This window comes from Neovison vison, chromosome 3 (assembly GCF_020171115.1).
Source record: "Neovison vison isolate M4711 chromosome 3, ASM_NN_V1, whole genome shotgun sequence".
NCBI classification, from domain to species: Eukaryota; Metazoa; Chordata; class Mammalia; order Carnivora; family Mustelidae; genus Neogale; species Neogale vison.
This window is the reverse complement of record NC_058093.1, coordinates 234,145,137-234,381,474: the sequence shown is the minus strand read 5'-3', so window position 1 is coordinate 234,381,474 and position 236,338 is coordinate 234,145,137. Positions and strand designations below refer to the sequence as shown.

Here is a 236,338-nt window from a genome sequence, read left to right as displayed (position 1 = left end):
TGGGGACGAATGACCCTCTGGAGGGCCGGGGAGAACGGGTAACCGTCTTAGCGGAGATAGAGCCGTGCAGAGTGACCGCTCCTTTGGGAAAGAGTTACTACTTGGGGGGCTAAGTGGGGGGTGGTGGTGCTACTGAGCTACTCCTTTAGGTGGTCTAGGAGGTACGAGTAACCTGTGGGGGGTGGGGGGACTGGGACAGCTTAGGAGAAAGCGCAGCCCCTCGGGTGGTCCCAGCGGTGCCTTCCCAACCTCTGGAGGAAGAACTAAATGTCAGGTGTCCTAGGAGCCCTTGGCTGGAGTCACACACCTTTTACAGTGGCCCTCTGGGAATTGAAGCCAGGCTGCAGCCCTACTCCCAATCCAGATGCTTCCTTAGTTACAGGACGAGGGAAGAAGCATCCTGAGCCAGGGAGGGGTTTCGGTGGCCAGCCTTTCAACTGAAAAAGTTTTATCACAACTTTAGGGACAATTGGAAAATGAAGGGAAGTGGAGGAAACACCCACAGTTCCACTCCTCGAACATAATTTTCCACGTTTGTTCATTCCCTTTCAGGTATGTTTTCAAAGATACATTTTATCGAGTTTCATTAATGCATTCAACACGTATTAATAAGCACCTTCAATATGCCAAGCCCAAACAGCCTGCCTTCATAGAGTATAAATCCTCATAGGTAGATGTGTAGAAAATTTTAGTTTGTAAATCACAGGCAATGATCATGTTTTTTCCTGATTCATACTACTCGTATTTTCTGTGTTATTAGAGACTTGTCATAATGATCATTTTAAACAAATGGAGTGTTTCTTCCGGAGGGTATGCCATGATTTTCCTAGCCATTCTCACCTGATTGCTTCTGGTTTGTGGAGCCTATGCATAATCTTGGATAAAATATTTTAGTTCATTTCCTGGGTATGAGGTTCCTAAGCCATACCACCTTATTTTTCCAGATTAAAAGTGTATAATAAGAGAATTTGAAGGAAATAGACAGCACCTCTCTCTAGAGATGGAATTTTGAGTTAGAAGAATAGAGTTGCCACCTTCCTCAGTCCAAAGTGGTCCTAGGAGAAGGTGGTGATTAAGTTTCAGTGAGATTTTTATTCATTCAACAGATGTTACTGAGCGCCTGTTGTGTGCTTGGCAGCATTCTTGATGCTAGGGATATAAGGGTGAATGGGCAGATGAAGTCTTTGCCAATGTTGAGCTTGGTGCTGTTGGGAGGGCTTAAATTCTGTGTAGAAAAGGAATATATAGCTGCTTAATTCTTATTGGAAGGGGACTTAAAAATGCTTTCCTTAAGAGCCAAACTCAGTTCCAGCTCTTGTTAGTATTTATCTTACAGTGATGAGATGGTCTCAGAGTTACAAACCTTTTTTTTTTTTTTTTAAAGATTTTATTTATTTATTTGACAGAGAGAGATCATAAGTAGGCAGACAGGCAGGCAGGCAGAGAGAGAGGAGGAAGCAGGCTCCCTGCTGAGCAGAGAGCCCGATGTGGGACTCGATCCCAGGACCCTGAGATCATGACCTGAGCCGAAGGCAGCGGCTTAACCCACTGAGCCACCCAGGCGCCCCAGAGTTACAAATCTTGAATTTAAATGGTTTGCGTGTGTTTTCGGGGTGCCTGGCTGGCTCAGTTGGTAAGCATGTGACTCTGGATCTTGGGTTTGTGAGTTCAAGCCCCATGCTGCGTGTAGAGAGTACTTAAAAATAAAATCTTTAAAAAAGAATAAGTGGTTTGCTTGTGTTTTGGAACAAGGCAGGTAGGAAAAATGTGTAAGTTTTCCTAAATGACTAGTTAGTATTATATCCTTAGGACCAAGAGAAGCTGATCTTGAAATGATTAGGAAAAGAAAGTTATTTCGTTTATATTCTTGCCCTTACTTTATCTGTTTTTAAAAACAGCTTTCTTGAGGTGTAATTGACATATAAAAACCACAGATTTAAAGTTTACAATTGGGACGCCTGGGTGGCTCAGTTGGTTGGACGACTGCCTTTGGCTCAGGTCATGATCCTGGAGTCCCGGGATCGAGTCCCACATCGGGCTCCCAGCTCCACGGGAAGTCTGCTTCTCTCTCTGACTTTCTCCTCGCTCATGCTCTCTCTCACTGTCTCTCTCTCAAATAAATAAATAAAATCTTAAAAAAAAATAAAGTGTGCAATTTTATAAGTTTGACATATATATACACACATACACACGCACATACATACATACCCATGGACCCATCACCACAGTCAAGATAGTGAATCTCGGGTGCCTGGGTGGCTCAGTGGGTTAAGCCACTGCCTTCAGCTCAGGTCATGATCTCAGGGTCCTGGGATCGAGTCCCACATCGGGCTCTCTGCTCAGCAGGGAGCTTGCTTCCCTCTCTCTCTCTGCCTACTTGTGATCTCTGTCTGTCAAATAAATAAATAAAATCTTTAAAAAAAAAAAAGATAGTGAATCTCTCCAGTGTATTAGCCAGAGTAATCTTAGTTTGTATAAAGTGAAAGTAAATGCTGATTACAACTGAGACTTTTCACAAACCTACATTTTTTTAATTTTTATTTTTATTTTCAAAAGATTTTGTTTATTTATTTGATAGACAGAGATCTCAAGTAGGGGGGAGAGGCAGGCAGAGAGAGAGAGGAGGAAGCAGGCTCGCTGCTGAGCAGAGAGCCCGATGCCAGCAGGACTCAATCCCAGGACCCTGGGGTCATGACCTGGGCCCAGGGCAGAGGCTTTAACCCACTGAGCCCCCTACATTTTTTTTTAATTAAACTATCGTTTATACAGATTAAAAGGCCATCTTATTCAGGAAAATAAAACATGTTATTTGTAACAAATGCAAACAATATAGAACTGGATAAAACAAAAATTGGGAGTCCCAGTCCCCATTGTCTCTTCCCCCCAGCCCTAGGCAACCACTTAATATATTCCTCAGAATATAAAACAATCACTTCCTACAGAGGTAGCTTCCATACTTTTAAAGTCCCATTAAGAAAGAAAAATTGCTGCCAATTCTTTTTTGTTATTTCTGATTTTTGTTACACTTATTGAAAGATGTCCTTTGGGGGCATCTGGGTGGTTCAGGTGGTTAAGCATCTGCTTTCAGCTCAGGTCATGATCTTGGGGTTCTGGGATGGAGCCCCACGGTGAGCTCCCTGCTCATCGGGTAGCCTACTTCTCCCTCTCCCTCTGCCATTGCCCATGCTCAGGCTTGTGCATTCTCTCTCTTAGGAATAAAGTCCTTATTATTTTTTTAATCTTACAAAGCTGCTGTGTAGATTTTTTTATTATGTTCAATTAGCTGACCTATAATACAGCATTAGTTTTTTTTTTTTTAGATTATTTATTTATTTATTTGACAGAGAGAGATCACAGAGAGGCAGGCAGAGAGAGAGAGAGAGAGGAGGAAGCAGGCTCCCTGCTGAGCAGAGAGCCCGATGCGGGACTCGATCCCAGGACCCTGAGATCATGACCTGAGCCGAAGGCAGCGGCTTAATCCACTGAGCCACCCAGGCGCCCCTATAGCATTAGTTTTTGATGTGTTCAATAATTCATTAGTTGCGTGTAACACCCAGTGCCCATCACCACACGTGCCCTCTTTAATACCCATCACCCTGTTACCCCACATACCTACATCTTAATCACATTCAGTTGCATATTTGTCATATGCTTAACTGAGTGTAGTCAGTTACTGAAACCATGGGAATTTAGTTTTTAAAAAATGAGATTTTCAGTAAAGGTGCCGAGACAATTCAATGAGGAAAGAAAAGTCTTCTTAATAAATAGTGTTGGAACAACTGGATATCCACAAGCGTATGATGAAGTTGGACCCCTCCCTGTCTCTTATCATATATAAAAATTAACTCAAAATGGATCAAACACCCAACTGTAAGAGCAAAATTGTAAGGCTCAGATAAAAACATAAGTATAAATTTTTGTGACTTTGGATTAGGCAGTGGTTTTTGTTTTTTTTTTTTTTAAAGACTTTATTTATTTATTTGACAGACAGAGATCACAAGCAGGCAGAGAGGCAGGCAGAGAGAGAGGGGAGGCAGCAGGCTCCCTGCGGAGCAGAGAGCCCGATGCGGGGCTTGATCCCAGGACCCTGGGATCATGACCTGAGCCGAAGGCAGAGGCTTTAACCCACTGAGCCACCCAGGCGCCCCTAGGCAGTGGTTTTTTAAGACATGACACTGAAAGCACAGGTGGGGGACAAAACAAAAAATAGATAAAATTTAAAAATTTCTGTGCTTCAGAGGACACCATCAAGAAAATGAAAAGGTGGTCCACAGTAGTGAAAAATACTTACAAATCATGTATCTGATAAGGGTCTAGTATCTTAAATATCCTGAGTAAGAGTCTTTAACTCTTTATTTTATTTATTTATTATTTTTTTTAAGTAGGCTCCATACCCAATGTGGGGCTTGAACTCATGTCCCTGAGATTGAGAGTCACATGTTTTATCAACGGAGCCAGCCAGGTGCACAAAGAGTTCTTTAACTCTTCTAAATAATCGGTAAAATGACAACCCAATTTAAAATGGACAAAAGATTTGAATAGCATTTCTACAAAGATGATACACAAATTGTCAATAAGAACATTAAATGTGTTTAATATCCCTCAATAGGGAGATGTGCATCAAGATCACAACGAGAGGGGCGCCTGGGTGGCTCAGTGGGTTAAAGCCTCTGCCTTCGGCTAGGTCATGATCCCAGGGTCCTGGGATTGAGCCCCGCATTGGGCTCTCTGCTCAGCGGGGAGCCTGTTTCCCCCTCTCTTCTGCCTGCCTCTCTGTCTACTTGTGATCTCTGTCAAATAAATAAAATCTTAAACATATATATTTTTTTAAGATTTTATTTATTTATTTGACAGAGAGAAATCACAAGTAGATGGAGAGGCAGGCAGAGAGAGAGAGAGGGAAGCAGGCTCCCTGCTGAGCAGAGAGCCCGATGCGGGACTCGATCCCAGGACCCTGAGATCATGACCTGAGCCGAAGGCAGTGGCTTAACCCACTGAGCCACCCAGGCGCCCTAAATAAAATCTTAAAAAAAAAAAAAAAGATCACAACGAGATACCACTTCTTCCACTAGCATGGCTATAATTAAAATGAGGGACAGTCAAAAAGATGGCGAGGCTGTGGAGAAACTGGAAGACTTACACTGCTGGGAAAGTAAAATGGTGCAGCCCCTGGCAATTCCTCAGAATATAAAACAATCACCATGTGACCTAGCAGTTCCATTCCTTTTTTATTTTATTTATTTATTTATTTATTTTTAAAGATTTTATTTATTTATTTGACAGAGATCACAAGTAGGCAGAGAGGCAGGCAGAGAGAGAGTGAGAGAGGGAAGCAGGCTCCCTGCTGAGCAGAGAGCCCGATGTGGGACTCGATCCCAGGACCCTGAGATCATGACCTGAGTCGAAGGCAGTGGCTTAACCCACTGAGCCACCCAGGCACCCAGCAGTTCCATTCCTGACTATACTGTATACCCAAGAGAATTGAAAAAATATGTCCATTCGAAAACTTCTGCATGAATGTTGACAACGTCATTCATAATAGCCAACACGTGGAGATCACCTAAATATCTATCAGCTGATGAATGGAAAAACAAATGTGGTATGTCCAGACAATGGAATATTACTCCGCTGTAAGAAGGCAGGAAACGCAGATACATGCTACAATGATCCCGAATCTGGAGAACATGATGCTAAGTGAAAGAAGCCAGGTACAAAAGGCCACATATTACATGATTCTGTTTGTATGAAATGTACAGAATAGGAAAATCCATAGAGACAGTCAATTAGTGGTTGCCTAGGGCTGGGGGGAAGAGACAATGGGGACTGGTTACTAATGAGTACGAGGTTTCTGTTTGGTGTGAGGGAATGTTCTGGAAATTACATAATGGTGGTAGTTGCAGAATCCTTGTGACTATCCTTTTTTTTAAAAAAGATTTATTTATTTATTTGACAGAGAGATCACAAGTAGAGAGGCAGGCAGAGAGAGAGAGCGAGAAGCAGGCTCCCTGCTGAGCAGAGAGCCTGACTCGGGACTTGATCCCAGGACCCCAAGATCATGACCTGAGCTAAAGGCAGCGGCTTAACGCACTGAGCCACCCAGGCACCCCTCCTTGTGACTATCCTAAAAGTCACCTGTCTGTATATTTCAAAAGGGTGGCTTTTATGGTGTGTGAATCGTATCAAGTTAAAAAGAAAAAAGGAAAACAGGGAGTAGATCATCAAGGCCTCAGAAAAGATGTGTGTATGCAGTAATGGGGCCAAACCTCACGTTCTTTCTTCAGAGGGGAGCACCTCAGACCCTTACCTAGAGCTGAGCTTTTCTTTCTTACTTTCTTTTTTTTAGATTTATGTATTTATTTGAGAGAGAGAGAGCAAGAGGACAGGAGTGGGAGGGAGAGAGGAAGAGGGAAAGAGAATCTCAAGCGGATGTTGCACTGAGCACGGAACTGATGCAGGGCTTGATTCAGGACCCTGAGATCACGTCCAGAGCTGAAACCAGGACGCTTAGCCAGCTGCACCACCCAGGTGCCCGCACAGAGTTTATTTTTAATTTAGATTAAGTTCTAACATTTGGATCATCTGGTTCCTTCGGTGCATACTAAGCCAGTTTATCACAACACTCCTCTAAAATCTACCCTCCCTCACAGAGCTGGCCCCGGCAGCCAAGGTTATACTATGTGACCTTATCAACTGGGCCACACAGGGAACTTAACCCGAAAGGGCCAATCGGATTCTCTCCTCTGGTACTATGGCACTGGGAGAGAAGCAACCCTTTGTTCTCTGCAGATGACTAGAACTGAGTTGATGTAACCTTCTGGTTGTGGCAGAGTCACATCTGTGGATTAGCCCAGCAGGGGAGTTTGCAGAAACAAGAATGAAACAGATAGACAAAGGGACACAGAGGTGAGAGAGACTAAGAAAATGGCTTCTTCGGTTTCTAAGGAGTTTCTGTTTCCTGCTTCTGCCCCCTTGGTTTGCTTTGCCACCATTGGCTGATAATAAATGTTCACTTTTCCCCCTTAAGCTAGTAGGCTTTGAAATTTGGAATTGAAAATACTTTGGCTATGGTAGTAGGTTCCAAGAGGTGAAAAATGTACTGTCACTGGTAATGTGGGCATTAAATGTTTGTGTGAATGCAGCGGATTAAAGGTAGGAGGCACTGCCAACAGGAAAAGCAGTAATAAATTAATAGCCCGTAAAAATAAATAAGTCCCTGTGAAAAGCAGAGCCAAGAACTCCAAAAAGATCACCATTTACTTGAGAGGCTTGTAGTGGCTGACCTTGATATACCTGAGGTTACAATGGTCGTGAGCCACAAAAGGCTCATTAAATGAAGCTCTATTTTTTCTTCAGGGGTATCTTTAGTGGCAAAAAAATGTTTAAATGAAGTGTTCAGGCATTTAAAGATGTAAGATTCACTTATCTGGCACATAGACATTGTGAAATACATCATTGTATAACATAATGACAGATACATCTAGTCCAAATGTATAATTATATATACCTCCAGAAACAGCAGTCCCTAAATAAAGAATAAGTTGGTAGCAAAAGTGAGGAATAAATTATAATTTTGCTGTTTCTTTCCCCGGGGAGTCCTTGAGACTGAAGCTGTTATGGAATACAGAAGAAAAAAAAAAAAAAACCAAATAAACCTCACTCTTCTCTAATAGGCCATGTGCCAACCACAGCTAATCCTCCATACCAGATCCGTGGCTCTCAACCCTATCCCACCCAGTGCCCCTTTAACAGGAAAGGTTTTCTAAAAATCTCATTAGGAGCCCTGAAAGAAATTAATATGCGCTGTAATCTATTTACACTCAAATATGTGCATACATGTGATATTTATATATATATTTGGTTTGCATTTTCATAATTAATGATATTGAATTTTTCACGTGCCAGTCTCTACATCTTGGAGAAATGTCTTTTCAGATTCTTTGCCCATTTTTTCGTTAAGTGATTTGCCTCTTTAAATTTTGTGAGTTCTTTATGTATTCTAGGTACAGTTCTTTAACAGATATGTGCTCTGCAGATGTCTTCTCCCATTCAGTGTGGGGGGATTACAGTATTGAAATGGAGAAAATGGGAAGTATGATATTCTTGCAGATGGACTGGATCTATTTCTGTCACTGTGTTTCGAAATCCCAGCGCATTTGACGTTTGGTCTCAGATGTAAAAAAGATTTCGGAGACCACAGCCTTTGGACGACAACAGAGAGTAGGGGATAGTTAAGGGGAAAAGCTGGGAACCCAAGAGGCAATGAAGTAGTTGTGAGAGCGACCTATAAGGAGAAAGGTATTCAGGAATGGATCCCGTGTGCCAGACACTGGAATATGATCATATACTGGTTGTGCATCCTTAGAGCTAGTAACTTTTCAGCATTGTGTTTCTTCATATGTCAAATGGAGATCGGTGTTACTGTGTCAAGTACGATATTGTCTTTATGAAGGACACTGTTAAATGCTTTCTAGGGTTCATTTAATTCAGTCTCTCCCGAAGCACGAGGTGGGCACTGAGGAGTAAACAGACTTTGAGAGCCCACACTAACCGTAGAGTCGGGATTTGAGTCCACAGTTGTCTGATTCCAGAATCTTTGCTTTTAACTATTTCATTATGTAGCCTTCAAATGTTGTGAAGTCACTTTGTTTGCTCTAAATCTTCATGTAATGTTATGTGGGATTGTTTTTATGGTTCTGTTGCCTGCTGTGTACTAAGAGTAAGGGATAATGACAATTATGGGGATCAACTTGACCTGGGAGAAACCTTGCTTGTAGAGATGATAGTTATTGGAAACCCATATGTTTTGTCCTGTTCCCTGATAGGAGCATACAATGTAACCAAATATCTTTAAAATTTACTTATGAACTATTAGATTCTAAATATTTGGAAAGATGGGGCGCCTGGGTGGCTCAGTGGGTTAAGCCGCTGCCTTCGGCTCAGGTCATGATCTCAGGGTCCTGGGATCGAGCCCCGCATCGGGCTCTCTGCTCAGCAGGGAGCCTGCTTCCTCCTCTCTCTCTGCCTGCCTCTCTGCCTACTTGTGATTTCTCTCTGTCAAATAAATAAATAAAATCTTTTAAAAAAAATAAATATTTGGAAAGATTAAACAACACACTCAGGGAAATAAGACCCAAAGATATGGTCTCATTAGTGTCAAGTCTCGAACTTTCTAAGATGGGGTCTTAATGACTGTAGGAGGCAGAATAATACCCTGCATCCCGGATCCCCGTCATAATCCAGGAAACTTGTGACTTTGTGACCTTCTGTGGCAAAAGAGACTTTGCTAATGTGATTAAGGATTTTGAGATGGGGAGATTGTCCTGGATTATGCAGGTGAGTTTATTCACAAGGGTCTTTTAAAAGATGGACAGGAAGGGCTGAAGCATCAGTCAGAAAAGGCCCGTGACAACAGCAGCTCAGGTCAGAGTGATGAGATTGCTAGCGAGGGGCCATGAGCCAAGGAATGAGGCTGGAAAAGGCCAACAGGTGAATTCCCTGTAGAGCCTTCAAAGGAATGCAGCCCTGCCAAGGCCTTGGTTTTGTTAGCCCACAAGACCCATTTTGGGTTTCTGACCTCCAGAACTATATAATGATATATTTGTATTGTTTTAAGCCACTAAATTTGTGGCAGTTTGTTACAGCACCAATAGGAAATGAATACAGTTACTAACTTCGTAGAAATATTATGAATATAAGAGTTGTAATTCAGATTAAGCTAGAAAGGATTTTATTTACCATTAATGATTTTAGTCACTAATCTCTGGACAGTTTGGTTTGTTTCCTTCTGGGAGGATTTTGGTGTAAGTTTTTCTATGTACACTCAAATATGTGGCAAGGGACCAGGGCTTGAGGGAGAAGTACAGAGCTAACTCAATTAGATAAATGATTATTCCTCAACAAAATAAGTTTTACTTATTTTATTTATTTATTTATTTTAAAGATTCTATTTATTTATTTATTTGGCAGAGAGAATGGGAGAGCACAAGCAGGGGCAACAGTGGGGAGAGAGAGGGAGAAGCAGACTCCCTGCCGAGCAGGGAGCCTGATTCAGGGCTCAATCCCAGGACTCTGGGATCATGACCTGAGCCAAAGCCAGATGCCCAACCATCTGAGCCACCCAGGTGCCCCCAAAAGAAGTTTTATAAGAACGGGGGAAAAAAAAACAAAAACCCTCTCACCCAAACGAAATGAGAGCTTTAAAAAAATTCAAGACCATTTGTGTGAATTTGGATTTTTTTTCTCCTAAAAAGTAAATGGAAAAATAAAGATTTTTAACAGAGTAAAAACACTTAATAGTTTTGTGGTAACTAGGTAGGAATCCTATACTGTGGTAGGTGATGTAAAGAGACAAAGGCTGCAAAGCACATGTTTAACTTTAGAAGTTTAGAGTGATTAGAATCCCACTCAGGATGTATGTGGTACAGCTTAAACCAAGGGAGGTCAATCCTTACCTGATAACCATCCCAGTTTGCCTAGGACTGAGATGGGATTTTCAGTGCTAAAACTGGGGAAGTCCCCTGGCAAACAGGGTGAGTTGGTGACCCTTGGAAGGACTAAGTCGTCTAGCTTCAGGAAGGCTCATGATGCGTGGACCCTGAGCCAGGCCCCCACCAGCCATGGACTCTGCTTACCATACATCCCCTCCCCACCACCCCACCCCGGGGTCCACCTCAAGCATCACTCTTAAGAGACTTGTCCTGGTTAAACTTGAATGAGATCTGTTAACAAAAAACAGAAGGGGTTACTGCAAGAAGCAGGGATGCTTTCTAAGAAATGTAGTCTCTAAACCTGACTTTTCCTGATTTTACATCAAACAACTTCAGGTTTACCTGGAAGTCTGAAGAAAAATGAAACAAAACAGTAGCAAGAACAAAAAGCATCAAGGATGTACTTTTTTTTTTTTTTTTAAGATTTTATTTATTTATTTGACAGACAGAGATCACAAGTAAGCAGAGAGGTGGGCAGAGAGATAGAGGAAGGCTCCCTGCTGAGCAGAGAGTGTGCTGGATCCCAGGACCCTGGGATCATGACCTGAGCCAAAGGCAGAGGCTTAACCCACTGAGCCACACAGGCTCCCCAAGGGTGTCCTTTTTATGGGACTTGTCTCATAATGAAAACCCATCTCCTTTGTGCTCTAGTGAAGACAGTTTTCTGGAATATACAGATTGTGTGTTAATCTTCCCCAGCCCCCAATGATCATTGTATTTTATTAGCCAAGGAACAGTCTCTATCAGATCTAAATCCAACACAATGGAACCCAGGTTTCTTTGGCAAAAGAAACACAGAACTTTCTATTCCAAAAACCACCTACATGTGAGTGATACTTAAAGGACTTAAAGTCCTATTTTACAGTTGAGTTAAAGCTCTGTCTCATTCGTTTTTGATAAAACACTCTGGAAATGTTGCCTTTTTCTTATTATTATGCCCCCTCCTGTCCTAAGAGATTTGGTGATAATTGGTGGCTAAGAGAGAAACGAAAGCACAGAGGGAAGGACCCGTCAGACTCCAAAAACGTTGACCTGATCATAACATTCTGAATTTCTGTTGTCTGGATGCAGATAGCAATAATCTCTAAGTTCATATAAGCAAACCACAAAGCCTTCTGTTGGGATAATCCCAGGTCTTTTCTGTCCTTAAGTGTGGTCTGTGACAACTGTGCACCAGAGTAGTCTGGTAACTCTGAAGTATTAGGTGTGTGTGCTGTGAGCTGCGCTGAGATCTGTGAGGTGTGTAGAGCGCGTCATGGGTTAGCTCAACCAAGAGCAAGTGTTTGTGGAGGATGGCATCTTATCTCTACAGTTGCTTCCCCTTTTCTGGTTTTATCATTTCTCTCTTAGTAGGAAATTAAATGGGAAGTGGGGTGATAAGCTACAGTCATTTTTTGGAGTCAGCTGAGGGTCAGCTGACTCTTTCCTACCCTGAGAATTATCCAGAAGGCTCATCTCATGCTTCTTGCAATTACCCTCTTTATTAGGGATGGGATCCATTGGCCTCAGCCTTCTATTTGGCTCAAATCTGCCATTTGGCTTTGGTTTTGGTCTCAGCCTCTGGAAACCCAAGTAGTCATATGATTACTTCAACATCATTTCTGGCCTGTCTGAACTCGTACGCCATCATGAATGTGGGATTGCATAATTAACCATTGTCTCCAGCCAGAGTGACGAAGTCAGCAATGTGAATGAAGCTTGTTACTATGATTAATACATTAATATTCACTTTTGAATGTAGGTGAGCATTCTAGTTGTAACTGGAATGAAAAAAGTCTCCTTAGGTTCTTTGTATGTTGAAATTTTGTCAGTAGTTGAAATATACACTTAGATTTATAACTAATGTGAAATAATGATTGAAATGATTTCAGTTTCCAAAATAATAACTAAGAACTCTCAAATAGTTTAATAAAACAATTGCTGGACAGACTATTAGGAGAGGTTTTTGGTGACTGAGTAATAATTTGAATAAGAGTAAAGGCATACGGGTGCCTGGGTGGATCAGTCGGTTGAACTTGATTTCAGCTCAGGTCATGATCTCAGTCAGGGTCCTGGAATCAAGGCCCCAGTCGGACTCCATGCTCAGTGGGGAGGCTGCTTGAGATTCTCACCCCTCCCCACTCCACCACCTCTCTTTCTCTCTAAATTAAATACTTAAAAAAATAATAAAGGCCTAAAGATATTAGATATTTAAAATACCAGTGAAGAAAAAAAAAATACCAGTGAAGAAAATCTGTAACTTACTCTTGGAAAATATTCAGATAGTATCTTCAAGCAGTTTGCAGAGCTTCAGTTTATGGGATCATCTCCATGAAATTACATCGTTATCAGAAACTCAGTTTTCAAGTACAGAAGTTGAGGATATGTCTTTACCATGATGATATGGCATCTAGAGGGAAGGAAAATTTGACAATTTTGTGGTGACATCTCGGTCAACAGTGCCCTATTCTGGCAAAGCAGCCAAAAGTATCTTAGCTCTAGCTTTGAAACATTAAATGGTGAACATCTAATCAATATCCAGATGTTCAGTGGACCAATTACAAGGACAACCCTAAGGAATTAATGTTCCTATATTATAAAAATCAAACTTGAAAATTTGATTAGTAAAATACAGTAATAAATTGAAATAAGCCTTTGGAAAATCTTCAGATTTATTCTTGTACTTATGGCAGTGATATTGGGCTGTGGTTATTGATTTTAACACTCAGCCATCTGGCCAAGTGTGTATTTGGCTGGTGTGTAAGGTGTATGGTATGTACGTGTATTCACATAACATAAAATCAACCTTTTTTTAGATTTATTTATTTATTTTAGGGAGAAAGAGTGTGAGCGTTGGCGGGGGAGGGGCAGCGGGAAAGGGAGGGAGAGTCTTAGGAGACTTCATGCTGAGCCTGGAGCTCACAGCCTGAGATCATGACCTGTGCAGAAACCCAAAATTGGATGCTTAACCAACTGCCACCCAGGCACTCTTAAAATTAATTATTTTAAAATGAACAATTCATTGGCATTTAATACACACACAATGTTGTGCAACCCCTACCTTTATCTAGGTCCGGATCACTTGTATCCCCCGCAAAGGAAACCCTACACCCATTAAGCAGTAGTTCCCCGCTTCCCTCTTCCTCCCGGCTCCTGGCACTTGCCCATCCGCTCTCTGTCTCTGTGGAGACAGAGACTAGAGACCTAGTCTGCATAGTTCATGTAAATGGAATCCTACAACAAGTGGCATTTTATGTCTGGCTTCTTTCATTTGGGATCATGTTTTTGAGGTTCATCCACATGATAGCATGTATCAATATTTCATTCTTTTTCATGGCTGAATAATATTCTTTTGTATGGATATATCACATTTGTTTATCCACTGTTTAGATGATGGACATTGGGGTTGCTTTCACCTTTTGGCTAGCGTGAACAGTGCTGCAGAGAACACGTATGTACAAGTATTAGTCTGAGTCCCTGTTTTTGATCCTTGCTGTATATACCTAAGAGGGGAATCGCTGGGTCATACTGTAATTCTGTGTTTAACTTCTTGTGGGACCACCAAACTGATTCCCCCCCCCATTATTCTTCATACCCAAGTTGTGTGCACAGTTGTCTGCTGAGCTAGAAATTCATAGTTTCTTTGAGTGGCTCCCCAGATAACCATGGTGTGGTAACACCGTGTCACTGGAAGGATCAGATTCCAGAGACCTTTGCCAGGATTTACAAGTTGTCCTTGTACCTGGGCAAATCTGCTGAAGACAAACGCAAACATCTGTGCTGGGAAGAACTCACCCGACCTCATTTGTGCTGGCTTACCAGGGACGTTCATCTGTGCAGTCATCAAATAGTTACTCAGCATGTGGTGTTTACCGGGAACCAAACAGGCCAAAATCTCTGCCTCAGGAAGCTTACATTCCAGTGTCAGGAGACAGGCAGCAGACAATAAAAATAATAAGTAGGGGCAGTCAGAGATGGCCACACAAATTTATTAGCCTGTGGTTGTTTATAATTCTCTTAATACTGAAAAAAATTTTTCTGTTTTGATTGTCATTAGGGTCTCTTTTTCTTCTTTTAAAAAAATATTTAATTTACATATTTGACAGAGATCACAAGTAGGCAGAGAGGCAGGCAGAGAGAGAGAGAGGAGGAAGCAGGCTCTCTGCGGAGCAGAAAGCCCGATGCGGGACTCGATCCCAAGACCCCAAGATCACAACCCGAGCCAAAGACAGAGGTCCAACCCACTGAGCCACCCAGGTGCCCAGTTCTCTTTTTCTGTAGTTTATTGATTTCTTTTGCTTAGACAAACATCTCTGACAAGACTTCTGTCTTTTTACTTTTTTCACAGAACCAGCTTTTAGTTTTGTTAGTTGTCTCAGTTGTTTGGTATTTCATTGATTTCTGCCCCAAGAGTTATTATTTCCTTCTTGTTTCTTTCAGTTGATTCTGCTGCTCCTTTTCCAGGGTTTCAGGTCGAATGCTTGGGCTCCTGTCTTTTTGAACCTTCCTTGTTTCCTGATAAATGTATATAGAGCTATATGTTTCCCTTTAAAGTAGTGCGTTTGCTGTGTCCCACCAGTTTTGACATGTGCTGTTTTCATTATCACTCAGTTTTACACATTTCCAAAAATCACTTAGCAGTATGTTATTTGGCTTCTGCATAGTTTTAAAATCCATCTTTAAAAAATGAATTTCTTGGGTCACCTTGGTGGCTCAGTCATTAAGCATCTGTCTTCGGCTCAGGTCATGATCCCAGGGTCCTGGGATCCAGCGCCACATTGGGCTTCCTGCTCAGTGGGAAACCTGCTTCTCCTCTCCCTCTGCTCGTGTTCCCTTTCTCTCTGTCAAATAAATAAATAAAATCTTTTTACATAAATAAATAAGGAATTTCTCATTTCATTGAAATGCAGTTGGAGAGCCTAGTCTGTATCATATTGATTGCTGAAATGATTCATGTCTGCTTTTGTCCATGCTCCATGTGTACTTTAAAAGAATGTGCATTCATTGCTGGGTGCTGAATTCTTTATAAGTCTCTTAGCTGAAGGGAGGCCCTCTTTAAGGGAGTACATTTAAGCTGAGATTCGAATGTCAAAAAGAACCACCTCTGAAAATCTGGGAAGAAAGGATCCTAGGCAGAGGAGATAGGTATAAAGGCCCTGAGGTATGCACAAGCATTGTATGTCCCAGGAGCAGAAAGGGGGCAGTATGAATGGAGCATAGTGAGCAAGGAAGAGAGTAAAGTGAGCTAAGATCCTGAGAGGAAGCCAGGGCCCAGATCAAGTAAGGCCTCACAGGCTATTGTATGAACTTTTAATTTAATTTAATTTAATTTTTAAAAACATTTATTTATTTGAGAGAGAGAGAGAGCACAGATGGAGGGTGGTGAGGGGAAGGGGCAGAGGCAGAGAGAGTCCCAAGCAGACTCCCTGCTGAGTGTAGAGCCTGGTGTGGGGTTGATCTCATGACCCTGAGATTGGGACCTGAGCTGAAACCAAGAGTTGGACGTTTATCCAACTGAGCTACCCAGGTGCCCCATGGACTTTTGGTTTTAATTACCACAGTACATTCATTGACCACTTACCAGGTGCTGTGCTAAGCAATTTATATAAGCTGAACGTGAAGTACAAATTGATCACATTTTATTTTATTGTATTTTTTTGAAGATTTTATTTATTTATTTGTCAGAGAGAGCGAGCGAGCACACAGGAGGGGCAGGAATAGGCAGAGAGAGAAGCAGACTCCCTGCTGAGCAAGGAGCCCAGTGTGGGACTCGATCTCAGGACCCTGGAATCATGAACTGAGCTGAAGGCAGACATGACACTTAACCAACTGAGCTACCCAGGTGCCCCTGATCTCATTTTATACAATAGAGGAATCACTTTGATATTAAAAGTAGCTTAGTGATCATATTTAGCCCTGTCCTTTCCTTTTGTAAATAAGAAAACTGAGAGTCTCAAGGATTCTCATAGCTAGTTGTTTGCGGCCCAGGCTCTGGACATCCCTGTCTCTTTGATAGATAAGCTCCTAAAAAGGAGAACTCCATTTTTATATAATTTCATTGAAATGTTACTGAAGAGAATCTTACCTTGTTAGGAACCCTCTGTAAACCAGAGGTCCCTTTTACCCATACTATGTGTGGATTTTGTACGTCTAGATTTTTACTGATTGGTTTTATTTCAAGTAAGTGCCCCACAGAGACTCCTTCCTCTCCTAAAACACTCTGCTCCCTCTAATTTTACCCTTCTGCTGCAGGTTGACATTTGGATGTGTTTCTGTGAGGCAGCAGCTTCACTGCCCTCTCTTCTCCTGGGAGCCACCTTCATTTCCAGGACGACCCATCGCACCCTTTTTTGATGAGGCCTCTGTAGCACATTCAAAAGCCTCCACATCCCAGAGACACTCGGTAATTGCCCACTGGCATTGCCTGGCTGGCTGCATGCGGGTTTTCCCACCTCACTCGCCTTCGAGGCCAAGCCACTTTGGCCTCCTGGCAACATAGGGGCAAATGTGGATGGACTCTGAGCAAGCAAAGCTGAATCCGGGGCCTGCGCCAGGCTGTCCTCACTCTGAATCGCCACTGTGCCCATTCGACGCCTGCCTCCCTGGGAGCCTAACTCAACCCAGGGATCAGCTAGTGCCCTTGTGAACCTTGTCCTGTGGTGCTTTATCTGAACTTGAAGGCAGAGCTATTCCCATCAGAAAAGGAGGTATTTTTTCCCTGATGGTGGACGGCAAAGTCAATGCCTCGGGCAGCTTCAGTGCTTGAGTTCCACCCTAAGAAAGCCAAAGGTGAGATTTATCTCCATGAAACACCAGTTTATCTGTTCTTCCTTGCAGATCCTTGCAAATACTCTTCTGGCTTGCTGGCCCTTCTGGGGATCTGTAATATTTTCTTACAAGACACATATTACATGATTTTGGAGGGTGTGAGGAAATCTGAATAGCAAGCTGGCCTCAGCCTTCATCTGAGACTCTGCAAACAAAGTATCTATTTTTAATGCTATAAAGAAATATCCACAAAATATAAAAATTGTACAGTTGCCTATGATTATTTTTTATTTTTGTTTTTGGCAATTTAAAAATTATAAATGTACATAAATTTTATTTTAACTATTTTTAAAAAGAGTTTATTTATTTATTTGACAGAGAGAGAGATCCCAAGTAGGCAGAGAGGCAGGCAGAGAGAGAGGGGGAAGCAGGCTCCCTGCTGAGCAGAGAGCCTGATGAGGGGCTCGATCCCAGGACCTTGGGATCATGTCCTGAGCCGAAGGCGGAGGCTTAACCCACTGAGCCGCCCAGGTGCCCCTATTTTAACTATTTTTAGTTGTACATTTCAGTGACATTAAGTACATTTACAATGTTGGGCAACCATCCGTCACCATCCATCTCTAGAACTTTTTCATCATCTCAAATAGAGGCTCTGTACCCATTAAACACTTTCTATTTCCCTCTTCTGTGAGTGTCTGGTAACCTTTATTCTGCTTTCTGTCTTATGGATTTGCCTGTTCTGGATATTTTTTATAAACAAAATGGTACAGTATGTGGCTTCTTGTCTGACTTATTTCACTTAGCATCATGTTTTTAAGGTTTATCCATGTTGTAGAATATATCAGAACTTCATCCCATTTTATGGCCAAAGAATATTCCATTGTATAGATATAGCCCATTTTGCTTATCTACTCATCTGTTGGTGGACACTGGGTTGTTACCATCTTTTTTTTTTTTAAGATTTTATTTATTTATTTTACAGACAGAGCTCGCAAGTAGACAGAGAGGCAGGCAGAGAGAGAGAGAGAGGAGGGAAGCAGGCTCCCGCTGAGCAGAGAGCCTAGATATGGGGCTTGATCCCAGGACCCTGGGATCATGACCTGAGCCAAAAGCAGAGGCTTTAACCCAGAGCCACCCAGGTGCCCCGAGTTGTTACATCTTCTGGTGATTGTCAGTGGACACTTGTGTACAGGTGTCTATTTGAGTCCCTGCTTTCAATTCTGTGGGGTATATACCTGGAAGTGGAGTAACTGGATCCTATGGAGATTCCGTATTTAAGTATTTGAGGAACTTCCAAGTCCATGCATTACATTTTATGTTAGAATACATTTGTCACAATTAAAAAGAAAGAAGGGAGGGGCGCCTGGGTTGCTCAGTCGGTTAAGCATCTGCCTTTGGCTCAGGTCAGGATCCCAGTGTCCTGGGATCAAGTCCCATGTCAGGTTTCCCGCTTAGCAGAGTGTCTGCTTCTCCCTCTGCCTCTGACCCTCCCCCCTGCTCATGCTCTCTCTCTTTCAAATCAGTAAATAAAATCTTTACCAAAAACATAAAATAAAGAAGGGAGGTGTATTTGGTAGCACTGTCATAACAAAGCACCACGACAGAGTGGTTTAAGCAATAGAAATCTGTTTCCTCACAGTTCTGGAGGCTGAAAGTCTGAGATCTTGGTGTTGGCTTCTCTCCTTGTCCACTCCTATATCGTCACATGATTTTCCCTCTGTGTCAGTGTCTTAATCTCCTCTTCTTAGAAAAACACCAGTCAGATTGGATTAGAGCTCATTTTACCTTAGTTACCTCATTGAAGACTACATCCCCAAATCCAGCCATGTTCTGAGTTGACGGGAGTTAGGACTTCAGTGTATGCATCAGTGGAGGGGGGCCGCAAAATTTACCCATAACAGTGGGCAAAGAGCCAGCCATAGGCCAACTATTCATTGACTTCCCCAAACAAACCATGGTAGAGGAAAACTGGAAGGATGGTTTTTAATTTTGATTTTTGGATTTCAGGAAATGGCATTGACCTTTTCTGATATTCCTCAATTGATTTGTCATTATCCAGGGTATATTCCAATGAGGAATGAGGTAATGAGGCGGCACTTCTTTGTCTTCCTTTTTTTTTTCCCTAAGATTTTTATTTATCTTAAATAAATATTTATTTAACATATTAAGATATTAATAATATTAATATTAATAATATTAATATCTCGGTGGCTCAGTTGGTTAAGCATCTGCCTTTGGCTCAGTTCATGATCCCAGAGTCCCGGGATCAAGTTCTTCATGGAGCTCCTTGCTCAGCGGGGAGCCTGCTCCTCTGCCTGCTGCTCCCCCTATTTGTGCTCTCTTTCTCTCTTTCGACAAATAAATCTTTTTTAAAAAATATTTTTATTATTTGAAAAAAATATTTTTATTATTTGAGAGAGAGCGAAAAAGCTTGTGTGAGCGTAGTGGGGATGGGCAGAGGGAGAGAGAATCTCAAGCAGAGTCCCCACTGAGCACAAAGCTGGGTGTGGGGCTCAATCTCACAACCCTGAGATCAGGACCTGAGCCAAGACCAAGAGTTAGACATTTAACCTATTGAGCCACCCAGGCGCCCCTTCTTTGTTTTCTTAAATGTACATTCAGGATTAAAGATTCTTAACAACTACTCTCTGTGCCGGAAATAAAAGAGAGAGCTCTAATTAAAGGCTCACATTCTCCTTAAGGAAAAATGTCACACAGATGTGTTCTTCCTCGAACATCTCTCAATATCACGTGCTCTCCTCCTTTGGCATCATTTTAAGTTGTTGCATGTGGCTGTATTACATGAGTGTGCCATCATTTATTGGACTAACCCCCTTTTGTTGGATCTAAAGGAATTTAACAACATTCTTTCTTTTCTTCTATCCCCACCTCCAAATTAGTAGTCCAGGTTGCTTACTGAATCACTCCTCTGTGATCCCAGGTGACTTCCTAAGCAATTTCCCATCTCGGGGTTTCTCTCTAGCCAACATCCTTGTGGCTGCCTGGAGGATGTTCTTGTTTGTTTGTTTTCCTTAAAGATTATATTTTTTATTTGTCACAGAGAGGGAGAGAGAAAGAACGAGCATGTGTACAAGGCAGGGGGAGCAGCAGGTAGAGGAAGAAGCAGGTTCCCTTCTGAACAAGGAGCCTGATGCAGGGCTGGATCCCAGGACCCTGCGATCATGACCTGAGCGAAAGGCAGACTCTTAACTGACTGAGCCACCCAGGCATCCCTGCCTGAAGGATGTTCTTTTGTTTGTTTGTTATTAACCTATAATGAATTATTTTCCCCAGGGGTACAGGTCTGTGAATCATCAGGCTTATACATTTCACAGCACTTACCATAGCACATTCCCTCCCCAATGTCCATAACCCCACCACCCACTCCCTACCCCCCACCCCTAGCAACCCTCAGTTTGTTTTGTGAGATTAAGAGTCTCTTATGTTTTGTCTCCCTCCCGATCCCATCTTGTTTGATTTTTTTCCCTCCCTATCCCCCATGATCCCCCACCCTGCCTCTCAAATTCCTTATATCAGAGAGAACATGTGATAATTGACTTTTTCTGATTGACTTATTTCATTTAGCATAATACCCTCTAGTTCCATCCACATTGTTGCAAATGGCAAGATTTTGTTTCTTTTGATGGCTGCTTAGTATTCCATTGTATATATATACCACATCCTGAAGGATGTTCTTAACTCACTGCTTTCCTTGTGTCCCTGTCAGCCCAAGAATGGCTCTTTCTTGACTTTGCAATTGGTCGAAACACTTCTGCCTTTTTTCTTCCCCCAGGATTTTCTGCACATCAGTCTCTTTTCATCTTCTACTTTCTTCCCATTCTGGGGAGCTAGCCAGGTCCCCCAGCAATCTGAGTACATACCATACTCGTTTCTTTCTGGGCCTGGCTCATGCTGTTGTTCCTTTCAAGAGTGGCTCTTCTCCTCCCACCAGATGATGTTTCTAGCCTCTTCATCCAGGGAGGGCCAGCTCCTGTCTCAAGAGCTTCACAAATTCCCTGTAGTTACCCTTGCCTATATGGATTTTGCCTTTCTTTGCAGTTTTGGTTCAGTGAGATGGGCCCACACAGTACATGAAGCAGTAAGAAAACAAGGCTTTGTCCCTCCCTGGATAGACTTAAAAGACAAAGATGTGTTGTAAATGTCCCTGCCACACCGGCCATATGACAATTCTTGGAACATGCTCACTTTTTTTCCCACTTCAGTGTTTGCCCTTGCTGTCCCTCTGTTCCTCCGACGCGTCCCAGCCAGCTTCTTCCTGACATTCGGATCTAGCTTAAATGTCACTTCCTTGGAGAGGCCATCCCTGATCCCTATCAGAAGTAACCCCCTTGTTTCTGTTATGGCGTGCTGCTTGTTTTTCTTATGCCCTTTACCCCAAGGTGTTCTCATCCCATTTCTTTATACATTGCTCACCCGCTTTCTTCACTGCACCTAACCTCCTGGACAACCTGGCTTGTTCACCTGTTTATCCCTAGTACCTGCATAGTGCCAAGATGGGCAGTAAATGTTTACTGAGCGATTAGTGAGATTGGATGGAATGGGGGCAGAAAAGGGGGACATGGACAGGGGACATGGAAATGGTCACTTGAATTTCTGGTTTGGGAGATTGAGCTGATGGCAGGTGGTGCTACTAGTAACCGAGCTTGGGATTTCTGGAGGAGCATCTGTGGCTGAGGTGGAGCGAGCACAGGTAGTGACTTCTCCTTTGTACTCATTTGATTTGCCTCTAAACTATTTCAGTGGAATATTTAGAGGTTATTAAATAGGCACCATCCAAATCACAGTAATAGTTAGACATATGGTTAAACTTTAAAAAATAATAATAGCTAACATATTAAAAATTTTTAACTTTATTTTTTTATTAACATATAATGAATTATTAGCCCCAGGAGTACAGGTCTGTGAATCGTCAGGCTTACACAATTCCCAGCACTCACAATAGTACATGCCCCCGCCAATGTCCATAACCCAGCCACCCTATCCCTAACCCCCTTAGCTAACATTTAAAAAAAAGATTTATTTTATGGGGCGCCTGGGTGGCTCAGTGGGTTAAGGCCTCTGCCTTCGGCTCGGGTCATGATCCCAGGGTCCTGGGATCGAGCCCCGCATCGGGCTCTCTGCTCAGCAGGGAGCCTGCTTCCTCCTCTCTCTCTCTGCCTGCCTCTCTGCCTACTTGTGATCTCTGTCTGTCAAATAAATGAATAAAATCTTTAAAAAAAAGAGAAAAAAAGATTTATTTTAGAGAGAGTGCAAGTGGGAGGGACAGAGGGAGAGTTAAATTAAATTTAAATTAAATTAAATTATTTTATTTGAGAGAGAGAGAGCAAGCACAAGCAGGTAGAGGAGCAGAGGGAGAGGGAGAAGCGAGCTCCCCCACTGAGCAGGGAGCACTGACTCCGAGCTTGATCCCAGGACCCTGGGATCATGACCTGAGCCAAAGGCAGATGCTTAACCAACTGAGCCACCCAGGCGCCCCCTTTTTAAAATTTATTTATTTATTTATTTTAAAGATTTTATTTATTTATTTGACACAGAGAGAGATCACAAGTAGGCAGAGAGTCAGGTCGGGTGGGGGGTGGAGGCAGGCCCCCTGCTGAGCAGAGAGCCCAATGAGGGGCTTGATCCCAGGACCCTGAGACCATGACCTGAGCTGAAGGCAGAGGCTTAAGAGAGAGAGAGCACACTCATCACGAGTAAGGGGGAGGAGCAGAGAGAGATGCAGGCTCCCCACTGAGCAGCAAGTCTAATGTGGGGCTCTATTCTAGGACCTCGAGATCAGGGCCTGAGCCAAAGGCAGGTCCTTAACCTACTGAGCCACCCAGGCGCCCCAAGAGAGAATCTTTTTTTTTTTTTTTTTAAGATTTTATGTATTTATTTGACAGAGAGAAATCACAAGTAGATGGAGAGGCAGGCAGAGAGAGAGAGGGAAGCAGGCTCCCCGCTGAGCAGAGAGCCCAATGCGGGACTCTATCCCAGGACCCTGAGATCATGACCTGAGCTGAAGGCAGTGGCTTAACCCACTGAGCCACCCAGGCACCCCAAGAGAGAATCTTAAGCAGACTCTGAGCTGAGCCTGGAGCCTGACACGAGGCTCACTCTCATGCCTCTGAGATCATGACCTGAGCTGAAATCAAGAGTCGGACACTTAACCAACCCACGTGTTCCCGATAGCTAACATTTATTGAGTGCTTATTCTGTAACAGGCAGTGAGTAGGGTGCTCTACATACATTTACACTTACATTTAAGAATTAAAACAACCCTTGGACACAAAGATGCAAGTGAGGATTCTAACCATTAAATGAGCTGCCTGAGTCCTCTTAGCTAATTAGTGACTCAGGATTTGACTCTTGGTGGTCAGTTTCCAGAGTCTCTCTCCCACTGTACCACCATGCTGGAAGAGGCATGTAATGGACCCAAAGCCAAGATGAGTCCTTTGCCTTTGAGGAGCTTATTTCTTGCTTGGGGAATAAAATATAACTCATAACTTACTATACTGACCAGGCTTGCATTAAGCACTCATTCAAGCCTGTCAAGTATGGCAATTATTTGGTTAAAATGTCCAGTCAGTATTGTGTGCCTCATGCGCTGATTTCAGAAGACCCGGTCTCATGTGACCTTGACAATTAAGAGGAACTGAGGATGTTAGGAATGCAAAATCCTCTCCACAGATCATCATTTATTTTGGAAACATAATTTATAACCTTTTATAGCCCAAATGGAAAAGAGGAAATTAAAAGATCACAGTAAAAGCCAAAGAAGATAGTGATGTCTAGATCTCTTCAAAAGAGAGTTGGAGTTAGTCAGGGGGCACTTGGGATTCCCAGAATGATGACTGCATGGGATTAGAATATGTGTTAAGAAATATACAAGCAGCAGGAAGTGAAACCACATCCAGTGCACCCATTGCTTAATTTTTTAAAAAAGATTTTATTTATTTATTTGACAGACACAGATCACAAGTAGGCAGAGAGGCAGGCAGAGAGAGAGAAGGAAGCAGGCTCCCTGCTAAGCAGAGAGCCTGATGTGAGGCTCGATCCCAGGACCCTGGGACCGTGAACGGGGCCGAAGGCAGAGGCTTTAAACCACTGAACCACCCAGGCGCCCTGCATAATTTAAAAAAAAAAAAAGAGTTTTTTAAAAAAAAGATTCAATTGTGTCATTAACTACTGGAATTAGCCTGGACCCCTTAGGTTGAGGCATCTATGCCAGAGATTGTCCTCCACTTCAGGTGCCATCGCAGGTCCCAGGGTGTCCCCTGTACTTCAGACCAAGTGGCTGTAAATTGGGGGTTTCCATAACCCTGTTCTCAGGTTCAGTCATTTACCATAATGGTTCACAGAACTCAGGGAAACCTTTTTTTTTTTTTTTTTAAGATTTTTATTTGTTTGACAGAGATCACAAGCAGGCAGAGAGAGGGAAGCTGGCTCCCTGCTGAGCTGGATCCCAGGACTCTGAGATCATGACCTGAGCTGAAGGCAGAGGCTTTAACCCACTGAGCCACCCAGGCGCCCAGAAACCATTTTTTGTATTTACTGGTTTATTATAAAGGATACAAACCACAACCAGATGAAGAGGTACATAGGGCAAGGTCCAAAACAGCCCTGAGCACAGATGTTTCTGTCCCTGTGGAGCTGGGGTGCGCCACTCTCGTAGCATGTAGATGTGTTCATTGATTCAGGAGTTCTCCAAATTTCGTAACTGAGACATTTTTTAGGGGAGCTTTATTACGTGGGCGCAATCAATTTTTAACTCCGTTTCTAACTCCTTTCCACTCTAGAGGATGAGAGAATGGGGCACAAAGATCTAAGCTTCTGATCATTGCTTGGTCTTTCTGGCAACCAGCCCCCATTCTGAAGTAGGGAGCCCACCAAGAGTTGCGCTGTTAGAACACAACACATTCTTATCACCTATTATCACCCAGCAGATTCTAAAGGATTTAGGAGCTCTATGTCAGGAATTGGGAGCAAAGACCAAATATATATCTTATAATGTCATAGTTCCTCAAAATATATGTTGAATGAAAGTGTCAATGCCTGACTGTGATTTGGGGATCTTCTGAGAAAATGAAGTAAAAGGAACACTTCAGTAATCATAAATTATACATTATCTTTTATAATTAAAACAATGATATTTTTATTATCAAAACATATTATCTAGTTAAGACATGTGAATACCAAACTAGAATTAGGATGTATTTATTTATTTATTTATTTTCAAAGATTTTATTTATTTATTTGACAGACAGAGATCACAAGCAGGCAGAGAGGCAGGCAGAGAGAGAGGAAGGGAAGCAGGCTCCCTGTTGAGCAGAGAGTCCGATGTGGGCCTTGATCCCAGGATGCTGAGATCATGACCTGAGCTGAAGGCAGAGGTTTTAACTCACTGAGCCATCCAGGTGCCCTAGAATTAGGATGTATTTAAAAACTGGTGCCCTCTGAAGAGAGAAATGCAAGTTCATTACCAATTCTACATGAAACCAGCTAATGTTACAAGAAAGATCTCTAATACAGACATGAAGTAGTGAATACTGGGCAATTACCCTATAGAATAATGGGCTTAACTACAAGAAAATAGATCTTATAAAGTGTGATTCTCCTTGAGATGCCTTTGCTGATGACATTAGTTTATGCGGTCAACTAAAAACCAGATACAAATATGATGCACGTTATTGTTGGAAGTGTCAGACATTACACACCATTGACATAACACATCAACCTCTCACCTAAAGCATCTGTGGGGAAGGAGAAAGGGGATAGTGGGAAGATCCAGAGCCCAATTGTCATTACAAATTCTGACTCCATTTGGGGCCTTCAGGGGTGGTAAAAACACACTAAGGATAAGGCATCAAGAGATAGAATAAAATAAAGGTATAAAGTTTCAAAGATTTATCAGAATGGAATCTGTAGCTCATACATTAGAATTCTAGGAGCAAAAATTTAAATTCTGAAGAAGTCCCATATAACCAACTTTTTGAATACATTTCTTACATATAAGAAGTCGTGTATCATCTCCTATCTCTGAAAGACAGTAAAAATGAAAGTCCATTCTGGCCTAATTTATTCCCGAGTTTAAAGCCAGATAAAATCCTGGGTCAAAAAAAGAAGTGTTTTGCTCATATTCACTTTACATGAATACAGTAAAAAGCACCTGGTTTTCAAAATGTATCAGAATGGTACACCTTAGAATATGTATTAAGAAAACTCATAGACCCTTCATCATTTACAGTGTTGAATAGTGGTCTTTATTTATTCTTTAAAAGAATTGTTTAGAAATAATCAATTCTAATATCAGAACCATGAAAAGGAAATCCTGAAGGAAGATCCTAAAACCTCTGACTCCATTTTCACATTCTTAGAGGTCACTGTACAGAAATGGTAAAGGTTTGAGTGTGAGTTGCTTTTTAAGTAGCATGCAGACTGTGTCCATTCTGATTGGCTGTGAAGTACAGGATGTTAAGGACACAAAGGTGGTCTTTTCCAGTTTTAGCAGCGGTAGCTACTTCTAGTCCTAGTAATAGGCTGTGGGTGAGAATGTATTGGGTGGTTCAACAGTTAGACTGGATGGATTCCAGGGCTGGTCTGGTGGGTTCCCTGATTTGTTCTCATCCCTGATAGGACTGCTGAACAGAGACCGAAGCCCCCATGGAGCTTCAGGGGTGGTCCAGTCTCCCTAAGAACCCTAGAACCATGGAAGGTCTAGGCCCAGTCTGTGTTCCAGTGAGTCAGGCTTGCTCTCTGTCCTCCATCTGTTGCTGCGTCTCAAACAACGCTGAACTTAGTGGCTTAAAACAATGGTTTTGCTCCATGGGTGCCCTGGGAGGTGTCTCCTGCAGTGGCAGTCCGATGCTAGTAGGGCGTGGAATCATCTGAAGGCTTCTCTCCCATGTCCAGTGACTGCGTTTGGATGTCTTGGAAGCTGGGAAGTGGTCAGACATCTCTGTTGTCCATGTGGCTTCTGGAGCTGCCTCACAGTTGGGTAGTCTGAGGAGAGGCAGACCTCTGTATGGGGGCTGGCTTCGCAGCAGCCATGGGACAGGACGGGAGGCAGAAGCTGCCAGCCCCAAGACCAAGACCCTGAAGCCAGCACAGCGTTACTTCCATGATTGGCTAAAGCAGTCAGAGCTGCGCACATGCAGGGGGAGGAGACATAACCCTTAGGTTATGGACGAGTGCCCAAGAATTTGGCCACCATTAATCCTCACAGTGTCCAGCCAGCACCCCAAGGTTTGTTCATAGTTGTATCTTATCCCAGTCTGGCCTCACAAGGAGCCACTTCACATTCATGTAGCTCTTTGTGCATTGACCAGAAAGTTCATGTACACTCTCTGAGTTTGTCCTCCTGACCCCTTGGTTAGGATAGCAGGTTGGGTAGGAGGGCAATTGCGGCATAGAGTTAAAAGCCAAGGACCACACAACTTGCTGGGGACAGAACTGAGGTACAGATCCGAATCTCTCGACTCAGTCCCTGCTGAGGGATTTGGGTTTGTTTGTTTGTTTGTTTGTTCATTCTGCTCTCTGACATGTCTAGAGCTGCAGGAGCAGAAAACACATTTCCCTTTGGTTGAACGTTTGGCCACAGATCTTTGCAGGTCAAGCTCAGGGCACAAACAAAGGAAACAAACGTTAACATGCCTGCTGAGCCCTGTGCCATCAGCAAGGACTCTGGAAGCCGGTGTACTGGCCTTCACTCTTGGGAAACTCTCTCCGGATCGTCCAGCGGCAGCAGCTGGGCAGGATGGCAAAGTCGGCGAGGTCCTGGGAGCCGAAGCGCCAGGTGGTGTAGCACCTGTAGGCACAGTGCCGCAGCCGGCTGTTGGCACTGTCATCCAGCACCAGCAGGGGCTCCTGGTAGAGCAGGAGGAACTGCAGGACCTGTCGGGACAAGATAAGCTTCCTGAAGGGCTCCGAGGTGGTGATGCAGGCACCAGGCTTCTTCCGACAGCACAGCTCTTCCAGGCATCTGTGGCTCTTGGGGAGCTGGGACGGGAGGCAGTGTCCACACTGGCACCAATCTGGGCTGTTGCTGGATAGAGGAGACGCTTCCCTACTTAGCGGCCGCATCTCCTCTGGTTGCCCAGGAGTAGGGGATGGGTCATGGAGAGACAGGGGCAGCCTGGACAAGTCCGTGAAGTCCATTGAGGGTCTCTGAAAAAGTCGTTCCCAAACCCATCAGTGATGACAAACTCTAGGGTTCTAGATTCTTTAATTTTGGCATTAACTTATAAAATTACACTTAATATCGCATTAATACCAATAGCTGTCATTTATCAAATGTATATATCAAGACTATACTAGTGTTTTATAAATTTGCCCTGTTTAGCCTTTGAAGAACCTTGTGAGATATGTGTCCTTCTCTCCATTTCACAGATTTAGAAAGTGAACGTCAGACATGCCAGGCCTCCAGGCAGGTATCACCTGCTCGTGGAGACCTTCTTGCCCTGATCCCCCTGATCTAGGTAGTTCCCCTCCACCCTGGTCACTCTTAGCGTGTCACGAGATTCCGTGTTCTTCACAGTACTTGTCACTGTCTGAAATGATCCTACTCATCGATATGTCCTGTTGATGGGTCTTCCACATGAAAGTGGGGTGGTGGGCGCCTGTTCGCTTTGTCACTACAGTATCCCCATTATCTAGGCCAATACCCAGCACACAGTAGACAGTAAATATTTGTTGATTTTGCTCTACTCTCTCCTCTTCCACCAGTCTCCCTCTTCTAGCAAATCCATTTATTATCCTCCAAGAGAAGTTGCCATCATTGACATCATTTATATCTGTTCTTTGTAACATATACCTTCATTCATCAGGCAAAGTTTGAGTGAGTACATTAAAATTAAATAGTTCCTATACATGAGCACTTAGAGCAGCACAACTTACAATAGCCAAAGGGTAAAAACAACCCAAATATCCATCAACAGATGAATGGATAAAAATTTAATGTCTTAAACCTTTATTTTCAGGGATCATTTCTGTAGTTTGTTAAAAATATGTCATGTCCATACAGTGGAGTATTATTTGGCCAAAACAACAAAAAAGGGAGCAGTGTACTGATACCCACTACAAATAGATGAACCTCGAAGCCATTATGAAAAGTGAGAGAAGCCAGTCACAAGAAGGCAAATACCGTATGATTCTCTTTATACGAAATGTCTAAAATAGGCAAATCCATGCTGACAGAAAGCAGATTAATGATTGCCAGGAGCATCTGCGTGGCTCATTGGGTTAAGCGTCTGCCTTTGGCTCAGGTCATGATCTCAGGGTCCTGGGATCAAGCTCCAAGTCAGGCTCCCTGCTCAGCGAGGAGCCTGCTTCTCCCTCTCCCTTTGTTGCTTTCCCTGCTCATTCTCTCATTCTCTCTCCCTCTCTCCAAAAAAAAAAAAAAAAAAAAAAAAAATTTAATTCCAGGGACTAGGGGGAGGTGGGTGTGAGTAATGGCTGTTGAATGGGTACAGGGTTTCCTTTTGGGTTGATGAAAAAGTCCTAGAACTAGATAGTAGGATGGTTGCACAGAATTGTGGGTAAACTTTTGAATTTTAAATGTCACTGAATTGTATGCTTTACAGTGGTTAAAATGGTAGATTTTATGTGTATTCCCCCTTACAGCCCCTGAGTTCATGTTACACCCAAACCCAAAAAGGACATTACAAGAATGGAAAAATTTTGGCCAGTCTCTCTCAATAAGAGACATAAAAATCTTAAATATTAGTGAATCAAATCCAGCAATAAATACATAGAGTAATATATTACTTTCAAATAGATTTTATTGCAGGAATGCAAGGTTGGCTTAATATTTGAAAATCAATTTCTGTAATTCACCACATAACAGAAAAAAGAAACCTCATTGATAATTTTTTGAAAAGCAGAAAATAGCATTATTTTAAAATTCAGTATTAATTTATAACAAAAATTCTTAGCAAACTAAGAATGGAGGGGACTTTTCTCAATCCAGTAAAGCATTCTTTAAAATTCTACAGCAGATGCTTAACCCAATGAGTCCTCTCCCACTCCCCCTACTTGTGTTCCCTCTCTCACTGTCTCTCTCTCTGTCAAATAAATAAAATCTTAAAAAAACAAAAACAAAAATCCTACAGCAGATACTAGAGTGAAATCTGAAAAGCTTTCTTCCTGAGATAAGGAATGAGACAAAAAGATGTTTGCTATGACCACTTCTAATCAACATTGTACCAGAGGTCCTAGCAGGTGTAATGAACACCAGGAGCTGGAAGAGGCAAAGAAGGCTCGTTCTTTAGGGCCCTCAGAAGCCCTACCAACACCTTGGTTTCAGGCTGCCAGCCTCCAGAATTGTGAGAGAATGAATTTATGTTGTTTTCAGCTACTTAGTTTGCAGTGATTTATTATGGCAGCTGCAGAAATTATACAATCCCACAATCGAAGCTGCTGCAGAGAGCGGGAATGAAAACACCCCCTTTAGAGAATGGTTTGATAGTGTCCTATGCCAGCCTTCTGACCCGGCAGGTCCACTTGTAGGCACCATATGTTTACCACGGCAGCTTTACTGCATATGCGCTCCAAATTGAAAGCTACCCAAATGTCCATCAACAACAGAAGGAATAAATAAATTGGATGTTTATAAAATGGAAATTATACAATGAGAATGAACTATTCCTATATGCAGTGTCATGGATGGCTCACAAAAACAATACTGAGTGAAAGAAGTCCGACACTCCACAGAGTATATAGTGAGTACATACAGGATTCAAATTTTAGAAAATCCTGGAAGAGATAAAACTAACTTTTGGATAAAGAATAATGATGATATTTGAGGGAAAGTAGTGATTGGGTGGAGGCGTGCAAAGGGCTTCTGCTAATATTCTGGGTTACATGTGTTTACTGTGTTAAAATTCATCAATTGCGATTTATACAACTTTGTAGCTCTATTTTTATTTATTTATTTTAAAGATTTAATTTATTCATTTGGGAGTGAGAGAGAAAGAGCACAATAGTGGGGTGAGGAGCAAAGGGAGAGGGAGAAGCAGACTGCGCGCTGAGCAGGGAGCCCGATGTAGGGCTTGATCCCGGGACCCTGAGATCATGACCTGAGCTGAAGGCCGATGCTTAACTGACTGAGCCACCCAGGAACCCTTTATATTTTTATTTAATAGTAACTTTTCTTTAAAGGAAAAAAAGAGACTAAATGTTTTAACTTACTGGGACGTTTTCACCTTCGACATTTTGTAGACTTTCCCCAAGTAGCTGCTGGTCCACCATCCTGATGTGGGGTTCATCCACAAAGGACACATATTTTAATGTCTAGGAAAAGAGAGTTAAAAATTTTACCCATTTTTGTACAGAATTGTCAACAGTCACATACCTGAACAGGTCTAAAGGCAAGTGTTATTGCTATTTACCAAATAACAAACTTAGAAGCTGACCAAAAACTCTTATTAGCGAAGAATGAATGAATTCTGAGTCCCAGGGTGACTCAGCAGTAGAACCCTATGCACCTTAATATGTGGGCCCAGAGTCTCCACAGCTTCCTCCCTGATGATTTTAGGTCTCCCATATGCTATGTAAAAGTCCTCTGTTATGTTTCCTCAATTTCAGTAACTACATAGAGTATCTCCCGAAAATTTTACTGTTGCAACTTAAATAATTTATATTTTTGTTTAATTTCATCCCATCTTGGGCCATGAAATGGTAATTATTTTTCGTTGCAAAAATGAGCTTTCATTTCAAATTGTATAATACATGTCCAAGTGACCAGTGAATTATGCCTTCAGGCTCTGAGAAAGGACAGTAATGTTCTTAGGAGGGAAAGACAAAGAAACCCCCTTTGTTGTTTGAAGTACTGGAGATTTCTCCTTGATTAGGGGAAATCATGGAATCAAGTGTAGAGGACCTGCTTAGTAGAAGCCAAATTAAATCAAAACAATCCAGATGAGCTCAAATTCCATCTGACTTGTCTCCCATCCTAGGCTCCTTCGCAGAAGGAATCACTGTTGTCACTTTTGTGTGTGTCCAGTAGCTTTTTGTATGCATATATTATCCTCCCTACACCTGTTCATGTGTATGTGTAATAAATGTATAAACTATATAGGACATATATAAAACGTATAGAATGTATGTATGTATTTATATGATTATATATATTTATACGTGTAATGTACATGTAGAAAATTCATAGGATGAATTCATATGTGTAGTCTTTTAACCTATATACCACACCTTATATATTGTTCTATAGTTTGGTTTTTTCCTTTCAACCACATGTTTTGGGTATTTGATCATGCCAGTACCTGTAACATAGAGGTTATGAAGATGAATTCTGAAACCAGCCTGCTGGAATTGGAGTTGGAATTCCAACTCCCCCACCTACTAGCTGTATGACCGTAGGCAAATTATTTAATTCTCCTGCACCTCAGTCTCCTCATCTTTAGAAAGGTGACAGTAGCACCTATTTATAGGGTTGTCGTGAAGAGCCAATGAATTAATATATATAAAGCACTTTGAAGTGCTGTACAAACGTTTGCTCTTAATTTGCCATGTATTGTTTTAAACCAGTGCCTGGCGCTCCTTGCTATGGGTTGGTCACGGTTTCTTTCACCGTCCGCCAGTTGGATATTGGGGAGATGCTCTTCCTTGAGGGTAGGTATGGAGAAGTGGAAATGCCAGGCTGTAAAGTGTGTCCCACCTCAATGTTACTAGATACTGCCAAATTGTTCTCCAAAGTTGCTATTTTTTTTTTGGCTGTACCAATTTAATAAATTGGACAAAATTGACAAGTCCTAGAACATCAACATTTGTTCTCCCTCTATCTTGCCTCTTCATTTTTGTTTCTGTTCTTCCTTAAGACCAAAGCGTTCACCTGAGAGGTGGTGGATCAGGGTAGAGTCTAGAGACTCGTCCACCGTGGGCTTACAACTGTGATTTGGGCCTTATTTTTGCATGTTTCTCAGTGATCCGACTGACTCTCTGGGTTATTCAGCACCTGCTGATGCAAAGAGGCTTACCCGCTTTGGCTCCACAATGGGCTCCCCCTTCTTCCTGTAGTAGTATTCATTGACTGCACAGTATTTACAGCACTTGAAAGAGGGATAAATGTGGGACCGACAGCATGTGCTTGAGTAAGTGCAGATGAGCAAGTCGATGATCACAGTGACCTGGGAAAAACCCAAATCAGTGCCATGTTAGTGAGATTCCTTTCTGCCAAATTGCTTTCCTAAAGCGTGGAAGGAGAATTCCTTACCAGACCAAAGTAGGAGAGGACTGAGCCAACGTAAACTGCCAACTGGATAATGTTAAATTTTCCTCCCTGAAAACAAATGGGCAGGTGACTTGGTTGACATTCAGAGCAGCGCTCTTTTGCTCTACCATGTAACTGTCAGCTCCAGCAGAGGAGGGAGTCTGTGGTCACAGCAACAGAGACTGCACACTGAAAATAGGTATACTGTTCATCCTGTTCTTGCCTTCTGGGATGTGCTCGAAAACATGACTTTTAAACAAAGAACACTGGAACCCACACACTGAGTTAGTTATTTTTCCAAACAAGGTGAGAGTTTCAGACAAGTTTTCCCTAAAAGTGGTTTGAGATTACCTTGGAAGCAGAGGGAAGGAATGTGGGCACACTCTTCCCATAGGTGTCCTCGTGGTTTTTCTTCTCAATGATCTTTCCATTCTCTCAGCTTCTATCTCATTGACTCTTGTGTTGCTTACCACCATATGACATAACATATAACATAAATAATATATTTTTGGACAAGGACAAGTTGTGGGCATCTGTGGATTTTTGCATGCCCAGCATCCCCTCCCTCCTTCTTGTGGAGGTGGAGACAACACCCCCGTTTTCCTTTGGAGAACCATCTCTGTCCATACTTGGTCCATATAGTTTGAGAGGAAGGGGCTGGTTCAGGGCAGGGCCACGACCGGCCGTTGAGAGTATGGTGTGACCTAAACATAGTGATTAGTTCAGCACAGGGCATGTGGCCCATATTGGGCCAGTCAGAGCCAATGGCATCTGCCTGAATCCTTTGCCAAATCTTTTAGCAAAGAGATGTTCTCTTTTTTACTGAGAATGCTGGGCCAGTAAGATATAAGGAGCTGCCTGAAACCACCCTGTAGACATGACCAGCTAAGGATGGTGCCAAAACAAAGGAGAATAGATGTAAGGAATGGAGAGAGGCAGATTCCTAAGGATGTTGTTTGAACATCTGGATCCAGCAATGCCTGAAGCCTGAAAACTGCCCCTCGATTTTTCACCTGTGTGAGATTTAAAAAAATAATAATTTTTTTCTCTAAACCTATCTGAGTTGGATTCTGTTACTTATAAAGTATTTTGCAAAAGGATTTCTTTCTTTCCTTCTCTCTTTTTAAGCTTCAGAGTATTTTAAATGTTGAATATCCAGTTTTTTTCCCCACTCGCACTCTTGTACTCATTAGATGACTTCTTCATGGACAGGACCCCAAAGACATTTCTTCCCCCTCTTATCCCACAGGCAAGATGCACAGTGCCAATTAATGACTATGACCGAAACATTCACCCCTTGGGGCACTACCGCAATAATTAGGACAGTCCCAGGAATGGAGGCGCCAGTGGCTGGCAGCAGAGACTTACGGTGCCAAAAACCAGAATGTCAAAACGGATCCCGAAGACTTTTATCAGAGTCCGTTTTTCAACGTTGTTTTCCTTGTAGTACTTGGCGTATCTGTAGGAGGAGAAGGATCCTTGTATATAAAGATCTGTCTGAACGTGCTGGTATTTCATGAAAGGAAAACCCAAAACAGGAGCCGAGCGAGTCTTCCTTGTTCATCTTCTAGCTCTGCTGCAGTTGGCAGAGGGAAGAACATAATCCAAACCTACAAATTACTCTCTTGGAACCAAAACACCACTTCCCACGTTGCCTCCTCTTCTTCCGCCATCACACAGTGATACAAAATCTGCTTTCCATTTAAGATGAAAACGAACAATTTTTAACCAATACAGTATTAACAACAAGTGGACAAATAAAAAAAAAGTTTTAGGTACATTCAATGATTTCTTTCTTTCTTTTTTTAAAGATTTTATTTACTTGACAGACAGAGATCACAAGTAGGCAGAGAGGCAGGCAGAGAGAGAGGAGGAAGCAGGCTCCCCGCGGAGCAGAGAGCAGGCTCAATGTGGGGCTCAATCCCAGGTCCCTGGGATCATGACCTGAGCCGAAGCCAGAGGCTTTAACCCACTTAGCCATGCAGTCGCCCCTAAATTCAATGATTTCTTAAGAAGTCATGCAAATAAGCCAAAAAGGGTTTGGCTTCTAGAACAGAGTGGGGTAGGGATCCTAGTTAGTAATGGCCGGATTGGGCCTAGTTGCCCTTCAGCCATCTGCTCTAATTACATTTTCTTAGATTCTGTATTTGTCCATTTACATCTTTTATCACCAGGGGCAAACTAACAGCCGTGACTGTTTACATCTTCCCTGTAACCCAGCTTTGGCAAGCGCCTGAAAATCATGTTACAGACCCGCTGGCCAATCCCATATCCATATCCCCAACCACCTCCTCTCTCTAACCCTCAGACACCAAGCCAATATTTCCCCTGTGCCAGGTCACTCAGGACCAGGTACCTATAGCGAGAGACTGCTCCTGTGGCCTGGAGCATGTCCACATTACTTAAGCAGGCCAGTCCTAGGCTGTTGCCCTGTCCTGCATTGCCTGTCCCATGGAAAACACAATGAAGATTCTGGGCCCTGCTTTTCCCTTGATCCTTCCATCTCCTGACCAACCCCGGTGCTTCCCTTTTGACCCTCTGTGGCATGGTGTGCCCCTTCTCTTTGGAAATGTAAGAATAAACTTCTTTCCATATCAGTGACCTCTCCATGTCATTACTCAGCCACCTTTATAAATGAAGACTCAGGCACAAATCACCATCGCCCCCAAAGACACAGCTCTCACCAGTGTTACAGTCAGGAAGAGCAGAATGTTTTGTTTTCATGGATAATTAGGAAGGCTCAAACCACATAACACAAGCCTTTTCAATCTGTCCCTCCCCCTTACCACCTTTCAGAGATTGTTTTTAGGTAAGATATTTTCTTTCTGAGTTCTTAATTCGCAGTCTATTTACAGGTGTGGAGAGAGAAGAAAACAGAAGACAGATGCTCTGCCAGAATCCAGTCTGGAGCATTTGAAACTCCTGTTTTTTTTTTTTTTAAACTCTCAAAATGGGATGTTGAGATCCGTTAGATATTCTTAGTTGCTTCAACACCTATTTCTGGCCAGAGGGGTTTTGATTTCCTTGCCTCTGTTCCCATTCCATGACCGTTCTTTCTTCTGCTGCTGTACTGAGTGATTTCTTTTTGAATACACAAAGCAAAGGGTCTTGGGACAGTGGTTCTTGAACTAAGGATAAGAATCACTTGGGAAGTATGTTCAAAGGTTGATTCCTGGGCCTCATCCCCCAGACGGTGGTTTCAGAAGGTCTGAGATGTTTCTGGAAAGGTTCCAGGTTGGTCTGGTGCACGTGGCCAGTGGTCTACACTCTGAGGAACACTAGGCCGTGAGCAGAATGTTTTTTGGACACTGTAATGTTTTGAATAACGGCTCCCCGAGAAGATAGGTCCAAGTGCCTAACCCCTGTACCTGTGAGTATGACCTTATTTGGAATAGGATCTTTTGCAGATGCGATGAAGGATCTTAAGATGAGATCATCCTGGATTTAGGGTGGATCCAATGACTGGTGTCTTTATAAGAGAAAGGAGAAGAGAGTTGAAACAGAAACACATAAAGACAGAGGCAGACATTGGAGTGATGCGGCTTCAAGCCAAGGAACATGGGGAACCAAAGGAGACTGGGAGAGGCAAGGAAGGATCCGCCCCTAGAGACCTCAGAGATTGTGTCCCTGCTGACTCCTTAATTTTAAACTAATGGCCTCTAGAGCTGTGAGAGAATATGCTTCTGTTGTTTAAAGCCACCAGGTTTGCAGTCATGTGTTACAGCGGGCCCGGGAGACTGACACGGGCAGAGGCCCACTCTGAACCACAGAAGTGCGTCGGGCCTGCAGTGTGGGCCTGCCCTGCTTCATATGTGCTGTAAATAAACGGGACCACATTTTTGTTGAATAAGGACCTTTTGCCGTGGATCTTTTGGTAAAGGACAAAATTTTGTAATGTGATCAACTTCTTCAACTTGCTATGTTTTAGGAAGTTGTTTTTTATAAAACTCATATAACCTATAATTACCTTCTCCCTCTCTCTCTCTCTCTCTCTCTCTCTCTCTCTTTTGTGGCTGTTTGCAAATAACCTGTCCAGTTATCCATCAGAACTTGACAATTTATTTCAAGAGACATGTTCTAAAAGAATATTAACATCATAACCACCTCGGTTCTTCAGAAAACTCAGATCTCTCCAGGAGCCGTGTTCTTAGGCTTACCTCAGCAACTCAAAAGACATTTGCTTCTCTTTGGGACATTGCCCTGCCTGCTTCTGTAGACTGCTTAAAAATAAAAACAAAGAACAAAACCCAGCCTGTGAAGGCACTCAGGGGCCCACTGATCCAATTGTCTCTTCTTGCTAATGGCCATAAGTCTGTTCAGTAGAGCAGCAGGGGATATCAAAACGTTACCTCAACTAGGAGCTGCTTTCTGGGCCCTGGCTGAAACGCCACTGACCCAGAGGAGGCAAAAAGCATCCTGTGTCTTGATCTCAGCTAGGCTCTAGTCAAGGGTCTCAAACTCAAATGCCTACAGGGGCCAAGCAGGTGACAGAAATGAGTGATGCAGGCCAGGTATTAGGCAAAACGGAGTGGTGGGGACCACAGCAAACACACACACACACACACACACACACACACACACACACACCCTCTAAAGGGAACCACTGACCCCTCCAACAGAGTGCTGCTGTGTGGGATATGAATCCGGAGTTGTCAAATGGCTTAGTCCCCCCCCCCCGCACCGCCACCAAATAGTTAAAATTTTTGAGAAAAATAAGAAGTCCATATTTTTACGTAGAATGTCTCAACTTTCAAAACATTGTATAGGCAAAAAATAAGCAAACAAAAATAGACACAATTGAAGGCTGCCTGCCAGTTTATGGTGCTGCTTTGGGTAAAATGTAAAGAGACCCATTTGCTTGCGTTGATCCCCTCCAGAAGTCAGTAGGAATGTGAGCAGAAGTGTTAGGAAGTGGTGAATGTGTGTGTGCACACACACGGGCACTTTTGCCTACACTTCAATGTACAGATTAAGAAGCCGCCTGATTTTACGCACTCCCCCAGGAAACTGGCAGCCTGGTTGTAGAGACAAGATGTAGTCAGGTGAAACCTCTAAGGAGGAAGTATGTTTGGGGTGCTAGACTAGTGCTCCTCAGACATCAGTGTGCATAGGAATCTCCTGGGAATCTTGCTCCAATGCAGATTTTGATTCAGTTCAAGAGTGAGGGCTGAGATTCTGCTTTATAACAAGCTCCCAGGTGAGGCCAGGCTGCGGGTTCCAGGACTACGTGTTGAGTGCAGAGGTTCTAGATTGGTGGGTCTCACACCTGAGCGGCTCTCATCTGGGGGGCTTGTGAAGGTCTCCAGTGTGTCTGATTCAGCAGGTCCAGGCAGAGCCTGCGAATGTGCATTTTTAACACATTCCCAACACGTGATTCCGATTCTGGGCATTGCACTTTGAGAACCCCTGGTCTACACTGTTAATACTGGTATTAATAAGGTATTCAGAGAGGCAAAAACTAAGTTTTCCAAGGCAATTCCCCTAACAGGGGCTCCTGTCTGTGCAGTCTCTCTTCCTAACTAGGAAAGCACAGGCCTCAGAAAAGCACCTGATATTTACGGGGTCCTACCCTCTGCTTGGAGAGGCCTTCTCTAGTCGCTTCCTCCATCCACCCCCTGCTCCGCCCCAGCCTTGCAGTACAGTATCTTGTTTGATTTTCTTCCCAGCATTTATCATCATCTGAAATGGTCTTATTGGAGCTGTTGGCAGTATTGAGGTATGGTTTACATATAATAAGGCACATAAGTCCTAAGAGTTGATTCAGTGAGTTTTGACAAATGAATACACTGTATAACCTATACCCCATCGAGATCTAGAACATTCCATCGCCTCTGAAAACTCTTCTGGGCTCCTTTCCAGTCAGTTTCTCTTTTGCCTCCCCCATCCTGCACTCCCCAGAGCAGCACCCACTGGTGTCTTTTATCTTCACAGGGAAGTTGTTTTTCCTATTCGTGTATTTCATATAAATGCCGTCATGCAGTGGCTCGTTTCAGCCTAGCTCCTTTCAGTATAACGTCGGTGGGAGTCCTCTGTGTTGTTGCATGTGCAAGCGTGTTCGTTTATACTAACTAGTGCTTTACTGTATAAATCTACTACAATTTATTTCTTTAGTCACCTGTTGGACATTTGGGTTGTTTCTGGGTTTTGGTAATGATGATGAAGGCTGTTGTGAATATTCACGTACAGATCTTTGTGCGGATCTATGTTTCCTTTCTCTACCTAAGGGTGGGGTTTCTGGATTAGAGGACAGATGTACATTTAACTTTATAAGAGACTTCCCAACGGTTCTCTAATGTGATTGTACCATCTTACACTCCCACCGGGAAATAGGAGAGTTCCAGTTGCTTCTCCTCCTTGTCAGCCGTTGGAATTGCCAGCCTTTTAAAGAATTTTACCTATTCTGAAGGGTATGTGTAGGTGTTTCTCATTGTGGTTTAAATTTGCCTTTCCCTAATGACTAATGATGTTGCCTTGTTGGAGTTCTTAATTTACTTATATTTTTGTCTTATATGTTTTATTGACTTACACTCATGTCCTACTAGAATACAAGCTAAGCAGTAACTTTGTCCATTTTGTTTACTAGTGTATACCCATTGACAGAACAATATATTTTTTCTTTGATTTATATTTGATGAATAAATAAATAGGGAGCACCAATATCAATTTCCTACTGGCCTTGTAGGCAAAGTGATTGTAGAGCCATTATTCTAGGGATGTAGTTGGCAACTCTTTTCAGAAAGGGAACAGCATAAGCCTACTTTGTATCTGGAACCGAACAGCACAAAAGGATCAGCCATAATTACAACCGCCGAAACCCGGCTGGTATCCACAAGCAAGGAGAGCTCATGGAAGCTCAAACTTAAAGGCCATGTTAGTGCTGAGGCAGAGTTGTAGCAACAGGCTGAAAAAATGACCCAGTCACAGGAGGTAACACAAAAACGAAATTAGGATGGCATAGGATCACTACTGGGGAGAAGTTAGGAGCAGAAGCATAACTGCGCAGAGGGTCAAAACAAAAATAAGGTCAGCACCAAAACAGCACCAACCAGTTTCAGAGGTGAAGATGCACAAGGAGTCTGGTCAGCTCTTACAAGGTGGAAGTCCAGAAGTAAGCCGTGTACAAGGTACACTACAGAGAACCTTAAAAGTCAGGCGAGGCTGCAGGTGGGGCAGCAGTGTGGCCTCAGGCGTCTTGAAGATGTTCTTACCAAAAGGACTTCCAATCAAAGTGGCAGCCTGAATGCTGGCACTGGGACACCCACCACCTCCCACTGCACACAAAGAAAATGCAAGATAAGGTATATTTTTAAAAGTCATATTGATGTATTACTGAACTCAGAACAAGGAAGAACATTTTCTAGGTGCTAGAATGAGTGGGGAGTGGGAACTGGAGCCATGTTTGGAGTCTGGAGTCTGGAGTCTGTCCCATAGGAGGACCCCAACCAGCTCTGTATCTGGGGAGCTCCAGCCTTACCCTAGAAGTGTAAGGGAGCTGAGGCTGTGGGAGCCCTACCCAGGGAGGGAGCAGGGATAGGATAGTTTTAGCAGGGTGAAGACATCCAGCACCCAGAAATTAAACCAAAAACTGGCTGATAATGGATAGATGCCATATAGTCCTGCAGACTGCAGTGTTATGTAATCGGCCCCAAGAATGCCTTCGCACCCATGGCACACACAGAACTTTGCACAAGACCTTTCCTGCTAAAACTCACCAACAAATACTTCAAAGCCTTGGAAGAAGAAAGCCCACCCAGGTCACTGCAGATAATAGGTCAGTGTGAAAGGGCTTATACAGTAGGACACACAGAAGGAATAGGATCCATAAGGTCAGAAAGGACCTCACTGAAACAGTAATGGACGGCTTTGAGAAAGAACTGACTATAAACCCGAGAAATGAAAAATATAGGCATAGGAAAAAAATTAAAAACCTGAAAGTGTATGATAAAATGTTTCTCATCTTTGATCCAGTAATTCTAGTTCTAGAAATTCATCCTAAGGAAACAGTCTGGAACTATGTGCACAAATTTATGTGCACAAATGTGCGGTGTAGAATTATTTGTAATAGGAAACCAGGAAGCACCCCAAATGTCCAGTAATGTAGGAATAGGCAAGAAAACCCTGCGATGGGAAGAAAAGCATGTGGGTTTGGGGTTCAGAGTGACTTAGGTTATGGGGCCACTGTTAGCTGGGGGTCCTGAGCAAATCATTTCACCTTTCTCAGCTCTACCTGGGAACAATAATATCCACCTTCCAGGGTTGATGTGAGGTGGAGAGGTGATGACTTTGAGGGCCTGGTATATAAAAGACACACCCTAGGTGGTGCCTCTTGTTATCATTATGCTCACACAATGGGATAATTAACGTGATGGTCACGAGGAATTCTGAATGACCCAGGGAATGGCAAAACACACACAAACATAGAATACCGGGTCATACATGTGATCTGCTCTCATAGAAGCCTCATGAAAGAATTAGTTAAAGGAAGGAAAATTCACCAGCTATCTTTGATTATTTTTGATTATCACAGGGTTGAGGAATTATGGGTGATTTATATCTTCTTCTCTACGTTCTTCTCTGTTTCCCCAATGTTGTTTCTGTTTTACAAAGAGGGTTTATCACTTTAATAATTAAAAAGGAAAAAAATTCATACAAAAATCCAGTTACACCTAGTTCTTAGAGGAAGCTTTTTGCATTCATCTTGTTGCCTTGGGAACCAAAATTAATTCTCACTGACTGCTGGAGATGCAATTCAGCAGGGCCCGGAGGTTTCTGGGCACTGTTACCTGAAGTTGTAGCCAGGGTACAAGGACTCATTGGTGGTCTTGTCATCAAGGCGACGGAAGGTGTATTTTGGGCGGCAGCGATGGAACCAACTGTCCAGGTTGCAGTCCCAGTAGATCTCAATGCCCATGATCCCTCCCTGGGGAAGACAAGGAGACAGTCCTTAAGTCCTGCTGCACGTGGGATGCAGCCACCAGACCTCTCCCTGCATAGAGATGGTCACTAAGGGAAAGGTTTTGTTTTTTGTTTTTTGTTTTTTTTTTAGAGGGAAACAAAGATTGAAGTTTCAGAGCCATAGCACAGCCCCATCTAACACACACAAGTGGCTGCAAACGCATCTCCCTGCTCGTCCTCCCATCTGGGACACGCCCTCGTATTTATTTTCCTAAAATACAACTTTCAGTAAATCTCTTACATAATCTAACACCTTGAATGGCTTCCTCCACCCTCCCACCCCATTAAAGTTTAAGTTGAAGCTTGTTACACTGGAATTCAGGGAGCCCCATCACATATCTTTTCTGTTTTACCTCCTAATTCCCCTGGAGAAATCTCTTATTTCACCCTATCCACACTTACCCCTCAACACAATTGGCATTTTCATTTCATTTTTCTTTTTCTTAAAGACTTTATTTACTTATTTGACAGAGAGATCACAAGTAGGCAGAGAGGCCGGCAGAGAGAGAGAGGGGGGAAGCAGGCTCCCTGCAGAGAAGAGAGCCCGATGTGGGGCTCGATCCCAGGACCCTGGGATCATGACCTGAGCTGAAGGCAGAAGCTTTAACCCGCTGAGCCACCAGGTGTCCCTCATTTTTCTTTTTTTATAGCACAACTTATATATTTCAAATGGACAAAAAATTAGTATCGTTTACAGTATCTTAAGATAAATTGCCTTTGAATGGGAGGAAAGCTTCCTTTCCAGTACTTTGAGGTCTACAAGATGTATCTAGAAAATATACTACTGTGGAAAATGACTGCTTAAATCGAATGGGGGAGAGGGGAGGGCCTGTGGTTTCTCTTTTTGATTAATTGCTGTAACACTGTCCTTCAGGTGGCTGAGGGAGTTTCATGTTTTCTTTAGACATCATTAGGCGCCAGAGCTCTCACAGGACAACTTTGATGCTACATGAATTCTGCCATTTTGCTAGCACTGATACAGCTCTTGGGTCCACCACTCCATTAGAACTATTAACTCCATTCATATTAATTTTTGTTACATATCTTTGGGCGCCTGAGTGGCTCAGTGGGTTAAAGCCTCTGCCTTCAGCTCAGGTCATGATCTCAGGGTCCTGGAATCGAGCCCCACATCAGGCTCTCTGCTCAGTGGGGAGCCTGCTTCCTCCCTTCTTTTTCTCTGCCTGCCTCTCTGCCTACTTGTGATCTGTCTGTCAAATAAATATAATCTTTAAAGAAACAAAACAAAACAAAGGGAGGGTGCTTCTGGGTATTTAGATCCACGTTCTATTTTAAGGCTGTATATTTGGTTTTCATAAATTGTTCTTGGAGGCCAAGTTATCATCCATCTTGTAAGTGTCATGTCTTCGTCATCTTCTAGACCTCAGCTAACCTTGCCATCTCCCACTCCTTTCTGGCCTTCTTCCAGTTCTTTCAACAGTAGAAAATTGTGAGGGACTTTTACTCCCGAGCCCATGGTGGCTGCCATCTTGCATCACTGTCGCTTCATTTCTTTTTTTAAAAACAGCTTTATTAAGATATAGTTCACATACAATTTGTGCAAGTGTATTTAAGTGTATAATACAGCTGTTTTTTGTATATTCACATATATGTGTGACTGTCACTATAATAAATTTTACAGTTTCATTGCCTCCAAAAAAACCCCTAAACTTTCATCAATGCCCCTTTCCACCCCTCCTATCAGCCCTAAACAACCACTAATTTACTTTCTGTCTCTATAGAGTTGCTTATTCTGAACTTTCATATGAATGAAATCATATGTGATCTTTTATGGCTGACTTCTTTTACTTAGCATGATATTTTTATTTTTATTGATTTATTTTTTTAAGTATGCTCCATGCCCAGTGTGGGGCCTGAACTCACAACCCTGAGATCAAGGCCTGAGCCAAGATCAAGAGTTGGATGCCCAACTGACTGAGACACCCAGGTGCTCCCACTTAGCATGAGGTATTTTTTTTTAAGATTTTATTTTACTTATTTTAAAGACTTGAGAGAAAGAGAGAGAGAGAGAGAGTGTGAGCCAGAGGAGGAACAGAGGGAGAAGGACAAGCAGACTTTGTGCTGAGACAGAGCCCAATGCGGGCCTCCATCCCAGGACTCTGATGTCATGACCTGAGCTGCAAACAAGAGTTGGAGGCTTAACTGAATGAGCCACCCAGACGCCCCTTAGCATAATATTTTTAAAGTTCACTCATATTGTAGCCCATATCTGTACTTCATTCTGTCTTATGATGGGAGACAATTCCATTTTGTGGATAGACTACATTTGGTTTATCTGTTTATCCTTTGATAGACATTTGGATTGTCTCCTCCTTTCGGCTATTATGGATAATGCTTCTGTGAACACATAATGTATGAATTTTTGTGTGGATATGTGGTTCACTTCTCTTGGGTATGTACTTAGGAGTGGAATTGCTGGGTACATTTGACTTTTCGGTCTCAGTCCTTGTCTTTTCTCCCATTCAAATATTTCTCCTACCATCTCTCTAGCTAAATCCTCCTCCTCCTCCTTCAAGACTCAACTTACATCTTTCCTTATCCATTCAGCCGCCCCATCCCCCTCAGTTCAAGGTGATCCTTCTCTTTTCTGAACTTCTAAGGAATCTCTCTTTTTTTAAAAGATTTTATTTATTTATTTATTTGAGAGAGAATTAGAGAGAAAGAGCATGAGAAGGGGCAGGGTCAGAGGGAAAAGCAGACTCCCCACTGAGTAGGAAGTCTGATGCGGGGCTCAATCCCAGGACTCCAGGATCATGACCTGAGCTGAAGGCAGTTGCTTAACTAACTGAGCCACCCAGGCGTCCCTCTAAGGAGTTTCTTAATCTATTACCTCTACTTGGTACCTCTTTCTTCCTACAAACATGTTGTGAGCACTGACTATCTTATTTCACTGGTTCTTAGACATCATTGCTTATCAGATGCATAGTTTTATTTTTATGTTCTTCTCAGAAGGAAATGCTATCAATTAAACTGAAATTCTGTCAATCGAAAGCACTTTCTGATATCAGAAATATTAAAATGTGGAAAAAAGTATGTTCTTTGCATTGATGAAAGGTGGTATTTTCAAGTATGCTAGAATTAGGGATAAAAAGATGAGTACCAAGCAGACTCTGACTTGGAGAAAGGGGAAATACAGAATAATCACAATAGTCATTTGTTGGCATGAAGCTAAGTACTCGGCTTATTATTGTAAACATCTGATGTTTCTGTCACTCAGCAACCTGTCCTCCTGGTAAAAGTGCCTGGAATTTTCTTTGGGAAATGTCTCTCTCAGCTGAGTGGTTTGAATGGGACTGTCCCCTGTCCCAGCTCCAGGAGAGGCAACCCGATCTAACCTGGCCAGTAAGGTCTGTGTGTTCCTCTGGACCTGGTGACTGATTCAGGAATAGGTATGTGGCCCAAGATAGACCCATCAGAGTCCTCTCTGAGACATTTTTCCAGAACCATAAAAGAAGAGGTCATCTGTGGTTTGGGACCACTAGCCAGAGACCATGATAATCCAGAGCAGCATTGTCCAGCAGAACCTTCTGCAGTGATGGAAATATTCTCTATTCATGCTGTGCAGTAAAGTAGCCACTGGCCACATATGACTATTAAGTGCTTGAAACGTGGCTAGTATGACAGAGGAGATAAATATTTCACTTCATTTCAATTAGTTTAATTTAAATAGCTTCATGTGACTAGTGGCTACTGTATCAGACAGCACAGTTGTAGGACTTTGGTGGCTTTGCCTTGACATACGAGTAGTCTGCCTATGAGTGACATCACCATTAAGGAAACAGCAAAGGGATGAAAGGAGTCAGATTCCTAATGACATCATTTGAGTTTCTGGATGCAGCCATGCCTGCTGCTATCACATGCTTCATTCAGTTAACAAATATTTACTGAGTACCCACTATGCTGAGCAATACACAAAAATTAACAAAAAAGTCCAAAGATGCCTGTCCTCATGGAACTTATGTTCTAGTCAGGGAAGACAGACAGCAAACAAATGGATATATAAAATATATACTATGTCAGATAATGCTAGGTGCTAGGGATAAAAATAAACCTGACAAGGGCCATAGTGCCTGCTGGGATAGGGGTAGAAATTGAAATTGTTATCGTAAGGGTTTTTTTCGGGGTATGGGGGAGAGAGAGAGAGTCTTTTTTTTTTTTAAGTTTTATTTATTTATATTTTAAATATTTTATTTATTTATCTGACAGACAGAGATCACAAGTAGGCGGAGAGGCAGGCAGAGGGAGAGAGGAGGAAGCAGGCTCCCCACCGAGCAGAGAGCCGGATGTGGGGCTCCATCCCAGGACTCTGAGATCACGACCTGAGCTGAAGGCAGAGGCTTTAACCCACTGAGCCACCCAGGCGCCCCAAGAGAGAGAGTCTTAAGCAGGCTCCATGCCCAGTGCAGAGCCCGAGGCGGGGCTTGATCTCACAACCTGAGATCATGACCTGAGCTAAAATCAAGAGCTGGATGCTCAACCTACTGAGCCACCCAGGTGCCCCGAAATTGTCATTTTAAAGATAGTGGTAAGGGAAAGCTTCACTGAGCTTATATTTGAGCAAATATTGGAAGCAGGTGGGGAAGGCAGCTAAGAATGGGGCAAGGCCGTTCCAGGCAGAGGGAAAAAGCAGAAGGAAATAAGAAAACTCCCAAGGTGGGGTGCTCCCTTTCTAAAACAAACTAATAAATAAAATCTTAAAAAAAAAATAAAAGAAAACTGAGGTACGAAAATGTTTTGGGTGTACTAGAAGATCTATTTCCCTTGGTGTCTTAACATGAGTTAATAATACATGGTACTTTTTTTTCTGCTTAAGCCAATTGGATTTGGTTTCTTTTTGCCCCCAAAATGTTTTTTTTCTTTTTTTTAAAGGATTTTATTTATTTATTTGACAGAGATCACAAGTAGTCAGAGAGGCAGGCAGAGACAGAGAGGGAGAAGCAGGCTCCCCACTGAGCAGAGAGCCTGATGTGGGGATCCCAGGATCCTGAGACCATGACCTGAGCCGAAGGCAGAGGCTTAACCCACTGAGCCACCTAGGCATTCCCAAAATGTTTCTTGATTGATTCTTTGCTTACATCATTTGAGTTGGATGTCTATAAGGTGCAGCTGGGAGAATCTTGACTAACCCAAGTGTGGTGGCCTGAATAATGGCTCCCAATGGTATTCCTAATCCCAGGTCCCAACTCTCGGCTTCTTCGGATATAGTATTTTATATGGCACAAGGGACTGCAGATGTGATGAACTTAAGGATCCTGAGATGGGGAAATTATCTTGGATTATCCAGATGGGCCCTACATGTTTCCTTTTATAAATGCTCTCTCTGAAAAAGACCAGTATCTTTGTAAGAGGAAGGCAGAGGGAGATTTGGCACAGAATAAGTCAATGTGACCACTGACGCAAGATGCTATGCAGCTGGCTTCGAAGCTGGGAGAAGGGGCTGCGAGCATCTAGCTCTAGAAGGTGGAAAAGGCCAGGAAATGGATTCTCCTGTGGAGCCTCTGGACGGTGCTTGGCCCCGCCGATACCTTGATTTTGATCTGTGAAACTGATTTTGTTTCACAAAAACTGTTTCACTTAAAACTGTTGTTTTAAGCCACTGAGATCATGGTAGGTTGTTAGAGCAGCCACAGGAACTACTGCCCCAGGGATGTCACTCACAGGCTTGCTGTGGGATTAGGTGTGGTGATGCAGGGCAAGGCCTTGGCACCATGCAGGGACGTACTGAATGCTCAGTAAAGGGAGCCCTGTAACTAGGACCCAGGGGTCCAGCCTCTTGGCCATTTGACATCTTCCATCCCCCAACTCAAACCCTCGCCGTCCAAAGACACCACCAACCTGAATTGCCACTTCTGAAAAATTATCTCCTGTTTCTTGGAAAATTTCTCCCAGTCGGAAAATGGGACACTGTGGATTCTGAGTCTTGTGAAAGGTACAAGTGATGTTTATACCTGGCAAGATGTTTCTCCTGCATGAGAAGCAAGCAAGCAAACAAACATATTTTTGAAAACTGAGACCCATCTCTTTCATGGGAGTGACCCAGTTTGTGGCTGGGTTCCATGAGGGGCCCCGAGGATCCTCAGCCCCCGGGATTCACACCCTTGTGTGGTCCCCTCCCACCCTGCGCAGTGTCGATCTGTGCGACCGTTAGCATGTGGCAGAAGTGATGGTGTATCACTTCCACGCTTAAGTCATAAAAGCCCGTGGCTTCCATCTTGTTTACTGTCTTGCTGGCTTATTGTCTGTCCCTCTTAGATCACTTGCTCTGGGGGAAGCCAGACACCATTCCCAAGGACACTCAAGCAGTCCTGGTGGAGGTCCGTACGGTGAGGAACTGAACCTCCTGCTGACAACCAGGTGAGTGAGCTTGGAAGAAGATTCTGGTCTCAGTCAAGCTAGAGATGACTGCAGTCCCCACTGACAGCTTGACTGCAACCTGAGAGACCCTGAATCAGAACCATCCATAGAAGTCATTCCCACATTCCTTACCCCCAGAAACTGCAGGAGACAATAAATATTGGTTGTTAAGCTTCTAAATTTTGGCATAATTCCCTACACAGCAGTAGTGGCTAATGGCCAGACATTCTGGGCACTTACGTGGTGTAGTTGTGGCCAGGAAAGTCGATGTTATTCTTGATGAGCACAGTGAAGTTTTCGGCACTGTTCAATAGCGCGGGCCTGAGAGAGAGGCAAAATGGGGATCAGTGGGCCAATGGGACCACGGGCTTCTGGTTTCTGGCTTGGGTCATTGCAATGAGTAAAGAGAAATATAGTCTAGTAGGCAAAATTTTCCTAAAAATCTAAAAAAGAAGAAGAATGTCTCTCTTCCTGAGACCCCCGTGGCATCTACTATAACCCTTCTCACACTCTGATGTAATTGTGTGTTTAGGATGTGTGGGGATGTACTGGTAAATGGTTAACAGCCAGGTCTCCAGGGGGGGAAGAAAAACTCTGACATGTAGCATTAACTGATTAGTGTAAGCACTCCCATCATGGCTGATCTCAAGCCACTAGTGGGTATCACTGAACTTGGAGTTGGGAAGGGATGAGCATAATTGGCTCAGAGTCAGTATAAGCCAGCCTCAGCATCCCCCTGTTTGTATCTTTCCCTATAGGCTTGGATTCTTTCTATCTTGGCATCCCCAGCCTTAAGCACAGGGCCACACATGTATAGTTGGCTCTATCAGTCATAGGTTGATAGGCGCTGGGTAGCATAAATTCTCCATGAGTTAGAGGAGCTCAAATCCTCGACTTTAGGAAGGTCCACCCACAACCCATTGATTCATTCATTTGACAAATATTTATTGGCCTGAGCATGGGGCTGGGCACTGGGAATATAGTGATGAACAAGACAGTCAAGGTTTTTGTCCTTATGCAGTTGACAGTCTGCTAAAGATGGAGAGAATTGGCTGTGGATAAAGCGTTACAGCTGGTACCTTATTGTTGGCAGGCCTGAGTGGGTGGCAGATATATATAATGGGAGTAGCACCAGGAAAGGATGGAGGTATTTGGAAAGGGGCACCAAAAATGATCTGCTTTTTATTCCAGAATTGCCAGAGCCCAGCTTTGCCTCTATTTAGGATATAACTATAGAGAACACTATAGGTTTTGCCTGCCCAGCATCCATTCCCCTCTGTTAGAAGCGCCTCAGTTTTCTCCCTTTGAGATAGCCAGGTCTTTTCCACTCTCAGCCCAGAGGTTTGGGTGGGGAGGTGTCCATTTTCTCCCCATCCTTATAGACCCCAGGGTGGACAAGTGACCCAGAGCTGGCTAAACAGAATAACCCAGTCCTTTCATGGCTATAGTAATTGGTTGATAGGTTGTCATATGATTTAAGCCAATGAAAACATTCTAGGACTTTTGTAGGAAATACTGGAAAAAGAAAAACTCATTTTCTTTAGGATTGCTAGTAGTAAAGACAGTGTAAACCTGGAGTTCCCTGGACCACAGTGTGAGAAAAGCCAAAACAGAAGAAAGAATAACTGGGCAGGGGTGGGATGGGTTTGGGGATTGGAAGAAACAGAAAGAAAAAGAATCTTAATGACATCATTTTTATTTGAAGCCTGGATCAAGCCTTACCTGAAGCTAATAATTCTGGACTCCTCATTTACAGAAATTTTATTTTATTTTTAAAGATTTTATTTACTTATTTGACAGACAGTGATCACAAGTAGGCAGAGAGGTAGGTAGGGTGGGGGGAGTAGGCTCACCACTTAGCAGAGAGCCCAATGTGGGGCTCCATCCCAGGGCCCTGGGATCATGACCTGAGCTGAAGGCAGAGGCTTTAACTCACTGAGCCACCTAGGTGCCCCAGAAATTTTAAAAAATAATAATAGCATTGTCTTTTTTCCTGAAGCCAGTTTAAGTTGTATTTCTGACATTTGCATCAAAAAAGAATCTTATTTACAGATACCTACCACATGCTAGACCGTTTACCTTTAGAACATTCTAAATCCCATGCTTCCTGGGCAACAGTCTAAGAATAAGAGGACTTGAAACTTAAAGGATCAAAGCCCTTTATTCCTCTCTTACGATATTTAAACTTACTGCCTTGAATTATAGCTCTCTGTGCACATGGCTTACCTCCGATTAGACTGCAAGAGGCTTGGGATCTACTCTCTGTCTGGGTCTGCTTGTATTTTTAGCACAGTCTCTTGTACATAGTTACATATAGAATAAATATCTAATAACTTCTATGTGGAATTGGGTGTATTGACTGAATGATTAAATGAATCATTTTAGTAATCCCTTTGCATAACATACAAGGAAACTAAAGTTCAGAGGATTGCTTGCCCAAGGTCATATAAAATTGTGCAATCCAGGGGCGCCTGGGTGGCTCAGTGGGTTAAGCTACTGCCTTCGGCTCAGGTCATGATCTCAGGGTCCTGGAATCGAGTCCCACATTGGGCTCTCTGCTTGGCGGGGGGCCTGCTTCCCTTCCTCTCTCTCTGCCTGCCTCTCTGCCTACCTGTGATCTCTCTCTGTCAAATAAATAAATAAAATTTTTTTTTAAAAAAACAAAAAACTGTGCAGTCCAAGGACCTGTACTTTGGAGATGCTGAGTATTTCTCTGATGAATAAGTTGGCGACTGAAAACTGTTAGGGCCAATTTAATGTTAAAACCTGTTTAACTATTAGGGCCTGCTTAGCCAGAGCAACTCTATATTGCCTAGCTAGCCATATTGTTGTTTACATCCACGGACTTCATTCTGGGAATAAACGCCCCAGTAGTTCCTGGTATGGTTCCGGGTATCGATTCCGGGAGTAAACGCCTTAACAATAGAAGCCACGTACCTTAGGTCTGTGGTTATGCCCTATAAAACCAACCTGTGAGATCGGGAGGGGGTGGTCGCTCTCTTTGGAGGCGGCCCTGGCCGGTCAGTCTGACTTCTAATGCTTGGCATAGAATAAAGCTCTACATAACTTTCACTTTGTCTCAGTCTTGTTTCCCTGGCGGGTCAGTTCAACTTCTAATGCTTGGCATAGAATAAGGCTTTGCATAACTTTCACTTTGTCTCAGTCTCGTTTCTTTGATAACGGACCCCAACGAAAACTACAGGCAATCAAGAGGCCTCTTGCCTTGAACTGATAGTTCCCTCAGGCCCTGGGCAATTCTTTCCGTGAAAAAGAAACTTCTCTGACCTAGAAATAAACCTGGGTGGTGCCATTAATGATTGAGGACTGGACAGGCTGACACTGCCAAACACTTCCCACCCTGACAAGGGAAGCCTTTGCCTGGATCTTCTAAAAAGTCACCTTGGGGCAATCTTCTCTTTGCCCCAAAGATGCTGATGGTGTGGTTTTGAGTCACATTCATTTAGAGCTGTGTTCTCCTGTATAATATCCCCTAGGCATGAGTGACTATTAAAATTGACCTTATATTAAAAATTCAGTTGCTCAGTTGCAGTCACCACATTTTAAAGTGCCCAATGGCCGCATGTACCTAGTGGCTACCATATTGGACAGTGCAGGTACAGAACATTTTCACCATTGCAGAAAGTTCCATTGCACAGTGCTGGTCTAGAACCACCACACTTCTAGGGGCGGATCATTTGTGTGTGTGTGTGTGTGCGCGCCATTATTCAACACTTAACTAAAAACCAGGCATGGGGCTCACTTTGCTTTTGGGGTACAAGTATCATCTCATTTAATTCTCACAACAGCCCTGTGAGTGGGGGAAACTATTTATCCTCATTTTAGAAATAAGGAAAATGAAGCTCAGAAAGGTTAAACCGCTTGCTCAAGGTCACACAGTGAGGAAGTGTTAGAGTCAGAATTTGAATCCAGGACTCTCTGTTCTTTTGCTGAAAGTACCAATCCCTGTGGTTTCTGAGATTTAACATCAAGTTCTGCTTTCTGGGTCTGACTTTGTGTGTTAAAGAGAAGAATCAACAAAAAGGATCGACAAATCTGTATGTCACTGTGACCACTTAATTTAAGAAAACTTCTCTTCTCTCCCTCCCTTACTCTTTCCTCCTCTTTCCTCTCCCCTTCACTTCCCCTTTCTTCCTTTTTCCTTTCCTCCCTCCCTTCCTGCCACCTTCCCATCCTTAATCGGTCAGTATGGACACCGACCAGTCAGAGTGGGACCTGCTGTACTGCTAGAGGAGGGCTCCAGAGGTGCTTTGTAAGGTGCTGGGACAGCCGGGGGCCCAGGGTTACCCAAGGGTGCTCAGGGTAATAGTTATATACCAGTCAGTACAGAATTATTGCAGTATTTTTAACAATTAGCATGGCCTTCTCGGAGACCACTGGTGTGCTGAGTCAATAGGACCCAGGACTTTTCATCTGCTCAATGATCAGGGCCACCCCATCTCCCCCCATCCCCCGCAGCTCACCGGGGGGGCTCTCCCACTTCCTCGACGGGACACCAGGCGGAGACTTCACAGGTCTTCAGCCTTTCTTTATACACTACACACCTTCCGGTTTGGATCCCTGGTGCAGAGGTGGGGAGGGCCAAGGGACCAGAGAAGTACAGGTATGAAAACCGTGGGTGCGTCATGAACTAAACTCAAGCAAGAGACTCTTTATTTATCCTTGTCAACCCAAGCAGTTTCAGCTTCCACGAAACCCCATTTGAACCACCAACTTACATAAGGCAACCCAAGCAAAGCGCACATCGTACAATAAGTTTTTTTAAAAAAAAGATTCAGAGAGAAGGCAGAGAGATTGTGGATGCTGTTGGCTTTTTTGGTTTCTTTGCAAGAAAATATGCTGAGAGAGGAGCTGAGCAGAGTGTGTTCTCTTGCCTGGCATACGTGGACTAGAACTTGGCATCTAAGTGGGCACCTGAGTCCCTTAGGGGTGTACAGCATGAATCAGGGGTGTGCAAAGCCACAGAATGAACATGGCATATCTTCTGGAGCATTCGTGTCACTAGCAGTTTCCCGAGCAGCAAATTAAATAGTAAGTCGTGTTTGAATGGTCTCTGTACCAGCTCAAACACCCACTTCTTATGGAATAAAATGTAACATCCATAGGCCTTTTTTGTGTATGCGTGTGTATTGTAACCACTGATGGCTTTATCTTTTTTGTGGTCTTTTTTTTTTATTGTCATGTGACTCTCTAAGTTAAAACGAGGGATACAGAAATACTATAGGTTAGCAGTGGTACCAGCCCTAGGCACCCTGGGCCTATAATTCATAATCCTCAAACTTTGGTGAAATTTGAGGGGGAAAGCTCAGCATACACAGATGGCACTGGGGGCCATTGGATTTTTTTGTCAACGAGAACCCCGAAGATGCTAATTCTGAAGGATTTCAGGAGCTGCAGGAGCAGGAACTGATCTAATTCACTAGGGAATTAGATCACATTGCTAGACAGTAGCCAGTCTTCTGGGGACAGAGCAGAGGCATGGGACAGACATAGGCTCTCCCATGGCCTAGTGATGGGGGAAAAAGGCAGCTGAGAGCCAGAAGCTAAAGATTTGAACTTTAGGGCCTTGTGAATGTCACCAGGGTACCAGACCACCCCTGCCCCGGGATCCCAGAAAAGAAACAGAACATACCTTTGCTCTGCGGGTCCATCCGTCCCTCTTTACAATTCTTGTCAGAGGAACAGATCGTCCTCCTGGTGGGAAACTGAAGGGAGAAGGACAAGATAGTGGGGAGTAAGCAGCATGTATCTCTTAATATACAGAAAAGCAGATGCCTCTGTACGCACCAAAACTTGTACACAAATGTTCACAGCAGCACCATTCACAGCAGCCGAAAAGTAGAAACAACCCAAATAGTCATCAGGACAAACAAATAGTAGTGCATTCATAAAATGAATATAACATGGCCATAAAAAGGAAGGAGGCACGGATTCCTGCTACAACACGACGATGCTTCAAAATGCGATGCCGAGTGGAAAGAAGCCCCAAAAGGCCACATATCGTATGATCTCAATGATACGAAATACCCAGAATAGACAAATCCACAGAGACAGAAAGTAGATCAGTGCTTGCCAGAGGCTGAGGGAAGGGGGGGAAGGGAGTGATTGCTCATGAGTACAGGACTGCTTTTTGGCATGATGAAAATGTCCTAGAATTAGGTCGTGGTGTAGTGGTACAACATTGTGAAAATACGAAAAACCCCTCATTGCTTCACTTCAAAATGGAGGACTTTATGGCATCTGAGTTACATGTCAATAAGAAATAAAAATGAAAATCTAAAAAGCAGATGCCAAAGCAGCCAGGTGCCACTTTCAGGGAAAGCCTCCTGGGCTGGAGGGCAGGAAGCCTGGTCCAAGCAGCGCTTGACTGCAGAACTGGGCAAAGCCACCAGCGCTTCCTCTTGGCCTCAGAAAATGAGGTCAGCTAGGTCCAGGCCTGAGGACAGAACGAAGAAAAGAGAAATTTGATGACTCGTTTATGCACATTTGAGTTTCTGTGTTCTAGGGAGCAGGTTTAATGGCCAGCCTTAGGGTAACCGCAGTGTGAAAATGGCCTCTGCCCATCAACTTCCTCTGACCTGTGCCCCCTCCAGAAGCTCTTCTTACCCGCCCCGACCACGCCAGGTCCCCTCCTTACGTCAGGACATTTCCCCTGCTGTTGGCCTTCTGTCTTGAGAAAGTTTGTCATCACGAAGAAGGAGTTTCCCTGCAGAGAAAGAGGAGAGGAGATAAATGCCAGGCCTTGGAGAGCGGAATTACTTGTCAAAAATCCAGGCTGCTCAGTGCCTGGGGTGGGGCGAGTCTTCCACCTTTCTGAACCACACTCTAGAAATCAGGTCTGGGAGCAACTTGGACTGCACTGAGGGCTTAGTATCAAAGCTGGATGAACCGCCCTGCTGACCTGAAGGAGAGCAAAGGGACATTCGGAACTGATCGAGCATTCATTTTCCATCCCAGCCTCAAAAGCAGCCTTGTCATTTTTTGCACACAATAAAATCCCGTTAAATCGAAACTTAAGAGACTTGCTGGGGGAGTGCAGTGGGGTGTTGGCTTCATCAGAACACTGTTCAGATTATCCAGGATTCTTTTTTTCAGGATTTTAATTAAAGGGCAAAAGGCAGCCCATAACCCAGGAAATAGCTGGAGATCTTACTGAACCCTCTGGTAGAAACAAATAGTGGCCTGGGTTTTACGGTTTTGCAAAGCACCCCAGCTCCCAGATGCTACGGAAGGGGCCCGTTGTCCCTCCCAGCCTCCCAGTCTGTTCTTTGGTGTTCTCGTTCCTACTTTGATTCTCCTTTTTGACTGTTCTACTTTTATTTTCTCTTCTTGCAAATTTAAGCAGCCAGATAGCCTCTCCCCGTGACCCACACCCTTCCTTTCTTTGTCATCCATTTCCTTTCCCTTGTGCAAGAACGTATCTGAGTGAGTGGTTTTTATTTTTCTGGAGATATTTTTGTTGATAAAACCACAAGAACAATTTAGAAGGGTCCGTCCTGTCCAGGTAGGAAGTTCTTTGTTCTCCTGAATATAGGCAGACCTTGCCGGCTTGATGGCCCTGCTTCTAAAGAGCTGTGTATAAATCAAGTTGTGAGTGAATCAAATCGTGCTTTAAATGCACCAGATCACACTGCTATTTTGAGAAACCCCGTAGGACTCGATAAAGCATAGAATCATCTTTGAGCTGCTGGATCTGACCCAATTTTGCAATTTTTAGGTTTTCTCAGTTGGGATTTTCACAGAGCTTTTAAAATAGGGCCAGTGTTTTTTTGGCCTGAGGCTCCGGGTCCCAGGGGAGGGAGGCAGGGCCCTGGTGACCAGGGAGGAGTCTTTGAGAGTGGTGACAAGAGCTCACCTGCAGGGGGAAGGTGTAATCTGCGGTGTCAAAGACCTCAGACACCATCTTCTTGATTCCATTCTCCAGTATCTCCGCCTTCACCTCTGCTATCCCTTTCACCTTGGTGTGCACAGAGCTGATGACAGACTCTTTCTTTTGGTACCGCTTGTCACTGATCAAAGCAAAGCTAAACGGCAGACACAGAAAAGCATCAGTGGTTTTTCTCAAGGGAGGCACAAGGCAGTGGTGTTGGATGCAGGTTCTGAAGGCTGCCTCCATTCACATCCTAGCTTCGCTGGGTGACTTTGGGCAGGCTACCTGCCTGCGTTCTCCATGACTCACTTTCCTTAGCTGTAAAGTGGCAAGAATCATCGTACCTACCTCAGGGCTGGTTGTGAGGATGAAATGAGGTATGTGTGCAAACTCATCAACATCGTATCTGGCACCTGCGAGCACTCACCGCATGGAAACGATTGCCCCCAATGTCAGTCTCCAGTATTGCCCAATACAGGCCCTCATTTACAGGGCAGTCTCTCCCCTGCCGGAGTCCAGCCTCAGATTGGTCCACTGGCTTTGTCCTGGGGCTGAGGAACACACCAATACCTAAGGATGTGTCCAGCAGGTCAGCCCCACGTTTTCCAGAAACATCCACCTGGTTTATAATTAATATTGATAATAGCAGCTGCCCTTTATTGAGCAATTAGTACATGCCAGGTGCTCTCCATGCATCATCTGTTTAATCATCACAGCAGTAGGAGATAGTTACTGTAATCATCCCTTTTGTAGATGAGAGAATGGGCTCAGAGAGATACAGGAAATTGCATATGATAACCCAGCTCGTCATTGGCAGAACTGAGGTCCTCAGCCAGACCTCTTAATCACATATGGCACAGTGTGATGTAAAGTTTAAAGAAATCCAAAACAACAAATGTCTGTCCACGCATGCTCATAGCAGCACCATTCATAATAGCCAAAAGATGGACATAGTCCACATGTTCAGCAGTAGATGAACAGATAAACAGAATGTGGTCTACCTGTACTATGAAATGTTATTCAGCTAGACAAAGGAATAGAGTACTGAAACATGCTATACTGTGCAGGAACCTCGAAAACATTATGCTAAGTAAAAGAAGACAGATTCAAGAGGCCACATGTTGTATGATCCCATTTATGTGAAATAATCCAGAATGGGTAAATCCACAGCAACGGAGAGTTGACTGATGGGTACCAGGGAATGGGGAGCCGGAGTGACTATGAATGTGTGTGGTTTCCTTTTGGAGTGCTGAAAATGTTTTGAAACTAGATAGAGGTGGTGGACCCCAACAAGGTATTATTTAGTGCCACTGACTTGATCACTTTAAAATGGTTATTTCAGGGGCGCCTGGGTGGCTCAGTGGGTTAAAGCCTCTGCCTTCGGCTCAGGTCACAATCCTAGGGTTCTGGGATCGAGTCCTGCATCGGGCTTCCTGCTCAGCAGGGAGCCTGCTTCTCCCTCTCCCACAGCCTTGGGGTTGTGAGTTTGAGCCCCATGTTGGGTGTAGAGATTACTCAAAAATAAAATCCTGGGGCGCCTGGGTGGCTCAGTTGTTAAGAGTCTGCCTTCAGCTCGGGGTCATGATCCCAAGGTCCTGGGATCAAGCCCCGCATCAGGCTCCCTGCTCCCTGGGAAGCCTTCTTCTCCCTCTCCCACTCCCCCTGCTTATGTTCCCTCTCTTTCTGGGTCTCTCTCTCCTTCAAATGAATAAATAAATCCTTAAAAAAATCCTAAGGAAAATAAGAAAAAAAAATCTCATCAAGAAGGACATTGGACATTGGGTGGCTCAGTGGGTTGGGCCTCTGCCTTCGGCTCAGGTCATGATCTTAAGAGTCCTGGGATCGAGCCCTGCGTTGGGCTCCCTGCTCAGCGGGCAGTCTGCTTCTCCCTCTGACCCTCCCCTCTCATGCTCTCTCTCTCTCTTTCTCTGTCAAATATATAAATAAAATCTTTTTAAAAATTTAAAAATTAAAAAAAGAAAAAGAAGGACATTGGAACTAGAGATCCAGACTTTAGGTCCCATCAGCATATATGAGAAAGAGTTATGACATACAATTCCATAGACAAATATACTTGTTCGACGTGTATTTCAGCCTGGCATCACAGTATGAACACAGTCTGTGCAGTGTCCTGTGTCCGACATGGTGACATGCTCCCGGAATAACCTTGGGTCAGTTTGGCCCACCATTTGGGAAGCTCAGTTTGAGTCTGTCATCTTCATTTCAGGCATACAACATGTTATAGATCAGCTGTAATGGAATCCAGCCCTCTCATAAGTCAGAAAACTAGTCTTTGTATGGTAATGAACTTGTCATGCAAGAGCCGCATCAAAGGAAAAAAAGAAGAAAAGAGTTGACCATATTCTGCCCTAACGACCATCCCCAAGACTCAGACAAGCCATGTCACCTGTAGCCATGGGTACCCACGGGAACAAGGGGAGGGCTGCCTGGCTCCCAGATCCCTGTGAACTTTCAGCTAGAAGAAGCTACAGTTCTGTGCATGCTGAAGACTGAAAACCCATGGGTCCCTCTGGTGCGTGGGCAGGAAGGAGCTGGGGGCTTACAGACGCCTTGGAGGATGGGGAGAAAGACATGGTGCAGTGGGAAGCTGACGAACCTGGGCAGGTCAAAGAGGACTAATGGGAAGGGAAGTGGGCACTCAAGGCAGGTGTGGCTTCAGGAGGCGGGCTACAGAGGGATGGGAAGGAGGGAGGGACAGAGAATGAGCTCAGCTATGGAACTCTGAGGCTCACACACAGCTCCAACTCAACAGGTGTAGATGAAGGTGTTCACCGTGAAGAGGACTTGCACACCCTGGATATGAAGGGCTTTCTCTTATTGGCACCTTAGGGGGCCCTATGCCAGCATGGTGAGAGAGTCCTCGAAGGGCCTCAGGCCGGGAAGCACAGCTCAGCAAAGCCTGACTCTCCCTCACAGCTCATGGGCTCACTGAGTAAAGGTAAAGCAAAAGGATGGGATCTGAAAGTGAACCACCCCAGATCTGGGTAACTGACACTTAGCTCAAGGCCAACATTTTCTTGGCCCCTAAAGGGACTGCGGGCCCTGGGCACTGTGTCCCCTGGGGCTCATGGAGAAGTTGGGCCCACAGCCACTGCTTTTTGTGTTTAAAACCCCAAGAGAAGAATCCAGTTATTTTCATCCCTGCCCTACTCAGCGGTGGGATGAGGTCTGCAAGGGGTCAAGGACAGCAACAGATGCACTGAGAAGAAAGTGGAGGAGAGCCTGCACCCCCAAGGCAAATTAAGTACCAACTGTATTAGTTTTCTATTGCTCCTGTAACAAATTCCCACAAGCTTAGTGTCTTGATAGAAATTTATTCTCTTAGTTCTGGGGGTCAGATACCTAAAAATGGTCTTAAGGGGCTGAAATCAAGGTGACGTCTGGGGACTGGTTCCTTCTGGAAGCTCCATGAGACAATCTGTTCCTCATCTTTTCTAGCTTCTGGAAGCTGCCTTGGCATTCCTGGGCTCCTAGCCCCATCACTCCAACATCAGCTCCCATTGTCATATCTCCTTTTTCTAGCTTGGGCCCTCTTGACTCTTTTGAGTACTTTTGTGATTAAGTTCGGGATGCTCAGATAATGAAGGATAATCTCCCCATCTCAAGATCTTGAACTCAATTACATCAATTACTTAATTACAAAAGTTCTTTTGCCCATACAGATTCACAGGTCCTAGGGATTGGGAGTGGAAGGAAATCTTTTGCGGGCCATTATTTAGTCTCCCCCAATACAGTTGGCCTGTTGTAGCTTTATAAGAGCCCTCCCACATTCCACCTTACGCCATCGTTTCCTGAGCTAGAGTGAAGGAGTTTCAGTTTCTTGTTACCCACGGCTTAGCTACGACATCATCTTCACTTCTAATTTCTTTTGGCTATTGCATTTCTTTTCCATCAGCCAACACTTCTGGAAAACCTTTCCTTATAATGTTTCCCAAATACTCTCTCTCATTCAAAGATCATGTACTCCAGAATACAATACTTTCTACACATTCAACTACATGGAGAACAGCGAGTGAATCTTAATCTATTAGTTAAAGTTTATCAGTTAGAGGAAAAATAATGGATACATGTAAAATCCTAACCTTGAACCAAAAAACTCAGTTATGCCAGTACAAACCAGAGCCCAACCAAGTGGCAGAAGTTTATGTTAGAGGCCTGAACATTTTAGATAATCCTGAGCCCATATGAACCAACATTATGTTATATCATCCAGAAGAAGACAAAACAACAAAACAAACAATTAGTGTAATCTTAAGCTTCAGTGAAAAAAGCAGAATATTTCACTCTTGGGTGGTGGTAAGCCAAGGGCTTATGGCCACAGTAGGCAGCAAGCTGTAAGAGCCCTGTGTTTGGGTTTTATGAGACATATTTTTCAAGAAAACCCTGTTAATTGTTGTAAAAGTGTAAAATTTCACAGAACTGCACAAAGAATATGAAAAACTTCTGGTATCCTCCCTCCCGGAGTTTACTGCTGTTGAAACAGAATGTCTTCTAAGCATCTCTTTATGCCCACATCTTTGACACCCAAACATGACCACACTCTACATACATTATAACAAAAATAACTTGTTATTTTTACTCAATAATATATTATTAAATCTTTCCACAACAGTGGTGATAAATGTATGATAAAGACAGATCCATGATATGGAATCACTTTTAGTCATTACAGAGAATTCTAGTTGTTTAGATTAGAACCTATGAAATTGATCATTTTTTAGACCAAAGGAGTAGATATTGGCAATTCCATATAGTTCAACGTAAGAGGAGAGTTGTGATAATTTGCCCCCAGTCTCTTCCTGGTGGATATTTAACTGGAAGTTCTGCTCAGTTTTTCCAGTTATAAACTCTTTTTTTGGTAACCCTGATACAGCTCTTACTGTGTGCCAAGCACTCTTTTTTTTTTTTTTAAAGATTTTATTTATTTATTTGACAGAGAGATCACAAGTAGGCAGAGAGGCAGGCAGAGAGAGAGGAAGGGAAGCAGGCCCCCTGCTGAGCAGAGAGCCCGATGTGGGACTCGATCCCAGGACCCTGAGATCATGACCTGAGCCGAAGGCAGTGGCTTAACCCACTGAGCCACCCAGGTGCCCTGCCAAGCACTCTTTTAAGCATATTTTAAAAAATTATTATTATTTAAGATTTTATTTATTTATTTGGCAGAGAGAGAGAGATCACAAGTAGGCAGAGAGGTAGGCAGAGAGAGAGAGAGGGAAGCAGGCTCCTCGCTGAGCAGAGAGCCCAATACGGACCCTGAGATCATGACCTGAGCTGAAAGCAGAGGCTTAACCCACTGAGCCACCCAGGCACCCCAAGCATATGTTAATAATATGTATTAACTCATTCAATCCTCACCTCCCCCAAAACATCCCTGTAAGGAAGGTCTTGGTATTGTCCCCACCTTATATCTGAGCAGACTGTGGTACAGACAAAGCGAGCCTCAGTTCACATAGTGCTTTGGACTGAATGTTTGTGGCTCCCTAAAGTTCAAATTTTGAAACCTAACCCCTCATGCAATGGTAGTAGGAGGTGAGGCATTTGAGAAGTAATTAGGTCATGAGGACTGAAGGGATTAATGCCCTTACGAAAGAGTTTCCAGAAACTCCTTGCCCCTTCTATCATGTGAGAACACAGCAAAATGATGGCTTTCTGTGAAGCAGGAAGTGCATATTCACCAGACACCTTATGTGCCGGCACCTTGATCTTAGAATTCCCAGCCTCCGGAACTGTGAAAAGCACATTTCTGTCATTTATAAGCTACTCTGTCGGTGATATTTTGTTATAGCGGCCCCAATAGACTAAGTCACAGAATAGCAAACACTGGCCCCACGTCTTACGCTTTTTTTGGATGCCATTATAAATGCAATGATTTTTATTAATTTTCTTTTTTACTTTCCTCATGCTGGTGTACAGAAACACAGTTGGTTTTTATGTGTGGATCTCATACCTCCAAACTTTACTGAATTGGTTTATTAACTTTAATGGCTTTTTGTGACCTCTTTTGGATTCTCCATATATAGGATCATATTATCTGAGTGGTATTTTACTTCTTCCTTTCCAATTTGGATGGCGTGCATTTCTTTTTCTTGCCTAATTGCTCTGGCTAGAACTTTCAGTACAGTGTTGAACAGCAGCAGTGAAAACAGGCATCCTTGTCTTGTTCCTGATCTTCGGGGAGGGGGTAAGCCTTGAGTCTTTCACCATGGAGGCGAAATCTGTTCTCTTCATCCTTGCGTGGGGGCCATGCTAATCTTCTCTGTATTGTTCCAATTTTAGTATATGTGCTGCCGAAGCGAGCACTGTTCTCTTCAGTGCTATGCTTCATTGCCTCTCCACCCTCTTCTCTCACGTCGCCAGGCATGTACTTGCAAAAGAATCTTTTTGCACCAAAGATAAATTTCACACCCTAAGATAAATTTCTGGGTTAAAGGATGCATACATTTTGTATTCAATTCATTTTACCAAACCACAAAACGTTGAACCATTTCATGCTTCCACCAGCAAAGCAAGAGCGTGCACCACTTCTAAGAGGGCCTTGACAAAACAAGCGTGCGGTTGTGTGGGCTTGGCTGAGAGAGTAAGGGAAATGGATACCATGTTGAGGGCACATGGCCAGAGGGATTGAGGTCATTATTTTAAAGTAAAGGGAAAATACAGTAGCAGGGTACAGCCATGTGAAGACTGTCAACTAGAAAAGGGATCACAGGACAGAACTCTAAAGGGGAGAATGACAGGGAGACTGATTTGGGCTCAGTGTAAGGAAGAAATGTCTAATGGTTAGTCCGAGAAAAGAATAAGCTTTCTTTGTGGTTGCTAGTTGGTGACAGTGATGATGATGATGATGATGATGATTTTCATTTATCTCATCATCTCCCTTTCTCTGGTCTCCTTTCCATCTGCATTCTGACATCATTTCCCACCTTAAAAATAAACCCTCTCTCGACCCCACATTCTCCTCCTACCACCACCACTCAGTGCCTCTCTTCTCCTTTGTAGCCAAGGCCCTTGCAAGAGTGAGTCACCACATCCATTTCTGCATCTCCATTCACTCCTCCGCCCACTCCAGTCTGGCTCCTGCTCCACCCCTTCTCTAAAGCCTCTCTTGCCAAGTAAACAGTGACGTCATCCTTGCTCTATCTGATAGACATACTACAGATCTGATCTTCCTAAAACTGTCAGCAGCATTTGACCCCGATGACTGTGCCACCCCCTCTTCCCCTTCTTCCCTTAACTTCCTGGAATCCACATTCTCCTATCTTTGGGTCTCCATGGCCACCCCTCTGAGTATCCTTCAGGGACTTCTGTGCTCCCATCACTTAACTGTTAGCGTTCAGGGCACCTGAATTGTGGCTCAGTTGGATGGGCCACTGCCTTCGGCTCAGGTCATGATCCCGGAGTTCTGGGATCGAGTTCCGCATCGGGCTCCCAGCTCTGCAGGGAGTCTGCTTCTACCTCTGACCTTCTTCCCTCTCATGCTCTCTCCCAGTCTCTCTCAAATCAATAAATGATATCTTTAAATGTTAGCACTCCTCAGGGGTTTGTTCTAAGCCCTCCTTGGCTCCTCATTTACATCTACGCTTGCTGGCCAGTTGTAGCAACTCTCATGGTTCTAGTTACCATTTATATGCTGGTGATATAAAAATCTCTATCTCTAGTTCCAGATTCACATATCTATCTATCTACTAAGCATCCAAATTTATATGTCCCATAGACATGACAATGTATATTGACAATGTATGGCTTCAGTTCTGAACTCATCTTCCACCCCAGATGGGCACCTCCCCCCACATTTCCTATCCCACTAAGTTCTCCCACCACACATCAGTTGCCCAATCCAGAAACATTCCTTAGCATCCTTTCCCTCATTACCCCTCAACCATTCAACTGTTAAATCCTGTTTTATCTTCCTAATGCTATTCATCTATTTCTCTCCTCTGCCATCGTCACCTCCTCCGTCTGGGTCACCATCACCTCTCACCTAGGCCACCGGGTAGCCTGAATGGTCTCCTTGCCTCCATTTGTGCTCCTGTCTCCTCCATATTCTAGGTGATTTACTAGTAAAAGCTTGGGCTCTGGAGTGAGAAGCTTGGGTTCAATCTTGGCTCTACCACTTCCTAGCTATGTGGCCGTGTGTAAGTTACTTAACCTTCTTGGGTCATTGTTTACTCTTTTGTAATAAGGATATATTAGCATTATATTGGGCAGGGTATCTGGTTCTAAACAGAATCCACTCTGCTGAGTTTGAGAAGAAATACTGTCTAGAAAAGGCAAATCTGCATGGTTGAAATTTTTCATAATGAAATGTTGGTGGCAGGGTGAGGAGGACTCTCTGAGCTTTCTCAGTGTCCTCAGGATGAAGTTCAAGGCTGTTCATAATACGATCCTTGCTGGCTTCTCCAGTCCCACCTTCGCCTCCCCTTCTTGGCACCTTGCACGTCAGCCAGCTGACGCGTGCTGCTCTGTGAATAGTCTACCGGATCGGGTCCTTTCTCTTTTCAGCTCTGTGCTAAAAACCCAGGAGGGTTGGGAGGTTCCTGCCCTGGATGGGAGGCTGGGCTGGTGTGGTGGTGCCCAGAAGCCTGTGGGCGTGTGAGAGCTGGTCCACAGAGAAGCCTCGGTTTCCAGGGTGAAATGAGAAAACCAGGATAACAAGGCAATCTCTCCATAAAGCTAAATTTATTCATTTGAAAGGACCGTTTTTGTAGACTGGGTGCTTCCAGCTTTCTTAATGTTTTGTGTGGGCATTAATGGAGGGATGCCGATAATGGTAGTAGTCGTTTGCTTCCTTGACATCGCTAACGGTGCTGTTAGGCGATAAGCTTGCTGCCCCTCAGTCTTCCTCCTGTCCGTAAAGGCATCCTCAGCCACCTGGGAACCCAGAGTCATCTTCTTCCTCCTAGCAAATCTGTCAGTCCTGCCTCCAAAACTTACTCCCGCTTTGCCCACTTCTGACAAGATCGGGCGCGTTCAGGGTGGTATGGCCGTAGACCGCTTTGCCCACTTCTGTCCACCTGCACTGTCCCGTTAACATCGGGGTCGCCACCTCTCTCATCTGGGTGACTCTGGTGCCCTTCTCACTGCCCTTCTCCTGTCACTCTTGCCACCCTGATCTGCCTTTTGCGCAGAGGCCCAAGAGCTCTTTTAGAAACAGGAATCAAATGGTTTCACTATCCTCTGTAAATCCTGTCCCTGAGGAACAAATTCCAGCTCTTCCCGCAGTCTGGCCCTTGCCTACGTCTTCTCTGCCCTTGGTCCCTGCTCCTCCCTCCTCTCTCACCAGCTTCTGGAACATACTACCTTCTGGGGGCTCCTTGTTTTTGCTTTCAGATATGTGCATTCACTGTTCTTTCGGTCCCTTGAGTCAGGTGGCTGGATTCTCCTCTTCCTAGAGGCAGTCTCCTCCTGAAATGGGTTTTCTCTGCCCCCCCCCATCTCTATCATATCACCCAGGGGTTCAGGGTAGGATGAGAACGTGGCAAATCTCTTCACGTTTCTATTGCCCTCAAGTGGCAGGAACCATAGCAGGGCCATGCCTGGGTTGGATTTGCCCCTCCCCAGCCTCTGGTGTCTGCTCCCATGTCTGTGGTGGACTCACTTCCACTCAGTTGGAAAAGGCCTCACAGGTAGGTGTGTGGCAACCCTCCCATGAAACAGGCAACCAGCCTGGACTCAGGACAATCTTGTGCTTCTCTTAGCCTGAGCAGAGGTTGACTGGTTAAGGGAGAAGAAGCAGTTTGAGTGGAGTGTGTTCTCCTTTTTTCTCTCAACCTTTCCTACTCTTCTTTAGTCACTGGAAAAGCTTCTGAGAGGGCTGGTCTCCAGGAGGGAGGGAAATCTTCCCAAGAAAATGAAAATATCTTACTTCTCTGCTTAAAATCCTCCTACGGCTTCTCAACTCACTGAGAATAAAATCCAAAGAACGCGAGTGGCCTCCAAGGCTCGGAATGATCTGCCCTTCCTCCCCAACCGGGGTTATCTCTCCAGTTCACCCACTTCCTCTCATGCACTAAGTTGTTTCCTCTGTTCCAGGCACCCTGACCTCCTTGCTTGAACACCCTATCAAGTCTCTACCTCAGGGCCTTTGTATTTGCTGTTCCCTCACCAGAAACACCCTTCTAGATACTTCATGTTGTAAAGTTTCACAGGCGAGGTAAACACAACACCAGGCAAGGTGGGCACAATGCAAGATTTATTAAAGGCACTCTCCAGTGAAGTTTCAGGGCTCAGGAGAAGGGGAGGCAGGAAAGTCAAGGCGGGAGGAGGTGGGCACTCTAGGGCAGGGTTCCTCCACTTGGAAAGGGGAAGTTGAGGAAGTCACATGGGCTCACATCCATATATGGTAGGGTATTTTGGTGATTGGAGGTACGGGGTGGGGGTCCTAATACTTCTGTCTCCTGTATAGGTATCGGGTTACCTATGGAGATGTGACCTGGGCAGACATCCTTTTGGCAGGAGAGTCAAGAGTTAAGGAAAGGGGGGGGGGGCTGGCTGGAAGGCGGTCATTTCTATTGTTCCTCCTGCACTCCCGAGCCTGCCAACCCAACACATGTCTTGTTCCCTCCCTTCATGCCGATCCTAGCCCAAATGTCTCTACCCCACATGCACTCATATTTGCCCATTAGCATTCTTTGTTCTCTTCTATGCTTTATTACCCTTTATCATTTATCACCGTCAGATATTTAGTTATGTCTTTTTTCTTTCTTTCTTTTTTTTTTTTTGTATTGTATCTCACTCTTCCACTGGCATGTAACCCCCTGAGTTGTAGGAACTTTGTTTCACTCACCGTTATAATCTCTAGAGCCATCAACAGTTCCTGACTCATAGTAGATAGTCAGAAATTTATATGGGGGAATAAATGAACGATAGAAAAGGGTAAACTTATGGGATCCTCATTCCAGCCTCCCTCCTTGTCCTGTACTTGCCCAGGCCAACCCAGAAAGACAAAGATTGTGCTGAAGAAGGAAGAATGATCAATTGAACAAGGGTTTAGGAGGCCTACTACTCAGGCTTTCTCAGTCTGCTGGGTCACCACTTCAGTAGTATGCTTTCTGGGTTAAGAGAATTGGATTGGTTTTGGATTTGAATCCTTTTTGAAACCCACTTTCTACCTGGATGATATTTCAGAAATTAACTCCATCTTTCATAGCTTTTCTTTCCTTATCTGTGCAACAATGAAAAGAATACCTACATCCCCGTATATCAATTGAGATGATATAAATAAAGCCAGCTGGATAAGAAAGTTATTTTTATTGTCATTCAGGCTTTTTCAGTTAGTTTTCCTGGGAGTGTAGTCATCATTATCCCATTCTTCCCACCTCATTGAGGCCAGAGGGCAAAACAGAATCATGGCTTGGAAAACCCTGTGGGATTCCTGGAGCCGATTCTCAGAGGAAATCTCTGTTGAGAATACTAAGGGCCCTGCAATAACCTGGGGCAGAGTCTCCACAGTGCAGGTGCGGGGCTGAGACAAGCTAAGGATAGAGTAGTAGACTTCAGAAATCTCTGGAATTTCTGGTTTTTGGAAAGACCCTGTAATGGATGTTTTTCCTTTGCCCTACCCCCTTTCTTTTCCCATTTCTTCTGGCAACAGTATTCTTTCCTAAGGTAAAGTCTATGTATGTGATTCAGACTGGGCTCTGAGCCCTGCACCCTGTCCCTACTTCCTGCCACAGGAGTGAGCACGTGACCCAGGATTCGCCAATCAGGTGACACCATGCCCCTAGCCATGAGGATTGATTCAGAGTGGATATGTAATTCAAGCTCTACCAACCAGAGACTTTCCTGGGACTTAATGCCAGAACTATCAGGAAAGACTTGCCTGTTCCTCTGGAGTTACTGAGGATTTGAGTATAGCATCTTGCTACATAGAGAGCCTATTCAAGAACAAAGTCACACAGAGCCACAATGTGGGGAGAGAGGGCCAACCCAAGGGCATAGTTTGAGCTTTTAGAACCATCCATGTCTGAGGGCAGCTCCATCTCTTCCACTGTGTGGCTTGGTGCCTAACTTGAGTTAGGTCTCTGTCACTTACTATCCAGACAATTCTGACTAGCACAGGCCTATTCAGCATCCTGTCTACACACTTCTGTAACCTTGGAAGCTGGAGCCACTTAACCCCGCCTATAGCTGTAGCCCTGCCTTTGATTCCAATCTGAACTTGGTTTTGAGGAACTGTGAGATGCTAACCAGCCTTTTGTCTTATTTCTTCTAATGACAGCCCCTTCCTTGCACCCCAGTCTCAATAACTGAAGCCCTGTCTTACTTCATTATCCTGGCTCTTTGCCTTTGCAACCCTAGGATGGACAGGCTCTGAACTGAGGAGGCCACAGCTAGAATCCACAACCTACTTCTACGTGTCTTGACTATTACCTGAGCCTGTCTGGACTTCCAGCCTGTGATCCATACCGTCCCATTTGATATAAACTACCACCCCAGTCCCTGTGCACCATGGGTCTCCCCATTTCACCACAGGGCCTCACAGTACAACTTAAGGCAGCATTTCCCAAGCAGTGGTCTATGGGACTCCATTCATGGGATGTAAATAGATATTCCGTTAGCATGGAGGGGAAAAAAACCAAGCTGGCAACACTTTTTCTTTAATTTTATCTTTTAAAATATAAAAAAATGGAGTAGTATTTTACATAGGGGTCACCTTCTAAAGTCAGTACTTAAGGTAAAAATCATGTCTTGTCGGGCGCCTGGGTGGCTCAGTTGGTTGAGCCACTGCCTTTGGCTCAGGTCATGATCCCAGAGTCCAGGGATCGAGTCCCGTATTGGGCTTCCAGCTCCATGGGCAGTCTGCTTCTCCTGCTCACCTTCTCCCCTCTCATGCTCTCTCTCTGTGTCTCTCTCACTTTCTCAAATAAATAAATAAAATCTTTTAAAAAAATCATGTCTTGTCAACACAAGGTTGGTAAAACCTTGAGTTGTCCACAAGGCACAGCAAACAGACCTTCTACCTTCCAACAAGCCCATCAGAGCCCATTTTTCCCCCCAGTTCTGGAATAAGTTGCCGTTTTTCCAGTTTTGCTCCAGGTGAAAATTTAGGGGACATGTAAGGTGGAGAGTGTGTATCTAGATTCATAGGTAGGGTGACAAGATGGTTACTCTGTCGAAAGCATGTGGGAACAGACAGGCAAGGATCCCCAACTTGGGGACCTCATCTCAAACCTGGTCTGGGGCACCCATTCACTTAGTCATTACACTGTTGAAATTGTGCTGTCTCTCCAGGCTCCCATGGAACACACATTGCTGGGTTTGAGGGAGTTAAATGTGTGGAAGATAAGATTCCACCTTGTGAGCGAACAAAATTTCTCATTACAAGTCGCTCTCATGAGAATCTGTTCTTATATATTGCTTTTAAGAAATCATGTGCCAAGAATATCAGGAAATCACGTCACCTGTTTCATGGAATCGTGATGCATGATCTATGTGTTGGGTCGGGCCCAGGAATGCAGGAGGAACAATAGAAATGACGCTGGGGCCGCCATCTTCCAGCCTCCCCGCCTTCCTTAACCCTTGATTCTCCCGCCAAAGGGATGTACGCCCAGGTCACATCTCCATAGGTAACCCGATACCTATGCAGGAAACAGGAGTATCAGGACCCCCACCCCATACCCTCCGATCACCAAATACCCTACCATATATGGATGTGAGCCCATGCCCTGCCTTGGCCCATTAAAAGACCCCCACCAACTCCCTCCCAGTGTGACTTCTCCGACTCTGCTTTCCAGAGTTGCGGAATGTTATGCCCCAATAATGGGTCCGTGATTAAAGGAGCGAGACTGATACAAAGTGAAAGTCAAGCGAAAGCTTTATTTTGCACCAAGCACCAAGAATCAAACTGGCTGGCCAGGGCCGTGCCTCTTACAGAGAGGGCGACCCCGCTCTCCTTTAGGGATTGGCTTTTAAGGGCAAAGGCCATGTGGTTGGGCCTGGCCACGAAGAGGTGGCCTATGAAATTGTTTAACACACAGAGAAAACTGCACAATGTTGCTAGGTGACCAATTGAATTACAGGTTCACCTTGGTTAGGATTGGCGCCCAAAGGGCTCCCAAAGGGCGGGGTCCATACTCCTTGGTAGCTAGGGAGACAGTATGCAACCCCCACCACTGATGGATGTCTCCACCTGGCCTGACCCATCCTTGAATCTGAGCTTTGTTACCTGAGGCTGGTTTCCTGGGACTTGTTTTTAAGTAAGTTCCCTGGGGGAAGGGGAGCAGGGACAGTTTAAGGGTTAAACAACAAGGTTATTGTTTAACCTCAATGGAATCCTCTGGCTAAAATATAAAAATATAAAATAGGTTCTTACACGGAACCTCAACCAAAGGTACCCACCTCCTCCTGGCCTGACTTTCCTGGCTCCCCTTCTCCTGAGCCCTGAAACTTCACCGGAGAGTGCCTTTAATAAATCTTGCCTTGCACACACCTTGCCTGGTGTTGTGTTTACCTCGCCTGCGAAACTTTACACTATGTACTGGTGCATAAAGGAGCATTTCCTAAGTATGCTCCTTGTCTTCAGTTCTATGATATCTGGCTTAAGTAACGTGTCTTATTTTAGAATTTAATATATGTGTTTATTATTTAGTGTTTGTTACATAGTAAACATATGCATCAAATTGCAATAATCCTAGTAATATTATTAATAAGAAGAATTAACACTTGGTGAGGGCTTGCCGTACACCAGGTATTTTTAAAACAACTTTACATTTAGTAACTCATTTAATCCTTACGACAACCTTTGTCCCCATTTTACAGATGAGAAAACCAAGGCTCAAAGCGGTGGAGGATTATGGAATCCACCTTCCAGACCTCAGATCCTGGGTGTGGGCTTTGACAGTCAAAGGAGACAGTGCATATGAAAATGCCTATTATATACAAAAAGATTATTTTTTCATTCTTTTTTTATTCAAGTATAATTAGTAGTTTTATATTAGTTTCAGGTGTATGATATAATGATTCAACAATTCTATGTATTTCACAGTGCTCATCAAGATAAGTATACTCTTAATCTCTTTTATCTATCTTACCCATCTTTCTACTTCCCTCCCCTTTGGCAGCCACCAGTTAATTCTCTGTATTTAAGAGTCTGGTTTTTTGTTTACATCCTTTTTTTCTTTGTTCATTTGTTTTGTTTCTTAAATTCCATGCATGAGTGAAATTTAACTGACTGACTTACTTCACTTATTTCACTTAGGACCCTCTAGGCCCATCCATGGTGTTGCAAATGGCAAGATTTCAGTCTTTTTTATGACTGAGCAAAATTCCATTATATATCTCCTACATCTTCTTTTTTTTTTTTTTTTAAGATTTTATTTATTTATTTGACAGGCAGAGATCGCAAGTAGGCAGAGAGGCAGGCAGAGAAAGAGAGGGAAGCAGGCTTCCCACTGAGCAAAGAGCCTGATGCAGGCTCGATCCCACAACCCTGGGATCATGACCTGAGCCTAAGGCAGAGGCTTAACCCACTGAGCCACCCAGGTGCCCCCTCCTACATCTTCTTTATCATTCCTTTTCAGTGGACACTTGGGTTGCTTCCGCATCTTGGCTATTGTAAATAATGCTGCCATAAATGTAGAGATGCACGTATCTTTTCCAAGTAGTATTTTCATTTTCTTCGGGTAAATACCCAGTAGTGAAATTACTGGATTCTATGGTAATTCTATTTTTTTAAGTCAAAATGATTATTTTTAAAGATAGCTGCTATTTGTAGAGCTCTTACCCTATGCCAGACATGGAGAAGTGTTTGCCATGCCTTTTCTTATTTAATTATGACGATTCTATTAACAGATGCAGAAAGGGAGGCTCAGCGGGTAAGTGACCTGGCCAAGGAAACTAAGCCAGAGTTATAAAATAGGTTGCTCCAACCCTTAGCCACACTGTCTGACCTTAGCGATGCAAGTTCTCACCACCACCACCATCATCATCACAAAGAGCAATGGGGCATTAGCCAGTAAGGAACTGTGAATTAAAACCACAATGAGAACCACTAAGTAGGATGCCCATAATCCAAAAAACCAACAAGAGCTACTGTTTGGTAAGGATGTGGAGAAATTGGAACATACGTTGCTGGTGAGAATAGGAAATGGTGCAGCCGTTCCAAAAATGGGTGGTTACTTAAAATGTTGAAAATAAATTTACTGAATGATCTTTCAGTTTCACTTCTAGGTGTAATACCCAAGAAAACTGAAAACATGTTCATGCCAACAGGCATACACCCGTATTCATAGCAGCATTGTCCATTATCCATAATAGCCCCAAACTGGAAACAAGCCAAATGTCCACCCCCTCCAAGAAAGGTCCATCCAGACAATGGAATATTACTTGGCTATACAGAGGAAGGAAGTAGAGATACATGTTTCAACATGGGTGCACCTTGCAAACATGATGCAGAGTCAAAGAAGCTAGACAGAAAGGACCACATAGTGCACAATTCCATTTCTATGACATGTCCAGAATAGGCCAGTCCCAGAGACAGGGTGAATCAGTGGGTCACCAGAGCTACAGGGGAGCAGAAGGATTGGGAGTGATGGCTCAGGGCTATGGAGTTTATTTTTGAGGTGATGAAAATATTCTAGACTTGATTGTGGTGATGGTTGCACAAGTCTGAATATACTAAAACCCACTAAATTGTACCCTTCATTTATTTTTATAAAGATTTATTTATTTATCTGAGAAAGAGATCAAGTTCGCGAACAGGGGTAGGGACAAAGGGAGAAGGAGAGCATAGAGCTGATGTGGAGCTCAGTCCCACAACCTTGAGATCATGACCCGAGCCAAAATCAAGAGCTGGACACTCATCCGACTCAGCCACCCAGCCTCCCCTAATTTTTTCCCTTTAAATGAGTGAGTTGTGTAGTCTGTGAATTATATCTCAATAAGCTGTTAAGAAACAGACACGAAAAAGAGCAAGAGGGGGCCTTCCTGACACTAGAGAGGACAAGTTACATTGACAAGTCTGGTCCTATTCCTCCCCTCAGCAGTGATGACTCAGACAGATGCCAGGATTATCACCAGGTAGGCCCTGAATCCTTGCCTCCTCCCTTGGAATCCAGGGTTTGCCCTGTTTCCTACTTTCCCCAGGCATGCCCTGCCCAGCTTACCCTGGCAGGCCTGGGGTAAAACCCAAAGTGTGGCTTTGTCTCTTGTGGCTTCTTTCGGCAGCAGACTGGCACTGTTTCCTCCCGCCTGCAGCTGCTTCCCCACTACCCCAACCCCCTCCGGCCCCAGCTTGTTATGAGGGAAAAAGTCTCAGATTTAAAACCATGAGGAATTCAGGATGTGCACCAGAAGCTGCACCTTGGGGACTTTTGGGCTGTCAATCGCTGCAGACGTTTGGGGTCATCCCCACACCGCACTCACCTGATGTAAGAAAAGACCAGCATGTGCAGGATCCACTTAATGCTTCCATAATTCACGCTCTGGATCCGGAGGACTTTGTTTGTCTCATACTGGAAAATGCATTTCCAGTTGCAGCAGGCTGACATGGTGAGAGGCTCACTCTCCACCAGGGTCTGGACGAGGTCTCAACGCCCCCAGACCAGCCACAGCAGGTCCACCAGTAACAGGAAAATGAGACTCCCTGATTCTTAGCCGCAGCCTTTAAGTTTGAGTTCCTCCAATGACGGCAGAGTGGGGGCGGGCCCTGGCAGCTGCCCCAGATGTGGCTGGGGATAAACAAGAGAAGCGAAGTCCTACAAGCCTGGCTGGCAGATGACCCTGCTCCAGCCGGCCTCCCCCAGATGCCTGCACAAAGATGGTGTTCAAAGGAAGGGCATTTTTAGCATTCTCCCTTATCCCTTTCACTTTTTTGGACTCCTTTCAGTTGGGGGAGAGGGGCAGTTCTTCAAATGTCAGGAGACCCAGTGCTTCCATTGTGCCTTAGTAAAGGGCCTAGATCTTTCTGTTGCCTCAAGGCCTACTCATAGACTGACTGATCATTTTTACAACCCTTTTGTTCAACCCCAGATGTCTATGAATGCAGGGTGAATGAAGGTCTTCCTCTTCTCCCTCTCCACATTTCCTCCACAGCACTCTGTCTGTAGGTGATGGGGGGGAATCAGAATTGCTGGGGCTGGGGCGGGGAAGGACTTTATTTCTATGCTGGATATTTCCTGCGTGACCGTTGAGATCTGCTTTCTGCTCTGCCCCCATTTATGCCCATGACCTAGGCCAATCAGCCTAAGACCGTCAGAAACAAACTTGCCATTCAGCAAAATTAGGTTTACTGACTATTTCAGTGAGAAAGAGCTCGTGCCAGAGGAACTACCATCAAAGGGACAGAGTTAGGGTAGAGTTATGGGTGACGGTGGAGTCTTGATTAAATTTGAAAACAGATTTTGATAAGCTTAAAACAAAGCAGGTTTGTATAAAACAGTCAACCTCAGATCTGGATTGCAACGTGGACCCAGGGCTCTGCTTCCTTGTCAATGATAAAGCTAAGACAGCTGTTGAACGTTGTGCCTAGAAACCCTTTATCTGAAGCTCTGGTCCAAAGGTGCAAATTGAGGCCACTTCTGTGTGGCAAAAGTGGAATATTTCATTCTTACTGAGGCAATTTCCAATAGCAGATTTTCTGATAGTCTATGAATTTAGAGGATGACGTTTCTCAAGAAGAAAGCAACAGTGAGAGGCACCTGAGTGGTTCAGTTGGTTGGGTGTCTGTCTTCGGCTCAGGTCATGATCCTGGGGTTCTGGGATCGAGCCCTGAATTGGGCTCCCTGCTCAGCAGGAAGTCTGCTTCTCCTTCTGCCTGCTGCTTCCCCTGCTTGCGCGTTCTCTCTCTCTCACTCTCGTTCTATCTCAAATAAATAAATAAATAAAATCTTAAAAGGAAAATAAAAGGAAAGCAGTAATGACAAAAAAGATGAGGGAAAGTAGTATTATCATTTTACAGATACAGTGAAATACTGTTTCCTATTATTTTTGTAGCTGTCTTTATCCATTTCTGCTCTTCCAACCTGTTAAGTGGCCAAAGTATTTTTACTTTTGCAGTCTGAGTTAAATTTTACTTTCTCACTCAGGTGAACGGTATCAGGAGCTACCTTACCTCCTGGCTGTCAGTTCAGGATGCCGGAGAGCAGGAGGAAGGTGAGATTGAACACAAATTTTCTTGGCCCTTCTCGCAAGTGCACGTGGCAGGGCTCCTGGCCTTTCTGCTGAACTCATACACTGATCCCTCTTGCTCTTCCCTCTGCTTCCTCAGCCTTCTGTCTACTATTTCTCCCACTACCGCTTTCAGGATACTGTTCTTAATAAGCTTACCAGTGAGTTCTCAGTTGCCATATTTAGTGATAGCTTTTATTCCTTATTCTCTTTGACCTTTTGGACCAACACCATGTATCACCTCTTGAGCAGTTTCTTCCCTTGATTTCTGTGACTACCCTGGGTCCCTTCTTCTAGTTTCTCATCTTTTTTCAAAAAAGATTTTATTTATTTATTTATTTAAGAGACGGAGACAGAGCATGTGCTCGAGAGAGCACACGAGTTAGGGGAAGGGCAGAGGGAGAAGCAGGCTCCCCACTGAGCAGGGAGCCCAGCGGTCCTGAGGCTGGATCCCAGGACCCTGGGATCATGACCTGAGGCGAAGGCAGATGCTTACCTGACTGAGCTACCCAGGCACCCCTAGTTTCTCATCTTTACCTCTGTGACTCTTTGTCTTATCTTTCTATGACTCTTCTCTTTTTATATGTCAGTTCTAGTAAATTCTGTCTCAGCTTTTTTTATATTTCTGTAAGTCATGACCAGACAGGTTACGTTGCAATAACAAACAGCCCCCAAATCATGGCTTAAGAACCACAGATTACCCTGGAGGCTCTGATTATCCTAGTCTCTCGGAAAACAAAACTAATGGAACAGCCACTATCTTGAACTCTTGAATGAGAAATCTGGCAGGTCTTACATCGGCAGTTAAATACTATGAACTTGGGGCACCTGGGTGGCTCAATTGGTTAAACGTTTGACTTTTGGTTTCAGCCCAGGTCATGATCTCAAGGTCCTGGGTAGAGCCCTGCGTGGGGCTCTGTGCTCAACCAGGAGTCGGCTGAAGATTCTATCCCTCTCTCTTCTTCTTCCTCCTCCTCCCACCCCTCATGTGCACACGCATGCACTTGTGGGCTCTCTCTCATTAAAATAAATAAATAAATCCTTTTTAAAAAAAATATTTTGTTTATTTATTTGTTAGACAGAGAACACAGCAAGGGAAGCTGTAGGCAGAGGGAGAAGTAGCCTCACTGCTAAGCAGGGAGTCTGATGTGGGACCTGATCCCAGGACATGAGCTGAAGGCAGACGCTTGGCCTACTGAGCCACCCAGGTATCCTTAAATAAATAAAACTTAATAGAAAATACTCTGTTAACCATTTATATGTCTTCTTTGCAGAATTGTCTGTTCATGCCTTCTGCCCATTTTTTGACTTGATTATTTGTTTTTTGGGGTGTTGAGGTTGAGAAGTTCTTTATAGATCTTAGTTACCAGCCCTTTATCTGTAATATCATTTGCGAATATCTTATCCCATTCCATCGGTTGCCTTTCAGTTTTGTTGACTGTTTCCTTTGCTATGCAGAAACTTTTTATCTTGATGAAGTCCCAACAGTTCATTTTTGCTTGTTTCCCTTGCCTTTGGAGATGTATCATGAAAGAAGTTGTTGTGGCTGATGTCAGAGAGGTTACTTCCTGTGTTCTCCTCTAGGATTTTGATAGATTCCTATCTCACATTGAGGTCTTTCATTCATTTTGAGTTTATCTTTGTGTGGTGTAAGACTGGTGATCTGTATTAAGGAGGGCATGTGTTGTAATGAGTAATGGGTGTTATATGCAAATAATGATTCATGGAACGCTGCATCAAAAGCCAGTGATGAACTGTATGGTGACTAACATAGCATAAAAAAAAAAATACTCTGATCTAGAAATGATGCACTCCCTTTTGCCTCCAACTCATTGGTGAGAACTAGTCACTTGGCCCCATCTAACCACCAGGGAACCTGGAAATGCAGTGTCACCATATTTCCCTCTCTGTGCCCAGAAACAGAAGAAGCAGACATATTTAGTAATAGCACTAGTAACTTTTGCATTCTCTCCCTGGGATATTTCATCCACACACATTCTTTTAAAGAATCACCAAATGCTGAAAGAAAAGGGGATGGAAAGAGGGGTACATGTGTATATCATGTGTTTAACTACACATGGAGTATAGCTGGAAATAGGCCTACCACATATTCTGGGGACCCAGTGCAAAATGAAAATGTGGGGTCTCTCATTCAAAATTAAGAAATTCAAGATGGCAACAGCAAAGCATTAAATCAAGCTCAGGTCCCTTCTACATGTGGGTCCTTATGTAACTGCATGGGTCCCATGTCCATGAAGCTGGCTGTTTCTGGAAGGATGTATAAGATGGCCTCTGGGGAGGGAACAGGGGGATTTGTCAGTGTTTGTCAAGCAACTTATTTATCACCTTTCTATGAAGTTTTGCTACCATACTCACGCATTACTTTTTTAAAATCACAGGTAGATTTAAAAAATCTGTATCTTCAGACCAAACCTGCCCTCTGAGCTCCATACCTGTATAGTCTGTGAACCTCCAGACCTAAAAATCCCATAGATATTTAAAAATCACATCTTCAGGATGGCATACTTCCCCACAAAATAATAGTGCATTTAGGGACTGATTCGAGGGAGAGAGTAGAGACACGATCTGGACTACTTCTCCTTTAAGATCAGCTTGAGGGTGATTTTTAATAGGAGGTGTAGTTGTCAAGGGAAGATTGGGGGAAGGGATAGTTAAGATGGAAATATTTGAGTCATTCAAAGTGGAATGTCAGGAATAGTGGTTCCTGTTTCTTTGTTAAGTAGGAAGTCAAGTCATGAATAAAATTGGTCTTGGGGACTTAGGTGAATTTCTCTTCTAAGGAGTGTGTGTGTGTGTGTGTGTGTGTTTCTGGTTACAAGTCAGAAAATCAAGTGACTTTCTTTAGCAGAAATGGTAGTTTTTTGAGGAAACACTGTTGGCTTACAGAACTCAAGTACAGGAAACATGATAAGAACTTATTTACAGGAAAACTAAAATGTCCTGCTCTGAGGTGGCGCTTTCGGTTTGTTTGAAGCTGCGTTGTCCCGCCTCTGTCTGTCTCTCTCCAGCCACTGTGCATTTTCCTAAACACAGAACTTCTCTGCTCCTCTGGGGGCATGTCACCAAACTAGGCCATCATGGCATCCACATTAGGTGGCCACAGTTCACATCAGACCCCAGACCAACTGCTTAATTCCAGAGTCCCAGAGGAGTGAATCTGATTGGTTTAGTTATCTGTCTCTGGCCCAGTCACCTAAGGCTGTGGGCAGGGTCACAGAAGAAACCTGGGGTCAGGGGCCTATTGGGGAGGAAGAGGTAGAAGGAGGTGAAAGGGGGTCGAGGAGGAGCGGGGAGAGGTGAAGGGCGGACGAGAGGGAAGGAAGGAAGGAAAGAAAGTAAGGAGGGGGAGAAAGAAGTACGACTCTCAGAGAGTAGAGGCTCCTAGGCTGGGAGACTCAGATTAAGTAATCTGTTCTTCAGGTGGGACAACCCTGAGGCGGTCTAGGCAGTTTCCCAGAGGTCCCTGGTGGGATTGAGTCCCAGATGCCTACAGCAGTGACCTCTTCTTCAATACTTGCTGTACTGGCTTTCTTCCCTCCCTGTCTCACTTCCCCACTGCCCTTCCTGGCCTCACCTCCCAAATGAACTACTTGTCCCTGAATCCTTGCTTTAGGGCCCACTTTGGGGAAGCTCATTCTCTTTCAACCTCCTGTGGCTACTTGCTGTTAAGGAGTCAGGAATTTACCCCCAGAGCAATCGGTGGGTCTGTACGTAGAGTGGTGGCATGACCTAATTTATACTTCAGTAAAATCACTCTGGCTGCACCACGGAAAGTGGATAGAAGGGGCATGAGTGGAGGCAGGGAGGGGATCTGCCCAGGGAGGGGGTATAGTGACATGGAGGGGGACTGACAGTGGATCTCCGAAGGATCCAACACAAAGGGGACTAAGAGGCATCAAGGAAGGAAAGGAAAATGCAGAAAGAGTGTGTCTAGGAGCCAAAGGAAAACGGTTCCAGAATAAACCAGTGACAACAGGAAATAGTAAGAGGGATATAAAGCTGTGTGAATCAAGGCCCCTGGTGAGGAAATGGACAGATAAGCTAATGGAACAGATGGAGTCAAGTACTGAATGCAAACGTAGTAGGTGTGAATTTAGCAAATGACAAAAGCATTTAAAATCAATGGAGAGAAAGTACTCCAAATGTGCTCTCAGAGCAACTGGCTAGACATTTAGAGGAGTTTGGTGGAGGCAGGAGGGTGTGGTATCCTAACTTTCTAGATTTCAAAAGATGTGTAATTGTTTGAAATGTGATAGAATGATCCAAAGAAAGCAAAATCAGCTACACAAAGGGACATGCAAGTCAACGTTCTGTTTGTGTTTGTGGTGTGCACATTTTGCACTTTGGTAGAGAATCCAAACAAAGATAACTGGATGCCCCCTCTTCTTTAAAAAAAAAAAAAAAAGATTGATTTATTTATTTTAGGAGCGAGCGAGCGAGAGAGAGAGAGCGCCTGTGTGTGGGAGGAGCAGAGGAAGAGAATCTCAAGCAGACTTTTGGCTGAGTGAGGAGCCTGCCACAGCAGGGTCAGTCTCATGACCTTGAGATCATGACGTGAGCTGAAACCAAGAGTTGGTTGCTCAGCCAACTGAGCCACCCAGGTGTGCCTGGATGCCCTTTGAAATAACTCAGCTGACACCACACTTTCTCCGGGCCGCTGGTTGGTTCTTCCTTCAAACTCTGTGTCGGTGTCAATATCACTGTGAATTTTCAGTAAAGGTACTATGATAGGAGACTCATACCCACCTTCAGGAGTACAATATTTGAGCCAGGAAGTCACTGTGGTTTCTTTCGGCAGCTGGAGCTATAAAATAAAGTATGTCAAGTGATTTCCCCCCTCTGTATTTCTCCATGGCTGTTTCTCGTGAACATGCCTTTCTGGTCCTCTCTCCCTTCCCTCTCATCATCTAATTCAGAATTCTTATAATAAGTTGGTCAAGAGACTACTGCTTAGGGCTGTCACAGAGTCAGGAGAGAGTCCAGTGCCCTGGTATTCAAAACAGTTTTTCTTTGAATTACACTAACCAGTGCTGCCTAACTAACCACATGTGGCCATTGAAATTTAAGTTAATTAAAATTGAATGGATGGGGCGCCTGGGTGACTCAGTGGGTTAAAGCCTCTGCCTTCGGCTCAGGTCATGATCCCAGGGTCCTGGGATCGAGCCCCGCATCGGGCTCTCTGCTCAGCAGGGAGCCTGTTTCCTCCTCTCTGCCTACTTGTGATCTCTGTCTGTCAAATAAATAAATAAAAATCTTTAAAAAAATTGAATGGAATTTAAAATTCAGTTCTTCATTTGTACTCACCATATTTCACGTGCTCAATAGCCACATGTGGCTTATACTGTTAGGGCCAATTTAACGTTAAAACCTGTTAAACCCCTAGGGCCTACCTTGGCCTACTTAGCCATAGTGACTCCATGTTGCCTAAGTAGCCATTTTGTTTTTTAATAAATTCCTCAGCAGTTACTGATATTGGTTCCGGGTAACCGTTGCTAAAACACACACCTAAAATAAGGCCAGACGGGTAAAAGACATCCAATCAGCCAAAGCCATATACGTAGAGGTCTGCGGTTGTGCCCTATAAAAACTAGCCTGTAAGACTAAGGGGGGTCGCTCTCTTCGGAGGCGGCCCTGGCCAGTCAGTCTGACTTTTAATGCTTGGCATAGAATAAGGCTTTGCATAACTTTCACTTTGTCTCAGTCTCGTTCCTTTGATAACGGACCCAACAATACTATGTTAGACAGTGAAGATACGTACACCATTGTACACCATTGTAGAAAGTTCTATTGAACAGCCCTGCTGACTACATCTGTGGGGTAGAAGAAAAGGTGAATACAGTAGCAGCTAAATGAGGAAGGTAAGGGCTGGCCCAGTCAGATGGCATCCATTTTCTGTGTGAAATAAGAGGCAGATGTGCCTGAGGAGAGAGAAAGACAAGGCAGAGGGCTGGGAAGTTCGATGAGAGTGAAGAAGAATCAAAACAGTTGCTATGGTGAACAGGAGAAGAGCCAACAGGGAAAACAGGAATTCCAGTGTGGAATTGAGAATTAAAAACCATGAGTTGGTTATTGCAACATCTGTGTGACTGACATAATAGGAGCCTGGGGCCTTCCCACCTATAGGACTCACCTCCCACCTCCACATCTGGGGACCCATCAGGCCTCCCCAGGTGGTTCAGATAGTTTTAGAATTTGTAATCATTGGCATCTACCATGTCTATTTTGGTCTTTTACATTTGTTCCTGAAACAGTGTGAGTGAAGCTACGTCTCTGCCTCTTCTTCCCCCTAAGTCACACTTTCCTGGGGCTCCTCTCTCTTGCCAGCCCCACAACACAGAGCAGAAAGCTTTTATTTGCCTCCCAACTCAACCCAGGCACTGGGAATAACTGGCTCACTCAATTTGTTCTGGGTAAGTTTGCTCTCTAATTCTCATGAATTCTGGATTTCTTTTAATCCCAGAATCTCCCCTTCCCTCCACTCCATCCAAGCCCAATACACACACTCTCCTTGGAACGTTAAAAATCTATTTCCTGAGCAGGACAGTTGGTTACTTCAGGTAATCAACTGGATTTTCAACCTTAACACAGAGGGGATGGGTGGGGAAAACTGGGGATTTCCTTCCAATGGTGGATGACAGAGAAGTGTCTGGGGATTGGAGAGGACAAAGAACCCATTGCTCTCTCTGTCAGTCTTAGCAGAACAAATATGAAAATAGAATAGAAGGAAATTTACATTGATCCAGGGCTGAGCTTTTGCTGGAAGTTGAGAATTACGTTATTAAAGGAGATTTTTTCTGAAGGTAATAGAATACCAGACTCAAACTGGCCTAAATATAAAAGAAGTTATTTTCTCATATATAGGGAGGGAAAATTTTAGAAGGAGTTGACTTAGTGGCTTGAAAACATGACCAAGGATCCAGGTTCTTATTCTGTCTGTCTACACTGTCTTGTTGGTTCATCCTCAGAAAGAAAGATAATCAATTCTTCTGTCTCTTTGATGGGAAAATCTTTCCCCAAGTCCCTTTCTCCTCACCTCTCTCTACTCTCAAGTGCTAGAAGTGAGTCACACACCTGATCCTCCCCTGGAAAGAGATCAAAAATGACCATGACCCAGCAGAAATGACCATGGGACCCAGCTTGGACCTATCATCTGGGTTGGAGTGGATATTGGGCAGTCACCCATAATGTCTGCCACTCAAGCACTTGCAAGGAAGTGGCTAAAATGAGGACTGGGGGGCTCCTGAGTGGCTCAGTTGGTTGAATGTCTGACTCTTGATTTCGGCTCAGGTCATGATCTCGGTATCATGAGACTGAGCCCTGCGTTGGGCTCTTCACTCGGTAGGTAGTCTACTGGAAATTCTTTCTCTCCCCTTCCCTGTACTTCTCTACCCCACCCCACTCACAAGTGCTCTTCTCTCTCTCTCTAAAATAAATAAATCTAAAAATAAAATGAAATGAGGACCAGGAAATTTCTGCTGGATAAGGAAGTAAGTGAAGGAAGGAGGGTCCTGAGAAGGATAAAGTAGAGGGGTCAAGGGATCCTGGAGGTCAAAGAACTGCTAAGCCTGAAATAACTCAGATCAGAGGATACAACCGGTGGCCAGAGAAATGGAAGACTTCAGAGGAAGACTCGTTCCAGGAGAAACTGACATTCAGGATATGGCCAAAGGATTCGGTGGCTAGAGTAGAGGGAAGGCAAAGTTCAGTGGAATGAGGAGGGACAAGAGCCAAGGGGCCAGGAGGTTGACCAGCTGTTGGGTCATCTTACAAACATTAAAGTCCTCAACACGGTGGGAGGAACTGGGGTGGGGAGAAAGGATGAGTGAGATACCAAAGTCATCTAAGAATAAGGATTGATTGATTGATTGATTGATTAGTAGACATCAGCAATGAAAAGGCATAGAAAGTGGTTCAGCCAGATGCCATGAGACTCAGAGTTTACTCAAGACAGACGATCACGGATCTGGAACTAGAGGTTGGGAGTATGGAGGACACCAGGAGAGTGGGGAAAGGATTAACATGCTCTGGGGAGGGCTTCAAGGACTCTTAGTGGGGAGCTGGGTTGTACTTGGGGCAGGAAGTAGAAGGCACTCTGTGTGCTGAGGTCATGACATAAAAAAGAGAAGAGCATGACCTCCATTCTTCTCTTTCCCCTTCTCACAGGCTGGAATGAAACCCAGACGTGAGCCATCTTTGACACAGAGTATCAGAAATCATACTCCTCACCCACTATTCAATACAGAAGCAAGTCCAAAATAACTATTTCCAAGTGTCAGTTAATCCCCAGAATTTATCAGTTTTTGAGGATTTAGCAGACATTCAATGGTCCACTCAAAATCGATTCTCTTTTTCTTTATTAACAGTGTTCCCAATTTTGTTCATGTTTCAAACCATCAGAAAAGATAACCCTATACCCAACTCAAAGGTATCATGTTAATCCCATTCTATCTATAGGAGTGGGTACAAAAGCCCATTATGGCCACTGAAACATGAAGTAATGTGTTTTAGGGATCTTCTGAAGAAGGAGGTCATTCCTAAGAGACATGAGAAGAGATGGCCTTTCTAATGTGACATGCTCAGGATGGCAGGGCAAAACAAGGGAAAGAACTTGGCTAGAGCCACTGGGTTAACTACTTTGGAAGCCACCCTACCTGGGACTTTTTTTTTTTTTTTAAGATTTTATTTATTTATTTGACAGAGAGAGAGATCACAAGTAGGCAGAGAGGCTGGCAGAGAGAGAAGAGGAAGCAGGCTCCCCGCTGAGCAGAGAGCCCAATGTGGGGCTCGATCCCAGGACCCTGAGATCATGACCTGAGCCGAAGGCAGAGGCTTAACCCACTGAGCCACCCAGGCGCCCCTGGGACTTCTTTTTTAATACATGTTATTTAAGTCATTTTAACTGGGCTTTCTTTAACTCATACCCAAAGCATTCTGATGTAAGAAACATTGCTGGGGAACCCTTGTGAAGTTCACTGGAAGGCTTGCGGACAGCATCTCTAAAACCCCCCAATAGGCAGGGATACAACATACTGGTATCACAGGGAACAGCATCCCTGAAGTCCAGAGACAAGCAAGGCAGACATTCCTGGGTGCTGGGAGATGTCTTAGGTCCATCATGCTGGCAGGCCACCTCCTCCGTCATCTTTTCCTTGGTGTCCTTGCCCTGGCAGCTCATGGTAATGGATCATGGAATATGCTGTTGGGCGTGGCTCAGGTACCTGCTACCTTGTATACCCAAAGCCTCTATTTCCTTCCCTTTCCTCGTTTCCTGTGACAGTTCCACCAGCTTCTCTTCAATGCAACCAGCACAAGAGATGCTCTCACTCAAATGATGGATGGGTTGACTCTCTCTAACTTTCCAAAATCCAAAAACTTTTTTTAAGATTGTGGTAAAATAAATATAGCGTAATTTTTTTTTTACCATTTTAACCATTTTTAAGTGTACTGTTCAGTGGCATTAAGTACATTCCCATATTTGTGCGTCACTATCATCTGTCTTTCATCACCTCTAACTGAAACTCTGTCCTCATTAAACACTGACCCCCCCATTCTCTCCTCCCAGCCCCTGGAAACCACTTTCTGTCTCCATGAACTGGACTACTCTAGGTCCCTATCTAATTGGGAGTCATACAATATTTGTCCTTTTGTATCTGGCTTATTTCACTTGGCATCATGTCTTTCAGGTTCATCCATATTGTAACATGTGTCAGGATTTCCTTCCTTTTTAAGGCTGAATAATATTCTTATTGTGTGGCTAGAACACATTGTGTTTATCCATTTGTTCATGATGGACACTTAGGTTGTTTCCACTTTTTTGGCTCTTGTGAATAATGCAAGTACAAACATGGTTGCACAAATCTCTGTTCATATCCCTGTTTTCAGTTCTTTGGGGGAATATAGCCAGAAGTGGAATTGGTGGGTGGTATTCTAATTTTGTGTACTGCTTTGAGCAACCAAGTTTATGTACTTGCTTAATTACTTTTTTTTTTTGAAAAAATTGTTTTTAACCTACTGAGATATCCATGTGATTGACAGCTTCTCCTTTTTAACTCAAAAGCTAAATACAGGGGCACCTGGCTGGCTCAGTTGGTGGAGCTTGAACTCTTGATCTCTGGGTTGCAAATTTGAGCCCCACATTGGTTGTAGAGATTACTAAAAGAATAAAATGTTTTTTAAAAAGGTGACTATATCCCTCATGGAAGGGGAAATGCCTTCTTTGTATTAGTGAGTCACCATCTCTGGCATTAAAGCAGAGATTAAAAAACATTTGTTTAACAGCAGCAAGGCATTCAGATCCAGAGAATAGAGGAGGAAAGGAGAATAAAGTTGTGCTGAGAAGGTGGAAATTTAGGACTTGAAACAAAAAGCAGGAGCAGAGAGATGGGAAGGCAAAGAGGAGGTGAGGGCTGGCCTGTGACATGAAGACCCACCAGCGCCATGGGTCCCTAGAGTGATCCAGAATAGAGAATTTCTTCTTGGTTCTGGACTCCCAAGAGGCCTGGCTCAATTACAGTTTCTCTTCTTGGTTTTTTTTTTTTTCCTTTTGTGAAATCCTGTCTTCCATACTTCTGTCTGAACATGTGCATAGTAAACCTTTGTGTGAATAGAAGGCAAAACCTTTGTCTGTCTCTGTAGTCACACCACTTCTAACACCAAACGTGTGGGTTTTCCACACTAACCAGTTCTCCAACTATGTCTGGACACCCAACTGGGTGTCCTACAATTCAATTCTGACACGAACTACCTGGAGTTAGTGTAGAGCCCACACGTGAAGGGCTCAGTCCCTTAAGGCTGCCCCACTTCAGATGGCAGACACAAGCAATGCATTCCCAGATGACTGACTCAGCTATGAATTGGGGGTTCCTACAACTTCTTCCTTAGGCTTGGTAATTTGCTATAGTGGCTCATAGAACTCAGGAGAACGTGTTTATTAGTTTATTATAAAGGATATAATAAAGGATACAGATGAACATCCAGATGAAGATGTACATCTGGCTGGAAGGGTTCTGAGTATAGAAGCTTCTGTAAGTTGGGGTGCACCACTGTCTCAGCATGTGGGGGTATTCACCACCTTGAAGCTCTCCAAACTCCATAGTTCAGGAGTTTTTATGGAGGCTTCATTAGATAGGCATGATTAATTATTAACCTAATCTCTATCTCCTCCTCTCCCCAGAGGATGGGTGCGGGGGTGAAAGTTTTAAGCTCCTAGTCATGGCTTGGACTCTCTGGTAACCCTCCCCCATCCTGAAGCTCCCCAAGAGCCTATCAAAAGTCACCTCACTAGGACAAAAGACCCCTTTTTTACCCAACAAAATTTCAAGGAATTTAGGAGCTCTGTATCAGGAATCAGGGTCAAAGACCAAATATTAAAACAAAAGATGCTCTTAGCACCCTTCTCAGGAAATTACAAGGGTTTTAGGAGCCCCCTGTCAGGAACCAGGAGTAGAGACCAAATATATATTACTTATTATGCCACAGTGACATAGTGTGACTGAGTATTTATTCCTCTTTATTCCTCACACTCTAACTTAACTAAAACACAGCCACCTTCTCTTGGCCCTGTCAGACTGACAGTACCTCATGTCAAAGATGTTGACTTGCTTTGACCACTCATGTTGAGCCAGTTATGTGACACTCATCAGAATAGTCTCAATCCAGCTCAAGAGCATCAAATTACATGAGGCCAATGGAATGGAGAAGACCTGGGGTCAGGTCACTAGACTGAGCCCAGAAGCATGGAGATGGCGACAGAAGACAGGACGGGTACAGCGAACAGAAAATGAGGGCTAGAGCCTAGGGGCAGGCCAGAGGCTGAGTTCAGAGTCTCTGGAGACTCTAGAAGGAGGGGTTAGGGAGAGCACCCTAGTTCTGCTCACCTGCTAGAAAAGGGAAGGCATGGTCATGGAGTCCTTAATTTGAGGGTCTCTATACTATTCCCTGCCCATTCCATTGCTTCTATCAAAATTCTCACTGTCCATTTTATCCAGTCAAACCTATTTCCCTTGGTTCTCGCTATTGCTTTTTTTTTTTTTTTCCTATACCACCCCCCTTTCCCTTATGCCTGGAACAGTCTCCCACTTAGCATCTGTCTGCCCAGTGCCTTGCCTTCCCTTTACAATGCCACCTGCCACTTACTTTCTCTGATTAAGTGGAAGTTGAATAATCATACTTCTATCTTCAAAGTATATCACTTAAATCCCAGATGTCCTTGGGGTTGCAATACATGAAAGGTCTCAGACTGATTCATTTTCTTTAAGAGAGTTAATTTATATTATTCATTAACAGCACCGTATCTGGTATACAGTAGTGTTCAGTAAATTGCAGCTATTAAGCAATAATGATATATTATTGGGACATCTGGGCGGCTCAGTTGGTTAAACATGTGATTCTTGATTTTGGCTCAGTTCATGATCTCATGGTCATAGGACTGAGCCCTGCATCAGTCTCCATTCTCAGAGTAGAGTCTGCTTGGGGTTCTCTCTCTCCCTCTCCCTCTGCCCTGACCCCCACTTGTGTGCATGTGTGCTCTCTCTCTCTCTAAAATAAAGAAATAAACAAATAAATAAAAATTGTAAAAATGATATGTTATTCATAATAGTAACAATACTGAGAAGAGGATGGAGGCTCTGAGAAGACAAAGGCAATGGGCCAGTGGTCTGGCTCGCCTGGGCAGATGCCCATCCTCATCCCATCAGCCTTGGTTAGGCCTATGAAGGTCTGCTGATTTCAGGTTGAGTTAGAAGGAGGAGTTAGGCATGGCAGAAAAATCTGTTGATCTCTGCTATAATTAAATATTTAAATATTGGGTTATTAAACCTGGGCATAGAGTATCCATTGTCCTTGTCTTGATCAGTGTGCCATCTATGTGTGCCCTTATACCATGGTGTGTAACTCTGTATCCAGTGTTGAAGTTATTTCTGAGCATATCTAATGTCTCCTGGTCAGCTGTGAGTTCTTAGAACTAGAGTCTCCTAGGTTCCACATACAGCCCAGATGTCTGGGGACTGCTTGGTGAGTGAGTGGATGGATTGTTGGATGGATGGATAATGAAAGAAGGAAGATAATACACATCCCTCCTGAACATCAGCCCTGAAGTAGCAATTTATGCTTCTCCAGGCCCTTCTCACAATCCCATCCCATTCTTTTGTTCAACAAGTGTTTACTGAGCACCTACTATGTGTGAGGGTCTGGGAATCCTGCTAAATGTCCCACGATACCTAGATCAACCAACCTCCCATGACAAAGAGTTGTCTAGTCCAAAATGTCCAAAGTGCTGAACTGAGAAACCCTGGTCTATACAGTGTTGGCTTCTAATTCAACCAAAACTGTGAAATCAAGGACCAGAGGAAAAGGCGCATAGCAGGTGCTCAGTGAATGTTTGTTCACATTCACATGAGTGAATGAATGATAACTTTCAGTTGTAATTTGGCTGAGTTCCTGGTACAGGGCTGTGTCCAAGTAGTTCTTCCATAAATGGTTATTGACTTTTTTCTGTAAACGTCCCCTACCCCCTGCCCTGAAGAGCCACTTGTGCACAGCTAAGGATGCTGTCCTCCTGGCTGGGAAACAGGAAGGCCTCATCGCTGCGGTCTGGGGTTCCCATAAACTGCTGCGGGAAGCCACAGAGCAGAGGAGCAGACAGGGTTTCTCTACATTGTGATGGATTCATTGTCTCCTCTCCTGTCCCTCTTCTTTCAGACTCTCAGCAGAGAAGGTTTAAAGGGTTTCAGCTGAGTGAGAGCCTGTGAATTCAGCTCTTCAGGAAAGGGAGGAAAAGAATGACCCCAGACTGAGGGTTATTGTTAACATATTTGAGGATCAAGAGCCCATTAGAATTGGAGATGGGGTGGAGCTTGAGGGGCAGGGCTCTTCAACATGTCCATCCTTCCTTCCATTCAGATTTATTTATTTATTAGAGAGAAAGAACAAGCAGGGTGAGGGGCAGAGGAGTGAGAAAGTCTCAAGCAGACTCCGCACTGAGTATAGAACTCGATGTGGGGCTCCATCTTATGACTCTGAGATCATGAGCTGAGCTGAAATCAAGAGTCTGATGCTTAACTGACTGTGCCACGTCCTTCCTAATTCATTTATATAACAAATATTTACTGAGTGCCAGTGACTCTTTAAGGATATGTGAGTTAATAAAAGAGACCCAAATAACCATCCTCTTGAAAATCATATTCAAAAGAAACAGGATGGACTTGATCAGTGAGTCAGATATATAGTGTGTGCGAGGGCCATGTGCCTGACAGAGAAAAAGGAAGCAGGGAAGGAAAGGAAAATAAGGTTGTTGGGGGTTGAACTTGTTGGTTACATTGAGGTGAAATTTACATAACATAAAACTAACCATTTCAACGTGAACAATTCAGTGGCATTTAGTACATTCATGATGCTATGCAAACACCTATCTAGTTCCCAAACATTTTCATCACCAGAAAGAAGACCCCACACCCCCTAGGAGTCCCTCCCCCATTCCCTTCTCTTGTCCCTGCAGCCCCCGGTGGCCACAAGTCTGCTTTCTGTCTCTAGGGATTTACCAGCCCCTAGAAACCCCTAATTTTCTTTCTGTCTCTGTGGATTTACCTATTTTGGGCCTTTCACATAAATGGAATCATATACTGGGCGTTCTGTTGTGATTGGCTCCTTTCACTTAGTGTCATATTTTCAAGGGTTGCTCACATCTTAGCATGTATCAGTTCATTCCTTCTTATGGCTGAGTAATATTCTGTTTTATGCATAGATCACATTTGATACACCTATTTCATCAGCTGATGGACATGTGGGCAGTTTCCACCTTTGGCTATGGTGAATAGTGTCACCACGAACACTCTGGCACAAATATTTGCATTCCTGTTTTCAATTCTTTTGGGTAAAAACCTAAGAGTAGAATCACCCATTCCCCACAGGGGATGGGCCAATTTCTGCTCCTGCCTGCAGTGTATGGGGACTCCAATTTCTCCACATCCTCACCAACCCTTGTTATTTTCCATTTAGTAAATAACAGCCATATGAGTGGGAAGTACTGGTATCCGGTGAGGTTCAGATTTGCATTTCCCTAATACAAGTCATCAGGCATTGAGCATTTCTTCATGTGTTCATTGGCCATTTGTATATCTTCTTAGAGAAATACCTGTTTAAGTCCTTTGCCCACATTTGCTCTGGGTTGTCTTCTTGTCATTGAGATGGAAGAGTACGGGTTGAAGTTTTCAGTACGGTGGTCAGAAAAAGCCTCCCTGAGAAGAAGACTTTTAAATGAAGACCTAAAGAGGCTGAGGGAGCAAACCTCCAGAATGTCTGAGAAAAACACTGCAGGCAAAGGGAAAGGCAAGTGCAAAGGCCCTGAGGCAAATCATTTTCACTTGTCTTTATCTGTTTTCCAGTCTGCAGAGAAGCAAGAATAAGACTGTGAAGACAGTATCACATAGAATATTAACAAATGATCAACACCCGGACTCACCCGCACACTTGAGCAAGATACATAACTTCTTACTGCTTTAGTGTGATAATCTGTAAAGTAGCCATAATAATCATTATCAACCTCACTGTGTTCTCACAAAGAATTGAATGAAATAATATACCCAGCCCAGGCCTGGCACATAGTGGTGCTCAGAAATGTGGGGTTTGAACCCAGATCAGGAGGACTTCAAATCCTGAGGCTGCCAGGAAGGAAATGTTATAGGAGAGTCTGAGGCGTTTCGTGGCTGGGAGGCCCGCCAATCAGCCTGGCCCAGGCTACTGGGCACTTTCCTCTGTTCGTGTTTGTTTCTTTAAAGATTTTATTTATTTGAGAGAGAGAGAACACAAGTGGGGAAAGGGGCAGAAGGAAAAGGAGAGAGAGAATCTCAAGCAGACTCCATGCTGAGCCTGACATGGGGCTCAATCTCACAACCTGAGCTGAAATCAAGATTCAGAGCCTTAACCAACTGGACCACGCAGGCACCGCTCTGTTTGTGTTTCTAACATTAAGCAGGGGGATTAGAGTCTGAATGCCAGCTTTCACCAAGTGACATTAGGTAAATTTCTTAATTGCTTTGAACATAGTTTCTTCTTTTGTGCCTCAAAATGGTGGACAGGATCCAGGATCATATATGTGTTAATAGGAGATTTAACAGATGTTGTATGTGAATGTCACCAGCTTATGGTAGATGCTTGAAAAATTTCCCTCTCTTACTGGTTCACTACATGTCTTCCCAGCAAATACATTTCGGGCATTCAAAAAAAAACACAAAATTACCTTTAATCGTGTCTTCGCAAGTTACCAGGTTGTTTTGACTTGTTATTCGCAGGTAAAATGGGGGCTTTCGGGTTTCAGGTGAGAGTTCGGATCCCAGCTCCTGTGTTTCCTGGCTGTTGGACTTTGGGCCTGTGTCTTAACCTCTCTGAACTTTAGTTTCCTGGCCCGTATTCCAAAAAGCAGTTGTCAGGATCCCGATCATTTCTGTAAAGTTCCCAGCTCCCAATAGGACTCTTAGCCTCAGGGCCAGTGGTGGACCTTGAAAAGGTAAAGGAAGTCCATGCCGTTTGGGTGGCAAAGTACAAGAGAGAAAAATCCATCAGATTATCTAGAAAAGCTTAGAATGTAGCAAGAGTGAAACCATAAAGGATGAATTTCCAGTCATTTTTCTCCCTCTACAAGGAGCTAAGAGTCAGTAGTTCCCAAATACTCTATCTAAAGCTAGTTCCGTGCCCTCCAGCAAGTCCCTTCACCTCTGGGTGCCTCAATTTCCCAGGGGTCCTTCTCCAAGGACCCTCTTCTCTCTGTAACCACTGTGGCACCGCTGCCGACCAGTAGAGGGCAGCGATGCCCCAACATTCGCTACGGAGTATGTGCCTCCAAGTCTAGTTCTGTTTGCTCTGTTGCTATTGTCTGACCTGGGCAAGAAAACTGTGGAAGAAAATCAATAGTGATATGTTTCCCTTTTTTCAAACAGCCTTATTTTTCCTCCAATGACAGTCAGAATGAGGTCTTGCCACAGCATACAGATGAGGAAACAGAGCTCAGAAGCACAAGAAATTTAACAAGGCTCCATAGGAACAATTGACTGATGATTTTGGTCCCACCACACCCTAAATTTAGATGGTTCCAACCCTGGGAAGGTGTTACAGTTTATCTGGTCTGCTTAGTATAGATAATCCATTATCTGTTTTATGGCTCATGAAGTATTTTCTGATCTCTAATATCAGAGGATTCTCATTTTGTTCTCCCCAGCTTACAAATGAGCAAACAGAGGCTTCTAGAACTTAAGCCATTTGGCTTAGCATTTCCTTAATCAGCTCCATTTTAGAGGTTGTTGGGTAGACTCCCAGAGATATTAGCTTAAAAAGTACAGAACTTGATGTTTTGCAGCAATTTTTATGTGATGGGACGTAGTGGGTTCTAGTCCAAATGTTGTTTTTTGTTTTGCAAAAGGAAGTCAGCCCTTCTCTCTATCTCTCTATCTCAGCACGTGATTAGCAATCCCGTGTGGAACTGGAATAGCTGTAGATCACTAGTTTCACTCAAAAGGGACTATCAAATGATATGTCTCTCCCCACCTCCAGGTTCTGATATCCACCCCCGAGCACTAAGAGAATCCCTATTTTTGATGGCAGTTTTATTTGTATGCTTTGCAATGTCTTCAACAGACCCTTGGGTTGGTTAAGATGCCGTCACAGAAAGGCACAACTCAAATTAGCTTAAACACTTAAAACATTAAGGACAATTTTTATTTCATATAACAGTCTCCAAGGTGGCTTATGAAGCAACTCAACAAATCAGTAGAATTATCCTGTCCCGAAATGTCAGTAGGGCTGAGGTTAAGAAACCCTGAATTAGGGGGGCGTCTGGGTGGCTCAGTGGGTTAAGCCTCTGCCTTCGGCTCAGGTCACGATCTCAGGGTCCTGGGATCGAGTCCCACATCGGGCTCTCTGCTCAGCAGGGAGCCTGCTTCCCCCTCTCTCTCTGCCTGCCTCTCTGCCTGCTTGTGATCTCTGTCAAATAAATAAATAAAATCTTAAAAAAAAAAAAAAAAAGAAACCCTGAATTAGGGACGCCTGGGTGGCTCAGTGTGTTGGACCTCTGCCTTCAGCTCAGGTCATGATCTCAGGGTCCTGGGATCGAGCCCCACATCAGGCTCTCTGCTCAGTGGGGAGCCTGCTTCCCCCACCCCCTCCCACTGCCTCTCTGCCTACTTGTGATCTCTGTCAAGTAAATAAATAAAATCTTAAAAAAAAAAAGAAAGAAACCCTGAATTCAAACAGGGAGGATTCAGCCTCTAGAGCAGGGGTTGGGGCTGGGGTCTGCCTCCATGAAGCACATGGCAGTGAGGAGGTAGGAGGCCCCCACACACAATTGGGGTCGGGGAGTCTGCAAGAGGAAAGGAGGATTGGCTTTTGGAAAGGCAATCAACAGTCTGTTATAAATCCTGATGCTGTTAATTTAGCTCTTAAGGAGCTCGAACTGACTCTTACACTGAGTCCATCCCACAGCTGGGAGCTAGGGGAGACGTAAGAGAATCAATACTTGGCCCTCGCCTTTATCTCACTTATAGTCCAGCTGTTGAAACCAGACTTGTATTACTTCCTTTTTACTATTACCATTTGTTGGCTTTTTAAATCATAGAAAATACTGAAAGGAATCAAGAAAAGCGAGAATCGCCCATAACTCATCAAGATAGTTACTGCTAACATTTTTGTTTATTTTCTTCTAATCTAGGCCCTCTTCTCTCATTGTTGCATTTCATGCAAATTATCTCCTCATTCATACATTCAATAGCTATGGAACTGAGTGCTGGTGCGCGCGGGTCAGATTCTTACTGTACAGAGGAACAGTTTCATTGTAGCTCACAACGATTGAATAGGGGAGGCTTCACCTGGGTCTTGAAGTCCATTTGAATGAGGGAAGAATGTATAAGGATGGCCTTCCAGTGAGAGGAGGGGAATGTCCCACAAACAAAGGCAGGGAAGGTAGGGGTAGGGGGAAAGACTGGTGTATATTGGGACGCCAGAGGAAAGATTCTAGGTGTAGTGGATATGCTGGTCCCGCATTCATCCCCATATCTGATGATAACACTCAGTTTTCCTTTTGGGGCATCACTCCTCCACTGTCAACCCTCAGCTCCTCTTCGGGTGTAGCTAATCTCATCCCCTCTGTTTGGGGGCATCACATGACCGAGTCGGGCCAATCAGAACACCATATTCTCTGGCAGGTGATTGGCTCAGGGACGGGCACATACTTAGATCACGCCAGTCAGGACCAAGGAGACTCAATTCCATTTGTTGGGACCATATGGATTTGAAGCTAATAGATAAGGCTTAGTGCTTCTGGTCTTGCCATCAGTGAGTGGAAAGACTACATGAAAATAAAACCAACAGAATAAGGAGTAGAACCAAGAGAAAAGGATTAGTGGGGTCCCAGGATAGTATCTGAGCTCCTAGATCCAGTTGTACTTGAAGCCTCTGGTTCCTTTGGATTGTCCAGTCATATGAGCTAATAAATTGCCTCTTTTGCTTAAGCCAATTTTAGTTAACTTTCTGTCTTTTGCAACTCAAAGTCCTAATATACTTTGTAGCCTAGAGTACTGACTTGGGGTCAGTAGGACTCTGCTCTGCCACTAACCAGCTCTGTTCTTGGGCAAACCATGTCATCTCTCCAGGACTCAACTGCTCTTTAAAATGAAGGAAGTAGAGGTGCCTACTGTAGCTTAGTTGGTTAAGCATCTGCCTTTGGCTCAGGTCATGATCCTGGAGTCCCCGGATCAAGCCCCACATTGGGCTCCCTGCTCAGCGGGGAGTCTATTTCTCCCTCTCCCTCTGCCCCTTACCCTGCTCTTGCTCGCACACTTTCTCTCTCACAAATGAAAAATAAAATCTTCATAAATAAATAAATAAATAAAAATAAAATGAAGGAAATACTGTGTGCCTCTTGGGTGAATGACAGTGCATGTGAATTAAAGGGAAATAAAAACATAGAGGATTCTTATGAAATTGCAGGGATCATTTTAGGAAGGAAATTCCAGAAGGGCTTAACAGGCCGCAAGTTTAAATGTAAACTTGGGTGTGCCAAGTAAGTGTCAGGTAGTGATCTAAGTGAAGTGAAATGGGACCAGGTACAAGAAAGAACGTAGATCTCCTGGTCTACCTTTTCCCCTTTGATAAATACATGAGACAAAGAAGTAGTATTCTAAGAAAAATGGCAGCACAGACACGATGCTAATCGGCATCTAGCTAATCTAGCTAATCTAGCTTCAGGATCACAGTTGGTAGGAGTGTGGGGACTGGAAACTTGGTCAGTTCAAGTCTCATCTGAAGCAGACAGCCTCTTCTCGACTTTAGCCAGTCTGCCACACAGCATATCTAGCTTTCCCACATTTTCAAGGGAACCCAGAAATCCACACAGCTCAAACAAATGGAATTAAGATGCATTGGTTTTGATTGGCTGCCTCATCTTGAAATATCTGTTTTCAAACGATTCATTCTATTGGTTTGTTTGTTTAGCACTCTGTGAGCCAAACACAGCTTGTCTATCTGTGAAACTGAGCCCTGGGAATGCTAGTTTGTTATTCCTTGTGGAAGTGCCAAGATGAATCTCAGTTGGAAGGATGAGAGAGGGTGGTTAACAGGGAGATATCCGTACACAACCAAGGGCTCAGCAGAAAGTTCATGCAGGAAGACCTCCACCTTCTCCTGAAAAGCAACTCCATAAATATTCATTCAATCCTCACATCAACCCTACAGGATAAGGCAGGGTGATTCCATCATGCAGATGGGGAAACTGAGTCTCAGGGAGTGCCCACATCCACAAGCTACAAAGCAGCTCCTCAAGGCAACACTCCTTACCCCCTTGCTGGAGGTACCCAAGTCGGAGCTGACTTTGAAGTTCACTAAAAAGCTCAAGACATTTGAAGGAAAATGGACCCTTTTGCTTAAACGACGCCAACCTGGCTTTGTAGCCCACAAAACCGTGCCAGCCTGGCTTTGTATCTCCAGTGCCTTTTAGCTCTCTCTGCCTTAACGTGGAAGTAAGCACAGGGCAGCACTTTTCTGATGAGGCGATAGCCATGGGCGTGCACCGTTCAGAACTCCTTCAGGAGAGTCCGCTTTGAAGAACATATTTGACTGACAGTCCTGGGTCCTGCCCCTCTGGCTCCACCAATTTCCCCCAGCCAGCGACTGAGCACTGTGGGAGTGCTAGTGCAGCCCTGCTGCTGGCCGGCCAGCCCGGGACTCCTCTTACAGCCTCCTTTGGCTTGGGAAATCCCCATCAGCATGGCCAAAACTTGCTTCAAGCTATGCTGCTGTCTGAGGCTCTTCCTGCCCAGTCCTCCTTCCCCCTCACCTTTCACAGGGCTCAGCCTGGTCCCGCAAGCTGAGGATTCTCCCGCCTACTCTATCTAGCTCCTTTCCCTTGTGCGTTTTGCAGCCATGAATAAGGAAATCCTCAGTAAATTTTGTGCAGGTTCAGACCTGTCCTGGCATCTGCTTCTCAGGGGATCTGAACTAACACAGATGACTTCCATTTTGTGGAATGAGCTAAAGAAGTCTATGACTATCCAAACTTACAGATTATCTGCTATCAAGGAAATAGGGCGTTTCACACTGTAACGGTGATGCCCAGGGGGCATTGGAGTCAGAATGATCAGGGTGCAAGCCCTGCTGGCCAGTGATCTGACCGTTAGGAAGTTTCTTAACCCACCCTGAGTCTCTACTTCCTCATCTGTTCAATCAGTGATTCTCAACCAGGAGCAATTTTGTACCCCTCGCCCCAGGGATGTTTGGCAGTGTCTGGAAACATGTTTTGGTTCTCACAACTGGAGGAACTAGGGGAGAGGGGTTTTTGCTACTGACACCATGTGGCTAGAGGCCGGGACATTGCTGAATACCCTGTAATGCACAGAGCAGCTCCCCACCAACCCCACACACATGCCCACCCAAAGAATGATCCCACCCAAAATGTCCATAGTGCTGGGTTGAAAAACCCTGGGGTAAATGGAAATGGTAATGGTAGCTAATTCAAAATGCCGACAGGAGGCGCCTCTGAAATCGTGTGCTCAGTATCTGCCATTTCTACTTTCCCCCCCACTGCAAGCGCCACAGGGCAGGGACCAGATGATTCTAGAGCAGTGTTCTGTATCACCAATGACTCTACCATGAAAGTGCTGAGTAAATTATTATGAATTGAAATGTTTATAAGATGAGTGCAAATCAACAAATGATCATTGTCTTCGTCGTCATCATCATCATCTTCATCAATGCTGTCTTCCCAGCACCTGGCTCAGTGCCTGGGGTATAATTGGTCCTTGATATTTGTTGAATGAATGAATGAATAAATGAGAAATGAAGGCATATTTATTCATTAACCACTAATTTATGTACTTTGGAGAGAGATTGGAAAGTCTTGGGAAAGAGGCCTAGCCTTTCCCTTGTTATTTCCAAAGAAACGTTTAGTTCGTGAAAGAAATGACTTTAAAGGATGAGACCTCTGCCAAGCCAGAGTCAGGGGGCCTGAGTCAAAGTCAAGTAGAGTTTAGGATGCACATCTTGCTCAGCTTAGGCAAAAAAGGAAAACGGGCCAGGCTTTGTGCGAACTCGCTGTGAAACAAGAGCTGTTTTCAGGGCCCAGGAACACGCTCTGTCCCATGTTTAATTTCTTCCATCTGTCTGGTATCTGACCTCTGCTGCACTCGAAGGCATTGCCACACATTGTCTGCGCACGTTCCCATATAAGGTGATCTCTCTCTCTCTCTTTCTCTTCCTCTCTTCCCCTCTCCCTCTCTTTCCAGGGGTTGGCCGGCAGCAGCACTGGCTTCCTCCACCCTGCTCTCCCTCTCTTGGCCTTCCCTGGCAGGCTCTGCTGTGAGGATGGATGGCTGGAGAGCGGGAAGGGGCAGGGGGCTGCCAAGGAATGTGGCAGGTTTATTTTTGTTCCGGCTGCATTCTTTGCCAGGCCTGCAGGCCCCAGGCACTTGGGGATGTCACATGCTGATAAGACAGTGGGGGTGACTGAGAGCTGTGTCTCAAATCTGCAACACCCCAGGTATGAGCCATCGTCATGAAGTTGGGGGGGGAGCAGGGACTGCGAGGTCATGGAACTCACCTTTTCCCATTGCCTGTGCCTGATTCCCAGAAAGATAAGTTTGATCCTTCAGAGAAGCAATTGAAGGAATTGAGATTTGTAATCACTTAGACCCTGCTCTGGGCGAAACCCAACATTTGCAGTAGAGTGGAGTCGAGCCAGGTCAGGCTGAAATTATTAGCTGTGTGACCTTGGGCAGGTTCCCTCTCTGACTCTCAGTTTCCTTATCTGTCAAAATAGTATCAACAAATCTACTTGATACTACTCTACTATCATAATGAAATGTAAACTCGGTAAGGGCAGGGATTTTTGTCAATTATATTCACTGTTGTTTCACCAGCACCTAGAATAGTGCCTGGCACAAAGTCATTGCTCAGATATGCATTGAATGAATTAAATGGCACAATGCTTTTGTGTGCTCAGCACCCAATATCTGATAGCTGTTTCTACCTATTTAACAGCAACAGATATTTATTAGGCACCTATTAAGTGCTAGGCTCTGTCTGGTGCTGGGGACATAGCAGTGAACAAGGCCAACAAGGTCCTTGCTCTAAGAGAGTTTATATCCTAATGGGAGGAACATACAATCAAGTAAACAAAGTGCCGAGAGCACTAAGTGCTATGGAAGAAATTTATAAAGGGATGTAGAAGAAGTGTGTTTTTTTAACCTTTTGGCTGTGACTCACAGCAAGAAATATGTTTATTGTGTGACCCAAAGAACACGCATGCATTTTTATTAAATTGAAATAAAACCTCCACTAAACAATCATGGTAGAATGTCTGTGAAGATGTCTGGCAACAATTTAGCAAACATCGTTCCTGGTATGCCCATGCTACTCCCTGATCCAGAGGTAGAGCCTGTTTCTTCTTTCCTTGAATCAGGGAAGATCTTATGACTTGCTTTAACCAATGGAATGTAAAGGAAATGACTCCGCGTGTTCTGGGTCTCCACTTTAAGAAGCCTGGTGGCTCTGACTTTCATGCTTTTGGTGCCTGGCTGCCGGGTAAGGAAGCTCAGGTCAATCCACAGCCCAACAAGAGACTGCAAGGAGAAAGAGCATCCATACCAAGGGGGACCAGGAAGCAGCACTGAGGCCCTGAAAGGAGGGGAGCTCTCTTGGGTGTTCTAGCCCCGCACGAGCCCCCAGCTGAATTGGGCTGCCAGCCGACCCTGGCACATACCGCATGGAGCAGAAGAACTGGCCAGCTGAGCCTGGCCAACCCACGGCTTTGCGGGGAAGAAAAAACATGTTGTTTTTAAGCTAATAAGTTGGGAGTGGTTTGTGACACAGCAAAAATATTTCTGACATAGTAATATTTACCCTATTCTGTGTGATATTTTCTATTCCTTTTCATTTCTTCCTCCTGAATGAGGAGGCAGAGCCAGGCCAGGGCGAGATCTGGGTGAAGAACAGCCAGGCAGAAGAAACAGCAGTGCCAAGGTCTTGAGGCTGGCATGGGTTTGGTGTGTGGGGGCCACAGAAGGGAGGCCGGTGGCTGGGGAGTTGATAGAGAAGGAAAGCCTGGAATGAAATGAGGCCTCATGATGTGAGCTGAAAGGAACAAAGACAGCCTGGAAGACAGGGTGGATGGGTGACCTCCCAAGGTTTGTCCATCCTTTATTTCTAATTGAGGTGAGATTCATACTGTATAAAATTAACCTTCTTAATGGGAACAATTTGATGACATTGAGTATGTTCACAGGACTGTACAACCACCACCTCTATCTCCAGAAGATGTCCATCACCCCAGAAGGAAATCCTGTACCCATTAAGCAGGTGCTCTACATTGTCCCCTCCCCTCCCCTTCGTCAGTCACCAATCTGCCTTCTGCCTCTATGAGTTTGCCTCTTCTAGATACTTCCTATAAGGCGAATCACACAGTGTGTGGACTTTTATGCCTGGCTTCTTTCATGTAACAAAATGTTTTCAAGGTTCATCAATGTTGTAGCATGGGTCCATACTTCTTTCTTTTTATGGTTGAATAATATGCTGTATATTTATACCACAATTTGTTTAGCCATTCGTCTGTTTGCCCATCATTTTGGCTCTCTGATTCCATCTATAGCACACTTATAGACTTCGATTTGACGTCATGAGCCCAGAAGGGAGAAAAGTTCTTGGCAACATGAAGGAGAAGGCCAGTTTGTGCCCTGCTGATCTTGGCCTTTACTTGTCTCCTCCCATCAACCTTTTCCTGCGTGATTCGGAGCTTCCTGATGGCCCAAAATGCAGCTCCACTGCTGGTTACCCTTAAATACTCCCCCTGAATTCTATAAATACACCAACACTCAGCTGGGAAAAAAAGAACTTGAAAGGCATTTGAAATGAAAATATACTTTTTTTCCCATCATGGGCCAAGTGTTTTCTTTATCCTCCCTCTCTGTGATTCCAGGGTAAGCACTTGGATTTTAAACCATTAGCCCTACCTGGATCAGAGAAGACTTTCCTTGGCAAAGGCCTTGTAGGCAGAGAAAGCCAGACAGCATGTTAACACTGGCCCTCCCACACAGAAAATCCCTTGCCTCCTGCTTCAGTGGCCTGATTTATGGTCCTTCTTTCAGACTCTGCTGAGCCGGTTTCGAGCCAGTTTAGTAGGTTGGTGAAAATGGCTTTGGGATCAGGCTGACGCTGTCTGAATCTTGGCTCAGCCAGCTACTAGGTATGTGAACTTGGGCCCTCTAGTAACTCCCCAGGCCTCAATTTCCTGAATTATAAAATAGAAAAAGCAATACTGTCCTTGCAGACCTGTTGTGAAGATTAAATGAGATGATATGGGTGCAGGCAGAGTGCTGAAATGAAATTGGGTCCAACCCCATGCGATGCCTAGAACTTCAGCTAAGGAGCCAGACGAGCTTGGATACATGAGGGTAGTTCCTTTCACCTCCTCAGGCCTTTCTGCCCATCACTTGGACTGTATAATTGCATATATAATTCAATTTATAATTCATTCAGTCTGCTACTCCAGATCCCCACTCCTCCATTTTCTTCCTGACTCTATGTCCTGGGATCCCAGTCTGAACCAGTGACCTCAATGGGTCTGCTTACCTCCTTTGGCACCCTATTGGGTTTAGCCAATGAGAGGCCACGCTGGAGATCAGAGGATTGAAGGAGAGGGAGGTCAAGACCGGCTGCATCTAATGGGTCCTGTTAGGCAAGATTCTCCGTACTGCTGCTCACTCTGTCGGCATTCTGGTGCCTGTTCCCTTCTCTTGCGGTGTCAGCCTTAGGGCAGCAATGCTTGCTTTTGTTGCTGGTTCTTTTGTTAGTTCTCCTCAACCCTGCCTGTACCTTTATAAATGGTCCTTTATTAAGCTCTCCTCAATTGCATAGACTGTGCCATCTTTATCCTGCTAGGAAGCTGGCAGTACAGAGATTAGCCATTTTAGAGCACCGCTCAGATTTGCAAGAGGAAGGACATTATTTTATCACTATTATTTTATCATTAACTGAAATCCAAATCTGAGATCCCTTTCTGTCATTTTTGGGCATTTCCTTCTCACACACATCCCAGGGATTGTCAAGTCCCTGGGCTCTTTTGCAGGGGCAAAGCTTCGGAGAGTCACTTGCAATCTTCTGTCACTGGCCCGTGCTGGTGACTCCTCAGTCACCCACGCATCATCCCAGACTGCCTGGTCCTTTCAGATTCAATATTGTCGATGTTTCCAAGTCAGACCTGGGACAAAGAGTGTTGGCCACCCCTAGATTCACCATGTGGCTTCCTCATATTCTTCCCTTCTTAGGAGTTGCCCCAGAATGATCAACCTATGATCCTTTCTCATTCCTCTTAGCAGCTTTCTTCTGACTTTGGAAGGAACTCCTCTCTCTGCTTCTCCCTGGAGGACAGCCAGTGTAATCTATAATCTCTCCCAAAGATTTCAGACCTTTACAAAAGGCAGGAGGTATGACTTCTGATTTCAGCTTGCAAATCTCAATGCAATGCAGATTGTTTCCAGAGGAGGAGAAACAGAAGGAGTACACACATAAATTAATATTTTAATAAATTCTGATACATATGTGAAGTATTTAATGGAGTTCCTGACATACAATAAGCACTCAGTAAGTGATGACATGATTATTATTTGAGCCCAGTAGAAATTAGCTGTATCTTATATTTCAATCCATACTCGTATCCAAGGACTGCATATGAATTGCGTACTGTTTTGACCCCTCTACATTACCCATTAATCTTACAAGATCCGTTAAAAAACTGTTCTACAAAAATGTAGCACTGCGTACACATTATTTATTTATTTATCTATTTTTGTTATTTATTTGACACAGAGAGGGAGAGAGATCATAAGTAGGCACAGCATCAGGTGGGGCGGTGGGGGATGGGGGGTAAGCAGGCTCCCTGCTGAGCAGAGAGCCCAATGTGGGGCTCCATCCCAGGACCCTGAGATCGTGACCTGAGCTGAAGGCAGAGGCTTAACCCACTGAGCCACCCAGGAGCCCCACCACACACACATTTAACAACACTTCTGCAATCTCACCCATCCAGGTGAATGTTTCACATATTATTTATCTTTTTACCTTTTAGGAGAGCACATTCTACTACTAAACATACCCACAAAATTAAATTGCCAGAGCCAAGGCAATTTAGGATATAGGTGAAATTCAATTCAGGTTTTCATTTAAATTCAATTTCTTTCCTCACCAACTAACCTAGATGGCAATGGCATTAAGTGACAATTAATGAATAGCAGAATAACCCACTTCCAAATTTGTTCCTGTGCCTGGGTCATTTTTCCCAGTTTTAAAAGAATGAGATAAAGTGGGCAGTGTGCAGAGTAGCCCCAGATGGGATAGCATCTTGAAAACTGGCATTCTCTGAATACTCATGCAGAATCCAGAAATATCTCATGGTCAGGATGAAAGGTCTAAATTTAATACCAAAAACAGAAAATTGGCTCGGCTTTCCTGTACTCTGCACAGGAAAGTTCTTGTTTGGAAGTTATGAAATGAGAAGGGACTGGAGGCATTATGTTCATAGTATCCTCAGATTTTTGTGGAGACCTGGGGAGTCTGCGGATATCTCGAGACCTCACTTGGCCCACGATGCAAGCCTGTAGTGAAGAAAGATGATTTGTTGGGAGGAAATTGGGGAGAAAGTTTGCACTGATATGGGTGCTCTCCAGAATAAGTACAGGCTCATTTCTTCCTCTTCTGGTTTTGCCTACCCAGATTTTAAGATTTAACCACCTTCCCTGACTTCTGGAAGAGACATCTGTTGTTCTTGTTTGCCCTGCATCTCTACCTCTGGTAACAGAATCCAGTTCTTCCTTTTTTGGAGCAGCCCTCCTCAGATTCATCTATCAGAGTCATAGCAATGGATTCAAGAATGGCCTGACACACTTGAGACCAGTGAGGGTCATCCCTGGGAATTTGCTGGAACTGTTGGAGAAAAGATTCTAGTTTTAGTGAGGTTGCTAGGGGGGGAGAAAATAAACCTCTTGCTAATAGCAGCCCATTCAGAGGGAAGTGGAGATAAGAGATATTGAAATGAAGGGAGAAAGAATATCAAGATGACCTAGATCACACCGTACCTGAAGGCAGAATATCCTTGGATTTAACAACTACATGAAATAAAGACCCCCTCCTTATTTTAATTTTGTACTAAACTGAGTCTTGAAAAACACGTTTTGACCAGGAGTGATTTTTTTTTCCCCTCCTCTGTAACCAGAGCAGAAGTTCACAACCATGGATAGCCTTGCAGTATCTACAAGGTTAAATAAGGGGGTTGTAAGGGGCAGCTTCTATTTTCTCTCACCTCCTCCACACCTGTCCCCACCCTCTTCTCCACTAGAGGCTGGTGAACTTTTAAAGCACACTTCCATTTAACAGCATCTTCTTATCAGAGGGCTTCAGGTGAGAAGCAGATCGAGTATTTTAGTGTTTTGGTAGCAAGGGACAAGTAGGTTGCAACAACAGTTTGTTGTTACAACCAAAAACTACTAAGGAATCCACCTCTTCGGTTCTGTGGTCTACAACCATGAGCACCCAAGAGGCTAAAATTAACAAAAATTCAAAGGAAAAGACAAACCCAAGAATGAATGACCATCTACCTCCCAATTACTCATGCCCCTGCTCATCTGACTTAGCAAATGGAAGTGCTTTATCCATAAGGCAGTGGAGGTATGTACACAGATGTTCATAGCACATTGTTCAGTATAACCAAAAAGTGGAAACAGTCCAAATGTCCCTCAGCTGAGGAATGGATGGACAATGGACTGTTACTCTGCCACAAATGGAATGAGGTACTGATACATGCTACAACACAGATGAACTTTTAAAACATTATACTAAGTGAAAGAAGCCAGACTGATATTTTAATGATTCCTTTTATATGAAATACCCAGGAGAGGTATAGTCCTAGAGAAGGAAAGCACATTAGTGGTTTCCAGAGGCTGTGTGGTGGCAAGTTTTTTTTTTTTTTGATGGCTAAAGGGTATGGGCTCTCTTTTTGGGGTGATGAAGATATTCTGTGATTAGATAGTGGTGATGGCTACACAACTTTGTGATTATGCTAAAAGCCATTGAATTATGTACTTTATTTTTTATAAAATTTGAGTTTTGATACACTGTTACATTGTTTTCAGGTGTACAACATAGTGCTTCAATTTCTGTATATGTTATGCTCACCAGAAGTGCAGCTACCATCAGTCACCATATGTCACTATTGCAATGTCATTGACTATACTCTCTGTGCGATGCCTTTTATTTCCACGGCTTATTCATTACTTAACTGGAAGCCTGTTTGTCCCACTCCCTTTCAACTATTTAGTCTAACCCCCCCCACCTCCCCTTTCCTCTGGCAACCACCACTTTGTTCTCTGTATTTATAGGTATGATTTGGCTTTTTGCTTGTTTGTTCATTTGTTTTGTTTTTTAGAGTCTACATATGAGTGAAATCATATGGGATTTGTCTTTTTGAGTCTGACTTATTTCACTTAGCACTATACCCTTTAGGTTCATCCTTTTTGTCCCAAATGGCAAGATCTCATTCTTTTGCATGGCTCTGTGACATTCCTATATGTGTGTATGTGTGTGTGTTTGTGTGTGTATCTTCTTTATCCATTCGTTTATTGGTGAACACTTGGGGTGCTTCCATACCTTGGCTAGTGTAAATAATGCTGAAGTAAACATAGGGATGCATAGATCTTTTTGAATTAGTGTAAATTATATACGTTAAATGGGTGAACTGTATGTATGTGAATTACACCTTGATGAAACTTTTTTAAAAAGATTTTATTTACTTATTTGACAGAGAGAGAATGATCACAAGTAGGTAGAGAGGCAGGCAGAGAGAGAGGGGGAAGCAGGCTCCCCAACGAGCAGAGAGCCGGATGCGGATGTGGGGCTCAATCCCAGGACCCTGAGATCATGACCTGAGTGGAAGGCAGAGACTTAATCCACTGAGCCACCCAGGCACCCCAGAAACTTTTTTTTTTTTAATAGACTCAGGGTAGGGGTGGGACTTCTTCAGAAAGACTATCTCATATAATTGGATTTCCCTTCAGCTATTAAAAATGTAAAATATGGGGCGCCTGGGTGGCTCAGTGGGTTAAAGCCTCTGCCTTCAGCTCAGGTCATGTTCTCAGGGTCCTGGGATCAAGCCCCACATAGGGTTCTCTGCTCAGCAGGGAGCCTGCTTCCTACCTGCCTCTTTGCCTACTTGTGATCTCTCTCTCTGTCAAATTAAAAAAAAAAAAAGTCAAATACAGTTCAGCCAAGAGACATGTTTTGGGGTTTATAAGGAAGACTCAACATCTACGAGGAAAAAAATTCTTCATGTGGGTAGCTTGACTTGGAATGTAATCAGCCTTCAGTGTTGTGGAATTGTTGCTGAGTTCTTCTTGGACTCTTCATGAATCCATTCAAGGTTTTATCTTAAATGAATCAGGGGGTGGTAAGTCTTCCTCTGGCCTGTATCTGGGCCCTATACATAGGCAGAGACCTAATATGAGCAGGCTTCTCTGTGTCTCACTTTTTTGGTTCAAGATGGAATATAATCTTCTCAGTATGTGGATTCCAAGAAGCGTGCTGACTGGCCTCAAATTTTTCCTTGGGTTCCAGAGCAACCACATTAAACATAACATCCGTTCAAATTTGAGTGCAAAGAGTAGATTCCATTGCTTACTCCAATTTACACAGGATTGCATTCTCATAACTGAAAATTATAGTGCTTCTATAATAGCCGCAACAGGCAGAGGAGGAACTAAAAACTACCCAATAAACCACTCTTATCTTTCTAGAGCCTACATCTGTAGACTCTGTAGAAGGAGCAAATCTAACCATCTCGCTTTTTAAAAAGTAGGGGAAAAAAGGTAAAATGTCCTTAGCTCTTCCAGTGTCAGGCACTGTTCTAATGACTTTACCTATTTTGACACACTTAATCCTCACATCAGCCTTTTGAGAAAAGTAGTATTATAGCCACATATTATAGAGGAGATCAGGAAAGGTCAGAGAGGTAAGGCTGCAAGATGGCAGACCCAGGTTTCAAATCCTGGTGGCCCAGGGAATCTCCTAATACATCCACCAATACATCCACCGGGATCAATTAATTATTCAGTCCCTTATATGACTCTTTTACTATTCCTCCCAAAGTTATTTAAATTATTTAACTTTTCAAGATTTTCAGTGTTGCCTTCTCCAACTCGTCAGGACCATCTGTGAGCTGGGATGGGTCTTCGTTTTCCCCCAGGTGCCCGGCAGGAGCCTGTTTCTGTTCAGTAGTCAGAAGGCAACCAGCAATGGAGTCATCTTGCAATGTTCTGTACCCTCTGCTCAAAAAAAAATATCCCATGTGGCTAATTTTCACTGATCCTTAAACATCACTTTATCTGGTGGAAACTTTCCTGATTGTACGGGCCCTTCAGACCCAAATAAACTCAGGATATACTTCATCTGGGCTCCCCCATTATCCTTTTGTGATAGTATTGGAGTTGCCTTTCAGTCGTCTGTCTCTTTATCCGCAGTAGACTATGCCCCTTGAAAACAGGAGCCCTGTAGTAATTCCTGGCTTCCTTTGCATCGCCAGCAGCCATCGCAGAGCAAGGCAAATAGGAGATGCCTCATAAGGAATTTGTTTCCCTTTTTTGTTTGTTTTATTTTGCTCTGAGACTGATACTAAATCTGTAGTTGGTTTCTTCCAAGATGTTTGGACAGGCAACTAAGTTTTCAGGGCGTGAGGAATTTCATTTTTTTTCTCCTCATATTTTCCTTGCCAGCTGACATCACGAAGTACAGTGGTCTCCAGTCCTCACCGTGGCACGGGACTGGTAAACGCACTTGCACGTGGGCCGGGCACCTCACTTATCCCCGCTGGGGACCTCGGCCCTACCGTGCCCCCGAGGGCCCCGCGGAAACGGCCTGGCCCACCCGCCGGAAGTGACGTAATCCCACGGCCTAGCAACCGTTGCCAAGGAGCTCGTCTCTAGGAACCCTGTAGAGCCTGGATGCCTCCTGCGGGGGGGGGAAAGTGGTTTCTTGAGGAGAATTTGAGGTAACCTCGCCAAGACGCGCTCGGAAACTTCCCTGAAAACCCCCACTCCCCAAAAGAGAACTCCCTCCTCGTCCCCTTCCCAGTGCAGCACCTTCGCCAGGGGAGGGTCGCAGCAGTTCAGCCCTCAACGCCGGGGTCGGTGCCTAATGGGCCTCGCGAGGATCCAGGCAGCTCCCCCCAAGGTTGAGCGGTCGGGGAGTCCAAATCACCCCCCGCGAGGGGTCTGGGTCGTATGTGGGGTCCCCTGTCCACTGTCCCGAGCCCCGGGCGCGGGGCGGGGTGGGACACTATTTTTGGGAATCCTATGAGGCTGCTGGTCCCGCGCTCGTGCCGGCCTGGGACCAGGGCAGCGTCGTTTCCGTCCAGAGTTGTGCCAGATAGACGCACGTCCTGGTTTTAATTCTTCCCCCCACCCCCTTGGGCTCTTATGTGGGTAAGTGCTCGTGAATTAGTGTGGCGACTTTTCCGCTGGCAGAGGGAGAGTAATTGCTTTTGCTAATTTTAGAGCGCAGAGCCCGCTGGGCATAGACAACCTACCTGTTCAGTACATCTTTGTCCTTAGCTGGTGACCGTCAGAAAGCTGGTGGGCACCTAGGGGGAACCCGACTAGTTTCTTTTCCTCTCCTGGTAACATTTTACTCGTTTATCCAAGTGTCTTGTTTTGAAAGGGAAAAAATATATGTGTGTGTGTATATATATATGTTATATACATATAATTTCTAAATCATTAAACTTCTATATGTATGGGAAGGTTATGACGTGGATTTTTACTTAAAATATTTTTAACAACGGAAAACTTGCATCTCCGAGGTGGATTTTTATTTCATTTATGTAAAAGTTTTCCTTTTGTAGATTAAAGGAAGCCTCAAATTTTTTAAAGCACATTGGTTATCCTTTCTACTATCTTTTGACTCATTTTTTAAAAATAATAATCACTGATTCGTAGTTTTAGATTTAATGTTTTACAAATATCCAGCTCCACCCCCCCCAATTAAAATCTATTTCAGAGCAAAATGCATGCAGCCCCAACTAATGTCTTTGATAAAATAGCATCTATTCATTTCTTAGTTAAAAACTCTTAGGGGGCACTGAAGTAATTTTTTAAAATTTCTTTTCTTAGCAGTTCATTTTTTAATTCCTTTTTTAAATTGCTAATTTAAAAAATTGCCTGCCTGCAAAATTTCTGCCAGTTCTTCCCATATTAAACAATTGATACCCTCAAGCAGGAAACACTAGGAACCATGGTAAAGCTGCTTCAGCAGTTAAATAATCAGATATTTAATTTTTTAAAACTTAAGATCACCACCAGTTGACTTAGGCTTATCTTTCTTTTTCTGGCCTTGGGCCCGTGAACACATTTATCCAGTCAATGGAAGAATTCAGTTTTGATGCAGTGGGTATTCACAGATAGAATTAGGCACAAAAATGTCCTCATGGAATTTACAATTTAGTAGAGAAGAGAAAACGTACATGAGTCACTAGTACAAAACAGAAAAATAACTCTAGGGGCTCCTGGGTGGCTCAGTGGGTTAAGCCTCTGCCTTCGGCTCAGGTCATGATCTCAGGGTCCTGGGATCGAGCCCCACATCGGACATCTGCTCAGCAGGGAGCCTGCTTCCCCCTCTCTCTCTGCCTGCTGCTCTGCCTGCTTGTGATCTCTGTCTGTCAAATAAATAAATAAAATCTTAAAAAAAAAATAACTCTAGGAGAGCAGTGCAGATTAAGTGTGGTTAGCCTCCAGGGCAGGTGCTGCTGCCGTTATTCTGATGGGGAATGTGGGCGATAGCTTGAGAATGACTTCCTGGAAGAATGTGCATTTGGAGGGCAAACCCTGAAAGACGGTTAGGATCTGCACCTGTAGAGATCGGGAGACAGTTTTTCTAGGTAAGAAAACAGCATTAACTGAAGACAGGTGAAAAAACTAAGGAGCAGTAACTTTTCAGTCGGGTGAAATTTAAGAGTGAAAGGTAACAATTTGGAAAAATGAAGGTGGGAAAACTCAACTGAGTTACATCTGAAAAATCAAAATTCAAGAAATTTGGAATTTATTTTGTGAGCAATGAGAATCACACAAACGATTTGGAGTAGGAGAGGCAGGGGCCAGAAAACTCGAGGTGGTTTCCTTATTGAAGGCACAGGGAAACATAGGCCTGAATTAGTCAACGGTGGCAGAGTCGATGCCTACAGTCCATAACGTCAGTGGGTGAAGAGTGCTTGGTGGAGGAAACCAGAAAACCAAAGAATGCACATCCAGACTGAAGCTTGCAGCCTTAGCTTGGCTTCATTTGGGTGTGGCTGTGCACAGTTATGTGCCCATGGTTGCCAGATCTGATTTGGAAGAGAAACTGAATGTCTGGATTTTTAACGTAAAAAAAAAATTTTCCCACTTTTTAAACATGGACTGCTAATTTAAAAAAAAAAAATTAGAAGCATGTCTGTAGCCTACCAGATTTTTACCCCTGGGTAGTTGTGGAGCTGAATGGGAGAGATGTTATTGTAGGTGGGATTTATTATTCATTTGTCCATATGAACTCAGTGTTAATTCAGATGATTGCTATCTTACCAGATGTATATACAAAACATGGTATTCAGTATTAGCAGTATATACTGAAACATTCAAAATAAAGTCTTCATATCCTGATTTCTTTCGATAAAATAACCCTTTTCACAGCATTTTGTATGCCACGGAGAATTAATACTCTTCATTCCTACTTCCTATAAACTTAATACTAATTTTTTTCCAGAATGTTTGTTACCAGTACTGAGGAATTTTATCTCTATTTTTAGTTATAAGACCCAATTATGAGTGATCAAATCAAATTCATTGTGGACAATCTCAATAAAGAGCCTTTTAGGAAGAACTATAATTTAATCACATTTGATTCCCTGGAGCCAATGCAACTATTGCAAGTTCTCAATGATGTTCTGGCTGAAATTGACCCAAAGGTAAGGATTTTCTCTTTCTTGTGATGAAAAGGATAGCAGGAAAGCCATTTTTTGCCTCTAAATATCTGTGACTCTTGGGCCTTATTTTCCATGCCTGTAAAGTAATAATAAATGATGTTTAAGATTTCTCTACTAGCTTAAAAATTAGATTATCTGGGGCGCGTGGGTGGCTCAATGGGTTAAAGCCTCTGCCTTCAGCTCAGGTCATGATCCCAGGGTCCTGGGATGGAGCCCCACATTGGGCTCTCTGCTCCACGGCAAGACTCCTTCCCCCCCTCTCTCTCTGCCTGCCTCTCTGCCTACTTGTGATATCTGTCCGTTAAATAAATAAATAAATAATCTTTTAAAAAATTAGATTATCTGCTTGTACCTTATTTAGAAATTATTTCTCTGTTCCAAACATAAATTGATTTGGTCCTAGAGAGAAAATGCTCTTACAAAAGTTTTTATTGCATTGCAAGTTAGGTCACGTCTCTTATACACTGGTCTTTTCTACTGGATACTTTTTAAGCTTGATATTCTTCTTCTACTTTTTTTTTTTTTAAAGATTTTATTTATTTATTTGACAGAGCACAAGTAGGCAGAGTGGCAGGCAGAGGGAGAGGGAGAAGCAGGCTCTCCACCAATCAGGGAGCCCAATGCCGGGCTCAATCCCAGAGGCCTGGGATCATGATCTGAACTGAAGGCAGCCGCTTAACCGACTGAGCCACCTAAGCACCCCAAGCTTGACATTCTTAATACAAATCCTGATCTGACTTGTATGTACCCTCACTTGGAATCTGGGGGCCTCCATACTTAATCTGTTTTATGAGGAGATCATTGTGCCTGTTATGCTCTAGTAGAACAATTTTGTCAGTGAGTTTAAATATTTTTCTTTGTTAGATATACAACAATAACATATTTTTTCATTTCTTTATCTGTTAGCAAGTTGTTGATATCAGAGAGGAGATGCCAGAGCAAACAGCCAAAAGGATGTTGAGCCTTCTTGGTATCCTTAAATATAAACCTCCAGGAAATGCCACAGACATGTAAGAATTTGATCACATGTTGCTTTCTTAAAGCTGTGCTTGAATATCTAAACTTTCATTGGCTACAGTCAGTCTTTCTAGGCAATACCTGGTCTTGGTCTCTGTGTCAATGGCTTTAGTACGTCACTGAGTTTCAAAATAATCTTGAACTTTTAATATTATTTTGTCATGTAAAAGTCTTACGTGGGTCACTTTTCTCCCCAATCCAAAAAAACAAAAAACAAAAACAGGCAAATTCCACGATTCCATTTTATCATTTATCTGCCATCCTAGATAAAAATAATCACTTAAACTTGCCCAGTAAATGAAGTATTAAGGCAGACTACCAATTAATGGTTCCAGTACAACCTTCCCCTATAGTCCAGTGATATATTCCAGGCCCAATTTTATGTTTATTGTTGATATACAGAATGACTTTAGAATAGCCTTGTTTTTTTGTGTTGTTTTTTTTTTTAATAGTCATGGAAAGCCATCAAGAAATTGTAAATTAGTATTTGAGCTTTTATCTCTTTTCAAGGTTTATTTGTTATAAGCCAGGGGTGAAGGATGATCACCTGCTTGTGTTTATTTTCTTTTTATAGGAGTACCTTTCGTCAGGGTCTGGTGATTGGAAGTAAACCTGTAATTTATCCAGTACTCCACTGGCTTCTTCAGAGGACTAATGAACTGAAGAAAAGAGCATATTTAGCTCGTTTTTTAATAAAACTTGAGGTACCAAGTGAGTTTCTTCAGGATGAAACTGTGGCTGATACCAATAAACAGGTATACAATACACAAATGGTATTATTAAACGATCTGTAGATGTCAGGGTGCACATGTTCAAATACCTGTTAATCTCTCTTTAACTTATTTGCTTCTCTTCATTTCCAGGTGGCACCGAAAGGTAAAATGGCTAATAATGTTCAACTATAATCACGTATGAAAATACCGACTTTTGCACACAAATACCATTTCAGTGATAGATAGAAGAAAATCCTGAAATTAGGATTTTAGAATAATTTATTACTTAGGAAATGTGGGTAGAGAGGATTTTAGGTTTGGGAATGCAGAGCACTTTGCTGATCAGTTAGATGATTATACGATTTGTCATCCAAGTCAGAGAGAAAGGTACCATCATAATAATTACATGAAGGCAAAAGTATAAATTGACACTATCCCAGACAAATCAGGACCTGTGAGCCCCTGAGAGGATTTTGTACAGGCAGAGAAGCTAGGCTTGAGATCTCAGAGGACTTCCCAGTCAAGCAGAAGATAGAGAAAGGGCCAGGAGTTTGAAATTTCGGTGTACTTTTCTTCTAGAGATACTGAGTTCTGGCCTTATAGTCTTAAAGCTCTTGACTACTTTTGGGGTGCCTTGGTGGCTCAGTAGGTTAAGCCTCTGACTCTTGTTTTGGCTCAGGTCACTATCGCAGTGTCCTGAGGTCAGGCTTGTGCTCAGCCTGGAGTCTGCTTGGGATTCTCTCCCTTTCTCACTTCCTCCTCTGCTCCCTCCCCTCCCCACTTACAAGTGTGTATGCTCTTTCTTTTTCCTTCAAATAGATAGATAGATAGATAGATAGATAAATCTTTTTGTTTTAAAGTTCTTGACTACTGAGGTTTCTGTCTGGTCTGGATCTTGGTCCTGGGATTTCAAAGCACCTTGCTGATCAAAGACTATGAAAAAAGGAGATTCAGGCTTAAGATTTCAAAGGACTTTGAGTTTTTTTTAAAAGTGCCTATGTTTAGCCCTCTTTGCTTTTATTCTTGCTATATGCATAGACTGATTGTACAGTTTGCTGTGAATAGTTTGTCGCTCTATCCAAATAGATTATGAGGTCTGTGAAGACAGGTATTATGCCTTATCCATCTGCGTTTTCCTCCAGGGTTTTGTAGAGTTGTTTCTATACAGTATGTGCTTAAAATTGGGATTGAATCAGAACAATCAAAACTAAGTGGTTTTTCATCCGTTTATTTTGTTATTTTGGATAGCCATGGCAGTTAGTCAAAACAGAGTCAATATTGATCTCTTAAGACATTTTGGGTTTTGAAAGATTTATGTAAATAATCATATCAAATGTTATAGTAGAGAATCACATGGGAGATGTCATGGGAGAATTACAACAGAATGGGATGTCATGGGAGAATTACAATAGAAGGAGAGTGCCCCAACTCCTACATTTGAAGGCTTTACATAATGTAGAAAATAGAGAAGTATAAATGTGAAATATTTTCTCCTTCCTACACTCCCCCATCAATCAACTTGATAAAAACTAATTCCTCTGGAAAAAAAAAACAAAAACTCATTTTTCTGGAGGAAGTTTATTAATAGCTTTTACTAAATATACACAATTAATAGAAAAATTAATGATAAAGACATGTTTATTCTTGAAACGCGTGAGATGTAAATCTAAAATGACTTACACATTTAGCCAGTCATTTAGCACAGAACCTAATAAAAAAATACATGTTGTCTTCCTGAATGAGGAGTTCTAGAATAAATCCTGTCAGTACTCACAAAAAGTACTATTTTTAAAGAATTTGGGGTAAGGGTCGCCTGGGTGGCTCAGTTGGTTGGACGACTGCCTTCAGCTCAGGGCGTGATCCTGGAGTCCCGGGATCGAGTCCCACATCGGGCTCCCAGCTCCATGGGGAGTCTGCTTCGCTCTCTGACCTTCTCCTCGCTCATGCTCTCTCTCACTGTCTCTCTCTCTCAAATAAATAAATAAAATCTTTAAAAAAAAAAAAAAAGAATTTGGGGTAAGAGTTGTGATTTTTCTCATTTATTCAGCTACTTTTTATTGAATATATCAGTGATGCCAGGATCCAGGGATACTAAATTGCACTGGATAATAGGATTCTTGTCCTCTTGACTCTTGCTGTCTAATGGAGGAAGACAGACAAGTAACTAGGCAATTATAATTTTACATGATTTTTATTCTGATATCATGAGACTCTGATCTAGAATAAGTATAGGACTAGAGAAGTCTTCTCTGAGGATTGTGGTATCATGCTGAGACCTGACAGATGAACTGAAATTATCCAGGTAATGGATGAGGAAGTCATAGAGTATTCTCAGAGGTAATAGGCTTTGTAAACTGGACGTGGATATTCCAAGGATTGAAAGCTCACCATAGCTGGAGTATAGAATGTGAGTGAGGGAAGTAACCAGAGAGGAAGATGGAGAAGTACTTAATGACCAGATTATACACACCTACTTTTTTTGTGTCTTATATAAATGTTTCAGGATGTATTTTTAATGCTGTTATATAATGATTTAAGTAATCACTATGAGTTAATTGATAACCTGATGAAGAAATGTCTACTGGATCTAGTCATTAGTTTGTAATTTTTTAATTTGTCTTTCAGTATGAAGAGCTAATGGAAGCCTTTAAAACTTTGCATAAAGAATGTGAGCAACTTAAGACATCTGGATTTTCTACAGCAGAAATAAGAAGGGTAAAGTAAAGAAAATATAGTAACAATATCTTTTTTTAGATTTGAATATTAGTTTTTCCAGCTTGTTTTGTTAATTCAGTATGAGTCTTAAAACTATATGGGAATTAGTGATAGCAAGTGACAGATTTTCTTTTGTCTAAACTTTGCTCATTCTTTACTGAAGAAATTAATGATACCAAGGTAAATTCACAATATGTTCTTATGTACTATATAGATTCCTAACATGGATTTAAAAAAGATTACATTGTGGGTCTTTCTTTCTCTCTCTCTCTCTATATATATATATGTAGTAAAGAATATATATTACATAAAGTATAAAGTATATATCATATATATATATAATAGAAAATAGAGATGAGAACAAAGAAGATAAAAATCATCCAATTGCTATCCATTCAGGATTTGTGTGTATATTTATATTGGTAGGTATTTGAGATCATACTATATACATAGTTATTTGTATCTTTCATTTTTAATAATTGCATTGTGGTTATATTCACACTGTTATCTTTCTAAGTATGATTTTTAAAATTTTTCTTTAGAGAGGGAATGGGAGCAGGAGCAGAGGGAGAGAGAGAATCTTAAGTAGGTTCCATGCCAGCTCAGCCCAACATAGAGCTTGATCTCAGAACCCTGAGATAATGACCTGAGCAAAAATCAAGAGTTGAGTGCTTTACCAACTGAGCCACCTAAGCACCCCCTAAATATGATTTTTTAAAAAAATTTTGGTGGTGGTGAAGCAGAGGAAGAAGAAGAGAGAGAATCTCAAGCAGGCTCCACGCCTAGCTCAGAGCCCAACATGGGGCTTGATCTTATGACCCTGAGATCATGACCTGAGCCAAAATCAAAAGTCAGCTGCTTAACCCACTGAGCCATCCAGATGTCCCTCAATATGATTTTTAATTACTAAATAATTTTCCATAGTATAGATAGGTTAACCATTTTTTGTTTTTTATTTTATTTTTTGCTATTATATAATGCTATGATCATGATTATCATATATATAAATTTATTTGGGGGTATCTGTAATTGTTTCCTTAGGATAAATTTATAAAAATATATATATATTTTTTTAAAGATTTTATTTATTTATTTGACAGAGAGAGATGACAAGCAGGCAGAGAGGCAGGCAGAGAGAGAGAGAGAGGAGGAAGCAGGTTCCCTGCTGAGCAGAGAGCCCGACGCGGGCCTCGATCCCAGGACCCTGAGATCATGACCCGAGCCGAAGGCAGCGGCCCAACCCACTGAGCCACCCAGGCGCCCTATAAAAATATTTTTGACACATGTTACTAAATGATCTCCAAAAAAAATTTAACATTTTCATCAGGTATATAGCTTCTTTCCCTAAATGTATGCTAACTTCACTTTCATGAATTTTGTATTTTTAGAATTCCTGAGTTATTCCATGATATCTTTATTTTCTTAATCAGGAAGCAATAGAAGTTGCTTCCTTAGGGAGGCCTTCCCTGATTCCCTAGATGGATTAATTTCTCCCAATTCTTTTTGTTTCATAATACTCATCACATTTATAATTACTTTAACGTCTGTCTTCCCAACTCTCTTTATGAGGGCAAGGGCCATGGTCTATCTTGTTCATCACTGTATCCCTAGTGCCTTTTGCAGTACTATGCACATAGTAGGTTCTCAATAAGAATTTGTTGAGTGTATCAGGAATGAAAGATAAGCTCACAGTTAGTGGGGAGAAAGACCTATAAATAGGATACTTATGGTATGAAAGAAAAGTGATGGACATTCATCCACTGTTCCTCTGTTATGTCATGTGAGTAAACTGAAATGATGAAATGACCAAGAATCTAATCATTTTATTTTCATTATTGCCAAAGTATTCTTGAACATGCTCTTTTTAGAAAATATGATAAGCAAGAAATAGAAAATAATTCACTCATAATCCCACACTGTAGAGATAAGTACTATTGACATTTTAGTGAATATATTTAAATCTTTTCCTTGTATTGTGCTATATATAAATGTTGTAATCTGCATCTTTCAGGTAATGTCATACCATGAGTTTCTCTGTTATTAAACATTCTTCTGCATAATTTATAATAACTTTCATGGTATTGTGCTATAGTTAATTTAGTAATTCTCAGACATTTGGTAATTTACACATTTTAGATATGACTAACATCTGTGAGACTCCTCGTAGAGAAGTCTTTGACCTTCCGTGTGTATTTTATTAGGACAAATTCCCAGACATGGAATTACCAGACTTGATGGTATATATATATGGAATACACCACATGGTATATATGTTGTGTGTGTATGTGTATATATATGTATGTTTAAGACTTTTGATACTGTTCTTCCGTACCATGCCACCAGTGGTAAGTAAGAGTGCCTAGTTCCTCAGATCCTAACAATACTGACTACTATGTATATTTTTCTCTTTAGTTTACTGTGATAGTTAGGCTATTAGTTTAAGTTTAGGAAGGATTTTTTGTTTTCACTAGAAATATTATGGGGCTGATTAAAAGGAAGGCGGTTTATTTTTGAAGTCTTTAGTTTTAGGAAGGGAATTGGTTAATTGGCAAAAACAGACACAAATTTTTGTCTTGAAAACACCATAGCCTTAAAAATAATTTTGATGGGAAATTGGCAGAATATATAGTTTGATATTTAACAGAACAGATGGCATGTCAGCCGCTGTTGTTCATGGTTTTAGACCTGTACACTTTCCATTATAGAAGACTTTTGAAAAACTGTGTGCCCATATTTGGAATCAGAACACAAATGTGCTGGTTGGCAGCTTTACCTTGCTATGTTATAACCTGTTTTGGTTGCTTTTCTAAATGAACACTAAGCTGCCAAATAAATTATCCTGCATAAAGAACCCTAGGGGGAAATAAAATAAAACCCTTTATCCAAAAGAGGATCTTTGTTCCTTAATGATCTGGTTTTAAGTAGGAAAATGGCTGATGCACAATCATATGAAAATTTTATTTGAATCTACAAAGAATGTTTTTTTCTTATAATGTCTCCTTGACTACTTTTTAGGATATCAGTGCAATGGAGGAAGAAAAGGATCAGCTCATTAAGAGAGTTGAACGTTTGAAGAAAAGGGTAAGGCAAGACTTAGCTCTGTAAGACTTTGGCCCCAAGTCCCAAGGACTTGCAAAGATTTAGGAATGGTAATAAGGATTAAGCAAGGCATGGGTGTACATCTGAGGATCGGCTCAAATAACATTGACAGAAGGGGAATCTCCCTAGGCAGTAGCCCAGAACTTTGAGAGACCTGGAGTCTGGAACTTTACTGTCATCTCTAGGGAGTACTGTTTGCTAAAAAGAAATGATAAGTGGATGTCTGAGTCACATGACATGCTAATTTCTTCCTTGAACTTGACAGTAACATGTACTACTTATTCTCTTACTGTAGGTGGAGACAGTTCAGAATCATCAACGGATGCTTAAAATAGCAAGGCAACTTCGAGTTGAAAAAGAGAGAGAAGAATTTCTTGCACAACAGAAACAGGAACAAAAGAATCAGGTATCCTCATAAAAGTTTATATTCTCATAATGAAAGAAATAGTTCCTTTTGATCGTTCAAATGTAAAGAAAAAAGAGTTCTACAATTGTAGACGTTTGTTTACATGATGGAATACTCTTAAGAGGATTTTGTGGCACCAACAGCAGTAATACTATTTTTGGGGTTCTGTACCCAGTTTGTATCTCTATACTACCTTTTGGCCTGTGCTTAACTCCTGTTGACCCAACATTACAGAGCATTCATTGTAATGGTATGCATTAAGATTAACTGCTCATAAAACTCATAGGCTGGGTGGCTCAGTGGGTTAAGCCTCTGCCTTCGGCTCAGGTCGTGATCCACGTCCTGGGATTGAGCCCCGAATCAGGCCCCTGCATGGCAGAGAGCCTGCTTCTTCCTCTCCCTCCGCTTGCTCCCCCTGCGTGTGCTTGTTCTCTCTGTCAAATGAATAAATAAAATCTTAAAAAAAAAATTATAGCATCTCTAAAGAGTGTCCTGAGATTCTGGGGCTATCAGAATATCTATTTTTTATTCTGCTGGTCACAGTATCCACTACAGTTTATTCCCGTGGCAAGTAAGCAAATAATGAAAAGACTCAAAATCAACCATACTCCACATTTTTAGATTTTGCCTTAAAGCAAAAATAATTTGGCTAGAAAGGATTACTTCTATTTTATTAAAAATCTATCTTAAAACTGAGTAGGCATATACATTAAAAATATACTTCAAATCAGCTCCATTTCCTATTCAATAAGATGTTTGACTCTTTTTGGAACTTGACTTGGCATCGTGGTGGTTCCACTGCGCCAGTAAGCTGCATTGCTTGGGCCCTGAATGGTACTTAGCATCAGGGTCTTATTCTAGGACATCATTTGTGAGAACGCTAATATTTCTTAGAATTAAGAAAACGAGGTTAGGGGCACCTGGCTGGCTCAGTTGGTGGAGTGTGCAGCTTTTGATCTCTGGATTATGGGTTCAAGCCACACATTAAGTGTAGAGATTACTTAAAAAGAAAAAAAGAAGAGAAAAAAAGAAAACCATGTTATAACAAGTAAAGCCTGGTGTGTATATTTCTTTACCAAGTATTTTTCCTTAATTACTAAGTACAACCAATAACTAAAGATTGACTTTCTGAAAGCTTTTTTTTTTTTAAAAAAAGCTTTACATGAAAAAGTATTGAGAAAACCAGTTACATTTTGGGCTCAACATAGTAATTTTCTTAGTTCTTATTATTTGTTCTTTTTACATCACAAGAATTGTGTGGAACTTGTATTTTTCTTTGCTTGTCTATGTGAGTGGTAGGTTTCAATAGACTAAGCAAATAATATATCTATTTGTATTTTAAAGCTATTTCATGCAGTGCAGAGACTGCAAAGAGTACAAAATCAGCTGAAAAGTATGCGCCATGCAGCAGCAGATGCAAAACCTGAAAGTAAGTGGAAACTATTATATGATACAGATGATCAGAGAATATTAGTTTAAGTCAGTAGTTTTCCTTAAAGCAGTCAACTCACAGGAATTAATTATAGTCTAGTGATAGCTAAGCATTTTAGAGTGTCATTTCCTAGTTAATGAATGAGAGCTCTGTTGAAGACATCCTTTAGTTTTTACCTGGAATTTTATACTTCCCATTCACTGTTTGGTCAGAGAGTGAAGGGCGTAAAAACCACCATGGACGGAGGCTTTCTGAAGAAGGAGCATATGAAACACTTTGGATGGATGCTAGCAAAAAGATGGGTGGAGAATAGTTGTTTTAGAGCCTGGGCTTATTAAAAAAAAAAAAAAGAGTAAAATGTTGGACCCTTAAAGCTGAGTGTTTATTCATATATTGGGTAGTGCTAATGACATGGGTATCCCTGGCTCTGTTGTCATATTAGCTTTACTTAGAAGATAAATTATTGTAATATTTCCAGATTATACCACCAAACCCATCCTAGGTACTTTTAAAGTTTTTTTGTTCATCAGAAGGGAGACCATGTAAATTGGAAAAGCAGTGGAAAGCTCTCATTGGTATTGGAGAAATATTTCAGTATAAGAATCTAACTATTCAAAGATTAATTCATCTTTCTGTAGTATTATAGGAAATATTATACTCTTAAGCTGTGAGTCTTAGAGTAAAAAAGATAGACAGTAACAAGTGTTGGCGACAATGTGGAGAAAATGGGACTCTCATATGTTTCTGGTGGGGGTATAAAATGTGTGACTGCTTTGAAAAACATATCTGGCAATTCCCCAGAATGTTAAACAGAGTTACCATGACCCAGCAGTTTCATTCCTAGGTATCTACCCAAGGGAATTGAAAACCTGTGTCCACACAAAAATTTTTACACAAATGTTCACAACAGCCTTATTCATAATAGCCAAAAGGTGAAAACAACCCAAATGTCCCTAAACTGATGAGTGAGTAAATAAAATGTGCTATATCCGCCCAATGGAATGCAAAGGCATGAAGTACCGATACATACTATGACATGTATGAACCTCAAAAACATGTTATGTGAAAGAAATTAGTCACAAAAGACCACATATTGTAAGAGTCCATCTGTATGAAATGTCCAGAATAAGCAAATCTAGAAAGATAAAATCAAACTAGTGATTACCTGGGGGTAGGGGGTTGTAGGAGAACACAGCTGTGTGTATGTGTGGTGTGGGGAGGAAGGGAATGCTAATTAGCATAGAGCTGCTTTCCAAGCCGATAAAAATGTTCTAAAATTGATTGCAGTGAATTTACTAAAAACCATTGAATTTACTAAAAACCATTGAATTATACACTTTTCTATGCAATGTAATGTATATCTCAATAAAGTTTTTGAAAGAGATAATACAGTATATCCTTAATTCTAGACACTTATTCTTTCCCATTTTAATTGTTTTTGCCTTTGGGGGATACATCTCATATTTTACATACACATTTACCATGGTATTTATTACTTTATCAGTGGCATCTTAGCACCAAGGAAATATGGTATATTTAATTAATATTTGAAAAACCAGTGTAGTGTTGCCTACAAAGTACATGGTTAGTACATGTTAATTAGCGGCTTTCCATAGACTTTCTTACATCTCTTAGTCTTAAAATTCAGATTCAAGCAATACCTGGAAGTTGCCAGGCATTTAGTTGTTGGGGTCATTTCATTCTTCATTCACTAAGTTTTCACTTTTTAGGAGAATGTTAATTTTTAGGACAAAGAAAATACTTTTTTTATGATTTTTTTTCTCCTTAGTATAATCTCTATCTTTTTAGCATATGTTCTTTGGATTTGATGTAGGCTCCTTCACAATTTACTGCAATAAAGTAAGATAAATCTTCAAAAGAAACCCATTATATATAGTCATTTAAAAATTAATATCAGTAAGTAATTTGTATAGGCCTACTCTTACTAAAAGTATTAGAACTTACCATTAATAGTGGATTTTTTTTAAATGAAGGTAACATGTAAGAATGGAAAGTTTGGTATGCAGAAAAACAATTAGTTAATCAGTACAGTTTAATACAATTTAAAATGTTCACCTGAAAATGTGTTTCTGTAGTATCTGTTATCCTCAATCTTACTAGGTTAGATATTTCTTGCTATTATGTTTTAATTCTGACAACTAAACAAAATATCCAAAGATGTTTATAGGTTTAGCAACATTTCATTTTTTTATTTGAATTGTTAGTCTTTTATTTTTCTTTGGCTTTCTAGGCTAAAGAAAAATTGTTTGGGCCAGGAAATACATAATTATTCACTTAGTAATAAAATTCACAAATAAAATTGTGTTTTATGCCTTTCTTGAAATGTTGGTATAACATTAATATAAGTAATATTGCTGCTAAATAATAAAATCAGTTGCGTTGTTAAGTACTAATAGAAATAATTGGCTCAAACCTACAGTGTATTAATTCAGTATTTGCTGAACATCTACTACATGTCAGGAACTATGCCGGGTGCTAGGAATAGAAAGAAAAGAGACTTAGGTTCTCACAGTTTAATACAGAACGGCAGGCAGTGAACAGCGATAACGCAGCTTTACAAATTTGCTGATGAAGCTCAGCACATGATCCTGTGAGAACAAAGAGGCAAAGCACCAAACCCTATCACAGACTCAAATGGCTTCCTGGATGAAGTGGCCCCCGAGTTAAATTCACGTTGGAAAGCGAAGGAGTACAAGACATTCCGTGCCAAGGCACAGTGACCTGAAAGAACATACATATAGGAGATGAAAGGAGAGAGAGAGAAAAGGGTAGGCTCCTTCTGACTGCTTATCTTTGAAAAGGAGGCAAGAGAGGGAGGGAGCGTGCAAATGAATGAGGAAGACAGTGCCCTGCCTAGACAGTGAGAGGGTAGTAGCGTGGGGTGATTGTGTGCTGCAGAAGAGAGTCAGTCAGACAATCGGAGACTGAAGATCTAGGAGGAAAAGGTGAGAAGCGATAGCTGCCTTTCCCGTGTGCCGTACACTGAATGTTCTGCAGCAGTTGTTGGCATTATCTGAATCTGACTCAACTCAACCCCAGACTAGTCACCGAGTCATAATTGGTCTATTTCCAGGCCCTAGCATGCTAAATTATACACAACAGGCCTTCAGTAAATGGTCTGTTAAGTAGTTAGGAGGTAGGAGTAGAGACCAAATCCCTGGATAGGAACAGAATGATCATTTCCACAGATAGGAGGGGAGTTAAAGTAAGAAAAAAATGGCTGAGAGCATAAAAGTAAGATATTATGTATGCAATATATGTTTTTTGGGGGTGGACAGGGTGTGGGGAGCAGCAAGTAAAGGAGTTCTTGCTTTGTTGATATCTTTCTGAAAGACAGCCTTAAGGGTTGTATTCAACAGCCTGGGAAAAGAGTAGATGAAATATGTTTAATTGCTCCAGGTATTTCCTTTAAGAAGGTCTATCTAAACTTTTTAACGAAAAATGACTTATGGAAAGTTTCCATTTATATAAATAAAAATTATTTTTAGTGTAGGAATGTGCTTTGTATTTTTTCACAGTAACAGCCATATTATAAAACACTCATGGAAGTTAATTCATCTTTATACTCTACACTTTCATGAGATTTATTATATAAAAGAAGCTACTCATTAAACTATAGTAAGGCCAGTGGGATGTTTCCAGAGGGTTTTTAATCCAAAGTTTGCTGCGATCTTAGTAACCTTATGTTTAATTTCACCAGGATTTTGAAAGATAATTTTTTAAAAGCTACACAGAACATATGACTACTTTATAAGGTCTTAAGTTAAAACTATTAAGAGAAGATTTTAAAATGTAAGAGAAACCCTGTTTTTACATTTTTTTTAACATTTGTACTGAGGTAAAATGGACATATAATAAACAGCACGTATCTGAGGTGTACACCTGATAAATTTTGACATAATGTACAGACTGTAAAGGGCAGAGCCTTAATCAAGATAATAAATGCACCCATCACCCCCAAATATTTTCTTGTGTCCTTTGTGAAAGCTTGTTTTTGCCCTTTTCTGTCCCTCTATCTATTCCCAGGCAACCACTAATCTCCTTTTTGTCACTATAGATGAATTTGTATTTTCTAAAATTTGAATCTCTCTTATTCTTTTTAAGATTTATATTTCTTTACTGGAGAGAGAACGTGAGAGTATGAGGGGTGAGAGAGGGAGAAGGAGAAGGAAAGAAGCAGACTCCCTGCTGAGGGAGAAGCCTGACCATGTGCTTGATCTCACCACCCTGAGATCATGACCTGAGCCAAAATCGAGTCAAATGCTCAACCAAAAGAGCAACCCAGATGTCCCAAATCTTTCTTTCATCTAGGGAAAATAACATTTAAGACTTTTAAATCTTTAAAAACATTTAAGTTTGATTCTTTACATCTCTGATTACATGTAGTTTAAGAACTTAAAAGATGGAAGAACTAGGCACCCAATAGCCAAAGAAGCCAGGATATAGATTTAATCGGAAACCACATAGGAATGACTGCCTAATTATTGGTCTGAGTCATTAAACACTTTCTCTTCCCTCCCTTTCCCCAGTCCCTTAAAAAGGGGGGAAATTGTAGGGATGAATAGAAAACTTGTGATTTTGCCATTAATAAATTTTTACATGTTAATATATGGTTAGCACAACAGAACTAAAAATAATGTTAAGGCTTTGGGCCAAACTTATTATGCAATCTACCTACGTAGATTACATAAACCGGAAATCCAGTGTTTTAAAAAGTCAAGCCAGAATTTGTAAATGTGTAATGGAAAGATCTGAAATAAACTTTTTAAAGCTCTTTAGGCTGAGAATTTATAACAAAATCATTATTCACCAAAAATCTGTGTGTGTATATATTTATGTACTCTACCAAAATAAGAAAACTTATTAAATATTTAAAGTATAATTTAAGTTACCACTTACCATAAGCTAATATTTTACAATATCAAAACTACAAAACAAAGAAAGCCAAAAATGTTTATGAATGTAGATAATTTCTTTTTTTTTTTTGCATTTTAACTTGTATTTTATTTTATTTTTTAATTTTTTAAAAGATTTTATTTATTTATTTGACAGAGAGAGAGAGACAGACAGACATCACAAGTAGGCAGAGAAGCAGGTAGAGAGAAGGGGAAGCAGGCTGTCTGCTTAGTAGAGAGCCCGATGCGGGGCCCAATGCTCGATCCCAGGACCCTGAGATCATGACTTGAGCTGAAGGCAGAGGCTTAACCCACTGAGTCACCCAGGCGCCCTTAACTTGTATTTTAGTAATGTTTTCATTGGTTTGAAACTGATAAAGTATGATGTATTACCATTTGTGAAGTAGTAGAATAGAAATATAAATTGCACCAGAAGTATTATGAAAGGAGGAGAGTAAATGGCCACTTATAGAAGAAGGAATCTGGGTAAAATTTCATTTGTGTTGCCATTTGTGTTATGGACTGCTTAAATACTGTGAAGGCAAAATATGACCCGAAAGAGATCTTGCTCTGCAGATGTTATTTTTGTTTGTTGCAAAGTATAAAAAGAATTAGGTAGTAATTTGGAAAGATCATAATATTACTTTTTCTATAATTATGGTAACGTCATTCTGTGTAAATTGTCCTCTGTTATCATTCTGATTAACATCAAACGATTTCAATGGTCGGGGCTCCTGGCTGGCTTGGTCAGAGAATTGTGTGACTCTTGATCTTGGGGTTGTGAGTTTGAGCCCCATGTTGGGTGTAGAGGTTACTTTTTAAAAATGGGAAAAAATTTCAATGGTCAATTTTTAATTATATAGATTGCTTTTGATACATATGCCTATTCAGGTCTTTGATTTTAAAGTGTACAAAGTATCACTATACCAACTCTCTTGGGCTGAATATTTATTTTATTTTTAAAGGTTTAATGAAGAGGCTAGAGGAGGAGATAAAATTTAATTCTTATATGGTTACTGAAAAATTTCCTAAAGAATTAGAAAGCAAAAAAAAAGAATTGCATTTTTTACAAAAAGTGGTGTCAGAGCCTGCAATGGGCCAGTCTGATCTTCTTGAGCTTGAATCTAAGGTAAGTGACAATCATCTTCTTTTTATAGATCCCAATTTTATCTCATCCCCAGTCCTGTGAAAATTATATGAACTGCTTTCTGTAGTGTCCTACTCTTGACTCAAATTAACCTGTGCTGAGTTGACAGCTTTATGAAGAGTTCTTTTGAGCAATTGTAGCTTGTAATGCTGTTACTTAAATCCACATGATGTTATAAAGACTTAGTCAACTGATTAGGAAACTAAGTAACTTGAAAATGTAAATTAAAGTGTTTGACTTATAGGTTTATGTATTCGTAATATAATCATTTAGATGGTAAATTTTAAAATATTTTGCATAAATCATTAATTTTTATTTCCAAAAATAATAATATAGCAATTTTATATTTAAAGCTAAAATATTTGTATTAGGCTTTTATGCTTGCTTTGGAATTACTGAACTTTTTTGTAATGCTTATTGAAACCTGGTTTTATGTTATAACATTTTTGTTCCATAGAAATAAAGCACCAATCAAGTGTGTATTCTTAAAAAATAACAAACATGACAATTAATTGGATGATTTGGATTTGCTAATCCTTTAATGTGCTTAATTACCACTATACTTAAATACGTAATTCTAACTACCTTATTCTTTTCATTTTCTTATAGAAATTACATGTCCAAGTGTGATTTGGCTCAAATTTAATGTCATGGAATTAAAGGGAGAACTCTAATCTTTTCAAAGGATAGATATACTGAAAGCCAGGGAGTTGGTTTTTTTTTTAATTACTTGAGGGACTGTATGCTTCTGTTGGCTTTATTCACTTCTATTTATTACCTTTGATAAAGGAGTAATGAGTAGCATAAATGACAACTATCATCAAATCACAGATCACAGAAGGGTTTTTAGATGTCATCATGTCAACTCTCAGTTGGGTTCATGAATTCCTCGCACTAAATCCCTGGGGAATGTTAGTCTGGATTTGCTTTATCACTTGCAGTGACTTAAAAGTCATGTTAGGTAAGGGGTAATTTCAGATTTGCAGAAATTGTCTTTCTGACAATAATGTATAAATATTTCACGTAGAATTTTTTAGTATAATTTAAACATGAATGGCTATATAAGTAATCAAAATGTGTAAATATATATTATGAACTATGAAATGTAAATTTTCTAAAAATAATCATAACAACCCATTTATAACATTAACGAACCTGTTCCTTCCATGAAATCACTGATGATAAGAACAGTAAATTCAAAGCTTGGTTTGGCCAAATGTCCCTTAGTTTGTGTAATCATAGGAAGAGTTTTAACTTTCCTTACTTTCATACTGTTTTAGATAAATGAAGTAAACGCACAGATCAATCAGCTGATTGAAAAGAAAATGATGAGAAATGAGCCAATTGAAGGCAAACTCTCACTATATAGGCAACAGGTGAGACCACTGTTTTGCCCCTCATATTTACATCTTTTATCTTTTGGTGAACATCTTTGTAAAAATCCCGGGCTGTGTTGTGGATAGTCTTAGAGTAAGAAGGAAGTAAAGAATAAATATTTTTCTGTTATTGCTAATCTCCAGATTATAACAAAAATTTTGTGGAAAAGCCACAAAACATGCATGTTCAAGTTTGAAATTCAGTACACCTGATCATGCTTAGTTTCCTTACCGTCTGCCATCTGTGGTAATAGAGCTCTTTGTGTTTTTATCTCTTGGGTGTGAAACTTGATTTTTTTAAATGAAAGCTTACCTTAAGTGGTATAAAATCAAAATATTTGTAATCTTTAATGAATTAAAGGCAATATACCTTTTCAGGTTTCAAGTTAGTTTGCAAGTATAGAATAAGTTAAATTTTAGTGCCTAGGCATTTATCATTTAATCCACAGCTATAAGATTGGGAGGGTATAAATGTTGTTCTGTATTTCTAGACAAACACTTCAAATGAAAGCCATAGATTATCTGACAACAACCCAGTCAGGAGTTTCGTGTGATGAGCATTCTGTAACATTTTTCACAGATACTAAATTTTCTTTTTTAGATGCTAAAATTTTTTTTTAAAGATTTTATTTATTTATTTGACAGACAGAGATCACAAGTAGGCAGAGAGGCAGGCAGAGAGAGAGGAGGAAGCAGGCTCTCTGCTGAGCAGAGAGCCCAATGTGGGGCTTGATCCCAGGACCTTGGGATCATGACCTGAGCCGAAAGCAGAGGCTTTAACCCACTAAGCCACCCAGGCGCCCCTAGATGCTAAAATTTTTAAAAACGTTTTTATACTGGAGAATTTAAACTGTATACAAAGGTAGAGAAAAATAGTTCAGTAAACCCTGTGTCCCAGGCTATAACAATCATGGCCATTCTTGTTTCACTATACCCCCAGACCAATAATAGTAATCTAAGGGCGCCTGGGTGGCTCAGTGGGTTAAGCCGCTGCCTTTGGCTCAGGTCATGATCCCAGGGTCCTGGGATCGAGTCCCGCATTGGGCTCTCTGCTGAGCGGAGAGCCTGCTTTCCTCTCTCTCTCTCTCTCTCTCTGCCTGCCTCTCTGCCTACTTGTGATCTTTGTCTGTCAAATAAATAAATAAATAATCTTTAAAAAAAATAATCTTACAAAAAAAATAATAGTAATCTAATTTTTTAAAGCAAATCTTAAGACTTTATATCATTGCATCTATAAATATTTCAGAATGTATGTCTAAAAAATAAAGGCTTAAAAATCTTAATAGCATACTACATCTGAAAAATGTCATAATTCCTTGATATTGGCAAATATCCAGTGTTCATATTTCCTGGATTTTCTTTCTTCCTTCCTTCTTTCCTCTGTTCCTATCTTTTCTTCCTTCCTTCCTTCTTTTGTTGCTTTGTTTTAATTGGGATACTTACAGGATTCATACACTGCATTTCATTGATATGTTTAAGTATCTTTTAATTTGTAGCTTCTCTTTGCCGCTTATTTATCTATTTAATAGTTTTCTTGCAGTTAATTTATTTGAAGAAACTTGTTTATCCTTTAATAGTGTCCTGTTGAGGGGCGCCTGGGTGGCTTAGTGGGTTAAAGCCTTGCCTTCGGCTCAGGTCATGATCCCAGAGTCCTGAGATCGAGCCCCACATCAGACACACTGCTCGGCAGGGAGCCTGCTTCCACCTCTCTCTCTGCCTGCCGCTGCCTACTTGTGATCGCTCTCTCTCTGTCAAATAAATAAAATCTTTAAAAAAAAAATAGTGTCCTATTGATACCATTGATTCCTTTTTTGTTTATCAGCAGGATTGCCTCTATAAAAGAAACCTCTCATCAACATTTTGATTAAACTGAACTGTAGTTCATTTAGGAAAGACAAGCTACATACTTGATTCTTTAACAGTTTTCAAAGAGAATTGGTTTTCATTCATTTTCATTCTCCATCAATTAAGACAGTTTTTCATTTTTTTAGTTGCTTATTTACTTAATGTCATTATGAATCATTGATGTAATTATATTTGGTAAGTTTAAGACATTTTCCTTAATGATGCTCAAATTGTCCCATTTTTGGCCACAATGAGGCTTTTCAAGTAACTTCTGATTCCTTTTTAAGATTCTATTTGTCAGGCACCTGGGTGGCTCAGTGGGTTAAAGCCTCTGCCTTCAGCTCAGGTCATGATCTTAGGGTCCTGGGATCAAGCCCTGCATTGGGCTCTCTGCTTGGCGGGGAGCCTGCTTTACCCCCCACCCCCCGCCTGCTTCTCTGTCTACTTGTGATCTCTGTCAAAAAAAAAAAAAGATTCTATTTGTCTTTGATAATGTCTTTGCTTTCTGGTATGATTAAGATATTTCTGTGCTCATTTTTTTTTTAAGATTTTTATTTATTTATTTGACAGAGAGAAATCACAAGTAGATGGAGAGGCCGGTAGAGAGAGAGAGAGAGAGAGGGAAGCAGGCTCCCCGCTGAGCAGAGAGCCCGATGCGGGGCTTGATCCCAGGACCCTGAGATCATGACCTGAGCCGAAGGCAGCGGCTTAACCCACTGAGCCACCCAGGCGCCCCTCTGTGCTCATTTTTTATATTTCCTATCCTAGGCTTAGAATTAGACTTTCTTCTATGAGTCTGATTTGCTTTAGTAGGAAATAATATTTAGAGACTGAAATCTGGGTATTAGGACTTCCCTTTGCTCCTGGGTGGTCATTATTTTTAGATCTTTTTAGTGGACAAAACTAAGAAGTAGTTTTTTTCTTCCTTCCTAATGTATACCATGAGTTCATACTTACCCTTCCAGGTCAGATTCAAGGCTTCTGGGCTTCTACTTAGCCTTATCAGTCTCATATCTTTCTCCTTATCCCACATGCGAAATTCTGGTTCTCAGTAACATGAACATAATTTAATCCATTATTTGCATTTTTTTCTTTAATTTTATTTATTTATTTGACAGACAGAGATCACAAGTAGGCAGAGAGACAGGCAGAGAGAGGGAGAAGCAGACTCCCTGCTGAGCAGAGAACCTGATGCGGGGCTCCATCCCAGGACCCCGGGATCATGACCTGAGCCAAAGGCAGAGGCTTTAACCCACTGAGCCACCCAGGCGCCTCTCCATTATTTGCTTTAATCCACACTTTACACACAGTGTTTCAAAATAAAAGCAATAATACTGCCACCAAAAATATGATTGCTGCTGAAAGTTATTTTTCAGTTTGTTTTGTCCTTAGGATATATCCCACTAGGAATAGACAAATTACTGTTTTAAAGTCACTTAGAATAGTTCTTCTATATGGTTATGCCATAAATTAAACTGGATACGTATATTTGTTTATTTTTAGAGATTACTTTTTTAAAATTTATTTATTTATTTTAGAGAGAGAGAACCCACACGTGAGTAGGAAGGGGCAGAGGGAAAGGGAGAGAAAGAATCCTCAAGGAGATTCCCCACTGAGTAAAGAGCTCAACGTAGGGCTCCATCCCAGGACCCCAAGATCATGACCTGAGCTGAAATCCAGAGTTGGCCAATTAACCAACTGAGCCGCCCAGGCATCCCTAGGGATTGCTTTTTTGGGGAATAATTTATTTTATAATTATTTAAAATTTTTACATGATTCCAAGTCAAATCTAAAAAACAAGAAATACTCAAAGAAGTTTCTAGCATCTACTCTGATGCTATCCACCATAATCTTCCCTTCCCTTATAGGTAATTTTTTAAAAATTATATACTTTATTATTCCATTAAAAATAATAGTATATTACATAGACTCATATAACTTGCTTCTTAGAGAAGGAAGAGTATATTATACACACTTTTATTTTCCATGCTTTTTAAAAAAATTTTTTTAAAGATTTTATTTACTTATTTGGCAGAGAGAGAGAGGGAGAGAGCAAGCATAAACAGGGGAGTAGCAGGCAGGAAAGAAGTGGGCTCCCTTCTGAGCAAGGAGCCCAGTGTGGGTGGGGCTTGATTTCAGGACCCTGGGATTATGACCTGAACTGAAGGCAGATGCTTACCCAACTGAACCACCCAAGCACCCCACTTTTCAAAATTCTTAATGATATATGCTGGTGAATAGTAAAATAATCTTTATTCCTTTTTTTTAACAACTTTATTGAGGTACAATTCACATACCATACAATTCACCTATATAAAATGCACAATTCAGTGACTTTTAGTATATTTAGAGTTGTGGAACCATCACTACATCAATTTTAGAACATTTTTATCAGCTCAAAAAGAAACCCTTTACCCATTAGCAGTCACTTTGCATTTCCTTCCCAACCCTAGGCAACCAAGCTGTCTCTATAGAATTGCCTATCATGGACACTTCGTACAAATGGAATCATACAATATGTGGTCCTTTGTGCTGGTGTCTTTCACTTAGCTAGTTTTTTTGTTTTTGTTTTTTTAAAGATTTTTATTTATTTATTTGAGAGAGAGACAGTGAGACAGAGCATGAGAGGCGAGAAGGTCAGATGGAAAAGCAGACTCCCCATGGAGCTGGGAGCCCGATGCGGGACTCAATCCCGGGGCTCCGGGACCGTGACCCGAGCCAAAGGCGGTTGCCTAACCAACTGAGCCACCCAGGCGCCCCCACTTAGCATAGTTCTTAAAGTTCACCCATGTTGTAGTGTGAGTCAGTACTTCATTCTTTTTGTTATTAAATAATATTCCATTGTATGGATAGATCATATCTTGTTTATCCATTCATCAGTTGAGGGGTGTTTGGGTTATTTCTACTTTTTGAGTGTTACAAATAATGCTGCTCTGAACATTTTTATACGAGTGCTTGTGTGAAAATATCTTTTCTCTTGAGTATATTCCCAGGAGTGGAATTGCTGTTTCGTATGATAATCCTGTGTTTGACATTTTGAGCAAAATGTCAGACTCTTCCCAAACCAGTCCAACCAATAGTGTAGAAAGGTTTTGATTTCTCCACATCCTTGCCAACACTTCTTGTTATCTGTTGGTTTTTTTCATCTTCTAGTTCTTCTTCTTCTTCTTCTTTTTTTTTTTTAAACTATAGCCATCATAGTTGGTATGCTTATTCCTGTTCACAGTCCCCACTGAGTGCTTATACCACAGTTCATGCAGACAATCACAGTTAGACATTTGGGTTGTTGCCATTCTTTTGCTATTACAAATCATGATTCAGTAAGCAGCTTTTTGTTTATGTCTTGGTGTATTTTTGCCAGTGTTACTTTCAGGATGTAGTCCCAGAGTTGAGAGTACTAGGTATATTTGATAGATACTGCCAAATTCCTCTCCATAGAGGTTATAGCATTTCATGTAGTAATGAAAAAGTCCAAAAAAGAAAACTTGGGCAAATTTCTCTATAACTTACAAGAGGAGAAAGTATTCCTAAATATGTCTCAAAACCTGAAATAATAAAAGAAAAAAACTATTAAATCTGATTTCATAAAAATAAAGTAAATTTGATTTTTCAAAAATAAAGAACTTTTTGGGGCGCCTGGGTGGACCTTCTCCACCTCAGTGTAGGAGAGTGCCTGTTCCCTCACTGCCTCCCTGTAGAGTATGTTGTTGAACTTTTAGAGTTTTACCATCCTTGTAGGTGAGAAATCATATCCAGTGATAGTTTTAATTTTTGCTTATCTTATTGTAAGCAAGGTTGAGCATCTTCTCACAAGAGTAACAGTCATCTTAATTTCATTTTCTGTGAATTGCCCCGTTATGTCTATATCCTCATTTTTCTCGAGAGTTGTTGGCCTTTTTTTCTTTATATATTAGAAATAATTACCTTTGGAGCACCTGGGCAGCTCAGTCAGTTAAGCATCCGACTCTTGATCTCAACTCAGGTCTTGATCTCAGGGTCGTGAGTTTAAGCCCCATGTTGGGCTCTGTGCTGGGTGTGGAACCTACTTTAAAAAAAAAAAAGAAGAAGAAGAAGAAAAGAAATATTTGCTCTTTGTCTGGCTTATAATTCTAACATTTTCCCCCAGTTTGGTATTTGCCTTTTTACTTTTGTTTTTTGTTTAAAGATTTTATTTATTTGACAGAGAGCACAAGTAAGCAGAGCAGCAGGCAGAGCAGTAGGCAGAGGGAGAGGGAGAAGCAGGCTTTTCACTGAGCAGGGAGCCCGATGCGGGACTCGATCCCAGGACCCTGGGATCATGGCTTGAGCCGTAGGCAGCCACTTAACCTACTGAACAACCCAGTTGCCCTGCCTTCTTACTTTGTTTACAATGTTACATCACCATGGAAAAGTTCTTTTTTTATTTTTTTAAAGATTTTATTTATTTATTTGACAGAGAGAGATGACAAGCAGGCAGAGAGGCAGGCAGAGAGAGAGAAGGATGCAGGCTCCCTGCTGAGCCAAAAGCCCGATTCGGGGCTCGATCCCAGGACCCTGAGATCATGACCTGAGCCGAAGGCAGTGGCTTAACCCACTGAGCCACCCAGGCACCCAAAAAGTTCTTCATTTTTGAAAAATCAAATTTACTTTATTTTTATGAAATCAGATTTAATAGTTTTTTTCTTTTGTTATTTCAGGTTTTGAGACATATTTAGGAATACTTTCTCCTCTTGTAAGTTATAGAGAAATTTGCCCAAGTTTTCTTTTTTGGACGTCTCTGTTTAATTTTTTTAATTTAAATCTCTGATCTATTTAGAATTTTTTTTCTAGTTATGCTATTTATTGTATATAGCTATCCAATTATCCAATTGTCCTAATACCAGTTAATAAAAAGTCCACTTTTTCCCCTATGGATTTGAGATTCTAATTTAAAAATGCTATTGGACGTATTTCTATATTTTCTGTTTTTCCACTGACCTGTCTGTTCAGGTACTCATATAAACTTATTTACAGGAGCTTTATAATCTAGTTCAAATAACTGATAAAAGTAGTCACCTTCACCTCCAGTTGCTGTACTTTTTTTTTTTTTTAAGATTTTATTTATTTTTTTGACACAGAGAGAGATCACAAGTAGGCAGAGAGGCAGGCAGAGAGAGAGGGGAAAGCTGGTTACCTACTGAGCGGAGAGCCTGATGCGGGGCTCAATCCATGGACCCCAAGATCATAACCTGAGCCGAAGGCAGAGGCTTAACCCACTGAGCCACCAAGGCGCCCCCAGTTGCTGTATTTTTTCAGGGTATTTTTTTTTTTACAATTCTTATTTGTACGTTTTTTCTTTTTTTTTTTTTTTTTAAAGATTTTATTTATTTATTTGACAGAGAGAGATTACAAGTAGGCAGAGAGGCAGGCAGAGAGAGAAGGAGTAGGAAGCAGGCTCCCTGCTGAGCAGAGAGCACGATGCGGGACTCGATCCCAGGACCCCGAGATCATGACCTGAGCCGAAGGCAGCGGCTTAACCCACTGAGCCACCCAGGCACCCGTGTACGTTTTTTCAATAAGCTTTCTTATCCACTTATCCAGCTCTTGAAAAAATTAATTTTTTAATTGTTGGGTTTGTACCTTGGAACTTACATCTTTATGATATCTGAGTCTTCCCATCTAAGAACATGTTATGTGTTTCCATTTGTTCAAGTTTATTTTTTGGTTTGTTTGAGTGTTTTCCCTCAAAGTTTTGGACTTCTCTTGCTTACATATTTTATTTTTTGCTCTTATAATTGAGGGCTTTTCTTTCCTTATGTCTTCCTCATTTGTCTGTAGGTGCTATTGATTTCTTTACTGTAGTTTTCCCATAGATTCTCTTGGGTGTTTTAGGTTTATAATCATATACAATGAAAATTCCAACTTTTCCTGTCAAATTCTTATGCTTCAAATTGCTTTCTCTAGTCTAATGGTATGAACAAATACCTTCAACACAATATTAAATTTTAGTGGAGTTAGTGGGCATTTTTATCTTATTTCAGATTTAGTTTCTCTGTTAAATAAGATCCTGGTTTGGACTGAGTTTTATACTTATTTTTTATTATGTTAAGGAAGTATACCATTGATTCCTCTCTGGTTCTGCTACTCTTATCATTCTTTCTCTTTCTCTCTCTCTCTCTCTTTTTTTGGCTGGAATAGAGAGAAACAAACTCCATAGAGAGAAACATTCCTTCATCATCTGTCTTTCATTTTTTTAAAAAAAGATTTTATTTATTTGACAGAGATCATAAGTAGGCAGAGAAGCAGGCAGAGGGAGGGGGAAGCATGCTCCCCGCAGAGCAGAGAGCCTGATGCAGGGCTCGATCCCAGGATCCCAGAACCACGACCTGAGCCGAACGCAGAGGCCCCAACGAACTGAGCCACCCAGGCGCCCCTGTCTTTCATTTTTTAAACAGAGAAAATAGACTTGTTTAAAGGGTTTGCATTAGAGATTTCCCCTCCCCTGTCAGATTTGTGTCAAGAAAATATTTGTACTATTTTACTTAAGAGGACAGTTTGGCTAATGTTTTTCTTAAACTAGTACAGCCATGGTTCACTTAAGGAAATCCCCCAAGAGTGGCTTAGTAATATAAAGTACTGCATTCATGGCTAAGAACAGCCATCTGGATTGTGTAAACATTTGCCTAATTCTGATGAGTCACATGTTTGATTTTAAATCTGCACTTTATTAGAATGCCCCAAATATAATCGATGTTTTAACATTTCATTTTCAAAGTATGGATATTGAATTTAGGTAAGATAATCTGTGTTGTAGTTTTGAGAATAAAACATTCTTGTTTTCTTTCAGTGAAATGGAACCTACCATGCAGAAAAATAAAAGACTTAAGGAAAGCTTCTATTTATGTACCTAGAAAGTATCTTCATTAACATTTGAGTGTTACTTGACAATATTTTAATATTTTTATTTCTAATGTATTTTGTTTCGCTGCTGATATAGCCTATATTTTCAGGGCTTTTATCTTCCAAATGTTTTGGGTTGATATTTAGTATACATTGCATATTCATATTAAACAGATAACTGGTGATGAGAGGTAGTAGGGCAAGGGGTATTGGTTAGGAGAAGCCAACCTAATATTGAAAATTTAGCTTGATAAAATCTAAAAAATTGATAATTTCACAGGATAATAGAAAGTGGATAGTGTGTCTAATTTTACGTTCATTTTTAATGCTCAATTAGGCATCCATTATTTCTCGTAAAAAAGAAGCCAAAGCTGAGGAACTTCAGGAAGCAAAGGAGAAGTTGGCCAACCTAGAGAGAGAGGTTTCAGTGAAGACAAATCAGACCCGTGAATTTGATGGCACCGAAGTTTTGAAGGGAGATGAAGTAAGTTGAGGTATCTAATGGGACAAGGATATGAGTATTGTTTTTGTTTGAAAACATTCATGTTTTTTAGTTTTTTGGCTTGAATATCAGTAATGGAAAGTTAATTTTATTTTATAAAACCCATTTATTTAAAACTGAAAAGTCTTTGCAATAATATTAAGATATTCTTGCTTAGAATGACATAGATATTAGTGACTTTGTGAGATAATGTTCCAGATTTTTACTCTTTAATTAACCAGACTTCTATTGGATTTATTAATTATATATTATTAATTATAAATATAAAAGTAAAGCAAAGTGAGTAGGAACTAACAGATAAGACAAAAATTCTTATTCATTGATAAACATTCCAGAAAGGGCTGAGAAAATATCACTAAGTTACTTTGCCACTGGGACTTGTACCATTTAAATGACTTCATTGTAGATGCTTGTAAATTTTAAAAATACAACTCTGTCTTGTGTTGCTATATACTTTAATTTTTGAACAATGTTTTAACAGCTGTTATTTCCTTTATCCTTTTGTCAGAGTGATGAGATTAGTGGGACAAGTAACATTGTCATTTATATGTATGGCTAAACTTAAGCACCAAAAATACAATCCCCCATCTCATTTTCATAAAATTAGCTCAAGAAAGAATGAATAAATGAAGCAAAATTTCTTTAGCACAGTGCTTTTTTCTTTTAAGTGAATCAGTTGATATTTTAATTCCTAATCCTTGCCTGTATTTTACCACTTCTTACAGCTCTTTTATTTTATATTAGCTACTTAGCTACTAGGCCTCAGCAAAAGCTACTTCAAAAAGCTGCTCACATTCAGACTCCATTTTTGGTTTTGAACAGTTACCAAATTCATACTGTTACAAAATTGGCAGTGGACCTTCACTGGCCACACACAAGTCTTGAGTTGTTCCCACGGTACCACTTTTCTCTGTGGTGTTTCTGATTGTTGCCTCCCAGTATGCTGTTAGCTTTCTGCAGAGTAGTAGATTTCAGCAGTAAGCACGTGACTGAAAAATTCCTTTGGCTTTTAACATCCGCTTCCAGATTGCTTTAGGAGATGGGAATATTTTAAATGTTACTTGGAAGCCAACAGGGTGTGCTTCATGACATCCTTGCAATCTGGGGTGGGGTGGGTAGAGGTTAATTATGCAGTAATTTTGTTTTATAAGAGACCATGCTACCTCCTACCATTTTTGTCTTTTCTTAAGAAAATGCTGCCCAACTGACAAGAAATACTAATTACCGTGGCCACATTTGGCATGAATAGTGCTTATAAATTCAGCATTAGATATTCCTTCTATGCAAATGTGAGGGGAAAGACCATAGTGCCATCCTATTAGGTTTTAGTTTTGATCAATTATAGTGAATAGGAGAAGTGTCTGATGACAGAAAAAGCATGCTTTTTTTTTTTTTTTAAGGGGAAGGGGATAACTTTGGCAATGATAAGGTCAACTTGGTTTTTAAACAATATCTGGTCAGAAACTAGAACAAACCAAGTAAATCACTTGGCAGTTACCTAAAAGAACAGAAGGTATTGGGGAACATTAAGCATAATTTTATAAAGAACAAATCTTGGTAGACCAGTTTTATTTTCTACTTTGATGAAGTGATAGACCATATGGACAAAAGGGAGGAAGTTTGTTATACTTAAAATTATATAATATAGCTGGACTTCAGTGAGGTTTCATTTGGTATCACATGGTGATCACCAAAAAATCATGTTTCTTGCCACCCATCTGTTAACACAGTTGGTTAGAGGGTATCGAGTAGTAGCATGGCATTTAGAAAGAATAACTATACCAGGAGGCACGGATAGGAGAATGAGGAAGAGGGGGGGCCTACATTAATTGAGCACTTTTTATACGAGGCTCTGTGCTAGATGCTTTGCAAACACTTGTTTACTTCTTATATTCTTGTTATTGTTATTTACATTTTACAATTAAGTGAAGCTCAAGGAGATTATAGATGCACTTATAGGTAATAACTGGCCAACCTGGGATCCAGGTCTTTCTCACATGTTCCTATTTGACCTTGAGCAAATCACTTCTCCATCTATAAAATGGGGTGATTGCTCTTTATTGTCATTATGAGGAACACACGAAATAATGGATGTCAAAGCTTCCAGGAAACTGGAAGGCGCAGTCAACATGTAATATCTGGCATCTGAAAGTCACCATTCCTATGAGCCTCATGTTACTACATGTGTGCAAGGTGGTATAGTGGAATGGTTAAGGGCATGGGCTCTAGAATTTGGTTGTTTGGGTGCAAACCTTGGCCTTGTCATCTTACCAGATGGCTAACCTTGGGCAGCTTCCATAACCTCTTTGTACTCAGCTGTAAAATGTGACTGTTATCACTGTATACCTCAAATTATTATTGTACAGATTAAATGAGTTAATACCTGAGAAGTGTATAGAATAGCATGAGCACATGCTGAGTGTTCAGTAGTTGTTAGCTCTTGATATTTTTATATTTTTATCAGTCACTTGAATGAAGAATTTGAAAGCTAAGAATATGGTTTACAGCTTAAAACTTGAAATTGGTATTTCCTAAAATGGGTACAATTCAATAGAAGTAAATATGAAATAGGTTTTTTTTATGGATAAATAATTTGCACAGACACAGAATGCAATAACACTAATAAGAGTCATTTTAGCTGCTATTCACTGAGCAGTTACTGTGTGCTCCATCTTTAAAAACATCCTTGATAATGGTTGCGCAATGATGTGAATACACTTAATGCCACAGAACTGTACACTTAAAAATGGTTGAAAGGGTAAATTTTATACTATTTGTGTTTAACCACAATAAAACACACATGCAATATATCCTAATTCAGCCTCTCAAAAACACCTGTGAGGTAAAAATTATCTCCATATCGTGATTGGGGAAATAGGCTTAGAGAAATTTAGGTAACTTGCCTAAAGTCACACAGTTATTGAGTTGCTGAGTAAGGATTTGAACTCAGGTCTGACAGTCACTAACTGTTAGCTTGCTAGAAGCTGTATGACAGTCATTTGTTTGGATGTAAACCTTCGTTCCTTGATTACCCATATGTGGTTATTTGATTAATCTTTTCTTGGAAAAATTTAGGAATGTTACTGTGTTAATAAGGATAAATGTGACAAATGCTATACATATAGTAATTTATATTCCTTTGTTGTTTTCTTTTTAGAGGTCAGCTAGCAGTTTTTAAAGTTGGGTATTGAAGTATGCATTTTGATGCTTCCTACTACCATTAAAGTTAATATTCCAGATGTTACATTTCGTCTGAGAATTTTAGCTCTTCTGTTTGCAGATGACAAGTGCTACAGGCATTTGTTCCTCCCTAGACTTTTTCATTAGTATTCCCTGGATGTTTCTTATTAATAAAAGATGAAGTGTCTAAAAATGCTCTTCTTTTTCATTATACTTTGGTTATCATTTAAACATTTCATTTTCATTGTATTGCCTTGCTTAATTACAGCAGTAGGACAGGAATGTGTTTATCTCTTATTGTGCCAGACTTCTGACATGGGTAGAAATTTCTAGAACTGTTGAAATTATCTTCTCAGTGGTAAAGGTTTTCTTACCAGTCTAGTCTATCTTGATTTCTTTCTCTTCACACAGTATTTGGTAGGTGATAAGAAGGTTAAATTTAGAGACTCTAGGCTCTTAACATAACTAAAAATTGATGATAATGAATGTCTTTTATATCTTGAGGTTTTTTATATTGGATTTTAGTATGTAATAAGTATAGGGATGCCTGGGTGGTTAGTCAGTTAAGTGACTGAGCCTTTGGCTCAGGTCATGATCCCAGGGTTTTGGAATCGAGCCCAGGATTGAGCCCCACATTGGGCTTCTTGCTCAGGGCGAAGCCTGCTTCTCCCTCTCCCTCTCCCTCTGCTGCTCCCCCGGCTTGTTCTCTCTCTCTCTCTGTCAAATTAATTAATTAATTAATTAATTAAAAATCCGAGTATAACTCTAGCTGAATCGATATTCTCAAAAGAATTTTGAATGATATTCTCAAAGAATTTTGAATGCTCTCATATGTGAGAGAAGTTACCCAAAATTGCCATGGAGCTTTGTCCTTGATACCAACCTATTTATTATTCTTATCAATAATTTTATGATTAATTGTTAATGGTTATTAGGCAGTTACAATGTGCCAGACAGCATCCTAGGCTTATTATATATGTTATCTTGTTTATTTCATTGAACAACTCTTTAAGAGATAGTTATGATCATTATTCCTAGATTTTACAGATATGGGAACTGAGGCACACAGAGGATTTGGCTAACTTACCCAAGATCACATGGCTAGTAAATAGTAGTATCATGATTTGAAGTGAGGTGGTCTCTCTCCAGAACCCTTAATAATTTTCGCATGACGGGAGGCTAGAAGGAATAGTCAGCCTGAGAGAGATGATAGAATTAGGGTTCAAAGTCATCTTGGGAGGCAGGAGCTTTGTGCTGAAACAAACAAAATGCCATTAACAGGATAATGAACACAATGTTGTAGAATTTTAGTTTTGCCTGCCACCTCAACACACCACCCATGAGTAATGCAGCATTAGAAAACAAATTATTATATTCCACTAATAAAAATGTAATATCCTATTTATGGTGAAATTATGCCTGGAATACTATTTTACATTTTTATGTTTTAAGAAGGACATAGTCAAGGCAGAGTCCAGTTGAAGGTGACCAAAATGCATGAAAAATCTGGCAATTTTCATAGAAAGAATTGACTGAGAACAAAAAAATGCATAATAGAATTGCATTTAAATTTCAAAGGGTTTATGGAGAGGATTGTGTGCATAAAAAAGAGTTTATTAAGGTTCAGAACTGAAACTGCTATTCTTAGAAAATCTTGTTTGCAAAGTTGGCCCTTGGCTAGCATCTAGGAACTTGGAATTTAGAAAGATTCCCACCATTCCCTGAAAAGAATTGCTCACTCTGTCTTAACTGCGTATACAAAGAATGTGGTTTGTGTTGAACACCTGCTTTGCTTCCCAGACCTTGGACTTTTGGTAAGGGCTGGGCAGAGAGTATGCCTCCGTGACCAACCAAATGTCTGGGTGCTGAGTCTCTAATGAACTTACCTGGTTGGCAGCATTTCACACATAGCATTATAACTCATTGCTGGAGGAATTAAGGGAGAAGACTCGTGGAAGCTTGCCCCTGGTTTCCTCTGGATTTCAACCCCTGTGCCTTTTCCCTTTGCTGGTTTTGCTTGTATGTTTTCACTGTAATGAAGCATTGCCAAGAGTATGACTACATGCTGAGTTCTGTGAGTTCTCTTAGCAGATTACTGAACCTAGGGATGGCCTTGGGGACCCCTGACACAGATGGATTAGTATGCTTCTTGTTTGTTTGACAGAAGGCAGAATTAGGACTAGTGGTGAGAAAAATATTTGATTGACTATAAGGAGAAAGTTCTACAACTTAAGCTTTCTTCAGTGGTGAAGCAGGCTGCTGCTGGTAAAGAAGATGCTCCATTGTTTAAAATATTATGACGGGGGCACCTGGGTGGCTCAGTGGGTTAAGGCCTCTGTCTTCGGCTCAGGTCATGATCCCAGGGTCCTCCAACCCCCTTGCCTCTCTGCCTACTTGTGATCTCTGTCTGTCAAATAAAATATTATGACAGGGGCGCCTGGGTGGCTCAGTGGGTTGGGCCTCTGCCTTCGACTCAGGTCATGATCCCAGGGTCCTGGGTTCGAGCCCCACGTTGGGCTCTCTGCTCAGCAGGGAGCCTGCGTCCCCCTCCCACCCCACCCCCTGCCTGCCTGCCTTTCTGCCTACTTGTGATCTCTGTCAAATAAATAGATAAATTCTTAAAAATATATATTATGACAGAAGCTGGATGAGGGACATTTTAGAAGTGTGCATTTAGTAGAAAAAAATATTGGACTGGATCAATGTTTTGTAACTTTTTTAATCTTAAAAAATCTGTTTATACAAGTAATACTTGAATACATTCTTATGGTATGAAAATCAAACAACACAGATAAAGTAAGTCTTCCTTGACTACCTGCCAAGTCCTTCAGTCCCTTTACCAGAGAGAAACTACTGCTTCCAGTTTTGTGTATCCTTTCAGTCTTTTCTCTAAAGATAAACCTGGATAATACTGTTTTGTGGGTTTTTAAAAATATAAATAGTTTTATACTGTGTGTATTGTACAACTTGTTTTTAATAAAATGCCTTGGAGATTTTTCCATGTCAGTAAATGAGGAGTTGTTTTTTTTTTTTTTTAAAGATTTTATTTATTTATTTGACAGGCAGAGATCACAAATAGGCAGAGAGAGAGGAAGAAGCAGGCTCCCTGCTGAGCAGAGAGCCCGATGTGGGGCCCGATCCCAGGACCCTGGGATCATGACCTGAGCTGAAGGCAGAGGGTTTAACCCACTGAGCCACCCAGGTGCCCCCAGTAAGTGAGGAGGTTAAGAGAATTCTGTAGAGGTTAAAAGAATCAGCTCTGGAGCCAGAACTCCTGTGTGGAGAGCTCTGCTTGGCCACCTGTCAGCTCTTCGGCCTCAGCGTAGAGCTCTGTGCCCAGGTTCCTTGTCTATAAAGTGGTGTAACTGCTGTGGAAAACAGTATGACAATTCTTCAAAAGTCAAACCCAGAATTACCATATAACCCCAGAATTTCCCTCCTAAGTTAGAATACTCATGTGGTTTTCTCTTAGGACTTTCTAAATACAAATTATTGCTGTTATTCTAAGTTATAATAACTTGAATTATTTGGACAGGATTTTAAGTATTAAAATAAGTGACCTTAGTTTTCCATAATTTGGAGTGCTTTTGAAATGTTTGCATAGAATTATCTAACTTTATGGAGGATTCAGTGTGAGAAGAGACAGAAAAACAGAATTATAGCAAACTATAATAATTAATGGTTATACATTTGACACTGAGTTGTTAATAAAAGGTTGCTATAGTCAGTATGATTTTTTTAAAGATTTTTATTTATTTATTTGACAGACAGAGATCACAAGTAGGGAGTGAGCGGGGGGAAGCAGGCTTCCCACTGAGCAGAGAGCCCTATGTGAGGCTCGATCCCAGGACCCTAGGATCATGACCCGAGCCGAAGGCAGAAGCTTAACCCACTGAGCCACCCAGGCGCCCCTCAGTATGATTTTTTTTTTAAGATAATGTGATGAACTTAACTAAGGAGCATGTCTTCCAGAATAATACCCTGTTATTGTTTCCCCAGCTCACCCCATGACCCTGAAATGTACTCCCATAGCACTCTATTCCTGTGTGTTTTAACATTTAACACCCTTAAGATCACTTGTTCAGTTTCTGCTTCCCCTAAGAAAGCAGTAAGCTCCACGGTGGCAGGGGCTTATCTCTTGTTCACCATCATTTACTTAATAGCCGGCATGTAACAGGCACTTAGTAAATGTGTATAAATCTGAAAGTATATAATGTAATCTAGTTATATGTATGTTTTCCTCAGAAAAGTGATAATATTAAAAATGTCTTGGCACTTCTTTGTAGTCTTCAGTTGATAGGAAAAATCATTTATATTAACTCATTGTCTTAACTGTAGTTGTATTTTTCATTCTATAAAGTTATTTTTTTCTTAACATATAATGTATTATTTGTTTCAGAGGTACAGGTCTGTACCTCTGAATAATGTATTATAATTCACAGCACTAACCATAGCACATACCCTCCCCAGTGTCCATCACCCAGTCATTTTTTAAAAGATTTTATTTATTAGGAAGAGGGGGAGAGAGAGAGAGAGGAGTGTGTGTGGCAGGCAGAGGGAGAAGCAGGCTTCCCACTGAGCAAGGAGCACAATTTGGGACTTGATCCCAGGACTCTGGGATCATGACCTGAGCCGAAGGCAGATACTTAACCGACTGAGCCACCCAGTTATCTCAGATAAATTGTTTTTAGATACCTGACCACAAACCTAAATTTGCCATTTAATCTGTTAGCCTCCGTTAATTCTTTGGTAAGTACAAATTTTGCTATTTCGTAGGAGGCAATTTGAGTGTGATGACTCTCTCTCTTAATGGAAGAGCAAAGAAGAGAGTCTTTCTCTATTGCAGTAGTCCCACGTAGCTGCTGATCTTTCCCATCTTAGTCATCTTGATATCTCTGAATCTCTGCTTTAATTATTTGAAAAACAAAAAAATCAGCCCTAATGATGCAGTGCTGGTACCCTTCCTAGAGTTGTCGTTCAAATAAATACATGCCTTTTGGTTCTGAGCTTTTTTTTTTTTTTTTTAAGATTTATTTATATATTTTAGAGTGTCTGGGGGAGGGACAGAGGGAGAAAATTTCAAGTAGACTCCCTCCCAAGCGTGGAGCCTTATGCGGGGCTTGATCCCATCACCCATGAGACCATGACCTGATCCGAAACCAAGAGGCAGTCACTCAACTGACTGAGCCACCCAGGCGCCCCAGGGTCTGAACTTTTTTATAGCAACAGATGAACCTCTGGTTAAGGTTCTCTTGGCACTTCATGCATTGAAAGGTCACTCCTGGTTGGTGGTGTATGAGTATAGAGTCCACTGTGTTTAGTTCCCTAACCATTATAAGAGGCTCCCCTGTTTTGCAGTTGTGACTGCTTTGAAAATGTGCTTGGGTAGTGTTTGTAAGAAGCTTTAGAAAGATCCCACCAGTTCATTCTACAGCTACCGATAGAAATCCTAGAACTAAATTGCAAAGATTATGAAATCTTCTTTAAATACTTCAAAGAGAAACACAGTGAAGATAAGGGAATCCTGGCAAGGTTTGTTGCAGCTGTCAGATCCCGAAAAATTAGGAATCAAATTTTGACACTTGTAATTGAATCATCCACCCTTCTCAGTGAGCCCAGGCAAACCTGTGATATTTTTAGAACCTCTCAAATCATATTACACTCTTTAGAGTTCATAGCAGGACCCGAGGCCCCTAAAATTTCCCAAGAGATGGAACAAAACAGAATCAAATAAATTTGGCTCAATTCACTGTCATAGAAGCAGTGTATTATGCATGCAATCTAGGTAATGTCACAGTTGCAACCCCAAATTTAAAAATTTTTCATAGCAAAACGTTTTGACAGTTAACTGCTTGGACAGCAGTTGAAAAATCCATTATCTCTAATATAGTAACAGCTTTGCGGTGGTAATTTGATTTATAATAGAAGCACAGAGACCTTGGAGGGTATGATTAACTGTGTTTCACAGATGGATGTTCCTATGCCACAAGTTTCATTTAAGACAGATTTCTACCAGCATATATCATATTGCTTATTATAGACTTTTGCAAAAGAATTAGGAATTAACTACCTACTACCATTTATAGGTAATTATATTGCTTACTCTTGGATTGGTAAAATTTTCTAATTTAATTTTAAAATTTTTAAAAAGATCTACATACTTGAGAGAGTGCAGGTGAGCACAGAGGGGAGGGGCAGAGGCAGAGGAAGGAGAGAATCTCAAGCAGGTTCACCCTGAGTGTAGAGCCCAGCAGGGGGCTTGATCTTTGGACCCTGAGATAGGACCTGAGCCAAAATCAAGAGTCAGATGCTTAACCAACTGAGCCACCCAGGTGCCCTCAAATTTTCTGATTTAAAGTTAAAAACCCAATACAGCTTGCAAAATATTAGAGTAGTACTTGTATGCGTGTCTATGTTGGCGCTAGTTATGATGGGTCATTTGAAAACACTATCATTTTAACAGAAAACAAAGGTGGCTTTGAAAGTTTTTTGTTGTTGTTGTTGTTGTTGTTTTGCCTTAGAACAAATATCTTAGGCCAGACTTCAGGGAATCCAAATGATTTATTGGAGCATAACATGAAAAGACAGCCTCTTTGGGTTTTCTACAAGTCTGAATTCAGACAGAATAGAAGACACTGACAAATGGGTGAAAAAAATCGTGGTCATTGGACATATTCATGCTACTCTTGGACAGTTGGTGTTATCTTATGTGACACCTGACTCTCTTGGGCCTTTTTCTGTAGTTTTCCATGCTTAAAAAATCATTTGATGAAGTAACTGACAAAAATGTGATTTAATTAAGAAATGGAAAATAGCATGCATATTGGACTTACAGGATTTGAGGACATAAATACTCACTCTAGTGCAGTTTTTCCAACTTGCTGAAATTTGGTAGGTTGTACTGATTTCTCTATGAGTTTCCTTCCCTGTAAAATGGAAATAGTACTTTTTCAAAAGAACAGATTTTTGTAGTTCTTGACAATATAAAGTATTTATTTTATGGTTGTTTTGTAAGGTCCTCACAGCTCGTTACTGTGGAAAGAGTTTTCATGCCAGATACTGAGGTGGAAAATTTGCAGCAGGAGCAAAGAGATGCTTATTTCCGCATAAATATCCAGAATGATGCCTGGAATCTAATAATGCTTTTGAGTTCCAGATAAGCTTGAAAAGCATTTGTAAATGGTTACATACTTAAGGAAATAAGCTGCTTGTCCATTTAAAAAGCTAGCCCAGATTTAGACCATTACTAGTAAAGGTTCTAAAAGATATTAAATGGATAAAAAGAGAAAGAACATCTGGCAAATTCCATTTTGATCACAAAGAAATCTGTAAAATTAGCCCTGAAGCTAGAAGCTAGCTCTATAAAGCTTTAATCTTATTGCTCTCAGCATTTAAAGTGATGGCTATTCTTTCATAAATGTTAGATTTATGTTACAAATGTATATTGGTCCAAATGATTAGTAATAGTTGCTATAATGGACCTTGCTGCACAGTGGCAAGCTTTGTAGTTCACTGTAATGACAAATTTGTTTATTAACCTGCTATAGTGCACTATAGAAAGCTTTTCCTTGATGTTCCAAGAATTTGTTGCTTATTGCCTATGCCAGAGTTCCTTTAAAAATTATTTTTAGGGATATGAACATTGGGGAGGGTATGTGCTATGGTGAGTGCTATGAAGTGTGTAAACCTGGCGATTCACAGACCTGTACCCCTGGGGATAAAAATACATTATATGTTTATTAAAAAATAATAATAAATTTAAAAATTAATTTTTAAAATTAAGTATTTAAAAAATAAGTCCCCCCAAATTCACTCATAACTCTTTATCTGCCCTATACAACAGCTATTTTTATTTCTTAATTCTCTCCCAGTCTTGACATGCATATATATATGCATATATAAGTATATGTTATTTATATATGTTTATATATGTTATATTTACATGTTATATTTATATATGTTATATATGTTTATATTTATATATATTTATATATGTTATATTTACATATATTTATATATATATAAAATTTCAGTTGTACTGAGAGTATATCGATTTGTAATTGCTTGCAGTAGTAATTATTCTATTTTAGTTCTCAGGAGCATCCATCACACCTAGATTTTTACTTTTCTGCTTAGTCTAATTACTTGACGTTGCTTTCTTTACTATTTAGAAGAAACAGTAATCATCTCTTATTTTCTAGGTACTCCTTCACTATATTCAAACAGAATGACAGACATTATTAATCACTATTCATTATTCGATTTTTATAGAATTTTAGTATATTTTATAGATTTTATTTCAAAACTACCAGTTTTATTTTAGACAAATAATCATTCATTTTTAATGATAACATTATATGGTTTGATCTTCAGAGGTTCTAAAAGCTCTTTATGTTGTAATAAATTATCTTGAATAATTGACTACTATAGAGGCACCTGGGTGGCTCAGTGGGTTAAGCCTCTGCCTTCGGCTCAGGTCATGATCTCAGGGTCCTGGGATCGAGCCCCCGCATCGGGCTCTCTGCTCAGCAGGGAGCCTGCTTCCATCCCTCTCTCTTCTGCCTCTCTCTGTCTACTTGCGATTTCTCTCTGTCAAATGAATAAATAAAATCTTAAAAAAAAAAAGAATTGGCTAATATAGGGTGGCAATTATGGTTCTTAATAAATAGATGTTTAGGTCAAGAATTTGCTTTATTTTATTAAACCATTGTGGCATAATTAATTATAACGATAGCTCCTATTTATTGAATGCTACACTAGGCATTGTGCTAATTGCCTTACATGTATTTTCATATCACTCTAAGATAAGTATTGTTACCTCCTTTTTTTAAAATTTCAGTTGAATTGGTTATATAAAGACAAAACAGTAATTGCCTAAGGTCTCCTTAAGTGGTGGAGCCAGGATTTGAAATTACATTTCTCTGACTCCATGATCTTAACACCTCTCTGAACTGCTTCTGTGACCTTGTTGTACTACTCCTAAGATGTTAATGATTAAGTTCTAAATGAAATTATTTGTGACTTTTTGCTCATATAAATTGTTATAACATGAAATTATGAGTAAATTTAATTTTTAATACTCAAAGTCTACTCAAAATAAAATCTGTCAGGTTTTTCTTGGTGATGGGCTCTCTTTGAAGTTGGTTGTATTTTTAATTTAATTACACTTTTTTTAGATTGATACAAATATGTAGTTTAAAAAGTTAAACAGTACTACAAAGCTTATAATGAAAAAAAATGATCCCCTTTCACATTCCCAAGTCATGTTTCCTTGAGGAAATAACTCTTAATGCCTTTGTTTGTTTCTTGTAGTATTTACTTCTTTCTAAATAACATGTTTGCACTGAAACTTAATTTTTTTTTTTTAATTTTGGATATACTACCACAGGAAATGAGGATTTAGCCCTACACTTTCCATTACCTGTCTACCTCCATACCCATCCTTCCATTCATTAGAGCTTCCCAATGTAACTACAATTTTTGGTTAAATCATTACTTTTTATATTCATTATGATAATTGTAGAAATATAGTTTACAGCTGAGCCACATAGTATACTATAATTACATATCCTTTCTTGTATACTTTAAAAAAAATTAATACTGGGGCACCTGGGTGGCTCAGTGGGTTAAAGCCTCTGCCTTCGGCTCAGGTCATGATCCCAGGGTCCTGGGATCGAGCTCCACATCAGGCTCTCTGCTTGGTGGGAAGCCTGCCTCCTCCTCCTCTCTCTCTCTCTCTCTCTCTCTCTCTGCCTACTTGTGATCTCTATCTGTCAAATAAATAAATAAAATGTTTTTTAAAAAATTAATACTGACCTCATTGTTTTGTTTTTGTTTGGTTAGTTTTTTCATGTATGTATCACCCTCTCAGCTCCAGACCTTCTGACAGAACTGTACAATTTATCTTAACATGGCATATGCTCAAACACAGTAATCTATTAATTATATTTTATAAGCCTTAGGTGTAGTCTTTGAAGTCCCTCCCATTCTTCTGTTCCAGTCAGAAGATTTATATCTAGACTTATTGTGAACTGTAGGCTTGCTGTAAACTGTAATCTAGGGCTTCATATTTCATCATCCTGGAAATTTCTTTTAACCATTTTCCTGTTTTGGATCCCTTACTTTCCACATCTCCCGTCTTCTCTTTCTTAGTTTATTTCCTGGTTGTAATAGAGAATGTACCTGAAAAAGAGAGTTTGGAAGGTACATTCTTGAGAATCTTGCTTGGGTAAAACTGTCTTTATTCCACCTGTCTTAATTCCATCTTGTCTTTACTCCATTTCATACATGATTGGTAGTTTGACCGAGTGATAAATTCTGGTTGAAAATCTTTTTCCCTGAGAATTTTGAAGACATTGTTCTATTGTCTTCAAGTATTCAGTGTTGCTGTCTGAGGCTGTTTTAATTTCTAGTCCTTCAGTGCAACCTTTTATTGTTATTATTGTTATTTTACCTCTTCTTAAAACTTTTGGGATTCTCTCTTTACCTCTGATTTTCTTTTTCTTTTTTTTTAATTCTTACTGTTCTTTATTCTTTCTCATATACACACATACAAAATAGGAAAGACATGCAATTTTTTTGGCAAGTAGTTGGTTCGTTTTGAATGAGAAATATGAAATAAAACCCAAACCTCTTGTGGCCGTGGCCCAATTGCCTGGCCCTGACTGCTGGCCCCTCCTTTCCTTCCCTTCTGCCCCTGACAGTAAAGCCCCCTTTTGTTTTGTTTTGTTTCTTTCAATTTAATTTAATTTTTCAGTGTTCTAATATTCATTGTTTATGCACCACACCCAGTGCTCCATGCAATACATGCCCTCAATACCTACCACCAGGCTCACCCAACCCCTCCAAAATCCTGTTTGTTTCTCAGAGTCCACAGTATCTCATAGTTCATACCTCTGATTTTCTAAATTTTTAAGGTTATGGGCTTAAATAATCTTTTCGTCTTTCATTGAGCTGGGAATTCTATTGGTCCTTTCAGTTTAGAATCTTATTTTATATCCTTCAGTTCTGGAAAATTTTTCTTGTATTATTTCTACTCTTTAAAAAAATTCTGGGGGTGCCTGGGTAGCTTAGTTGGTAGGTGTCTGCCTTCGGTTCAGGTCATGATCCCAGGGTCCTGGGATTGAGCCCTGAGTTTGGCTTTCTGCTCATCGGGGAGTCTGCTTCTGCCTCTCCCTCTGCCTGCCACTTCCGCGGCTTTTACACTCTCTCTTTTTCTCTGTCAAATAAATAAATAAAATCTTTTTAAAAAAATTCTGTTCTTCTGGAACTCGTTGGTTAGATTTGGGACCCTCTATATGGATTATTTAATGTATATTTACTTTTCAAAATGGTTAATTTTTAAGTTCATAAATCCTCCACTCCCAGTGGTATACAGATGTTCCACTTCCTCCATATCTTCACCAACACTTAGTATTGAAGGACTTCTTTTTGCCGATTGGCTGGATGTTAAAATAGTATTTTACTGTGGTTTTAATTTGTATTACTGGTTACAAATGAGGCTGAGCATCTTTTAATATGCTTATTGGCCATCTTGGATTTCTCTTCAGCAAAGTGACTATTCAAGTATTTTATCCATTTTTCTTTCTTTCTTCTTTTTTTTAAGATTTTATTTATTATTTATTTGACAGGCAGAGATCACAAGTAGGCAGAGAGAGAGAGAGAAGTGGAAGCAGGCTCCCCGCTAAGCAGAGAGCCCGATGCGGGGTTCGATCCCAGGACCCTGGGACTATGACCCAAGCCGAAGGCAGAGGCTTTAACCCACTGAGCCACCCAGGCGCCCCTCTTTCTTTTTTTTTAATATCCATTTTTCTATTGGATTATTTGCCTTTCATTTATTGATTTATGGGTTTAATTTATGTATTTTGGATATAAATCCTTTATTGGTCTAATGTGTTACAAATACGCTCTTTTTTCATCTTGTGATTTATATTCCTGATCTCTTAATATATATTTTGATGAACAAAAGTTCTTGATTATAGCTAAGTTAAGTTTATTGATTATCTCTTTTCAGTGGTGCTTTTTGTGTTTTCTTTAAGAAATCCTTTCCTATCTCAAAGGTATGGTGATACTTTCTTATATTCTAAAAGATATTTAGTTTTGTCTTTCACATTTAAGTCTGCAATCCAGTTGGAATTGATTTTTATATGTTATGAAGTAAGGGGTCCGTTAGTTGAAATTGTATTCTTTTCCATCAGATTAGCCAAAGCAGCAGTCTACATCAACAAAATCCCTTTGAGAGCTTTAATAATTCTAAAAATACATAAAAGTGTTCCTGAGACCAAATAGTGTGAGAATCCCTGTTATAGAACCACAGGAGAAATTAAAAGCTCCAATAAAAAAATGGGCCAGAGATAGACAAATCGTTTTTAAAAATTTCCCCAGATGAATAATGAACATGATAAAAAAGTGCATTTCCGGGCGCCTGGGTGGCTCAGTGGGTTGAGCCGCTGCCTTCGGCTCAGGTCATGATCTCAGGGTCCTGGGATCGAGGCCCGCATCGGGCTCTCTGCTCAGCAGGGAGCCTGCTTCCTCCTCTCTCTCTGCCTGCCTCTCTGCCTGCTTGTGATCTCTCTCTGTCAAATAAATAAATAAAATCTTTAAAAAAAAAAAAAAAGTGCATTTCCTGGGCGCCTGGGTGGCTCAGTTGGTTGGATGACTGCTTTCAGCTCAGGTCATGATCCTGGAGTCCCGGGATCGAGTCCTGCATCGGGCTCCCAGCTCCATGGGGAGTCTGCTTCTTCCTCTGACCTTGTCCTTGCTCATGCTCTCTCTCACTGTCTCTCTCTCAAGTAAATAAATAAAATCTTTTTAAAAAAAGTACATTTCCTTAATAAAGAAATGCAAATAAAAAGTAAAATACTACTTTAATTATCAAGTTGACAATTATTAAAAGCACTATAAATAGCCTTTGAAGGGCAATTTGACAAAATATATCAAAACCTTATTTCCTTCTGAACATTTCTTGAAGTATGTCCTATAGAAATTGCTAAAAATGTTTCTGGGGGCGCTTTGAGTGGCTCATTCATTAAGCATCTGCCTTTTGCTTGGTCCTGGGATCAAGCCCCACGTCGGGCTCCCTGTTCGGCGGGAAACCTGCTTCTCCCTCTCCCACTCCCTCTGTTTGTATGCCCTCTCTCACTGCCTCTCTTTGTGTGTCAAATAAATAAATAAGAAATCTTTTTAAAAAAATACGTTTCTGATGTTTTAGCTTCAATATATTCATCTTTTTTTAATAACTTGAAAATTCAGAACTAATCTAAAATCCAAATGATTGTGAGAAGAAACTTCCAGTGGAGGAAAAACATTTGATAATGTGTTTTCTTTCCTCTAATTCTTCTGGAGTAGTGGATTCCTTAGAGTACTTTAATGGCCGCCTATTGTTTAAATGTATATAACCATCATTAATCTGGCCGAAACTACCCTTCCCTTAGGTAGTTTGTCCTGTGAATGTCAAATAGTAACCAATTATCATAGAGCATATTGAGTAATTGATGGGTTTGTTCTTCCACAAAAAATATTTATAGCTTTTAGCTTTTAAAAATAATTCTGGAGCACAGCAAGATAAAAAAGGGAAAAATTGGCCTAGATAATACTGAAGATAGCAGATGAACAGGGTTGATTTCACTTTGGGCACTTTGCCCAGGACACTTTTAATAGAACATATAGTTACTCTAGGGATCCTGAGTCTGTGGTTATGTCAGGCTTACACATTTATTCTTTAAAAGGAAAAATTGCAGGTTATTGGACTCTAGGTACATTGGTATGACTTAAATTTTTAAACTATTCCTGTAATCCAGCCACTGATAATTTGCTCTGTGTGGGCTGGATTTCTTACTATTAAAATTAGGTTAATCATGGGTAGAAAAATATTTTGAACCTCCTTCTATGAAAACACAGTGGCTTCTTCTTTTCTTTCAAAGTTTAAGTCAAGTTTTAAAAGATATTTAAACTAGGAATTAGGTGGTTATTTTTATGTGAAGAATTTTTAATCTTACTATTGTTGAGGACTTTGTACTGAAAAATCAATCAAGTCTGTAAGGAAAAAAATCTCCAGGGCGCCTGGGTGGCTCAGTGGGTTAAAGCCTCTGGGCCAGGGTCCTGGGATCGAGCCCCGCATTGGGCTCTCTGCTCAGCAAGGAGCCTGCTTCCTCCTCTCTCTCTGCCTGCCTCTCTGCCTCCTTGGGGAGGGGGGGGAATCTCCTACTAAATTTTAGAAATGCTGTGCTTCGTATTTTACTTCCTTACAATTTAGAATTATTGGCCTTATGGTTAGCCTTAAAAATTAGAAGGAAAAATAGCAACATGGTAGTAGAACTTGCACTGGAATAGTGACTTTGAGTGAATTTTTCCTGTTTTCCAAAATTTCAGGTATATGTTAGTTACCTTACTATTATTATTTAGAGGGGGAGGGACAGAGGGATAGTGAGAAAGAAAATCTTTTTTATTTTTTTTTAAGATTTCGTTTATTTATTTGACACAGAGAGAGAGGGAACACAAGCGGGGGGTGTGGAAGGGGGCAAAGCAGGCTTCCCACTGAGCGGCAGATGCTGAATGACTGAGCCACCCAGGCACCCCTGAGAGAGAAAATCTTAAGCTGTCTCCATGCCCAGCACAGAGCCTGTCATGGCGCTTGAACCCATGACCCTGAGATCATAAACTAAGCTAAAATCAGGAGTTGGACACTTAAACTATTGAACCATCCAGACTCCCCTTCAAGGTATTTCTTTGAGCATCTTAGCCTTTTTTTTTTTTTTTAGATTATTTATTTATTTATTTATTTGACAGAGAGATCATAAGTAGGCAAAGAGGCAGGTAGAGAGAGAGGCAGAAGCAGGCTCCCTGCTGAGCAGAGAACCCGATGCGGGGCTCGATCCCAGGACCCTGGGATCATGACCTGAGCCAAAGGCAGAGGCTTCAACCCACTGAGCCACCCAGGCACCACGCATCTTAGCCTTTTTAATACCTAATCCTTTTAAAGGCTAACTTGAGAAGCGTTCTAAATAATTTTATAAATAATAAAAGTAATGGGGTGTCTGGGTGGCTTAGTTCATTAAGCATCTGACTCTTGATTTTGTCTCAGGTCATGATTTTGGGGTCATGAGATCAAGCCCCACATCAGGTTCCATGCTCAGCACAGAGTCTGTTTGAGACTCTTTCTCCCTCTCCCTCCTTCTTTTATCCTTCCCCTGCTCATACTTTCTCTCTCTAAAATAAATAAATAAAATCTTTAAAAAACAAAAATTTCAAAAAAATTACCTTGTATTAGGTAAAATGGAAACTTACTTTGTTTTGAAGTAATGTGCTTAAAAATAATAGGCCAGGGGAGCCTGGGTGGCTCAGTGGGTTAAAGCCTCTGCCTTTGGCTCAGGTCATGATCCCAGGGTCCTGGGATCGAGCTCTCTGCTCAGCAGGAAGCCTGCTTCCTCCTCTCTCTCTCTCTCTGTCTGCCTCTCTGCCTGTCAAATAAATAAATAAAATCTTTTAAAAAATAATAGGCCAAATCTTTACTTGGAAATTTTCTTTATAATGTAGTTAATAAGAGGAAAAACAGGAAGAAAAATTATTTTATGTAGTTTTAAAAATCTGAAAATTACTAGTACGATGGTACCTAAGAGGAAGGGGTGTTTTTTTTTTTAAGTATTATGTTCTGTTTCAGAAATACCATAAAATTTCTCACATTTGCTTCTGGCATTTGCTTCTTCTATCAAGCAATACTTTTAATGAGCCAGGATCTTTACACCTTCTGTTTCCTCTACCTGGAATGTTATTCTTTGCCTCTTCCTCCTTCCTCCAACACACTCTTACTTCTTCAGTCTTGGCTTATACGTAATTATTTTGAGAAGCTTGCCATAATCCACCTCCTCTAAATACCAAAACCCACCTTTCCTGTCTTCTTCCCAACCCAAGTTAAACTCCTATTATTTATTCTCAGGACCATTTTACTTCTTCATAATGTTCACCATGATTGTAAACATCAGTTCAGTATTTGTTTTTGCCAGTATTTCCTTAACCTTGGTGAGGGCAGGACTTCTGAGTATCTTGTTTAGAGTTGTATTTTCTGTGTCTGGCACAGTGCCTAGTACATAATAATTAGTAAGCACTGTTTATCGAATGAATACCTTTGATTCCTATTCATTTTATATGCTTTTCCAGACTATAGTTGGTATTGGTTAATAGTGGGTTCTTTCCATTAGGATAGTTATAACTTTTTTTTTTAAGATTTTATTTATTTATTTGACTGACAAAGATCACAAGTAGGCAGAGAGACAGGGCAGAGAGAGAGGAAGGGAAGCAGGCTCCATGCTGAGCAGAGAGCCCAATGCAGGAATCGATTCCAGGACCCTGGGATCATGACCTGAGCCGAAGGCAGAGGCCTTAACCCACTGAGCCACCCAGACACCCCTAGAGTAGTTATAACTTTATATCATTAGTGGGTAAATAGCTGAATTAAGCAACTGTAAGCTCACACTAATTTAGAATATTCTTAGCTTTTTAAGGTTTGGGATGAGTTTCATCCCAATGTCTCATATGCTTGTTAGTGTATATAGTCACAGTACATTTCTTAAATGATAACTAATAGCTACAAGTGCTAACTGTTCTGGTTGGCTGTATTATTCTCAGTAGATGCAGTGCTACCAAAATAGTACAATATGTAAAAGATATCACGATAAGATCACAGCCAGAGTTGATTTCCTACTTTTTATTTTTTTCTTCCTCCTTCTCCTCCTTCTCCTCCTTTAACCTTTTTACTTTCATAGGGTTGAGTTTCTGCTTTTTTAAATCCTTATTTGTAAAGCCCAAAACAAATAGCTTTTAAGTTAGGGTTTACAATATTTAGATGGGTCCCAAAATTTAAATCTACACAAAATATTTTAATTGAGCAGTTAGTCTTTCCAAGTGTTCTAATGAAACTAAGTTGTTATTATATACTTGTGATACCCATGTTGGACAGGAAAAATTTTTCTTACATTGAGGTTCTATATATTTGGCAATGACTTTTCTATTCATGAGGTTATATGTTGTATTCTTTACAGTTCAAACGATACGTCAGTAAACTTCGAAGCAAGAGTACAGTTTTCAAAAAGAAGCATCAAATAATAGCTGAATTTAAAGCTGAATTCGGTCTCTTGCAGAGGACAGAGGAACTTCTTAAACAACGTCATGAAAATATTCAACATCAACTGGTAATACAGTATTATCTTGTGGTGCTAGAAATATAAATGCCAAAGGGTTTATGGGACACAGGTGTATACGGAGGTCATTGTTTTTACTGAAAACACCATAAAATTATTAATGTTCTCTGATTAATTCCAGAGATATCATATAAGCTTATGTATTTATTTACTTATTTTAAAGATTTTATTTTATTTTATTTTATTAAAGATTTTATTTATTTATTTGACAGAGAGAGATCACAAGTAGACAGAGAGGCAGGCAGAGAGAGAGAGGGAAGCAGGCTCCCTGCTGAGCAGAGAGTCCGATGCGGGACTCGATCCCAGGATCCTGAGATCATGACCTGAGCCAAAGGCAGCGGCTTAACCCACTGAGCCACCCAGGCGCCCTTAAAGATTTTATTTTAAAGAGAGAGAGTGCGCACCTGCATGGGCAGGGGTGGGGCAGAGGGAGAGGGCGAGAATCTCAAGCAGACTCTGTACTGAGCGCAGAACCTGATGTGGGGCTTGATCTCATGACCCTGAGATCATGACCTGAGCCGAAACCAAGAGTCAGATACTTAACAAAGTAAGCCACACAGCTGCACCCTGATTCATGTATTTTTTAACGTAGCTGTAAACACTAACTTTTTCATGTGTGCTGACTTTGGGGTAATTGATAGAAGTTGAATTCCAAGTAGATTTTTCTTTGGTTAGCTAATTAATATGAGAAAAATTATCATATCAAGAGAGTGACTATAAAATATTTTTATCATGGCCTGCTGGGCAGAATTTCTAAGCAACTATTTCCGTGGAGTGCTGAAAAGAATTATTTAGGAAAGGTACCATATGGAAGATTGCCTGCAGGCTTATTCCTTATGTATTTGTGCCTTAGTTGTCAGGAAAGAGTTAAGCCCAGAATAGTCCCTCTGACAGCAAAATCTCATCAGTTCCTTAGAATTTTCTTGAATTGAATTTTTGTTCCTTTCACCCACGGGGAAATTATTTCATCAGCATGCTGGTTTACCAGCTATCATCAGTATGGTGGATATGAATGAAGTTTCAACCAGTCATGGTTAAGCTGGCAATATGAACTTTCTGTCTCATGCTGTTGAATATTGTTTGCTTCTAGGGAAGTTAAGATAGAAAATTCATTGTGCATAATGATACTACTTTCAAAATTGATAGGTTGTAATTGCGTTCTTGGTCACCTCAAAAACATTTTCCAATTTCCATTGCAATTTCTTTGATCTATGGATTATTGCTTAAAACCAAGTGTTGCTTAAAACCAAACATTTTCTAGTTACCTTTCAGTTACTGACTTCTACCTTATTTCCACTGTGACCAGAGAACATTCTGTGTAATTTTAGTCATTTGAAATTTGTTGAGTATTGTATTATGGTCCAGCAAATGGTCTGTTCTGGTGATTGTCCCAGCACAGTTGAGAAGAATGTATATTCTGCAGTTTTGGGGAATGGTGTTCTCTGTCAGTTCAGTCAAGTGTGTTAACCATGATTTCAAATCTTCCATATTCCCATTGATATTTTTGTCTGCTTGTTCTGTTAGTTATTGAGAGAGATGTGTTAATTCTATGATTATGATTATTACTTTCTTTCTTTTTTTAGTTCCATCAGTTTTTTCTTTATGTTTTTTCTTAAGCTGGGTTCCCTAGAAGCAGAGCCTAAGAGGGGAATACCTTGTACAAGTGATTTATTGAGGGAAGAAGTGCATTCAGAAGAAGGGGAATGAGGGAAGTAGATAGGGCAGCAGAAAAGAGCAAACAAGGACATAGTCCTGACTAGACAGTATCATTTTGATTCTGTGAAGAACTTTGGAGCTCAAATTGCAGTGTGAAGTTGATTCCATCTTGAGGCAAAGGGGCTGGCGGTTTTACTCCTATATCAGTCAGTCAGTGCTGTGGCAGGGTGTAACCTCCTAGCCCAATGCGAGGGCATCTTCTGTAGAAGGGAGCAACTGTGAACCTTTAGCTCTTACAGCAGGTTGCAGATGAGGTCTGAACGGGGCACCAATGACAACCGTTACAATCTACCCCTTGCAATGCTGGGATCTACCTGTTTCTCATGTTAAATTGACTCCATTTAAGTATAGCTTCTACAGGATTCTGGTTGATCGCAATTTCTAGGAAAATTTGTAGGAGAAGAGTTAACAGGACAAAGGAAAACTCTCGTTGCTACATTTGGTCCCAAGGACATACTAATACTCAACATCTTCTTCCTTTACCATCCATTCTAGATTTCCCTCATGTTTGACTAGCACCTTCACTGGTCTAAATGACTATCTTGGTGGAATGACCCAGTCCCTCATCTTTAAGAGATGTGAGTCTCTAGGAACCATGATCTTAGCAGGCTGCAGTTGCTGTATTACTCATTTACTGCTTAAACTGGGCATGGGAGTACCAAGATATGCCCTAATGGATCCCCTGAGTGTCAAACATATTCCTATTTGCCCTTATTTATAGCAGCATTTGTATAAGATAATGATGTCCTGTCAATATAATAACTTTTTTCTTTGCCTGCTAGTCTACAGGCATGAGGACCCCAGATGACAAGATGGTCGTCAGAGCATTAAGTTTAAAGGCCTTTTAATGTGCCTCCTGGTAAAAGCATGCCTGCTCTGAAAACCAGAAGATCTACACCTCCAGAGCCTAAAGGTGTCTGGAAGGGAAACATAATTCCTTAAGTGGATAAGTGGACACCCTAGTGAGTGGTTACTCTCATACCTTCATTCCATAGTTCCAAGACCCATGTATTCGTTCTATTGGCCACACAGCACTAAATGGTAGACATTGGTTTAAAATGTATACTCCATCCATCCTGAAGAGTAGAACTCATCCTCAGAGGCCGTCAGCTCTAAGCTGTACCTTAGTTGTATCTTCACAAGGCCCTTCTACCAAACTCTCACGGTATTAGCTTCCTGGATGGTGTGATATGTGGTACAGTGACTGAATCCAGTGATTACGTGTCCACCACCATATCTCCTATGCCATAAAGTAATCCCATGGTCTGAGTGGTATTTATACAGAATTCCACATCAGTAGACCAGATACTCTTGAGCCCTTGGATAGTGATGCTGGCTGAAGCACTGGGGGCAAGAAAAGGAAATACTTACCCAGAATACGGGTCAGTCCAGGTCAGGATGAAATGTTCCCCTTTTCAAGGCAGAAGATTGTTTTCTTCAAGGTATGATTCTATATCTAGAGCTCAAGATTGATCTCTCTCTTGTTTCCAGGTCAGACATTTGTCAGTGCGAGTAGCTAGACGGGCATTGGCGAGAGAGAGCCCATGCTCAGCCTCCATCTTTGCCAGCATAGCCATTCTGTTCATGAGCCCATTGTCCAAGCGCTGGGTGGCCAGTGACAGAGGGTGCCTGACATCTCCTGGCCAAATCACCCTTCCCACTTGGTTGTTTAGTACTCTCTTCTGCTTTGGAAATTCTCTAGTGGCCATTAGCATATGATATAAAGAGAAAAGATCTTTACACTTAATGTGTTACTCCTGTAGGTCTATCTGCATGCCTCTTCCATAGACCTCCTTGTCCCCAGTCTTCCAGTCCTGGTACCTAGTTCTCCCAGACCCCTGACCAACAAGCTAAGCCACTTGCCACTGCCCAGAGGATATAAGATAATCTAGAGGTTCAAGGTTCTCAAGTGAGTCTATGTAGGTATTCCATCCTGGACTCAGTAGTACCCTTTCTTAGAGCCCTGACTTTGTCACAGAATATATTCAGCCTTTTCTCAAGTTTTACCCTATTAACAATTAAGTCATGTGCCTGGTCTTCAGCTTCCACTGCCCTTCAGCCATAGGAAATGAGGGTTTCTTTAAAGCTCCTAAGAAGGTTCTCTGACCTTATCACTTTGCTTTAAATTAATGGTTCGTGTATTTGAGGCTGTCATTTTATCTCTTCAACTATACATGGAGCATAGCAATAGCCACCCCAATTCCATTGTCCCTTTAGTTATTATTTCTGCATACTTTCCAAATACCAGCAACTTGTACCAACTAGTGCTTCCGTGTGACAGTTCAAGAAACGGACACCAAGATGGGATTAGATGTACCAAAGATTTGCTGGAGGAAATACTGTGAAAGATAAAGGAAAGGGAGCAAGAGGAGGCAGCAAAACCATTAAGGACCTACTGCAGGACTGACAACTATGAAGGGAGAGAAAAAGAAGGAGGTTTGTGTAGGAAGAACCTCAGACTGCAGCGCAGTTTTAGGAAAGTTTTGGTGAGGATGAGGGGGAGTTCCTGAGCCAGTCACCCGCTAGAGGAGTCCCCTGTCAGGCAGAAATGGGCCAGCACTAGTACTGTTGCCATGCTCAGTCATGCTAGGCGCAGCCTGGGGGAAGCGTAGGCTTGGTAGGAACACAACTCTGGATCCGGAGGGGCAGCAGTTACGCCTGTCAGTCAAGTCCATTTCAGCGGGGTCTCCCAAAGGAGTCCATTCTCATGACCACTACAGTCACCCTCCGCTTATACTCTGCCTCACTTCACTGCAAGTCTTAGCAGTGGCACTGCTACAGCATGCATGGGACTAACAATATTCACCCCGCCACCAGAGATGGGCCCTTCGGTTCCATTCATTCAGTGAGTAATCCCACTCTAGAAGCCCATTTTTATGGTTCGGTAAGGTTCTCTGAAAGCAGAACCTGAAACAAGAATTCTTACTGCTCTCCACATGATTAAGTCAGAGAGTGCCCTTAGGAGAAAGGAAGTGAAGAAACCAGAATGAAGTAGTGAGGAAAAATGGATTCATCTGGAGTCCAGTTTCAGTCTGATCCCCTGAGGAACTCTGGAATGCAAATTGCATCATACAGTTAGTCTCACCTTCAGGCAAGAAAATTACCTTTTTGTACCCCACGGTCAGTCAGTTTTATGCTGTCGACCCTTTCTATCTTTCTATCTTCTAAGAGGTGGTGTGATACAGTTCCTATTCAGCCAAGAAATTTATTTATCTGATAAATTCATCTGGGTGTCTGTTTCTATTATCTGTCTTTTTTTCTCTTGATTTTCAGACATGTTACTTTGCTTACTCTAGTACCTTTTTATTGAATGCCAGGCTCTGAAAACACTTCCTTCCTTAGAAGAACATTTGGGGTTTTTTTTTCTCATAGATCATCTTGATCCAGTTTTGCTAAAGCTGGTGTTTTTCTCTTATTCCTAAGATGCAGCCCTCATACCTGGGGCAGAAACTCTACTCCCAGGAAATAGTCCTTACACCTAGCACCTAGCTCTTTCTCTTAGGTTATGACCCTTACTCCTTAGGAGTAGCCTTTCTGGGGTTTCAGCTGGTAGTCTGGAACAACACACTGACTAGTTTTGAATTCCTACCTCTGTCTCCCTAGTACTATGAGATACTGAAGCCTTTGCCCAGTTTTTTAGTCACCCATCTACTGATTTCCACTTGGTTGCTAGGAGTCTTACCCTCTTATGCACAGCTTAGAGTTTGGTAATCCCCAAAGAGGAAATTGCATTTAGGATTTTGGGCTAATACTCTATAGTTCCATCTACTCCTTTCTTAGGAGTCTCAATTTTATTGGCAGCCCCAAATTCCAACTCTTCTTCCATTCTCTCTCTCTTTTTCTTTCCTTCCTTTTGGTTCTTCCATCCTGTTTTGAACCCTGTCCAATCAGGTCATAGTCTTTTTCCTACTTGGCCTATTAGCAGTGTTTGACATAGTTGATCACTCCCTCATCCTTGTTCTTCTCCCTTACTAGCGCTCCTATATTCCTACTCTGGGGCTGATTTCTTCTCATCTAAGATCTAAAAATTGGAGTTCATAGGCTTAGCCGTTAGATCTCTTTTCTTCTTTCACTCCCTTGGTTATCTTATCCTGTCTCATGGATTTAAAGACCTTCTTTATGAAGACAATTCCCAACTCTATATCTCTAGCCTAGATTTCTCCTCAAATTCCAGTCTTATATGTGTAACATTGTGACCTCTTACTGTGTAACATCTTGCCCAGTATCTACTGGACATTTCAAATTTTTTAAATGTCCAAAACTAGATTTTTGATCTTCATTACTCCCTCAAACCTGGCCTTACAGAGTCTCATTTCAACAAACAGCATCTCTATCCCCTCAGTTCTAAAGTCCAGAAACTTTAGTCATCCTTTACCCCTCACTATTCCTCACACCCTACATCTAATATGTCTTAATATTTTGTTGGCTCTACCTTAAAATAGACCACTGCTCACTACCTCTACCACCACCATCTGACTCATGCTACCATTATCTGTAAACTGAATTATTTGAGTAGTCTTCTAACTGGCTTCCTTCGTCCCTCTATAGTTCGATCTCAGCACAGATGTTAAAAAGTGGCCATTTAAAAATTCCTTTACTCTGAACCACCCAACAAACCTCCCATCTCATTTAAAATAAGCCTAAGCTCTTTCATTGGCCTAAAAATAAAGTAACCGTATAATTTATCATCAAAAGTAGGACACTTTTGAAAATGCAAAGGACAGTAGACATTAACCGAGACTGTTCCAGCAAACCATCTGACTCCAACATGATCCCTACCCCCAACCTCATTCTCACTCCATTTTCAGCTCCCCCAGTCTCTTAGCTATTTCTTGGAAAGGACACGTGTTTTGTACTTGCTGAGCCCCTGGATATCTGTAGGACTTGCTTCCTTACTTCATTCGGGCTTTGCTCAGATGTCATCTTCTCTGAAAGACCTGCCCTGACCACCCTGTTATTTAAGATTTCCAACCCCACTCTCACCTCACACTCTATGTATTCTATTTGTCTACAGATTTCTTGTTTACTCTCACTAGAAGTAAGCTCTGTGAGGGAAGACTTTTTTTTTACCCTGTTTTGTTCACTGCTGTGTATCTGGTGCTTAAAACTAGGCTCAGCACGCTTAGGTATATAGTAAACATTGGATGGGTGAGTGAATGCAAATATATTGATCACTTGAGAATTCATTCAGTCACCAAATATTTATTGAGTCCTAAAATTAGAATTACTATGCACCCAAGGATACCAAAGTTTAATGCAAGTTTATAACATATAAAGATATGTAATTATTGTCAATAAAAATTATTTACAATTCTAAGCTAATTTTACTTATAACTTTATTGTTATACATTAAATCTGTACACTTCTTACAGAATCATCAAGGTTCTGTCACCCATTTTGTGGACCCCATTTTTGACACCTATTTTTATTCTTTACTTTTAGCAAACTGTTGAAGAGAAAAAGGGTATATCTGGGTATAGTTACACCCAGGAAGAGCTAGAACGGGTATCTGCACTGAAGACTGAGGTCGATGAGATGAAAGGCCGAACGCTCGACGACATGTCTGAAATGGTGATTACACTTGATTTTTTTCTTTCTTTTCTTTTTTTTTAAGACTTACTTTTTATCTATTTGCTAGAGAGAGAGAGCACAAGCAGGGGGAGCAGCAGGCAGAGCAGGGAGAGGAAGAAGCAAGCTCCCCACTGAGCAAGAAGCCCGACGCAGGACTTGATCCCAGGACCCTGGGATCATGACCTGAGCCGAAGGCAGATGCTTAACCCACTGTGCCACCCAGGCGCCCTGATTTCACTTGTTTTTTTTGTTTTTGTTTTTGTTTTTGTTTTTTTAATAGTTTTTAAAAATTATATAGCTAGAAGTAGATGTTTTTGTGTTTTGTTTTCAGTAAAACACTCAAATTTTCATTTCTGCATATTGTTTATTTTATATTCTTTCATCTGTCTTTAGCAACTCTTCTGAATGCTTCCATTCCAGTAAGTTGCTAAACTTGTCATAATTTATGCATTTTGCAGGTTTTTTTTCCCAAGGAAACATGATAGGTTTTTAAATACCCTATAGAATTATGTATTGAAATGGCTGCCTTATCTTTGCGGGGTTTTTTTCCCAAAGATTTTATTTATTTATTTGACAGACGGAGATCACAAGTATGCAGAGAGGCAGGCAGAGAGAGGGGGGGGAAGCAGACTCCCTGCTGAGCAGAGAGCCTGATGCGGGGCTCGGATTCCAGGACCCTGAGATCATGACCTGAGCCAAAGGCAGAAGCTTTAACCCACTGAGCCACCCAGACACCACCATCTTTGCGGTTTTTTGAAGTGTAAAATTTACAGAACATTAAAGAAATATTTAAGATAAAAAATAAGTTATCCCAAATAATACTGCCCTAAATAATAAAATTGCTTCATTTTTGTGTGTGTCCTTAGTATCTTTCCATATTTGGAGCTGCTGTTCAGCCTGAATGCACTGATACAGCTTCATCAAACATTAAAATGTTGAAATCTTTCCTTCCTTATTGGTAAATAGCTGCTGCTCCAGCCTCGCAGAGGACCCACTTCCACCTATTTTTTCCACATTGGCCACTTGCCCAGAACCCTCTGGATCTTACTACAACCTGACTCCTAAAAAGCAGAGGACTTAAGACCCCATTAGTCTCTATGGCTGCTGTCCATTTTGATAGGTCATTACTTAAATCCTTTGGGTTATTATGTATTTTTGAATATCACTTCATCATATTACTTATATACTGTATAATCTATATAATTACATATTTTTAATAGTACAACATGATTGTATTATTATAAGGGCAACTTTCTAATTTTTTTCATCATTCAATGTTAGATTGCAAATATGGTTTGCTGTCTTAATAACTGAATTTTGAATAGTTAAATGCTATCCCATCATCTTACTGAAATGACATTTACTTAATCATTTCCCCATTGTTTGGTTTTGAAGTAATTTTCAGTTTTACTCTTTTATGTAACACTTTAATATATTTATGCATGTAGTATTTTTGTTCTTTTGAATTCTTTTTTTAGAGCATGTATTTTGTTTAAATGACAGGTAAAAAAACTGAATTCACTGGTATCTGAAAAGAAGTCAGCTCTAGCCCCAGTTATAAAAGAACTACGACAGTTGCGTCAGAAATGTCAAGTAAGTGTATTTGGCTTGCGATAACTGTTAGCATCTTGTCTTGTTCAGATATTCTAGTTAGATTCCTGAATATTTTACTTGTGTAATTTATAGAAAGCAAATTATTATTATTATATGATTCCACAAAAAAGAGTAATAATGTAACCTATGAAGTTTTTTGTTTAATTTATGCTGTTTGTTTTGTCAAATTATTGGGGGAAAGAGAAGGAGAAGAAGGAGTTTAAGTTGAAATCACAAGTTCAACTAGATTAGATTTTTGCTTTAATTCTGATATATGTCAGAGCTTTAAATATGAAGTCATATTCTTCTGTGGCCAGGTAAAAGCTCAGAGTCTGCCAATGAGTGGTGACAAGTTAACTTTAGATTGATGGACTTGTTTTGCTGGGGAGCAGGGCCAGGGGCAAACTACAAAAGCTTGTGATAAGTGATGAAATACCATTGCTTGGAAGCTGATTCTAACCACCGCTTTGAAGCTAAACTGTTAGTTAGAAGGTAAATGCCCTCCACAAATCCAGATCAGATGGCCTCTGCCATCTAACTGACATTAGCAGTTGTCACTTTATCACTCTCCATGTAGTAATTTTAGGTTTGAATGTGGGTTGTACTGCATGCGCCTGAGTATGGAACTATAAAATTCTACACGAATGCCATCCATCAGTCAAGGGACCACAGTGAAAAGCCACATCATTTCCTTTTAATAGAAAATGCCATGGGGTCTGAGACAGGTTTAGTGACTTATCCAAAGAGACAGGTAGTGAGAGAGTTGCCGCTTGACTCCAGCATCTGTCTTTTTTCTCATCTCCTGCTCTTTCCATTACACACCACTGTCATCACAAAAGAAATGGAAGAGACAAGTCCCTGTTGTCTGGAGTCCATATACTCACAGGTCAAATGAGTCAAAATTCAAGAAAGACAAAAGATAACCCAACTTAAGAATGATATAGAACCCAGGGGCGCCTGGGTGGCTCAGTGGGTTAAACCCTCTGCCTTCGGCTCAGGTCATGATCTCAGGGTCTTGGGATCAAGCCCCGCATCAGGCTCTCTGCTCTGCAGGGCTCCCGCTTCCTTCTCTCTCTCTACCTGCCTCTCTGCCTACTTGTGATCTCTGTCTGTCAAGTAAATAAATAAAATCTTTAAAAAAAAAAAATGATATAGCAGAGCGCCCAGATGGCTAGTCAGTTTAGTGTCTACCTTCAGTTCTGCCTTCAGTTTGGGTTGTGATCTGCTCAGTGGGGAGCCTGCTTCTCTCTCTCCCTCTGCCCCTCTCCCCCACCACTTGTGCTCTCTCTCTCAAAAATAAATAACATCTTTAAAAAAAATTAAAAAACAATATAGAAAAGGGGCACGTGGCTGGCTCACTGTGGAGCATGTGGCTCCTGATCTTTGTGTTGTGAGTTTGAGCCCCATGTTGGGCATAGAGCTTACGAGGAAAGAAGGAAGGGAGGGAGGGACAGAAGGAAGGAGGGAGGGAGGGAAGGAAACAAACAAACAAAAAAAAAGTATAATCAGAATTGTATACTTAACTGATAAGGAAAGAGGAAGCAAGTGATGTGCTTGTTAGGAACAAAGTTTCAAAAAGGGAATTTTTGAACAAGGCTTTGTGATTAAGGACATCAAGAATTGTTTTCATGGGGGCGCCTGGGTGGCTCAGTGGGTTAAGCCGCTGCCTTCGGCTCAGGTCATGATCTCGGGGTCCTGGGATCGAGTCCCGCATCGGCTCTCTGCTCAGCGGGGAGCCTGCTTCCCTCTCTCTCTCTCTGCCTGCCTCTCTATCTATTTGTGATTTCTCTCTGTCAAATAAATAAATAAAATCTTAAAAAAAAAAAGAATTGTTTTCATGGTTACATTCTTTTTTTTTTTAATAAACATATAATGTATTTTTATCCCCAGGGGTACAGGCCTGTGAATCACCAGGTTTACACACTTCACAGCACTCACCATAGCACATTCATGGTTACATTCTAATCCATTGGTTTATTTAATGCTTTTCTTGAGTAAGCAACTTGGAAACAAAAGGGACTGATTATGTGTCTTTCTAGTGATGATAAAATTTCTTCCTAATAGTAAGCTAAGAAATCTATCTGTAAATATTTTATTTATTAAATTCATTTGTTTTAAATGAGTTTTTATTGAAAGGATATTTCAGACAGTAAAGGAAATGTGCTGTCATGGAATTCCAAGGATCAGAACCATAATCAGTCTGGAACAGGTAGTGGTACTGTAGCTATAGAGCATTTTGGGTCGGGGAAGTTTCAGGAACGCTAGCAGTGGGAGCTTGTGGATAAAGATGGTAAGTATAACAGTAAAAACATTTGTTAAATGCTTTCTGTGTTCCAAGCATTGTTCATTTCGTACCTGTGACCTTTTTTATGTTGAAGTTTTCAAAAACTACTAGCTGCCCTGTTTCTCTGCATTTTCTGATTCAAATTCCTGGTGCAGCTCTTCTGTTTTGGGGTTCGTTTTTCCCGCCCAGCTATCTCATAGACAATGGGCTATCCTCAGGTCAGGTCAGGGGTCCATCCTTAGCCAGTTAGGCTATGCTGATGGGTAAGGACAGAATAAGAAGAGAGGAGGTTGATATGGTACCAAGTACGGCTGCCTAGAGAATTTTCCCTCTGGAGAGGTTATAGGTATGTCAGGGACTTTAATTGACATCTTGAGTATACCAGCCATTATCCTATTAGTAGCAGTGGAACAGTGTTCATCTTTGTATTTTAGCCTTGTCCTCTCATACATACGTTTTTACATGGTTGGAATTTTAGTACATAGTGCTAGTTACTTTAAGGTTCTAGTCAGACAATATAGATAGAATGATTAAGAACATGGCCTGTAGAATCAGGCAGACCCTAGATAACATGGGTAAGTGACTTCATCCCTATAAACTTGTTTCCCTCTCTGTAAGCTAGCCTCCTTAATGGTGGTTGTAAAGGTTAAATGAAAAACAACACATACAAGGCACTTTGCAACAATGACTAAAACATAAGAACTTTTAAAAAAGTATTTATCATTAAAATTATTAAAGATTTATTTTTAAGATTTTATTTATTTATTTATTTATTTGGCAGACAGAGATCACAAGCAGGCAGAGAAGCAGGCAGAGAGAGAGAAGGAAGCAGGCTCCCTGCCGAGCAGAGAGCCCAATGCGGGGCTCGATCCCAGGGCATTGGGATCATGACCTGAGCCGAAGGCAGAGGCTTTAACCCACTGAGCCACCTAGGCGCCCCTATTAAAGATATTTTTAAAAGAAGGGATGTTATTGCTTTTCAACCAAATTGTTTTCTAAGTAAACTGTATACCATTTCTTAAATTCTATAAAGTCATTTATTATAACATAATAATTTAACCAAGACTGAAGCTCATTTTCATGTGATTTAACCAGATTTCTCTGTATGTGAAGCACTTCCTATATCTCTCATCACAAAGAGATATAGCTATCTTACCACGATTCCCAAATAATACAACACTCCAGTTCTTTCCATATCCACTATCATCAAGTCAGAGGGGATACCTGAGCCACATCAACATTTTCATCTGTGTCTTCTGCCATGTTGAAAACCCACAGTGCTAAGGACAAATACTGTATGATTCCACTTACATTAATGTGACTAAAATAGTCCCATTCACAGACAAAAATGGAATGGTGGTTGTAGGGAACAGGGAGAATGGGAAGTTAAATGTTCAGTGGGGCAGAGTTTTGGTTTGGGAAGATGAAAAGAGATCTGAAGATGGACAGATGGTGGGCACAGCTGCAAAACAATGTTAGTGTGCTCAAGGCCATTGAACTGGACACCTAAAAATGGTTTAAGTGGGGATGCCTGGATGGCTCAGTTGGTTAAGCATCTGCCTTCAGCTCAGGTTATGATCCCAGAATTCTGGGATCGAGTCCTACACTGGGCTCCTTCTCGATAGGGACCCTGCTTCTCTCTCTGCCTCTGCCTGCCACTCTGCCTGCTTGTGTGTTCTCTCTCTCTGAAAAATAAATAAATAAAACCTTTTAAAAAATTGTTTAAGTGGTAATTTTTATTTTATGTATATTTTACCACAATATCTTTTTTGGGACGCCTGGGTGGCTCCCAAAAAAGATTAAGCGGCTGCCTTCGGCTCAGGTCATGATCTCAGCGTCCTGGGATCGAGTCCCACATCAGGCTCCTTGCTCGGCGGGGAGCCTGCTTCTCCCTCTGCCTCTGCTGCCACTCGGCCTGCCTGTGCTCGCTCTCTCTCTCTCTGGCAAATAAATAAAATCTTTTAAAAAAAATCTTTTTTGAAGACTATTTATTTATTTGTTTGGAGAGGGTGAGTGAGAGCAGGAGTGGGGTGAGGGGTGGAGGGAGAGGAAGAGAGAGAATCTCCGACTCTATGATGAGCACTTAGCCCAATGTGGGGCTCATTGTGGGGTGCGATCTTATGACCCCAAGATCACAACCTGAGTTGAAACCAAGAGTCGAATGCCCAACCAACAGAGCTACCTGGGCTCTCCTTAAAAAAAATCTTTTAAAAAGAATACAGGGGGCAGCGCCTAGGTGGCTCTATCAGCTGGGCATCTGCCTTCAGCTCAGGTCGTGATCCCAAGGTCCTGAGATTAAGGCCCTCATTGGGCTCCCTGCTCAACGGGGAGCCTGCTTCTCCTGCTGCTGCTCCCCCTGCTCATGCTTCCTCTCGCTCTCTCAAATAAATAAATCTTAAAAAAAAAAAAATGCAGGACTTGTCTATATTTGCATTAACTGTTGGGTTTTTTTTTTAAATGTTTGAGTTTGGCGTGTTTGGTGTGTGCCTGATGCTCATTTTGCTTATCTCCATATGTCCTCCTCCTCTATCCATGTATCATTCTACTTTTATCCAGAAACCTTTTGTAATAAAAAGTATACTGAAAAAAAAAAAAGGCTAGCCATGTCACGAATTATAAACTCTTTGCAAGTATTAACTGAGATTCTTTTTTTTTTTTTAGATTTTTTATTTATTTTATTTGACAGAGAGAGAGATCACAAGTAGGCAGAGAGGCAGGCAGAGAGAGAGAGGGAAGCAGGCTCCCTGCTGAGCAGAGAGCCCAATGCGGGGCTCGATCCCAGGACACTGAGATCATGACCTGAGCCGAAGGCAGCGGCTTAATCCACTGAGCCACCCAGGCGCCCTTAACTGAGATTCTTAATTGTTTTCTACTTGGAACATTTTTTAACCGTTTGAGTGTACTTACCACTCAAAACTATATAGATATATTGGTAAAGTGCAGGACTACTTAAAAATACATTGTATTAAAAAATATACTTCTTACTTTAATGAGAAACTCAAATATGTAAGAAATTTTATAGTGAAGTGGCTTTTTTATTTTTTTTTAAAGATTTTATTTATTTATTTGACAGAGAGAGATCACAAGCAGGCGGGGGGGGCGGGGGGGAAGCAGGCTCCCCAGTGAGCAGGAAGCCCGGTGTGGGGCTCAATTCCAGGACCCTGAGACCATGACCTGAGCTGAAGGCAGAGGCTTAACCCACTGAGCCACCCAGGTACCCCTGAAGTGGCTTTTTTAAATAAAGATTTTATTTACTTATCTGACAGAGATCACAAGCAGGCAGAGAGGCAGGCAGAGGGGGGGTGGGGGGAAGCAGGCTCCCTACTGAGCAGGGAGCCCAATGTGGGGCTCGATCCCAGGACCCTGGGACCATGATCAGAGCCTGAAGGCAGAGGCTTAATCCACTGAGCCACCCAGGCGCCTCTCTAGTGAAGTGTTAATACATTTCCTTTCTGTTGTACTTGCATGTTCTAAATTTGAATATTAAGAACTATTTGATAATTAGAATATTGTTAACTCCAGATGTATAATTTACATTTATCTAAATCTTTTATAGTCACCTAGGATCTTAAAAAGTTTCATATTTGTTTTCTTAGGAGTAGTTCCATAAATTATATGTAATTAAGTGCCATAGTACAGATAATTGCAAATATATGGGAAAAGCTAAAGTACTGATTTTAGAGTATATAATAGAATTATTGATTTCACTGAAATATTTCTTATAGATCATTTTTTCTTATAAAAGTAAATACATGTTCTGTGTAAGAATTCAAACTGTGAAGAATTGTTTAAGGGAAAGAATAGAAATTACTTCTTTCTCTCCCCAGAAGTAAAACAGGTCCTTATGTGTTTTCCAGAAATTTTCTGAGAATTAATGAATGGATAATTATTTATTGGCTGCCTAAAGTTTGTTCTCTATACTTTTGTTCTACTCTCTGAAAAGACAAAGACTTTTTTTGGTGGTGGTAGACAAAATTCATTTCTGATATTAAGAACAAAATTTCTGGGATGCCTGGGTGGCGGTTAAGCAGCTGTCTTCGGCTCAGGTCATGATTTCAGGGTCCTGAGATCGAGCCCCGCATCCGGCTCCCTGCTCAGTAGAGAGTCTGCGTCTCTTTCTCCCTCTGCCTGCCGCTCTGCTTACTTGTGCTCTCTATCTCTCTGTCAAATAAATCAATAAAATCTTTTTAAAAAAAGAACAATTTATAAAAAATAAAAAATTAAAACAAAACAAAACAAAAAATAGAAAACTGAAAAAAAAAAGAACAAAATTTCTGCTTCCCCCGCCTTTTTTTTTTTTTTAAAGATTTTATTGATTTATTTGACAGGGAGATCACAAGTACACATAGGCAGGCAGGCAGAGAGAGAGAGGGAGACAGGCTCCCCACTAAGCCAAGAGCCCGATGTGGGGTTCAATGCCGGGCTCAATGCGGGGCTCAGTCCCAGGACCCCGAGACCACGACCTAAGCTGAAGGCAGAGGCTTAACCCATTGAGCCACCCAGGCGCCCCTGCTTCTTTTTATTTGCATTTGCCTACTGTACTTTTGCCCATCTTTTGCTTTTAGCTTTTTGAAAGTTATCTTGTTTTGGGTGTGTGTCTGAATAGGTCTTGATTTGGGTTTGGGTATGTGATATAATCTGAAGGGTTTGTTTTAATTAGTAAATTTAGCCCATTTGTATCTATTTGATATGCAGACATATTTGATCTTAGTACATTTTATGGGTAGCTTTTAAGGCCTAGTGAAAAATCCTGTTTGTCCTCTCATTCTCTCTCTCCCTCTCCCTCCCCGTGTGTGTTTCTGGCTGTGAGCAGTGATGAAATTAGGATAATTCCTCTTCCTTCTCCTCCCTTCTCTCTCCTTTAGCTCCTGATTTTAGTCAATTTTATTGTCTCTCTTACAGTTTGCCTTTATATACTTCTAATATACTTACATTATAACTTGATTCACCAGCTTTAAATTATATCCTTTGATATTTCACCACCCATCCTGAGCAATTAAGAATTGAGGAAAGCAGTTTATTTATCTTCCTTCCCCCTTCTTTTACCTTTTCCTTCCCTGTAGGTTCTCATGTATTGTTTCTACATTGCTAAGACTTGTAACATTTACATTCAATTCTATTTCCCTGGTTCCCACTTTTGCTTTCAGTGTTCGACCTATAGTGATTGGATTTCGTACTCATTACCAATCCTTTCACTGCCCTCACTGCCCTTTTTCCTCATTTTTATTGTCTGTGATACAGCCTCTAGGAGAATCCTCAAAAAAACTCTTAAGAACGATATTCCTTGATGAGTTCTTACATGTTCTAGAGAGTCTTGCCTTAAATTTAAAAAGCAACTTGAGGAAATAAATAAATTGAAAAAAAAAAAAAAACAACTTGAGGGACGCCTGGGTGGCTCAGTTGGTTAAGCAGCTGCCTTCGGCTCAGGTCATGATCCCAGGGTTCTGGGATCGAGTCCCACATCGGGCTCCTTGCTCGGCAGGGAGCCTGCTTCTCCCTCTGCCTCTGCCTGCCTCTCTGTCTGCCTGTGCTCACTCGCTCGCTCTCTCTGTCTCTGACAAATAAATAAATAAAATCTTTTAAAAAAAAAACAACAACTTGACTTGAACATAAAATCTTTACATTGTGCTTTCTTTCTTTAAGAATTAAAAAAAAAGGGACGCCTGGGTGGCGCAGTTGGTTGGACGACTGCCTTCGGCTCAGGGCGTGATCCTGGAGTCCCGGGATCGAGTCCCACATTGGGCTCCCAGCTCCATGGGGAGTCTGCTTCGCTCTCCGACCTTCTCCTCGCTCATGCTCTCTCTCACTGTCTCTCTCTCTCAAATAAGTAAATAAAATCTTTAAAAAAAAAAAAAGAATTAAAAAAAAAAAAAAAGAATTTTCAAAGTATAGTTCCACCATCTTCTAGGTTAAATGTGGCCATGAAGAGATAGGAGGCCAACCTAATTTTTTTTAGTGCCTTGATCTTTTTTTTTTTTTTTAAGATTTTATTTATTTATTTGACAGGGAGAGACAGCAAGAGAGGGAACACGAGCTGGGAGAGTAGGAGAGGGAGAAGTAGGCCTCCCACAGAGCAGGGAGCCCAATGTGGGGCCCAATGTAGGGCTTAAATGTGGGGCTCGATTCCAGGACCCTGTGATCATGAGCTGAGCCAAAAGCAGACACTTAATGACTGAACCACCTAGGTACCCCAAAAAGAGTATGTCTTTTCCAGTTGTTGAGTACTGGGTTCTCTATGTTTTCATCAGATCAAGCTTCTCAAATACATCATTTAAAACTTACTGATGAATGGGTAGTTGTTCAATGTGTATAGAGTTTCAGTTTTGCAAGACGAAAAGTTCTGAAGCTCAGTTGCACAACAATGTGAGTGTACTCAGTACTTAACTTTACAGTTAAAAATGGTTAAGATGGTACATTTTATGTTACTTTGCAACAATTAAGAAAAAGATTCCTGGTTTTAAAAGAAAAACCTTCCTTGTAAATTATTCATTTTATCATTATATTTTACTGTTTATTCCTGCTAATGCTTTTCGTCTAAGATTTTTATTTTGTCCGCTATTAACATAAGTACACCAGCTTTTTATAATTAAGATTGCTTCGTATTTCTTTTTATTTCTGTTTTCTTTCAGGTTTCTATGCTCTTTTGTCACTTGTCTCATAAATGGCATATAGCTGGATCTTGTGTGGGTGGTTTCTTCATTCAGTTTGAAACTCTTGTCTTTTGAACTGGTGAATTTAATCCTATTTACATTTATTTCCATTATTGATACATTGGGATTTATTTCTATTTTGTGCATGATGTTTACTGTGCCTCTTCTTTCCTGCTCTTCATCACACCACCATTTCTTTTTAGCTTCTTTATTCCCTTTATTTCCTTTTCTGTCTTCTATTCTGATATTGTTTACTCTTAAAATTTTAACATCTATTTTCCTGACTTAACAGTCTAAATTTAATCAGCTTCTCCCAAACAATACAGGGACCTTAGAATGGTTTAACACGCTCTCCTGCCTTATATGTGTGTTGTTATCCTCTGGTAATTTATTCCCACTTTATTTGTTTGTCTCTGAAAACAGTCAGCATGGTGGTCGTTACTAACAGTTACTATTTTATACAGTCACTTCCTGTTGAGATTTACCCACATATTTAACGGTTCTTGCTGTTACTGCTTATATGTTGATCTTTCCTTTTGGATTCTGTTTTCTTCTTCCTGATCAAATTTCCTTGTTTCGTTTTCTTGTAGTAGTTCTCTCCATAAAGAATCATTACTATAAGTAAACCATCATTTTTTCCCTTAAATAATGGCTTGCTCATTGCTTTCTGGTTTCTCTTGTGTTGAAAGGTCTGCTATAAGTTTAATTATCATTTAATATATTGGTAATATCTACCCTATAATTGGTTGTACTATTTTTTTCCTTGTCTTTGGTGTTGTCCAAAGTCACTACCACAATCTAAATACAGATTTAGTTTTATTTGCTGTGCTGAAATCTGTGCTTTTTGCCTTCCATTAATTCCAGGGAAATTCCACATGATATCTTCAAATATTCTCTCCCCTCTTCTTTTTAGTCTGTTCTCCAGCAACTGCTATTAAATGCATGTTTGGCATACTTATCATGTCCCTATGGGGATAACAGGGGCTATCTGTCCCCTGTTGCATGACTTTGCCTTCTTATTTTTATCTTTTTGTGTCTCTGCAATGAATTTTAAATAATTTCTTCATCTCTTTTTATCTTCTGAGCTGTGCCTATTCTTATGTTTATGCCATTTAATTTTTTATTTCAATGACTTTTTTCATGTTTTTCTCTTTTTACTCACTATACTTTAAAAAATATTTTGTTTTCAGTTCCTGCTTTATAACTTTATTTCAAGCATATTTATTTGTCTTCTTAAAGATTTTATTTATTTATTTGACAGAGAGAGATCACAAGTAGGCAGAGAGGCAGGCAGAGTGGGGGAGGAAGCAGGCTCCCCACCAAGCAGGGAGCCCGATGTAGGGCTTTATCATGACCTGAGCCGAAGGCAGAGGCTTTAACCCACTGAGCCACCCAGGTGTCCCTCAAGCATATTTATTTAATGGGTTTATTTCTACTATCCAAAGTTCCTGGAGGTAGAGACCTGCTGGTGGTTTTTTTTCTTTTTTTCTTTAGATCTTCTCATCTTCATTCATAAAGATTGATTGTTCCCATGTATGTTTATATTTCTGGATCCTAAGCTTATCTTTAGTAGGGTTTTGTCTTTTGAATCCCAGCATGGGATGGATAGAGGGTGTGTCCCTCCAGAGTGGCTTTGCATTTGGCTGTGCCAGGTATTTTAGGAATACCGCAAGATTAGAGCTAATTTTGAATTAATATCTCAGTTTAGCAGTTCATGTAGGTAAGGGTAAAGTCAAACCCAAACCTGCCTGAGGACAGGCCCCTTTCCTCCAGCTGCCTCTGCAGCAGCACAGGTGGATTTACTGAGTAGTTTAGCCTCAGACTCACAGACCAAAAAAAGGGCTGTCATCTACTATAGCGTCTTCATGTCATTGAGAGGCCCAGCAGCCACAGCCTCTGTTGCCCTTTCTCCCATTTAGGGTGTGTATGACTGTCACCCATGAGAGCCTCAGGTATCTGTAGGTCCCTTTGATACAGAAAAGTCATAGCTCCTTTTTACCATCAGTTTCCTTTTCCAATAAAAATTAGAAGGATTTTCATTTCCAAACCTCTTTTGAGAAAGCAAGATTAATGCAATGAAAATCAGAACATCTAATTAACAAATTTAACCACAAACCAAAGAAATTTTGATGCACCATTTAAGTCATTTACCATGGGCCAGCAGTGTTTCAAATGGTGGAGCTTCTACCGGTCTTTCAATTCCTTCAGCCGCTCCTGTGAGGCCAGAAGCGGTGCTGTCGGTCCCGGCCCCACCCACTACAGTTTTCTTGTGGGAACCATGGTGCCAGATCCCCAACGCTTTTCTTTTTGTCTTGGTTTTGCCACAGAAGGAACAAGTATTTGGCATGCTGGCTTATTTCCGTCCTCACCAGTTTCCTGAGGGAGGCACCGTAGCAGGGCCCATGTTTACCGATGATTCTGACCTTCTTAGTACATTTAACCATGTCACCACAAACTAGGTCTGGGCCCAGGAGAGAGCTCCCACCAGTTTCGTTTTGTTTTTTAAATATGGAATGCTTCACGAATTTGCGTGTCAGCCTTGTGCAGGAGCCATGCTAATCTTGTATCGTTCCAGTTTCAGTATATGTTCTCTGCAGCGAGCCCCCCGCCAGTTTTATTCTACTGTGCTTGTCACCCCAAACCAGATGCAGTCCCACACAACAAAGGAAGCACACACAGCACTACCCATTTATGTTAACTAGCAGGTTCCCAGTTCCCACGGAAACTACTGTGTAAAACCAAGGTCATTCTAAGGCTGGCTTGCTTCAGTCCAGGCCTAGTGTTAACCCTTTACGTTCAGGCTGAAAAAACAGCTTGGATTCTATGGGGTTCTCAGTTCTGACTTTCCACTCTGTCTTCTGCCCTGCCTGAATATTAGAATCCCTCCATTACCAAGACTGCCTGCTCCCAGCTTCCTTCACCAAGGGCAAGCTCAGGGTATCACCCTTTGTTTTTGGCCCTGGTAATTCCTCTTACTTCCTTGAGAAGTTCATTTCAGCTCTGGGCTTGAAAAGATATTTGCTCCACCTTATCAAGCATTTGCAGATATTTTTAACATTTCTAAGGATTAATAGAAGATTTTTCAAGTTATCTAATCTAAAATATTATATTAGAAGAAAGTTTGAAACAACTCAGTCTGAATTCAAATTCTGACACCCCTTTTCAGCAGTATAATCTTTGGCAAGATACTTGGCCTCCATGAACTTACTCCCAGCATGGTGTCAGGATATTAATACCCACCTCAGGGGGTAGTGGTGAGATTGAATTATTACCAAAGGTAAAGCTCAGAAGCCCTACCGTGGTTTCCAAATTTCTGACCCAGCCCCTGCCGAAGACTTGAATGTCTTCTCCCACTTCCCAGACATACTCCAGTATAATAAACACTTGTTCATCCTAAATTCTTCTTCTTTCTGCCTCCCAAGACTTCATACATTGTGTTCTTTTTTCCTGAACATTCTCCTCCCTTGTTCACCTTCTCCCTAACTCTTGTACTAACCCTTCATCCCTAACCTTAAATATCAGTTCCTCTGTCCCTGCCGATCTCCAAGCCTGAGGTAGGGCCTGTGAGAGCCCCATGTTCTCCTATAACACTTAACATTTGCCCATCACAGTTGTTTACTTGTCTGAACATACTTTAGGGGAAGGATTTTGGCTGTTTTGCTCACCATTATATCCCCAGCTCCTAATAAAGAGCCTGGCACACAGCTCAATACATGGTAGCTATTATTTTTATCAGCACCTTCATCTGTCATAATTCTCAAATGTCTGATCGTTGTATAAATAACTCTTAAGTATGCCAAGAAGCTTGGAGTTAAGTTTCAAGACCGACAAGGGCATGCATTGTTTCAGAGCCGCATTTTCGGCCATTGTTTTTCACTTATTCAGCCATTTATCCTTTCATACTAGGAACTAACCCAGGAGTGTGATGAAAAGAAATCCCAGTATGATAGCTGTGCAGCAGGCCTCGAAAGCAATCGATCCAAATTAGAACAGGTAAGAAGATGGTTTTTATTTTGACAATTTAGCATAAACTGCCTCTGCATGAATGTTTTCATTACATCAACATCAAAAGTTTCCCAAATCTGGACCCTCATCCCTTGAGCCAGTCTCCTAAGCTCAAGAGATCTTTTATTTCTTCAGACTCGATATTTACATACTGAATTCTCTGGATCACACCCACCAAAGTCCAGGCCCTCATCATGCAGCTCCTGGATTCCCACAATAACCCAGACCTGCTCTCCCACCTCCACCCTCCCCTTCCTGAGGTTTTTTCCTCCATAGAGAACCAAAGAAACCTCTAGAAAACTTAGGCCACCCTTCACTGTCTTCCCATTGCACTTAAAATCCAACTTCCAAACTATGGTCTGCAAAGCCCACCTGCCTCTTAAACTTCATGTCCATGTGCTCTGCTCCTCATCCACGGGGCCGCAGCCATGCTGGCCACCTTCTTGCACATCAAACAGGCCAAGCTTGTTTTCACCTCCTGGCTTTTGTTTGTGCTCTTCTCCCTCTGGGACACTCTGCTTCCAACTCTTTGCCTTGAATCTCCCCCTTTTATCATCTGGTAGCCTAAACGTTACTTCCTCCTAGAGGTCTTCTCTGATCACCCTTTCTGATGTTGCCCATTTGGCCACCCTGTCACTTTCTACTGCTGACTTTTCTTCATAGTATTTATACCCATCTGAAACTGCCTTCATTACCAGTCTCCTTGTTTATGTCTGTTTTCTCTATTTGAATGAGAGCAGGAATCTGTAGTCTTGTTCACTGCTGTGTCCCCAGCACCTAGCACAGAGTTGGGCACGCAGAAGGTACTTAATAAGTGAATAACTGAATCTGTAGGTTTCAGAGTGATATGAATAGTCTCTAGAAAAGATTGCAATCTAGTCTGTTATGGTAAACAAAGTTGTAATCACGAAGAAATTACACTGATGGTGTTTTGTTGTACATTTAAAGTTATCCTCTCTGTGTTTGATTATTATTCTTTCAATAATGTTGTCCATTTAAAATTATATATTGCAGGAGGTCAGGGGACTCCGTGAAGAATGTCTTCAAGAAGAAAGTAAATACCATTACACAAATTGTATGATTAAGGTAAAACAAAGAAGATGGACCAGAAACTTTCTGAGATCTTTCTGTATCAAGGACTTAACCAAAAACTTGGTCTTTCCACTTAGAACCTAGAAATACAGCTTCGTCGAGCTACCGATGAGATGAAGGCCTATGTCTCTTCTGATCAGCAAGAAAAAAGAAAGGCAATTAGGCAAGTAATTTTGTTGTTTCTCTATTGAGTTACTTCATGTTTTCCCCTATAGAAGATTTTTTTACAAATTTTTTATTTAAATTCTGGAATAGTTAATATACAGTGTTCGTTTAGTTTCAGGTATACAATCCAGTGATTCAGCAATTCTATACATTACTCAGTGCTCGTCATGATAGGTGTACTCTTAATCCCCATTACCTAGTTCACCCATCCCGCCACGTGCTTCCCCTATGGTAACCGTCCGTGTGTTCTTTATAGTTAAGAGTCTGTTTCTTGGTTTCTCTCTCTCTCTCTCTTTTTTTCCCTTTGTTCATTTGTTTCTTAAATTCCACCTATGAGTGAAATCAAATGATATTTGTCTTTCTCTGACTGGCTTATTTCACTTAGTGTTATACTCTCCACCTCCATCTATGTTGTTACCAATGGCAAGATTTCGTTGTTTTATGGCTGTCACCTTTAGAAGTTTTATAAACAAGATGCAGTTGCTAAGCTACTAAGATCGCAAGTACTTAAATAAGCAGATACTAAGATATTGCTTAGGATTAAATCTTGTTAAACATCTTCCAGATAGTCCGGCCCTACTAACTAAGTAGAAATACACATAATTTTCTTGCTGGCTTGCTTATTTTTTTTTAATCATGGCATAAAAACCTCATATAACATAAAATTTGCCATTTTTACCAGTTTTAAGTGTATAATTCAGTTGCATTGATTACCTTCACAATGTTGTGCAGCAATCACTAGTATATATATAATACCAACCCTTTTTTTCTCACTCCGATCAGAAACTCCTATAATCATTAAACAGTAACTCCCCATTCTCCCCTCCCCAGGAATACATATAATTTCATGGTTCCTTTTATATAAGCACTAAGATTGGTCTATTTTTAAAGTCCCACATGGCCTGGACTCTAGTCATCTGCCTGCTCATTGTGTCATGTGTGAGTGTGTTTCAGCTAGAAGCTGTGTGTTTGCAGTGTGCCAGCCTTCAAAACAAGGAAGGGTGTGTAAATACCACCAGTCCTTATATGGTGATTTTTTTGGTAATCCAAGCTTACAGCATATGGTAATAAATCAAATGCTGCCTGAAAAAAAATGCATTTATGTTTGAATTGCTAGCTGTGACAAAATGCAGTAATTGAATAAGATAAACTTTCTTTGCCCCTTACCACAATTCAGATGTCTCACTTTTACCATCCAGCAAGAGCTCAAAATAAAGATTCACATTTATTCTAGATTGTACTTGAGATTTTTAGTGGCATTTACATTAATATTACAAAAAAGGAAATCTAATAAATGGAATGTTGCAGATTCTAATTTTTTAAATATATAATACACTGGAATGCAAGCCAGACTGAACATGTCCTATAAATAGAATAATTTTTCTTCTAATACTCTGACATATTAAGCATATTAAATGTACTTATTGACATTCTTTCATTGAATATAACCTTTGCTCAAATAAATCTGTATGGTCAGTGGTAATATTTTACAAATGTGAGAAATTACATTTATCCTTTAAAAAAAAGTTGTAGAAATTAATTTCCATTTTTTCCGAAGTTACAGTATAAGTAGTAAATAAGGTAATATTGCCCCTGAACTATTGGTTTTCTGGCCAGATACATCATTTTAAAAATCATCATAAACCTTTACCATTCCTTTGTTTTCCTATAGAAAAAATGTTTTTCCCTGGCTAGAGTGGTACCTAGGAATATTATGAATAAAATGGAGTTAATTGTACTCTAAATTCATTGATATGTATTTAAAATATTATTATTATTATTATAGACACAATATTTTTATTATTATTCCATTTTCTACTTTTATGATACTTTCGAGTAAGACTAATGGTCTAAGGAATTAGCATGACTTTGAAAGATTGCAAATTTTTATTTAAAGAGGCAGGATGTTTTATTTTGAAGTACTAAAAAGGGATTCATAAAATGTCTTTCTAGCCTGTTTTTTCCAGTTCTGAGTTTTGTGACCTTGGGCAAATCATTTCTTCACCTATAAAATAAGGAAAACAATTTATACCACCGAAGATCAAGTTAAATATAATGCATGTAACAGTGTTTTGGAAATTATATAGTATGAAATCCTGGAGGACAAAGTCTGTCTTGTTTCTTCCTGAAACCTCAGGGCATGCTTGGTACATAACAGGTGCTCCGTAATTATTTCTTGAATGAATTCATCAAATTTAAAATTACACATTAGCGTTATATGATAAAAGAACATGAGCCTTAAGATGTCTTGATTAAATACAGATGGAAATTCTAGGGCGCCTGGGTAGCTCAGTGGGTTAAGCCTCTGCCTTCTGCTCAGGTCATGATCTCGGGGTCCTGAGATCAAGCCCCACATCAGGCTCTCTGCTCAGCAGGGAGCCTGCTTTCCCCCACCCTTTCTGCCTGCCTTTCTGCCTACTTGTGATCTGTCTGTCAAATAAAAATCTTTTTTAAAAACCCAATAGAGGGGCGCCTGGGTGGCTCAGTTGGTTGGACGACTGCCTTCGGCTCAGGTCATGATCCTAGAGTCCCGGGATCGAGTCCCACATCGGGCTCCCAGCTTCATGGGGAGTCCACTTCTCCCTCTGACCTTCTCCTCGCTCATGTTCTCTCTCACTGTCTCTCTCTCTCAAATAAATAAATAAAATCTTTAAAAAAAAATTGAAGTGCTCGCTTCGGCAGCACATATACTAAAAAAAATTGAAAACCCAATAGATATAGATGGAAATTTTAAAACAGTTTGGACATTTCTCAGTTCTAGGGTAATAAATGAATTATTTAAAGCTATCCAAACTTGGGGTGTCTGGGTTGCTCAGTTAGTTAAGCCGCCGACTCTTGATTTTGGATTTTTGATTTTGATCTCAGGATTGTGAGATCAAGCCCCAGTAGCCTGCTTAAGAGTCTCTCTTCCCCACCCCCCACCAATACATACATACATACATCTATCTGAACTTAACAATTCAGTGGTTTTTTTTTTAAAGAATATATCATTTATATTCTCCTAGCTATTTTTCACTAGAGCTAGAAAGTTGAACAGGTTGACTTAGTGTCTCATAAATTTTAAAGTCAAAGTTTCATCAAGATTGTGTTTATTCTCTTCCACCCTCATTTCCATGTCCAAATTCTGCCTTTAATTCAGCTCTGTAAGGACTTTGAGTATTTTTTTTAATATTTATTGATTTATATGAAAGAGAGTGGGGACAGGGAGAGGGGGAGAGGGAGAGAAAGTCTCAAGCAGACTCCACACTGAGCACGGGGCCCCTTGCAGTGCTGGATCCCAGGACCCCGAGGTAATGACTTCAGCCAAAACCAAGAGTCAGGCGCCTAATCAACTGACCCACTCAGGCATCCCAAGGACTAGGAGTACTTTTGATTCCCACATTGCTTCAGTCTAGTCACATTTACCTTTCTTTTTGCATGAATGCAGATCTTCATTTAAGCTGCTGGAATTTCTCTTTGTGGTTTATGAGTTCTTAGATTTCCAGTTATGTGTTATTTAACTTCTTTCTTACTACAATGTAGCTTTATACAGAAACACTGTCTTTTTCTGTCTAGATTTGAGGTCTGAAGTCTCTTTTATCTTCTTTGTCATTGGTTCCTTTGTCCTCATGTTTCGATCTTTGTCCTTAACACTTTATATATCACTTTTTGATTTGTGGAGTATTACAATATAATTATACTTTTGGGGCACCTGGCCTGCTCAGTTGGTAGAGTGCATGAGTCTTGATCTTGGAGTTATGGGTTTCAGCCCTACATTGTGTGTGGAGACTACTTAAAAAAATTTTTAAATCATAAAATGTAATATATGTTTATAATTATACTTTTGTTTAAAAACAGTGCAATGTTCTTTGTTTTTTTAATTTTTATTTGAAAATTACAGGTTTTTTAGTTTATGAAATAAATGCTTATAAATACAATAGTAACCATTATGAAGCATAGTACACAAAAACTGAATGTTGCCCACATTCCATGCCTCAGAAATGCCTGTTGTTAATATTTTCATGTAGGGGTACCTGGGTGTTTCAGTCAGTTGAGCGTCCAACTCTTGATTTTGGCTTAGGTCATGATCTCAGGGTTGTGAGATCGAGCCCCATACAGGGCTTCATGCTCAGCAGAGAGTCTGCTTGTCCCTCTCTGTCTGCTCCTACCCCCACATGCACGCTGTATCTCTCTCAAGTAAATAAAATATTTTTTAAAATAAAAATAAATAAAAATATTTTGGTGTATAATTACTCCATATTCTTTTCCCATGCATTTGCATGTGCGTGTGTTAACAAGTGCATGGGAAAATTATGTGTGTATGCCTACAAAAATCAAGTTAAACTACATATACAGTTTTTCCTCTTAATTATATGTCTAAAATTCTATTTCAGGGTGCCTGGGTGGCTCAGTGGGTTAAAGCCTCTGTCTTCGGCTCGGGCCCTGATCCCAGGGTCCTGGGATCGAGCCCCAAGTCAGGCTTTCTGCTCAGCAGGGAACCTGCTTCCTCCTCTCTCTCTTCTTGCCTCTCTGCCTACTTGTGATCTATCTGTCAAATAAATAAATAAAAATCTTTAAAAAAATTTTTTAATTCTATTTCAGTATTTATAGATCTACTCCCTCCTTTTTATAACTCTGTATTATTCCTTTGAATGGATGTGCCATAATTTATTTAAATATTTCCCCATCTACTGACATCTAACTTTGTTTGCAGATCTTCACTATTAAAAGCAATGGTGAAGTAAATAGTCAGTCTTTACATTTATCTAAAGTTCTGAGAGTTTTTCTTTAGGATGACTGCCTAGAAGTAACATTGAAGGATTATATGTTATTTAATGTTTATTTAAAATGTTTATCCTTTCTGGGGTGCCTGGGTGACTCAGTGGGTTAAACCCTCTGCCTTCAGCTCAGGTCATGATCCCAGGGTCCTGGGATCGAGCCCCACATTGGGCTCTCTGCTCAGTGGGGAGCCTGCTTCCTCCTCTCTCTCTCTGCCTGCTTGTGATCTCTGTCAAATAAATAAATAAAATCTTTAAAAAAAAATGTTTATCCTTTCTCCTTTCTACAAACCTCTTCAAAAATAAAGTGTGACTAGGGTGCCTGGCTGGCATACTCAGAAAAGCATGCAACTCTTAATCTCTGAGTTGTGAGTTTGAGCCCCACATGGGGTGATGAGATTACCTAAATAAATTAAAACTTTAAAAAATAATTTTTAAAAATGTGGCTTAAGGGCTCCTGGGTGGCTCAGTGGGTTAAGCCACTGCCTTCGGCTCAGGTCATGATCTCAGGGTCCTGGGATCGAGTCCCGCATCGGGCTCTCTGCTCAGCAGGGAGCCTGCTTCCTCCTCTCTCTCTGCCTGCCTCTCTGCCTGCTTGTGATCTCTCTCTGTCAAATAAAATAAATAAAATCTAAAAAAAAAAAATGTGGCTTAAGCAAGAATGTGTTACCATTGTTTTAAGTGTAAATTAACCAGAAATAGTACTTAACATTTTAGTTCTCTTAATTTCTTATGCAGTGGTTTGTGGGGTTTTCCCCATAAATTACTGTTTACTAGAAGAACTGACTAAAGATGGGGAAAGAGAGTGTAATGATCTTCATTCTGATTCCAGTACTCTAAACTATCTATATTGTCTAATATATTTAGATTGATAAGTTAATTTATAATTTAGTTGTATGATCAAATCAACTGAGGTAAATTGAAACTAAATCATTATGTTTATCCCCTAGGGAGCAGTATACAAAAAATATTGCTGAACAGGAAAACCTTGGAAAGGTAAGAACGCATTATTTATTTGTTTTTAATTGTGTCTAATTCAGGCTTTCAGTATGTGGTTTTGACCTTGTCATTCTTTTCAAAGGGTTATAGTACAGTTTTCAAAGGGAAAGTAGATCTTAATCTCTTGCAAAGATGAAGACTCTTCTTTAGAAATTTATGTGTGTGTGCATATAAAAGTGAAGGGATGTGGATTTTTGGAGAAAAATCTAGTTTTGTTTAGGGAGGAGTTTATGAGAAGTTTCTGAATAAGAAACAAAACTGCCACATTTAATGAACTACAAGTTTTCAGATAATTCTCAGGTATCTCTTTATTAGATAAGTATAAGTTCATTTATTTAATAAACACAAAACTCATTACTATGAACTGGACACTGTTCCATGACCTTTACAAGCACTGATTCATTTAACACAAATAATCAAAAAACCTTCCTTTTCATTTTTAGCTCCTTCCCTGCCAGTCTTATGAAAGCAGGCATATGCTTATGTGATTAATCTTATTTTCTCAGTTCTCTGAGCCATTCCTAGTAGAAGAGGTGGTAGATAGTAAAGGCCTTGACCATCAGGGCTTCAGTGACCCAATTCACTGATTATTTTAATTGGCTTCATAAAGCAACACATTTGGACAGTCATTTTAAAGACACCAGTTCTGTCATTTTTTTTTTTTTAAAGATCTGTATTTATCAACAACTCAGGGCTAATGTCCTTATTTACATTTTCTTTTTTATTTTTTTTTAATTTTTTTTAAAGATTTTTATTTTTATTTATTTATTTGATAGAGAACACAAGTAGGCAGAGAGACAGGCAGAGAGAGAGGAGGAAGCAGGCTCCCCGCTGAGGAGAGAGCCCGATGCGGGGCTTGATCCCAGGACGCTGGGATCATGACCTGAGCTGAAGGCAGAGGCTTTAACACACTGAGCCACCCAGGCACCCTATATTTTCTTTTTTAAAAAATGTTTTTTGAGGGGCTCCTGAGTGGCTCAGTGGGTTAAAGCCTCTGCCTTCAGCTCAGGTCATGATCCCAGGGTCCTGGGATCGAGCCCCACATCAGGCTCTCTGCTCAGCGGGGAGCCTGTTTCCTCCTCTCTCTCTCTGCCTGCATCTCTGCCTACTTGTGATCTCTGTCCATCAAATAAATAAATAAAATCTTTTTAAAAAAATGTTTTTTGAGAGAGAGTGCAAATGGGGGGAAGGGGCAGAGGGAGAGGGAGAGAGAGAGAGAATTTTAAGCCTGCTCCACATTCAGCATGGAGCCCAATGTGGGGCTGAAGCTCATAACCCTGAGATCACAACTTGAGCTGAAATCAACAGCTGGGTGCCCAACCAACCATGCAGACACTCCTCCTTTTTTTTTTTTTTTTTAAGTTTTATTTTTTTGTGGGGGAGGCACAACGAGAGAGGGAGAAAGAATCTTAAAACAGACTCTATGCTGAGTACAGAGCCTGATGTGGGGCTCAATCACATGACCCTGAGATCACAGCCTGAGCAAAACTAGGAATCAGTTGCTCAACCAACTGCGCCACCCAAGAGCCCCTTTATTTACATTTTCTAATTTGAATTATTATTAAGAACATACATGTATGTATGTATGCTTTTACATACGTGCTCTAATAGCTCCCATAAACCTGTAAGTAATATTCTAAAGTTAAACCTCAGGGAAAAAATGGTATGGAAAACAATGGCATGACTTTTTTTTTCAAAGATTTTATTTACTTTTTTGAGAGAGTGAGTGAGAGAATATGAGCAGGGGGAGATGGAGGGGGAGAAGCAGACTCCCTGCTGAGCAGGTGCCCAACAATGGCATCATTATTAAGTACGCTTTCATAAAGTGTTTTGAAAAAGACTCTTAAAAACTAAATAATATATAAAGACATTTAGTATAGAAAATTTCAAGCTTATATAAGTAAATAATGTAATGAATTCATGTGTAAACATCACCCAACTTCAGTAATTACACTCATGACCAGTCAGTTAAGTATCTGCCTTCAGGTCAGGTCATGATCCCAGGGTACTGGGATCAAGTCCCACATTGGGCTCCCTGCTCAGCAGAGAGCCTACTCCTCCCCCCTCCCGCCACCCTTCCCCTTCCCTGTGCTCTCTGTCCCTTACTCTCTCTCAAGTAAGTAAGTCAATAAATAAATAAATAAGTAAAATCTTAAAAAAAATGAAAGGAAACCTTAAAGCTGATTTCCTCCATTCTAGTAGAGAAATTGTGTGTTCTGTGCACCCTCTTCCCTTAATGGGATGACATGCCATACTCAAAAGGAGAAAAAGAAATAAGTTCATGCTTGAAAACACACATTTGAATCAAGTTGTAAGCATTCATAGAGATTTTTGGGTTTTAGGATTTAGTATGATTGTCAGTAATTTGCTTTCCTCTAAACATTTCATATGTTAGGTAATGTATTTTTTCATATGAAAACATTTCTCTATTTTATTTTGAAAAGTACGTGGATAGATGCTTTGTGTAGAGAAATATTTATCAAATCTGAATCCTTTTAAAGACTCAAATGTAGTTGCTAAGGCTAAATAAAGATTATTCTTTCACCTTCCAGGGTGGTGTTTTATTGCAGGGTCTTTGCAAAAAGGTAGCAGCACTCTAACAAATATATTTCAGCAAAAGGAAACATTGATCAGCTCATCTCCCAATCGTCAGTCTGTATCATTTAAGAGACAAAGTTCCTCTCATTCCTAGAGTAGATCTAATTTTTTTTCTTTCCAAATGCTCTTTCATTTTTTTTTTTCATTTTTTAAAATTAAAAGCAATTGGGGTGCCTGGGTGGCTCAGTGGGTTAAGCCTCTACCTTCGGCTCAGGTCATGGATCTTGGGGTCCTGGGATCGAGCCCCACATCGGGCTCTCTGCTCAGTAGGGAACCTGGTTCCTCCTCTCTCTCTGCCTGCCTCTCTGCCTACATGTAATCTCTGTCTGTCAAATAAATAAACAAAATCTTTTTTAAAAAAATAAATAATTAAAAGCAATTAACATATAGTGTATTATTGGTTTCAGAGGTGGAGGTCAGTGACTCATCAGTCTTATATAACACTCAGTGCTCGTTATATCACATGCCCTCCTTAATGTTTAACACCCAGTTACCCCATCCCCCTCCCCCTCCCCTCCAGCAACCCTCAGTTTGTTTCCCATGATTATGAGTCTCTTGGCCGGGGCGGGGCAGGGGAGGGGAGTCTCTTATGGTTTGTCTCCCTCTCTGGTTTCATATTTTGTTTTTTCCTCTCTTCCCCTATGATCCACTGTTTTTTTTAATTCCACATACCAGTGAGATAGAGTAGATCTAAATTTTTAAGGAAAACACCAAACCTAGCCTTTAAAAGTGATGATGGTCTAAGTCTTCCAAACCAGCTAGACTGGACATCCATAGACCTCCTCAGGCCAACCTGCTTTCTGGAATTAAACCAACCTATAGTGCTGCAGTTCACACTACCATACACTAGAATTTGCTTTACTAAGTACTGTGGAATACTGTGCTGAAAGTTGTAACTCCCCTCACCCCCACTATATCACCTCCCCTTTAAAGAACCCTGAAATCTGTGACAAGTATTCTTCTACATTGTAACTATCAACAAAACAAATCGGTATCAAGTCACAGTAACATTAAAAATAAATTCTATACTAAGGCAGTTGTATTCAAAAAGTTAAAGCTTTCAAACACACACGGTTATGAAGCACATTAAATTCAATATTGCTGACACAGACAGTGCCCACATGCAGTCTTCAGTTTCTTTAAATAACTTATAGGTTGTTAGGATTTTTGACAAGGAAATTATTCCAGTAATATAAGAAAATTTATAGTTAAATAGTACCTTAATCTTAAAATCATTCTAAGAACTCTTAAAATTCTGGATCTGTCTTACTACTTTTGTTTTAGTTCATGAAGATAAAAATGTTTGTTTTAAGATAATTTATTTTTAAGGTTTTTTGTTTTTTTTTTTAAGATTTTACTTATCTGGGGCTCCTGGGTGGCTCAGTGGGTTAAAGCCTCTGCCTTCGGCTCAGGTCATGATCCCAGGGTCCTGGGAGCCTGCTTCCTCCTCTCTCTGCCTGCCTCTCTGCCTCCTTGTGAGTTCTGTCAAATAAACAAATAAATCTTTAAAAAAAAAAAAAAAAAGATTTTACTTATCTGACAGAGACACAGCAAGAGAGGGAGCACAAGCAGTGAAAAACGAGAGAGGAAGAGGGAGAAGCAGGCTTCCCACTGAGCAGGGAGCCCAATGCTCCCAGAATCCTGGGATCATGACCTGAGCTGAAGGCAGATGCTTAACCAACTGAGCCACCCAGGCGTCCCTGTTTTTAAGTTTTTGTTTAAATTCCAGTTAGTTAACATACGGAGTAATATTAGTTTCAGGTGGACAGTAGTGATTCAGCACTTCCATACAACACCCCGTGCTCTTCACAAGTGCCCTCCTCACTCCCTGTCAACTATTCAGCCCATCCTCCCACCCCCCTCCCTTCTGGTAACCACCAGTTTGTTCATTACAGTTCAGAGTTTGTTTCTTGGTTTGCCTTTCTTACTCTTTTTTTTTTGTAACACAGAGTTAAATAGATGTATTTGCATTCCAGGTATTGTGTCAAAACTTTGCTACTTACATTTAAATTCTATTTTCTTTTTGTTTAATATTTTATTTGTTTTTGAGAGAAAGAAAGCCTGGGCACAAGCACAAGCAAGGGGAAGGGGTGGAAGCAGAATCCCTGATAAGCAGGGAGCCCCTACATGGAGGCTCAATCAGTAGGACCCTGGGATCATGACCTGGGCTGAAGGCAAGCACTTAACTGACTGAGCCACCCAGTCACCCCTAAATTCTATTTTTTTTTTAAGATTTTATTTATTTATTTGACAGAGATCACAAGTAGGCAGAGAGGCAGGCAGAGACAGGGAGTGGGGGGATGGGGAGCGCGGGGGGGGGGGGGGGGGAGCAGGCTCCCCACTGAGCAGAGAGCCCAATGCTGGAGTCGATCCCAGGACCCTGAGATCATGACCTGAGCCAAAGGCAGAGGCTTAACCAACTGAGCCACCCAGGCACCCGTATTTTCTTAATTCTGCTTTGTTTCCTGTTGCTGTTTATTGTTAACTTTGCTTTCATTAGCCATGGCTGAGGAGGGCAGTTTTGAATCCGGTCCTAAGCTTAGTTTAGCCTATTATTTGGGCAAGTACCAAGGACGAGACTTCTCATCTGTGTCCTTAGATCAACTATTAGATGAACCGTATTCAATAGAGGAAAGGATGGGGACATTTCTGTGTGACCTGCTTCCGTGTCTTTGCTTATTTTTCTGTCCTTGGTGATTTCTCACACTCAATGTTACTGTGTACATTTCTGTCACACTGTGTTTCCTGATGTGTGTACTCTCATCATCTTTGTTTTCCCCTGACTACCTGCCTGCCTTCCTTTCCCTCTTTCTTCCTTCCTCTCATTGTCTCTGACTCTCTGCTATGCCTCTTTTCAGTCACCCTTTCTGAATTTGCCCTAATACAGGACCAAAGTATATTTTTATAATTCAATAAAACATTTTCTTATTCCTGTTTATAATTTTAGAGTCTGTGAGTAGAACAGTTTTGACAGATGGAATCACGTAGGTTATTAGTAACAAAAGTAATTCTGGGGGCACCTGGCTGACTTGGTTGGTAGAGCATGAGACTCTGGATCTCAGGATTGTGAGTTCAAGCCTTACGCTGGGCATGGAGCCTACTTAAAAATAAATAAAAATAAAAACAACTCTGATAAGGATATGGCTTATTTAATAGTGTACTTTTTTAAAAAATCACAAAACCGTCTTCCTGAAGAATATATGCATATAATTTTATTTATTTGGGTGCACATAGTACACACACAGATTCAGAAAAGAATATGCTATTTAATAATAATAACAATATATAACATATGGTAGTTTATCAAGTATTTCCAGATCTGTTATGTCGTGTGAAAAAATAACCTATGGGGCCCCTGGGTGGCTCAGTCAGTTAAGCAACTGCCTTCAGCTCAGGTTATGATCCCTGGGTCCTGGGATGGAGCCCTGAGTCAGGCGCCCCACTCAGCAGGGAGTCTGCTTTTCCCTCTGTCTTACCCCCCTGCTCATGCTTTCTCTCACTCTCTTGCTCATGTTCTCTCTCTCAAATAAATAAATAAAATCTTTTAAAATAATTACAATAATCTTATAAGGCAGATAATTTTATATAATTATCCCCTTTAATTACCCTTCATTGACAATTGAGAGAAGTGAGGTCCAGAGAAATTCTTACAGCTCATGACAAAGCCACGTTTGAAACAAAAGTCTTCTGACTGCAAAATCTGCATTCTTTTTCCCATACCATGATACTGTTCCATTTTCCTGATTCCCTTTATTTTCCCTTCCCTTTCTTTTATATTTTTCTATTCTTTTTAACTTCAAGCTTCCTGCATCTTTCATCAATTTAACTTTTATCATCTTAGCTTTCATACATCTCAGAAGAACTGGTTTAGTTCACTGTTACTCATCAGATGTACAAAAAGCAGACCATGTTCTTCTGATGATAGCAATAGAAGTAAATTCCTGCAACTGAGATCTAATCATTCTTGATTTTTTTTTTTATGGTAGAAACTCCGAGAAAAACAAAAAGCTGTACGAGAAAGTCATGGTCCGAATATGAAACAAGCAAAAATGTGGCGTGATTTTGAACAGTTGATGGAATGTAAGAAACAGTGCTTTCTGAAACAACAAAGCCAAACCCCCATGGGTCAGGTAATTCAGGAGGGCGGGGAAGACCGGCTGGTACTCTGAATCTGTGTGCCATCATGTGGGGTTTTAGTTGATACTACTAGATATAAGCATAGTCCCGTAATTTATTTCTTTCTGGAAAGTGATTTGTACAACATTTTGTTTTCAGGTTAACCATTCCTATTAAGTTTCCTTGGAAGGTAATGTTAAGGTAGATTTAGGTTTTAAAGTTTTTTAATATGAAAAATGGCTTTTATTGTTTTGCTTAGTTTAGAGATTAGTGGTGTCTTAGGAGTTTTATGAGACAGGAGACTAAATTTACTCTCTGTAAATGTAAACGTATGTCCATTAAGCATGTAATTTTTTAAAAATGTAATAACCCGATGGCTTAATGTTCTTAATCTTTTTTTTAACTTTAGAGGAATCTTTTAGGAACTAATATCTCTTGTTTTGAAGAAACATTTATCTGAAGTTCAGCAATTCCTACAGTTTCAATTCAGTTTCTCTTCTGTAAAATTCAAGAAAATTTGCTATTTTGAATAACATATTTGTTCTGTCTGAATTAAAGGCAAATAAAACTTGATGTATGTATATATCATGACTATTTTTTAATTATATAGCTGTGTCAAATTATTTTTTTAACTATTCATGTATATTAAATTTAAGGATTATCACTTATTTTCACCCAAAACCTAATATAGTATTTAGGTATTGAGGACTTTTATTTTAAATATAAAAAGTAGTCATAGAATATAGAAATTATCATGTGGTAAAAAGCTACAGTAGAATTCCAAGTGAAATTCAAGCATCCAAAGTGCTTCTGATTTCTGCTTCATTTGGACCAGGTACTTGAAGATTTCTTTTATTCTTCCTTAAAGAAAGATACTAAATTCATATGCTACCTTGTACTTCATTTCAGTTTCATTATACTTTTTAAAATGTCTTCCTTTAAGGGTGTCTAGATGGTGCAGTTGATTAAGTATCTGACTCTTGGTTTCAGCTCAGGTCATGATCTCAGGGTCCTGAGATCAAGTCCTGCATCAGACGCTCAGCACAGTCTTCTTGGAACTTCCTCTCTGTCCACTCCTCTACCCTGTCCTTGCTTTCTCTTTCTCTCTCTCTCAAAAATTTTAAAAAAAAAATCCTTAAAAAAAATGTCTTCTCTTTAGATTTGAAGAACTCAGATTTCAAATCATTAGCATGTCCGTCTTGGGTTAATAATTCTCGGTAGCTATCCTGGGGATGGCAGTGAGAGGCAAAGAACATTTCAGTGAAGAAAGTTGTTTCTACCCCATGCAAAACATGCAAACTTGATTATGGCTTTGGATCTTTTTGTTTCCAAGTGTGTTCTACTCTTACTTTTTGTTTGAAAACTTCTTCCTTGGTAATTGGATAAACTTACCAACAGGGAGAGTATTGGTAACTCTAGAAGCTATGGCAAGAAAAGATTAGCTCCATCAGAGCAAAGAAGAACTTACCAAGAAAGTGTGGAAAAAAACTTTCTTTTAATAAATTTCAAGAAAAAAAGAAGACTTTTAATATTATTATTATTATGTGGTTTTAGTCTGGTTCTTAGCTTACTTTAGCCTCTTATTTGGGCAAGTATCAGCTACCAGAATTCTTATTTGTGCCTTTAGATCAACAACTAGATCCACCAGATACTAAACGAGGGAAGGCTGTGTTTCAGTGTAGAAACAAACCTTTCTTAATTCAATAAATCAGTTTTTGAACACTGAGGTAGTTGTATTTGTTCAGTGTTGGCTACTGACTTGTTATTTTTAAGCCAGTGGCAAGTGATGTTCCTTTAACCAGAATATTAATTCCTTTGCAAGTATTTGAAAAAGACTAGAAGTCCCTCACAGAAATGAAACAGCATTTTATTCCCGTAGGGAAAGTCAGCTTCTAAGATTATTAAGCTTGGTGATTAATTTTTTTAGCCTTCACTATTCTTGCTGCTCTTCTCTTAATTTTAAAAATCGTTAATGACAGATATTCCAAGGAATGCTTATAATTCTGATTTGATTATTGCTTGCCATCTTTATTCCACACAGAAGGAATATGTGGATTAAACACTAGGCAGCTCCAAAATTACTTTATTAACTGAAGCAGAACATCATTATTACTTCAAGAAAAGCAAATTGAAAAAAAAAAAAACCTTAAAGTACAAAGTTATTTATAGTTTTTATGTAACATTGGACATTTAGTAATGCATCTTAATGGGTTTTATACAGTGACTTTCCACTCATTTTGTGATTTGATTGGAACATTAAAAAGCTCTGACTAACTCTGACAGTTTTTGACAGCTGGCAATTACAGAAGAGCTTATTGCATTTTTCCTTCAGGATTGATACTCTAGCTGGCTAATTGATGAGAGTACTTAATCATTTTGGAAAATAATCTGTCTTGCACATGATGGCCCAAATAAAGAAGAAGAATGTAGCCTGTGAAATCTGCTTTTGGGTTCATGGATTTGCTCCTCCTAGGACTCGGTGTTGCCAACTGTTGCATGGGACTGACTATATAAACTGTAAATTTCAAAAGGCCACTGCTTATCTTGCGTTCTATATTAGTTCAGGAAATAATCCAACTTAAAAGGTTGTCCTTTAAGAACAGTCTTATAATAGGGTAATATCTTTTTACATCTAAATCCAAGATCATATATTTTTCCGGTCCAGAGAGTGTACCAGAAGGGTCTTAGAACATTGTTCAAAGGCTTGTGGAAATCAAACCAGATCTTGGAAATTACAGAACACTTAACTTTCTTCTTTACATTAATACTTTCTATCATTTTGCTTTAGTTCAGTAGGCAGCAGTAGTAAAAGAAGCCATTTTGTTAAACTATCAAATCCAAATGTATCATTCTGCCTTATTAGTTTATATAACATATATAAATTTTCTGGAAAATTTTAAGGTCTGTGCATATTCCAAGTGTGATTATTTCTTAACTTTTTAGGCTAACATGATACAGAGCACCTTTGGGTAATTGGACTAAAAAGAAGAAACTGAATTTGTTGCTCAACTAAAAATATACAAATGTGCTGAATGCTTCTGAATTGAATTTGAAAATATGCACAAGTGGATAACTTGCCAAAGCTGCCTTTACAAAGGCAAAATCCAGTTTGTATTGAAAAATGACTTCCTATGGAGATGTGTGTTGTCTTATAGAAACCTCTTTGTCATACACAGGCATATACCCTACAGTTAGTGACTAACAAGCATGAATCAAAGGCTTGTTTCTACAAATGGTTCTAGGCACTTACATCATTCCTCTTGTTTGGCATGAAGGAGTGTGTTTAGCCCTAGGGAGTGGGTAAGTAAGCAGCCTGATGATTAACTTCCATTAAACCTGGTTATTTCAATAACTTATACATTGTAGTGAATATAAGATCTAGATTGTATATACAAGGAGTCCTTCCTTTTTAAACAATCTGTGGCAGCCAGGAGATTTTCTTTTTAAGTTGCACTTTTATTAAATATGTAATTGTGTCTCTACCCAGAAGGAGCTGCTGGCTTAGCTCCTCCTCCCTTTCCTTTTAATGAGAACTGTTTAATTAGAGCTGTTTCGTGTATGACAGCCAGGCATGAGGGGAGCATTTTATCCAGGAAGGATAGAGAGAGGTCATTCAGAGTTATCTGTATATTTTCAATCTTTGACTCTCCTGTCTTAAGACAATATAAAAAAGAGAAAGTTGGCTGTAACTGTCATTCAGTCCCATCCCAGCCTTATAAAAGAAATAAAAACTGAAACACAGAATCCAAACAAATATTTTTTTAAAGATTTTATTTATTTATTTGACAGAGATCACAAGTAGACAGAGAGGCAGGCAGAGAGAGAGAGGAGGGGAAGCATGCTCCCCTCTGAGCAGAGAGCCCGATGCAGGGCTCCACCCCAGGACCCTGAGATCATGACCTGAACCGAAGGTAGAGGCTTAACCCACTGAGCCACCCAGGTGCCCCCAAACAAGTATTTTTCAAAAGACTTGGATGAACATATGCTTTCTGCTCCCATGCTCCCTCTCTTGGCAAACTGGAAGTACTTTCTCAGCAAACATAATTTCACAATTTCCTCTCTAGAACTGCCGAGAGACTTGAGTCACCAAACTCGGTTTACCGCTATGGAAATTCACTATTCAGACAGAACACAGGAGGAAATTAAGGAATTCTGTTTTTCAGTGACAGTATTAGTTCCCACCTCAGTTCAGAGGGTCCCAGCAGGGTTCTGGCAGGGCTGCTGCTCTCTGCCCTGCACACGGTAACCTGGTAAAGAGCCACGGCGTTCTGGGGCTGGAAAGGAAGCTCAGAATGATTCGGGTAATCATTTATTAAATTGGGACCTTTGAGAGCTCTCTCTCACCCTCTCAACAGTGCAGAAATCAGCACTGCGCCGCTCATAGCAAATCACTTTCCAGCCTCAGTGGAGTAACCGCAATGCGGCTCACTCCTCACGAGGGAGCCTGTCTCATTGTTAAAGAGCACCGCCTGATTAGTTTCTGGGTTCTAAAAATGAAGCAAACTTACAGAGGGAGGACATTTTTTTTAGAAACAGCAGTTTGGCAAAGTGAGACTGAACCAATTTTACTCCCTGAAGCTTTGTAATCATAATCATTATTGAGCACTTAGAATGGACCAGATACTGTCCTAAGTGCTTCGTGTGTCTGAACTAATGGAACTCTAGCAATAACCCCAGGAGGTAAATACTATTATCTCCATTGAGTAGATGAGGAAGCAGACACAGACAGGCTTCCACGGTATTAACGCAGCTTCTAACTGTGGGCAGAGCTGAGGCCTGAAGCCTGTGCTCTTCACTCCTGTGCTGTATGAACTACAGTGCGACCCATGTATCAGACTCAGGCTGATGCCCATTTAATGAACTATAATATGTGTGAAATTAGAGCTCGCTCTTATTTTTTAAAGATTTTATTTATTTATTTGACAGAGACAGAGAGAGGGCACACGCAGGCAGAGGGAGAGAGAGAAGCAGGCTCCCCCCCAAGCAAGGAGCCTAATGCAGAACTTGATCCCAGGATCCCGGGATCATGACGTGAGCTGAAGGCAGCTGCCCAACCAACTGAGCCACCCAGGCATCCCAAAGAGTTCTTTTTTAAAAATGTGCTCACTTACTGTACCTAAAAAGAAAGAAAACTTTAGTAAATGAGTAAAAATGAATTCTACCATCCAGATGTGGGAATTATGCTTAAAACGAGTGTCAAGAAAAAAGTAATACTTTAAGACACAGAACAAATGGAAGCTTTATTGGTTATAATTTAAATCTTTCTGTAAAAGTGTTAAAATCATATATGTCTTTTGTTGCTGGACATATACATAGATTTTTGTTTTGTTTTGTTTTTATTTTATGAACAATGCTGCAATGGAACTTAAAAGTTGAAATACAATACTTGAAATTTGAAATACAGTATTAAGCAAACCACTAAGTTTATTTAATTTGGACAAATCCAGAGTCCATTGAATTGTTTTATAGATGTTTCTTGCCTTCCTCAATGAAAATGCCAAGGCTAAACCAAAGAAGTTAGCAAGATGTTACTTGATTAATTGGAGAAGGAAATTGTAAATTCATTTATTTATTTGCAAATAATTATTGAGTATCTTCTGTGTGCTTGACATTGTGCTAAGTGCTAAAATATAAAGTAAATGTAACCTGGTTTTGGCTTTCAAAGAGCTCACACACTAGAAGACTCTAATATTATGTGGCAAAAATTAAAGTTCTTTTATGTATAAAAAGAACTAGGAGCTCAGAGGAAGAAGCAATTAATCCTGACACAGGAGACTGAGAAAAGACTAATGGGAGAGGTAGGACTTGAGCTGGGTTCATAAGAAGGAGTTAAGATTTCGATAGCCATGGGAAAGGAGGAAGACATAAAGACATTTAAGAACATGGCATGCTCAGGAAATGACAAGAAGTCTAGTGGCTCAGAAAGCTACCCAGATACATTAGGGAGAGGAATGAGTTCCTATCACGTGCCCAGCCCTTGTGCTCTGTAATCTGATGTGGTAGGTGCTCAGCTACACTCTACGAAAAGGTACAGTAAGTATATAAGACATGGCCCCATCCTTAACAGGACTAGCAATAAATTAAACAGTAGCAAACATACCAAAACCTAGTAATCAAGTGCTAAGTTCTGTGGTGCTATCAAAATTCAATCACAACAGATATTTAGAGAAGACTAAAGGGTCAAAGTGGAGTCCAGGAGGTCTTGCCCAAGAGGGAGGAATGATAAGGGTCTGGAAAGATGAGATTTGGACAGGTGAATGGGAGAGTGTGAGAGCGTCTCAGGGATGAAACCGGCAGGTGCTTATTGGCCCTTTCCTGCATCCAGCTCTGTATCAAGCACATCAAGCAGGAAAGGTATGGCCTCCCCTTTCAGGGAACTTGAAGTCTTAGTTACCAAGATGAGAAATGTAACCAATAATTGAAGTAGTCTTCAGCATTGGATTATCCAGTAGGCAAATTGATACACTCCAAATTTTCTGCAAGTGTTTGATATTTCAGAGATCAAAGAAGTTTTCATTAGAAAAATCAGAACTAGGAGCACCTGGGTGGAACAGTCAGTTAAGCATCTGCTTTCAGCTCAGGTCATGATCCCAGGGTTCTGGGATCGGATCGCACATCAGTCTTCCTCCTCAATGGGGAGCCTGCTTTTCCTTCTGCCTCTGCTGCTCCCCCTGCTTGTGCTCTCTTGCTCTCCTTTCAAATAAATAAAATCTTTAAAAAGAAGAAAAGAAAAGAAAAATCAGAACTATTAGATTTCCTTACACTTTTCTCAGAGTTTAGGGTCTCTAAAAGTTTCAGTGCAGGTTTTTGGAATGGGATCAAGTTTAACAGATCTAAGGGCAAAAAGAAAAAAAGAAAAAAACTTTGGGCTGGAACAATTTGGACAGGCTGGAGATGCAGGTACAAGTTAAAACCCTTTTGCGTATCTTCAGATACTAACCAGAGGGAATCAGGAATAATTTGGAGATGGAAACCAAATTGCTGAAGGTTTTGAGGTGGTGCAATCATGAGTCATGTCCATTTGGTGTATGATAACTGGGAGTTGTTAATATCCCTGCTGCTCCTTGAACACCTGAAGAAATGAGAGACTCACTGCATTGTAGAGAATGACAGACAATCGCTGCCACAGGAGACTGCTAACCTGGACTGAGTATGTTCTTTTTTTCATGACAGAGGAGAGGCAATAAGCCAGTTATTTATTTCTTTGCATTTAGGGGAATTTTTTTTAAAGATTTTATTTATTTATTTGACAGGGAGAGAGACAGACAGACAGACATCACAAGTAGGCAGAGAGGTAGGCAGAGAGAAGGGGAAGCAAGCTCCCTGCTGAGCAGAGAACCCAATGCGGGGCTGGATCCCAGGACCCTGGGATCATGACCTGAGCCAAAGGCAGAGACTTAACCCACTGAGCCACCTAGGCACCACTAGGGGGATTTTTTTTTTTTACACTAACTCAAAGTTTCAGCATTTTATTCTTTGATTCAGGTTACTCTGTGTCATCTCTATGTTGAGATGACATACCACTTTTTCGTTCCATGTAACATTTTCAGACGTGTGAAAAGGATTTGATAATTCCAAGGAATTGAGCTTAGAGACAGTGTATTTAAGAGTTATGCTTCTGTTGAGAGACATTTTTATGAGTTTAGATGATTCTCTATATATTAAAAAATGTGAGAGAAAATTCAGAGCTGGTGTTTAACTGTGCTTTCTTTCTTTTTCTTGAGAGTAGGAAAAAGAACTCCTTTTTGTTGTAGTTAATTGCCAAGTCACCAAGGAGAGCCTCCACGCTTGAAGAGACCCACTTGCTAGTGACTTGGCAGTGTCAAACAAATGTTCAACTTTTATTCTGACACTTCTTGAAGAATTTGATTGAAACTATATATGTCCAGATAACACTCAGCAAAGTGCCCTTCTTGCATTTGTTTCAAGATATATTTGGAAACAAGAGAGATGACCTTGGATGCAGCTGCTTTTCCAATTTAGGACTTCTCTCTGGGTCTACTGAATAATATTTCCCAACATTGAAAATTCAAAGGATGGAAAAACATTTTGGTTACTATATGCCATAAGTCCCATGATGGAGGATTTTTTTCCACCAGCAATATGTTCTGCCTCTGAAAGAATGATATATTTAGACCACAAACTCTATGTTAGCTTTCTAACCATCTATTTCAAAATACATTTAGGAACACATTTGCTTTTCATCAGAGCGCCTTTTTGTAATCTAAATTGAGCTGTCCCTGCTTTTTAAAATATTTTAGCATCTGAGAAATAAAAAATAACGAGCGGTTAACCCTTCGCCTTTGCTTTCTGGCATTCAAAATTTGTTCCGAAGCCAGGGTTCATTGTAGCTTGATGTAAGATCTAAAAGAAGACTGGGGAGGCTCTGACATCCCCGGCTAAGGTTATTGCCACCTGTCCAGATGACAATACAAGTCCTGCTAGTCTAACCCCAAGCCTGAAAGCCAAGGTTAGCTTCCAGTTGTATCTACATTTAGCCCACGGAGATGGATGGTTTTAACTGTCATTGAAGTGATGTTCTTTCAGTTACCATTATGCATAGTTTGGAGGTTTAAGCAGTTCCATTTTTAATTTATTGTCACAGTCACAGGACAAGACGTAGGTAACCTGTTTGATAAAGCAATTTTACTTGCAAGCAAATAACTAAGAATTAAGAGTCTGATCATTGTCCTGCACAGCATGTCACCAGAGATAGTAATATTTTCTATTTTCCTATGGTTTCCTAAGATGTTATAGTCAACCAGAGCATTTATAGAGATGATTACATTGTTAGCAACAGTCTCCAGCATACGCAGTACATTAATTCCCAGTAAAATGTGTTAGACACGTGTACACACACACATGCACACACACACACACACACACACACACGCAGACACAGAAAAAACACCATATTATAATACTTCAAAGGATAGCTTATTCTCGACGATTCCTTGTTGCTTGATTTGGAATCAGATCAGTAACATCAACTGTTAGCCACAACATGAGTAAATTTGAAGAGTCAACAGATTTTTAAAACTATCACCACTTACGATACTTCTAAAGATGATCCATCCCATCAGACAACAGTCTAATCTTAAATTTTTAATTGTTGTAAATTATTTCCCCAGCCTCACTTTGCAGTTTCTTAATTCAAAAACTGGTGACTTTTATTTTTAATCTGACATTTACTCCTTTATAAGAATAGACTTTCCATGGGCGTGCCTATCTTGTGTACATTTTCATTATTTTATTGATGTTAAGCTAGAGTATTGCTATAGTCACCACACAGCCCTAATTAAGTAAATAAGAGTTAATAGTACCCAAACTAATGGATTTTATAGAAAAAGCAGTAAAGTTATCCTATCCTATCCCAGAGACGACTCCAACTGCACATTTGAACTGTGCTTTTTAAAGATATGAAAAAGGAAAATAAGGTCATACCTACAAAAAGTTCCCAAGATCTGTAGTGCTCAAAGATGATTTTAATGAGGGAAAAGTCCCATAGAAAAGGTAGTTTTATTTTAAGTAATACAGAGATTAAATGTGATTTTTGTGGAATGTTTTTATAAAACATTACTTTTTAAATGTATGTTTTCTTATCCTTCTTCTAAAAACATGAACAAAACTTGGAGCCAAAAAGAATATTCCTGCATGGTTTGTGTTGATTAAGTTTGTCAGGATGTTTCAGGAGCCCTTCTCTCTCTCTCCAGCTCTCCTTATATTCACAGATACTCTTAAGCAAATCAGAGCATTATTGAGGTTCAGTTAAGTATCTATTACTTGAGAATTAGTATCTCACTGTCAACATTCCTAACACAGGAGAGATTTCTGGCAACTACAAGTGAGTATATTTCTCTAAACTCTTTTTATCTGTGTCTTCCATAGATGGAATTCATATCCAGCTTTCTGCAGATTTATATAGAATCTAGTTTATCCAAATATTTGAAGTACCATCAAATCAAGAGTTTCTTTATTTCCTTATCATGCTCGAATATCTTACCTTGATCTTTTTGTTACAAAATCCAGATATGTTTATTTAACAAAGGCAGATCTAATGTGTTCCTGGTTCAAACTCATTTTTTTTTAAAGATTGTATTTATTTATTTGATAGACAGAGATCACAAGTAGGCAGAAGGCAGGCAGAGAGAGAAGGGGAAGCAGGCTCCCCACTGGGCAGAGAGCCCGATGTGGGGCTCGATCCCAGGACCCTGAGATCATGACCTGAGCCGAAGGCAGAGGCTTAAACCACTGAGCCAGGCAGGCGTCCCCTGGTTCAAACTCATTTTAACATCTTTCTTTTTTTCTGTCCATGACCCTCTCCAACTTTTTCTGTTCTTATATATTTTTTCTTCTTTTTTATGTGTATCATTCCATTACTATTTAAACTTCCTCTGATTGTATCTCACACATTCTCTTGCCACTAATAAGTTCACTTCTTTTTTTTTAAGATTTTATTTGATTTTTATTTGACAGACAGAGATCACAAGTAGGCAGAGAGGCAGGCAGAGAGAGAGGGGGGGAAGCAGGCTCCCCGCTGAGCAGAGAACCTGATGTGGGTCTTGATCCGAGGACCCTGGGATTATGACCTGAGCCGAAAGCAGAGGCTTTAACCCACTGAGCCACCCACGTGCCCCAATAAGTTCACTTTTGAAGCATCTCTCATTTTTGGGGGGGGAGGCAAATTTGGTATATAACATTATATGAGTTTCAGGTGAACAACATAATTATCTGTGTACACTGATGATTATACGACTCTGTGATGATGGTACAGCTCTGTGAATATATTAAGAAACACTGAATGTGTGAATACTAAAAACCACTTTAAATTGGTGAATTGTGTGGTATGTGAATTATGCCCCCAATTAAACTGCTAAAAATAGAAATAGAGCTCAATGTAACAGAAGTCAAATAATATCAAACAGTATTAATTAAAAAAAATAAAAAGCCCTCAGCAACCTCAGTCTTCTCACTTCTCTGAGGCATTTCCAAAGTTAACTTTTAGAATATTCTTCCAGACGTTTTCATTACACAAAGGGGGTTATAGTCACTGTTCTGCAACTTGCTTTTTGCACTGAACAGTCTTCGTACTCTTATGCAAGTATATCTGTCAGGGAGAAAAAAAAAACCCTTAGAAGTAGCATTATTTTATTCAGATGTATGTGCATTTAAATATTCATACTCTCCAAAAAGCTGGTGATAATTTGTAATCCCATTTGTTGGGTGTGACAGAGCCTACTTTGCTGTTCCCTTGCCTAAGCTAAGTGTACTAGCTTTATAAAATCTTTGTCAGTATGATAGGTCTAAAGAATTATTTACTTTGTATTTTTAAAATTATGAGTTAAAGAAATTATGAGTGAGGTTAGTTTTTTATGGCTTATTTTTAATTGATCATGTGATATTCTTTCTAACTGAAAATTCCATAATGTTAATTGTAGAATTTTGAGTAACTAAAATCATATATAATCCCACCACCCAGAGATTATCACCATTTACAAACTTACTTCTAGTCTTCTTTCTATGAAATTTATCTTGTAATTTTTTTTTAGCAAATAATGAGCGTTGATAAAGGAGCTTTTTTTAAATACTTAAAATACACAGTTTCCAAAAGGAGGTTATAATTCAGCTGCTTAGAATATTGCTTCGAGCTCTTTTAATCAAGGTACTATATAAATATTCAGTGGAGCTCCCCTGTGCCAAGCTTTTGGGATCAGCTAGTGGAAAAATCATTAGCATTCTTTCCTTGACACTGTACTGTCACTACCAGGACTCAAACTGGATGAGATTTCCTGGGAGCCAACAGGTCTCTTAGTAAAGTAGACAGAGCTCTATGATCCTTTAATGGTATGGAAGATAGAGAATCCTGTACCTTAAAAAACAAACACACATTTCATAAGGCATGTTTATGTATGGGCCCACATGTATAATCATTAATCTCACTCACGTGCACAAAACAAGACGAGATGACATGACATGAGTGAGCCGAGATAGGAACATATAGAAAGAGTGCTGGACACCTGGGGAACAGTAAAGCGATTAGCATTCAGAGATTAGCCATTCAGAGACACAAGTCCTGTAGGGTAATCATGTTTCCTTACCTGATTCTTCTTGGAACTGGAAAAACATGGAGTGCAGGATGGATCTCTGTTCACAGTTACATTCCCCGTGCCTAGTTAGGCACATAGGCAACTTTGATCGGGAAGAATGAATGAATAGAAGTGAAAGACTGTGACCTTGAATAAATCACATAATTGCTTTAGACCTGAGGTTCTTTCTCTGACAGCTTCAGAGAATTATCAAAAGGATAAAATAAGGTAATATATGAAGGTGATGGGGTCCGCCTGGGTGGCTCAGTGGATTAAGCCGCTGCCTTCGGCTCGGGTCATGGTCTCAGTGTCCTGGGATCGAGCCCCACATCGGGCTCTCTGCTCAGCAGGGAGCCTGCTTCCCCCTCTGTCTCTGCCTGCCTCTCTGCCTACTTGTGATCTCTCTCTGTCAAATAAAATAAATAAAATCTTTTTTAAAAAAAAAAAATATATATATATATGAAGGTGATGGGTGAGACTGGCAGTCCCCTCCAAGCTGACTGTCCCTTCTTTATTTTTACAGAGCTAGATACAGTTGCCATTCAGACCCTCCTCAAGGAGGCCCTACTGTAGCAACTGCCCAAGAATCATCCTCTTGGTCAACCAGACAGAAAACAAACTAAACACTATGGCACTTTATAATTAGAAATAACTACCAGTAGGACCTGGAGACTATGCCATCTTAACCTCATTCTCAGAATTTAAGGGTAGCTGAGGTAAATCTAGCACTAGAACTCCCATCAGGCTTTGGGTCAAGTTATAGAACATTTAACACACTTTGAATTGCATCCATATGATGATTAGGTTTTTTTTTAAGATTTTATTTATTTAGTTGATAAAGACAGAGTGATCACAAGTAGGCAGAGAGGCAGACGGGGGGTGAGGGAAGCAGGCTCCCTGCTGAGCAGAGAGCCCAATGCGGGGCTTGATCCCAGGACCCTGAGGTCATGACCCAAGCCAAAGGCAGAGTCTTTTACCCACTGAGCCACCCAGGCGCCCCTCATATGATGATTGTTTAAAAGCAGAGATGACAACTCAGGAAGGCACATGGTACAGGTTTAGAATAGTTAGTAGCTATTCCCAGAGTTGACCTATTGTACGTGATTATAAATGAATGCCTGTCCTTTATGGCTTGTTTTATATCAAATTGTCAGAGGCCATTCCAATCAATGATTATATTTCAGAGTTAATGTAAAGAAATTTTTAAAAATTCTATGAAAGATTTTGTGATTTACTCAAGATAGATTCTATTACCTTTTGAGTTTGTTGAAAGAGGAAGCTAGTGTGTTGTAAAACCAGTTAAAATAAGAATAAACTTGGAAATATAAAATAGCATCAGCTCGGGGCACCTGGGTGGCTCAGTGGGTTAAGCCGCTGCCTTCGGCTCAGGTCATGATCCCGGGGTTCTGGGATCGAGTCCCGCATCGGGCTCTCCGCTGAGCGGAGAGCCTGCTTTCCTCTCTCTCTGCCTGCCTCTCTGCCTGCTTGTGATCTCTCTCTGTCAAATAAATAAATAAAATCTTAAAAAAAAAAAAAATAGCATCAGCTCATAGCCCTTAGGGAAGATAACTAATGGCCCAGGCCCTAAAATTCCAATTTATTTAGAAATAAATTTTCATAAAAACTTCATATAAATAGAAATATTTCTTAGTCCAGTCCTCTTTAATGAAATGCCATAAAAATAAAAGACTAGCACATAAATTTTTCTTTTTTTCCTCTTTGTAACCAAAAGCATTGCATAATCAGGCAGGAACCAGGAAGTAAAAATAATCACAAAATTAAACCAAGTGATCTGTTTTCATTACTCCAGCAGGAGTAAAAAGTGAAGATAAACACAGCCAGCAAGCAAGTTCCTTTATCAAATTTGAAAATCCTTTCCTTGTCAGTCATTCCTTAATAGAAGAATAAAAATGAAATTTCTATTAAGCCTTTTAAATCAACACTGCCTTAAAATTGTTTTGTGGTAAAAAAAAAAAAAAACACCCATAACCTAAAATTTACCATATTAACTATCTTTAAATGTTCATTAGTGTTAAGTATATTCACTCAGCTGTGCAGTAGACCTCCATAATGTGTTCATGATGCAAAACTGAAACTCTGTATCCATTAAACAACTCTCCATTCCCCTTCCTTCTGGCAACCACCATTCCATGTTATGTCTGTGAGTCCGAGTACTCTAGGTTCCTGATGTAAGTGGAATCATAGAGTAGTTATCTTTTTGTAACTGGTTTATTTCATCCATCACAGTGTCCTCAAGGTTCACCCACACTGAAGCATGTGGGAGGGTTTCCTTCAAGTCTGAACACTGTCCTTCTTAATATCATTTTTACAGCACTGTCTATTCTACTCTTAAACATCTTTGCAGGTGTTGTCTGTTTCAATGTTCCAGAACATGACTAAATACAGAATGATGAGAAGCAAGGCAAAATGCACATTTGACCTTCTGAATTCTCCATTTGACCTTGGGAATTCTCCTGTCAAGAAATCCAGGGAGGTTACACAGTGATTGTAGACTGCAGGACTTCCTTAGAGTGAGAAAAACTATTAGATGCTAAATTAGCAGTCAAGACTCTAGAGACCTTTTCGCAAGCCCTTTGTATTGAAGGTTTTTAGGTTTTTGTTGTTGTTTTAAATATCTTATTTATTTATTTATTTATTTGGTAGACAGAGAGGCAGGCAGAGAAGGGGAAGCAGGCTCCCTGCCGAGCAGAGAGCCCGATGTGGGGCTCGATCCCAGGACCCTGAGATCATGACCCGAGCTGAAGGCAGAGGCTTAGCCCACTGAGCCACCCAGGTGCCCCAAAAGCTTTTAGTTTTTTCTAGAAATGCATTTAACCTTAAAAAAAAAAAAAAAAAGAGGCATTTAACCTGTTACTTTTTTTTTTTTTTTTTTTTTTAAGTCCCTGCTAATCTATCTCCACTGCTGGGTTATTTTTTTCCCTTCAAGCTACAGACATTCTCCAACTTCTTCAGACTGAGTTAGCTGTGTTCCTGTTTGTGAACAAGCCCCCTCTTCGATTTTGTCGTAGCGACAGCCTCATGTTCCACAGTTTGTTAAGAGAATGCAATTGCCAGCTGTAGATATTGTTAGGTCACAGAACCTAACAGGAGTAAGTTTTAAAAAGAAGCAGAGCTCATTCATTTTCAGTCTTCCTACCTTAATTTTTGAACAGCTTTGTTGAGCTATAATTCACATACCATACAATTCACAAATTTAAAAATTCAATGGTTTTTAGTATATTCCCTGAGTTGCACAACCATACCTACAATTCACTTTGAGAATATTTTACCACCCCAAAGGGAAGCTGGTAACCAGTATCTATCACTCCCCATTCCCCCACTAGATTTCCCAGCCCCCAGCAATGACTAATCTCACATTTGCCTATTCTGAAATTTTATATAAAATGGGACTGTACAGTGTGTGGTCTGGCTCCTTAGCATAATGTTTTCAAAATCATCCATGTTATAGAATGTATCACTTTACCCCTCTTTTTTTTAATTGTGGAAAAATACACAACATGAAATTTACCATCTTAATCATTTTTAAATGTATCTTTCAGTATTTTAAGCACATTCTCATTGTTGTCTCCAGTCTCCAGAACTCTCTTCATCTTGTAAAACTAGACTCTATTTCCATTAAACAAGTTTCTCCTTCTCCCTTTCCCACCGCCTCTGGCAACCACAATTCTGCTTTGTCTCTCTGAATTTAACTACTCCGGGAACCTCATGTAAGTGGACTTATACCGTATTTGTGACTGGTTTGTTTTGTTCAGTATGATAGCCTCAAGACCTTGTCATTCATATGTCAGAACTCCCTTCCTGCTTCGTTCCTTTTTATGACTGAATAATATTCCCTCGTATAGATACACTACATTTTGTATCTCTGTTCATCTGTTGATGGGTTTGGGGTTATTTCCACTTTTTGGTTATTATGAATAATGCTATTGTAAACGTTCATATACAAGTTTTTGTGTAGACATGCTTTCAGCTCTCTCAGGCGTATACCTTGGAGTAGAATGGCTGAGTCACATGGCAGACTGTATCTGTTTGTTTTAAGATGGGAATTTCTTTTTTTATTTTATTTATTTATTTGACAGAGAGAGAAAACACGAGCAGAGGGAGCAGCAAGCAGAGGGAGAGAGAGAAGCAGGCTCCCCGCTGAGCAGGGAGCCCAGTGCAGGCTCAATCCCAGGACCACGGGATCATGACCTGGCAAACTATGTTTAATGTTTTGTGGAACCAGGCAGCTTTTTCATATCAACTGCATCATTTTACACCAGCAAATTGTGGAGGTGCAAGTTTCTCCACATCCTCACCAAGGATGCTGGAGAGAAGGATGTTGTTATTGCCCACCTTATTAGTCAACCGAGTAAGCATGAAGGAGTATCTCATTGTAGTTTTGTTGGCATTTCCCTGGCCACTAATTTTCTTATGTTTAATTGGCCATACTTTTTTGGATCAATGTCTGCTCAGATCCTTTGTCCATTTTTTCATTGGGTGGTCTCATTATTGTTGAGTTGTAAGAGTTATTTATGTATTCTGACTGCAAGTCCCTTGTCAGACAGTAAGTCTTGTCAGACTTACAAATATGTTCTCTTAGCCCGTGGCTTGCCTTTTTCACTTTCTTCATGGTGTCCTTAGAAGGTTTTAATTTCAATGAAGTCCAATTATCTATTTCTTCTTTTGACACTTGTATTTTTGGTATTGTATCTAAGAAGGTTTTGCCTAACCCAAAGGCACGAAGTTTGGAGCCCCTGGCTGGCTCAGTTGGAAGAGTATGTGACTCTTGATCGTGGGTCGTGAGTTCTTGCCCCATGTTGGGTGTAGAGATTACTAAAATAAAATAATATAGATTTAGGAAAAAAAGGCATAGAGATTTACTCCTGTTTTAGGAGTCTGTAGTAGTTTCAGCTCTTATAGTTAGGTCTTAGGTTCATTTTTGGTTAATTTTTATGTATGATATAAGGAAGAGAGCTAACCTCAGCGTTCTGCATATGTGTACACATTTGTCTCAGCACCAAAGACCATTCATTCCCCACCCCTCATCATTGGCTTAGCACCCTTGTGGAAAATCAATTGACCATAATTGTGACAGTTTATTTCTGGATTTTCAATTCTCTTTCATGGATCTGTCTGTCTCTATATATATATCATTATGCCAGTACCATACCGTCTTGATCACCATGATTTATGGAGTAAGTTGTTTGTTTTTTTATAAAGATTTTTTTTTAATTTGACAGACAGAGATCACAAGTAGGCAGAGAGGCAGGCAGAGAGAAAGGAGGAAGAAGGCTCCCTGCCAAGCCGAGAACCCTGATGCGGGGCTCCATCCCATGACCCTGAGATCATGACCTGAGCAGAAGGCAGAGGCTTAACCCACTGAGCCACCCAGGCGCCTTTTTTTTTTTTTTTTTTTTTTTTTGTCTTACAGAAAGTTTTTTTTTGTCTTTCATAGCCTTTGAGAATCACAAAAAGTGGGTGGTAAGAAAGGAGGGCAGCCATGCAGACCCGCTGGGTGTGAAAGGGGAATAGAAATGGTAGAGAGCGCGGTGCTCAGCGGCATTCAGGCTGAGCTGTGGGTCTCAACCGTTCTGTCCCCAAACCCGCCGGCCGCACCTGTCTGATGTAAGCCAGCTCAGTCCCCTTGCTGTGAGCTTGGGGAATCTGTTAGCTTTGCCCCTCAAGTTAGATTCCGTGCTGTCTCAGAAGAACGATAGAGGGAGAGAGAAGGGGAGGGATGAAAGAGAAGCTAGGAAAAGATGTGTACTGATGCTAGACAAAAAACGAACGCCCTTTGTGGGTTTACTTACCACAAGGTGTAGTGTAAATACCTTGACCTGGCAGTTCCGCACCCCTGACTTACCTTCCAAACTCACGCATGCACGTGTGTACGCACACACACATCAGACACACAGAACAACTCAAAGCTCTGGTCTGGAAAATCTTTCCACTGGGGTGTCTGTTGGTTGTCTTGTGATGACAGGTTTAATGGTTTTATATCTCTGCATTCCACTGAGACCACCTACCCTGAGGCCACACCCTGCTGACCTGGTTAGCCAGGGCCTGACACTCCACACAGGAACGCAGGGGCCATGCAGATGGAGGGTCAGGAGGCCTGTGCTCTGGCTTGGGTGAATCGCTTTGACCTGCTGTGTGACTGCATCCAGGTTGCTTGCCCTCTCTGTAATTTGGGGTCCCAAGTTACAAAATGGGACTAACGCTTCTTGTCTCCTAGAAATGTCACAAGACAGAGTAAACTATAGTGTTCCAAGTGCTTATGCTTCTAAGAGTCAATAAATCAGGGAAATCTTATGTTTCTCTCTCTGTCTTTGTTGTTGTTGTTGTTGTTGAGGTAGGGTGTTCTGGGCTCTCTTATGCAAGCCCTTAGAAGATAGGAGAAGGAGATAGGAGAGTAAGACTGGAAAAAAAAAATAAATAAATAAGGCGATCCTGCTCATGAAAGAAGAGCCTTTCCTTCCAGACAGAAGCCTAGGAGATGCTCCGGTAGTTTCTAGCCAACAACCTCAAGTGGGGAATAGAGGTGCTTTTTTTTTTTTTTTTTCCTCTCATTTTCCCTTTCTGGTCTGATGTCTCTTTGAGTGACACTGGTCAGGCCACAGGTTATGGTAGAAAACAGTGTCCCAGATGCTCGAGTCTTTCTATGGGGTAAAACAGCCGCCTTGTAGGTTAAAAAAGGCAACAGCTCTTCTTATTGATGTGCATTTATTTGATTATTCGTTTAATCAGCCCAGCTGATTGCGTGCCCTCTGATGGTCTGGTCGTCTGTGGTAAAGTACGTCCTGAGGGAAACACCATGGTCTGAGGTTCTAGGTAGAGTGCAGTGCCCAAGAATGAACCTGAGGCTTCTCATTCTTGTGCAAGAGCCCCAGGTTCTCAGCTGCTGTCTCCGCCTCCTATTGTTGCTGCAACCAATTGCCACAAGCTTAAAACAACACAAAATTTTCTTAATTTTGGAAGGTCAGAAGTCAGGAAGGCTGTGTTCCTTCTGGAGCCTCCAGGGGAGAACAAACTCCGTGCTTTCTCCAGCTTCTGGAGGCCACCGTGCTCCTTGGCTCATGGCCCCTTCTCTGTCTGTCTTCTGGGTGGGCCACCCCAGCCTTGGTCATACTTTTCTCTAGCAGACCCTCCTGCCCTCCCGGGCCAAGGACCCTGGTGATTATGTCGAACCCCACCCCCACCTTTCCTGGGTTTCTCTGGGCCTCAGGGCCTAGAGCCATTGGGGAAGTGCATTGATTAGAGTTTGCGGAACTTTCCTTAGGACAGGAGGTGGCCTGATATTCCAGGCCTGTTGACCCCTCTCCCCATCAAAGGTGTCAGTGATGGTGGAAAGGACTAAGAGTATGGGCATAAAAAGAGGGACCCAATATGTCTGATTATAAGAAGCTCATTTAGGAAGGGGTTGGTGACATAAGCACAGCCTCATTGACGACATTCTCCTTCACCCGGATTTTGGAATCACTTGGCCAGAGTGCCACCACATTTTCCATCGTCGAAGGCCTTTATTTTTAGTTTGGGGTATTTTCTATTGTTTGAAGGTTGCCTTGCAACCCGTTTGCCTGCAGGGTTTAAACAATATAGAGTTTCTTTTCTGAGCAGAAACAGTAGCCAAGAGAGACCGAGTATAAACTTTTAAGTCTATTTTCTCAGAGTTCGTACATCAGCAATGGCTTTAAACAGAAGAGCTCACGCCCCCTGGCTTGCCTGTCCCTGGGGGAGGGGGAAAGGGTGGCTTGTGGAGAACATTTTGTGTTCTCTTATCTTTCATACTAGTGGAAGGGGATAAGCACCAGAATAGGAAAACAAAATATCTGGCTATTAATATACCCTAAGTCCTCTAGCACATGGATTGGATTTGTTTATTTGTGAAAGAGAAAGATGCTTCTCTCTGACCGTGGGCTCCCCTGCCAGCTGGAAGGGAGCGGCAGGCATAGTGCCCTCCATAAGGTAAAGGGGATAGGGAACCAAGACCTAACTTCCCACTTAGAAGAGAAAACCCTCAGACTTTTCTCCAAAAAAGTTGCTTTCCTAACCTTTCACACCAGACACGTATGTGGCACCTTCCACATGTCCAACCTGGGGAACCAGAGCACTGGGGAACCTCGTGGGAAGAAAGGACATGCAGGTTCCTCAGGCCAACCACTTAGCTGGCCGCAAGGAGGACAAACACAGGAGTGTTTTCCCCTCAGAGGATGAGCCCTTAACAAGGAAGACGACAGGGCACCTGGATGGCTCAGTGGGTTAAGCCGCTGCCTTCGGCTCAGGTCATGATCTCAGGGTCCTGGGATCGAGTCCCACATCGGGCTCTCTGCTCAGCGGGGAGCCTGCTTCCTCCTCTCTCTCTCTGCTTGCCTCTCTGCCTACTTGTATCTCTCTCTGTAAATAAATAAATAAATAAAATCTTTAAAAAAAAAAAAAACAAGGAAGACGACACTGCTGAGCTCAGGTTCGGGGCTACTCTCCTCTAACATGTTCCCTTGAGCCTCTTAGTGGTTTGAAGAAAGCAGTGTCCCAGAGTAGACAGAGTTTTCTAGAGGGACAGATGGCTAATTAATTATAAACCTTCTGGCTGGGAAAAAGCCAGAAGGAAAGTGATTTCTTCTGGGGGCAGGAGCACGCACACGCCTCCGAGCCCCATTCCTGCCGTGTCTTGAACAAGTTTCAGAGCGCCCTTTGACTGCCTCAAGAGGTCTCTGCTTGCCACCCACCAGGGTCAGGCCTGCTCAGGTTCCCGGGAACATTCTGATTAGCCAGGAGTCCCAGGCACACACGGAGAAGAGTTGGACAGGATTGGCAGGGCCTGCCCTCCCCAAGAGCAAACAGGGACAAAGGTCGGTGTACTTAAGGGTGCCCCTCCCAGCCAGGCCAGATGCCCCAGGTTGTCCCCTTGTTGCTACATGATGGAGGAATCTGTCATCTCTGTGCCTGCTGGGTCACCCATTACCCCAGATCCAGTTCCCAGGCAGGGAAGGTTAGGACACCTGAGCAGAAGCAAAGGCTTTGGCATTCAACAGCTCTGAGACAGAAATGCTGTCATGTCTTTACCTGTTCGGTGGAGAACCAGACATGTTACATGTTATGACGCAATCGTGGAAATATGTGTGAAAAGAAGAATTGGTGAGCTAGCTCTCCTGCCTGTCTTGGGAACGGGGGCTCTCTGAGCGAACCACAGCTCTACAGACACTCAGAATTGGAACAAACATTCTTTGTGATGATTTCTCACACTGTATTTCACTGTCCTCCTACCCCCCACCCCAGAGCGTTTGAATCTGTCTCTGTTCCAGCCGGGTCTAGGTATCCGCTGGGCTTTGCCGTGAGAATCTCAACATGTTGGAGGTCACTGAGGTCGCCAAGCATAAACCAGTCTGGCACAGATCTGGCGTGAGAGCGAGCAGGGAAAGAAGCTTGGGGCTTTACGAAATCATCACGGCTCTGGCCCACAGCCTTTCTTGTTTGGGATGAGAATTAGAAGGGGTGTTTGCTTGTCCTCCTCCTCCGGGCCCGGGAACGGTCTTCCGCCAATGGAAGGAGGACACCGCAGCTGAAGTTCACGGACGTATCCACCTGCATTCTCTCATTTCACTTGCACCTCACACCTGTGAGGGAGACATGACCGACCCCCGCCTGTGGGTGAGGCCGAAGGCTCAGAGCCACTGCCTGCTACGGTCATCGGCGAATCTGACCTGCCAGCCCCCCTTGTTCTGAGCGCCAAGGAGGAAGAAACAGAAGGTCTGCACTTGCGGACAGGTTTCTTGGAAGCTAGGGCCCTTGTGATTTATGTTCCACGGGGCCATCTGAGGAAGCTGTTTAGTTTCTGAGGTGATAGATGAGGGCAGAACGTGGGCCGAGGGGTAAGTCAGGACAGTGTTTCTCGTCTGGTCCCCGTCAGGGAGTCCACAGGCCGACTTCTGGGCTGTGTTTATATCATTATTTTTAAGGCACCAACCCCAGCTCAGCAGCTCTAAGCTTTCTCTTCCTTTAGCCATCCTCCATGAGGAAAGGAGCCAAGAGGGAGAGTTTCCCCAACCATTTCCCTCAGGCAGCTGATCCCAACTTGAAACCTAAGACCTGTCACCCTGTGGCCCAACTGAAGCCCGGCTAAGCCGCAAGTCTTTAGACCCAGCAGGAAGCCATTCCCTGCTCTTGGATCAAGAACCATCTCTGTGGTCGGGGCGGGGGGGGGGGGCGCTCTGCTTCCACAATTTGACCTCAGCGGGGTCAGCTGGCTGCTGGAGCCTGTCAGTAGCGATCCTATAGACTGGGACAGTCCGCAGCAGTTTACTGGAAGCGAGGGGGGAGGGTGCCCAGGGTTTGCCTGTTGAATTTGGGGCCTCTTCTTGAAAAGTAGTCTCTTTGGGAAAGGAAGGCGGTAGAGGAGTTCCTACAGCATTGAAAGAGCCCATCTGTTGCCCTGAGGGGAGCAGTGGTGATCCAGGGCCATGCCCTGCCCCCCACAACTAGGGCTCGTGCTCCTGCCTTCAGAGCCCTCCATCATCTTTGTCCCGGCCGACAGAACTCCTCTGTGGAGGGGCCGTGTGGTTAGTGAACCCTGGGGCCTCCTGGCCACCCACAGGTCACAGGACCCTCCAACGTGATGCTCCGGCAAGACTTTGGTTCCATCCTGCCTGCCTGTGTCTGTCTCAGACGACACACATCAGCTTTGCTCCACTCTGCGATGCTGAATTACCCTCTCTGGCAACCGGCACCAACAGTCCCCTCCCAGTGTCCTGATATCCCCTGGTTAATAAGCAGCTCACATAAAGACACCAAGGACTGTTGCAAGAGGGGGAGAAAGGCTGAGGTTCCCTGAATACAGGCCAGAAAGCCCTGGACTTGGCCCAGGAGCTTGGTGGCTGTTTCTGTTCTCTGCCCTTTGGTAGCCTTCCTCACGGGTTACAGAAGAACAGGAGCCCGAATGCCTCATCTCAAGCTGGGGTGGGCCATCAGGCCACGAGGTATTTATTAATCAATGGGAGACTCTTGCTGAAGCCTGAGGTCCCTTCCTGGAGGATTTTTGTCCTCTCTAGAAGAGAATAAATTTCTGCCCTTTGTTCTTTCAAACCTATTTCTAGAGGGTACTAGAAGGGTCCTAGGTCCCTGTTAATTAAACCACTAATCATTCACTTCTCTCTCCCCTGTCTTTCTGAGCTGCCCAGATGGCACTCTTCCCACAAACCACCCCCACCTTCCGTACTGTTTTATCCCCTGGAGTTTGGAGATGTCCTTGAGATGTCCCTGTGGAAGGAACTAGTGGGGAGCGTGTGCCAGACACCCCCCCCCCATCGTCAGTCCGGGCTGAATCCAGCCCACAAGGGGAGCTGGAGCCCTCTCCCTGGGACTGCCCACCGTCAAGGTCTTGGTCACCTTTAAAGCCTCCTGCAGGGATCCCCACTGCCAACAGAGCCATTTGCTGAGGCCCGGCACTGTGACATTTTAGACTTGGAAATCCCTAGACAAATATGTCTCACTTAATCCTCACCGAGCTGGCCCCCAGTGGAGACTCATTTGGCCAAACTTATCAAGTACCACTAGTTCTTGCAGCAAACATTCCCTTTGTTCCAGGCATTGTGTTCGGGGCTGGGAATGCAGGACAAACAAGGTAAGGTCCCTGTCCTTGAAAAGCCACCAGACTGTCAGAGGAGACACACGGTATGGGCCTCTCTTACTGGGAATGCCTCCGACTCAGCACTCCCCTACCTTTCCAGGCTCAGGACGACCCTGCTCTCTGCCATTTACCAGCCTTGTGACTTCAGCTTAATTGCTTACCCTAAGCCTCAGGTTGCTTATCTGTAAAGTGGGGCCATTAATGGTATCTATCTCACAGAGACATTGCAAGGATTAAATAGAACCACTTCTGTTTAAGGCACCTAGAGCTAAATACACACTGACTGTTATCATTTTCCTTGAGGTCACGTGTGCTGGGGGGCGAGGTCACCTGTGCTGGGGGGCGAGGCAGAAGCAGGCCCAGCGGGGTTTGAGTCCCAGCTTGCAGGCAAAAATGATTCTCCCGAGCTTCATCTTCATCAGTGATAAGAATTTACTTAATCTGAGTAAATTGGCTGATGTATGTGAAAGTACCTAATACATAGCAGGAGCTGCCCACGTGTTAGCTTCTTGGAACTTCTTAAGGATCTGAAGACCCTACCGCTCCAGGAAGCCAGAAGGGACCCGGAGAGAAGCCAGCACCTCCCTTAGGAGATGTCCCCAGTTCTCCCAGTTAATACTCAAGGCTTGACCCTCCCTGCTTCGGTTCTCATGCCCTCAGAGAGGCATGCTCCGTGATCAAGTGTTCCCTCCCTCTGTCCTCTGCGCTTCTGTACTAAGTACCTAGAGGCCCTTGTCCTGTCCACACTCAGGCACCACTCGGCCTGAGATAGCCATTCAGCCTCTCTAATCTCCCCTCCAGCTCCAGCTCCCCCCTCCGCAGCCCCCACTTCATCCCTCGTTCCCCTAACCCCTTAATCAAATTAAGGGAAAGAAGAGCGTTTAGATAGGGTTACTAAATATATTTCTGTTCAGGGGAGGGAGAAAAAAGGAAGAGGTGGGGGGGGCAGGGAGGCAGAGTGTGAAATTCCTTAACGGAATGTGCTCTGAGAGCCTCCTTTCTCTCGAATGAGCCCCGAATCACCTATCTGGGGTGGAGTTTTCTCTCTGGCAAAGTGCTTTCACAAACATTATCTCATTACGATACAGGCCAGGTGGCAGGGTGCCCACTCCCCGGAAAGGTCTGCCGAGGCCATCGTGCCTCACGAGCTGGGCTGACCCTGGTCTATATATCTCACAAGACACCCTGGCCCCACAGGGGTGACTCGGCCTTCCGTGGGGGTATGACACCAACGGCGGGGCCGCTCACGGCTGGAGGTCACAGTTTTCCCTTCTATGTTCCACACGCACACACCCCCTCCCCAGATCCGGAATCTTCCGAACATTTTTGCTTTTCGAAAACTGTAAAGCGCCAACTGTAGAAACCTTTGACAATGTCCTAACGTATCAAGGGGAGAACGAAAGTCCCCCATAGTCCACAACTCAATTCCTGGCGAAATCTTGAGGTGGCTTCTGAAGTGTGTCTGAATTACACCCGCGTATTAGTGTATGTGTCTGTGCATTTGTGCAAGAGGAACTGTATGCACACCTATTGTATGTATTCAGCTTTTATACTGAACGTGTTTTGTGTTCCACTTCGTCATTAATCGCTCTGACATAATACTTTAAAATAGCACAGATTGGGGTGCCGGGGTGGCTCAGTCTGTTAAACGTCTGCCTTCAACTCGGGTCATGATCCCAGGGTCCTGGGATCGAGCCCCGCATCAGGCTCCCTGCTCTGCTTCTCCCTCTCTGTGCTCTCTCTCAAGTAAGTAAATAAAATCTTAATAAGTAAAAATAAATAAAAATAAAATAGCACAAATTTGGATTTTTTTCCTCTTATTGAAAAAGAAGACATGTCCATTTTGAAATATGATTGTTCACACAATCATGAGTCTTATAAGGCCGGGGACCCTGCTCAGTACTTTACACCCGGGATCACACTTAATTCTCACAGCAACTGTCCCTGGTAAATGCTGAGAAACTCATTTTACAGAGAATGGAGAGAAGCCTCAGCCGAAGGCGCTCCTCCCGGCCAGCAAAGGGATTTCACACACACTGTTTCGTCAAACTGCCACACCACTGGCCTTATCTGATGACGACATAATGTTCTTTAACATGGGTTTGCAGTGATTAACCATTCCCTTTTGTTGGACATTTAAAGGTTTGGGTTTGTAGTTGTTTGTTGTTGTTTTTTTTTTTAAGATTTTATTTATTTGACAGACAGAGATTACAAGTAGGCAGAGCGGCAGGCAGAGAGAGAGGGGAAGGCAGGCTCCTTGCTGAGCAGAGAGCCCGATGAGGGGCTCGATCCCAGGATCCTGATATCATGACCTGAGCCTAAGGCAGAGAGGCTTAACCCACTGAGCCACCCAGGCACCCCAAGTTCATAGTTTTTTTAGCAATGATCATCTTCGCATGAAGTCATCTTTGTTCACATATCCTGCTATTTCTTTAGAATGATTTCCTAGGAGTGATATTACTGACTCATCCTTTTTCAAAGTCTTGTTACTTATTACCAAGCGCCTTTCCGGAAAGGCAGAGGGCACTCCCTGCGCGCCTAAGATCCTCTTTGGGAGGCTCTCGGTGTGGTTGCTGGAAGGTGTGTCTCTCTGACTGGGTTTAGGTCTCTGGGATCACCAGTGAGGTTGAACTTCCCTCTCACACACCGATTAGTGGTCCCTGAGAGTGGCCCCTCACTCTTGCTGTCACTTCTTTCTCACTCTTGCTCCCTAGCGCTGCAGATTTTGCATTTTAGTCCGGACCCAGATAATTCAGGGGTGCATCAGAGAGGAAAATTGTCTTGCAGTCAATGTACCAAGCAGAACTTTGTTCTTCTCGAGGACCTGCGTCCACATTCCGACCCCTCACCTCAGCCCCTGCCACGCACCACTGCCCCACCTCAGAAGAAAGGTCGGGGTTAAGATTGCCTTCACCGAAACTCAGTCTGCAAGTTCAGGCCCTTCTGGAAACAGTTTTTTTTGTGTGTGTTTTTTTTTTTCTTTTTCAGGAAGTAGCTGAGCCACAGCCAGAGGGCCCATGCACCCTGCTTTCTCTGCCTGGAGAAGTTTCCATTCCTTTTGTTCTCAGGGGAGGTGAGAAAGGGAGGAGGGCCAGAAGAAACCCCACTCTTCTCGTGAGCCCCGCATATCCTGAGCTTTCTGACAGGGACCCCGGTCTTTGGAGAGCCTGGAGGCCTCTGAGTTAGACAGGAAAGCATCGTCACCTCCCATAGGTTGTGTAACCCCCTTCCTCCAGGACAGAAGGTGCTGCCAGGCTCTGAGGACAGGCAGGCGCTCGCTGCGTAGACACGTGCAGCACTGGAGTCCACAGGATTTGCACGAGTTCCTCACCTCAGACTCCAGCCTGAGTGTGTGTCCAGGAGTGTGTCCACCTGCCTGCTGCTCCTGGATCACCTAACACTTCCTCCGGCGTTCAGTCTGGGCTGTCCTCTGACTGTCATTGAAGAACTCAGGAATCTCCCTTCAGGGGACTCCCTCCTCCACCAGGCGCGAGCTTTTAGCTCTCATTTCCCTCCTCCTCACCACCACTTAGATCCTTGGCTCAGGTTGTTGGATGTCCGGTTCCCTCAGGTTTTGCCTGCGTGGAGCCAGAGGTTTCAAATCCCTGCAGGTAGGGGAAGTAAAAATAAATAAATTTAAGAAAAAAAAAAAGCAGGCATCTGGCCTGAGGACTGGACCGTAGAACTTTCCTCAGACTCTTTTTTTTTTTTTCCCTCAGACTCTTGATGTACATAACTCCTATGTGGGCTCACATCAAAATCTGGTCTTTGGCTCTACTCCCTATTTGGAGTGGTGTTTCCAAAGCCCCTCTTGTGTTATTTCAGCATATCTGAGCCCCAGGATACGGGTGGGGGTGCTCCACACCATGAAAATGTTGGCACTTGTGAAGTGACAGGAATAATGAAATGCCTCAGAAAGCTAAAGATGGCACCTGCTTATGCGGGTAGAGCTTCAATAATGTCATCAACAAACGTCTGAGTATATCGTTTGGGTGGAGCAGCCATTAGGGTTGGAGAAACAAAGACCCAGAAGTCATGCTTCTGACCCTTGCAGGGTCATCACAAGACCAAGCTGGTCTGCAGGCCAGGAGAGTAGTCACCCACAGCGTTGTATGAATTCACAGGAGGGAGCCCTCACACGTCTGAGGAGGCCAGAAAGTCTTCACAGAGGCAGCTCTCCAGCCTGGACCTGGAGGAGAACATCTCACTCAGGGGTGTAGGCAACAAGGTAAGACTCACAGGTGGAAATTGCGAGATCATTCTAGCAGCTCCAGGACCCATGTGAGGGGTTCTGCCTCAGTCAGGGCTCCCAGAGAGGCAGAACCAGTAGGAGATATATAGTGAGAACTGGCTTATGTGATTGTAGGGACTGGCCAGGAAAATGTGAAACCCCTAGGGCAGGCCACCAGGAAAGGCAGGCGGGAAGGAAACTCTCCAGCAGGAACAGAAGCTGCTGTCCAGGCAGATTTCTGCTTCCCCATGTCAGCCTTAGCTCTCTCTGAAGGTCCTTCAACTGCTTGGATCAGATGATCCAGAACAAATTTATTCGAAGTCGATGGATGTTCTTTTTCAGCTTTATTGAAGTATAATTGACAAAATTTTAAGATATTTGAATTGTACATCATGATGATTTGATTCGTGTGTATATTGTGAAAGGGTTTTTCCCATCTTCTTAATTAACTCATCCATCACCATCACCTCATATTACGCATTTAACTTGTACTCTCAGCAAATGTCAATGACACGGTATAGTGTTATCCACTATAATGTTATACATTATATCCTCAAATTGGCATTATTCATCTTTTTTTATTAAAAATTATTTTATTTATTTATTTGCGAGAGAGAGATATCACAAGCAGGGGGAAGGGGTAGAGGGAGAAGCAGGTTCCCCACGGAGCAGGGATCCCCATGCAGGACTCGATTCCAGGACCCTGGGATCATGATCTGAGCCAAAGGCAGACGCTTAACCGACTGAGCCACCCAGGCACCCCTGGCATTATTCATCCTACAATTGAAAGTTTGCGCCCTTTTACCAACCTCTCCCCATTTGTCCTACCCTCAGCCCCTTATTCTCTGTGGTGTCTTTGAGTTTGACATTTTCTTAGTTTCCACATGTAAGTGAGATCATGCAGTATTCGGCTTAATCTGACTTATTTCACTTAGTGTAAAGCCCTCAAGTCCCATCCATATCGTTGTAAATGTCAGGTTTCCTTCTTTCTCATGGCTAAATAATACTCCATTACCATTCCAATACCATTACCAACGGTGCTGGATAATAATGCTCTCCAATAATATTATTCAGTAACATTCCACTACCATTCCATTTTCATTTCAACTGTCTCACCTTCACCTACCAATGGACACTTCTGTTGCTTCCATACCTTGGCTATTATGAATAATGCTGCAATGAACATGGGAGTGCAGAACTCTCAATACCCTTTTTTCATTTCCTTAGGATATATGCTCAAAACAGGATTGCTGGATCATATGGTAGTTAGTTCTATTTTTAAATTTTTCAGAAACCTCCGCACTGTTTTCCACAGTGGCTGTATCAATTTATATTCCCACCAGCAGCGCACAAGGGTTCCCTTTCCTCCACATCCTTGCCAACACTTATCTCTTGTCTTTTTTTTATGACAGTCATTCTAACAGATGTGAGGTGATAATTCATTACGCTTTTGATTTGCATTTCCCTGATGATTAGTGATTTTTGGCACATTTTCATGTACCTGTTGGCCATGTCTCTTTGAAAAAGGTCTGCTCGGTTCCTTTGCCCATTTTTTAATTGGATTGTTTCAGGTTTTGCTATTGAGTTGTATAAGTTCTTTGTTTGTGTGGATATTAACCCTTTATCAGATAGATGGTTTGCAAATAGTTTCTCCCATCCCATAGATCGCTTTTCATTTTGTTGATGGTTTCCTTTGCTATGCAGAAGCTCTTTAATTTGATATAGTTCCACTTGTTTTTTTTTTGTTTTTTGTTTTGCTTTTGTTGTCTTTGTCAAGACTGATGTCAAGGAGCTACCGCTTATGTTTTCTTCTAGGGGTTTTATGGCGTCAGGTCTTAAATATAAATCTTTAATCCACTTTGAGTTGATTTTCAGAGATGGTATGACAGAGGGGTCCAGTTTCACTCTTTTGCACGTGAATGTCCAGTTTTCCCAACATCATTTTTTGAAAAGACTATCCTTTCCTGATTGTATATTCTTGGCCCCTTTGTTGTAAATGAGTAGATCCTTTATGCGTGGATTTATTTCTGGGCTCTCTATTCTATTCCATTGGTCTATGTGTCTGTTTTCATGCCAATACAATACTATGTTGATTACTTTAGCTTTGTACTGTAGTTCGAAATCAGGAAGTATGATGTCAATCACATCCACAAAATACCCTCACAGCAATAACTCGATTCGATCAAATAACTGGAGACTACAATCTAACCACGTTAACACATAAAACTGAACATCACAGATAGCGATCAGAAATGAGAATGGAAAAAGAGAATGAGGTCAACATGGTTTTTCAAAGCCTGAGACTCACATACGTGAGTAAATTTATAATTTACTTCCCATGAAGTCAGATTTCCATTATCTTTCCCTAGTCCCAAATTCTCCAACTGGGCAACTCTTTAGTGGAATCTTAGTATCTAGAGAGGGAAATTAGGTTCATCATGATCCCTTTTTAGAGCTACAACATCATTTTTTCAAGGCTAAATCAGATAGGGTAGTTAATATGTACAGTTCCAGCCTACCCATGTTCCCAACAGACAGAGTACCAGTAAGCACTTGGCCTGAGAATTTATGGTTAAGGAGGAAGACTATTTTGAAGTTTTCTCTCCTCTCTTTTCTACTCTGTCTCTACTGTAGCTGAGGTTCTAGAGGGCAAGAATAATGTTTGAAAGTATTGTTATCCCTGCTACCCTTCTCCAAAAGTCTAAGGTAGACCTCTCCACACCAACAGGTCACATCTACAGCTGAAGTCAACTGAATCAGGCACAAGTGGGAAGCTGACCCTGGTTAGATGATTCGGGATTTACCATCTCAGGACTGGCAATTAGTGGGGTGGTCTTCCAGAAAGAGAAATAGATGATAACTTTCTGGTCTGATATGGAGCTGATGTAGAAGATCTGAGGAAGGACTCCATCCCTCTGTGTCTTGTACTGAATCACACGTGACTCTGGGCCTTGCTGTTTAAGAGGTCAGCGCTAGCCAACCCTTAGAGCCCCAGGTGACCCTGAGGAACAATGGGGAGGAAGCTTCTACTAAAAGTTGAGATCTGTATACCCGGGCTTCTGAGAGCTCATTCTCTCCACTGCGGTAACCTCAAGAGCAAGAGAGATGACAGAATGAGGCTGATAAACTCCTTCTGACGTCTGCCTTCCTGGAAGAAAGAGGAGGAAAAATAAGAAACAAGTGGCAATGCTTCCCAGATTTAGAAAGCAAAAAATAGCCGATACGGAGTCTGAGATGGTTTGGTCACTGGGACCTTGGGTCCTGCGCCTGAGCCCTGCTTCATCTGGAATCACTCTAGGAGACCTAACCCTGGTAGGCAGAATGGGGTGAAGCCGCAGTCGAATGAGCAGGGCGAAGGGTGGGCCTCACCAAACTTGGTGGGGTGAAGCAGGAGGGTACAGCAAGGATCCGAATGAGGTGGGGCACCACGGCTGGTAAGACAGAGCAGCTGCTATGGAAAACAATATGGAGACTCCTCAAAAGTTTAAAAATAGAACTACCGTATGATCCAGCAATTCCATTTTGAGTATATATCCTAAAGAACTGAAAACAGAGCTTGAAGAGATATTTGCGCCCCGTGTTCACTGCCGTGTATTCATAATAGCCAAGAGATGGAAGCCACCTACATGTTCACCAGCAGATGAATGGATAAAAGGATAAAAAAGATGTGGTGTGTACATGCAACAGAATATCATTCAGCCTTAAAAAAAAAAAAAAAAAGGAAATCCTGTCATATGCTACAATGTGGATGAACCTTGAGGACATTATACTAAGTGAAATAAGACGATCATAAAAAGACAGAGACCGCATGATTCCACTTACACGAGGCATCTAAAATAGTCAAACTCTTAGAAACAGAAAGTAGAATGGTAGTTGCCAGGGACTGGGAGGCTGGGGAGAGAAGGGGAGTTGCTGTTTAGTTGGCACAGAGTTTCGGTTTTGCAAGATGAAAAAGTTCTAGAGATCTGTTGTGCAACAATGTGTATGTAGTTACTACTACCGGACTGCACACTTAAAAATAGTTAAGATGGTGGCACACCTGGTTGGTTCAGTTGGTTGGGGGTGGGACTCGATCTCAGCTCAGGTCTTGATCCCAAGGTGGTGAGTTCAAGCCCTGCATTGGGCTCCATGCTGGGCATGGAGACTACTTTAAAAAAAAAAAAACAACAAAACAGTTAAGGTGGCAATTTTTATGTTGTATTTTCTTTTTTTTTTTTTAAGATTTTATTTATTTATTTGACACAGAGAGAGAGAGATCACAAGTAGGCAGAGAGGCAGGCAGAGAGAGAGGGAAGCAGTCTCTCCACTGAGCAGAGAGCCCGATGTGGGACCCGATACCAGAACCCTGAGATCATGACCCAAGTCGAAGGTAGAGGCTTAACCCACTGAGCCACCCAGGGGCCCCTTTATGTTATATTTTCAAATGTAATTAAAAAAAAAAAAAAGGAGGTGGAGCCCCATAAAATCCAATTATGCATGTGCTAAGGTTCGCTCCATGAGGAAGCTTGAGTGGGGCATTGGTGGTTCAGTGGTAGAATTCTCGCCTGCCATGAGGAAGCTTGAGGTGAAGCTGTCTGCTGTGTGGGGGCACCACCTTGCCAAACCTCACCAAGGCACCCGGTCCACCCAGAACACATTATCTGGAAGACCCAAGGCACCAGCTTCATACATATGGGCCATTTTCCATGATACCCCAAACTGATTTTGTTCTTCTGGTATTTTTTTCTCTCCGATAATAATAGTGATAACTAGCATTTATGGAAAACTTACAAAAAAGGAATTACATTATATATGATGAGTAAGTTGAAAATTAACTACAGTCAAACCAATCCCTGAGAGCCCCTTAAATTGCCCACAAAATACAATATATATATGATTTAGTGTAAACAACCTTCCCATACGGTAGTTGTCAGGCCAACAAAAGTGTTTGAATTATTGAGGTAGCTCAGAGGAAAGAACAAAAGGAAAGTTTATATGCAGATGTCTGGGATTCATAACTATAGGGAGGGGGCTTGTGAGTGAAAAATTCATGCTGACCCACAGGCTTTACTTGATTCTCTTTTGATATTAAGGCTCTATCAAAAGTCCCACAATTTGGAAATTGTCATCGGCCGGTATCCCCACAGGGCCAGAACTCCATGGCAATGCTGGCTTTGGCTGTCTTCAAGGTAGGAGCAGCCTTCACAGTCTGAAAGAGGAGGCGGGACCTATCACATGGAGACGAGTTCTCTACAGTGCACACCAGACTATTTCCAGGCACCAGCAGTGCAAAATTTGGCAGCCCTACATGAAGTCTCATCAATTTTGGAAGCAGGGGGAAAAAACAGAGCTAAATGTTTTAGGGAAGAGAGAGTGAAATTCTCGTCTTTGATTTTATCTGGGAAACCCAACATTGTACACTTAATAATATGGACTACAGAGGGAAAAGAACGATGGAGATTTCAGCGCTTTGTTTGTGTTGTTTTACTTGTTTATTTAAAAAAAAATACATGTAGAGGCACCTCAGTGGCTCAGTCATTGAGCGTCTGCCTTCCACTCAGATCATGATCCCAGGGTCCTGGGATCAAGTCCTGTATCAGGATCCCCACTCAGCAAGAAGCCTGCGTCTCCCTCTCCCACTGCCCTTGCTTGTATTCCCCCTCTGTCAAATAAATAAATAAAATACATGTAATGAGAAAGCAAAAAAATGAAGTAACTATAGACGTAGCTAGAGATATAGCTAAACCTAAAAAAAAAAAATGTAATTGTGAGTGAGGAAAGGCAAGATGCAGGATATGCACAGCATCGGTGAGGTCTGTATGTGCGATGCAGAAAATGCAAAACAGCACGGTTTGCAAAATTTCTTATGGATTGACATATATTATGTAGTAGAAATATAAAAATGTGCATGAGGGTGACAAAGTTCAAGTTCAGGATAGAAGTCACCACTGGGAAAGAAAGGAGGAGGAATTCATGGAGTTCATGAGGACTCCCATTGTACCAAGCATGTCAAATTTCTTAAACTGGATGGGAGGGTGCATATGAGTGCTTATTATATAATGATTATACTTTTTTTTAAAGATTTTTTTTAAATTTATTTGACAGACAGCAATCACAAGCAGGCAGAGAGGCAGGCAGAAAGAGAGGAAGGGAAGCAGGCTCCCTGCTGAGCAGAGAGGGGGGGCAAAGGACCCTGGGATCATGACCTGAGCTGAAGGCAGAGACTTAAACCCAATGAGCCACCCAGGCGCCCCGATTATACTTTTTTTATATGCCTGGCATATTTCTTACTTTTTAAAATTAACATATAATGTATTATTTGTTTCAGGGGTGCAGGTATGTGGTTCATCAGTCTTACACATTTCACAGAGCTCACCATAGCACACACCCTCCCCAATGTCCATCACCCAGCCACCCTATTTCTTACTTAAAAAGGTGGGAGGGGAGGGGCGCCAAAAGGCGACCTGTGATAAGGTTGAATCATGTAGTGGGAAGAATAGAGCAAATCACAAGCTAAATCATACCTAATGCCTGCCCTTTAGGAAACACTCATTGAGAACATCATTAGCCGGAAGTGTGGGTCTAATGCACTAAGCCCTTCCCTTCCCTCCTAACCGGGGCCATCTCTTTAACTGACATTTAGTTGCCTGCGGTAAGACTTCTTTCAATCCCAGTGCCTACAGGCTCCTGATCTTGGGGGACGGGGAGAGCTAGACCTAGCTTTTCTCAGGCCCGCTGCCTTCTCAAGTTTTATTCCTGGTTCCATGGGCTTATCTTGCTTTACTTCCCCGTGTGTGTGTGTGTGTGTGTGTGTGTGTGTGTGTGCGCGCGCGCGCGCGCGCGCGCATACTGCTTTAATTGGGCAATCATTATGCCACTCTCCCATTCACGTTGGTGGGGAAGTGAGTAATCAAACTCTCAGTCGTACACTTCGGTAAGATAAGGTCAGCAAGTTGTGTGGCACTGAGATGGTACCCTGCACCCGCAAGAGAAAATGACTCAGTGGCTCTCATTGTTTTGGGGCTTGTTTGCGTTGCTGTGCAGTTGTAATGGAAAACGAATAAAAATAAAAATCCCGGCCCGTTTTGGCCCGCGCTTGGGAAGTTAATCCCACTGTCCTGGCAGAATTCCAGTTCAGGTCACTGCATTCTGCTGGCGGAAGCCGCCTCATGCGGTTTTCAGTGGATGTCACTTTCTTCTTTGCGTCTTTCTCAGCTCCGTGTGCAGCGAATTAAACAGCTGTCCCTCCCCCACCCGCGGGGACTACAGCTCTGCAGAACTCAGAATGACCCCGCCTCTTGCCACAGTGGGCTCAGGGGCCAGGAAACTAACCTGCTCCCAGAATCAGCCGCCGAGACATTTGCTACAGTCAAGATCCGGATGCTTGTGTCTTTCTCTGAGCGCATGCACGCTTCGAATCAGACTCCTGGCATTAAAAGATTTTTCAGGAATCATGTAGTTTCTTTCCCACTCTCTATGCATAGAGTCCCTCCATTTGTTTTGTCACCTTTCTATGCAAATTAAAATGTTTCCTTATCTGAGGTACTTAGAAATGTATCTCCCTTCCATCTGTATATGCTTTTGTTGATGCTTTTAATTGTTTTTACAGATTTTTTTTCTAGTGTTTAACTCTTTCCCCTATGAAACGTATTGCATTTCATGGCGTGAGGAATGGTTCTAACTAACTAGTCCTTCTCCCATACAAATAATCTTGTATTCTTTTTTAAATTTTTATTTATTTGAGACAGAGAGGGAGAGAGAGAAAGAGCACAAGCAGAGGGGAGGGTCGGAAGATAGGGAGAAGCAGACTTTCTGGTGAGCAGAGAGCACAATGCGGGACTCGATCCCAGGACCCTGGGATCATGAACTGAGCCTAAGGCAGGTGCTTAACCAGCTGAGCCACCCAGGCGCCCATAATCTTGTTTTCTTAGCAATGTTTACTGAATAGCAATTTCTATGTGTGTGACTTCAGCAAAGGACTTAAACCTGTCTGAGAGTCAGCTGTCAGTAGCTGGGAAAATAGGAGTAATAATGATACCTACCAGACAGGCTCCTCCCGAGGATGGGGTAAGACAACACATGGAAAGCTCCTAACACGTTGCATGCATGGCCAGTATGTGCGTGATAAATGTTATCTTCCTTTTTGTCTCCTTTCCTTCCCTTTTATCTGCATCAACCTTTTTTTTTTTTTTCCTAGAGCCCTTTTATGTACCACTGAAATCAAGGCTCTCTGGCATGACCCAAAAGTTGTCTATCCCAGGTTTTGTTTTGTTTTTAAGATTTTTTTATTTATATGACTGAGAGATCACAAGTATGCAGAGAGAGAGGGGGAAGCAGGCTCCCCGCCGAGAAGAGAGCCCAATTCGGGGCTCCATCCCAGGACTCTGAGATCATGACCTGAGCTGAAGGCAGAGGCTTAACCCACTGAGCCACCCAGGCACCCTTATCCCAGGTTTTATATTAGGAAGCTACTAAATAGAAAGTTTGGGGGAAGTAGATGAGGTAGGGGGCCATGAAGGCACTTTTCTTCAAGGGACCCCACCTAATAACTCATGCACTTTCTTTGCCTGCAGATGATGGGCTGTTTCTGCAATTCCCTTTATCCCCAGGTCAGAGAATCCTCTTCGAGGCTGTTCTCCGGAGGCCTTAAAAGACTCCCCTCCCCAAGTTGCCATGTCAGATCTTTGGGGGGGGGAATCTGATTTTTAAGGACAAGGCTCTTTGTGTGGGTTGTTTTATTTTGGGGGTAGGGTGGGGGTAGGATTTGGCCATGGGTTTGCTGCATTCCAGGAAGAGGGAGGACTCTGCTCTCCTCCGATGAGTCATGGAAGAGAAACGTCTAATGTTTGCAAACATCCCCAGCCAAGCCTTTGCTTTCTTATACTCTGCCCATCCCCCATCTGTGCTGATGGAACCCACCTGAGAAGATTCAAATGTTAAGCTTGAAGGTTAAAGCAGAGGCTGTGGGTTTTAGACCATAAGAGATGGACAGCTGCTCAGAGAAGGGAGGGCAGTACCCTTGTATCTGGCATGTGAGAAACAGAACAGGACCTTACGTTGGGTGTATCTCTCTCCAAATCGGGACATGATCTGGGTGGTGCAGGAGGACGCAGTGAATGGACAGGGATGTCCCAAGGGACGTGCACGAGCACACTTCTGCGCAGGGCTGGGAGATTGAGAGAAGCCTCAGGTGGGAGAAAGGAGCAAAGGGGATTGCAGAAAAGAAGGCAAGAAGCCTGGAGCTGCAGCCTTCATGGGGGGGGATGAAGGCTGAGCGGGCTGGAGAGGGACTGGAGCAGGCGGGGGTGTGCGGGAGAGGACCATCGGCAGGCTGCTGGAGCCAGATGGGGCCCATGATGCATTCTCCCAGATGGAACGGATCAGCCTTGTCAGACATGCTTCCCTCAGGATACACAGTGTCCCCCCTCCTCCCCCCTCTGAAATCAGGAGAGAATCACAAGGTGACTTGAGAGGGCGCCCAGGCTCCTGGGATCTTTTGTGAACTATCAGGTAACGACAACGGGATCACAATAGGAGACCTAAACATGCCCCCACCGCCACCACCTCCACCCCCCCCCGCCTTTATTTTTTTATTGTGGGACATCAAGGGAGCGAGCTCATGAGCTTGGGAACAAAGATCCTATTCTAGGAATTTGTCCACTGCAACCCTATCCGGGGCATTCGCAAACCTTGGATTTCTGCCCGACGGAAACTCTACCTGCTCCCTGCGCCCCAACCATCGCCAGAGCAGCACCCTGGCCCCGGGCAGGGAAGGGAGACTCTGAGGAGCTCATCATTTAAAATTAAAATCGCATTTAATCACTGTTCATTTCTCTACCAGGCTCGGGAAGCACTGTCATCTTTTTATTTTAAACATTTCGCTGTTTAAGGTCTGAGCACCTTGGGGGGTGAGAAAGGAGGGCAGTGGAAGAGAACTTTTGAAATCTTTCCACAGAAATCAAAGAACAAACCAACCGGAGGGAAAAATAGCAGCTATATTTAAACTACATTATCCCATCAGGGAGCTATGGTTTTGAAAACCATTCCGCAGTACTTTGTTTGGCACTGATGCATGAGTTTCTTTTCTTTAATTTTTTTTTTTTTTAATGGCAACATTTTTTTTTTCCCCCAGAGCAGTAATTGCAAAGGAAGTGAAGGGCTTCATGAATTAGTGCACGGAGTATCTGCTATGTGACCCACCCTGCTCTAGGCACGGGGAAACATAGTCAAGAAGGGAGCACTCGAAGACCTCACAACAAATAATTATCATGCATTCATTCGTTCTTGTACACCTTCTAAGTACATATGATCCTTGCTCTCCTGGACCTCATAATTTGGTGGAAGAACACAGACAATAAACAAGTGACTAGTTACTAAGCGGGATGAAAGAAAGACATGTACGTTTGCCAGTTTGCCGGTCCTTCTGTTCCAAATGCTGTTCTCAGCTCTGACTGTGCAAATGGCTATATATTATTCATGGCTCACTGCTCAGAGGGCGGTGACCATCCCACCGCCCCACCCCGCCCCACACCTGTCACTCTCCCATGTGAGTCCGTGTCCCAAACAAGTGGCAAGATCAAGTAGACAGCTGGGTTTAGGAGTCTGGATATACAAATGGGCATGTCATCAATATTTAGGTGGAATTTAAAGCAGTGGGCCTAAGGAAAGATTGTGGATAAGGAAGCAAGTCCCACATCCAAAGTCCTGGGACACGCCGCGTTTTCAAGTTGAGTAGAAGACGGGAAGCAGGCTGACAAAGATACACCTGAGAAGTGGGAGGCAAACCTGAAAAAACAAAAACAAAACCAAAAATACCGCAGAAAACCCGAGGTACTGAACTACAGTTGAGTGAGGATACAAAGTGCCATGTGGACCAGGAGCAACTAATTTCTGGGGTGGTGAGAATGGACGTGCTGGAGAAGAGATGACCGTGGTCAGAGAAGGCTTCCAAGACGGGGTGGGATTTAGCCTTCATCTTGGACAGAGGATTAGGGGTTCGCCAGGCAGATCCAAGCAGCAGGAACAGGAATAGCCTGAGCAAAGGTGCAGAGGAACAGATGATAGTCCCTTGTGGCAGGAGCTTAGAATGGAGGGGAGGCTGCTGAGAATTCCAGTGGAACTCCATTCCCAACCAGACTTCCCAGTGTTCCATGCCGGTTACTTCTGCTTCCTCCTAAAGGAGTTAAGCTCTTTAACTTTCCTCAATGAAGTAGATATCTTTTGTCCAGTCAACCCACCATTCATTCCCTTCCTTGATTAGATTTTCCATAGAGGCATTGTTTTCCAGGATGCAGGTCCTTAACTAGCAGTGTCGACATCACCTGGGAACTGGTTAGAAATGCACGTTCTTGGACTCCATCCCAGATCTCCTGAGTGAGCATTCTGGAAGGAGGGCCCAGAAGACTGTTCACAAGCCCCCCAGGTGATGTTGCTGCAGGCCAAAGTTTGAAAACCACTGTTTCAGGGAACCACTTCTTCCCTACTCTCAGTGCATCTAATTCAGATTGCAGTCCCTGCTTTAGGTGGGATGAGGACTCTCAGAAAATATTAGGCCTTTCCCTCCATGAAATTTCTAAATGTGGTGGATTTTAACACACTGAGCCACCCAGGTGCCCCTAAATGTGGTGGATTTTAAACCGGAGATGCTGGGGGCCGTGTCTGCTGTCACCTGGACAGAACCTACATCAAAGGCAAAGGCAAGGGAAAGCAGCAGATCCAAGGCATAGAAAGAGATTCTCAGTGACTTTATTCTGGCATCTGGATCAAGCTGTTGGAGTCTACTTCCAGTAAGTCCCTTTATTATAAACATAAGCTAGTCCGTCAGCTTTGGACACTAAACCATCAAGAGAATACTTACCAATGGAGGCAGGGAGGCAAATTCTGGAAAAGGCATTCTGACAAGTTTGGCAAACTCTCAGATGTTAAAGTTACAGTTTATGAACCTGTAGAAAAAATGGTGGTCGCTAGGCACTGGCATGTGTTCAAAAACACAAGCCAGCAAAAAACAAAACAAAACACAAGCTATGCCAAACCAGACACATTTCTGTGAAAATTCACTAGAATGTGACTTGGGGTCTGTTCACTAGGACATGGACTTTGAGTCTGTTGTAGACAATATATCTAGAGTCAACAACACATTTGGCTGGTCCTCTCATTAAGTTCTTATGAGCAAGTCAAGAAATGTGGGCTAGATAATAACACAGTGGACTAACATCCCATGGTTACCTGAAGAGACTTAAATATACATAACAAAGTATTTTACTATTGCAGCAATTCTGTCCATTCTTTTTTTTTTTTTTAACACTTTATTTATTTAGGGGTGCCTGGGTGGCTCAGTGGGTTAAAGCCTCTGCCTTTGGCTCAGGTCATGATCCCAGGGTCCTGGGATCAACTTGATCCTTAAGTCAAGTTGATCAAGCCCTGCATTGGGCTCTCTGCTTAGCAGGGAGCCTCCTTCCCCCTCTCTCTCTGCCTGCCTCTCTGCCTAATTGTGATCTCTGTCTGTCAAATAAATAAAATCTTTATTTGACAGAGACGCAGCAATAGAGGGAACACAAGGAGGGGGAGTGGGAGAGGGAGAAGCAGGCTTCCTGCAGAGCAGGGAGCCCGATGTGGGGCTTGACCCCAGGACCCTGGGACCATGACCCGAGCCAAAGGCCCATGCTTAAGGACTGAGCCACCCAGGCACCTGAATTCTGTCCATTCTTTACTCAACATGCATATGTTCCAGAGTCAGTAAGAGATGCCAGATGTGACTGAGTTGGACAGCCTTAGTTCCCACTTGCCTCTCAGTGTGAACAGCTTACTGTTCTGAGTCTAGCATGTAAATATGTACTTTTCACATAACATGATCCTTAAGTCAAGTTGACTACATCAGGTGCTCAACTGAAAGAATAGTCTGTTCACTGTTGTATAACAGAGTACTATGGGAGACAGAGAGGCAAGAAAGTACATTCTAAGATTTTCACTTTCCTGACTTTGGAACCTGTAGCCAAGTTGATTTTATGGCTGTTGAACAACTAAATCCAGTTGATTGATTATTTTCTGATCTGGAATGAATGTCTAGACATTCTATTGGATAAAGATATAGAAGTTCTAATTTATACTTTCCAGATTTATGCATAACCCAAGCTGGGACGTAGAGATAAAATATGTCTTGAAGATGAAAACTCAAAAAAACCCACAGCAGACTGCAAGGACCAAAATGAACATGAGAACATTCCGTTATAGTCAGAGTTCAGTGCCTGGGTTAAAAAGAATCAACACTGCAAGTACACGATGGGAAGATTTAATAAGACTGTAGTTTATGTATACAGGATTCAGTTTTGAGTTGATTGTTAAGATAAATCAACAATGTTCGGGGGGAAAGAATCAGAACAAGGGAAGATAGTGGTACCTCCACTAGGGCTTTGCTCCAAGACTATGCCTAAACTTTTGTGCACCGTGTTGGGTGTCTCCGAGACTGGCCAGTGAGGATGCCGAGGGGTTGTAGACTCCTGCTCTAGGAGGCCTGAGCTGTTTCTTTTACCTGAGAAAAGAGTCTTTATAAAGCACCATAGATATTTTGAAATACTCAAAGGGATCTCACACAGAAGAGGGGTTAAATTTACTCAGAGTTGTTCCAGAGGGCTAAATAAGAAAAAATATAGGGGCGCCTGGGTGGCTCAGTGGGTTAAAGCCTCTGCCTTCAGCTCTGGTCATGATCTTGGAGTCCTGGGATGGAGCCCCACATCAGGCTCCCTGCTCAGTGGGGAGCCTGCTTCCCCCTCTCTCTCTGCCTGCCTCTCTGCCTACTTGTGATCTCTCTGTCTGTCGAATAAATAAACAAAATCTTTAAAAAATAAAAAAAAGAAACAATATATAAGGGAAGTTAGTTAGGGGATGTGGATTCAGCCTAGAATGAGCCTACTTTAATGATTAAAGCTGTCCAAATATGGAACAGACTGCCTTTTGCAATCTCCATTGCTCTACAGGAGGGCTATAGAGGGTTAGGAAGTTGGCTGGGGCCTCCTTTCCAGGTCACTCTTTTTTACTGGGCCTTTTCTGTCTGCCTAGCTTTGAAACTAGTCTGCCTATTACTAGGTATTGTCCTCCTTTATTAATTCCTTTGAGGTTCTTTGATCAAATCATCCATTATTCTGAATCTCTGTTTCTCTTCTTTCTCCTCTCCCTGTCCTCAATTGACTGAAAATAGCTGCAATCTTTGGTAGACAATAGAGTACTTCCAAAACCCATTGTTACTTTTTTTTTTAACCTTGTTCAGGAGAAGCACATGTAGTTCAACGCGCAAAGTAAATTGAACATGTTTCTTTTTTATTTATGATTTTTTAAATATTTTATTTATTTGACAGAGAGAGACAGCAAGAGAGGGAATACAAGCAGGAGAAGTGGGAGAGGGAGAAGCAGGCTTCCCTCTGAGGAGGGATCTGGATGATGGGGGGGCTCAATCCCAGGGATCATGACCTGAGCCAAAGGCAGATGCTTAACAGTTGAGCCACCCAGACGCCCCAAGTTTATTTCTACATAAGAGAAACTTGATTTTTCTACCCTTCAGAGGCTGGCTTTATGCTAAATTTTGGCCACCAATAAACAAAAAGTTTCAGCGATACCCACAGGTTGATGAACCAAGCACATAAATAGTATGTGACATAAAAGGGACCAACTCCAGGCTAAAAATCACAGTTTCGGTTTAAAGGAGTATTCCAACCTCCAATAGATAGCAGATTTGCAAAGAACAGTCTAGGAGGTGATGACAATGTGATAACAGCACCAATGTGAACTTACACATCACTCCTCTCTGAGAAGCCTTTAATGCTGCCTTGTTTTGTATTTGTTAAACCTGACTAACCTTCACAGCCATTCCCATGAGGCGAGTAGTTCGGAGGCCCTCCTGTTTATTTCACAAATTGGAAATCAATGAACTTTGTCGATTGATTTCTTGAGGCCTCTCCCGAGCGGAGGCCGTTTGCAAGTCACCGATGGATCAGGGATAGCGGAACTCGTAACTGCAACAGTAGGCGTTCAGTAAATGATGAAAGTATACCAGGGACCATTCTACATCCTGAGGATGGACAAGACAGACAAACCCATATACTCATGGAGATTGTATTCTAGTTAGGACAAACCGACAGTGA

The 236,338-nt window shown here is 41.6% G+C and overlaps 2 protein-coding genes and 3 pseudogenes across 5 annotated transcripts; 1 reads left to right on the top strand and 4 right to left on the bottom strand.

Annotated features, from left to right (window-relative positions):
* Positions 1 to 26,474: 26,474 nt before the first annotated feature.
* Positions 26,475 to 74,258, bottom strand: P2RX7 (purinergic receptor P2X 7). 2 transcript variants are annotated; one of them, XM_044244302.1, is made up of 13 exons: positions 74,054 to 74,258; positions 56,657 to 56,825; positions 55,439 to 55,507; positions 54,434 to 54,506; positions 53,265 to 53,361; positions 49,024 to 49,104; positions 48,265 to 48,394; positions 42,240 to 42,376; positions 34,825 to 34,915; positions 33,460 to 33,525; positions 33,224 to 33,373; positions 31,422 to 31,523; positions 26,475 to 28,400 (listed from the first exon to the last, which is right to left on the bottom strand). In XM_044244302.1, exons 1-13 carry the CDS (start codon positions 74,176 to 74,178, stop codon positions 27,906 to 27,908), a joined length of 1,785 nt encoding a protein of 594 aa, XP_044100237.1. In that variant the 5' UTR covers positions 74,179 to 74,258; the 3' UTR covers positions 26,475 to 27,905. The 2 variants fall into 2 exon arrangements, with proteins under 2 accessions (XP_044100237.1, XP_044100238.1); XM_044244303.1 differs by lacking the exon at positions 33,460 to 33,525.
* LOC122903446 lies at positions 43,071 to 43,929 on the bottom strand (annotated as a pseudogene).
* IFT81 (intraflagellar transport 81) lies at positions 48,682 to 193,868 on the top strand. 3 transcript variants are annotated; one of them, XM_044244299.1, is made up of 19 exons: positions 48,682 to 48,783; positions 111,162 to 111,320; positions 112,245 to 112,348; positions 112,930 to 113,110; positions 115,694 to 115,783; positions 118,799 to 118,864; positions 119,178 to 119,288; positions 120,633 to 120,717; positions 126,602 to 126,765; positions 128,064 to 128,159; positions 137,200 to 137,346; positions 157,581 to 157,730; positions 164,898 to 165,026; positions 166,530 to 166,619; positions 179,460 to 179,546; positions 180,573 to 180,644; positions 180,728 to 180,813; positions 186,523 to 186,568; positions 193,156 to 193,868. In XM_044244299.1, exons 2-19 carry the CDS (start codon positions 111,177 to 111,179, stop codon positions 193,336 to 193,338), a joined length of 2,031 nt encoding a protein of 676 aa, XP_044100234.1. In that variant the 5' UTR covers positions 48,682 to 48,783; positions 111,162 to 111,176; the 3' UTR covers positions 193,339 to 193,868. The 3 variants fall into 3 exon arrangements, with proteins under 3 accessions (XP_044100234.1, XP_044100235.1, XP_044100236.1); XM_044244300.1 differs by lacking the exon at positions 48,682 to 48,783 and adding an exon at positions 108,292 to 108,374; XM_044244301.1 differs by lacking the exon at positions 48,682 to 48,783 and adding an exon at positions 108,681 to 108,807.
* Positions 62,917 to 62,992, bottom strand: LOC122903827 (annotated as a pseudogene).
* Positions 178,056 to 178,155, bottom strand: LOC122903809 (annotated as a pseudogene).
* Positions 193,869 to 236,338: the final 42,470 nt, after the last annotated feature.

Bases quoted from the DNA above. Each gene is read 5' to 3' on its own strand.
- IFT81 (XM_044244299.1), top strand. From the start codon at position 111,177: ATGAGTGATCAAATCAAATTCATTGTGGACAATCTCAATAAAGAGCCT. The intron at 111,321-112,244 runs GTAAGGATTTTC...TTTATCTGTTAG, and splicing joins TGGCTGAAATTGACCCAAAG to CAAGTTGTTGATATCAGAGA. The intron at 118,865-119,177 runs GTAAGGCAAGAC...CTCTTACTGTAG, and splicing joins TTGAACGTTTGAAGAAAAGG to GTGGAGACAGTTCAGAATCA.
- P2RX7 (XM_044244302.1), bottom strand. From the start codon at position 74,178: ATGTCAGCCTGCTGCAACTGGAAATGCATTTTCCAGTATGAGACAAAC. The intron at 49,105-53,264 runs GTGAGCTGCGGG...CCTCTCTCTCAG, and splicing joins GAAGTGGGAGAGCCCCCCCG to GCCCGCGCTATTGAACAGTG. The intron at 28,401-31,421 runs GTAAGTTAAAAC...CGACTTTTTCAG, and splicing joins TCGAAGGTGAAAACGTCCCA to AGACCCTCAATGGACTTCAC.